Source organism: Oryctolagus cuniculus, chromosome 4 (genome assembly GCF_964237555.1).
Source record: "Oryctolagus cuniculus chromosome 4, mOryCun1.1, whole genome shotgun sequence".
NCBI lineage: Eukaryota > Metazoa > Chordata > Mammalia > Lagomorpha > Leporidae > Oryctolagus > Oryctolagus cuniculus.
The window spans coordinates 152,449,528-152,736,530 of NC_091435.1; the positions used below are offsets into that span (position 1 = coordinate 152,449,528).

Here is a 287,003-nt window from a genome sequence, read left to right on the forward strand (position 1 = left end):
TGCCCAGCCAGAGCCTCTAGGGTCTGGGGGCTGAGTCACCCAGCCGGTCTGCTTCCTGACGCCCTAAATGAGACAGAAGGCTCTAATTTTCTTACACGTAAGAGTGAGAACAGTAGATGGTAGGAATGAAATCTTTGCATGTTGCAGCAGTAAAAAGGACTTATGAGAGACTTCAGGTATAAGCTGAGTGTTTAAGAGGAAAAGGGAGACTGACCAGAGATGGTGGGGGTCATTTTCATTGTTGAAATGTCAGCGTAGACTAATAAGGTCTTAGTAGAAAAACAGAAGAATGAAAGAACATAGAGATGGCTCAGTGAACAAAATGTTTGTGGAGGCAATAAGGCTGAATTTAGGGGCCAGCGCTGTGGTGCAGCAGGTTAAAGCCCTGGCCTGAATCGCCGGCATCCCCTCTGGGCGCCGGAAGTGGCTGCTCCACTTCCGATCCAGCTCTCTGCTGTGGCCTGGGAAAGCAGTAGAAGATGGCCCAAGTCCTTGGGCCCCTGCACCCACATGGGAGACCTGGAAGAAGCTCCTAGCTCCTGGCTTCGGATCAGCTCAGCTCCGGCTGATGTGGCCATTTGGGGAATGAACCAGCGGATGGAAGACCTCTCTCTCTGTCTCTACCTCTCTCTGTAACTCCGTCTTTCAAAAAAAAAAAAAAAAAAAAAAGGCTGAATTTGACACTGAAAATATGGTGAATAAAAAAAAAACCTACAAGTTTATTTTGGATGCAATCTGGAGTTCAAACCCCAAGGTACCCGTTATCATTACTGAAGATTAAGGGTGATTTTCAAATTACTCTGTGGACTCTAATTGTATTAACACTGAACTCTACCAGGCGGTTTAATTGCCCCTAACTGTTACAAACACAGCAAGTGTACAACATCACAGAGGTTACCATGTTAGGAAAAGGGCCACTGTAGACTTCACCAAGTGGAGAGTCCCTTCAGAATACAGAATGTCCTGGACCTCTGGCTCAATGATAAAGAGAAATCAGGGACTTGATGGGCAGCGAACACACTGGTGAGAAATGCATGCTCGGAAGAAGGTTAAAACATTTCATTATATCACACCAAAGAGCAACTCCACTAAAATACAGACCAGGAAGAACTGAAAAAATTCTCATTTGACTAAAAAGCTTTAAGAGGGGAGGGCATTTTGGTTAAGGTCTTCCTTGGGCTGCTTGCATCCTCTACCAGAGTGCCTGACTCCACTTCTGATCCAGCTTCCTGCTACTGCACACCCTGGGAGGCGGCACGTTATGACACAAGTACTTGGGTCTCTGCCACCCATGTGGGAGACTAAGATTGAGTTTCAGGCTCCTGGGCTTGGCCTGGTCCTGCCCTTGGCTGTTCCGGGCATTTGGGGACTGAATCAGCAAATGGAATATCTCTTTCTGTCTCTTCTGTTTCTCTCTGCCTTTCGAATAAAATGAAAATAGATACAGCACAAATTTAAAAAAAAAAAAAACACAACTTTAAGAAAGCTGTGATTAAACACCCAGAATCAGCAGGTCAAAGGTCATTCATTATGACCTTTTGCCTTCAGGCTGGGACTGACCACACCATCCTGGTAGATAATTGCCTCCTCTGTTCTTAAAGTTCTTGTGAAAAGAGAATTTCCAAGGCTTGTGGTAACGCGGGCTCTGATGACAGAGCAAGGCAGGTGTCCTTTCTGTGTGGCTAAGACCTCTGTGGCCTGGGTTCACCCTCTTCCTCTTGTTCTTAGCCTGAGCTCAAGGTCCTCCATCTGTGCGGTCACTGCTTTCAAACTCCACTTTGTGTCTTCACTAGGGTCTAAGAATCGAAGACGTGTCTGCACAGGAACTGGGGACAGGAACTGGGCTGTATCTTACTTAGCTTGTGCTGCCTAGCTTCCCAGAGTGACCTTCTGACCCATGCTCAGAGAGCTAGCTCTGTCACTTCCTCCAAGCCCGAGGGTCACTCAAGTCTAACTGCTTTCATCCTCTACCCCTGGGCCGATGTTGAGGCAGATTACAAAATTGCAACTCAGAGCTCCTAATCCCTCCTCACTTTCTGTAGCCCCTTCTCTGTGGTTAAGGGCTTTTTGGGGGGGCTGGAGAGGTTGAAGGGCAGTGTCCTGAGGCTTGTCCTGCCTCCTGGGTAACAAAATTAAGCTGTCTTTTCTCTCTCTCGGGTGGGTACCATATGTCTCTGCCAAGACGGAGAAGGTGGCATTTGGCTAATTTTTTGCGGATGTGCAGAAAGTGGGAACTGTCTAGGGAAGCCTCCTTTGCCAGGTAATTTGTACATTTGAACAGTAGCCTTCTGGAGGTACTGTCGCCTCTCGTCCTGTGTGTTGTTCAGGGTGGGAATTTCTGACTAATTAAGAAAGGCATTGGAGCAGTGTGCTGGAGGGGTGATATTTTTCAGGGTTTTGCTATATCCTACCTTTCAGAGCTGGGTCATAATTTTTACTGACTCATAGCAGGTCGGAGGTTGCTCTCTTAATTTATTATTTTAAAACTACGTTTAAAATTGGAACTGCAATGCACACACACAATGGAAAATCAACCTCCCTCCTTCCCAAACTCCCAGTCACCATCTCCCACCACATCCAACACCTTTTTGCAGGGTATTTATGCATGCACTTCACAGATGCTAGCTAGCTAGGTGACTGAATCTACTTGTCTCAGATAGTAAGGAAAAACAGGAGGAAAAATAGGGAGGCACAGAATAAAACATACTCAGATATTCAAGGAAAGAGCCCTTCAGAAATATGCACTCAAGTTTATGAGACACAAAGGTGGATTTTATTTTATTTATTTATTTATTTTTTGACAGGCAGAGTGGACAGTGAGAGAGAGAGACAGAGAGAAAGGTCTTCCTTTGCCGTTGGTTCACCCTCAAATGGCCACCGTGGCCAGCAAGCTGCGGCCGGCGCACCACACTGATCCGATGGCAGGAGCCAGGTACTTCTCCTGGTCTCCCATGGGGTGCAGGGCCCAAGCACTTGGGCCATCCTCCACTGCACTCCTGGCCACAGCAGAGAGCTGGCCTGGAAGAGGGGCAACCGGGACAGAATCTGGCGCCCCGACCGGGACTAGAACCTGGTGTGCCGGCGCCACAAGGTAGAGGATTAGCCTAATGAGCCGCGGCGCCGGCCAAAAGTGGATTTTAAAAGCAGACCTACTGGCTGGCGCCGCGGCTCACTAGGCTAATCCTCCGCCTGCAGCGCTGGCACCCTGACCTTTCTCTCTGTCTCTCTCTCACTGTCTATAACTCTCTCTCTGTCTCTCTCTCTCACTGTCTAACTCTGCCTGTCAAAAGAAAAAAAAAAAAGCAGACCTACTAGTCAAATCAACACATTATTGAAGGATCTGCGGTCTGTGAGATCCTGGGCCAGTTCGGCGTGTTTGAAGATGAGTCCCTTGTCCTGTTGAAGCCCAATGAAAGCAGTATGGAGAAGACGTGTAAGCTCTACTCTGTTGAGCACAAGCTCATGTGTGGAAAAGACTCATAAATCAATCATTGCAAGATATTATAATGAGAGCCGCTGTAGAGCTTATATCTTCTGAAGTTAGAAACATAGTATTAACGGCAACATTTTGGGCTTTTTTGAAGGATGCCTCAAAGTTCTTCCAATGGAGAGAAGGAAATAGGAGTTCTAAACCAAGCACACATGTGGCGGGTGAAGGGACATGGCTTTTCGAGGAAGGATGTCAGGGGCCAGCGGTGTGGTGCAGTGAGCTGAGCTGCCCCCTGCGGCACCAGCACCCCAAGTGAGAGGGTCCTGGCTGCTTTGCTTCCAATCCAGCTTCCTGCTAATGTGCTTGGGAGGGCAGCAGATGATGGCTCAAGTACTTGATCCCGGCCACCCATACAGGAGACCTGGATGGAGCTCCAGGTTTTGGATTGGAGTAACCCGAGCCCTTGTCATTGCAGCCATTTGGGGAGTGAACCAGCAGACGGAAGATTCTCTCTCTGTGTCTGTCTGTCTATCTATCTATCTATCTATCTATCTATCTATCTATCTATCTACCTTACTCTGCCTTCAAAATTGATAAATCTTTAAAAAAAGAACCTAGAAGTACAAAGAAAATGCTGATAAATTAAAAAAACATGCAAAATGGAATTGCTTTTTTTAAATAAATTTTTAAAGGAAGAAAGTCAGGGTGACCAGCATGTAGGGAGCATTATCTGGGTAGGAGCAAGGAAGTTGGGGTCCAGGTTACGATGGGGCTGTGTGTCTCTTAGGGAGACTGAGTTTGTTTTCAAGAGGAAGCAATGGAGAATTTTAGGCTGAGCAGCGATCACATTAGCACCACTCATATAAAACGCTTTCTTATTTCTGACGGTCTCTTTTCTTGGTTTAAGAAAGAGATCAAAGCTGGGAGGGAACACAGCAAAAAAAGATGAGACAGTAAACCAAGCCACTAGGAATGGGCTTGAGCTACTTCTAGGTTGATTTGCAGTGACTTTATAGTTAACAAGAAAGGGTGATATATGGAGTTGAGGCTGACGCTGAGTTCTTCAGTAAGGCTACCATGTGGGCAGAATACCACTAAGAGTAATCAGAGTACAGAAAACAGGTATATGGCGTGCAGATCCAGTGGGTTAAAGCTAAGACATGTTGACCTGAGAGTCCTATAGCGCAGGCAGGCCAAGAATCTTAGCAGCGGAAGAGTTTCAACGGTGTAAGCATTGTTAGCAATATCAACTGTCCCACAGAAGACCGTGAGGCAGCCTATAAGTTGGTTAATTAGGATGTCAACCAGGAGCTTTAGTTGGAGACAACAGAAGCTCGTAGACTGATAATGGAAAGATCAGTGAGAATCAGAGAGAATAGAATATTTTTAGGTAGGAAAGTTTGGTGTGAGGAGAGCAAGATTTGGCTTTGAAAGAAAAGAGAGTAGAAGGAAATTTTTTAGGAAGAGATATCTTGAATTTATTTATATATGGAAGGAAAGCAACCAATGGAGAGAGAAATGGACCAAGAGATGTGACAGAGCAAGAGAGAGGAGTGGAAGAACTACCGGTTCTGCATCCTTTCAAAGGAGGGAAGCTCCCTGTGGGGGGAGTCCACTCTGCCTCACCACCTGCCTTTCAACTCAAGCATTTTCTTTTCCCTGGAATTTCACTAGTGGGTTTGGGGAAGGAGAGAAGGATTCCACTTTGTTTTATAGACTACCCCTTTATCCACGTGGGTATGGCTGAAGGAGCTACAATATCTAACCCCTCTTTGCTAACAGTTTGGGGAAGTTACAGCACAATGAGCTACTTAAATTGACCACGTAATGTCCTTAACCACAGGGCCCCTGGGCCCAACCTTACGATGTTTCTGATGAACACAATTTTTCCCCTCCTGGTACCTAGAAACCCTCCCTTTTTTTCCTCCTTACTGGCTTGGAGCACATGTGAAGATCTGAGGCACCACGAGAAGGTGGTTTAAGACTTTCTTCCAAACGTTCTGGTTCCTTCCTGTCCTTGTATAATTGACATTGGGACTGCGTCAAGGAAGACCTGCGTTCTACCTTCTGAGATCAATAGGACGTAACAAAACCCTTTGTGTCTCAAAAGATCAATCACACCAGAGCAGAAGAGTCCAGTAATCATGGAAGACATACGTAGGTGGCTTTTGATTTGGGATTTATCTTAGACAGCAAGCACGGTGGGTAGGGTAAGGAGAAGTGGAATGGAATAAGTTAAAATACTATTTCTCAGTACAGTTCACTGTATGAAGAAGAATCCCAGGATATCTGCTGAGATGGAGGGCCAATGAGTTGGGATTTGGAGGGTAATAGAAGAATGGAGGGGCCGGCATTGTGGCACACTGAGTTAAGCTATCACCTATAGTGCTGGCACCCTATAGGACCACTGGTTCAAGTTCAGGCTGCTCCACTTCCCATCTAGCTCCCTGCTAATGTACCTGGGAAAGCAGCCGAAGGTATCCCAAGTCCTTGGGTTCCTACCACCAACGTGAGAAACCCAGATGTATTTCTGGACTCCTGGCTTCCACCTGGCCCACCTTTGGCCACCGTGGCCTTTTGGGATGGAAGATTTTCTCTCTCTCTCTCTCTCTCTCTCTCCCTCCCTCTCTCTCTCCCTCTCCTTCTCTCTCTCCCTTTCCCTCTCTCTATCCCCTCCCTCTCTCTCCCTCCCTCTCTCTATCCCCTCCCTCTCTCTCCCTCCCTCTCTCTATCCCCTCCCTCTCTCTCCCTCCCTCTCTCTATCCCCTCCCTCTCTCTCCCTCCCTCTCTCTCCCTCCCTCTCTCTATCCCCTCCCTCTCTCTCCCTCCCTCTCTCTCCCTCTCCCTCTCCTTCTATCTCTCTCTTTCTCCCTCTTCCTCTCTCCATAACTCAGCCTTTCAAATAGATAAATAAATCTTAAAAGAAAATGGAGATTGGAGCCAATTAGCAAAGGGTAAAATATTGTCTAACAACACTAAAGGCCCTGATGAAGATGGAAACCACACACTTGTTATATAGCTTGGCGATGTGATGTTTTTTCCTCTCTAGCAGAGTGGTAGCTTTAGGGAATGTATGAAGAAGACTATGGCTGGATTTATGCAAAGTTATAGATTGGCAAAATTGTCACTGAAGGACAAGGATGTAAAGGGTCTAGGATACTGTTGAAAATGTGGTTGAAAGTCTTAGTTATGAAGCCCAGGCAGGATGGGCATAAGCATAGGCATTCGGATGGACTGAAAGAGTGTGATGGGGTGGGAGATGTGCAAGTCTCACTAAGACTAGCAGATGAATTAGGGGGAAGTAAAGGAATGGGACTGTTTTCATCATGATACCAAAGCACCTAAAACGAGCTACTCGTGAATGAAAGAAGCTTATTTTGGCTTACAGTTTTGGGGGTTCACAGTCCAAGATCAGCTCCATTGGTTTGGCATTTGATGATGGTATTCTTGTTGGTAGAGTCCCAAGGCAGTGCAGAGCATCACATGGCTAGGGAGAGTATGTACCTGTGTCTCTCCTTATAAAGTGGCCATGATTTGATAATGGGGGACACCCTCCTCAATAACCTAATCCAATTTAATCACATCCCAAAAGCCTCATCTCTTAGCACCATAATTAGATCAAGTCTCTGCTTTCTTAGTACCCCTAACGTTAGACTTTGGGGACCAACCCTTTAACAGTGGGCCTTTGGGGGACACCCAAACTAATATTCAAACCATAGCAGGGACTGGTGAAAGGGCAGAGTTTATGGCTAGAGAATGGGTTTCTGAGTTTTAGATTTCAGAGTCAAAATAGTTCTGGGGTCAGGATTATTGAAGTGGTGAATGATGGGAAGTAGATTGGAAGCAATACACCACGCATTGGAATATGTGATGTTTATGATCATCAGATATTTGACTTCTTAAGCTCATGAAAATAAATCTGTCCTTGAAAACCAGACTGACACAGCCATGCAAAAAAATACAGAATTTGTAAGGCATTTGTTAAGCTTTGATTTTCATGCAGTTTGGAGAAAGAATAAGAAAGATGTAGGTCCCTCTGTAACCTTGTAAAGTACAATATGACAGCCTCAATTGTGTCTTTCTTTTAAGAGAATGAATTAATAAAATGGAAAGTTTGTGTTTCAGATTTCTGTCTTTGGGAAAATAAGGTGATTTTGGCAGTGTTGAGCCAGGATTCCCTTATGGCAGCAAGGAGATTTCTCATCAGCTTGTTTGAGTCCTTCCCACTCCACTTTGCTACCCACCCCTGACTGAATCAGGTGCTGTTGATCAGTGTGTTCACATACCTTTCTTAGACTTCTGAAGAAAGTGAGATATTTCTTACATGAAAGATTAGAATCAGGAAGAGTCTTCCTGTGTACTTGACACACAAAATATTATCATTGTTGAAAAACTATAAATTACGGTACTATTGTGAAAAAAATAAATCCTTCCAGTTTCATTAAAGTTCTTACCTGGTCTCCAGGGGCAATCAAGTCTGCAACTGTAATAAATTAATGGTAGATTAATTAACTAATAACAATTCTCAAACACATGAGAATTTCCAAAAGTAGTGTGAGAAGCAATGGCTATTTTTAGAGTGAACCATATTACTTCAGCATATTGTTACTTTTCCTGATAAAATAATCTTATCGAACCCCTGGTAATTAATAGATTCCCTCAAAGTGCTCCCTAACTCAATAGCCACAGAAAATGTGATAAGTTCCTCAGTGGTTGGAAAGCACTGATGCGATTCCCTGAGCACCTAACTCCTTGGCAGTCATGTGCACCTTCAGAAGACAGAGCCAAGGGAAATGGGTGACGGATCGTTAGTGCCAGAGGAAAGGAAGAATTTGGAAATGAAAGCCTCGGGCAGGTCGAAGTGGCCACATCGGAGCGCAGGAAGAAAAGCAATCACTACATACTACTTGTTGTTGCGGATCATGATAAAATAAGCGTCATGCAAGCTGAAGGAGCTCAGAGATTCAAATCAACATCTTGGATTGACTCCGGAAGCAAATGGGTAGCCAGTGGGAAACAGCACATTGCAATAATCTGCTGTTTCCAGGAGGCACGTTGGTCTTCCGCTTTCTGCTTCAGTTAGTTTTCCTGTGAAGCGTACGGAGAGCAGTCAGATATGAAGGCACACAGGTTAGATCGCGTGTTAAGAGAAATACAGGAAATGCAATGAGATTGAGGTTTGGGACATGAAAATTGCCTTAATATATCGAGGGAGAAAATAATCTGAAAGCCAAGTGCTCAGTCAGTCAGAAACACTTGGAGAGCTGCAGTACCAGAGGCCGCAAACTGGAAACTAGAGATGGATCCATAACCTATAAGGGTGTAGATGACGGCAAGGAGTTAGTAAACAGCATCAGTGTTATTTTCGGAGGCTGAAAGGAGGTTATTATGGACCAGGGAGCCTGCTTAGCTCAAGTTCTAGGCATCAAATTAATGGTGCAAACAAATTGAAGACAGTTGGGTGAAGGGTGACAACAGTGCTTAAATGCTGAGCTGGACTGAAATACAGAGAGAGCTTAAAAGAGATGAAGCTATGTAGTGCTGGCATGCTATAATGAGATTTTTAAAGTTATCTATTGACTTTAAACGTTAGGAACGAATTATTCATCAGAAGCTAACCAGTGGAATACAGATATAACAAATTGGCATAAGCGCCATGGAGTTAGCCAGAGCGAGCATTTTATTAACATAGCCTATCTTTTATTGCCCTGCTCTGACAATTTGGCGGAAGGAACACCATTAGACAATGTTTGCTGAGGAGTGACTCTGATATTTTGGCTGTTTTTCTAACTCCAACCTCTATGAATTTTACCATGCTGTGAAAACACTTCAGCAAGAGTTTTGGCAAAATATTTGTGATTTCTTCAATAACACTGCTCACAGAATGGGAAAAATGGAAAGCCATCGCTTAGTAACTGCAGAGACAAGCAGGGAGGAGGAGAAACAATTGCTTACTACGCTGTTTGTGATGGGAAAAAAAAAACACACACACACAACTCTGAGTTTAGCTTATTGAAAAGCCTTTTGGGAGGCAAGAACTGCACATGTCGGGGGAACATGCTGCTCGCCCTCACCGTACCTGAGGAACGGTACCTACAGCTGGGCTGTACAGCTATAACATCACAGGCGTGTGACCAGCGGCTTGCGGGAGACAAGCACTTACGGGGATAAAAAAGAACCTGGCACAGGTCTTGGGCTTCTGGCATGATTAGTTACAGGTCTGCCAAGTTGCTTTGGGGAATGTTTTAATTTAAGTGCCAAGGCTATTTCGGCGAAGTCTCTCCGGTTTGAACTGTTGGGAGCCCAGAGCGAGATGGATAGGCACTCATTTTGGAGGGCACCGGTGGATTAGATGGTGGTCTGCTGGGAGACCTCCGTATGCCCCCACTCTGTCCAGGAAACTCACAGTAAGAGTCAGCCAAGGGCGCCATGGCTGTCATAGGCTGGATTAGGTACTCTCACAGAAACGGCAGAGGTATCTGCAGGTGCTTATTAAAAATATCAGAATTAGACAACGTCAAGAATAAAGATCCCAGCTTCTTCCTTTCCTCTTCCAAGGCAGACTGGCAGGCTATTATGATTATACATTTGATAAAACAGATCGAGGGCTGCGTTTGAATCATTGGGATACATTTTTCTGCAAAACCATCACAAGACAGGAAAAAAAACACTATTTTGAAACAAAACTAGGAGAAGGGAAAGGATGGTACCGAATGAAATATTAAAACATTGTTGGCCGGCGCCGCGGCTCACTAGGCTAATCCTCCGCCCTGGGTTCTAGTCCCAGTTGGGGTGCCGGATTCTGTCCCCGTTGCTCCCCTTCCAGTCCGGCTTTCTGCTGTGGCCCGGGAAGGCAGTGGAGGATGGCCCAGGTGCTTGGGCCCTGCACCCGCATGGGAGACCAGGAGGAAGCACCTGGCTCCTGGCTTCAAATCAGCGCAGCACACCAGCCGTAGCGGCCATTTGGGGGGTGAACCAATGGCAGGAAGACCTTTCTCTCTATCTCTGTCTCTCTCACTCTAACTGCCTGTCAAAAAAAAAAAATTGTTGTCTGTAGATGTGCAAATATTTGTTAACTTTGTAGGCCCAGGTTAGCAAGAGATATCTAAAGGCTTGCGTGATGGAGTTACTAAAACACGAATAGAGAGGATCAGCAGAATTAAAATGCCTCCACGACAGGAAAGCATCTGATGTTGGGGAGCCGGGGGCCAGGGCCAGCATGTGTGTGTGTGTGTGTGTGTGTGTGTGTGTAGCAGTTTGCTCCAACACAATGTTAGTGAAACAAGGTCTTCCTTCGCTGCTGTGGGCTACACCAGTGTCTCCCTCCTGCCATGGGGGGTGGGACAGTGCATCCCAGGAAGAGGACGCGCACTAGTTGGAGAAGAGCAGGAGGTGAGCAAGCCCAGGAGGCTGGTGGCCCAGGGAGCCTGGGATGGAGAAGTGGTTGGGACCTGGCCGGAAACCTTGGGTACCATGCCGTGACGCTTAGGCCCCTGCGGGTTCCGGGGGTGGAGATTTCCAGGGGGAGGCCTATTTGCATGGGGGGAGCAACAGGATCCGCTGTGATTTCTAGGCCATTCACTCTCCCTGATAAGTGGGGATAAGAGGAGAGACAGGAGAGGCCGACTGTCGCCATGCATGGTAGGACTCTGCCCCCCAAACTATGAGCCTTTTCTAGGTTGCGGACGGCGAGGTGGCCGCAGGAGGACACTAACACACAGCGCCTGCAATGATAAATCTCAGGGTAGGGCAGGCGACCCAGAGGACAGGGACAGACTGTCCATCTCCTCATCCCCTCGTGGCTCGCAGGCCACCCCATGCCTTACCCTGCCCCCGCATCCTCGCAACCACCAGGGGTCCATCCATGGCTTAGGAGCCCAGGGGAATGGAAGCCAAGTAGCTCCAGTTCAGGAAATGGGCCTGACCCCCATGAACGGCTTTCCCCCCAAGTCGGGTGGGAGAGGAACGATCGTGCGTGGGCGGGCGTGGAGAGCGCCGCGGCCAAGCCCTTGCGTCCACAGGCCTAGGCTCCTGGGGGCTCGGTGTGGGCGATCAGCAGTTGCAGCCGCCCCGGGGTTGCTGGGGTAGTGAGGACCCGCGGCCGCCGTCGGTTGGGCAAGCGAGGTGCCCCCCAGCCTGGCGACCCGGCCTCAGCACCCGCAGCCGTGACGACTGGCGACCTGGAGCGGGCACCCCGGGCAGCTCGCGGGGGGTCAGCGGGCGGCCCGGGAGGGTCCTCGCGGCCTGCAGAGCGCAGCGCAGAGCTCGGGAGGAGAGGGCCGCGGGCGGGGTGGGGGTCTCCTGGGGGGTCCGGGCGGCTGTCACGGCGGGGCAGCCCCTGCCCGCCGTGCGCTCCCTCCCCGCGCCGCGGGCCTCGGGGGGCGACCTGGGGTACGTGACGCGCTCGGCACGCCGTGGCCTCTGGGGAGCTGGCGTCTGCTAGACCCTCGGAGGCGCCTCCGCGCGGCCGGGGACGTCGGGGCATCGGAGGTGGGCGCCCTTTTCCCGCGCGGTGGGCGCCCCGAGCCCCGGGGAGCGCGCGCGAGCCCCGGATGCGGGCGCCCCGTCCCCTCAGGCTGGGTGCCGCGGCCCCTGGGGCGGGCGGCCGGCCGCGCGCGGTATTTTTGGTGCCTGCCGCGCGGCGCGAGTGTCGGGCGTGTTTTTTCCTCTCCCCAGGTGCCGGGAGCTGACTCGTGTCTCTCTCTCTTTCATCTCCCCTGCAGGAACCTTCCGACCGTTCTGCTGCCACGACTTCACCCGTGCGGCAAGGCGAGCTCCAAACAAACATCACATCTAAATTAAAAAAAAAAAAAAAAAAAAAAAAAAAAGCGGAAGAAGCGGCCGAGGCGGCGGCGGCAGCGGGAGGAGGAGAGGAGGAGGGGCCGCGCGCGGCGGCCGAGGCGGCGGCGGCGGCGGCGGCGGCGGCGGCGGCGGGGACGCGGGGACGGGGACGCGGCTTTGTGAGGCGGGTCGCGGGGCGCCCATGGCGGAGTGCGGCCGGGGGGGCGCCGCCGGCGGGGCCCTGCCCACCTCTCCGGGCCCGGCCCTCGGCGCCAAGGGCGCCCTGAAAGCCGGAGCCGGGGAAGGCGGCGGCGGCGGCGGCGGCGGCGGCGGGGGAGGGCGCCTCGGCCACGGGCGGGCGCGCTATGACAGCGGCGGGGTTTCCAACGGAGACTGCAGCCTCGGCGTGGCCGGGGACGAAGCCCGGGCCAGCCCCGCCGGGGGACCCCGCGGCGTGGCGCTCGCCGCGACCCCCAGCCCGGCCGCCTGTCCCCTCCCCCGGGAGAGCAAGCCGGGCGGCCTGCCTCGCCGGAGCAGCATCATCAAGGTAGGTGGGAGAGGGGCGCTCCTCGCCCGCCCCGGCGCCCTTGGGCTCTGGTACCCCCGAGGGCTGGTGGTGGCGAAGGGAGGTCGTTGAAGGGACGCCCCCTGCTAGCAGGAACCCCTGGTGCACGGGTTCCTGGCGTGGCGAGCAGGCTTGGGTGCAGACGGCATCTGGGAAGAATGGAGAGGTGATCTCCAATGTGCAGGGGAGCTGTGTTCACACATCCCCAGTTGAACTTGGGGCTGTCATCTCTCCCAGGATTGGCCTGGAATTAGGGCCTGGTACCTACCTCGGCAAGACAAGCTCTCCAGTGGGAGCCTGGGCTCTAAGGTTTCTATTGTATTTTACAGACCAGGATTATGTGAAAACATTTCCTTAAAAACCCCAGGCGACGGGATGAAAAGAGATTGTTTAATCACTTTCCTCTGACCTGTATTACAGTTAGTGGTCTCTTGCAAATGGTTTACCCCGAAAGGGTGCAGAACCTCAGGTCACTGGATCCCATAGCAGACATGGAGTAGGTTTCTGAACGTAAAATGCAGATTTCCGCTTTCTTAGGCTCAGAAGCTCTGAGAGATTACAGTTCCGCACGATTTAATCTTTCTCTTGCTGCAGCAGGCAGGCAGGCCTGCCGTTCTGTGGAAGTTCTTTTGGGCAGTTTGCTTGGTTTTGGTATCTTGCACGGTGTATATAGCAGAAGACAGTCAGCGGTTGTCTCATGCATTTTGAACTCAAGAAGTGATATTTAGGAACTCCTGAGTTTGTGGTGGTTTCATGCTAATACTACATTTTGGGTCTGCAGTGTAAAAATATGTCTCATGACATGAAGCGAAAAAAGAAAAGAAAAGAAAGCAAACAGTCGATGGGCTAAGAAGAGCGGAGTCTTAGGCAAGACCAACCCATTGGGCTTGCTCAAGTTTGGAGCAACTATGAAAATGTTGCTTTCTGAAAATCAGGGGGTTGTCAGGACAGTGAGCAACAAAGCAGGGTGACAGGGCTGCACCCACCCTTCCTGTAGCTGATAACAGAGGGCTAGAGGGCAGAACATGCCACCAAGGAGGGTTGCCACTGGTGCTGTGCAATCTAATTGGCCCACGGCAGTCTTGCTCGAACCGTGAAAATGCGTGTTGGTGTTATCAACTTGTGCAGTAATCCAGTGAAATATGCCGCCTAGCTACTCTGTGTAAGAGGCAGTTGTGAAACTGCATTTCGCTTTGTCATCTGTTTGCACAGTTTGTGCCTGGGCAAGGGCACCGCTGAAGGGCTCAGAGAGCAAGTGCTTTAACTACCTGCAGCGCGCGGAGTGCAACTGAGGCAGGGGAAGTGTTTCTGCTCCGTTCAGAGCTTTTGGTGATTTGTGTTTTCTTTTGCTCTTGTAGCTTGTGTTTCCATGGAAGCTGCTTTTAACTGTGCGTGATAATCAATCCTATTGGCAGGCAGTTTTGTGACATTTCTGTTTATTTATTGGTCACCAACTATTTGTGGTGCTTTTGTATTGTGGTGTTAATGAAATTTGAGATGAAAATTCTGTAGAAGATACCACCCCGTCTAACTGTTATCCCTCTTCCCCAGTTGTTTTAAGGACCTGTTTTTGCATTTAAAACAGAATCAGGTTTATTGGTGTTCATAGTGAGACTCATAGTGTAACTCATTGACTTACAGCGGCCTTGTTTGATTTGACACTCATCGGAGATAATGAAGATTATTTGTCAGTATTTGTCAATATTTGTAATACATGGAATGGAGAATGTATTGGTAGGTATCAGTTCTTCATTGAAGACTCTGGCAGCATGCCAGGGGGAAATGATCAATTATCCAGAAATCACTGGTTATGGGAATACCTTCGATGCTTACACTGAATTGTGAAACTTGCAAGGATATTTTTCTTCTTTCTAATGAAGGCAATTGACTTCTTTTTCACAATTGTAACCCCTTGATCCACAGTGCCAGGAATGTAATAGGGGCTCAATAAATTGTGTGAATTAAGGCACGATAAGAAAGAGCACATTTTCTCTAAATTCTGTTGATTTCTAAAACACATGGTCTTGGATTTACCAGTCTCAAATCTGGTCTGTCATTTTGGATCTCCTCTGATGACTTGACAGGCTGCTTTTTCTTGCCTCTGTTTCCACTTTATGTTTTCAGAAATTCTCTTGAAAATTATGGAAGTGGTGTTAAAAGTTGATCATGCCTGGGTTACAGGAGAGAGGGGATGTTATATTTAAATAGATAATCACCTGGTATATTTCTCCTTGAATTGGTGTCTTAAAGTATTGCGGTTTTAGGAATTTAGCGTGATTTTTTTCCAAAGGCATGCCTTTTGCATGAAGACATTATCCTAATAAATAAAGGACTTTTATTTTAAAACCAGGTTTCGTAAAGCAAGGAACTGTTGTGCAGATATTTTTGTCATGTGCCTGGCAGAAATTATATTTCACTTTTGGTAAGAAATAATCAAAAGCTTAAGCAGAAGCAGTTGTGAAAAGGCAACAGTGACATCTTGCCTCGGTTTCCTTGTGTACTTTTTAGATAGGAGGAATGAATGCAGCCGGGTGCTCTGCGAGGAGAGGTGGCAGCGGAGTAGTAGGCTGGGTGATAATGGGAACTTGAGGGGTAGCAGGGAGTAAATGCTCACTGAGCGGAGAGGCCAGTACTTACAGGACGTGGGGCTCCTGAGCTCTGCCTCTGTCCCAGCTTCCATCCATCCTCATCGCTGGCGTCACAGCCCCCTTCAGTGGGCACCCAGCAGCCGGGGGCAGAAATAACTGACTGACCAAGAGAAACAGTAGGCAAGGAAACATGATTGCCAAGGTGCGGGGCAGAGGCAGAAGCATCCTGTGGGCTGACCAGAGTTATAATTCTCGTTTCAAATCATTCCTTTGGTACTCCATTTGTTTGGTAAATATGGTGTTGAGTGAGAAATTGTTGTAAAACTCCATTTTCCGCGGGAGGAGATGTAAGGATCTACACTAAAGCTCCTTGTTCACGGTGAAGGTGTTGATGAGAAGTCAGAGTGGGCAGCTTTATTGAACCTTTGATGAACACCTGAGATGACAAATTGTGCAAATCATCACCAGGCTTCTCTACTTTCCCTTAGCTTATGGAAACGAATGTTGTACTTTTCAGATTATTTGCCAAGGCCCATTACTAGATTTTTAGGGAAGATACCATTGTATTTGTCATCTTAAGTAATCTAATAAATTAAAATATCACTTTCATTTTCTCTTTCCATAATTAATTTCATGACACTATTGAATACAATCTGTGCTTTATTTTGAAACAGTTAATTTGGTTAATTGTTCAGATGGCATCCGTTTTTTACAAATAGCTCCATCTTCTAATTCAAGAGCTTGGTCTAAAAATATGAAGTGGCATTGTAGGTCTTAGATCTCTTTTTAATTTTAGAAACAAATGAAAGTAATTAGTTTGGATGGTTTTTATTTCTATTTTTTAGAAGTAATTTTATGTTTTTTAAAGCGTTAGATCCTTATGTTTTTAGTTATGTATTTTATTTATTTGGAAGGCAGAGAGAGAGAGAGAGAGACAGGGTGATCCCATCTGATGGTTCTCTCCCTAAATGCCTGCAATAGCCAGGGCTGGACCAGGCCAAAGCTGTGTTTCAGGGATTCGGTCTGGGTCTCCCTCGTGGGTGGCAAGATCCGACTATTTGAGCCATCATCTGCTGCCTCCCAGGGAGCTACAGTCAGGAACAGAGGCAGGAACCCAAGTACTCTGGATACGGGATGCAGGTCCCAAAGTGATGTTTTAATCACTGAGCCAAATGCCCACCTGGGTGGCTTATCTTCTTCGGAACTAATTAAATACTTTGATACTTTAAAAACTGTGATATGATTTGCATACAGTAAACGGCGCCCTTGGCGTCCAGCTCTGTGAGCTTTGATGAACGCAGTCACAGGGTCACCACCACAGTCAAGATATGGAACAGCTCCTACCCCAGACCACGGCGACCAGTGATCTTGGACCCTTTCTCGATAAATGAGTAATCACAGCCGTTGTATTATTTGGAATTTAGAAACAGTACAGTAACCACTACTTACTAGACACCCCTTACGTGTAACACGCAGTGGAGCTCCCTGACGGCCCTGCAGCAACCGCAGGAGCCTGGAGACGACTGGAGTTCACCGTGGTTAACCACTATCCAAGATGTGGGAGCTGATATTGTGCCCTGCTTGGGTATAGCTGCGCTCCACTGCCCCCCAGATCGGCATTGCTGTTCAGTTTTGTGTGTAATTAAGGGAGCGTTGGTGGTTTGGGCCGCTAGATTTGAGTTTCCCCTTTAAATGTAAAGGATATTGGAGGGAGAAGAAGAATCTGTTTCTCCTGGCAGAAGGAGTTGACAGATCATGTACCCAGGCGGTCACCTGTTGCAGCTGCTTGATCAGGGCTTCCAGCTTCGCATCTGACCTTGCTCAAGGTGGCAGACTTTTTTTTTTTCCTTAATATCATTATTGCTATTGTCATAGTATCTTGTGATATGGTGAAACACTTCTGTCTTTATACTAATATCTGTCTATCTATCTATCTATCTATCTATCTATCTATCTATCTATCTATCTATATCTATGTTTCCATGCTGAGCCCCTTGACATGGAGAACAAGCAGGCTTTTCACTTTGATTGTACATATTTAAGCCAAAAAATGAAAACTTACATGTGTGAAATCGGCCTTTGGTTTAAATAAACAAGGCTCCTTGCAGGCAAAAGCTGGGCTGTGTTTGCCAGTTTTGCAGAGGTAAGACACTCAATAACCATTTTTAAAAATAACATCTGCTTTTGACTTCAGACATCTTGGGAGAAATAAAGACAACTGCATGCCCAGCAAGCTATGGGCATATCGTAAATGCGAAACGGACAGGAACTAGATCACAAAGTGAATTTGTCTGTATAGCCAGTTGCCTGGATCATTTAGGTCAGAAAAATCTAATGGCCCATCAGCAGCTCTCCACTTTACTTTACACTAATGCACGCATTTCAGACCACACAAGAGAACTGTTGAAAGACCAGGGCATGGTTGCTTGTTTTAGCCTGCTGAATTTTGTCACAATTCAGAGTTTAGTTTTCAAAAGTCATCAGAGTGTATGAATTTTCATGCCTTAAAAATGACTTGCCCCCCTTTTGTCTTTAACTTTCCTTCATTTCCAACCTCTCCCACAAACAGTTCTGTTTGATTTCTGTTTTTGCTGAATCCAAACAGAAAACGGATAGGGAATTACTTGTCTTGTTATTTGCTGATATTGGCCATTGGAGCTATTTTCTTAGAATGCATACTTGAAGAAACTGTTCACTGCTTTTTATAGTTTTTTTGTGCTCTACAAGGGTCTGAGCCAGACTGTCACTTTTTTCTTTTTTTTTTTACACTTAAGTTATCCATTCAGCAACATTGGGCGATGCTATTTATAGCCTACCTACAAATATAAATGAAACATGGAGATTCTGAGTTGTTCTTCAGCCACACCTATCCAAGGACAGATGCCTTTTCCTTATTCGTTATCTGCCCGACCTGAGGATTAGTTTAGCTACGTGTTTGTTCTGTAATGGTGGGATTCAGGTATTTTTAGCTGTAGACCACAGGGTCTGAAAGTGTGTTTTTGCAGGCTGCCTGACCAGGTTTTTTCTGCTGAATGGTGAATCGGGAGGGTTTTGCTTGGCACAAGAGTGTCAGTCACCACTCAAGTCAGAGCCACCAGGGAAGTTTTAGTCATATCTGTTTTCCTTGAGTCAGAATAATTCCGTGCCTTTGGGCTAGAATTCTGTAGCTTAATTATAGCATGTAATTAATTGCCTTGAGCTTCAGCAACAGTTATGTGAAGGGCCAGGCCTGCAGTGGGGCGGCACCTGCCTCTTCCTGAGCAGAGAGCAGGCAGGTGGCCTGGCCCTGAGGCCTCTAGTGCTTGGTCACGTGGCAGGGGTAATTAGGTAAGATGTGTGCCAGCTAATAATCTCAGCTAGGCTGCACCCTGGGTCAAAGGCTGCACCCAGGCTCCGTGTTGCATGTCTGGATTATTCAAGAGGCAGAGAATGTGGTAGGACAGAGAGAGTCTGGAGTTGGCTTCTTAGATTAGATTCTGGCTCTCTGAACCCTCTCTGTGAGGGCTCTGGCAGAACACTGAAGTTCGTGTGTCTGGTTGCCTCACCTCCAAAATGAGTGGAATAAAATCGCCTCTCCTAGCATTGTTGTGAAGAGTAAATGAGATGATGTGTGAGCAGCGTGTCGCGTCTGTGAGGCTCCCAGGAAGCATTAGATAGCATGTTTTCCTGCTTTTCCGTTTCTCTTCTTTGGCGTTTATCCTGAGATGAGCAGACTCTGTAGCCCATCTGAGCAGATGACCAGCACTGCCATACTCCCTAGGGAAGGTCTGACTTTGGAAATACGCAGACTGTGCCTCGAGAAATTTCTCAGCTATGCCCCGTATGTGCACTCAAGGATGATTTGCTTTGATGCCTCTGTAAAGCTGATGCCTTAATACAGCTGTGCACCTGTGTGAACTAACCCCGGTTGTATGACCGTTGGGCGGTGGATATCAATTTCATTGTGCCAGGCACCCATATATCCTGATTTGCCCAGGAAAGCTCTGTATCTTTCATCCTGACAAAATCCTTAAAGCGCCTTCTCTCACTCTCAGAGGTCACCCTCCTTGCAATTTTCTTTTTACACATTTCTTTACAACTTACGGGGACCACTTACAATTAATTGCCTTCTGTGTCTTCACTGATGTTCACACCTCTCTGCAGTGTGGGGTAGGCTTGTCCTCTGCAGGTTTTCTTGAATGTCTCTCTCAGTCAATTACCTCCCAGGTAGGATACATTGTTTTCTTCTTCTGCCTTCCGACCATACCCTGTGCCTCTCCATACAGCCCATGTGCTTCTGCTCCATGGCAAGTGAGCTTTATTCAACTTGTATTCATGGAAGCACCTAGTTCAATGTTCTGAAGAAAGCATATCTATGAGTCTTTATTTGTTGAATAAATGTGGGAGTGAGTGGATAAGTGGGCATTGATGACATAATTTGGGAGTTTGATAAAGATGTTCTTTTGACACCAACTGGTTTTGACTAGAATATAAAACTCAGTGGGCTTTGTACCTCAGAGAACAAATTTATTTCGTGCACATCATTTTGAAAACAATCAAAGGAAAGAAAATACCTTCATTTAAAGTTGGAATTTGATTGATTCCAGAATTGTTCTCCAAGATGTTCATATAAATGATCTGATCCTTTTAGGCCAGCGAAATAAAAGTAGACCTTTGAAATTTTCTTTTGGTTTATGTTCTGCTTTCAGAGCTTAAAAGGCATGGCAAGAGTATTATTGTTTGTTAGGGCATTTAATCCCTTTTCTGGTATTTGGTTTCCTGAAGTGATTTGTGTAGTTTTTGCTTATTTCTAAGGAGCTAAAATTGTCATTAATATTGGATTACCAAAAGACATTCATTGGGAGTGTTGTAAAATTAGCAATAAAAAAGAAAATATGTAAGGAATCTAGAGTACTAATACATGAAGTTGTAGAAATGGAGTCTCTAATCCGCAGCATATTCCGTCCTGCAGTGTTGGAAATTCTGCCCTTTGTTCCAAGGGCAGGGCTGAGTGAAGAGACCCTAAGAAGTGCTTTGTGTGCATCATCTCAGGCTTCTCTTACCAGAGCCTGCAGAGGGAGATTACCATTTTCTTTAGAGACAGGGAATCCATTCCACAGTCCTTGGTACCTTCAAGATTAGGTCCCAGAGTTTATGGGGCCAAGCAGGCACTCATGAAAGCCTGCTCCTGTGTTTGCCTCTTCACCCTTGTTGCCAAAACATGTCTTCAACTTTTTCCTTTTTTTCTCCTACTTGCTCAAGCCATTTTGGCTTCTTGATCTTAGCAGTTTCTACCAGTCCTAAAATAAACTACTGATTTTTAATTAGAAAAATTTGGCTGTTTGTGACTGAATGTTGGCCTAAAATCAGCCTGTCCCTATAACATGAAGCCATAGCCTTGGTTCCCTGCGCTGTGCCCCAAGCTTCTGTCTGATCCCCAAACCAGGACTTTGTCCTTTCCCTCTCCATTCTCCTCTGATGGATTAGAGACCTGTTACGGCAGTCGTTTTCCATTTTTTCTCTCTCTCTTTTTTTTTTTTTTAATAAAAATTGTATTTAGTTATGCACATTTTGAAGTCCTAGAATGTTAAGCAGGTAACAACTAGTAACATTTTTGTTTTTTGGGTGGGCTGCTTCTGATATTATCTACTCCTGTTTTTTTGAATTGTCACAAATGATAGAATTTTAAAATATGGTAGTACTTACCGCACATTACTATGAAATCATTATTCAGGTATCTCCTTGGAGTGTTCTAAATTTATTTAATTGGACCTTGTAGATATTAACATCCCAGAGACCAAGAAGCTGGATTTAAAAGTGATTAATAATGTAGATTCTGTAGGGTTTTCAGAATGAAGAGATAATGTAAAATTCTGCTTAGAGATACACAAGGCCATACTGATTAGTACACTTAGCTCCTAGCTATGGTTGAATTAATTTATTTGCATATTAGCATAACAGAATTGGAAAAAGCTGTTACGTAATACTGCAGCATGTGGGTATTAATAGAACAAGATGTGGCCTTCCAGATAGCTATTTCTGTACATTTGTTTTTTGCTATAGATAGCTGTGTGTGCATACAATATATAAAGACTCTTAGCATAGATTAAGAGCAAATCAAATAATGTAGTGGTAGGTTGCTACGACTTCTCTATCTAGCCTGGGAGAGACTGATGGATAGCAGGTGCCTGTTCTCTGCACTGAAAATGTCCAGGAATGGGTGGGCTGTTTTTTTTTTTTTTTTCCTTTGGTGAGCATTGCTGGGGGAGCCTTTGTTTCTTTTGACCAATTAGTGTGGCCACAGAGGGATAAATGACGTTGTTTGCAACTGTCATTAGAACCACAAGTGTGTGACTGTCTCCTTATGGTTTCCTGCTACCTCTTATTTTTTGTCTCCTTTCTAAAGCCTGATATCCTGTGGGCATAGGAGATGTAATTTTTCTAATTGTGATTATGGTTTAATGAAGGAAACAAAGTGAGTTGCTTAAATTTTTATTCCTGTCAATCCACAGTAAAAGTTTATATTAAATGCAGATAGGATTGTTTAGATATTTTCATTTTGGAGCTAGTAGAATTCCTAATTAAATACCAGTTTTAAGGATGTATTCTTTGAAGTATTTGATTGTTTTAAAAAAAGATCTGTATATGCTGTCAAAGCTTTCTCTGGTTTACGTATAAATAAATTTTGTGCATAAAGTAATATTTAAAGTAGAATTGCTCTGCCACAGGATATGTAAATGCTCGGATTTCCAGATCTTTTCCTTCAGTGTTCCTAACTGGATAAGTAAGTTTACACATTTACCTGGTCACGTGACTCGTAGCTGCTCTAAATGCCCACATTTGTTGTCACCAGTGTTATTTTGTTGTGGAGCGTAACCCTTGGGATGGTGTGTGGTGGTAGCTTATGTCGCTCCCCCTCTTCGTGGAGGAACGACACAGGACCCTGCGCTGTTCTTTCGTCTGCTCGGCCCTCCCCGGGTTTGCTGCTGGTTCTTCCCGGGTTGGCTACTATCCCTTCCACCTCCGTGGAAGGGCAGTTCCCCCTGCCACTTTCCCCACTTCCGCAGGGGAGCGGCACACCGCCGGCCGGCTCTCTCGGGGGCTGCACAGGTGTTCCCCTTAGGTGTTCCCCTTAGATGTTCCTGGTGCATGCCGTCTCTCTCCTCCTTTATAGTCCTCCTCTGCCAATCCCAACTCGGCTGCCCACACGCCGAGTACGCTGCTCTCCTCCAATCAGGAGCAGGTCCTGCTGTTTATTGGTTGAACTGGAGGCAGCTGTGTAGAAGCTGTTTTCTTCTCTCCCAGCGCCATATTGTGGGAGAGCAGATGCATAGAATAAGTCTTAATTCCAGTAACTTAGTCCAGTCCGGATTGCTCCCCACAGCTTACTGTGGCTTTAGGTTGAACCTCCCTGATTACTAATGGGATTGAGCACCTTTTCATATTTCTCAGCCATTTGGATACTTTCGTTTGTGAAAATGCCTGTACAAATCTTTTTCCCATTTAAAAAATCAAGTTTTTATTTCTTTTAAAAGTGAATTTGTGGGACTTATTTGCATTATCTGAACATATCTTTTGTGTGGTATATATATCTCAAAAATGTCTTTAATACTCATTGTGACTTGTCTTTTCACTACCTTAACAAGTATCTTTTCAAAAATAGTTTGTTTTTTAAATGTATTTCTTTTCATTTGTTTGAGAGGCAGAGAGACAGAGACAACAGACAGTCCTTCTGTTGGTTCACTTCTAAGATGCCTGCAGTAGCTGGCGCTGGGCCAAGCCTGTATCAGGCGTTTGGAACTCAGTCGGGGTCTCCAGTGTGGGTGGCAGGGACCCAGGTACTCGTGCCATCATCTCCTGCCGTGCGGGGTGCACATCAGCAGGAGGGTAGATTTGGAAGAAGAGGTGGGACTCAAACCCAGGAACTTGGATATGGGATAGGGGCATCCCAGGTGGCATACCAGCCACCGTGCTAAATATCCTCCCCAAGTGACTTTTAATAAATAGCAATTCTTGATTTTAGTGAAGTCCAATTTATCAATATTTTATGTTATTATTTTTATGTCCCATTTAAGAAACATTTACTTAAAACCTTAAACATGTTCATTTATTTAACTTCTAGAGCATTTCTTGTTTTATTTTATACATTTAGATTTGCAATCTGAACATTTTATGTTTGTATATGGTTTGAGATGGATCAAGATTTTCTTTTAATGTAAATATCCAATTAATTAATTCACCATTTGTTTAACATGTCATCTTTTCTCACTGATCTGTGTCATAAATCAGGTGACGGCATACGTGGGGGTGTGTTTCTGGAGTCTGCTTTATTTTGTGAGTGTTTTTGCTTGTCTTTGTGTTCCTACCACACTGTCTTTCTCCCTAGGTATGTACCCAACAGCAACGTGACAGATGTGTATTGAGAGATGCACGGAAGAGTGCTTACAGCAGCGTCATGTGTAGCAGCCCCACATTGGAAACAGCAACTCAAATTCTCATCTTATAAAGTAGCCGATTGTACACTGGGTTCTATAAGGAAAAGCTAAAATAGCATGTCTTCCGATGGGATGCTGTAAGAGTGACAGAAGGGGCAGATGACTGCTTCCTTCACCCAAGTCTCTACATAATGTAGAGGGAACAAAACCAGACACAGAAGAATATGTATTTCTTTTTATTCCATTTACATAGAGTTCAAAAGCAGGTGAACTAATTTGGGAAGATGTAAGTCAGCCTAATGGTGACATTTGGAGCTGATGATTGACAGGAGACCGTGGCTTCCTGCATTTGTAGAGGTCCCGAGGGGTTCGCTGTGTGAAAGCCCTCAGACCCGGATGCCTGGGGTTTTTCTGGAGGTGAACCATACTGTAGTAGATAAGACGTAAACAGTTACATGGTCAGCTTTAATCAAATGTGAATACTTGCCGGTTACTTCCTGCACTAATCGGGGCATGCCTTTTACAGTTTGCTGTTGCATGCAGCTCCACCTGTGATAGGTGTTGGTGCTGCCAGGATGTTGAGCCCGGCCTCAGCCCAGGGCTGCCCGCAGCCCAGAGTGCTGGGGAGAGGGGCCGACTTGGTGGCAGAGTACAGAGACTGGCACTTGTGGGACACATTTCAGAGCCGGGCCCCAGTGGGAAGCTGACAGCAGTGGGGAGTATGCCGTCCTTGCAGTATCTTACCCTATAGGTGTGATCTCTTGGTGTTGTCATGATTTGTTCAATGTAGTTTTTTTTGAGTGTTAAAATCCCTTCAGGTGCCCTCCAAGGTTGAACATTGTAAAGTTTGCTTTTCAAGAGCTTTAGCTGAACACTGAACTTTGTCCTATCTAAATATTCTTTGGGCGGAGAAGCAGAAAGGGAAAGCACTCTCTCTCCAGGTGGGTCGTGTTGGGACACCGAGAGATTACCTGAGTTCCAAAGCATAGTCAAGTGCAGACCTCACCCTACACCTATCGAATCAGAAACTCTGGGTAATAAAGTGCTCTAAACCGTTCTCCTGCGTGGGGGTCCGCGGCTGCCTCATTAATCTCCGTTAGATATGAGAGAGGAAATGGCTGCGGGGCCTGGCGCCGTTGGTGGCCCTGTGGCTGAGGGACAGGTGTGGGGCAGGGGTAACTTCTGGCTGCTGAGCGGAGCTTTCCCTTCAAGAAGTGGAGCTGCCCTTGTGTTGCGGGGATGTGAAATAGTGATGAGGGGAACAGTTGCTCTGTCAGATTTGGAGAATAGAGGTTTGTATGTGACAATGTCCTGTGTGCTAATCACTGCCTTACAAACATGCTTTGGATCCAGGTAAAGGTGAAAAGGTACTTTGTGTCAGTTACCAACAAAGCCCCAGGTGTGTTATTTGGAGCCTTAACCTACCTGGATGAGTCATCAGTGCATCACTGGCGCCTGCCTCTCCACTCTTGTCCACCCCGCACAGGAGAGAAGATGCCTACACAGCCATGGCATTGTGTGGCAAGGAGGACCTTCCCAGGAAGAATGGTTTCAGGAAGAACTAACTTGCCAGGAAACAAATGGTGTTCTAGAGAGAGAGGCAATTGGGTTGTTCAACCCTGGCTCAGTAAGGCCTTGCCTTTCCTTAACCACCTTGTCCTGTGCCCTGGTGGCACACCCTGTGTGTGGTAAAAATGCTGCTTCCTCGCAGAACCCTGAAAATGGACACTTTCCAGACAGGTGTGTGTAAGGGTGGTTTATTCCGGGAGGAGGAGAACAACACAGTGATGGCCCACTGCCCCCATCATGGGAGCTGATGGGCTGGGTTGTAAGCCATGACCTGTGGGGGAACATGTGCTTCCTGATGCTGGAGCTTTTTCCTGTTGACCTCACAGACCTTTGTGGAGTTATTGTTGAGCCCCCAAATCATCGGTGAGATATATTTATCAGCCCCGAAACAGTAACATGAAAATGTCAATTGTTGCATGTTGATAGTCTTCCTTACTGGTGTGTACTCTTTCTCCCCAACTCAACTGTGCAATTAAGAGACCAACATTTTATTCCCATTTATTCTTTCAGAGCAGATTTTTTTTTTCTCTTCTGGATTACATGAATGATCTTCCAGCAAAGCTTGTCTCCCTTACTGGTCTTCATAGCAGCAAGGAAGGAAGCGACGTGGTGGGAAGGCCAAGTCCTTGGTGCTCCCCTGTAGAGGCTGAAAGGGCTCTGCTAGTTTGACGGCAGCAAGGTGTTCCTGAGCCACCCTGATCTTGACTGTGACTCACTTGTTAACACACGTACCTTTTTTTTTTTTTTTTTAAGATTTATTTTATTTGTTTTACAGAGAGAGGGAGAGACAGGGAGAGGTCTTCTATCTGCTGGTACACTCCCCAAGTGGCCGCAATGGCCTTAAGCTGAGCTGATCCGAAGCCAGGAGCCAGGAGCTTCTTCCAGGTCTCCCACACGGGTGCAGGGGCCCAAGGACTTGGGTCGTCCTCTGCTGCTTTCCCAGGTGCATCAGCAGGGAGCTGCATCGGAAGTGGAGCAGCCAGAACTTGAACTTGCGCCCATATGGGTTGCTGGCACTTCGGGCCAGGACTTTAACCCACTGTGCCACAGTGCTGGCGTAGTTAGTACATATATTTTTAACCGTTCTATTTTCTTACTTCTAAATGGGAAACATCATAGAAGTGAACTTTAATGTTCTTTAGAGGAAAGTCTACAAGCTTTCTGGGATAAATCAGTAATGTTTACAGTGCAAGGAATCAGAGAGGTTTCCTTTCTTACAGCGTAATAAGCCAGGTTTTCTTACTCATCTTCATTGCTAGGGAACAAAGTATTGTGGAAAAATATTTTAAAGTAGTTAAATAGGGGGCCAGCCCTGTGGTGTACAGAGTTAAGCCTCCGCCTGCAGTACACTGGTTCAAGTCCCAGCTGTCTTACTTGGGATCCAGCTCCCTGCTAATGCACCTGGGAAAGCAGCAGAGGATGGCCCAAGTCCTTGGGCCTCTGCACCCACATGGGAAACCCGGAAGAAGCTCCAGGTTCCTGGTTTCAGCCTGGCCTAGCCCCGGTTGTTGTGGCTATTTGGAGAGTGAACCAGCAGATGGAAGATCTCTCTCTCTCTCTTTCTCTCTCTCTACCTCTGCCTTTCAAGTAAATAAAGAAAGGAGTCTTTAAAAAAAAAAATTAAACAGTCTGTTTATCCCAAAGAATAGCTGCCATGTGTGAGTGCTGCCGTGAGGGCCTGGGAAGGAGACAAAGTGAGAGAAATCGCCCTACTGAGAGGTCCAGGAGGTGCGTCCTCCCCGGGGCAGCTGCCTGAGCTCTGTGCATTGATGCTGGGTCCTCCTCATTACTTGATGCCAGACAGCAAGTCAGAACAAGGCAGATGGCTTAGAAGATGTCACCAAATTAACAGGGTGACAGCTCCTGTCCCCAGGTCCATCATTCCTGGACACACCCGGGCCATTGGAGCCATACAGCATACTCCAAAACGGCGCTGCTAACCTTTTGCACATCAGGCCACACGCAGAGAGTGATGTTGTGCAGGTGAGTGGAGAAGAGTGCTGGGGCCCGAGTCCCCACCCAGCTGTGGCAGGGATCAGTGTCGCAGCAAGCCTGGCCTCCACTGGGGCTCCCAGGGGCATGTTTGTAGGGAGCCTGGCGGAGAGAGAAAAGGAGAAGTGCGGTAGGCTCGGAAGCGCTGTGTCGCTGGCGGGGTGCCCTCGCGCCACGACTGCAGTGTCTGTCAGGTGAAGCTGCACCCAAGACCAGGCGCCCAGCAGCGGAAGTCAGCGGCAGGAGGTGAGACTGAACAGGGTGCAGCGTCTCCAGTGTGAGAACGCTGAGCATCTGCCTTCTCCGGAGGGCTGAGTTTTTGTGTAGACAGGCCTGCTGCTCTCGCCTCAGACTTGCCTGCTGTATACCATCAACTGGGCAAGGAGGCTGCATCCTCTGGACGCCAGTGTGGTGGTCAGGAGCGGCCTGTTGAGACCCGGGGCTGCAAGTTGAGGGTCGTGGGCTCTGAGTAGGTTTGCACCTCTGCTTGGCTGGAATGTTTTAAAAGGAATTTGTCTATTAAAATGCATAACTTCTTGCCTGTCAGGTTTCTTGGATCTGTTTTGGGCACCTGGCAAGTACTTTTTGCATGACCGATGTGGAATGTAAAACCTACATAGATCTTGGGAAGATCTGTTTGAGTGGTTCAGTTTCTGTTATTTTGTTGTTGGTTCAATTCTTGATATGAGAAAGATCTGTGCTGTGCCTGTAAGTTTGCTAATGAATCCATTGAAGTACCCAGTTTCCCCCAGAAACACCCTAAGCAGAAGCTCTCTCCTGTTTTAAAGGTCATATTTAATTTTTTCCCATCTCTTGTCATGTATAATTTTAAATGTTGTTTTCAGTACCTCCTGCTCCACTTTATTTGAATGTCATGCTTCGGTTTTATATTTTTGTTTTGGTTCACTCTGGCTTTGGTTTACTTACACTCCAATGAGAATGCTTGACTGCAAGGCCCTGTGCATCTCCCGTAGCCCTGTGTTTTTGTTAATTTCCAGCACTGAGAGCTGTGGGCTGGCATAGTTGTTTTAGTCACTGAGAGGATAGAGCCATTGAGATCTTAACCTCGCTGTCTTGGAAGATTGTTGTTGAGGTAGCAGTGTCTGTGATACTCAAGAAAATTCCTTCCTTCCTTCCTTCCTTCCTTCCTTCCTTCCTTCCTTCCTCCCTCCCTCCCTCCCTCCCTCCCTTCCTCCCTCCCTCCCTCCCCCCTTCCTCCCTCCCTCCCTCCCTCCTTCCCCCCTTCCTCCCTCCCTCCCTCCCTCCTTCCCCCTTCCTCCCTCCCTCCTTCCCCCCTTCCTCCCTGTCCCTCCGTCCCTCCCCCTCCCTTCCTTCCTTCCATCCATCCATCCTTCTTTCCTTCCTATTTTCTGACTGTAAAAAAAAAAATCCAGAGAAGAATTCAGGAAGTCTGTTAAGGCAATAAAAATATAAATATCATTATTTCCTAGTGTTTTTAGTGAACTTGAAAAGGCAATAAAACATTTTTGCACACAGTTATATATATTGTTGTCATAGAGAATATCAAATTCAGAAGACAATCTTAATTTTACATCTAGCATGTATTTTGACTTTTATGAAAACCAGTTAAGCTCTTTACAGCTCATCATATTCCCTGTATATTGAACTAAAGCTATATATTGAGCTGTGCATTTCTTTAGGATAATTAATTCTGAAGGAAGATGTTAGGATAACATAAAAAGGTGGCGGTAACACTTCATAACCAAAAAAAAAATCTGGGAAGGTTCACTTGGTGCTCAAGCACCTCGTTTCTGTCTAGCTCTTTGATCTCTGCAGGCTACTTCTAAAGTGAATTCAGGGTGTTCTCACAGTGGTCCTCGTCCTGTGTGATAGATAGGATTGGTGAATCTGGTTTCATAGGTGAAAAAGTTGAGGCCCGCACATACAAGATTGCGCAGATCCCGTGAGATTCTGGCAAGGGTGAGCTTTGGATCCAGGTCTCCTGCTCTTCCCGCTGTGCCACTAGGGCACCTTCTTGCATCTTGTACGTGCCATTCGGGAAGATGGCACTTCATTCCCCACCTGCTTAGTCAACAAGGCACCAAAATAGAAACCCAGTGCCATCAAAGGTAATGTTGGAGCAGCACCCATTTGAAGTGAACTGCCCGGCTTATTGAGAAACCAGAGTTGTGTTTCTGCCATGAAAGGGTCTGAAGTTTACCACCTTGCAGAGGTGTCTGGGAGCCAAGAGGTGTTGGACCTCTGTCAAGTTTAAAGGATGACAACAGCAGCCAGGCCAACTTTTGAACCCGCAAGAGGTGGAATAGGAAAAGGAGATGGTGATTTGAGCCAGCTCTCAAAGTAGTATGCAAGCAGAGACTTGCCTTCTTATGCAGAGAATAGAGACAGACTCCTCAGGATGTTCCTGCAGACGTTCATAACCGGCACTTCTGGAGAGCTGGAAGAGAGAGCTGCCACGAGACATTGTCCAACTGGAGAGCGTGCACCGCGTCTTCAGCATCGGAGAGGCCTCGGTCAGACCCGATTCTTGCTGCCGACCTCCACGCTGATGATCCCCTACCCGGTGAGGAAGAGGGAGATTTTTGAAGAGGAGAGTGATGCTGATGACACCATAGTTCTTCCTATAGAACTGGAAAAAATTAGAAAGAATTGAAGAGCAGGCCAGGAAGGAACAAATCTGAAGAAGAGAGGATCTGTATGGAAAATATTCTGAGTGGAAATCCTCTGCTTAATCTTATTGGCCAATTTCAGGCTCAGGCCAGCTTCAAAGTTAAAAGACAGTGGGATGATGAGATTGTCTTTTTAAAGAAAGAGTATCAGTTCTGATGTACACTGCTATTAAAATTAAACAGGCGCATGATTTCTATGGCAAGAACATGAGCTGAATTGAATTAACCTTCTTCTAACACGTAACCTTCTTCTAATTTTCAGTCGAACGTGGTTTGGAGAGAAGTATTCAAGTGTGAGGGTGCTGATCTGCCTCTACCCTTAATCTTTGCTTGAGAGTCTTTAATCATCTTGTGCCATGCATTGGCTCAATCACACATGATACGGCTTGTTTCTTACAGGAAAGGCATATACGTTGGGAAGCGGGGTGGCGGGGAGTGAGTGACTCAGTGTTTATGACCGCTCTTGGGACACCCACATCCCGTATCTGAGGACTTGGCTTGCGTCGTGGCTCCACTTCCAATCCAGGTTCCTGCTGTTGTGCATCCTGGTAAGCAGCAGGTGAAGACTCAAGTACCTGGTCCCTGTCGTCCCACTGGAGACCCAGATTGAGTTCTGGGCTCCTGGCTTGAGCCTGGCCCAGCCCCAGATGCTGATAAAATGAGGGGGAAAAAAATTTGGAGCAGGCATATTTGCATGCCAAAGAGGACACTTTTAAACATTTCGTACAGGAGTAGTACATGGAGTAGTTACTTTCCTTAAGGTTTAAGTTTTGAGTTTTACCATTAGACTAGGGCAGCAGGCCTCATCCTAGCATCTATGAACTAGACAATTATTTTCCCCATTGATTGCTTTCCTGTTATTTTGAAATTTGTTTCTGTGAATTAAATTCATGGAAGTCTCTCACAAATTGCTTTCCTGCTACTCTGAAATGTATTTCTGTGAATTCAAATTGTTCTGTGGAAAATATTCCGAGAAGATTATTTTTCATGCCAGAGATATTATTAAGCCATTTTGCCCCAGGTGAGCAGTAGGTGGGATATACATGGACTCTGAGTGGCCTAGAAGTTGCTCCTGGGGTGACACTCATGTCATGGAACTAAATTAGTTCTTCTCGGACAGGAACTGGAGCAGGCCCGTCCTGCCACGTGAACATGGGCGACTGCCTGCCCCTATACTGGAAGAATGCTGAAACTGCCAAGCTCACTGGAGAGTCTGCCCTTGACTTCTTGTCTCATTGCTGAACAAAGTGAGACACAAAGGCCTGCGTGTAGCAAGGCGCTTGCCGGGGAAGCAGTGGAATCCGTAGGAGCGCCTGTGTGGCTACTGGGGGTACTCAGGGGTGTACCCTGGAGAGCGCAGAGCCCTGGAGGCTCAGCAAGGTCTTGCAGCTGGCAGCCGGATGGGAGAAGCCTCAGCAGTGGGAGAGACCCGTGCAGCTCTCTGTTCCTGGGAAGTGGCTGGGCTGGGTTTGTGGAGGAGTGCGGCAGAAGGGATTCGAGGAGGTTCCCCTGACATGGCACACGCCTGGAGGCTGGTGGATGTTTCCTCTAATCCCTCATGCGGGTTCCGGCAGGACAGGGCCCTTCCACTGCGCCTGGCTGAGCCCATTGGCATTTTTCCATGCAGCCGCCCGGTGGCTGTCATCTGGTGTGTGGGGACCATCAGACTTTATCTTCTGTGATCTCTTTGAACTGTAGAATTGTGGCGCTAAGAAAATCTTGGTTCTATGGTAGAAGGAGCACCTGGGTGTGGACAGCTAATCTGGCTTTGCTGCTTTCGTGAAACAACAGTAAGAACTCGGGTGTCATGGAATGTGTGGCTTCATGTGTCCATGCTCTGCTCGTTGGGCCTCCTGTCCAGGAATCCTGAAAAACAGCTGATACCCTGACTGCCTGCACAGTTGCCAATTTGACCAGAACCAGGGACGTGACTTTCATTTTTTAACCTTTTCAAGAGCTGTTGGCTTGGCCGGCGCTGCGGCTTACTAGCTAATCCTCTGCCTGTGGCGCCAGCACACCAGGTTCTAGTCTCAGTTGGGGCGCCGGATTCTGTCCCGGTTGCTCCTCTTCCGGTCTGGCTCTCTGCTATGGCCTGGGAGTGCAGTGGAGGATGACCCAAGTGCTTGGGCCCTGCACCCCATGGGAGACCAGGAGAAGCGCCTGGCTCCTGGCTTCGGATCAGTGCAGCGCCAGCCGTAGCGGCCATTTGGGGGGTGAACCAACGGAAGGAAGACCTTTCTCTCTGTCTCTCTCTCTCACTGTCTAACTCTGTCTGTCAAAATAAAAAAAAAAAAAAAAAAAGAGCTGTTGGCCAAAAAGAAAAAAAAAAACAGAAAGAAAACGGAAAGAAAGAAATGAAGGAAGCAGACTAATATGTGTGAGACACACACACACACACACACACACAGAGAAACATGGATGTGTATTTTAAAAGGGTAAGAACTTAGGGTGAGTTGGCCTGTTGGGTGGTTCTCTGCCCCTTTGACTGGTGTCTGTCTTTCAGCTCTAGGCTTTGCCATCCCCAGGAGTAGGGGTGCCTTTGCTCACTGCCATCCTGGAGGCAGACTGGCAAGGGTGTCTGGTGGCCTCAGTCAGGATTGCTGTGGTCCCCTTCTGTGACACAGCGCTGGTGGTAGAATCCTTGTCGTGGAAGGCCCCAGAGAGTGTGGGCACAGGGAGTGCTGTGAGTGGATCCGAGAGTGTGGGCACAGGGAGTGATGTGAGTGGATGTCACCAGGAGTGGGCTGGGGATCTGCACACCCCTTCCTTTGCGTGGACTCTCCCTGCCTGGCCAGGCCACCCTTGGTCTGCGATTCCCCACTTGATGCCTCTCTTTTATCTTTAGAAGCCCAAGCTGACTGACCGTCAAAGACCAGGCCCCAGTTTCAACCTCTGTATCAAACCAAAGTGTAGCCATCTACCGAGAATTTTTATTTTTTTATTTTTTGACAGACAGAGTGGACAGTGAGAGAGAGAGACAGACAGAAAGGTCTTCCTTTTCCATTGGTTCACCCTCCAATGGCCGCCACGGCCAGCACACCACACTGATCCAAAGGCAAGGAGCCAGGTGCTTCTCCTGGTCTCCCATGGGGTGCAGGGCCCAAGGACTTGGGCCATCCTCCACTGCACTCCCTGGCCACAGCAGAGAGCTGGCCTGGAAGAGGGGCAACCGGGACAGAATCCAGTGCCCTGACTGGGACTAGAACCTGGGGTGCTGGCGCTGCAGGCGGAAGATTAGCCTAGTGAGCTGCGGCACCAGCGGAGAATTTTCTTTTTTCTTTTTTTTTTTTTTTTGACAGGCAGAGTGGACAGTGAGAGAGAGAGACAGAGAGAAAGGTCTTCCTTTGCCGTTGGTTCACCCTCCAATGGCCGCCGCGGCCAGTGCGCTGCGGCCGGCGCACCGCGCTGATCCGATGGCAGGAGCCAGGAGCCAGGTGCTTTTCCTGGTCTCCCATGGGGTGCAGGGCCCAAGCACCTGGGCCATCCTCCACTGCACTCCCTGGCCACAGCAGAGGGCTGGCCTGGAAGAGGGGCAACCGGGACAGAATCCGGCGCCCCGACCGGGACTAGAACCCGGTGTGCCGGCGCCGCTAGGCGGAGGATTAGCCTAGTGAGCCGCGGCGCCGGCCGGAGAATTTTCTTTTAGTGTAACGTGTACTTCCTGTTTTATCTACACAATTTTGATTTATTTTAATTTTTTTGGAAAGCAGGCGGTTACTTTTTGAATTTATCATGAGAAGGAGAAGTACAATTATTTACCAAATCTAAAAGTCTTTTATATGAAGGAAATGAATTTCCGGTGATGAAATTGAGATGCCTTCATCAGATTTTCAGAAGGATCTGAAATCAAGCAAGCAACCAAACAACAGATTCAGAGCAAAAGTCTGCTGTTGGCAGCTCCAGTTCTCCGTTGAAGTCTTCAGAATAGCGACAGTGTGCAGGAAGCGTGCTCATTCTACACCCGTTATCTGTGGGGAGCCCCGAGGGAGGAGGTGGAGATGAGGGGAGCAGGATAGGGAGGAGTAGGTGCTGATGGGTGCCATCAATCTCCGGGCCCAGCCAAGGCCTCGTTCACCATCGTCTGCATTGACAAGAGTAACCTGGACCCACCCAGAGCAGCTTCTGGGCCAGGAAGGACTTTACCCTTGGAAGGAGCAGGGCTGCATGATGGTGTTCAAGGACCCAGGCCCTTTTTCCTTTGTGTGCTTTTTCCTCCACTAAAAATAAAAATTAGAAATTGTACTCTATTACTGTGTGGGCATACAGACAAATCTGTTCATACTGTATTCTAAAACATTTTATTTGACCTAAAAGTCCTTTATTTCTTCTGACTTTAAAAGATGCTAAAACATTTTCATGGAGCCCTAAACATACTGCGTTGTGCCCTATATGCCTGGTAGATGAGTTGGCCCAAATGTATGTAGCTCATCCTTTGATTTTCTGTCCAAAATGCATGAGGAAGATGTGAAATACATAAAATATGTTTTTGTACTTCTATTATTTTCCTGTGAAGTGAAAAAAGTCACTAGTAAGCATATTATGAATTTAAATGCTGAAGAGAGAATTTCGTTAGTTAATATGTAACTTGTATCTTCAGTTTAGATTTATTATTAAGTTTTGCAAAGATATGTTCAAAATTTCAATCAAGTTGGAGTTTTTAAGATGAAAAATTTACTGTTAACATCAGTAATGAATATTCTAGTTTGAAATTTACTCCGAGTCTATTTACAATGGAAAGTATTTTAAGCCTTCCTTCTAGTTTATCTTGAGAATATATATATATATATGCATCTATAATACTTTAAAAATAAATTATTTTCTAAAGTAAATTAGCTAAGTAAGAACTTATATATATCTCTTCCTGATTCTGAAAAGTTTTCTATGAATTCTTTGTGTAAAGATCTATTTTAAAAGATAGCAGGCAGTAATTTGTGACTAGGAAATTTTGGAGTGGCCAGGAAAAGCGTGCCAAGAATAGAAGCTGTGTTTATTTAGTCTCTGCCCCACCCAGTCTAAATCACAGCCATGTGCTTCCAGACTTGGGGAAGGCCAGTGGGGACAGAGGTGGCTTTTCCCCCCAGTTGTAAAGTTGATGAAGAGATTGTTCTTAAACCTTTTGACTCCTGCTTCTTCAACAGTGCTTATAAATTATTTTAGGATAGTGTCATCTGAAGATGAGTTTAGTTTTCAGTTTCTTATCCTCCTTTCTACTCTGTCTGTTTAATCTAAGCTTTGTCTCATGAAAGGAAATTTTGAGATTCTGGGCTTTACTAATAATTACACTCTCAGAATTCATCAGTTTTTAATTTTAAGCTTTCCTCTATTTTTCATGAAAGTCTAAAAATATGGCTGCTTATTTGTTCATTGTGTTTAAAAAAGGGGTCTAGATTACAACTTGAGTTCTTGGGTAGGTTTGTCAGCTTTGTGGGGCTGAATGCTAGCCAGGGAAGTCTGTCCCTTGTGGTAGGTATCCTGAGAGTCCTGGTAAGGAAGGGCTCAGCCAGCACGAAGTCCTAAGTACCAGCAAGGCCACCCAGTGGAACTGGTGGTGGCTCATCCACACATTCGGTTAGTCAGGTGCTCAAAGCGTCCACCAGTGTTCAGGACCCGTTGCCGAAATGTTCTGGCTTCATTAACTCCGTGGTAAGATATTAGGGCATTGATGACGCCCAGTCCCATGGAGCACTGCTTTGCAAGGAGGAGCTTAGTGCCTTATGTTTAGGAGTCAGCCATCCTGGGTCTGAATCCAGGTTGGGAGTCACCTGCTAACAACCTTGGTTTCCTCATCTTTGAGTGGGTATAATAATGGGATCTGCGTCACTGGGTTTTTATGAAAATTAATTGAGATAATGCATGAAAAGCATAAATTTTAATAATGTATTAACTTACAAAATAGCAAAAATCTAAACTTATTTCAGGAGTCATGCCCTTGAGGTAGAATTTGATTGTTTACTTTACCTACCTTCATAATGATTGCATGAAAGAAATGAGTATCAATGCACTTCATTGTATTTCAGTTCATTTTATTTCAAAACACATTCAGTGAATCTTCACACCATTCTTTATTCATATTTTCAATATTGAATATTCAATTCAATATTCAATTGAAAAGTCAATATTCAATATTTCAATATTATTTAGTATCTTATTCTGTTTAATCAAACTTCTGTGAAAACTTAGCATTATGGGCTGACTTGGCACTGTTTGTCATTCCTGTTATATGTTTGACTCCCTCTCTTCCTTTGATTTTTTTTTTCTTCTCTCTCTCTTTAAACACTTTACTGTAGACAGTAGATGCAAATAGAGTAGTATAGTGAACCATTTTGTACCCATTTCCCAGCTTTAATAATTGTCAATTCATGGCCAATCTTACTTCTTCTGCACTCCTATAGTCAGCCCATTCTGTGTTATTTTAAAGCAAACCCTAGACATCATATTAACCATATATATTTTTATACAGATGGTAATACCATTGTTATGCTTAACAACTAACAATAGTTCCTCAATATCGTCAAATACCCAGTTGGTATTCAGATACCTATCATATTTTTAAAAATATTTATTTATTAGTATTTGAAAGGCAGAGTTAGAGAGAGAGAGAAGGAGAGACAGAGAGAGATCTTCCATCTGTTGGTTCACTCCCCAAATGGCTGCAGTGGCCAGAACTGGGCGGATCCAAAGCCAGGAACCAGGAACTTCCTCTGGGTCTCCCACACAAGTGCAAAAGCCCAAGCACTTGAGCTATCTTCCACTGTTTTCCCAGGCACATTATCAAAGAGCTGGATTGGAAATGGAACAGCCGGGACTTGAACGGGTACCTTATGGGAGGCAGGTGCCACAGCACTGACCCCAGCTAATCATCTTTAAAGTGTCAGTAATTGTCGCTCCCCCTCTTCGTGGAGGAACGACACTGAACCCTGCCTAGGCTTCATATCCGAGTCACGGCACCATTATGTCGCTCCCCCTCTTCGTGGAGGAGCAACACAAGACCCTGCGCTGTTCTTTCGTCTGCTCGGCCCTCCCCGGGTTTGCTGCTGGTTCTTCCCGGGTTGGCTACTATCCCTTCCACCTCCGTGGAAGGGCAGTTCCCCCTGGCCGCATTCCCCACTTCCGCAGGGGAGCGGCACACCGCCGGCCGGCTTTCTCGGGGGCTGCACGGGTTCCCTTAGATGTTCCCCATAGATGTTCCTGGTGCATGCCGTCTCTCTCCTCCTTTATAGTCCTCCTCCGCCAATCCTAACTCGGCTGCCCACATGCCGAGTACGCTGCTCTCCAATCAGGAGCAAGTCCTACAGTTTATTGGTTGAACTGGAGGCAGCTGTGCGGAAGCTGTTTACTTCTCTCCCAGCGCCATATTGTGGGAGAGCAGATGCATAGAATAAGTCTTAATTCCAGTAACTCAGTCTAGTCCGGCCTGCTCCCCACAAGTAATAAAAAGTATTGCAGTCTGTTTAACTCAGACTCTAGATAAGCTCGCATGTGTTTCAGTTGGTTGATGTGTGTCTTAAGTCATTTTTAGCCTGCCCTGTTCCTGTTAGTCATTGCTGTGGACAGGAGGACATACCGTCTCCGAGTTAGCTGAGCACTGTTAGCATCCAGCACTGAGGGCAGATGGGGGATTTCGTCAGGGCACCCACCCCATCCGTAACTTGGCAGGTGGCTAGAGAACTTCTAGGCACAGGGAGTAATGTGGCACGCGTTTGGTGGAGTTACAAACACTGGGTGCCTTAGAGGAGGTTAAGTGTAGGGTGGGGGTATAGGAGACTGAGACTGTGCCCAAGTTGTGGCTTATTACACATTTTCTTTTTTTTTTTAAGATTTATTTTATTTGAAAGGCAGAGTTATGGAGAGAGAGGGAGAGGCAAAGTGTGTGTGTGTGAGAGAGAGAGAGAGAGAGATCAATCTTCCATCCACTTGTTCACTCCCCGAATGGCTGCAACAGATAGAGCTGGGCTGTCTGAGGCCAGGAGCCAGGAGTTTCCTCTGGGTCTCCCACATGGGTGCAGGGGCCCAAGTGCTCTCCCAGATGCATTAGCACAGAGCTGTATCGGAAGTGGAGCAGCTGGGAATTGAACTGGTGCCCATATGGGATGCTGGCCCTGCAGACCGAGGCTTAACCCGCTGTGCCGTAGCACCAGCCCCTATTATACATTTTCAAAGTGGTATTTAAACATAGCTTGTTTATTCAGATGAAGACAAAATGAATAAAAATACGATGGTAGCAGAGACTGTAGGAAATACATAGCATATCAACTTAATATTTATTTTCTGATAATGTCTAATTTGGCAAATTAGGATAATATGTGAGAAGTGTGTGGCATCTTAAGTTAACCAGACATTTGGAACAAAATGTGCTTCAGCCTTCTCCCTGCTTTTCCCTTTATTATAAAAGAGGCGTTAGTATAGAATGACATTCCAGAGAGTAGGCTGCGCTGTCACCCCATCCCGGGAGAGGTCTGGGGGGCTCAGGTTCACTGCCTGCTGCACTTGGGTGAAGGAGAACTCAAGAGGTAGGTGTTTTAATGTTTTTTTCTATTATGTTTAAAACATTTCAACAGCTGTTACAATTTAATGATGTTCTTGTGCTGAGTTCTTGGTGCTAACTTAAGATGTACATTTTCAGCCTACAGTTTTTTTTTTTTTCTTTCTGTTTCTTGATAGTAAGGACCTGAGTTTCAATTCTAGCTCTGCCACTTACTGTTCGCTGGGCAAGTTATGTAACTTCGGGTAGCTTCCTCATCTGTAAAATGGAAATACTAGTGATAATAGTGTTTCTTCAAAGGACTGCTGTGTTGACTAAACGAATATGTAAGAATTCATATATTACAGGCGCTGGTGTTATGGGTAGAGGCACTGCCTGTGATGCCAACATCCCACATGGGCCAGTTCCTGTCCCAGCTGTTCCACTTCCTATCCAGCACCCTGATAACAGACTAGGAAAAGCAGTAGAAGATGGCCTAAATATGTCTGGGCTCCTGCCACCAGTGTGGGAGACCTAGATGAAGCTCCTGGCATCAGCCTGGCCAAGCACTGACTGTTGCAGTCCTCTGGGGAGTGAACCAGCAGATGGAAGATCTCTGTCTCTCCTTCTGTCTCTGTAGCTCTTTCAAAATAAATAGTAAATATTTTTTAAGGTTTATTTATTTATTTTAAAGTTAGAGTTACACAGAGAGACAGAGGAGAGGCAGAGAGAGGGAGAGAGAGGGCTTCCATCTGATGGTTCACTCCCCAATTGGCCACAATGGCCAGAACTGTGCCGATCCGAAGCCAGGAGCCAGGAGCTCCTTTTGGGTCTCCCACATGGGTGCAGGGGCCCAAGGACTTGAGCCATCTTCTACTGCCCTCCCAGGCCATAGCAGAGAGCTAGATCGGAAGTGGAGCAACCGGGACTAGAACCGGTGCCCATATGGGATGCCGGTGCTTCAGGCCAGGGCATTAACCTGCTAAGCCACAGCGCCAGCCCCAATATAATAAATCTTAAAAAAGAAGATGACATATATTACAACATTTGACCCAGGATTTGACCCAGTGGTCTTAGATATCCTTGTTTGCATTCTTAGTGTTCTCTTCTTAACTGATTTTCAGGGTTACTGAGTTTGTGTGCACTTAGCAGACAATGAGTAATGAAGAGGATTATGAACAAGAATATCAGCTTTTATATGTGCTGGGTTGAAATTTGCGCTTTTTTTATTCTGTAACTTCCTTTGTATTCTATAATTAATTTAATATTGTTCTAGAGTCCCTACTCTTGCTCAACAAAAGCCAGGAATATGTCAAAAATAATTCTGTCTTTTCTGGCTTAAAATAGCTTCTTCAGGGTTAAGTAATTAGATAATTAGGAAATTTAAAGTTCAGGATGGTTTCTTTCTTCTTCAAGGATCTTCTCTTCCATTCTTGGGAAATGATAGCATTAGTCTGACTGATGGCCACTGTTGTCATTTGACCGAGGCCCATTATGACCACCTTGCACCCAGATTCTGCTCCCCTCCTGCCAAGGTGAGCTGGCCTGGGTCCTTCGCAGAGCTGATCTCTCCACTCGGAAGATCTCTGCCCCTCTGGTCTGCCCAGCTAATTGGGACAGCAGTTCTCCCTGCCTTTCCTATTGCACCAGTCTTCACCCTCTGCTGGGTTGTTCCCATCAGCTTCAAGCAGTCTGGTATTTCTTTCATGTTCTCTTGAAACCACTTCCATTGGCTCCTGCCTAATTTCTTTGCCTCGGTTTGCAGAAATAAAAGCACCTTGAATAGTTGTCTGCTTACTCGGCCTTCAATTGCTCGTTCCCATTTTTCTTAACTCACCCCATTCAGTTTCTTACCCCCACTATTCACCAGAGCTGTTCTTGTCGAGGTTGCCAGTAGCCTCCGTGTTTTCAAATCCCCAGTTTGCTTTCCAGGTCTCCCTCGGCATGACCCATCAGATGCATTGACACAGCTGACCACTCCCCATCTTCTTGTCTCACTCGTCACTCTGTTTGGTCCCATTCGCTGATTCCTCATTTCCTTTTGACCCAGAGTGTTGGAGTGGTCTCAGCCTTCCCTCTGCTCACAGCCTTGGTGCTATCTGTACACCAGCCACTCCCAAATTCTCATCTCTGCCCCAGCCCCTCTCTACTCTGGGTATGCATGTCCAGCTGCCTGCTAAATCTCTCTGCTGAATGTGCCTTCAACACAACTGTCCTTTCCCCAGCCAGCTGGCTGCTTCTCTCTCTGTCTGATGGCCTCCCAGTTCTTCAGTCTTTGCCGGCATCCTTGACTCGCTGGCTCTCCTACGTCGCATCCAGTCTATCAGCAAATTCTTTTGGCTGTGTCTTCAAAAGGTATCAGGGATTTAGAATGGGGTGGAGGTTTTACTCCCCGTTATAGAGTTAGTAATTGATTTGGCTCGGATTTGAAATAGCTCTATCAGGCGTCAACATCTTCACTGTTATTTTGAATTAATATATTTTGATTTTATGTTTGTCTATTTTTATTTTAATCTAAGAATAGGGAAACCGTTCAGAACTAAGGAGCAGGAAAAGAATGCTTCAAAGTGTCCTTAGAATTGGCTTAGTTTGTCACAGTAGTTGTAGGGAATTTAAATCTAATATTTTAGACTGTGTTTTCTTCTGAACAAACACAGGTTTTCAAGAAAGGGGAGGTCAGAGCCTGCTTCCCCATTAAATAAACACCTGTAAGCTTTACTTTTATCTGAGGTGCCAGACTCCAGAATTCATAAAATTGCAACTTGAATGCACGGGAAGAAACCTGAACTCCCTCCAGTGCATGTTAGGTGTTCCTTAGGATCAGTTTTCATGCAAAATGCAAATTATGGTTTACTTGTCTCTTTGCTTTTTTTAAATTTATTTTTATTTGAAAGGCAGAGTTACAGAGAGGCAGAGGCAAAGAGAGAGAGTGAGGTCTTTGATCTGCTGGTTCAGTCTCCATATAGCTGCAATGGCTGGAGCTGTGCCGTTCCGAAGCCAGGAGCCAGGAGCTTCTTCCAGGTCTTCCACGTGGGTGCAGGGGCCCAAGGATTTGGGCCGTCTTATACCTCTTTCCCAGGCCATAACAGAGAGCCGGATCTGAAGTGGAGCAGCCGGGATGCGAACCAGCGCCCATATGGGATGCCAGCGCCACGCCACAGCACCAACCCCCCATTTGCTTTTTTTTTTTTTTTTTTTAAAGATTTTACTTATTTACTTGAAAGTTAGAGTAACACAGAGGGAGAAGCAGAGACAGGGAGAGAGAGAGAGAGGTCTTCCATCTGATGGTTCACTCCTCAATTGGCAACAACGGCCAGAGCTGTGCTGATCCGAAGCTAGGAGCTTCTTCTGGGTCTCCCACATGGGTGCAGGGGCCCAAGGACTGCTTTCCCAGGCCATAGCAGAGAGCTGGATCAGAAGAGGAGCGGCTGGGACTCGAACCATTGGCCATATGGGATGCCGGTGCTTCAGGCCAGAGCATTAACCCGCTGAGCCATAGCTTTACTTGCTTTCTTAATGGTTATCTGGATGCCTTGCCTCATAGGTAACCTACCCAGTGTTTTAGTGCAACCATTCAATTATTTCTTATAATATTCTATCTGGATTTGAATTCATGGAAATACTTTGCATGTCAGCTTTTTTAAATAGCCATATAGTGTTTCAAAATTATATCAAGACTGTGATTGATATTCAGCCTTAGAAGCAAGAAGAGACATAGAATGATGAACCTAAGTAGGTAAAATGATAAATTTTGGTATTGATGTGTTTGTACATGTGCATCCTCATCAAAACAAAGAATGCATATAGTTGAAGGTTCATCTGGTATCATTTAGAAACTTACTTGTTAGTGATTTAACAAGCGTGTAGTGGTTTTTCTCTGAAGTGCCTTATTTCGCAGACTGGAGTTTGTTTCTTCCTGCATAACCCTTCATCAGTCATATTTAGTTTGCATTGACATGTTTCTTTGAACGGAACTGAGACCTGTTAGGTTGTACAAGGTGATGAGCAACATTGCTCCAGAAGCCAAAAATAGATTTGTGGGCACCTGACTGTGAGACCAGGTGCTCTCTTCACTGAGTTATTCTGCTTTCTTGGAGCTATTTTGCTTTCAAAAATGTTAACACGCAAGTGTGAATTAACTGTTGATTGTGAGGTGAATCCTAGTAGGAGCTATAAATAATGCCTTCCTAACCAAATTAGACCAGAGCAGTCCAGACCAAACCACACCAACTGAGCAAACAAAGCCTTCTGGAGGTATTGGTGTTAGAAGGTAGTCTCTGCCTACCAGCTGCTTATTCTCGCGTCCCCCCAGTAGGTCCCCGTGTTTCTGTTGCGGGTATCAGCTCCTGTTACCACCACATGCTTAGGTCGTTGTAAGACGTAACCTTCCTTCTCCAGGTCTTCTCCCTTTGCCGTGAGTCTTTGTGCACACAGTTTCCCATTAGTGCTCCTGTGGCACTACTTGGTGAAAGTCTGCAGGCTGAAGTCAGTTTCCACCACCTCATCCTCAGCCCAGGGCTCCTGCAGGGTCTCCTGCTGCATTTCACCAATTCTCTGTTGTGTCAGTTCTGAGTCGTGCAACTTGCGATTATCTTACCCCTCCTGGTCTTGTACTCTGCACCCTATTTGAGAGATACCCTTCTTTTCTTGCGGTTAAAACTCGGCCCCTCTTTTTGGGTGCCTCTTACCTACTGGCTGGAGTTTTGGTGTATCTGTGAGTTTGTGGAGGGCGGGGCTGTTTTCTGTGGGTTTGCTGATCTCTGCACTTAGAAAGTAGGTGACTTTCTAATGAATGGGGTATAGTGTTATTTTTTTCCTAATCTTACTGTCCGATTATTTTTTGAGATTCAGTTTTAAGATTAATAAGTATATAAATTACTATTTTAATGCCTGACTGCTTTACCTCAAATTATATTGTTTTGAATTTGAGTGTAAGGAAAACAAGTGTTTAAGTTTGGTCGAAGATTTTGTGGAATGTGAAGTTGAGCTTGTTTTGAGAAAGGCAGATGAAACTCCTGTGATTTTATACACATATGTTTTCATATGTATTTTTCATGTCATCATTTTATGACAGTGTGTTGCTTAAAGAATACAAGGCTCCTCATCAGTTTGAATAGAATAGTTAAAGTGCTGACTCAGAGACTCGTGGTTTTCTGGAAGAAAGATTTGCCGTGAATTTTGTTCCTGTTATAAAAAGTAAGGGAAGACTCTTATTTCAGATGATTGAAATACAGAGAATAGAAGCAATGCAATATCCACATGGTGTCTTTCTTTTTGGAGTGTTTACTTTAGATCCTATAATGTGTAACTTACCAAATTCCTCTGATACTTGGAATCTGTAGCAATTGTGTTTTGTATTGTCATGTTTTAAATTTGGTGACTACAAAATGCATCCTAGTTGTATTTAGCCAATGTCAGTCCATTCTCCTTTTTTCCATTTAATGTAGAACTTTTGGGGTATGCCCCTACTTACAAAAAATTGTTTTAGCGTGAGATGAGAAGAGAGAAGATTAAGGTAACTCTAACATAGATCTTAATAATATATTCTATAAAATTTTCACAAGGATAATAAAGTGAATTTTATATGTGGAGAAGTATATAAAACAGTGAGCAGAGGAATAGGGGAACAACATATTCTATTTAATTTTCTTCAACACTAATATTATCTGGAGAAAGATGAGTTTCCAAAAGATGTGTTCCTTAAATTCATCCATCACTAAAATTAATACATTGAACTGGAATCTCAGTTTATGAATAAAAATATTAGTGTGCTTCCTTTATAAATTGAATTTGAAGATTTTTTTTCTCTTGTTAGCCCAGTTTAACTGGATTAAAATATGTAGGTATCTTCATTTTTTGGTTAGATTTGATAAACCGTGGTTTTCACAAAATAAAAATGATTGAAAAATCCTTGTAGAATTTGTTACAGTCTTGCTACAGGATTTAGGGGGTATGTGTGGTTTAAAGATTAAAAGATCAAGGACTGGCATTGTGGCATAGCAGGTAAAAATGCCACCTACAACGCTGGCATCCTTTATGGGTGCCAGTTTGAGTCCTGGCTGCTCCACTTAGTTATTTATTTATTTTTTTATTTGACAGGTAGAGTTATAGACAGTGTGAGAGAGAGACAGAGAGAAAGGTCTTCCTTCCATTGGTTCCCTCCCTAAATGGCTGCTATGGCTGGCGCTGCACCAATGAAGCCAGGAGCCAGGTGCTTCCTCCTGGTCTCCCACGCGGGTACAGAGGCCCAAGCACTTGGGCCATCCTCCACTGCCCTCCAGGGCCACAGCAGAGAGCTGGACTGGAAGAGGAGCAACTGGGACTTGAACCCGGTATCCATATGGGATGCAGGCGCCGTGGGCAGACGATTAACCAAGTGAGCCCCGGCGCCAGCCCTGCTGCACTTCTAATCCATCTCCCTGCTAATGCACCTGGGAAGCGCAGCAGAGGACGGCCATTGCCGCCTACATAAGAGACTCCAAATCAAGCTCCTGGCTCAGCGCTGGCCTTTGTGGCCATCTGGGGACTGACCAGTAAACGGAAAATCTTTCTGTCTCTCCCTTTCTCTCTGTAATTCTTTCAAAAGAAATAAATATTTAAAAAAATTTAAAGATAAATTCATAAATATCACTTTAAATTATAAAACTATTTTCAGGTTAAGAGAATGAAGATTTCATCTGCCTATAAAGTAGTCTTACAGGATGTTATAATGTTACTTAAAACATATCTTTTATACTCTGATAAAGAAAAATTAATATAAACCAAGCAATGTATAACATTAGTGAATTGTGTGGGGAGCAACTCGGACTAGACTGTTACTGGAATTAAGACTTATTCTATGCATCTGCTCTCCCACAATATGGCGCTGGGAGAGGAGTAAACAACTTCCACACAGCTGCCTCCAGTTCAACCAATAACCTCCAGGAGCTGATCCTGCTCCTGATTGGAGGAGAGCAGCGTACTCAAGAGGACCATAAAGGAGGAGAGAGACAACATGCACCAGGAACACCTGAGGAACACCTGAGCGGCCCCCGAGAGAGCTGGCCGGCGGTGTGCCGCTCCCCGCGGAAGTGGGGAAAGTGGCTAGGGGGAACTGCCCTTCCACGGAGGTGGAAGGGTCGGTAGCCAACCCGGGAAGAACCAGCAGCAAACCCGGGGAGGGCCGAGCAGACAAAAGAACAGTGCAGGGTCCTGTGTCGTTCCTCCGCGAAGATGGGGAGCGACAAATTGAATATTCTTCTTTTGATTCAAGGTCTAAAAATTGTTTCAGACTTCATTGGAATCTTCATATTTGTTCTTACCTGCCTTTTTTATTTTTAAGATGGGAAATTCTGATTATTACTGTATACACATTCACTGTATACTGATATTTAGCCAAAAGGTGGCATGAGCCAGCATATATTTGTGAAATCTGAAGATTTTCACTGCGTATTTCCTGTTGGAGTTCTTCATAGTCCATAATTTATGGGTCTTGTTGGCCCTGGAAACAGTTACTTCCCTGCAATTTAGACATATTCTTTCGTTGCATAGGCAGGTCTCTTTTATGCTCTAATAGTTTTTCCTTTGAATTTTATGACTTTTTCCTCTTTGTATTCAGATAGTGTTCCATCTTGGTCATTAGGAAATTACTTCTCATGGATTTATGCTGTTTCTCCTTCCTAAGTCATCACTTGAGCTATGATAAACTCTCATTGCTTCTGATAAAGTAATTTTGACAATATTTAATATTTGGGTCAGGCCAGGTTTGATGTAGGGGAAAGGGTGATGCCTTCTTGTGCCACCCGCAGGTCACTCACAGCTGTGTGCTAGGGAGAGAGGGGAGGCAGGAGGAAGGGACGGAGGGAAGAGAGGGACACCCCGTTCACTTCACATTTCGGAAGCTGAGGTGCAGAAGGTCCAGGCCCTACTTGGTCACAACTCAGGAAGTGATTCACGACCTTCTAAAATAGCCTGCTCAGCTTTCTATTATTTTTAATTAATTAAATCCAGCCATGCTTAGGACAGACCTAGACTCTTGAAAAGCATTTTTTTAAAAAAAGATTTGTTTGTTTTATTTGAAAGGCAGAGTTAGAGAGGGAGAGACAGAGATCTTCTGCTTGCTGGTTCACTCCCCACATGGCTAAAATGGTTGGGCTGAGCAAGAATAAAGCCAATAATCCTTCGCCTGTGGCTCCGGCACACCGGGTTCTAGTCCCGGTTGGGGCGCCGGATTCTGTCCCGGTTGCTCCTCTTCCAGGCCAGCTCTCTGCTGTGGTCGGGAGTGCAGTGGAGGATGGCCCAAGTGCTTGGGCCCTGCATCTGTATGGGAGACCAGGAGGAGGCACCTGGCTCCTGGCTTCGGATCGGCTCAGCGCGCTGGCCATGGCGGCCATTTTGGGGGGTGAACCAACGGAAGGAAGACCTTTCTCTCTGTCTCTCTCTCACTGTCTAACTCTGCCTGTCAAAAAAAAAAAAAAAAAAGATGAAGCCAAGAACCAGGAGCTTCATCTGGGTCTCCCACGTGGGTGGCAGGGGCTCAAGTACTTGGGCCATCTTCTTCTTCTTTTTTTAAAAGATGTATTTATTATTTATTTATCTGAAAGGCAGAATTAACAGATATGCAGATGCAGAAAGAGAGAGATCATTCATCTGTTGGTTCACTCCCCTTGTGACTGCAAAGGCCAGAGCTGGGGTGACCCAAAGCTAGGAGCCAGGAGCTTCTTCCTGGTCTCCAACATGGGAGCAGGGCCCAAGGACTGGGGCCGTCTTCTACTGCTTTCCCAGGCCAGAGCAGGGAGCTGGTTTGGAGGAGGAGCAGCCGGGACTGTAGGCGGCGGCTTTACCTGCTATGCCACAGTGCCGGCCCCTGGGCCATCTTCTGCTGTTTTCCAAGCACGTTAGCAGGGAGCTGGATCGGAAGTGGAGCAGCTGGGACTGTGAGCCATTGCCCACATGGGATGCCGGTGTTGCAGGCAGCAGCTGAGCCTGCTGTGCCACAATGCTGGCCCCAGCTGCACAGCATTTTGATTTTGATGTGCTTTTTGTAACTGACTGCTTTCTTTGCTGCTGTAGCACCAGAATTAAGAGAGACAGTTGACTCAACAAAGAACCATACTAGGAAGCAGACAAATCTGAGGAGGGACGAGGCATGTGCGCTGTACGATTATGCAAAATAGCCTTTTTAAACAATGAATAGCCAGATATATTTGCTGTCAAGTATTTCTGCTGAAGCTGATGGGTTTCTCTATTGAACATCTGCGAGAGTCTATCCTGCAGTACTGAAGAAGGGAGACCGGGGTAGGCGCTGTGACGTAGCCAGTAAAGTCGCCGCCCGTGAGGCTGGTGTCCCGTGTGGGTGCTAGTTCGAGTCTTGGCTCCCCCCCCCCCCCGTCTCTCTCTAACTCTGCCTTTAAAATAAATAAAATAAATCTTTAAAAATAAAAGAAGGGAGATGAGAAAATAACCCATAGAGAACAGAAATGGTCAGGTTGGAAGTAACTCCTTATTTTGGAGCTTGGCATTTGAATTTGTTGCTGTAAAAACTCCAGGAATAAAGTCCCAACACAAGCATGCAGTCAGTATGTTAAAGAGAAAAGCCTAAAAGCAGTAAATCGGTACCATCCATACAAAGAGCAACATCAAATGAGTGCGCTTCATGCAACTCTGTCATCTCCTCAATGTGGAGAAATGTATCCAGGTAATTAATGGTTAATGTTTGCAATTATTTTTACATTCATTACTTAATGAGATTTAAAATGTACGTGTGTTATCAACAGAATTTTGGAAAAAAGGGGAAAATAGTTAAAGTGCCTGATTTTTCCTCTTTTTTAGTCAAGACTGTGTGGTTAATTGTGTCTTAGGCTTTCTCCTCTCTCTGGTACTCATCTCATGCCCGTGTAGCATCCCGTACCTCAAAGGGCAACGGAACCACTTGTGTGTGCTTTATCTCCCTCCTTCCCCTGGCCTGCGTTCTTTGTCTTACGAGCCCCGTAGAGACTCCTGGTTTCCTTAGTAGGTTGCCTGGCAGTAACTGGAGAATGAGATAACTATGCTATAAAAGGCTCTTCCTTCCCCGGCCCGGCCTTTTCCTGGTACTCAGCCCCCTCCTGTCCTGTACAATCCGGATGTGCACAGGACACGGTCCCATTTTGTGATGGACATACATCCTCTGTGTGCCAATGGATTGAGCTTCCTGAAGGGTCTTGCAGCCTTCTAGGCTATCTGGCTACCTAGCCTATAAATATAAGTAGCATTGATTATTTATTTATTAGGCTCAGTAATGTTTCAAGTTTTGCCCAGACACACCCTTCTGTCTACACACTGTATAGCCACCTCCAACTTAGTGGCTGAGAACAATGACCAGTTTGCTGTGGCTGTGGCGTGTGGGTTGCTGGTTTGGAGAAGACCACCAGAGAGAGTTATCCCTGCTCCCTGGCATCCAGGGCTTCAGTGGGGAGACTGAACGCTGGGGTGGCCCCAACACTCGGGCTGAGGCTGGGAACTCCACCGACAAGATGGCTTCCTCATTAACTTGCTGGCCGCCTGTCAAGGAGAACGGGAAGTTTGGTCTCAGCTGCGGTTGTCGACCATTGTGCCTATGTGTGTCCTTTCTGATATGGCAGCCCCCAGAAAGCCAAGGGGGGAGCTGCCTGGTCTCTTCTTACCCCCACCCCCACCCCAGAAGTCACACCAAGTCATTTCTAAGTTTCAGGTGAGTCACAGACTAGCTCAGGCTCAAGAGGAGGGAATGAGACCCTGCTTCTTGCTGAGGGAGTGGCAGGTTCACATCGAGGGTCATGTGGGACGAAGGACATTGTGGTGGTCATCTTGGGGACTTAATGTCAAGGAGAAACTGCAGTCACTTTGATGTTGTGACTCCATGATGCCAGATTTCTGGTTTCTTATGTGAGTCAATCCAATGTCTGTGATTTGAAAGATTAGTATGTAGAACAGATTTGAACAAGTGCTTGTGAGTATTGCCGTCTCTACCACTATGGGCTGCTGTCTGAGACACAGCTTTTATGTAACAGCGTGTGTCAAAGGAGGCCTGTTCTACACAATTTTGGTTTATACTCTTAATCTGAGGAGCTAGAATAAGGGCATTAATGTTGTGCCAGGTTATTATAAGAAAGGGCTAATTATCTCAGTGAACTTGACAGTCAACAAGTCATTTAACCCAGGAGAGTAAAGGACAGAAATGTTAAAATTCTGGAAATTTTTCATGTTACCTAATAGAAAACTCACCTTTTTAAGTGGCTTGTTACTAAAATACTATACATTGAAGACAGAACACTATTAATCACTAGACTTGATTTTGAGTCTCAGTGTTACAGTAATTCCCTCATTCTTGTTCCTATTTATGACAACTGATTTTTTTAGATTATCTATGAAGGCTTTCTCTTAGCACTAGTGGCCAAGCTAACTGTAAATAGTAGGTCACAAAGTGCATGTTGGGGACTGAGCAGTGGCTTCTTATTACCTGAGTAGTAAGGGTAATGGGACAGTATCACAATCTACAAGGCATAGAACTTCCATGATTTTCTGCGTTAGGGGAAAAGACGAGGCCAAGATTACAAGCAGGGCAAGCTGCTTCACCTGGCTGGGTCTCCGTTTCTCATCTGTACAGTGAGGGGTTGAAGTCTCTTCTAGTTGTATAGTTTTTTGACTTTGTTGTTCTTCGCACTTACATATCTCTCGAATATCAGCTATATCGTAGCTCGGAGTTAGTGTTAAATGTAGAGTAGAAGGGTGGTTCAGTTAGGTCTCAGAAAGCTGATAAATCCTGGCCACATCACACTTGGCAGCATATATAAACTTGTGTGACTAATCCCAGAAGTTAGAGAGAGACTTCAGGAGCACTCTAGACTGAGTCAGTTATTGGGAAAGAGATGGACATCACTTGCAAATTTAGATCACTTACAAATCATAATACTTAGATAAGAAATATTTCAAATTTTTTAAGTTTGATTCCTGTGAAGCAAAAAACTGACTTCACTCATTTGAAGACGAAATTTAAATTACTAAATAGTAATTCAGTAGGAAATAATACAGTTGGAGTTCTGAGACTTTCTAAATTTTCCTGAAGTTAGCAGTGCCTGTATATCCAAACATTTAGTTTGGAATCTAAGCACTGCATTATTTTTGCACTGTTTGGTTATAAGATTCTAGAAATTTGTTCATTTTGTCTAAGTTGTCCCATTAATTGGCAACTGTTTGTCATGTTTTCTCAGCTTTTTACAATCAACTGCACATGTAAATCCCTCTTTTTTTTTTTTTTTTAAAGATTTTATTTATTTATTTGAGAGGTAGAGTTACAGACAGTGAGAGGGAGAGTCAGGGAGAAAGGTCTTCCTTCCGTTGGTTCACTCCCCAGATGGCTGCAATGGCAGGAGCTGTGCCAATCTGAAGCCAGGAGCCAGGAGCTTCTTCTGGGTCTTCCATGCAGGTTCAGGGGCCCAAGGACTTGGGCCATCTTCTACTGCTTTCCCAGGCCATAGCAGAGAGCTGAGTTGGAAGAGGAGCAGCGGGGACTAGAACCAGTGTCCAAATGGGATGCACAGGCGGAAGATTAACCTGTGCCACGTCGCCAGCCCCGTAAATCCCCCTTTTGATCACTAGTATTATTTGTTCTTTTTTCTCCTTCACATGTGCCAGAGGTTTACCAGTTTCATAATATTTCTGAAGAACCAGCTTGCAACTTTATTAATCTTATGTATTTGTCTATTGTATTCCTTTTCTGTTTCACTGATTTCTGATTTTATCTCTCTTATTTCCTTTATGCTTATTATTTCTTTCCTCTTTTCCCCTTTGGGCTTATTCTTTTGCTATTTTCTTGACTTTATACGTTTTATGCCTAGCTATTTAATATTCAGCCTTCCTTCAGGGTGTTAGTTCTGCTGCCCATAGGGTTGGCTTACAGAAAGTGAATACTGTTACCACCGACCTTTGCTGGCGACTGCTTGCAGGGCATCCATTCTTCCAGCGGCACCTCCGTCAGATGGAAGAAGCCACACACGAACAAGTGCTGTTTCCTGGGATTTCTCATCTGGAAGGTTCTGTTAATATGGACTTTGACATGGTATTTTCTGGGAGCTGTGGGGTCAGAATTAGCAAAGCAATTGAAAATCTATTCAGGAAAATTATAAGATTGCAAATATCCTTATTTGCACCATGTATGCAGCATCTCTCATGCACCAAACACCCTCTTGTCAACCCCATTCTTTCCCGACTGCCTCTGAGGGTGATGGTCAGTGAGGCAAAGAGCCTGTGTGTTTTTAAACAGATTAAAATGATTTGTCTGTAATGTTTTGTTAATGATGCTATTTGTAGTTGAGTCCTTTATTATGTGTAAAGAATCTTCCATGTGCTAGCGTATGAATGTGGCAGCAGGCACTGACACACTGGTTTATGGATTCCAGATTCTGGAAGGACCTGTTGTTGAGAAGCCAAGGGAGAATATTTCTCCTTATTGATTGAGTGGCTTTAGACTATCATTTAACTTTTATTTTAAAGATTTATTTATTTGAAAGGCAGAGTAGAAAGAGAGAGAGAGAGAAGAGGTCTTCCATCCACTGGTTCACTCCCCAAATGGCTACAACAGTTGGAGCTGAGCCAATCCGAAGCCAGGAGCTTCTTCCCCACCTCCCATGTGGGTGCAGGGGTCCAAGGATTTTAGCCATCTTCCACTGCTTTGCCAGGCCATTAGCCTGGAGCTGGATTGGAAGCAGAGCAGTTAGAACACGAATTGGCCACCCATCTGGGATACTGGCATTGCAGACAGCAGCTTAACCACTATGCCACAACACCAGCCGCAGAATTTCATTCTTTGTAATGGCTAAATAATATTCCAGGGTGCATGTATACCACATTTTCTTTATTCATTGATGGACACCTGGGTTGATTCCATGTCTTGGTTGTATATAGGGCTGCAGTGAGCACTGGAGTGCAGCTATTGCTTTCATATGCTGATTTCATTTACTTTTTATTATTAGATGTAAACATATGTATTTCTTCTTATAAGCTAATTTTATTGTTAATCATGTTTATATGATCAGTTTCTAGAATCTGAACAACTCTAAAGATCAAGCAAAATTAAAAAGCAGATCCATAAATTAGAGCCAGAGAGATGGAGTGAGCACGCAGGCCCTCTGCATCCTGCAAGTCTTGGCTGTGATGAGGGTACAGAGGGCCAGTCTCTGCAGAGGGCGGGCTCATAGAATGCCAGAGTGCAAATGTTTGCATGGTGTTTTTATTTATTTTTAAAATAGATTTGCTGCTCATTTAACTAGAGGTCACCAGTTTTTAAATACTGTGAAGAAGTAGGAATTCATTGATAACTGCTGTATAATAACCTCTGCTAAATGAGAATACAACACAGCACTTCAGCTATAAATCCCTCAGTACCCATTCATATCCATAAGGGTGTTTTGGTAGTTCCACAATTGTAGTTTTCTTTTATCTAACTTGTCTTTTGGAGAACATTTTGTGTAGTAACTGACTTTTTTTTTTAAGATTTATTTTATTTATTTGAAAGGCAGAGTTGCAGAGAGAGAGAAGGAAAGACACAGAGAGAGAGATAGAGAGATTTTCCATCTGCTGGTTCAGTTCCCAAATGGTTGCAACCACCAGGCTGTGCCGGGTTAAAGCCAGGAGCCAGGAGTCATCTGGGTCTCTCATGTGGATGCAAGGGCCCAAGCACTTGGGCCATCTTGTGCTGCTGTTCCCAGGCCATTAGCAGGTAGCTGGAGTGGAAGTGGAGCAGCCAGGGCTGGAACCAGTACCCATATGGGATGCTGGTGCTGTAGGCAGCAGCTTAGCCTGCTATGGCACAGTGCCAGCCACAGTAACTGACTTTAAAATTATATTTTGGGGTCAGCGCTGTGGTGTAACGGGTGAAGCTGCTGCCTGCTGTGCAGACATCCCATGTGGGCACCGTACAAGTCCTGGCTGCTCCACTTCCAATCCAGCTCTCTGCTGTGGCCTGGGAGGGCAGTGGAGGATGGCCCAAATCCTTTGGCCCCGGCACCCACATGGGAGACCTGGAAGAAGCTCCTGGCTCCTGGCTTCGGATCTGCAGAGCTCTGGCCATTGCGGCCATCTGAGGAGTGAACCAACAGATGGAAGACTTCTCTCTCTGCCTCTGCCTCTCTGAAACTCTGCCTTCAAATAAATAAATAAATAAATCTTTGAAAAAATTAAATTTTACCTTCAATAATAATTTGATTTAGGAATTTCATCCAGGTGAACAGAATAGATCAAGGCTATTAGGAAAAAGATGCATAAGATTTTGGCTTAAAAGCCTCTTAAACATTCCATGTCATATTTGTGGACTTGGCCTACGTGGTAAGATTTTCCAAGGGCAGTGGCAAGTCTGCTTCTTATGTGTGTATTTATAGCTACAAATTCTTGCTACCTGATAGGTAGAGAGAGATGTTAGTCAGCCCTTTAGTCATACCTTTCCAAATAGACTATTCCAGATCAAAGTTGACTTTGAAGAGTCTCTCTGTACATACTTAGCGCTGAGTAGGTTGCTTTATTTTTAATTGAATCATCTGTTTTCACCAGAGACAAAGGGTCAGGGGGCTGATATTTTGGAAGTGTGCCTCACGTGCTTAGACTCTCACACCCATTGCTGGCGAGCTGACAGGCTGTCTAGGAAAGGGCGAGATCCCTGAGTGCAGGAGCTGGGAGTAATCTTTTGAGGGAAACTGCTTCCGACTTCCCCAAGAAGGGATCCGATTTCACCAGGCTTTCAGCATTCTTCAAAGGCTGGGCCAGGATGTGGACGAGAAAAACAGGAGATGTACTGCCGCCTGTCTTAGAAAAAGTGGGGACTTTGAGGAAACCAGGTTCTAAATTCCCAGAATATCACTGTCCACTTTTATATACAAGTGCCATTTCCCCCCAAAGACAAACGTAAATCATTACAGCGTGGTCTTGACCACTGCCTTCTTTGTATTTAACTGGGCAGTGAAGCGTCCAGTGAGAACTGAGTAAGGACACAGGAAATATCAAGCTAGCTATGGGGAAGAATTAATCCAAGAAACTGTTTGGAAGTTGTGGGGAAAAGATAGTTGAAGATGCTTTGATGTAAGTAGGTTGATTGAGTTATACATATTTTTAGCAAAACAGCAACTATTCAAAAGGAATGTGATACAACAGAAATTATTTCTAATCTGTGTCAGGGAATGAAGAAATTTTATGCTTTTTAATAATTATGAACTTTTAAAATAATTCCCATAAAGCAGAATCTTTAATGCTGAAAGAATTTGGCTCTGCAGTTTTTGCCATCTTAAGACATATCCAGGAAGAATTTTAGTACCCAGAATTTAGCACTGAGATTGAGAGTTTGTAATAGAAATACTAAGTTGAGATCCCATGGCATCGCATTTTTTTAAAAGATTTATTTATTTATTTATTTGAAAGAGAGGGAGAGTCAGAGAGAGAGAGAAAGAGAGAGATCTTCCATATGCTGATTTACTCACCAGATGGCTGAAACAGCTGGAGCTGGGCCAGTCCGAAACTAGGAGCCAGGAGCTTCTTCCTGGTCTCCCACGTGGGTGCAGGGACCCAAGGACTTGGGCCATCTTCTACTGTTTTCCCAGGCCACAGCAGAGAGAGAGCTGGATTGGAAGTGGAGCAGCTGGCAGTTGAACCGGCACCCACATGGGATGCTGGCACTGCAGGTCGTGACTTAACCTGCTATGCCACAGCGCTGTTCCCAGCTGAAACCATTTTAAGCATACAATCCTCCTTAAAGCTTTAAAACAATTCCAAAATTTTATTAAGCTCTAAAATTAGACACTTTAAAGATTTGAAATCTCTTCATGCTTTTCTACCTAGATAGAATTTTCTTTGATTATGTATTGTGCCTTAATTCTCAAGAAAAGCTACTGCCTTTATCAAAGGTCATACTTCGTGGGATCTCATAGTTCTGCCAAATTCTGTAGCTAAATGGAAGAAGCCAGATTGGGGAAATATATCTTCCTGTCCACATTTTAGCATCTAGCATGTTTAAGCAAGGAGTCAGAAATGATGATACCAGGTGTCACTGTATATATCCTATAAGTAATTTTCTGTTGATACTGTATCAGATGTCACAATTGGCAGCGGGCAAATGGAGCATTCTGTCTGTGAATGAGCACAGAACACTTTCCTAGCCAACAATAATTAAAACGAAAATGTTTTAAGAAAAAATACCCTTTCGGAGCTAGCTAAATATGCTACCTCAAAGGGGAGTAATCAAAGCCCTTCCCTCACCTGCCCTCCCTGGAGGGGCTGTCAGTGCTGGGGACAAACAGAAAAGCTTCTGGAGGTAGACTTCCGGGTATCAAATCCCAGTCCTGATTCTGCTGTAAAGGTGAGGAGAAAACAGTGACCCTTCTACAATAAATATTTCAAATATAGCCACCTGTCTTGGTCTGTTCTTTGTTGCTGTAACCAGACACCATGCACTGGGTAATTTATAACGAATAAAGACTTATCTAGATAATTAGAATATACCTCTAGGTCAGAATTTTGGATTTTATGCAGCTTTACTTCATGAATATGGAATTTATACCTACAGAATACACAGTTCCTTTCTTTTTAAAAATTCTGTGTGAAATAACTGATCTTGTATGGCTAATCAGCATGACCACTTAAAATTCCAAAATCCTATTGGCACACATTGTTCAGTTTCTTTATTGCTACTATTGAGGATTTATTTTATTGAGATGTAACTCACATACATAATAAAATGAACAATTAACTATTTTTTTTAGTATACACAGCTGTGCAACCATTGTAACTATCTGATTCCAAAACATTTTTATCACCCCAAAAGAAACACCTGGTTTATTAGCTGTTACTCCCAGTTCCTGGCAACCACCTTTTTCCTTTCTATCTCTTTGATTTCTGTATTCTGAACATTGGATATAATGGAATTAAGCAGCTTATGGCTTTCTCTAACTGGCTTCTTTCACTCAACGTTATGTTTGCAAGGTTTATCCGTATTGTAGCTGTGTGCTTGCTTCCTTTTTATGGCCAAAGAATCTTTCCTCTTAGGAAGGTGTAGCACAGCTTACGCATTCCTCAGTTAGCCGGCATACAAGTTATGGGCGTCTTGGGCTGTTATCAGCAATGCTGTCATGAATGTTTGAGTAGCAGTTTTTGTGTGGATGTGTATGTTTGCTTCTCTTTGGGGGTATACCTGGAAGTGGAGTTGATAGGTTATATGGTAACTGCATTTAATTTTTGAGAAAATATTAGCTTGTTTCCCAAGCAACTGAAACTGCTTTCTAGGTGACTGTTCCAAGTTCACACAGAGGAGTGGGCCTTGTTAGCTTGCACTTGAACGTTTCAGATGCTAACAGTTAGCAGGGAGCTTGTCTGCATGAAAACAGAGTAATTTTCTTTTGATCACCCTCCCTTGGGCTTCTGAGTGTTACTGCCATGCTCATCAGAACTAAGTATTTTGCTGATTCTTCATGATAGCTGGCATTTCTGTTTAATCAGCTTTGTGTCGCTCTCAAATGAAAACAAATCCCATTCATAATCAGATTCTCCAGAATCAGGAGCAAGACTGGCTCTGCTGCTTCCTAGCAGTGTTGCTTTGGGGAATAACTTCCTTTTTTGAAAAAGCCTCAATTTCCTCTTCTTTAAAATGGGATTATTAATAGTGTCTGTCTCTATGCATTCCTGTAAATACTAGAATACGTTCACGTGTGAGAAATTCTTGCCTGACACTTTCCAAGTGCTTCCCAAGAGTTAGCTGTGGTTAATGTTATCATTACTGTTTTATCATGATTTAACTGCAAAGATTTCTTAGATAAATAATGTTTTAAATTGACACTTTTTGATTTCGATGATTTTTAGCAGCCCTTGTCTCGACTGTTGAGGAAAAGTGTTTTTTTCTTCATACTGTTTGTTGAATTCCTTACTCAGTGTAGGGTTAATCTTATGAGTGTAAAGTTAACTGAAAATAGATCTCTGTAAAAAATAAGAATTGGAATAGGAGAGGGAGGAGGCAGAAGGGTGGGAACATGGGTGGGGCCGGAGGGTAGGGTGGAAATTATCACCATGGTCCTGAATCTGTATATAGGAAATACAGCAAATTTGTATACCTTAAATAAAATTTTAAAAAAAGTACCCTGTGAAATAGCTTGGACACAAAACCTGTTTTAATGTGGTGATCAGATTTTTACTCTAGCAAACAAAATCATTTTTAATCAAAAGCTTTTTTTTAAGGTGAAGGAAGAATGAAGAGGTGAATGGAAACCATCAACTTGAATTGTTCTTTGGTAGTTACTCATTTTATTTTTGATGTGTAGTAACATTAAAGCAATTTATTTTTCTTTTTCATCTGCCCTGAAGCAAATGAAATTTAAACACAGAATTATATTTCAGCTAAAATGAAATGTCAAGCAAAATCATCATGCCTCTTAGCATTACTTTTAAATTATTCTTTAAGGAAAAACTGGATAAATGCTTAACAGAATGTTTACAAAACATTTGATTACCCAGTATGGTGTCAGCTGTCACATTTCCCTTTAATTTTGCTTAATTTTAGTTAGTGACCAAAAAAGCATATTTTTCCAGTTATTGTCCTCAAATATAATGGCATAAATAAATTGAAAATAAAATGTTGATAGCAAAGTGCAAAAATTAAAAATTAGCATTGAAGTAAATTATTGAAAACAAAAAGGAAAAGAGTGAAGGGTGTTAGTGCATGTTCTGATCAAGGTCCGACTGTTAGTTTATAAAGAATGCATCTTTTCTGTTCTAAATGGGGTGTCCCATTATCTGCACCTGCAGCGTCATGGCAGGTTTTTGTAATGTGGCATCAGGAATTTTAGGGCTGAGAGGAACTTTAATAATCAAGATTGGTCTTGCACAGGGTTTTCAGCCTGGGCACCACTGCCGTTCTGGGTTGATAATTCTTTGCTGTCATCCCGTGCATTGTAGGGGCTTGAGTAGTATCTGTGACTCTGCACACAGTGAGAACCATGGGTCTCATGTATGTGACGTGTGTGCCCTGTGGAGCACCGCGCAGGCCCAGGGTCTGGGGCACTCCAGGAGAAGATTCTGGAAGTTGGAGAAATGCTTCCCTAAACAACAACAGGTTTTCTGAGCTTTTCATGTGCCTGCTGGTATGACTTGCCAGCAGGTGTACATGAAGCATGTCTCAACTTATTTGACCTCTGACCCTTTCTCAAAGGACAGCATGCAAGAAGGAAAACACTTGGATTCTGCTGCTCCTACTCTAATTTTCCAGGGGAGGACGCTGATGTCTAGGGAGAGATGGGACCAGCCAAATATCTATGACTGAATTTCTTAGTTGCTGAGTGAGCACCTGTCACATGCAGCTGCTGTGACAGGCACCCGAGAGACGCTGACAGAACACAGGATAGGCAGACAGAGACCTGTAACTACAGCGGGGGGTTAGTGCTAGGAGGGAGGCCCTACTGAGAGCATTAGAGGATATGAATCTGTGCTGGACACGTTGACATTGAGATACCTGGTGGGGGTGGGGAGTTGATGCCAGGAGACCAGCTGGAGTGACCGGTCAGTAGACTGGCTGCAGAGGCTGATTTTGCATTCTTGTGCACAATAATTGAGTCCAGGACTGGCTGAGAACATCTCTGGAATGAGGAGCCACAGATGGTCCCTGGGGGTGTCCATGTTCAAAGGGGTTCTCCAAGGAAGAGCAACCCCAAATGGAGAGCGTGGAAGAGGAGGGAGGAAGCCTGTTTGAGACAGAGGGCTGCCACCTGATGCTGCCCAGGGGAGCCACAGCTGTAGCAGCTGAGCTGTGTTTGAGTGTATTAGTGCCCAGTGGTGTGGCCTTGGGCACATGTTCCTTTACCTCTCCAAGACTGGACTTACAAGAAGAGTATAACCGTAATGCCGACTTCATCAACATGTTGTGAAGCCTAACTACAGTAGGTCAGATGTGGTGTTCTGCTTGGCATGTAAGGAGTGCTCCATAAATACTGGGTGATAGTACCCTTACCAGAACTCAGAAGCACCCGTTGCATTTAGGACTGGGGAGGTTGCAGGTGGCCTTGGCAGAAATGCATTTGACTGGTGGACAGCTTGAGGTGTGTGTAGGTGGTGAAAGAGTAGATACTGTAATTTCAAAAAATGGATGAGTGGATGCTGCAGAGAGTTGGGATTTGAGTGCAGGTTTAGAAGAAGAGGCATGAGCACGTTGAAATGCTGAGGGTAGGAGGCTGGAAGAGATGGAGATGGGGGCCAACAGGAGCCTGAGGAGTGGGAGTCAAGGGCCAGGAAGAACCGCCCTCTTCCCATCCTGTCTCAGAGTGTAGCAACTGCAGCAGTAGAGATTTGTTGTCTCCTGGGAACCAAGGATTAGTGGATCATTCTAGCATTCTTTCCAGAAGGAGAACATATTTCTAAATCCTGAAAAACAAAGAGAACAATCTCCCGAGAAGAGACAGGCAAGAATCAGAGCATCATGGCCAAGGCATCAGACACCCTGGGAGTGACCTTGGGATACAGGCTCACTTGCAGTCATTTTTATTTTTTAAAAAAGCTTCCCAAGTCTAAGTATTGAGCTGCAACCACTGGCTCTTGTCTTTCTGTTTCTCTGTGCTCAGACACATCTGCCAACCTTGCCCCTTCTCTGCTGACCATTGATGTGTTGTGTCTCTGAACAGGAAGAACAAACCCTGCCTCCTTCCAGTCTCCTCTGCTGGGCAGGAGGAATTCCCAGCATCCCCAAGTCCGGGAGGCCGGAGAATCCCAGTCCTCTGGAACATGAAGAGAGGACAGTGCTCCCCGCTTCCTCACACAGGAGCTGTTTGGGTGGAATGAGGGCACTCCGTGCATGAATTCAAGGGAGCAGGTGCACCTCTGATGTGAGTTTGGATACTGTTGAGGGGCCTGAGTTCAGACCTCCTCCTCCAAATGGGAGGCCTGAGCATTACCTCTCGTAGCTTCTCAGAGACTCTCAGGAATGCAGGGAAATCTCTTGGGGGGTCAGTCGCCCAGGGACACAGGAGTGTGGCTGTGACTCTTAGGGTGGCGTTTGTCCAGCCATGATTTGCCTTGGGTGTCTCTCTCAGAACAGTGCTCTTCTGCAGTAGATGTTCCTAGTTTATTCCCTTTTCTTTGAGTCCAAAAATATGTAATATGAGTAAGAGTATGCTTTTGATTATTTCTCCATTTAACTTGAGGAAGTAACTTCTTGGGTTCCTATTTTTATTTCCCTCATTTTGAAGACAGGCAAGATTTCGTGAGTGCATGGAAGATCACCCACATTTGAGGGAGGGCTCCAAGTGCATAAATACTGTGGCTGAGAAGACAGTGGCCCTCCCTGGACTGCTGCAGGGAAGAGCCAATATTGGGAACAGCTGTGTTTGAAAGGCCCCTAATTGTTATTTATTCTATCTCTAGATCTATGATCCAACAAATGAATGAATAGGACTTTGCTGCTCGTATCTTTGTTTTGATCAGGACTGCTATAAATAAAGGCGCTGTGGTGTACTGTTTTCTTAAATTCCTAGGGCTTTACCACAAGCCACTGTTTTTCCCTTTGATAGCCTTCTACGGCCTCTGTTCATTTGTAAGAAATTGAACCTGGAGTAGTAAACAAATGATACTTCCGGGAGCCCCGTGGCCTCCTCAGCCGCAGGCACTCACTTACCCGTGCCTTCTGAGCGCCCCTGCCCGCACCTGAAACTCAGCATGTCCCAGGTGATACTCATGACTTCCCCTGAAGTTTGCCCTGCAGTCATTTCTGGGTCAGTTAATAATACTCTTGTGACCTAAGCAAGAGACCTTAGGACCATCTTCATCTTTTTTTTTTTTTTTACTTCCTCGGGTTCATCTGAATACCGTGTCTCTGAGATGGATGTTGTAGGCAAGTCAGGCCCTCCATTTCCTTCATAAAGGCGGATGGCAGGGAAGCTCCCTTCTGTTTACCTCTCAAGTCTTCTGCTTGGAACTCTCTTCCTGCTGCCCAGTTCCATCCTCAGCACATCCTCCAAGGAGCCATTCCTTCCTAGCTCTCTTCCCGGGAAGAAGCAGTCACTTCCTCTGACTGCCTTAAAAAACAAACAAAAAAACAGGCCTCTGAATTCTGAGGAAATTATGTGGTAATTGTTTTCTTTTCAGGTCTGACTCTGTTGGATTATGAGATCTTTGATAGTTGGAACCTTGTTTGCACTTAGATCCATGTCTGGCAGATAGGTAAGCACAAAAGCTATTGGCTAAATGCAAGTGACTTGAACTTGGAAAAGGATCTGTGGACTAGAAGGAACCGTCCAGTGTTGCTTCTTATTTTTTGTTTGATCTCTGCTTAGTCGTTTCTTCATGTTCCCTCTTCATTTACTTTTCTCACCTGGAAAAAAGAGTTAATGTTCCTATAAAAACAATTTAAATGCTCCTATCAACAAATAGAATAACCTGTTTACATCTTTAGTGTTCTTTCTGGCTGCAATTTAATTACTATTTATTGACATTAATAGAAAAAATATCTCACAAATACTATCTGTAGAGGAAAGGCGCTGGTCTCAGGGTCTGAGAGTCCATGTTCCAGTCTCATTCCTGCCATTTCTAACCCAGGTAACCCTAGGCGTGTCGCCAACAAGTGTTTCTTAGGCTCACTTTATCTCTTTTGGAAATGAGAATAATGAACTTACCTGACAAAGCTGTTTTAAGAATTCAGTGAGACATTGGCTAAAAGTACATATTGTATAGTGTAAGACATAGAATAAATCTTGACATAGATTAAGATCTTGCTGTATATGGAGATAGAGGGCTTGAGTCCCTCCAAAATTCATATGTTGAAATCTAGTCCCCAGTTTGATGATCAGAGGTGATTAGGTAGTGAAGTTGGAGCCCTCGTTGGTGGATTAATACCATAATGGAAGAGGTCTCTTTCCACGCTCTGAGGACGCAAGGAGAAAGTATCTGTCTCCAGCCGGAAAGAGGGTCCTCACCAGAACCCGGCCATGCTGGCACCTCGACCTCAACTTCTACTTCTAGAACTGCGAGAATCCAATTTTTGTTGTTCAGCTCACCTAATTGATGGAAATTGGTTATAACAAACTGAACTAAGAGCCCTCTTGATTAAGTTTTAATTGTATCTGAGTTTATATATATTTGTTAGGCCTGGATGTGAAAATCATTCTACTGCATAAGTTTGCACTGTCAGTTGTAAGCTTATGTGATGTCTCAATGACTAAGTTCCTAATACCTATTTTTATTTCAGTTTAGTAGTTTCCTTTTTTAGTAATAAATATTATTTATGTATTTAAGTTCACTGTAGGAAAGGACTTTGTCTCTATAAGCCATATGCTTGTTTACAGGGCAAGAACAAGTGTGACACCTGCCTCCTACAAGGAAGTATAGGAGGCCACAGTGTGTGACGTCCTTGCGCATATATTTAAGCTGTAGGAAGTACAAATCTGAGGCCTGAGTTATACCATGTTGGTTGTAGATGGGGTCTGTAACTCGGCACTAATCAGGAGGAACACAACACAGCCCCACAGGATGGCTGCACTGTCAGAGGAAAGGGAGGAGACCGTTGGAGAGAACGTTTTCTCCCTCTCCTCTTTCTCCTTCAGTCCATCCATTCATCCTTTTTGTTTCTTTGTAGGAGTATGTATGAGCCACAGAAGCAGAATTTGTGGTCAGTGCTGTTTGGTTTCACAAATTCATTGTTTTGCTTTTTCTTTAAAGCCAATTCCAGCACCACTTTCTGAGAAGTGGTCCTGGTTTCACATTGCCTTTTTTTTTTTTTTTTTTAAGATTTATTTTAATTATTTGAAAGAGTTACAGGAGCGAGGAGCTTCTTCTGGGTCTCCCACGCAGGTGCTGGGGCCCAAGTACTTGGGCCATCCTATCCTACTTTCCCAGGTGTCTTAGCAGGGAGTTTAATTGGAAGTGGAGCAGCCGGGACTTGAACAGGCACCCGCATGGGATGCCGGCGCTGCAGGCCAGGGCTTTAACCCGCTGCGCCTCAGCGCCAGCCCCCATTTTGTCTTTTAGAACATGGAGTGCTCCTGAGCATTGCTGAGGAATGGGAGTGCTATTCCGTCACTGCTGCTTAGGGCATTTGGTGACGGAGTGAGAAAGTGGAGCAGAGCTGACTCCGGAGGGACTCCCTCTAAGTCACCTGGTGGGGAGAGGGCACTACTCCTGCCCCTTGGCCGTCTTGCTTAATTTCTGTGGAAGCTGTGAAGTTTTTGATTTGTTTTGTTTAACTTTTCTTGCAGAGGGGAGGGTAGAGATTAGACTTTGGGTTCCTCATCCAAAGGATTTTGTCAAAGGGGCTGGCGCTGTGGCATAGCAGGTTAAAGCCACAACCTGCAGTGCCAGCATCCCATATGGGTACCACTTTGAATCCTGGCTGCTCCACTTCTAGTCTAGCCCCTGCTAATGCCCCTGGGAAAGCAGCAGAGGATGGCCCAAGTGCTTGGGCCCCTGCACCCATGTAGTAGACCCAGAAAAAGCTCACTGCTCCTGGTTTTGGCCTGGCTAAATAAACCCCAATCATTGTGGCCATTTGGGGAGGGAATCAGTGGATGGAAGATCTCTCTCTGTCTTTCCTCTCTCTCTGTAACTCTGCCTTTCAAGTAAACAAATATATCTTTAAAAAAAAAAGGTTTTGGAAAATATTCACGTCTACTTATTTAAATAAGATTCCGAAATAAGCTTTGAAATATGTAGTGGAGTAACAAGACTAAACAATTAAACATTTAACAATTAAATTAATTAAAACAATTAAACATCTCTCCATCCTGAGAGTGGTTTCCTTCTCCACAAGTGTGTAGATGATCAGAGATAGTAGATGCGGAAACCAGCACACATGTGCACACATATGCGTGTGCTCACTTTATACACATAGCAGCATATTATATTATTCAGCTGTTATTCAGCAGTTTGCTTTTTCCACCTTACACTATTTCCTGTTGTTTTTGAGTCATGGTAATGAGAGTTTCTCATTCTTTTCTCATGACAGCATGGTATGCTGTTATATGGACATAGTTTATTTAACTAGTTTCCTCTTCAGAGGTTTATAGGTTTCTTTTCTTTTATAGGTTTCTTTTATAGGTTTCTTTGATTATTACCACTTGTGCTGAAATGAAAGAGCTATTCTTATGATTCCCTTCTTCTTTTTTTTTTTTTCCTAAGCATTTATTTTATTTATTTGAAAGGCAGAGAGAGAGCTGTTTCATCCTCTGGTTTACTTCCCAAATGGCCGTAACAGCAAGCACTAGGCCAGACAGAAGCCGGGAGCTTCATCCAGGTCTCCCACATAGATGCAGGAGCCCAAGTATTTGGGCCATTTTCCATTGCTTTCCCAGGTGCATTAGCAGGGAGCTGGATTGGAAGTGGAGCAGCTGGGACACGAACTGGCACCTATATGGGATGCTGGGGTCACCCATGGTGGCTTTGCCCACTATGCCACAATACCAGCCTCTCACAATTCCCTTCTTAGTTTGTGAAAGCTGTCCTATAATCTGCTCTGTTGATAGCATTGATAATTTTTCCTAGATAAAGGAATAAAGCGAATATGTAGGATTTTCTCCCCAAAACCCCAGATCTTAGAAGGCTTAAAAGAGACTCAACAAGGACCTGAGAACTACAAATATTGTATAAAATGTGTAGCTTCAGTACATCTGCTGTTCCAGGCAACTGGACCCAAGTGTGTGTCCTACAGAATAGTTGAACATGCGTAAAAGAAGCGCTGCTGATGTCCACCTGAACGACTTGTTGCCTGGACCAGGGAGGGAGCTGGCTACTGAATATGCCGCAGAAGCAGTGCGACAAGACACCGGCGGCACCTGTAAACCCACATTTGTGCCCCTAATTCCAACACATTGTGGCGGGGGCTGTGATTTTGGGGCCAGTGCAGGGTGCCATGGACAGTGGGTGCCTAGGAGCGACGTCCTGCTTGAACACTGGAGAGTGAGGTTGGTCCCGAGGGAACACCCAATAGGTTGACTGCTGAGCAGTGTGTGTGAAGAGCAGCAGTCGGGGAGTGGATTAGTGTGAGGAACCCTGTTCTAGTGGCGCCGCAGCAGGCCTAGAGACTGGCATGATGCTGGAGGAATGTCAGCCGTGTCCAGTGGGCAGGGGAGGCTGGTACGGTCATCGGGGATCAGGAAACCTCCATCTTTTCACAAGTGTGAAAGAATGTTGACTTGAGGCCACAGGTGGCCACTGAAGGCTTTAATCAGGGCTGTGAGGTTATTATTATTTTCTTTTACATTTTAATTTATTCGAAAGTCAAACAGACCCACAGACAGAAGCATTTACTGATTCACTTCCCAAATGGCCACAACAGCCCAGAACTCCACCCAAGTCTTCTATGTATTTGAGTGGCCTGCGGCCTCCCAGGGTGAGCACTAACAGGAAGCTGGAATTGGAAATGGAAGGTGGGACTCGAACTCAGGCACTCCAGTTGGGATGTGGGTGTCCCAAGCAGCATTTTATTTATTTATTTTTTCTTTTCTTAAGTATTTATTTACTTATTTGAAAGGAGGAGTTAGAAAGAGAGAGAGTCTTCCATCTGCTAGTTCACTCCCTAAATGGCCGTAATGGCTGGGGCTGGGCCAGGCCAAAGCCAGGAGCCAGAAGCTTCATCCTGGTCTCCCACATGGGTGCAGAGGCCCAAGCACTTGCTGCTTTCCCAGGGACATTAGCAGGGAGCTAGACTGGAAGTGGAGCAGCCGGATTTCAAAGCGGCTGACGCCCATATGGGATGCCGGCACTGCAGGTCGTGGCTTTAACCTGATGGTGCAGGGAGAGAAGACAGCATTGAGGAGCTCTTTGGACAGGGGATCAACAGGAGTTACTGACCGTGGGGCGTGGCTGTGGCAGGAGGGACATTCAGACATCCAGTTGTTCACGTAACACATATATGATAAGCGATGCATTTAACATTATTACTCATGTATCATTTTGAATCCAAGTTATTTCTTTTGGATAAACTCTGGAAGTAGGATTGCTGAGTCAGAGGAAACAGATGTTGATTTAATAATGCAGATTGCCTCTGGAAAAGCTGATTTACCAGTTCACATGTCCACTAGCAGCTGGGACAGTGCTTCAGCCTCTCTCAGTATTGTTGCTATGAATTTACATCATCTGATAGGCATAAACTATGAATCTTTTCTTCATTTTAATTTACATTTCTGTGCACACTGACTTATTGGCAGGCCTTTTCTATTTCTTGCAGTATTTCTGTACTTTGTTATCTGTGCGTATATTTGTTTATGTTATTTTGTTGACTGGAAAAATTTTTTTCATAATGCAATAAAATGTTTTGTGGGCAGGCATTTGGGTCAGAGGTTAAGGTGCTGCCTGAGATACCCGCATCCCACATCGGAGTGCCTGGTTTGAGTTCCGGCTTCACTTCCAATTCCAGATTTTTGCTAATGCCCACTGCTAGGGCAACAGTGATGGCTCAAGTCTTTGGCTCCCTGCAACCTATTGGAGACACCTGGATTAAGTTCTTGGCTTCTGGTGTCTCCTGGCTGTGGAGGCATTGGGAATGAACCATTGGGTAGAAGAGCTCTGTTTTGTCTCTCTGCTTCTCGCTCTCTCTCTTTGCCTTTCAAATAAATTTATTTTTAAAAAATGTTTTGCTGGTGTTTTCTGCCTTTTGTGTGGTATTAGGAAAGTCCTTCCTCAGCTGCAGGCTGTGTGAATATTGGGATTTACATAAATAGTCACATTTACTTTCCCTTGCTACTTTAAACCGTAATTCCTCAGTGTTTTTTTCTTTTCTTTCTTTTTTTTTTTTTTTAGATTTATTTTTATTTATTTGAAAGACAGTTACAGAGAATGGTAGAGACACAGAGAGAGGTCTTCCATCTTCTGGGTCACTCCCCAGATGGCCGCAATGGCCGGAGCTGCGCCGATCCGAAACCAGGAGCCAGAAGCCTCTTCTGGGTCTCCCATGTGGGTCCAGGGGCCCAAGGACTTGGGCCATCTTCTACTGCTTTCCCAAGCCATAGCAGTGAGCTGGATCAACCGGCTCCATATGGGATGCCAGCACTGCAGGCCAGGGCTTTAATTTGCTGCACCACAGCACTGGCCTCTCCTCAGTGTTTTTCTAATATGTGGTATATGTTGCAGAAATGTACCTCTTTCAGCTCCTTTCTTTTTGAAATAAAAAGTAGAAAAAAATTTTTGTCTGAATCAAAAAACCAGGACAACTTAATATAACAATGCATTTTTGTGCTGTTTTTGTGGGGGAGACAGTCTCAGGACTTAAGTGTAAAAATAGTGGAATCTCTGAGACATTCTGTATCTCAGAATATATGGTCAAAACAATAGGATCTTTGAAATCCAGAGTGTATGAAAAAGTCCGCGTCGTGCTACAGTGCCAGTGGTTTGTGTGGTTCCACTTGAAGCTCACAGTTTGCCTCCCTCTCTGAAACAGCAGTTAAGATTGAGGTAACTTTCCAGGAATGTGGTGGCTCTAATCTTGTGTGTTCACAGGTTCCTGGGTGCAGAACAGCCAGGCCACCTGGCCTCCTGACTAGGTATGGGTAATAAGAACAAGAGCCGAGACCGGAGCACCTTGACCCAGAGTGCTAAAGCAAAGCCTCATAATGACCTCAGGAGTCTTAGGACAGAAAGTGCCACAGTCCCTGACATTTGTCATTTTGACAGAAAGATAAACATTTTTGAAACTTTTTGAAATAATTTGGGTGCCTAGTGGAAGCTGCCCCTCCCCATTCTTTTGGTTTTTCTGAGAGAAAGTACTGCCAGGTACTGCCTATTTTGGGGAAATTTGCAGAGTGGAGATTGGCGATGGGGCTGTTTGTCTGAGCTTGGCCCAGTGGGCCTGTGCTGGCCACACCAGTGTGTGCCATTGGCCCTTTAGTGAAGGCTCCTAGTCAGTGTTGTTTGTGAGAATTAGGTGGGGTTTGGTGGCTTTCAGGCCACCCAGAATGCCATGTGTATCGATTTGATAAACTCTGTGGTTTGTCTGTTCTCTGTTTTTGCCAGCTTGTTTAAAAAAGTATCGGAAAGAAAGAAAGCAAAGCAAGCCAGCAACCATGATGTGTTAAATGTTTATCTTTTTATATGAGTTTTTGGAAAGTCTAACTTAATTTCATTCCTAAAAGAACAAAAATGTTTGTTTTCCTGGGGAGGCTAGGGAGGTGTTTGGAAAGTAGGGTAGCATAGAATTTGTGTGTGTGTGTGTGTGTGTGGTAAGGCTATGGGTTAACCATGAAAATGAATATATGACTTTGTAAATACTATTTTTTTTTTCAGAAGACTAAGCCATATTTTTTTTTTCTCAAAAGTAAGGCTAGAATTGACTATCCTTGGCATAGCAGAGATACATGGATGTTAGAAGTCATCCTTTTTAAAAAGATTCATTTATTTGAAAGGCAGAGTTAGAGAAGGAGAGACATAAAGACAGATAAAGAGGGAGAGAGAGAGAAAGAGAGAAAAGACTCTTTCATCTCCTGGACCACTCCCCAAATGGCCACAATAGCCAGGGCTGGGCCAGGCTGAAGCCAGGAGCTGGGAGCTTCATCTAGTTCTCCCATGTGGGTGCAGGGGCCCAAGGGCTTGGGCGGTCCTCTGCTGCTTTCCCAGGTATGTTAGCAAGAAGCTGGACTGGAAGTTGTGCAGCTGGGACTTGAACCCATGCCTCTATGGGATGTATTGTGTGTGGGGGCTTAACCCACTGTGCCACTGTACCACCCTCCCCCCCTTTTATTAATGACACAGATTTTCTGATGCTGTCTAGGGATAAGTATTAACCTCTGATTCTTTTTTATTTTATTTTATTTTTTAAAGATATATCCATTTATTTGAGACACAGAGTTACAGAGAGAAAGAGAAGAAGAAACAGAAAGAGAGGTCTTCCATCTACTGGCCTACCTACTCCCCAAATGGCCACAATGGCCAGAGCTGGGCTGGTCTGAAGCCAAGAACTAGGAGCTTCCCCTGGGTCTCCCATGTGGGTGCAGGGGCCCAAGCACCTGGGCCAGCTTCCGCTGCTTTCCCAGGCGCACCAGCAGAGAGCTGGACTGGAAGTGCAGCAGTTGAGACTTGAAACTGCTGGCGCCTCAGGTGGAGACTTAACCAAATATGCTGCAGCGCTAGCCCCAACCCTTGAATCTTTGTAGCCCAGGGATTTTTCAGCCTCAGCACTATTGATCTATTTGGCTGGATGATTCTTTGTTATCCGTGCTGTCCTTTGTATTAAAGGATGTTTAGTGACAACCCTGGTCTCTGCCCACTAGGTGAAGTTAATGCCCCCTGTCCAGTTATGACAAATGAAAATATGCTGCAGGCATTGCCAGACGTCCCGTCGGCGATAGACAGTCCCTATTGAGAGCCACTGGTGTGGCCAATGCACAGGAGGTAAGATTGATCAGGATTTGTGACCTTTTTTGTTCTACTTTTAAGTCACAGTTGTCCTCAGGACCAGTATAGACTACTACTAGGAGGAGCCTTTTACCCAAACCTCAATACAAATACAGTGGAATTCCAAACACTCAAAGTCAATAACTAAACTGTTGTATTGAAAATGAAATTAGCACACTGAGACCTGGGGATGGGTGGAGCATCTGGGAGGTGATTTTCTGATCACAGTTGACTCAAGGCAAAGAGCAGGAATCACGTGGCACTTCTATGTTGAGTCAGTTATGGTCGTTAAATTTAGTTCTCTGCTGGGTTAATGACAGAAATCAAAGAACAGGAAGCTTCTGTCCTAAAATATCTGCCTGCCCCTGTGGGCTGTGCTGGCCACACAAGATTTGCTGGTTGTGTAGCCTTCTGTGGCGATAGTTGGCCTATTCAGCTGAGACACCCACCTGTCTTGGAAAATCCAAAATCATTATTTGACAGCGTGTTTCAATGACTACAAGTTATGCACTTGACTAGAAATCAGTGGCATGTGTTTTCCTTGCATATGATTCAATTTGCCCCGTGTTGTTGCTGATTTTTAAAGATGCTTCCTTTTTATGATCACTGACAGTGCAGATCAAAGAAAAACCAAAGAGCCACCACACAGACTGAGCCTCCGGCAGCCCGGGTTGTACTTGCATTAATTTTGGATAACAGGTTACAGTTTTAAATTGGATTTTTAAATAATGCAGTAGAGATTATTTCATGAAGAGTTGGTTTGGGGCCTGCTCTGTGGTGTAGTGGATAACACAGCACTGGCATCCCAAATGAGCACTGGTTCAAGTCCTGGCTGCTCCATTTCTGATCCAGCTCTCTGCTAATGTGCTTGGGGAAGCAGCAGAAGATGGCCCAAGACCTTGGGCCCCTGCACCCATGTGAGAGACCTGAAAGAAGCTCCTGGCTTCAGATAGGCCCAACTCCGGCCTCTGCAGTCATTTGGGGAGTGAACCTGCAGATGGCAGATCTCTCTCTCTGCCTCTGCCTCTGCCTCTTGGTAACTCTGCCTTTCAAATAAATAATTTTTTTTTAAAGAGTTGGTTTGAAAGGTAGCAATTGATGTGTTTTTTGGTAGTCTGTATTAAAATGTACTTGTATTACATAATTTTTAGTACTGTTTCAAACAGAACTGCCTACATAATGCAGTTGGGTTAATTTATTACTAAATGATTCTTTACTAATTACTTAACTGGTGTGAATTGTAAATCTGCCAGAAACATTGACTTATTTATACTGGACAAGCAATTAATCATGTTTGGATTCATTTAAAATTTTTTTCTGATGATTTTATAAGGTTTTTTGATAATTAATTTAAGATGAGCTGTTTCTGTACTCTATAAAAATACCCTTTAATGCATTTTGAAGGGCTTTAAAATAATAATTAGAATTTACAGTTATAGTCCACATCCAGTGCACATTTCAATGATTATTGCTACCAGAGGGAGGAAAAGGTTTTGAAGAAAATGAAAAGTGTTTGGAAAAGAGGACAGGCAGCCTTCGTCACCCACACCCTCTTTGTCCTCTGCGGCAGGAGGAGACTGGCTGTGGAAGTCTAAAGAAAGCAATCCATGAGAGAGTCACATTAATTTTTTTTCTAGCAGATTTCTGTTGGTCCTTACATGAATATATTTCTACATGAAATCAGGAAATAGTAGCTCTTTTTTTCTTTTGTAGGCATTGCAAAGTTGCATTTACAAGCAGTGTGATGGGCAGACACCAGAACGTGGCATCGCTGGGTGCTTTCTTGGGGATGCTTGGATGCGGAATGTCTGCCTTCTTTTCTCCGCCCATGCTTTTTCTTCTTTTGTGTGTCTCCCACTCAAGCATGAGTTCTTCGGATCAAGGATTTCTGCTCAGTTTACTGCTTGCATGTCTGTCCTTCAAACGATGGAAGACAGCTAACACTGTCCACTCCAGAATCAGAGCAAAAAGAGTTGAAGCGTGAGGAGAGGTTATACAAGTGTTTAAGGGAGGATATTACTCACTTTGAAAACTTAGCAACTAGCTGTATAGTTTCCTTGTATCCTCTGACCTTGTCTCTATCTAAATATGGACGTTTCTAGGAAAACTGAACCCATGCTTTATGTTTTGACATCCTAAAAATCAATGAAGACCCATGCATGCTCCTGCAAACATTGGAAATATAATTCTTACTGCAAGTAGCTAAGGGCAGATGGATAATCACACACTTTCTAGTCATATTTTCTGTTAACAGGACAAGAGACTTACAGCTATTGGGATTTGGATAGATCCAAACTACTAATGTTTAATCTTCTAGAATTTCTAGGTCTGTTGGATTAGAAACAAATATAAATCTTCAGCCCACGGATTTTTATCTTAAATGCTCATTTGAGAACAGTCTGTTGGTTGAGTTTATTGGGACATGGGATGAAAGAGGCCGAAGCCATGGGTTTGAGCCCTGCCCTTAGCATCGAGCATTGCCGGATTCTGTCGTCATGGTGTGCTGCCTCACCAGAGCCCGCCTCGGGCCAGGTCCAAGAGAGCATCTTTCATCCACAGATAATGAACTTGGGTTCATTGTGCTGGGCAGCAGGACAGACCGGGGACCACAGATAAATGAGAAAGCAACCAGATACGTGAGTGTAGAATATTAAAGTGGAGGGAAGCAATTGAAAGTGGTTATTTTTAGAATGAAATCAGTAAAGGTATATTAGGCCTCGTCATGGCCAGGCGGACTATAGAGTCGTAGAGCCTGAACGGAGACTAGTGACGGGCCTCATTCTTTCCAGACTGCACAGAGTACTGGGACAGCTTTTGTGGGGTGATGCTTTTTGTTTTTTTATTTTTCTTGAAGATTTACTTTATTTATTTGAAAGGCAGAGTGAGACAGAGAAAGAGAGAGTGATCTTCCATTACTGGTTCAACTCTTCAAATGGCTACAACAGCTGGGTTAGCCAGGCCAAAACCAGGAGCTTGGAACTGCATCTGAATCCTCCTTGTGAGTGGCAGGGGCCCAAGCACTGGAGCCACCATTTGCTGCCTTCCCAGGCGTATTAGCAGGGAACTAGAATGGAAGCATAGCAGCTAGGATTTGAACCAGCACTTAGATATGGGATACCAGCAATGCAAGTGGCAGCTTAACCCACTGTGCCACAGTGCTGGTCTCTGGGGTGATAATTCGATGTTTTCACTCCAGCTGTTTTTCTGCAAAGCAACGTATCTTAGAAAACCTCAGAGAAATGTTTGCTTCTGGGACAGTGTAGAAGGAACTGAGAAACTTCTGTTTTGGAGGGCATTGGGATGCAGAGGGAACACCCAAGCACGTGGGCGGAGGAGGTGCTGAGGACGCCAGGTCTGAAGAACACTCATCTATAAAAACAGAAGATGCCTTAGTTGACTTAGGAGCTTGGAAGAGACCATAGAAGATTAAAAAAAAAAAAAAAGATTCATGAAATGACAGCAAGACGAGAATTCTGGGTCCGGCACTGTGGCATAGCTGGTAAAGCTGCCGCCTCCAGTGCTGGCATCCCATATGGGTGCCGGTTCAAGTTCTGGCTGCTCCACTTCCAATCCATCTCTGTGCTCTGGCCTGGGAAAGCAGTAGAAGATGGCCCAAGTGCTCGGGCCCCTGCACCTGCATGGGAGACCTGGAAAAAGCTCTTGGCTCCTGGCTTTGAATCGGCACAGCTCTGGCCGTTGTGGCCAACTGGGGAGTGAACCAGCGGATGGAAGACCTCTCTCTCTCTCTGCCTTTCCTTCTGTCTCTGTGAAACTCTGACTTTCAAATAAATTAATTAATTAAAAAAAAAAGAAGAAGAGAAGTCTGGATGCTACCTTGTGTGAGGAGTGCCCTCCTTCCTTCTCCTCTCTAGCCTCCCTGGCCGCAATGTCCCTCCTGGAGGGCTACACCTCCTCTGCTTGAGTTCTGGCCCTGGCTCTCCCCTGCCCCTGTCTCATCTTCAGAAAGCTTTCACCAGAATTCCTTTCCATGCGGCTTCGGAACCTGTTCACCTTATGCATCCTAAACCGGTCCTCTCTCCTTGTTTAATTTCTTCTTGCTGTCTTTATTGAGAGATCAGCTCTTTGTTTACTGCCTCTTCCTGTGTCCTTACAGCTGTGTCATCTTGTGTTTGCTTTAGCAAAGGCCACAAGTTAGTTTCATGCATGAAATTGGGTTCTTTTAAAATAGACCTGGGTGGGGGCTGTACTCTGGTGTAGTGGGTGAGCCATGCCTGGGGCAACAGCATCCCATGTGGGTGCCAGTTCGAGTCCCGACTGCTCCACTTCCAGTCCAGCTCCCTGCTAGTGGCCTGAGAGGGCAGTGGAAGATGGCCTGAATGCTTGAGTCCCTGCACCCACCTGGGAGACCTGGAAGAAGCTTCTGGTTCCTGGCTCCTGGCTTCGGATCAGCCCAGCTCTGGCTGTTGTGGCCATTTGGGGAGTGAACCAGCGGATGGAAGACCTCTCTCTCTCTGTGTAACTCTGCCTTTCAAATAAATAGATGAATCTTAAATAAAATAAAATAGATCTGGACGTGAGATAGCTGGGGGTTTGAATCTTGCCTCTGCTACAAATGAAATGACATCGAGCAGAGTAGTTCATCTAAGCCTCACTTTACAAACTGGAATAGCAGTTTCATTTATTTCAAAGGTTGACTGTGATGAGGCCTGTGCTATACGTGTATGTATGTCTATAAACACACGTGTGATAACGTGTGCTGCACTTGGTGTGGTGCTGCCCACAGGAAGTGCTCCTCCCTGAGCTGTGGCCGCCCTGGTTTTGCAGACCTGCAGTTCTCTGTGCTGCCCGGCCTGGACCTCCATGTCTGACTCTGTAGTTTACTTCTAACCTAGTCGACAACGTTTGGTCTCCTTCTGGCCTCTTTGGCCTTTTTCTATTGATTTTTCCCAGAGGAGGGGGCTCCCACAGGTCCAGTCCTTGACCTCCTATTCTCAACACTTTGCCATCCATATCCGTGGTTTTAACTGCCCTTATGAGCTTATAGTTCTCAAATTTTTCTCTGTTGCCTGTTGAGATTATCACTAGGATATCCCATGTCCCTTTTAGACCTAGCATGTTAAAAACCTTATCACTTCTTAATTACACTGTTGTATTAGCCTCTTTTTTTTTTAAAGATTTATTTTATGTATTTGAAAGATGGAGTTACAGAAAGAGGTAGAGCCAGAGAGAGATAGAGAGAGAGAGAGAGAGAGAGAGAGAGAGATCTTCCATCTGCTGGCTCACTCCCCAAATGACTGCAATGGCCAGAGCTGAGCTGATCCGAAGCCAGGAGCTAGGTGCTTCTTCCTGGTCTCCCATGCGGGTGCAGAGGCCCAGGCACTTGGGCCATCTTCTACTGCTTTCCCAGGCCATAGCAGAGAGCTGGATTGGAAGTGGAGCAGCTGGGACTTGAACTGGCATCCATATGGGATGTGCCACAGCACCAGCCCCAGCAATTGCCTCTCAATTTCTCTTTTTGTTCCATTTTTTTCTAGTTGCTAAAATTACTGCGTGCTTTTCACCTCTAGGCTTCACGAGGTTTGCTCTGCTGTGAGGCCTCCTTGAATCCTGGCTGGGCTGAGGGCTCCTTCCTCTGTTTCGCACACACCCCAACTGTAACTCAGCCTATAATTGTGGCCCAGTTTTTAAAAGATTAAATAAAACTGAGCAGGCTGAAGTGGCTAGAAGAAAATGCACTACTTCTCATGTTTGTGTGTGTATAGGCTTGTAGTGTGAATTCTGCTTTATTCTGGATCAGAATAGAAATGTTTGAAAAACACACATTCACCTCATGCTGTTCTGAAGGGGTCTGTTTATGTTTCCCTGTGGATTGCAGACTCCTGCAGAGAAAGGACAGTTCTTATCTTTCTATGCCCTAGTGTTTAGTGAGGTATGTGGTTATGAAAAGCTTGTGAAGTGGAATCTGCTCATCCTTGAAGCAGCAAAGTGGACATGAAATAGTGGAGAACGTGAGTTCCTGGGACCAAGTAAATGAATGTGTGGGACGTTGCTTTTCTGAGCCCAGAGGACTTCGTGACGGTGGGCCCGTCTGAAGCCTGGTGGACAGTTGAGCCCTCTAGAAAATCTTGAGTGAAAAGCTGCCTGGCAGGTGAGTACCTGTTCTCTATGGTGTATGCACAGATCCTGTAATTATTCAGAGGAAACAGCAGCTCTTTTTTGTTTATCAAGAGAGATTGAGCTCCTGCCACCTCGGATTGTGTCAACAGCATTCCTGCAGCCAGGGTAGCAGAGGAAGGGCAGGGCGCTGGATGGAAGGTTTCAGATCCTCTTTCCCGCACATTTTCCTGCTCTCAGATGAAGAAATGAGCCCTGGAGGAAAGCGGGCCCGCTGATGTCAGTCTCAGAAGCCAAGCATGGTGGTGCGTCGTGGCACGGCTGGTTAAGCCACTGCTTGGGTTGCCTGCATCTCACATCAGAGGGATGGGTGGAGGCCCGTCTGCTCCACTTCTGACCCAGCCTCCTGCTAATGCATCCCGGCAGGCAGCAGATGATGGCTCAAGTGCTGCCCGCAAGGAAGACGCAGCTGGAGTTTCAGGCACCCGGCTTCAGCCTGGCTCAGGCCCATGCTGACTCGTAGAAAGCACCGTTTCCATTATTTCAGTGTTTTGTCTCTTTTCCAAAGTTTTGTATTTTTGTAGCTTTCTCTCATATATATATTTTAAAAGATTTGTTCAGGAAGCTGGCACTTCCTAAAAGCCCTGACCTGCAGTGCCAGATCCCACATGGGCACCAGTTCAAGTCCCAGCTGCTCCACTTCCAATCCAGCTCCCTGCTGATGCACTTGGGAAAGCAGTAGAAGATGGCCCAAGTGCTTGGGCCCCTGCACCCACGTGGGGGATCCAGAAGAAGCTCCTGGCTCCTGGCTTCGGATTGGCTCAGCTACAGCCATTGTGGCCTTTTGGGGAGTGAATCAGCAGATGGAAGACCTCTCTGTCTCTTTCCGTCTCTACCTCTCTTTGTAACTCTCTCTCTCAAATAAATAAAATAATCTTTTTAAAAAAGTTATTTGGTTATTATTTGAAACACAGAGTGAAGGGGTCAAGGGAGACAGAGTGAGAAAGATCTTGGAGCCTGGGACTCCGTCCAAGTCTCTCTTATGAGTGGCAGGGACACAGGCACTTGGGCCATCTTCTGCTGCTTTCCCAGGTGCATTAGCAGAGAGCTGCATTGTAGGTGGGGCAGCTGGGACTCGAACTGGCACTCATGGGATGCTGGTGGCTTCACGTGCTATGCCACAACACTGGCCCCTTCTCTCATATTTTTATCGTCTTCTTTCTTACTATATCTTTTTTTTTCCTCTTTCATTCTACCCCTCCCTTCTACCTCCCAGTATGAAGGAAATAACCATAAACAAACTTGTAAGAGAGAAGTGTTATTAAATGACTCCCCCTTCACTCGAGTACCTCCACTTAATGAAGCAATTTGTTTTAGTGCTGCAGAGCACATATTTAAGGACTGTGGTCCGTGAGGAGCCACACCTTACTTGTCTTCATCCTCGCCAGGTGGAGTGCGGTGCCACGTCTAGAATAATGAGCTCAATGATAGTTTGCTGTTGAGCCAGATTCGGTGAGTGAGGATTAAGTCGGATGTAACAACTGCTTTTTGGTTGGCTTGCCTTTAAGCATTTTCCTGCTCTCGTTTGCATGTCCTTATCCGCCTCCTTCTTTCAAACATTACCATTGGTGCTTTATTGAATATTCCTGATACTTTGACATAAATGACAATCTTGACAGATTTGATATGATTTAAAACACCAGCTGACTAATATGCATGGGCTTCTTGAGGTCAGACACTTCATTTATGAGAAATTGATTCTCCAAGTCTAGAGTTATTAACTGTGAGCACAGTTATCCTCTGCACCAGCTCTAAAACACTTGTGCTGACAAATGGCCTCCTGAGGTTTGCTTGGGGATGCAGGCAGAGCCACCCAGAAGAAGTTAGTGCAAGCCAGCTAACTTGAGAGCGCTCCAAGCTCGAGAAGGAGTTGAGCAGCACATTATAAAGAGGAAGCTTAAAAAAAAACCTAGTAGGTTGGCAATAGCGGTATTATTTTTCTGAATTTACAAAGCATATTTACTATAAAAAATCAGACTACTGAAAAATTTAAAAAAGAAAGTGAATTTTGCCCATTTTCTATCTGTTCTTTTTAGTGTATATTCGTCTACACTTTTGCATATGCACATTGTATATATTATCTTTTAAAGTTTATTTTTATTTATTGAAACACACACACATACACACAGAGCTCTTCTATCCACTGGTTCACTCCCCAAATACCTGCATCATTTGGGGCTAGGCTAGAACAAAGCCAGTAGATACTCCATGGCTTAACCTGCTGTGCCACAATATATACAATATTTTCAAAAGTTCTTTTCTAAAATATTACTTTATTATGTACTTTTAGAAAACTTGATGTAGTATAGATAGATCTATAATCAATGTAATCAATGTAGCTCTAAATCATTGTTTTAATGTTTGCATGGTGTTTTAGTATAAGGTTACTTGATAATTTTTTAAAAAATTTTATTTATTTATTTGAAAGGTAGAGTTACAGACAGAGAGAGGGAGAGACAGAGAGAAAGATCTTCCATCTGCTGGTTCACTCCTCATTTGGCCGCAATGGCCTGAGCTGAGCTTATCTGAAGCCAGGAGCCAGGAGCTTCCTCTGGGTCTCCCATGGGGTGCAGGGGCCAAAGGACTTGGGCCATCTTCTACTGCTTTCCCAGGCCATAGCAGAGGGCTGGATCAGAAGTGGAGCCTCCAGGACATGAACCCATGCCCATATGGGAGGCCGGTTCTGCAGGTGGAGGCTTAACCTACTACACCACAGCACTGGACCCTACTTGATTAATTTTCTGACTTGACCACATTTAGGTTGTTTCCAGTTTTTAGAATTAAAGTAAAATAATTTTATAGTTGAGATCTGTTCCGGGTAACTTGAATTGCATGAACAGCCTAATCACCTTTGGGATCCCTACCTACCTCTGTAAAAGAAGTTCACTCCAGTTGAACTTGATCTCTTGACGACCTCATACTTAGGGTCAGTTTTGATTACATTTGGGGTTTTATGCCTTCAACACTTGGCTTTCCCTGGCACAAATGGTATAGACCATCGTTAAGGGAGTGGCTGCTGCCATCAGAGTGTTTAGATTCAAATTCCTTTTATTACACTTTGCTAACTGTGTGACTTTGGGCAAGTTGTGTAACTTTGTGAAACTTTAGCTTCCAGATTTGTAAGTGGAGATGCTAATTCTGATATTACAGGGATATTGTAAGGATTAAGTGAGTTATGTGCGTAAAGTGCTTTGTGTGGTGTCTTCCACGCAATAAGCACTCAGTCTTTTGTGTTAGGATTTCTGCTTCTGAGGTCTCCTTCATGCATCAGAAGCCCTCCTGTCATACAGCAGTGAGCCCAGATGGCTCTCTGTCTCTTCAGGCTAAATGACCACCTGTTACAGGCTGAATTGTGTCCCCTCAAAATTCTTATGCTGAAGTGTTAACCCCTGGTGCCTCAGAATGTGGCTGTATTGGGAGATACAGCCTTTAAAGAGATCATTAAGATTAAGTGAGGTCGTTGGAGTGGGTCCTAGTCTAATCTGATTGATGTCCTTAGACGAGAAGAGTAGGATACATACACACACACAGAAAAAACGATCACAGGCAGACATAGGGAGAAGACGGCCAGGTACAAGCCACGGAGAGAGGCCAGGAAAGAAGCGAACCTGCTGACCACTTGATCCAGAACTGTTAGAAAATAAATTTCTGTGGCTTAAGCCATCGCTCAGTGTTGCCTGTTGGGATGGCCTGAACTGATTGACATATTTCCTTTTTTCCTCTTGTACTTACATCCAATCTGTTAGAGCATCCTACAGCTCCCCTTCAAGACACGCCCAACCTCTGCCTGCTTGTCAACCGCCTTGTGCTGCTGTTGCTTTGGTCCAAACCACCGTCATCTCTAGCTTGATTTAACTACTAGCAGTTAGGTGTTGTAGTGTCATTGAGCTCATGTAGAATCAAAGCTTACATTGACACCGTGGCTCACAAGTGAATGTGTGAGGTGACCACTCGTTCCCTGCCACCTTTTCCCCAACCATTTCCTCCCGTGTCATGCTGCTCAGTCACCCTGCCTTCTTACTGCTCCTGTACCAGGCACATTCCTGTGCGTCCTAGTGTTCCAAGCAGAGGAACACTCTTCCTGCAGATAGCTGCAATTCTTAGTCTCTGCTTCTTCAGGTCCTAACTGAAAATCATCTTCCCAGCGAGGTTTGCCCCATCGTCCTGTTTCAAATCACACAGGCACATACACACAGCATCGGTGTTCACTTTTCCTGCTTAATTTTGTCCATAGTATTTCCACTTGGCTATCTCACATGCCATGTGTTTTACAATTTGTGTTGTTGTGACTTATTGCAAGTATCACTAGGGCTGAAATGTTTTGTCTGTTTTATTTCATATTCACAGCACCTGGGACATTACCTAACTCCTGTTTAGCATCCCCATTAATGTATTTTGAATGCATGGATGCTCCCCCTCTCCCTTTGTGCTCTTGAAGTACCACATCACTCTCCTCTCAGTTCTCTATATATTCTGGTTTTATTACAGTTAGTGTGTTGTCTCTTCCGCTAAACTGTAAATTCCTTCTGCAGAAGCATTTCCCGATACCCTTTGGCTCCTCAGTGGTACCCTCTATATGTGGAGTAGGTACTCAATAAACAGTTGCTGACTACGTATGCAGGCTAACTGCTAACATCAGCGGCATACATGTAGCCACCCCGTTTCCCTTTCTTTCTCCGTCCGAAGTAAATTTGTAGGCCCTGAGCTCCTGGTTCCGGGTGTCCTTTCTGGCCCATCATTGCCATCAGGTCCTTGCATTCCCTGCAGGCTGACGCACATCCTCCGTGCCTTCCCTCCCTTCTCTTGCTCTCAGAACCCTTCTCTAATCCCCTTGCCTGTTTCATTCTGCTCTCATCCACCCTCACACCGGACCACTTTGTTAGCCCAGAGATAACTCAGCAGGAACCGGAACGTGCTGGTCGGCAAACGGTAATCACTAGAGGAGCGGCGTGAACTTGGAGCAGCAGCAGACTCCTAGTCTGGTCAAGGTCCTTTTCCACTGAGGCGGGCTCTGGCTCTGGCTCTGCAGAAGGGTTTCAGGTGGGGGTGGCCACTGAGCTAGCAGTTATGAAGCCCACATGCCCCGGCAGGGTGACTGGGTTCTGTTTCCAGCTCGGGCTCCTGATTCCAGCTTTCTGTTGATGCAGACCCCAGGAGGCGTGATGATGACACGGGTAACTGGGCTCCTGTCGCCACCGGCCAGTCTATTAGAGCAGTCTCTGTTAGGTCCAGTCTCTCCTGAGAGACCCGGATTGTATTCCAGGCTCCACGTTTTAACCCGGCCCTACCCCGGTCATTGCAGACATTCGTAGGGGTGAACCTGCAGATGAGGGGAGCTCCCTCTGTCTCTCTCACTGTCTCTCTGCTTCTTAAAATATATATAAAAAATGGCCGGCGCCGTGGCTCACTAGGCTAATCCTCCGCCTTGCAGCGCCGGCACACCGGGTTCTAGTCCCGGTCGGGGCACCGGATTCTGTCCCTGTTGCCCCTCTTCCAGGCCAGCTCTCTGCTGTGGCCAGGGAGTGCAGTGGAGGATGGCCCAGGTGCTTGGGCCCTGCACCCCATGGGAGACCAGGAGAAGCACCTGGCTCCTGCCATCGGATCAGTGCGGTGCGCCAGCCACAGTGCGCCGGCCGCGGCGGCCATTGGAGGGTGAACCAACGGCAAAGGAAGACCTTTCTCTCTCTCTCTCTCTCTCACTGTCCACTCTGCCTGTCAAAAAAAAAAAAAAAAAATATATATATATATATATAAGAAAGCATTAAAACAAGCAGGTCTAAATGGAACACTGAACAGGGCAGGATTTGGGTAGAAGGGGAAGTGGTTGCAGCAGAGGGAAGGAGAAGCAAGCAGGAGGCCACAGAGCCGGCTCCGCCCCCAGCTCTCCCAGCCCCTCAGGGTCCAGAGGACCCTTCCGAATCTCTGCAGGAGGAGGTTTCAAATCTTCCTTGTCTGTCAGCATTGTTTTTCTTCAGGGCCTACATTGAGACGGAGCATAAACACAAACGTTTTGAAAGTTATTTTTTTACTAAATTCCAATATTTTTATACTTGGTTTAATTACCAATATTTCAACAGTAGCTTTCCTGTCTAATGTTATCTGTGTACACTGTTTTAGCTCCACTAGGAATTAAATAGACTTTTCTGGATCTGAGAGTATGAGACGGTTTATATTATACTTTTCATGGCTGAATGAATTGGGGGTTGCAAACAGTTGACTTATGTAGAAAATTTTGGACTACAACTTAATAGTAGATTGTTTTCTTACAACTGCTTTTAACTTTTTCCTATCTTTTCTTTGGTTTTGCCATTGACTTGGCTAGTGTATAAATGGCATACATTCTGGCTTCTTCCCTTTGAGTCTGTAGTTGTTCTTTGCAGCCACAGAAGTTTTAAGTTCTGCTGTAAACCATTATTCTTCTAATTTCTTATATTGTACTATTTAAAAATGGTAGTAGTTCTTTTTCCTTTGCCTTTTAATCAGATAATTAGGCACAGCCTTTCTTTTTATTAATCTTTCCACATAAGAATAAAAAGTGAATGGCTATGAGGTTAAAAATCTGTTCTTGTGAATCATTATTTGAGAGCTCAAGCAGAATTGCTGAAAGAACAGTAGATTTTTTTCTTAAGCTCTCAATTTGTGGGACATGCGACTTGATCTTCCCAGGAGAGTGGTTGGTGCTGCTGTCTCTGGAACCGCACAGGGTACAGGGTAAGTGAGAACGGAGGAGCGGTGATTGTACTGCAGCGGGGAGAAAGCCAGGGCCTTGCTGCAGAGCCCCTGGGGAGGCGGGGCTGCCCCTCTGGTCCTTTGTTCCTGCAGAGGGCCTCCGACGACACCCCCGGGGCAGAAGCCTTGTAGAGAAGGGTCCTCTGCTTTCTGGCCTTTGGCCTCCGGTTATTTCAGTAAAGACGCACTCCCAGTCGGACCGCCCAGGGTCTCTTCCGCCAGAGTGACTGGCAGCATTCTAATCCTCCCCTCCACTTCCTAGAAAGCCCTTTCATTTCTCCAGAAAGTCTAATAAAAAAATGGATAGCTGGTTGGGAGTATTTCTCTGCTTAACAAAAACTCATTTCTTAAAATTTAGCGTTCAAGAGAAGGTTAATTTGGAAGCTAATTATAGTTAGTATGATATCAGTAATATTTCCGGAGCCGGTGCTGTGGCATAGCAGGTAAGGCTGCCGCCTGCAGTGCCAGCATCCCATGTGGGTACCAGTGTGAGTCCCAGCTGCTCCATTTCTGATCCAGCTCTCTGCTATGGCCTGGGAAAGCAGTAGGGGATGGCCCATGTCCTTAGGCCCCTGCACCCGCGTGGGAGACCCAGAGGGAGCTCCTGGCTGCTGGCTTTGACTTGGCCAAGCCCCTGCCATTGCAGCCATTGGAGCAGTGAACCAGCAGATGGACGATCTCTCTCTCTTTGTCTCTCTCTCTCTCTCTCTCTGTGTTTTTTTCTGTCACTTTGCCTTTTATATACACAAATACATCTTTAAACAAAAATTAATTTGAGGAAAAATAACGTCTTGAAAATACCGAATCTTCCCTTAGAGAGTCAAAATATATTTGTTCTTTGTATCCTTCAGTAAAATTATATGTATTTTTTTAAATAAATATTTTATGTGTTTCTTTGCGAGCAGAGCCACAGAGAGAGTGGGAGACAGAGAGAGCTCTTCCATCCACTGCTTCACTGCCCAAATGGTGGCAATGGCCAGAGCGGAGCCAATCCGAAACCAGGAGGCAGGAGCTTTTTCCAGGCCTCCCACGTGAGTGCAGGGACTCAAGCACTTGGGCCATAGCAGAGAGCTGGACTGGCAGTGGAGCAGCTAGGACTCAGCTGGCCCCCATACGGGATACCCGCATGGCAGATGGGGGCTTTACCGGCTAAGCCACGGCACTGGCCCCTATTTGTACTTTTTCTTAAAAGGCCTGTGTAGCAAGCATTTTTAGCTGTTATTTTGAATGGGATTTATTTCTGTTAAAGTTTTTCTAATTGATTATTGCTGATGTATATAATTGGTTTTGGTGTTGATCTTGTATTTGACCTCTGCTGACATCCTGTACAGCCAGTGGTTTGCCAGTTGATTCTGTTGGATTTTCTTATAGACAGTTTAAAAATCTGCAACTAGAGGTGGTTTAATGTTTTTCTTACCAATCCATATATATTGTGTATTGCTTTTTTCTTGAGATACTGCTGTACATAATACAAATCTTTGGCTTTACTTGGGATTATCTAGCATCATTAGATACGAAGTTTACCATTGGTTTCTGATAGGTTTTGTTTTTTATATTAAAGAAAACTTCTGTTTCCAGTTTGTAAGAGTCTTACCATGAACATGTTTTGCATTGTATCAAATCCTTTTCTCTAATAATTAACACAGTCATGATTTTTTCTCTTTAAATATGTTAATGAATTAATTGCCTCCTTAGAATATTCTCTTACAAAATAGCCCCATATTTCTGGAATAAATTCTGCTTGGAATTTATTGTAATAAATACCAATATTGTATCTGGTCTTTTGAATCTGAGTTTGGAAGCATAAATAACCTGTGGTTCTCTCCTTTGAGTGTGGCTTGGACGTCAGGATTACGCTAAGCCTTCCAGTTCACAGCACAGCCTCTTCTCTAGCCTCAGCGATTTTATCCAAAATGTCAGGAGTGATGAATTTGAGAAACCCTATGCCAGACTCATAAAATAAACTGAGTGACTTTCCCCATGTTCCTGAATAGTTTATGTAACAAAGAATTTACCTATTCTTTGAGAGTTTGCTATAATTCACCTAAAATGACCTGAGCCTGGTGCCTTTTTATTTTGTTTAAGATTTATTTATTTATTTGAAAGGCAGAGTTACAGACATGCACAGAAAGAGAGAGATCTTCCATGCACTAGTTCATACCCCAAATGCCCGCGATGGCCGGAGCTGGGCCCATCTGAAGCCAGGAGCCTGAAACTTCTTTGGGATTCCCATGTGGGTGCAGGGGCCCAAGGACTTGGGCCATCATCCACTGCTTTCCCAGGCCACAGCAGAGAGCTGGATCGGAAGTGGAGCAGCCAGGACTCAAACCAGCGCCCATATGGGATGCTGGCACTGCAACAGTGGCTTTACCCGCTACGCCACGGTTCTGGCCCCTATGGTGCCTTTTATTTTTTTTTTTATTTTTTTTTTTAATCTTTTATTTAATGAATATAAATTTCCAAAGTACGACTCATGTGTTACAATGGCTTCCCCCCCCATACCGTCCCTCCCACCCATAACCCTCCCCTTTCCCACTCCCTCTCCCCTTCCATTCACATCAAGATTCATTTTCGATTATCTTAATATACAGAAGATCAGCTTAGTATACCTTAAGTAAGGATTTCAACAGTTTGCTCCCACACAGAAACATAAAGTGAAAAATAATAGATGATTTTTTTAAATGATGATGAAATCAGATCAGACCTATTGTCATGTTTAATCCCAGTGAGAGTCAAGTTGGGAATTGATAATTTCTTTTTTTTTTTTTTTTTTTTACAGAAGATCAGTTTAGTGTACATTAAGTAAAGATTTCAATCGTTTGCACCCCCATAGAAACACTAAGTGAAATATACTGTTTGAGTACTCGTTATAGCATTAAGCCTCAGTGTACAGCACGTTAAGGACAGAGATCCTACATGAGGAGTAAGTGCACAGTGACTCCTGTTGTTGACTTTACAAATTGACACTCCTGTTTATGGCATCAGTAATCTCCCTATGCACCAGTTATGAGTTTCCAAGGCTATGGAAGCCCCTTGAGTTCTCCGACTCTTATCTTGTTTAGACACGGTCATAGTCAAAGTGGAGGTTCTCTCCTCCCTTCAGAGAAAGGCACCTCCCTCTTTGAAGACCTGTTCTTTCCGCTGGGATCTCACTCACAGAGATCTTTTTGCCAGAGTGTCTTGGCTTTCCATGCCTGAAATATTCTCATGGGCTTTTCAGCCAGATCCGAGTGCCTTTAGGGCTGATTCTGAGGCCAGAGTGCTATTTAGGACATCCGCCATTCTATGAGTCTGCTGAGTATCTCACTTCCCATGTTGGATCACTCTCCCCTTTATTTATTCTATCGGTTGGTGTTAGCAGATACTAGACTTGTTTATGTGCTCCCTTTGACTCTTAGTCCTTTCATTATGATCAATTGTGAACTGAAATTGATCACTTGGGATAGTGAGATGGCATTGGCACATGCCACCTTGATGGGATTGAATTGGAATCCCCTGGTATGTTTCCAACTCTACCAATTGGGGCAAGTCAGCCCGAGCATGCCCCAAATTATACATCTCTTCCCTCTCTTATTCCCACTCTTATGTTTAACAGGGATCACATTTCAGTTAATTTTCAACACTTAAGAATAACTGTGTGATAATTACAGAATTAAACCAGTCATATTAAGTAGAACAGACAAAAAAAAATACTATGAGGGATAATGTATTAAGTTGTCCATTAGCAGTCAGGGCTATGCTGATCAAGTCACCATTTCTCATAGTGTCCATTTCACTTCAGGAGGTTTCCTTTTTGGTGTTCAGTCAGTTGTCACCGATCAGGGAGAACATATGGTATTTGTCCCTTTGGGACTGGCTTACTTCACTCAGCATGATGTGTTCCAGATTCCTCCATTTTGTTGCAAATGACTGGATTTCATTGTTTCTTACTGCGGTATAGTACTCTAAAGAATACATATCCCATAATTTCTTTATCCAGTCTACCCCCTATGGTGCCTTTTAAAAGGGTGGATCTTTGACCATCTTTTCAGTTTTTTTTTTTTTTTTTTTAAGATAGTAATCTCACTGGTTTTCTTCTATATTAGTTCTGGTAATTAATTTTCCTAGAAACTTTCCATTTTTATTTTTTCACATTTATTCATATTAAATTTATTGTATATTATATGGATTTGAAAGACTTATTCTCTTTCTTTTTGAAATTCGTTAGGCCAAAGAGTTGTCTGTTTTATATGTCCTTGAAAATTACCAGCTATTGGCTTTATTGATCAATGCTTTTTAAAAACAGTTTATTTTCATTTTCTTGAAAGGCAGACTGACACAGAGGGGGGCAGGGAGTGAGAGAGAGCTATCACGATCTTCCATCTGCTAGTTTACTCTCCAGATGCCTGCCACAGTCAGGACTGGGCCAGGCTGAAGCCAAGAGCCCAAAACTGCATCTGGTGTGCCATGCCCTAAGGAAGGCAGGTGTCACCTACAATAATGGGGCTGTATGTGGCCGCGGGTGGACACCTGAGGGCTTTATATCACAAACACGTGGCTCATTATTTTAGAATAAGGAGCCTGTTCTGACCACTTTTAGGAATCTGTTTAACCTAGAAAATACTGGAAAATATAATCAAAGGTGCTTTTTGGCATTTTTGTAATAATGAAAAATCAGAAGTAAATACCTAGTTGTCACAGTTGAATGAAGAAATATATGAGCTTGAAAACTTATTTTTTTAAAGAATGCAGTCATGTGTTGCTTCCAAATGAGGATTCAGAAAAATGTGTGGTCAGACAGTTTTGTTGTGTGAACATCAGAGTGCTTTTTTTTAAAAGATTTATTTATTTGAATGAAAACATTACAGAGAAGGGGGAAGTCACAAAGACAGGGGGAGAGAGAGAAACAGAGAGAGAGAGAATTTTCCTCCACTGTTTCACTCCCCAACAACAAGGGCTGGGTCAGGCCAGAGCCAGGAACCAGGAGCTTCATCCAGGTCTCCCAGGCGGATGGCAGTGGGCCAGGCGCTTGGGTCATCTTCTACTCTTGGCCACATATCCTCATCATTGTAGGTGACACCTGCCTTCCTTAGAACATGGCTTTTCCCAGGCGCTTGTTAGCAGGGAGCTGGATGGGAAGTAGAGCAGCCAGGGCAGGAACCAGCGTGCATGTGGGATGCTAGCGTCACAGACAGCAGTTTAACCCAGGACACAACACGACCCCTAGAGTGTGCTTTATTGATCAACAAAACAGGACAGCTCCGACATCATGGAGCAGTGTCAGCCTATGGGGCTGCAGTTTCATACGTCATCCCTAGTTGACCAAAACATTGCCTTGTGGTGCCTGACTGCCCTTACAATAGTGCAGGAACTAATTCCTGATATCTTTAATTAACAAAGCAAGCATTACATTTCATATGGCATGGTTACATTTTGAGAAAAACAATACATGTACATAAAATAAATGCATGGAATAAATTGTTTATTTTTAAATTTTTGAGTGATGGTATAAATAATTTCTTTTTATTCATATTTGGCTCTGTTTCCTAAAATTTTACAGTGATTTTTTTACAATAAAATGTGTACCTTTGGCAACATCTTTTTGCCAAATAATTTCTTTTGTCTTTCATATAAAATCAGGGGAGTACTAAAAATTAATATTGGAATATTTAGTTAATTATAAAGTTAGAAAGGTTGTAAATTGACTATAGTAGATTTAATCTAAAACATACTTATAGAAGCTCAAGTTAAATTACTATCAAATAAGCAGAGAGTGAAAAGACTGATAAACTTTGTGGTGGAGAGTATGAAGAGGAAGCAGATATTCCTGCTGTTACTAATAGTGGCAGAAAACTTTTGGAGGGCCATTTAGCAGTTTGTGACAAAATTTTAAATATATTCCTGGCCCAGAAAATTCTCTAGTATAAGTTAAGCAGAAGTTTCTATAAACAAATAGAAAGATTTTACTGATTCTTGTTAATGGTAGTGAAAAATTGGAAAAAGATGACTGTATTACCTTTCAATATGGAATTTTTCAAATAAATTACATTATTATATCTAAGAAGGAATATTACACAAGCTATTAAAAAGGGAGCTTTATAGATAATGATATGAAAAGCTAAGATATATTGTTAGATGCATGTAGCAAGTTGCAGCGTAATTATTCATAGTGTGATCTCATTTTTGTAAAAAATGTGTGTACACATACATTCACATTGCAATTATTTTTGGAAAATATTTATGAAATAGTTGACAGTATACTTACTGTGAGCAAAGGACAGGACATGGGTGATCTCACTTCATGTATGTATGATGATCATTTAAAATTTTTTACAATAAACATGAATTACTTCAAACAAATTCTGTTGAAAATAAATCTTCAAAGATAACAATAACACTGATTTGACATTGCTGTTGTTTTCCCTTCTCTATGTGGTGTTATGCCTTGCTGTGTAATAAACCTGTAAAATAAATGGGTTAACTGTTCCTGTATAGTTAATTCTCTAAAAATATTTTGTTCATTCTCCTTAGTTTTGTTTTTCACGGACATAACATTAATATTATTTCTAATGGTAGTAACATAATAATTAATTTAGTAGATAGTCAAGTAATTAGGATTTAGTAATTTTTTACCTCAGTAAAGTAGTCCTCATCTCATTAAAATTTGCCCTATGCCAACTGGGTAACCCAAAAGGAATGTTTAACTTGTTTGACAAAGGAATTAGATGGGTATATTTAGTACAAACAAAAAAATGATTTTCTCTTGAACATAATAAAACTTGTGATGTTAATACCATTGTTGCCAGCGCCGCGGCTCACTAGGCTAATCCTCCGCCTTGCGGCGCCAGCACACCGGGTTCTAGTCCCGGTCGGGGCGCCGGATTCTGTCCCGGTTGCCCCTCTTCCAGGCCAGCTCTCTGCTGTGGCCAGGGAGTGCAGTGGAGGATGGCCCAAGTCCTTGGGCCCTGCACCCCACGGTAGACCAGGAGAAGCACCTGGCTCCTGCCATCCGATCAGCGCGGTGCGCCGGCCGCGGCAGCCATTGGAGGGTGAACCAACGGCAAAGGAAGACCATTCTCTCTGTCTCTCTCTCTCACTGTCCACTCTGCCTGTCAAAAAAAAAAAAAAAAGTACCATTGTTTCTTTCATAGTAGTCATATAAATAAGTTTTAGGAAAATGTTATTATTTTGTGATTTTTTATGATGAATCATAACTATCATATAAAGTATAAATATTTACACTTTGGGTTGATTTCTCATTTTCATGTACTGTACTTTTTGAACTTTAAAATACCTGTTATTTCATACAGTATTAAAACTATGATTTTCAGTCAGTGGCATTTATCTTTCTTGGGAAGTGCTGTTATACTTTCTTTAAATGCTGGCTACCATAAAATTTTGAAGGACAAGTTTAGAAAAAGATGAGCAACAAACCATTAACTGTGGGTAATTATGAAGTTAAAATTTTAAACAATGTAGAAACGTCATGTCAGTGCAGCTTAAATACGCAGTGTTTGCATATTTCTGCATTGTGTTTCTGATATCTGAAAATGTGCTTTGCATACATTAAATGTGGATACAGTGTTCAAAGTAAGACTGTAATAAAGCAAATTGAAAGTACAAGTAAAAAATAATTCCATCTGCAATTCATTCCCTGAAACTTACTAAATTAGTTAAAGGCTATTCTAGTTTCTTTAAGATCTCTACTATATAATTGAAATGAGTGACATTTTGAATGATTGAGCTGAATTTGTAGTACAAAGATTAGAAAGAAGAGAAAAATGCAACTACTGGCCTAAAATAATGATGTCAAACTCTTCATATAAAAATAAAGTCATTATGAGTAGTTGTAAGACTTCCACTTTAAGTCATGCATTGGCTTTTGTCTTGCTCTAGTCCACTCTCTAAGCTCTAAGCTGGCGCTTGGTTTTCAGTAAGTATTTGTTCAGTGTGCTGTTCCGAAAGCTCGCCCGTGTGTCAGGAGCAGTCAGGACAACCAGGTTTTCAGAACTGCCAGTGAGTCTGCTGGTTTTAGCTCTGATCCCCTTGAGGTTGGGTACTATAGCTGTTATAGACCTTTCCCCTTTCCTTCTTTTCCTTTTTCTTTTCCCTTCCCTTCCCTTCCCTTCCCTTCCCTTCCCTTCCCTCCCCTCCCCTCCCCTCCCCTCCCCTCCCCTCCCTTTGATATTTATTTATTTGAAAGGCAGAGTTAAGAGAGAGTTACAGAGACAGAGACAGAGAGAGCTTTTCCATCTGCTGGTTCACTCCCCAAATGGCAGCAGTGGCCGGAGCTGGGCCGATCTGAAGCCAGGAGCCAGGAGCTTCTTTAGGGTCTCCCCCGCGGGTGCAGGGGCCCAAGGACTTGGGCCATCTTCCGCTGCTTTCCCAGGCCACAGCAGAGAGCTGGTCAGAGATGGAGCAGCTGGGACTCGACCCGGGATGCAGGCACCACAGAGGCACTGTTGGCACCACAGGCGGTGGCTTTACCTGCTGTGCCGCAGCGCCGGCCCCTTCTCTTTTCTTTTATTTCTTCTGTTTATTTGAGAGAGAGAAATATCTCATTTACTGGTTTGCTCCTTCTACATGCCCACAATGGCTGGGGCTGGGCCAGGCTGAACCTGGGAGCTGGGAACGAAGTCTTGCACATGGATGGCGGGGATCCAACTGCTTGAGCCACCACCACTGCCTCCTAGGGTGTGCAGCATCAGGAAGCTGGGATCGGGAGTGGAGCTGGGGCTAAAACCCAGGCATTCTGAGCTGGGACGCAGGCATCCTAACCACTAATTTAAACACCCACCCTGCCTTCCTGTGTTAGTGAGATATCTTTGTGCTTTATCTTTCACTACCAGAACTTAACTTCTACACTCAGTCTCATCGGCACCACCAGTCATCCTTGGCTTTAACTTCAAAACGTTCATCTGCAGAGTCGTGTGCCGACTGACGTCAGCTCCCCCGGCACGGGGCGCCACCCCGGTCCATCTCTCTTTGCCTTTCCCTCTGACCATTAGCTCCTCCTGTCTTAGTCTCTAAGGGTCAGCACTACCTGATGACACATTTTTTTCCTTTTCCTTTCTTTATTTGAAAGGCATTATAGGTATATGTGGGAATTATAGCTTGAAGACTTAGCAAATTGAGAAAACATAAAGGAAATAAGATTTCAAACACTCTAACCTTTATTCAGTGAGACACGAGAAATTTCTGTTAACAACATATGCCAGGGCCTAACCTTGTTAGAATTTTCCTAAATAAAATCCGTGCATTGAAGTGCATGTCCTCTTGAGTCAGTGGAGATGGAAACCCTGCCGCTTTCTGTAGAGGTTTCCAGCATGTCGGACACAAAGCCACTTCATGCCATGAGGTTCTGGAGTCACAGCACATTAATATTGGAAGGTAGTCCAGAGACAGAACTGGCAGGAGTAGGGTGGGACTTTCTCGTTTCCCAGTTGAAACCAGTAGGTTAGGCACTGGCTGCGCCACTAGCGGATGGTGAGGCTGAGACTAGAAGCTCATGTTCTCTCTCAAGTCCAAAGACCTTTCCACAGCACATTTCCATACATCCCACCATTCATTCATTCAGCACATAATTGTTGAACACCTACTATGTGCCATGAGATGCAGCAAAGCACAGTCAGTCCCTGCTCTCAAGAGCTTAGTCTTCTGGGGCCGGTGCCGTGGCTCACTTGGTTAATCCTCTGTCTGCGGTGCCAGCATCCCATATGGGCACCGGGTTCTAGTCCCGGTTGCTCCTCTTCCAGTCCAGCTCTCTGCTGTGGCCCAGGAAGGCAGTGGAGGATGGCCCAAGTGCTTGGGCCCCTGCACCCGCATGGGAGACCAGGAGAAAGCACCTGGCTCCTGGCTTCAGATTGGCGCAGCACCGGCTGTAGCAGCCATTTGGGGAGTGGACCAACGGAAGAAAGACCTTTCTCTCTGTCTCTCTCTCTCACTGTTTATAACTCTACCTGTCAAATTAAAAAAATGTTAAAAAAAAAAAAAAAGAGCTTAGTCTTCTGCTGGTGAGAGACTAGTCAATATAGAGTTGAAATGCAGTGGGCCATCAAGTGAAGGGAAAACATTTTGGCTTTTGTTTTGCTTTGCTTTGCGATGGAAAGGATTGGCGGGTTTACTGTTCAGAGAAAGCAGGAAGCAGCATGAGGGAGGACAGAGTGGCTGAAGGCTGACTGTTGGAGGGAGGTCCCTCTAACAGCTGTGCGAAGGGAGCGGCGTTCAGAGCACACAGAGGCGGCATCACCTCCACCAGAAAGGCACTGGGAGAGGAGAAAGGAAGCTGAGGAAACACTCCTCCGCGCGGATGCCTTTTGTTTCCCAGGTGACATAGGGACAGGTCATTGGATGAGACTAGGGAGGGCAGGAGGTGAGAATAGAAAGTGTGAAACCCCGAGATAGGAGTTGCACATGTCTGTCTTCTCAGGAACATAGAGGGCAAAGTCACCTGTTACCCAAGAAAGGTAAAGACAGTGTGGGGAGGTTGGAGACGGCCCTAGCTGGCACCTTGCCAGGTGCATAAGGGGTATCTGGCAGGGCGTAAGCTGTCTGTGTGAACAGTGCTTCAGGGGCCTAGTGTCTCGGCCCTTGCCAGAAGGAATGTGGGACTGATGAGCAAGTTGTATGGCGACCGGGAATGACCCAGGATCCACACAGGTCCCGGAGAAGCTCGGGGAGCAGGCAAGCGGGGGGCACGTTCCCTGGACATGTTCCCTGTGCTGCGGTCGATGTGGAAGCGCTAGAGAACTGGTCGAAGGAGAGACGAGAAAGAGATTATTTTAAACGAGGTCTATTTGGGAAGGCAGGGTCAGCTGATTGCTCTGAGTGGAGAGAGAAGCTAGTTTACACCAACGAGGCCTGGCCAGCACAGGCACCTGTGTCTGTGAGTGATGGCCGCCCTTGGCTGCTCAGCTCAGTGCGCGGGGCCCCACTGGGAGGTTCTCTGGACCCTCACTGCCATCCGGAGCCGCTTCTAAATCTTTCTCTATTTCCCAAGGATCTCTCATGTTGGATTTTCATGCTGTTATAGTTCATCAGTATCAATAATTCAGAGTCAATTGTTTTTAATAACCTAACCATAAATAATTAGTGAAGAGAATTAAAGGAATGGGTATACTCATTGATACATACTCATAATCTTTACCCTGCCTGGTGGCGTTGCCTAGTATTGATAAAACTTGATATAAAAATTTTATGTGATGAAATTCAAATGTGAAGGAAGCAAAAGCAATTAAAACTGCTTTGAAAGATAAAACTGAACAGCTGACAGAAAATGGAGTTACAAGAGCCTCTAAACTGGAAAATAATTATTGACTAAAAGGTTTTCTTCAAATGCCACAAATTGCTAAGTCTGTCTCTCCTTGTACCTGAAGATAATTAGAAATACTAGCAAAACATAAAGAATATATGTGTGTTTATATACACACCCCTTCGTATAAGTATTTGAAGTGAGCTTAAAAAAGTAACAGATCATCATTATACTGAAGATGAAAAATAATAGTTTCTCCTGGAAGAAGATTAAACTGTAGGTATGGCTGAGATATTTTTCACCCCTGAAAAGCAGTAAGGAATAGTTGTTTATTTTATTTATTTATTTATTTTTTTCATTTTATTTGAAAGGCAGGGAGACAGAGACAGGTCTTCCATCTGTTGGTTCACTTGCTGAATGGCTGCAGCAGCCAGGGTTGGTCCAGGCTGATGTGAGAAGGTCGACTCGATCTGTGAGTGGAGGTGGCAGGGCCGAGTTCTTGTCTGCTGCCTCTGAGGGCACACAACAACAGCAAACTCGAGCAGAAGCAGAGGAGCCGGGCCTCGAACCAGGTTTCCACTGTGGATGCAGACATCCCAAGCATCTTTCTAACTGTTGTACCAAATGTCTACTCCCAGCAATAGTTTAGAAAGTAACTGAGGGGCCGGCGCTGTGGCATAGCGGGTAAAGCTGCTGCCTGTAGCGCCAGCATCCCATATGGGTGCTGGTTCGAGTCCCTGCTGCTCCACTTCCAATCTAGCTCTCTGCTATGGCCTGGGAAAGCAGTAGAAGATGGCCCAAGTCCTTGGGCCACTGCACCTGCGTGGGAGACCTGGAAGAAGCTCCTGGCTCCTGGCTTTGGATTGGTGCAGCTCTGGCCATTGCATCTAATTCGGGAGTGAACCAGTGGATGGAAGACCTCTCTCTCTCTTTCTCTCTCTCTCTCTCTCCTCTCTCTGTGTAACTCTTTCAAATAGATAAATAAATATTTTTTAAAAAGTAATTGATTTAAATTAATTTACATGTTTATTAAAAGATTTCCGATATGAGAAATTTTAAGTACCATCAGATTAAAGATTTGAAGATTTTATAGTTAAATTTTGATTATTCAGTGCTCATGAAGAGGTTTAGTGACATGGTACTAAAATATTTCTATTTGGATTAATTGCATGAATTGAAAATGGATTAAATATGCACACATATTTATATCTATGTGCACACATTACCAAAAATATCTAAATCAATGTATCTTATCAAACCTTGAAAAGAGTCACAGATTATCACCATCTTGAGGGTGGAAAAAATACTTTGAGAAGCTGCTGAGATATTTAATAGCTTATCATGAAAGGTGCATTTCAGCCTACACCAACAACCTCTACATACCCAAGTTTAGCACTTATGACTCTATGTTAAAATTATATTTGTTAATCATCTTCTTACCCTTGCGACTGAAATCTTTGAAAGTAGAAAGCAATCATATTTAACTTTTTATCTCCAGCAGGTACTCCTAACAAAAATCCCTGAGGTTTCAATGCTTACAGACAGAGTGTCAAGTCTTAGAATAACCTGTCACTTAGTGTCATTATTGTTATCCCCATTCACTAAGTGAGTTTGAGAAATTCTAAGTAATCCTGTTTTATAAAGTCAGGTCAGGAATTTGAACCTGGGTGCCAGGACTTGCACAGTCCACACTACCAGCGTCTGAACACAGGCAGGAGGACTGTTGCTCATTTGTGTATCCTAATACCTAGCACCTTGCTCCAACAGTGCAGTGAACCAATGAAAGTATCTGAAATAAAGCATGAAAAAGTTACAGTGTTTATTTACTCAGGATTGATGAATGATTTCTTAACTGCATAAATTGTTAGAAATCTCTATATCTCTTAAGTATTTGAAAATTGCGTTAAGGATAGTGAAGTGGGAAATAACGAGTTCTAAAGTGTGTTGTTTCTGAAAACACTTGAGAACCCTACAGCGTGCTCAGGAGGAATCACCATGGCAGTGAGAAGTCTCAACACAGCTCCTGCTGCTGCTGTCACTCTTGTCTCATGCACTTATTCATCCATCACATTTTCGCTTAGGATCTGCAAGTGTCTGACCCTGTGCTAGACACTGGGGAAAAGGAACAGTGCTGATCTTCTCTCGTGGTGGAGTTGCAGAAACACACGCTCATCACGTAAAGAGAGAAGCAGATGTAAACCTGCGGCATGGCAAGCGGCCAACAGGAGAGGTGCATGATAATTATGAGAACAGGTAACAGGGAAGTTAGACCTTATTATAGAGACCTAAGTAATGACAACGGGTCTGAAATCTGAAGACTAAGAGTTAAACTAATCAAACAGAGAAGGAAGAGGAGGGCAGGGCATTCCAGGCCAACGGAACAGCACCGGGAAGTACCAGAGGGCATCCGAGCTGGGGACAGCGAGGCAGGACTTGAGCCAGGCTTGGGAGGTCTGGGCATGTCCTGCAAGGCTCTGTGGCCCATCTGAAGGGGTATTATCCGTATCTGGAGAGGGAAGGGAAAACGAGAGTTTAAAGTGGGAGGCATCCAGATGAGACCCCAGGCAGCAGGAGAGAGAGCATTCAAGGAGAGGACCGAGTGACAGAAAAGGCTTGGAGGCCACTGGACAAGGTCAGACACCTGGTGTTGGTGACATAAAGGAATGAAGTGGATGAGTCTGAGCAGGATTTAGGAGGCAGTATTGACAAGGATGGAAGAAAGGTTGTGCTGGTCAAAAATGCTTCCAGGCTCCTGGCACATGGGTAGTGGATCTTCCACTGAGAAGGGGAGCACCACGAAGCTAGCCATGTCCAGATTGCTACACGCTGAGATTTGGGTGTCTTAGACTGCCAAGAAGAAATGGCTAGGAGGCTCCTGCCCATCTCAGTCTGGATATTTCTTGAATAGTCTTTCAAATGGGCCTCCCCAGACACTGTGTGTGGAGATGGAAAGGGCTTAAACCCAGGCCTGACACTGCATTCCCCCAGGCCCCTGCTTCCGTCTGGCTCCTGTTCTGTTTTCATTTTTTAAAAAAAATTTTATTTATTTATTTTTTGACAGGCAGAGTGAACAGTGAGAGAGAGAGAGAGAGAGAGAGACAGAGAGAAAGGTCTTCCTTTGCTGTTGGTCCACCCTCCAATGGCCGCCGCGGCCGGGCACCGCGCTGATCCGAAGGCAGGAGCCAGGTACTTATCCTGGTCTCCCATGCGGGTGCAGGGCCCAAGTACCTGGGCCATCCATCACTGCACTCCCTGGCCACAGCACGCCCCGACCGGGACTAGAACCCGGTGTGCCGGCACCTCAAGGCGGAGGATTAGCCTAGCGAGCCGCGGCGCCGGCTTCCTGTTCTGTTTTCACCACTGTAGCTTTCTAATGCAATGAGGTCTGCCTGCACAGAGGAAGGAGGACTTGCTTTAGGTCTTCCTTGTCTAGAAGGGCCATGAGGCATGGAGAGCCCAACCTGGGCTCCGAGACTTCTGGCCCCATCGAAAATGTCGCAGAGAATGAAACATGTTCTTCCCTCAAGCCCCGGCTTACGTTAAGGCAGAGGTAGACAGATGGGCCCTCAGTGAACACAGAGGTTTGTTGCAGGCCCTGTGTGGGACCAGCTCCCCTGGGAAGTGCTGGTGATCCTTCTTGAGTAATAAGCAGAGACTGAGGCTGGGATTTGGTTTCTTCCTTACTCACAGTATAGCTCACTGAAGCCACAGTCGCTCAGATGTCTCCAATGCTCTGAGATAGTGGGTTTAGTACTTGGAAATGGAACACACAGCAGTGTATTAGCAGCTTTTGTTAAACTAGTTTTGGACCCCTGTGAGGGAATCAAGCTTCCAAATTACAAAGGCCAGGGGATGTAGCTTTCTTGACTGTTCAAACTGGCTGAAGGGCCTAAGGGGTCCAGGTTGGGTGGGGCTTGTTGGTTGCTCAGGCCCAGGAATGCACCAGAATTACATCATGAAGGTTCTTCCAGGTGGCTGGGGGTAGGGCTGGGGTGAGGTTGTGCCCTTCGGTAAGTACCTGCAGACTGGCTAGGCAGAAGCCCAGGGTGACTGAATTGGGCAAAGGAAGCTGCTGAGGTGCTTGGGCAGAGTTCATGCTGGGTGCCACGCCCCAGCCATGAGCAGCAGCCCCCTTCCAGGCCCCACACTGCCAGTCTCTCAGGAGGTCTGACTCTCCTTGGCACAGGTCTGGTGTGACTAGCCACTGGTGGCCACCTGCACTAGGTTGGCTGGAACAGACAGTAACCAATAGGGCTTCAGGTCTCATTGTAGACAGATCTGGTAGGTGGGGAAGGGGAGGTCTGAACCGGGCCTGTTCAGGTGGTTGGTTACTTCTGAGAGAGAAATGTGCAAGGGAACAAAAAAGACTTCTCGAGCAGCTATGGAGAAAGAATATGGATATAAGAGACCGCAGTGCAGATCACAATTGTATCTTGTGATAGGATTCTACAGAGAAAAAGAAACAGGGGTGTGTGTGTGTGTGTGTGTGTGTGTGTCTGTAGGCAGGGAGAGAAAGAAGAGAGATAATTTTTTAAGGATCTGATTCACACAGACATTGCCATCCGGAGGCATAGTCCTCTTTCTTCTTTGGGCTTCAGCTGATTGGACAAAGTTCACAGCCATATTTTTGAGGTTCATCTGCTCCACTTAAAGTCAATTTATTATAAATATCAATCACACCTAAAAATACAAAGGCAATATCTAGCCTTGTTTGACCACACACCTGGGCACTGTGGTCCAGCCAGGTGACACATAAAATTGACCATCACATCAATGCTTGTGGAGCGTTATCTTCTCTTAAAGGAAGGGAGATCATTAGGTAAGCATTTTCCCTCCAGAGAGTGGGAAGGGAGAGGGGAGTGATGTCCTTATTGGTGGATGCTATGGTTTGGCTGCGGTTTGAGTGTGTCTCCCAAAGACTCGTGTTTTGGAAGCTTGGTCCTCTGTGTTAAGATGTTGGGAAATGGTGGAAACCTTAAGAGGCAGAGGCCTAATGGGAGGTGTTTAGGTCATTGGAGGCCCTGCCCTGAGAGGGAATTAAGGTAATTCTCATGAGACTCTGAGTTAGTTCTTGTGAGAAGGTAGTTAGAAAAGAGCAAATCTAGGCCGGCGCCGTGGCTCACTAGGCTAATCCTCCGCCTTGCGGGGCGGCACACTGGGTTCTAGTCCCGGTCGGGGCACCGGATTCTGTCCCGGTTGCCCCTCCTCCAGGCCAGCTCTCTGCTGTGGCCAGGGAGTGCAGTGGAGGATGGCCCAAGTGCTTGGGCCCTGCACCCCATGGGAGACCAGGAGAAGTACCTGGCTCCTGCCATTGGATCAGCGTGGTGCGCCGGCCACAGCGTGCCGGCTGCGGCGGCCATTGGAGGGTGAACCAACGGCAAAGGAAGACCTTTCTGTCTGTCTCTCTCTCTCTCACTGTCCACTCTGCCTGTCAAAAAAAAGAAAAAAAAAAAAAGAGCAAGTCTAGTCCCTCTTATCATAGACCAGTCACTGCCTCTGTAAAGGTTACCATCAAGGTCACCAGGTACCAGCGGAGTCCCAGACTCCTGGTCCTGGGTCGGGCCTGTCTACATACGTGAAAGTGCCCCCTGGTGTCTAATAATACTGCCTCATACATAATGGACGTTATTCATTCAAAAAATACTGAAGTCTTCCAAGCTCACACCAGGTACTGTGCTAGGGATTGGAATCACCTTTTTTTTTTTTTTTTTTTTTTTTTGGACAGGCAGAGTTAGACAGTGAGAGAGAGAGAGACAGGGAGAGAGAGTTATAGACAGTAAGAGAGAGACAGAGAGAAAGGTCTTCCTTCCGCTGTTCACTCCCCAAATGGCCGCTGCGGCCAGCGTGCTGCGCTCATCCGAAGCCAGGAGCCAGGTGCTTCTTCCTGGTCTCCCATGGGGTGCAGGGCCCAAGCACTTGGGCCATCCTCCACTGCACTCCCTGGCCACAGCAGAGAGCTGGCCTGGAAGAGGAGCAACCGGGACAGAATCCAGCGCCCCAACTGGGACTAGAATCCGGTGTGCCAGTGCCACAGGCGGAGGATTAGCCTAGTGAGCCACAGCGCCGGCCTGGAATCACCGTTTAATATATGTTGGAGGGAATTATTTCAGTGTTACATTATGGTTTGTATTTATTTTCTCCCCTGCATTGAGGAGATTAGATTCAAGCCAGTATATCCTGGAACACAATCCTGTAAGTCCGCGCTCCCCAGTTCACGGTCCCTGTGATCATTCTCCGCTTGCCCTTCTGGCCTTGGCGCTCAGCTGTGGCCCTCCACAGCCTGCACTCGGGCCACACCAAACTAGCTGCCGTCCACAGCCAGCTGACCCGCCTCCTAGTTAGTGCCTCTTGCTGCATCCTCAGATAGCGGAGCGTCAGGTGAGTGCTCCGAAGTCCCCAGCTCTTGTTCTCATGCTGGGGGTTCGATTTCCACACCTGGATTAGGAGGAGACGCATTCAGACCCCAGTGATCCCTGTATCCATTCAGCCAGTGCATTGTTTTAAACTGATTGTCTTGTTTCTGGACCTCAAATTGTGCTTTTCCTTTTGTATTTAGAATAATCAGAGGACAGGAGAAGAGATGATGGCCCTACCTCTCTCTCTCTTTTTTTTTTTTTTTTTTTTTTTTTTTTTGGGGACAGGCAGAGTGGACAGTGAGAGAGATAGACAGAGAGAAAGGTCTTCCTTTGCCGTTGGTTCACCTTCCAATGGCCGCCGCGGCTGGTGCACCACGCTGATCCGATGGCAGGAGCCAGGTACTTCTCCTGGTCTACCGTGGGGTGCAGGGCCCAAGCACTTGGGCCATCCTCCACTGCACTCCCTGGCCACAGCAGAGAGCTGGCCTGGAAGAGGAGCAACCGGGACAGAATCCGGCACCCCGACCGGGACTAGAACCCGGTGTGCTGGCGCCGCAAGGCAGAGGATTAGCCTAGTGAGCCGCGGCGCTGGCCGGCCCAACCTCTCTTATTACTGATGACAGGACAACAAAAAACCTTCAGATTTTTTTATCTGCAAGACAGCCAAAAAATTATTTGTGACTTCTTTATCTGTGGCCCCATTTCATAAATATTCACAAATTGGTTAAAGTGGGTTTTTTTTTCATTTCTTTTTTTTTTTTTTTCTTCTGGGAGTCAGTGACAGCAATCAGCAGGTTCATTTTCCTTGTTTAATTTCTGCTAACTGCCACTTTGGAGCCTCTAGTCCAGTGAGATGGGAAGAGAGGAGGGGAAAAGGCTTGCAGTAGACCCCACCTTCTTTTCTTTGCAGTTCTGTGAGTTTGGGTCTAGACAAGGTATCTCTCCTGAAAGAGAGAAGGGTCCTCACTGTGGAGTAGCACCGGGCTCCGCCGTGTTCTTGGGAATGTAATGATTTAAGGACGTTCCCATAAGCTCATTAGTTTTCTTGCCTTAGAGCCTCTGGCTTGTCCAGATGCGAGAGGACATTGTGTCAAAGCAGCAAGCCCAGAATCCTAGCAACACATTTAAATGACGGAGACTTACTGAAAATGACTCTTTTCACATAAGGAAGTTTTGTTGGCAGAGAGGAGAGCAGATCCTGCCCTTTGCCAAAGCATAGGGAAACTCATGTGTGATTTTCTCTTCCAGTCAGCCTTTGAATTCTGGTGGGACTTGGGGTGGACGCAGAGCTGCTTGCAAAACAGAATGATTGTGGAGAAAAGGTCGTTCTTGGGAATGCTGGAGTCTTGCTTTGGAGTGTTTGCCCCTCTCTAGCCCCGGCAGTTTGTTTGCTCCTGCCGGTGCCTGCCTGACTTTTGGATATAATAAGCCTCTTCGTCATTTTAAGCCCAAACAGAAATCTCTGAATTTGACTGTTATTTCAGAATTACCTGACTATGTGACTTATACTTTATAAACTGCATTTATTTTGTGATTAAAAGCCTCAGTTAGATCTAAGGCATGAATTCCTGTGTCTTTTAGTTCCAATGGACATGTTCCTCTCTCCTCCCAGGGTGTATTTTACATTTATGAATTCTATTTGAAACTTGGTTTAATTTGAACTACCACTTTGAAACCAAACTAAAATTTATCAAGTCACTCTCAGCTACAGTTGTCATAATTTATGTTTACTAGAAATGTATTCATTAAATAATACACACATATGGATCAAACAGCAAAACCCCAAAAAGCATGCTTTCCTGTGGTTACCTTTCCATTTTAATTTAAAGTGAATTTTACTTAAGTTTTTATTTCTTTTCTACAATCAGAAGTAACATAACTTAAAGATTTGTATTGGGATTTTGAAAAAGAAGGAGCCGACAGAAATCTCATGACTAGATTTGTGACTCAGTTTCGATTAGTGGGACAGTGCATGGACTGTAAGGCAGTAATGAAGTTTACTGTGGGTTTAGTTATTTGGTTCAGTTGTAATTGTTCTGTCTCAGTGCATGGGTCTTATTAGGGGCATCTTCTGAAAGATGAAACAGAAACACTACCTGAAGGTTAATTCAATTACACGCTGATTTTCCTGTCTTTGAATTCTCTTTCCTGAGTAGAAACATAGTTGCCATTTACATTTGCGTTATTTCATAGTGCTGTTTATTTAGTTTCTAAGAGCTGGTCTCTGCAAGGCTTGGCTTTTCCCTTCCTGATGTCACTAGCCAATAGCGCTGTGCAGCCCCTGTGCCGCCATTTGCGAATTTGTTGTCATTAAACTCAGTATCTAACCCTAGCAGTCAGGTCACCTTGGAAGTGTGTTGACATCTTATCCCAAAGCCCCTTGTAGAAGTTCTGTTTTCTTCCTCTTACACTGACCTTTTGATGGGATGCTGCACCAAACAGTTCAGATTCTTGCTAAGGTGAGCAGGTACCCGTTTCTGAAAACATTTCAGCCCTGTGCAACTGGTGGGTCTTTCCCCAGACTGTAAAATTAAGACCTGTTCTTCATCCGTGCCTTTTTGCTTCGTTCAGCCTCTGTCCTGTTTTAACTTTGCCAGTTTGTTTTTGCTTTTGCCAGATTTCAGGGGTGGTTGTTTATCCATGCCCTGGTGAATTCCACGAGAGCTTCTGAGCTGCAGTGTTTGCACGGCCGGCTGGTTTTCTTGTTGTCTTTTCCTGCTTTGGGGTGTCTGTGTTTGGGTAGAGGAGATGATGGCTGTCATCCTCAGGGTACAGCACATTCGTCACACCCAGAAGTGCACACTTCTGTGTAGGGGCTCTGCAGCCATTTTGAATTGAGGAGCAGGTGTCCGGAGGAGAGGCTGGGCCAGGATGCCGTCCGGATGTGCTGGCTCTCAGGTAGTATTTGTGTCCTCTCTCCTGTTGTGTAAGAACCCTTGCACCGTGAGATGTGACTTTTCAGCAGCACTGACTGCCCTGGCTCTGTTGCCGAACTTTCTTCTCTTCTCTTTACTCAAAGGAGAGGGCTGCTCTACAGTTGCACATTCCCCTACTTAGAGAATAGAAAGAAGGCCACATCCTTGGGTGTTTCTAAAAATGAAATGTCTTCTTCCTTATTTAATGCAAAAAATAAACTCATTTCATTTTGTGAGTATGCTTTTATTTCTGTGTAGCTGTGGCTTCAACCGCATTTGTATTTCTCTTTTCTTCATAAATGCCAATGTATTAATCTAGCATTATTGGGCTTTTGCTTTTGGATGATTTTCCATAGCAGTGGTATATTTTAATGTCTTTAATTTTGTTTGTATTGAGGGTGACAAAGTATTTATTAAAGACAATTTTGGGGGAAAAATCCTTCTGTGTCTCGTCGCTCTCTCACAGCTTTTTCATTGGTGTCTGTTACCTTTAAGTTGTGTACGTATCCGGGATGGCTGCTGTTAAAGGACGCTCTTTGTTTTCTTCTGGAGTTGACTTGTCATGATTCAGCCAGTCTCTGATACGCTCTCTTTTGGATTTATAAAGTGCCTAACCAAGTTTAAAAGTCTATAAATTGTGATCATGATTCAAAGCAGACTCTTAAGTGACTCTTGTGGGAATACATTGGCCCACATGGGACACTGAAGTCTTTAGAATTTTACTGTCACCAAATGAGGTTGCAAGAACTGTCTGTCATGGGAGCGGGTGTTATGGCATCATGTGGGAAGCCTGCATCTCAGATCGGAGTGCTGGCTGCTCTGTGCTTCTGATCCTACTTCCTGCTAATGTGCCTGGGAGGCAGGGGATGATGGCCCAAACACTTTGGTTCCTATCAAACATTTGAAAGAACTCGATGGAGTTCTTCTGGGCTGTTGTGGTCATTTAGGGAGTGAATTAGTGAATGAAAGATATGTCTCTGTATATCTTTTCCTCTCTCTCTGTCAATCTGCCTTTCAAATAAAATAACCTTTTTTTTTTTTTTTTTTTTTTTTTTGACAGGCAGAGTTAGACAGTGAGAGAGAGAGAGGCAGAGAGAAAGGTCTTCCTTTTCCATTGGTTCACCCCCCAAATGGCCGCCACGGCCAGTGCGCTGCAGCCGGTACGCTGCACTGATGCAAAGCCAGGAGCCAGGTGCTTCCTCGTGGTCTCCCATGCGGGTGCAGGGCCCAAGCACCTGGGCCATCCTCCACTGCCTTCCCCGGGCCACAGCAGAGAGCTGGACTGGAAGAGGAGCAACCGGGACAGAATCTGGCACCCCAACCAGGACTAGAACCTGGGGTGCTGGCACCGCAGGCAGAGGATTAGCCAAGTGAGCTGCAGCGCTGGCCTAAAATAATCTTTTTTAAAAAATAAAGAATTACCCAACATTGTCTAAGTCATTTTATAATCCTAATAATGACTAATTTCATGTCAGGATTTTGTTAAGGACAGAAAAATTCTCATTTTAGAAAACCTTTCTCCTTTATCTAGAAACAACTGTGAAATATCATTTGATTTTTATTTCAATCCTTCTTTTTTAAGATTTATTCATTTATTTGAAAGGCAGAGTTACAGAGAGGTGGTGGGGGGGGAGAGTGAGAGAGGGAGAGAGAGGTCTTCCATCCTCTGGTTCACTCCCCAAATGGTCATAATGGCTAGAACTGAGCCAGTTCAAAGCCAGGAGCCAGGAGCTTCTTCCCGGTCTCCCTTGCGGGTCCAGGGGCCCAAGGACCTGGGCCATTTTCTACTGCTTTCCCAGGCCATAGCAGAGAGCTGGATGGGAAGTGGAGCAGCCAGCATTGCAGTCAGTGACGTTACCTACTCTGCCACAGCACCAGCCCCCAGATTCTTTTTTCTTAGTTAATGTGTACTTTCATTGCATTTTGTAATCATTTTCAGATGTAATGATTTTGTACCTCAATGTGTGTCAACTGCCAAACTACATTTTTTTTTGTATCTTGTAAAGATGCTTAGTCAAAATATAAAACTTTTTTTAAAGATTTATTTATATGTTTGAAAGTCAGAGTTACAAGGGATGCAGAGGCAGAAGCAGAAAGTCTTCTATCCATTGGTTCATTCTCGAAATGGTCACAGTGGCCTGAGCTGGGCGGATCTGAAGCCAGGAGCCAGGAGCTTCTTCCTGGTTTCCCGCATGAACCGGCGCCCATATGGGATGCTGGCACTACAGGTAGTGGCTTCCCCTGTTATGCCGCAGTGCTGGCCCCTTGAAGCTATTTTTAACTAATAAGTTTACTTTTCCTTACCATGAAGTCAGGAAATGGGATAATCCTATGGTTCTGCCAGAAACCATGTTGTGTCTTTGGCATCTTTGGATATTTGAATGTGTGGAGGGTATTTCTTGTCTGTTATGCAAGATTTGAATAATAAGCTGCCATTGACAGGTGTTGATATTTATTTTTAGTGGGAATGCAAAATCATATAAACAGAGCTAATTTGTTTTTTAAAATTTTTACATTTTTAAGGAAGAAATAAGGGTCTAATTATTCTAATAGAAGCAAGTTGACACCAGCTCCTGTCACTGGCTCCCCCTTTCCATTCTACTAGTTAATTCTGCCTAGTCGACTTGGAATTGATTGTACAATTCTGATGTAATTAAAGTTTTATTAAATAAATAGCCATTTGCCCTTTTATTTTTTTGACAGGCATTGTGGACAGTGAGAGAGAGAGACAGAGAGAAAGGTCTTCCTTTTTTTTTCCATTGGTTCACCCCGCAATGGCTGGTGCGGCCTGCGCACCGCACTGATCTGAAGACAGGAGCCAGTTGCTTCCTCCTGGTCTCCCATACGGGTGCAGGGCCCAAGCACTTGGGCCATCCTCCACTGCACTCCCAGGCCACAGCAGAGAGCTGGCCTGGAAGAGGGGCAACCAGGACAGAATCCAGCGCCCCGACCGGGACTAGAACCCGGTGTGCCGGCGCCGCAGGGGGAGGATTAGCCTAGTGAGCCGTGCGGCGCCGGCCGACCATTTGCCCTTGTTGTTCAGACTTTCAGCCTGGGCAGGAATGTTATAGGTTGTTGTTTCTATGTGTATCTTTTCAGGGCTTGGCTCTCTGCTTAATCCACTTGACCTCTGAGAGTCCTGAGTTAGAAAATGAGGGCAATGATGACTCATGGTTGATGGAAGAGTCAGGAAGAAGAGAAGGTCACCAATAGGGGGAAAAAGGCAGTGGCTCAAGGAGTTCATGCTTGAAAACCAGACCCGTCTCTGGTAATTTCAGGGAGAGATGGACGCCTAAAAGAAGCTGGGATTAACTGTTTTCATAAAGTACAAGAAGGTTCGCTCCTTGATTTCTGAACATAGGATTCTATATTTGCAAAGAGAACTTTTTGTGGAATTATTTTCATGACTTTTCTTCATGAGACAGTGTAGTCCTTGACCTCAATGCCATTTTTAAAATCTCTTTTCAGGGCCCAGGAGTCCCCAGGAAGCCGTCTCTGAACCTTTAGTCTAGGAGTGGCTCTCTGCTTCACGTGCTTCCTGGGCACGCGTCTACACTAGCTTCTGATCATGTGGCTTTGAACCTGCTTCTTTATTTCTGCCATCTCCACCCCACAACAAGCTTTTTAAGTATTTCTACACTATCTGACCCACAATGTTTACTAGCTGTTTAACAAAATGAGCTATAGGCCCAAGCAGAAAACAAGAGCTACACTAGCAAGACCCTTAGCAGTATAAACGCTGTTGGGCTACTTCTCACTTTGCCACTGTGGGCGACTTTCCTAACTACCAGGTTGCGTCATAGAAGGCAGAAGACGGTGGCATCCGCGTCTCGGAGCTGTGGTGGGGTTCCCAGGGGGCGGCGTGCGTGATTCCTCCAGCCCTGGGCCTGACCTGCTGTGCCTTCAGTTCCTCTGCCGGGGAAAGGGCCACACCCCTCCAGCTCCCATTTTGGAGATGGTAGAAGTGTTTTTGGAAGGTCTAATGGAGAAAGAGTAACTTGATAAGTGACCATGAAAAAGTCACCTGTCAGAAAAACTCAGGCTGGGAAGATCAAGCCGGTGGTAGCCCCCAAGTAACCCAAGCTCTTATTATTGCATAATCAGGATATATATATATATATACACACACACACACACACACACACACATATAATGCATACATATGTATATATAATGCATACATATGTATATGTTTATATATATATATACACACATGTATATCCTGAATATGTGAAAAACCTAATCCATATTTAGGATTTACAGTTTGTCTGTCTCTGTCTCTGTTTTAGAAATAGAAATATAGAAATCTATGTGTTTTTAAGGGGAACTAGAGAATGGAATCTAACATTTACGGGGCCCAAGGACCAGATATTTCCCCCTTTACCTTCATTGTTTCATTTGTCTCTCACAGCTCACAGCAGCCCTACAAAATAAACTCTTGTCCTTGGGTAATGGATGAGGAAGCCCATAGAAGGACAGCTCTGGCAGCCTAAGGCCAGCAGCTTCTAGCAAGCAGAGCAGACTTTGGACCCTGCCTGTCAGGGTCCTGACAGGGTTGCTGACTGTGGAGAGGCTCAGGGCAGGCCTGCAGCGCCTGTGCACCGTGAGCGCTTGCAAAGCCAGGCTGAGTTCTGCTTGCATTCTGCATGGTAATTGTAGGGCCCTGCAACATCTGGCACAGGGCACACTACCTGGTAAATATTAACTTTGTGACTGCAAGTCATAAGTTAAGATAGAAACCTAATTGTTTCAGTAAGTGGCCGGTTGTCAGCAATATGAAATCTGTGGGCTTTACAATGCTGAGCAGTTACTGAAAAGGTGACATTTATTAACTCGAGTGGCTACACAGCAATTGGAAGAACTGTGTTCAGAATTGGACATGTGAAAAACTGACCCAAAATAAAATTCAAAAGATGTCAGCAATTTTTGAATGACTAAAAAGACAAGCAAACTGTTAAGCCACTGCTCGGGTTCCCCGTATCCTGTATCAGAGTGCCAGTTCAAGTCCTGTCCCAGTTGCTCCACTTCCAGTCCTGCTTCCTGATGTATCCTGGGGGGCAGTGATGATGACCCAGTAATGGGATTCCTGCCACCTGCATGTGGAGCTCTGGGTGGAGTTCTGGGTGCCTGATTTCAGCCTGGCCCCGTCCTGCTTGTTGTAGCCATTTGGAGAGTGAACCAGAGGATGGGAAGATTCTGTCTCTGTCTCTGTCTCTGTGTGTGTGTGTGTGTGTGTCTGTCTGTCTGTCTCTCGTTCTCTCTCTCTCTCTCTCTTTCTCTCTCTGAGTCTGTCTTTCTCTCTCTCTCTGCCTTTCAAGTAGAGGGAAATAAATAAGCTATCTTTTTTTTTTTAAAGTAACAAGATAAATTTTTATTTATATATACTCCATTTGTTTTCCTTTAAAAGTTTAAATGTTCAGAAGTTACTATTATGGAGATTTTTAAAACCATTGTTTATTTTCAAGTAAAGAATAGCACAAATGACTTTCAGTCAGATTGAAAATGAAAGTAACTGTAATGATTTTTTTTTTAAATAGTTGTATTATGCCAGTCCTCAGCCAAATAAATGAATCTACTGGCTGTGTGTTCTGTAAGGATTTTGATGATAAAAATGTAGAAAGACTAGCCAAATATTGGTATTTCATTAGTAACCACCATCAGTTGTCAAGCCTGGAATCTGATAGAAATCCCACTCAGTTGAAAAGAACAGGTTTCAGTTAAATGAGGATTTTTGCTAAAGGTAAAAGTGCAACTTCTGCCATGAGGCATCTCCTCTCTGCATTGTGCTGAAATTGGTTCAGTAACTTCAACACTGCCCCACTCCCACCCCTCCATTAGTAGGGGCTTCAACAGAATAGCTAGATGCATTTAAAACAAGAAGGGGCATTTTTCTTTTAATCCGTTTTGCCAAGGTATATTTAGAACTAACAGAAACCAATCCTATCACGGTGAAAGAGAAAGCTACTTTTAGTCCAGAGAAAGCTCTCTTCCAAGTAAGCGCCTTGGGTATTGTCTGACTTTGAAGCTTGCTTCACAGTCTTAGTGAAGTTATACCAAGTGTTTTATGGTTGCATGTAACTTTTGCTGAGGCTGACCGTTTCTTTTTCTTGGAGAATGGGAGGGAGGCCTTTGAGTGTCACTGCTGCCATCTGGGTAGTCCTTGTGTGGGTGGCTGGCTGTGCAGCTGTCCCCGGGACGTGATTTCTTATGACATCCATACACAGGTGCAAAGGGGTTGCCATCCCTCCCGGAGCTGTGTCTATATTGTAGATCTAGCAACAGTGTGATTTTGTGGCCTTCAAAAACTAGATTGTTTTTAAGTGGTTACACCGACCGAGCAAGCTGAGTGGTAGCAACAAGGTGAAAGTGAAATGTAAGTCGCACTTAGTAAGTCTTTAAACTTTCAAGCCAAATATGCTTAGTAGCACTAAGGGGAAAAAGGAATTCATCATCTTCATAAATTACTTGATTATGATATTAGTTTAGGTTTTAATTCCTTTTCCAGTTATGTCTGTGTCCTTAATGGCTAGCCTCTAATGTAATATCAGATGTGAAGCTATTTAAGCAGTATTTGATGATTCATTGTGATCATTTTTATGAAATCTAATTGGCGCTGTTTTTGATTTCTCTCTTCATTTTTGAAAAACAGTTAACCTTGCTTTCTCTTTATGTACTTTTTTAAAAAAAAGATTTATTTATTTATTTGAAAGTCAGAGTTACAGAAAGGCAGAAGCGGGCGGGTGAGGGGGGCAGTCTTCCATCCACTGGTTTACTCCCCAAATGGCCACAATGGCTGCAGCTGGCTGATCTGAAGCCAAGATCCAGGAGCTTCTTTCAAGGTCTCCCAGACATGTGCAGGGGCCCAAGGCATTAGGCCATCTTCTACTCCTTTCTCAGGCTATAGCAGAGAGCTAGATCAGAAGTGGATCATCTGGGACTCGAACCGGAGCCCATATGGGATGCCAGCACTGCAGGTGGTGGCTTTACCCACTATACCACAGTGCCGGCCCCTCCTTTATGTACTTTTAACAGTGTGGCTTTAGGAGTAATTTGAGATGAGTGAACACCGAGATTTTTAGCAGTGATGTTCATATAAAAAATTATGAAATAAAATAAGGTGTAATACCTAATGTTATTTCTTCCAAAAAATTTGTATTGGCCTTGCTTAGACTTATGAGTGATAGCCTTTCTTTCCAGCCGTTTGGTCCTGAATTCAATGATTATTTCCTGAGCTTTGCTTTTGGAAAAGCACCACACTAGAAACATTACAGGAGATTTGGAATTAAAAATATGCCAAATTTGGTATGAGCATTTGGCATAGCTGTTAAGACACCACTGGGGACACCCCATCCCGTGTCATAGTGCCCATGTGTGAGTCCCTGCTCTGTTTCCGCTTACAGTGTCCTGCTAATGGCCATTCTGAGAGGCAGCAGCTGGTGAGAGTTTAAGTGGTTGCTTCCCTGCTCCTCACGCTGGAGCCCTGGATGGACCTGGCTGCTGGCTTTGGTCTGACCCAGCCCCAGCTATTGTGTACATTTGGGATGTGAACCAGCAGATGGGAGAGCGCTCTCTCTCTCTCTCTCTCTCTCTCTCTCTCTCTCTCTCTCCCCCCCCCATTTATATAAAGTAAATAAATGATTTTTAAAACTATGCCAAGTTCCTTTCATTAGGCAGCTGTCATCTAGACCTGCATTGATTTATTAGCCACTAATTCCTTTCTGTTATTCAGCATTGAGATGTGCTTAGGCCAATTGGAAATCTACTTTAAATGCAAAGTATGCAGGATTTCAAAGATTTAATATAGAAAGGGAAAATATCTCAATGAAAAATATTGATTAGATGTTAAACTGATAGTATTTTGGATATTTCGCTTAAAATAAATTATTAAAGTTTATTTCACTTATTTCCTTACTAAAAATACGGCTACTAAAATTTTTTTAGTTGTGTATGTGACCCTCATACCTTCTAGGACACGTGTGATAGTGCCTCTGCTCCCTTCCAGGGCTGTCAGTAAGGAAGATATCCATCTCCCCAAAGATGATTCATTGTTTCACATAAATACATGTGTTTATAACCACAGCAAACAATAGCAGTTCAAGTATAATAGGATAGGAAATCAGGGCACTTGATTTCTTATTCGCCCTTTAATTATCCCATTATTATGTCAACACATGGTGAGATAACACAATTCTCTCTTTCACAATGTGACAAAAAATAGTAGTGATGCTGACGCCAAGGTTCCCAGGTGCTCAGGATAGGAATGACAAGAAAGGGAAGTGGCTGGATAGAGGAGTGCCGTCTCGCTGTGATGACGACATGGCCAAGGAGGCTGACCTGAGACTGTCACTCAACAGGAAACGAGGCAGGAGGAAGAGGTATCGCTGATGAGACCTGGCAAAATGCATTATAGGAGAAAGTGAGGATGATGATGCAGGTGGTAGCGCCAGGATCGGCCACAGGAATTATACGTGAAACTTACTGAGAGCATCAGACCTTCAGGAGGATTCTCTTCATTATCTTGTCAGTTGTCAATCCCAGGGAAAGTGTTAGCTCAGTCTGCTCCAGGGCTGATGGCTCAGGCAGCAGCAGTGCAGGGGTCAGTGGAGCCTGCAGCCAGTCCTCAGCACGGTGCCCTGTGCTCATCACAGCCGCCTTCTGAGCTTAGAGGCCTTCAGCCAGTCGATTTCTCCTTGGTCTTTTTTTTTTTTTTTAAAGATTTATTTTAGGTATTTGAAAGACAGAGCTACAGAGAGAGGTAGAGCCAGAGAGAGAGAAAGAGAGAGAGAGGTCTTCCATCCTCTGGTGAGCTCTCCAAATGACTGCAATGGCCAGAGCTGAGCTGATCCGAAGCCAGGAGCCAGGAGCTTCTTCTGGGTCTCCCATGAAGGTGCAGAGGCCCAAGGACCTGGGCCATCCTCCACTGCTTTCCCAGGCCATAGCAGAGAGCTGGATTGGAACTGGAGCATCCGGGACTCGAACTAGCGCCCATATGGGATGCTGGCGCTGCAGGCTAGGGCTTTAACCTGCTGCGCCACAGCTCCGGCCCCTCTGCTTGGTCTTAAGAGAACAATATATTTGTAAGCTTCAGTATAAGCTTTTAAAAGGCAGCTTTGAGTCGCTTCCTGCCATGTAAATCCCTGACGCTAACGTGGAGGTTGGTTCCAGGTGGACTCTACTCGCTGCCCATCACGACGAGGGAGGGAGATCCAAGGACTTGGCCTAAGGTGGAAGTCTTGGTTAAGTGGGCCTCTGCAGTGCCCCATGCCTGTCATCTCCTCTGTGCAGTGCCAAGCTCTGTAATTAAGGACAAGTAATTACTTTCCTCATTTTATAGAATTAGCAACTGAGGTTTTGAGAGGTTTATTGACCTTCCCAGGGCTGTACAGCCTGTAGCAGAGGGTCTGGAGTGAGAGCTCAGGGCTGACTGGTGAAGGGGGCCAGGCGGGGCTGTGGGAGGGACCGGGCTGAGCTGGTTTCAGCACTGACTTTGCATTTTAGCAGCTACCACTTTGAGCACTGTATTGTTCAGGGTCCAACCAGAAAAACCAGTATTTCAGACAGAATTTCATTTAGGGAGTTGTTACAGGTGGCAGAAGAACCAAGAGGTCAGTTGGGATTAGTGATCCAGGAGAGGTTATCAACAGCTGAAAAGTACCCACAAGATGGACAGGGAGCAGGTGCTGGTCCCAGGGCCCAGGGGCCGTGGGAGCCTCAGAGAGGATGCCGCCTCTGCTCGCCATCTCTCTCCTTCCGTGCAGAGGGAGGGGGAGGAGAGAAAACCTTGGGCTTTGCTCTTCCTCCTCTGCCCAGCCTCACAGGTGAACCCCACCACCACCACCCCTGCCCCCGCACCGGCTGACTTGTGATCTGGGGAAGTGCGCCAGCGCCCAACACTCTGGCCGCACAGAGCAGAGCAGGGGAGGAGAGACAGGTAGAAACTGGACAGCCATGTCACCTCTGAATTGGGGCTGACCGGTCTTGCTTCAGCGAGGTGAGGCGGACGGAGTGCCCGTGCAGAACAGCAGCTCCCCTGCCCCGGGAGCAGCTGCCATTAAGGTGGACGACGCAAGAACCGTGCACGAGCCGGGTCCTGTCAGCTTTCCAGCGCTGTCAGCATCATTACTGTCCACGCTTCATCCCCTTTATTGTTTTTTGGAGTCTTCTTCTTTCTTAATTAATTCCTAAAGAAAACTCATTACATTTTGTAAATCAAGAGCACTTCCAGTTTTGTCCAGGAGTTGTGGGCTATGTACAAGAGGTCTGACCTCCCAGGGGGAGCTGCTGGGGGCTGTGCCGGGGGTTGTAGAAGCTCTCGGTCTCAAGTTCTAGTCTTGTTAAAGACTGTTCTATAGTAATGCTTTGAAAAGCACAACCAAATTACTTAAAAAAAATTTATAATTGGAATGAAGCGTAGTTCAACTAAAACTCCAGCTCTTTCCAGAGGACCAAATGTGATTTCCGTGTTGTCATTATAATTTCCATTAAACCCAAGTGAATTTTACATCATGTTTTGGTTGGGGAAGGAGAGGAGATAGATTAGATTAAAAGAGAAGCTTTTTGCTAATCTAATTTTTAGATGCATTTCTTAAATGCCACGAGCCACACACTCAACTCAGCAACCTTACAAAGCATCTTTGAATTCCGAGTTAAGTTTTGGGATGACTGAAGGGTACAGGAGAGTCCTAGATTATCCGTGGTGGCCCTTCTGATAGTAATGCTGTCATACAAGTCAGGGACATTGCTGTTCTCGTCTAAGATGAGAGCTACAGTTCTCATGCATATGAGTAGGGCAGTGTGGTGCGGTGATCATGGGCGTGAGTTGTTCCCCAGAGAAGCTGGGCAGAGCTCTGCTGAGGGTCAGATGGAGCACCTCTCTTCCTTGCTTCAACTCCAAAACTCACATTCAGTCTGCAACAACCTCCTTCTAAAACTGTGTCTGCATGGTGAAGGGCTCCTTTAGCATTGCCTGCCCTCACACGTGCTTCTGTTATCAAAACCAGCAACTCCTACTGCCAGTGGTGGTCTCCTCCCTATTGGGTGGCTGCATACACAAAAGTGCCATGAAATATGCAGGAGAGGTGTGAGCTGAGAATGTGACATCCAAATTGCAAAATCCAAGGCATGTAGAGAGCCTAGGCCAGGGTCTGCAGGGCTGGAGTGGACGAGAACCACACAACAGCAGGACTCTGCATAGCTCAGCAGGCGCTCACACAGTGAGTGCTCTGTGCAAGATCCATGACAGTGGAAAGGGAATTCCAGCCAGGATCTAGGCAAGGAATCCGTTCTAGCCAGGCAGACTTGGGGTTAGGTGAAGGGGTCAGTGCAGGGACAGAGTGGAGAGAAATGCTAACAGCCTCGGGAAGCACACAGGAAGCTGTGTAAGGATTCCACCCATGTGCCCAGCGATTATACATGGCTACCTGTCCACCTGGTTCAAGGCAGCAAGACTATGCCAGATCTCATGTGCAGGTAGAGGTGTGTTCCTGGGCTGGGCGGGGTGGGCTCCCAGCCTGGACAGGGTGTCCAGATAGAGCAGAATTGGCAGCCTGCCTGCCTTCCTGTCAGGATGGGAACATCCCTGTAACTGGAATTGTACTTGGATTGTACGTGAATTTCCAGAGCCTGGCACTTAGGGAGGATTGATACACTAAAAAGGTTATTTCCAAGTGGGGTGAGTGTACGTTTCCATTTCTCCAGGTCAGCCCTTGTTGTTGCATATTTATGAATACCTGCTTCTATTCTCAGAAGTGCCCCAGTTCCTGTGTCACTCTGGCTTGGGGGGCAGAGTGCACCAGCAGCTGGCTCCAGCCACTTCTTTGGGTGCTGAGGATCTTGCACATTTCTTCCTCCCGTCGAAGCTTTCTGCTGGGACATTGCTGTCCAACGGGGTCCTCTCCCAGGAGCCTGGGCTCTAGCAAGTCCAATCAGAACCCTGTTGAATTCGGTAGTTGGTGAGGCAAGCCGATTCTTGGAATGAGGCTGGCTTCCTGCTTCCTAAGGAATTTTGGTGACTGGTTTACAAGTAGGTTTAGGATTGGTCCTTGTTTTTACTTTTGGATAACAAATAAAATAAAATATGAGGTAGTTAAATGTGGCATTTTAAGCTTACATTTTAATGCCTTTCTATAGAATCTAAAAGTATGCCTTATGGGGCCTTTTGTACTTGTGGACAAATGTTTGCGATGCCACTTGGGATTCCTGCATCCCATATCTGAGTGCTTTGTTCCAGTTCTAACTCCTCCATTTCCAAGGCAGCTTCCTGCTGATGTTTACCAGAGGAGGCAGTGAGTGATGGCTCAAGTACCTGGGTTCTTGCCACCCACGAGGGAGACCCAGATTGAGTTCCAGGCTCCTGGCTTTGTCCTGGTCCAGTCCCAGCTTTAAGAGCATTTGGGGAATAAACCAGTGGATGGAAGATACCGCTTCTTCTTGTCTCTCTGTTTCTCTCTCTTTTCTCTGCCTTTCATATAAAATGAAAATAAATGAAAAATAAGTGTCTATATTTCTTTCTCACAGTAGGCATATTAATTAATAAAAGGTCCCTTGTAGTTTCAACTTTCAAAACTAAAATTTGCAGTATGTATTTTGTAGGATTGCCTGAGTATTTTAGTTTTATAGACTGTACAAAATGGTGTAATAAATAAAAATAATGTATTCTCTGTGTTGTTATTTAAAACCTGAGCTATATCCAGAAAGCGGTATTTAGATTGAGGATTGTACCTGCTGTTTGGGATTAATTGTGTATTTGATACTAGTAGTTTTCTCTGTAGCTGGGACTTAGAGCAGTGAGAGCTGGAAATGTGACACAAGATTCATTGAAGCAGTTAAATTGCTTTAGTCCCTGGCATCGTATGCCATTTAAAATGCATTATGATGAGATTTTGCTGGTTTTTAAAACTGCTTTTCATTTTAGTTTGATGAGCTAATTAAATTGGGAGAGACTTGTGGTTTTAAAAAGGTATATGACGATTCAGGAAAAATGGCAGAACTGGACCTTCTGCGGTCCAAGTGAGCATTCCCCTGTTCTCAAGTACTCTAGATGAATTGCTTGAATCTTCTGGATTCCTGCCATGTGAACATTGACATTTTTATTGATTTCTTAACCCAAGAGTGGCTTTTAATTAAAAAAAAAAAATGGAGCTTACCATGGCATGACATAAAACAGATGCATACTGTTGATATAGGCCAAGTAGATACAAAGACTGTGGAGGCATATTTGTGCCACTTCAGCAGATAAGTTGTGTTAGGAAATTTTCAATTTGCATGTAACACCTTTGAGTAGAAAAGCAATGGTTTGGGGGCCAGCGCTGTGGCGCAGTGGGTTGACGCCCTGGCCTGAAGCACCGACATCCCATATGGGTGCCGGTTCAAGACCCGACTGCTCCACTTCCAATCCAACTCACCGCTGTGGCCTGGCTCCTGGCTTTGGATTGCGGCCATCTGGGGAGTGAACCATCAGATGGAAGAACTCTCTCTCTCTCTCTCTCTCTCTCTCTCTCTCTCTCTTTCTCTCTGCCTCTCCTCTCTCTGTGTAACTCTGACTTGCACATGAATCAATGAATCTTTAAAAAAAAAAAAGGCAAGAAAAGCAATGGTTTGAAATTTACTATAGTTTTACATTTTTTTCCGTAATTAATACAACTTGCTATGACAATGTACACTGTAACATTTTGAGATACTTGTAACTGCATGAAGGCTGTTTTTAAAGTCTACAGATATTGGCTGGTGTCTGAAATCGTGACCTTTCAAGGGGCATCTCTGACTTCATTCATCCTTGGGAGTTGGTAGACTTACCTAACATGCCAGCGTCCTGTGTCGTTTAACTCAGCTTTGTTAGACTATCAAGGAAGAAAACAAAATAAATCCCTACAGGAATGGGCTGGTGATTCTTAAAGTAGTGAAACAAATTAAGCTTTTTCCATTAGTTGACCTTCCAAAACAGGTGGTGAGTTATATTTGCACACAGAGGAAAAACGCGTATAATTTTCAGTTTCGCACATATTTGTGTTCTGTCTGTGGCCCAGGAACAGGAGCTCCCAGGCTGCAGAGGCCGTGTCCAGGAGGCCATGTCCAGGAGGCCGTGACTCCGCCCCATTGGCTGCTCCAGAGCCCACATCCAGCCTCCTCTAACTGCACCCAACCCCGGGAGCCTCCTCAAATACTGCAGTCTGTTTCCCACCTCCCGTCTTGGTATTTGCCTGTTCCTTCTCCCTGTGCTTTTCAGTTCCTATCACGATTCAGCTTCGAGAATTACCCTTCAGGGAAAGCTAACGCAGGTCCCGTCCCCTATTGCTTTGCCAAGGACTTGGCTTCTTCAGAGATCTGTTCCCTTTCTCGTACATCGTTATTTTCCCCTTATTTATGAAAAATCCCTTTAGCACAGAAATCTGCTCTAGTTATCTCTGGTCTGAACAAAGACACCGGCCCGCCCCCCAACTGCCAGTTCCCTTCCCTGGTACCTTCTCCACAGGGTGCCTGCCCGCAGCGTCTCCCTCCCTCTCTTCCCTCTGGGTCCCAGCTTCTCCAGGCCTTGTGACCTCTTTGTCATCCCCAAACTGCTCTGGCCTGCCGTGGTCACCGGGGAGCTCTGTGCCACCCAGTCTGAAACATACCTCACCAACTTGGTGTGAAGAAAGCAGGGAAGAAGGAAGGCATGAGACAAATAGGGAAGAAAAGGAAAAATGGCAGATGTGAGACCAACTGGATCAACAAGAACATTCAATGTGAATGCATCAAATAATCCAATCAAGGCAGAAATTATTAGGCTGGACTTAAAAAAAGGTGCACCAATATGCAAATGGGTTGAAAGTAAAAGGATGGAAAAAGATAGAGTGTGCAGACAGCAATCATAAAACTTAATGAGCACTACTGAACTGTACACTTACAAATTATTAAAAAGATAAGTTTGTTTTACTACAATTATAAATTTTAAAAATTGTTGTAATTATGCTCCACATTACGCATTAAAACCTACTATTTGAAATCTTACATTTTAAACCACTTTGCTTTTAGCATGTTAGTAGCAGACTTTGAAATGGAGGTCATATGACTAAAAGTGGTCTAGTTCTTTCACTCAGTGTGTAATTCTGCTCTTTTTGTCGTGTAGTGGGCAACTCAGTGTGCCTTTAGACCCAGTGGAGGATTCAATAAGAAAATAAATTTTTTGAAAGTTTTTTTTAAATTTACTTTAAAGGCAGAGAGGGGGGAGATAGAGGAGGGGCTCTCCCTTCTGCTGGTTCATTCCCCAGATGGCCACAATGGCTGGGGTGGGGCCAGGCTGCTTAGAACCACACCTGTGCTCCCCGGTGTGTGGCAGGGCCCAAGTCCTGGGGTCACCTGCTGCTGCTTTCCGGGTGTGTACGCTGGAGGCACCATTAATAAATCGGAACATACGGGGGTACTTCAGAAAGTTCCTGGATTGTTCAACGATATTGCATCTCAAAGGTGATTTCGCTTTTTATTTTTCTTCCTCGCCTTCCTCTTTTCCGTTCCTTCCTCGGATCTTGGTGAAGAACAGGACAGGGAATGGGAGAGGGAAGGGAAAGAGGGATGGGAGGGTGGGTGGGAGGGTGGGTATGGTGGGGAGAATTACTCTGCCCTGCTGTTGTATGTATGAGATGCATGCAAAAAAAAAGTTCATGAAGGGACCCGCACTGTGGTGCAGAAGGTTAAAGTCCTGGCCTGCAGCACAGGCATCCCATGTGGGCTCCAGTTCAAGTCCCGGCTGCTCCACTTCTGATCCAGCTCCCTGATAATGTGCCTGGGAAAGCAGCAGAGGATGGCCCAAGTCCTTGGACCCTGGCACCCATGTGGGAGACCTGAAGGAAGCTCTTGGATCCTGGCTTCAGATTGGCTTAGCTCTGGCCATTGTGGCCATTTGGGGAGTGAACCAGCATATAGAACCCCCCCCCCCCCCTCTACCTCTCTCTGTAACTCTGTCTTTCAAATAAACAAAATAGATCTTTAAAAAAAAAAAAGTTCATGGAAAGTGGAATTCAAAGACAAGTCTATTTTGGTGTAAAAATTTGAATACCATGCATTGTTTTTTCATAGTATTCATTTCCATGAACATTTTGAACAAATTAATGAAAAATAAGTTTCATTAACAGATTTCTTTCCATGTGGCCCTTTGGTAGTCAAAGAACATTTTGTTATTTGCTAAACATAATCATTTGAACATTGAGTAGTATTGCTATAGAACTGTAATTATTTGATTTTTTGATCAGCATCATAGATAAAAATTTAATAGAGCTGAAAAATATTAAGTCATTTTCTGTCCTTTGTGTTCATACTATTTTAAATCTAAAATCCCTCTTGTATTGAGATTTTTCAGAAATTTTTTAGGTGTTTGATATAAAGATTATATTATCTGTCACATTTAAATTGAAGAAAATTACTTTTCTTAAAAATATTTCTTACATAAATAGTCATTCTGATCAAACCAAAGAATTTACTTATTTTGTCTGTTAATTCCAAGGCTGTTAGTGGCTTTTTTGAGATGATCAGCTCATTGAAGGTGTGACTGTTCTGTTAGCACTGGTCCAGCCTGAGGCTTACAGATCCTGAAGGAGCTCACATCTACTTGTGGGGATAAGAGGAACCCACATAAAATAATTAGAGAACTGAGTCAGGCTATCATTAAGTGTTAAATTATAGGACAGAGACTCTAAGTGCTGTGCGAGTTTAGGGCAGAGTTGACATTGAGGGCCAGAATCCTGTGGGCTTGTGAAGGCTTAGGACACAAAGCAATGTTTTTTAGGAAGCTGAGTTTCCCTTTTCTGTGATTCATTATTTTGTTACTTGTTTTTCTGATTTAATTGTCCCCCTCACACGAACATACTAATTTCATATGCAAATAAACAATTGGATTTAAAAGGCTTCAGGAAAAAGTTTTTTTTCCCACTAGACAAATAGGAAGAAAACAGCAAAGCGATTGCATAATAAATTGTGAGTGGGCCAATTTTCCTTTAAAACTTAATTGTAAAATAATTATGGAGTGACTACAATTTGGGATTGGAAGAGCTCCTGTTCTTCACTCGCTGTGGTGATGTGTCCCCAGGTGGTGGCTGCGCCTGCACGGGAGAGGTCTCCGTAGAAGCTTTCCCGCTAACTTCCAGCTAGCACTGGAGAGCCGTGTTCTTTTCCCTCAACCCCAGGCAATGCCAAACTTTAAGAATTTTAACAAGTGATGAAAATGAATTTTTTTCTCCTAAGCTATCCCGAAGAGATGGAGAAACAGCACAGTTTAGGATGAGAAAATTAGGAATTAAGAAGTTACTCTTGGGGAGCAGATGTTTGGTGTAATGGCTGAGACCCTGCTTGGGGCACCTGCGTCCCGATGGAGTCCCTGCTCCTCCACTTCAATTCAGCTTCCTGCTGACACTCACTGTGGGAACCGCAGGTGATGCCATCCAGGGGGTAAGACCTGCATTGAGTTCCAGGCTCCTTCCTGACTTCAGCCTGGCCCAGCCCCAGGTATTGTCACATTTGGGAAGTGAACCAGCAGATGGAAAAATCTCTCTCTTTCTCTCTCTCTCTCTTCCCTCTATTCCTTTCAAATAAAATGAAAATAAATTAAAAAATTTAAAAAGCTAAAAAGTTTCTCTTAGAATTGATCATATTTGGGGGCCAGTATTGTGGGGTAGTGGGTAAGGTTGCCTCCTGTAACACTGGCATCCATATGGATACCAGTTTGAGTCCTGGTTGCTCCACTTCCTATGCCACTCCCTGCTAATGGCCTGGGAAAAGCAGTAGATGAACCAAATATTTGGGCCCCTGCTACCCATGTGGAAGACCCCAATAAAGCTCCTGGTTCCTGGATTTGGTTTGGCCAGTGCTGGCTGTTGTCTGGGGAGTAAACCAGCAGATGGAAGATCAATCATATTTGGACTCACATAGTCACATGATGTGATTCAAATTGCATACTTTTTAAAAAATCAGTATAATGGGGCCAGCACTGTGGCATAGTGAGTAAAGCCGCTGCCTGCAGTGCCAGCATCCAATATGGGTGCCGGCTGAAGTCCCAGCTGTTACTCCACTTCCCATCCAGCTCTCTGCTGTGGCCTGGGAAAGCAGTAGAAGATGATCCAAGTCCTTGGGCCCCTGCACCCGTGTGGGAGACCCAGAAGGAGTTCTTGGCTCCTGGCTTCGGATCAGCGCAGCTCTGGCCTTTGCAGCTATCTGGGGAGTGAACCAGCAGATGGAAGACCTCTCTCTCTCTCTCTCTCTCTCTCTCCCCCTCCCTCCATCTGCCTCTCTGCCTTTCAAATAAAATAAATAAATTTTTAAAAAGAAATCAGTACAACTTATTAGACAGTTATTAACAAAGTTTTATAATAACATCTTGTAAAAGCTCTGTAGCCTAAGCAGTCTGCAGGCTCTTTCTTGTGCCGACTATGAAATAACCCTATAAAAACAGTTGAGAAACACAGACAGTTTCCAGAGCAAATTGTGCCGCTTAAGTGCCATTACTCTAGATCATAAATTAAAATTGATTAGCACCCGTATTTTCACTGGAATGTAAAATATCGCTAGAGTAATTTATAGAACTCGGTGTTTATTATTAAGTCTTTCATTACTGGAGGAAACCGATGAATATTATTGTAGTTTACATTGAACACAGATGTAGGTTATGCTTGTGTAAATTGGCTTTGAACAAATATTTCAGTAGTAGTGAAAATGTTTTGCCAAAAGACTAACGTAAAGATAGTATTGTGTTTCACTGTGGTCCTCTGATTTCACAAGACCCCAGTATTTTAAAGGCAAGTGCAGCCCATTACATTGAATGATTTGAAAGTGTTAACCTGACCTTCAAGTGTCATTTTATAGAAATTGGAAATTTGCTCTCTTTAAATATAGCTGTTTTGAACACTGTAGTTTACCAATACTGAAAATAACGTGGGTAGGAAGTAGAAAAGAAATCATTGAATAATTCCAGTCACAAACTGCCTTGAATGAGGTCATTTAATTTTTTTTTAGACAGAAGTATTATGGGAGTTACGGGAATCATGGCTTCACATTTGTGATTTTTATATGTGAATATTTATACATAAAATTGTAGTTTTAATTAAACTGGTGGGAAAATCAACACAAGACTTGGAGGAATGTTTACTTATTTGTCCCCTACAGATGTGGAGTGTGTGAACTTCATTTTGATACTGCACCTGGTTATCTCTGATAATTTCCCAGTGTGTCTGAGGCATCGAATCCATCTGATTATGTTCAGAAACTTGGGGTTACCTTAGTAGTGGTCTCAGTTAAATAAGCCTCTAAGAGAGTAACATTATTCTGTTTCTTCCGGTTCAGGACTACCTGTCAGCAAATCCTAGGTGGTCAGCCTGTTGCAGCTACACACTTACAATGACGTTTTCTTTTTGTCTTTCTTCTATGAAGTAATAACCTCAGCCTGAGACATAGTTATTTAACAGGGTCCAAATTCCCAGCAGTATTTAAATCACTTTTCATATGGGAACTTCTCTTATCTTTGTAACAAGCATCTGAAGTAGGTGTTCTGAGTAGCGTAGAAAGGGTGGCTGTTTTCGGATGCCTGTTTCACATATGGGGACACTGAGGTACAGAGGATGTGCAGTGCTCCCACGGCTTGTGGCCATGATGTCGTGTTTCTGCGAGTGACTCCTAGACCAGGACGTTTGTAAACCATTGGATTACTTTGTTCCACTTTTTTGAAAACGATTTCATAGCTATTGGGAAGAGTTTTTTCTGTGATAGATTTTTATTAGTAAAATTCCATAACTTCTGTCTGCAAATTATGTATTTTCTTTTTTTTCCTTTCTCTCAGTTTGTCATTTCTCTTCTGGCTAGCCTCAGAGTTCTCTTTCCAACCCTGTAAAAACATCTATCCTTTACCCCTACTGTAATGTTTAAGGCTGCCATTTCTAGGGAGCATTAATCTTGATTTGCCTTCTAAATTTTTGTCAATAGGCCATGATTCAGGACTCCTTGGAGTAAAGGAATGGACTGGCAGTCTAGCGACACCACTGAAAACCTCTTTTGAACCCTCAAACACCAATATCTAGGCTAGGACACCTTTGTCTTTGAAAGCACAGGAAAATTGAGGGACTATGGTTCTTTAAAAGAGAACAAGTTTTCCTATAACACTATTCATTACTTGCAGTGTATTTGTAAGCTAGTAGTCAAGCTGGATGTAGGTGGATCTCCTGGAGGTCACCTTGTTTGTGGTTCTTTGCACCTTGCTTTCTTCTCTAGCTGTCTTTCTCTTTATAATTGGTTTTTGGCAGTTTGGCAATAATATGTTTAGGCGTGTATGTCTGTGGCTGTATGTGTCTGTGTTTGATCCTGCTTAAGCTTCTTAGATCAGATTTTGGAAAATTCTAGGCATTATCTTTGAATATTCTACCCTGTTCTCAGTCTTTTCCTACAAACACTCCATTTTCACATACGCAAGAGAACAGCTCTTGGATGCTGTTATGTATATTTTTTCACTCTTTTGTCTCTTTGTGTTTTGATTTTAATAATTTCTATTGGCCTGTCTTCACTGATTCTTCCTTGGCTGTGATTAGTTTGCTTATTAGCCTATCAAAGGGATATGTCATCTTGATAGCATTGTTTTTTAAAATAGCACTTCCATTGTACTTTGGGTAATTTCCATCTTTCTGTGGAAATATACCATCTAATTATGTACGTTGTCCACTTTTTCTGTTAAATCAGCTATTGTTGTTTTGAAATCCTCATCTAATAGTTCTCACTTCTGGGTCATCTCTGAGTCAGACTCTTTTGATTGCATTATTTCTTGATAATATGTTGGCTTTTTTCTTGCTTTTATGTGTCCTGTAATTTTTACTGAATGCTAGACATCATGTTTAATAGACTGATGTAAATAATATTTATGTTCAGAAGTGTGTGTGCCTCTTCTTCCTCCAGGTCACTAGTGTTGGGGAAGATGAGTCAGTGTAGTGAGTAATTGAGCCAAGTTTAGGATATGAGTCGCCATTGTTGCCTTCAGTAAAAGGCCAGTAAGTGGCTTCAGATTCCTCCACTGTCACCTTGTGTCTAGGCTAGGAGGTGGGGTACCAGGGGGGTTACTCGGTGTTCCTGCCCTACTTGTAGCCAGCAGCTGTGAAGTTCTGTCGAGAGGAGTCTCTTTCCATGCCCTCATTCTTCCTTTGGTGGTAGACTGTTTGCTACTGAGTGCTCGGCTTCTGGTGGGGTCAGAGGCAGTTCCTGGCCTTCCTGCTCCAGTTTCAGTTTTAGGAAGCTGTGTGCACCTGGGCCTCAGGGGTGTGCCTTCACGGCATTCCTTGCCCTGCGTTCTATGGCAACCAGACTGCCTGTGTCAGTGTTGAATTTGGGCAGAAGAGAATTTCCTGCATCCCCCTGTTCACCGCAGAGCTCTGCGTTTATCTGTACAGTCTTCTGAGTCCCAAACACCCTGCTACCCCTTGGGGCAGTGCATCTTCACCTGTTTCTAGAGGAAATAAGTGTTGTTTCTACTGCCTTTCTCCCGGTGGCCTTCGGAGGTGGAGGGCTGGTCGCCCTCCCACAGCAGCTCAGCGCTGTTGCTTCATGTGAAAGGAAGTGGAAGAAGTTTCATGCTGTCCCCCAGTGACAGCCATCACCTGCATGCCTGTGCCCAGGAGAGGGTCTCTTTCCTGCTCATCCCGTAGTCTTTCTCAGGAGTCCCCGTGGAGACGACTTAGAAAGGAGTACAGACTCTTCTTGTGTCGGGGGATCCTAGTTATTCTAAACCAGGGCACCAGCTGCTGCTTGGCCTTTAGGAGTTCCTTAAAGTTTTAGCTGACTTCGCTCATTTGCTTCCAGGGTGGCCACCTCTCCCTTCCACACCATGGCCAGAACTGAAGCACCTTCTGTGTCCTTCTCTCTTTGGACGGAGAGGGGCTTGCCACTGTTTGGATCGGTTTCTCTGGTTGCCTTGTGACCAGAGCTCTCTGTTGGGTGGAAGAGAGGATGTCGTTTTACAGACTGGCTTTTTCTCACTAGGATGGCTTTCTGTACCCTAAAGCACCTGAACTTGCCTGATGACTTCTGAGTGACCCATAGCTTCCCGAGCCATTAGCAAATCCATGCCCTCACAGGCTCCTGGCCAGACGTGGGTGGGGGGAGCTTCTGCGTTGTGGGAGAGGAGGGCCCATCACAGGAGGCATCCAGGGGCCCGGAGCCTTCTGCTACTTGCGGTAAGAGGCCCTTCCACATGAACAAGAAGCATGGGACCATTCCTGCCTTCTCTCTGACTTACTTTATTTTTCAGTTCATCTTATTTTATAAAATGACCTTGAGAGTGGCCATTTTGCTCCAGATTTTTTTTTCTTTTTCTTTCTGCTCTTCTTAGAGAGCACATCAAAGCTTTAGCGATGTGTGGAACGCCTTGCGTGGCAGCCCTGGTGTGCCCGGCGTGACTTTCCCTTTTGAGTCAGAGTCATCGTTACTGAGCTGGGGAAAGGTCAGGCCTCGCTGTGCTCCTTTAGTGGACCTCAGGTCTTTCTGAATTTTGTTTTGTTTTGTTTTGTTTTGCTTCAATCCAGGGTTCCTCAACTCTCTTTAATTCTGGACCCCTTCTGCTAAACACAAAGATCCCATACCTTTCTTTAGTGTTATTTATAATCCCAACAAAATACCTCGACTCAGAAAGAACCAGAGGGTGAACTTCTGTTTAAACATTCCTGCCACATTCCCTCCTCTTCGGTGTCCCCGCCCGGCACAGCAGAACCACTGCCTAGACTTGTCGTTTGGGACCCGGCTGGGTACCCTGCATCTGAGAGAAAGCAATCAGGCTCTGGAAAGCAATAGGAAATGTAGTTCTCTTCTCGCAGGGCCTCAGCCCTCCACGTGCCTTGAGTCAGACACATCTTCTCATCCGCTCCCTCCCCTCCGTGATCAGCTGGATCCACTGAGTCAGTGTCTAGCACTTGGTTGCCAGCAGAAAAAAACGAGGCTCACCCTGTTTCTCACTTCATTTCAGCGTGAGGATTTGTGAAATTGCCCATAGCCGCCTATGAAATCGCTACCATTTCTTAAAAATCCCAGCTGGTAATTTTAATGATAGCATATTTTAAAAAAATCTATTTTATTTATTTGTCTTCATTTTATTTGAAAAGCAAAGAGATAGAGACAGACAGAGATCTCCCACCCACTGGTTCCCTCCTCGAATGGCCACAACAGCCAGGGCTGGGCCAGACTGAAGTCAGGAACCCTGAACTCCACCCAGGCTCCCCGGTAGGGACTTAACCCGTATACCAAATGCCTGTCCCAAGTGGTGGCCTATTTTCCGTGGCAACTTTCATTTGTTAGAGGACTCAATGTGGCTCCATCCATCTTAATGCTAAATATAAGTTCTGTAAACATTTTTATTGTTTTTGAATTTGTGGTGGTGCAGAAAAAGCTTCCACAGCCTCTTTCCTGTTCATTCTTTTATCTAAAATCATTTCTAACTCAAAATTGTTGAGTTATGATGATTAATGTATAAACAAATCTTTGTGCTTCTTTCTCCATCTAAATTTTGTGATTTTCTATCGAGAAATAGAAAATTTCAGTGTTGATAGAGGAGTTTCTGTTGGGGTTTGGTTTTCTTCCAGGCTGGACTTTTTGTGTTTCTTCCTTCTCTTGGTGTTAAAAAGTGTTAATGATGTAACAGAAATATATCAGTTGTCCAAATTTTCCTTTTTTTTATGAGAAGTAGAAAGACAGAGGGGCATATGGACAGAGACAGCTCCCATCCTCTGTTCACTCCACAAATGCCCACAGTGGCCAGGACTGAGCCAGGTTGAAGCTGGGAGCTCAATCCAGGTCTCCTATGTGGGCGGCAGGAACCCCACTACTTGAGCCATCACTGCTGCCCCCTAGGGCCTGCTGTGCTCATTAATGCATTAGCCAGAAGCTGGGGTCAGGGGCCAGAACTAAACCTAGGCCCTTTGATATTGGGTGCAGGATTCTGAACCACTAGGCCAAATGCTCACCCCCTAAGTTTCTGTTTTGAATTCACCATGTGAAAGCTTTGGGTGATGAGTACTTAAAATTTACTCATTTATAGCCAGCTCAGCTCTGGGAAGTTATTTATATTCTTTTAAAAAATATTTTGATCCATCCCTGCCTCAGCGGAAACTGTGTGTGTGTGTTTCTTAGGTTTATGTGTTGGTGCATGTAGGTAACCTACATTTAGTGTACTTTGATGGTTTTTAAAAAGCTATATGTATAGCGCATACAGTGTGAGTACTTTTCATTGCTCAATGTAGACTAACTTACATTATGAGTCAATACGGAAGGTAGAGTCCGGCTCTGCCACTGGCCAGTGGCTTAGCTGCGGCAAGTCTTCACCGTGGGGCTGAAGAATGGAAGCCAGGGTGATGTGAGTAGCAGTGGGATAAAGATAGTGGGAGCCAGGCAGTGTGGGACCCCAACTCCTGCCATTGGACCCCACTTCTCCTTCCCTCCCAGAAACATGCTTTTGTTCCCCCCTTCCTCCTGGCCCTGTGGAACCGGTTTGCCCACTTCTGTTGTCATCACATCACCTGTCTGCCAGCCAGCCATCTGACCTTGAGTGATGAGCTTCAGCTCTCACCTGTTCCCCTTGTGGGTCTCTAAGCAAGCACACTCCACTCTCGGTGTTTTCTGATAGTTTTACCTGTTGGAGAGGAAGAGGAAGCAGACCTCTCCAGGCCTTGGTGTTCTGTGGGCAGGCCAGGATGGTTCCAGGCAGAGAGGGGAAGAAGAGACAGAAGGCTTCCAAGAAGGGGGTTCCTGCTGTCGTTATGTCAGTCTGTGCTCGGGTGGCCGCTGTGTGCACCTGTCTGCAATCAGTGACCAGAAGCCACCAGTGAAAAGCCAGGGCTTGTCTGTGGAGAAGTCAGGTAATGTTTCTAAAGCACAGAATGGTGTTAAAACCACAGGTCTGCCTGTGTGAGCAAGTGTGTATGTCATCAGCTTACTTTGCCATTTGGCCTTCCTCCTTAATAACAAAGAAACCTATGATCTTGAAATGCATAATTTGTAATAAATTAAAATATTCATCAGCATGTTAGATTGATGGATTAAAGATTACCATGTTGAGAAAACACTGTAGCATATTTCACGGATGAACACTTCCCTTTATCTTTGTGACTTCTTTTACTAGTGACACCTTTGAAATGCAATTTGTAAAGCTTATGGAATGTCTCTACTGAGTTTGCATGTGTCTTTATTACAGGTAAATGAAAATGTATCTTTTTAAAAGTGAAAACATCCTTCATTCTGAAAAATAGGAAATTTATACATTTGTTTCATGCCTATATGCATGGCTGATCGCAAATTTAATTTCATGCCTACTCACTTGAATAGATGGAATAAAATCTATGCTTTAGGGATTTGGAATGGCTATAATTCAGTGTGCTATCTAGATACAATTACCACAGTTCTTACCTTTTTTGCATTTTATTGTTCTGAGGATTCAGTTGTAGAGAAGCAATCTGCCTTGGGGCTCTTAGGCTTTATCTTGGCACTCAGATCACAAAGCCCTTATGGTTCATTTTGAAACTTTAAGGAAAATGATACCCATATGATTTAAAGTTTAAGTTTAATTACCTTCTGCAAATTACTTAGAAGTGTCGGTAGACAAAAAGCAAAGTGATTTTTGAATTCCAGACATAGAGAATAGCATAATAGCTTTTTAAAACATAGAGAAGAGTTATTCAAACTAGATTCTATGCAGAGCAGGAAAATTAGAATTTCCTTAGTATAATATTTTGCGTGTTCTTTTCTTTATTGCCACTTAAGTTATATAATTTCATCCTCTATCCCTATTCCTTATTTTTTACTAAAATGACTTACTGAAAATCTATCATCTATGTCATACACCCCCTGAAAAGCAATCTCATGTTTTAGGTTAAAATTGTGAAAGATGTTTTGAAGTCATTTGAGTAATGAAGGACTCTATATACAGAGGGCTTAAATACACTGATAGCTGTGAATATCAATCCCTAAACATGTGGGACGATGTTACATTAGGCAGGGAGGCTGAAGATGACATTATTGAAGATGCAAACTTCTTGAGAAAAAGGTGCTTCCTGAAGTTTTTCCTTTGGGAAGCATTAGTGCTATATTAATACTAGGAGTATATGAATGACAGCTGTCCTAAGCATTAGCCTGGTACACAGTAACAGGCTTTAACCAGTTCAGCTCTGGAAGTTTAGAAGCATTTCCAGTTGGAATCCAGGGCTCCTTCTTGGACTTAACACAATGTAACAGTGATACCTATCTGTCCAGGTATTAGACAGTGGCTAATCTCAGTCTCTAAAGAGCCAGGTATCTCTGTTGGAATTCCAGTGTCTACTCATTAAGCACACACTTTAATGATTCATGCTTAGTTGTTGCTGGTCATTTGATACTTACAGTTCCCATAGTTCAGACATGGTGGCAAGGCCAAGTGGCCAGGAGACAGTTGTCACACTTTGGTGTACCTACCCATCAGGTGGAGGTGCTGCCAGAAAAGCAAATTTCTGCCACCACCCCCAGAGATCTGATTTCATGGGACTAAGAATCAGCACTATAAACAGAAAGCCTAGGTGATTCTGAGGTCAGAGGTGTGACGAGCCTTCAGCAATGTTCATGTAGGAAAGGAACATTCAACAAGACCTTCCTCATGTGGGCCTGTGGTCTGTACTGTTGGACAGGCCCTATACTCAGAAGGGCCAGACATTAGGGCTTAGAGATTAATGGTCTTCTAGCCCCTTCTGGAAATTCATTATAATGTTGGAGAAAGGAGTCTTGCATTTTCATTTTTCCCTGGGCCCTGAAAATTATGTGGTCTGTTTTATATACATGATTTTATTGTATGGTAATGAAACTGTGTTTCTTAGCAAACATGAATTGCAATTATTCAATAACAAGTTCTTACCTGTTGGTATTAGGCTGTAAACTCCAAGACCACTTGTGCTTTAGACATGAATGAATATCATTAATCACAGGACTCAGAATAGGAAATCCTGGGGCCAGCATTGTGGGATAGCAGGTAAAGCTGCTGCCTGCAACACTGGTATCCCATATGGGCACAAGTTTGAGTCCCAGCTGCTCCACTTTCATTCCAGCTTCCTGGTAATGACCTGGGAAAGGCAGTGAAAGATGGCCCAAGTGTTTGGGCTCCTGTCACCCATGTGGGAGACCCAGATGAAGCTTGTGGCTCCTGGCTTTGGCCTGGCTCAGCCCTGACTGTTGCGGCCATCTGGGGAATGAAGCAATGGATGGAAAATCTCTCTCTCTCTCTTTCAAATAAGATAAATCTTTAAAAAAAAAAAAAAAGAATAGGAAATCCTATTAGCATAATTTTATCCAAGGAAGTTAAGTTTTTACTTCTACTACTGAACATAGAAGCCTGTGGTCATGCTATTTTAATACATTATTTTTTTTTTCTCCCAGGATGGCACAAAACAGAAAAGGGAACGGAAGAAGACAGTGTCGTTCAGCAGCATGCCGACAGAGAAGAAGATCAGCAGTGCCAGCGACTGCATCAACTCAATGGTTGAGGGCTCGGAACTCAAAAAGGTCCGCTCCAACTCTAGAATATACCATAGGTATTTTTTACTGGATGCTGACATGCAGAGCCTGAGGTGGGAGCCATCGAAGAAAGATTCCGAGAAAGCCAAGATCGACATTAAATCCATCAAGGAAGTGAGAACAGGAAAAAACACTGACATCTTCCGCAGCAATGGCATTTCCGACCAGATATCTGAAGACTGTGCATTTTCAGTCATTTATGGAGAGAATTATGAGTCACTTGACTTGGTTGCCAACTCTGCAGATGTTGCAAACATCTGGGTAACAGGACTGCGGTACCTAATCTCCTATGGAAAACATACCCTTGATATGTTAGAGAGTAGCCAAGACAACATGAGGACTTCTTGGATTTCACAAATGTTTAGTGAAATTGATGTAGATAACCTTGGACACATAACTCTGTGTAGTGCTGTGCAATGCATCAGAAACCTTAACCCTGGTTTAAAAACAAGCAAAATTGAGCTGAAGTTCAAAGAGTTGCACAAATCAAAGGATAAAGCTGGTACTGATGTCACAAAGGAAGAATTTATTGAGGTTTTCCATGAGCTTTGTACTAGACCTGAAATTTATTTCCTTTTAGTTCAGTTTTCAAGCAATAAAGAATTCCTTGATACCAAGGACCTTATGATGTTTCTCGAGGCGGAACAGGGTGTGGCACATATAAATGAGGAAATAAGCCTTGAAATTATTCACAAATACGAGCCATCTAAAGAGGGTCAGGAAAAGGGCTGGCTCTCCATTGACGGGTTCACGAATTACCTTATGTCACCTGACTGTTACATATTTGATCCAGAGCATAAGAAGGTGTGCCAGGACATGAAGCAGCCCCTGTCCCATTACTTTATAAACTCATCCCACAATACGTATTTAATAGAGGATCAGTTCCGAGGCCCCTCCGACATCACGGGCTACATTCGAGCTCTGAAGATGGGCTGCCGGAGTGTTGAGCTGGACGTGTGGGACGGGCCAGACAACGAGCCGGTCATCTACACGGGCCACACCATGACGTCTCAGATAGTGTTCCGCAGCGTCATCGACATCATTAACAAGTACGCCTTCTTCGCGTCCGAGTACCCTCTCATCTTGTGCTTGGAGAACCACTGCTCCATTAAGCAACAGAAGGTAATGGTTCAACACATGAAGAAGATCATAGGAGACAAGCTCTACACAACGTCACCCAACGTCGAGGAATCTTACCTGCCGTCCCCGGACGTCCTGAAAGGGAGAATACTGATCAAAGCCAAGAAGCTGTCCTCGAACTGCTCTGGAGTAGACGGGGACGTGACCGACGAGGACGAAGGAGCAGAGATGTCGCAGCGGATGGGGAAGGAGAACATGGAGCAACCCAACAACGTGCCCGTGAAGCGATTCCAGCTCTGCAAAGAGCTGTCTGAACTGGTCAGCATCTGCAAGTCTGTCCAGTTCAAGGAGTTCCAGGTGTCATTCCAGGTTCAGAAGTACTGGGAAGTCTGCTCGTTTAATGAAGTGCTGGCCAGCAAATATGCCAATGAAAACCCCGGGGACTTTGTCAATTACAACAAGCGTTTCCTTGCCAGGGTCTTCCCCAGTCCCATGCGAATTGACTCCAGTAACATGAACCCTCAAGATTTCTGGAAATGTGGTTGTCAGATCGTGGCCATGAACTTCCAGACGCCAGGCCTGATGATGGACCTGAACATCGGCTGGTTTAGGCAGAACGGCAACTGTGGCTACGTCCTCCGGCCCGCCATCATGAGGGAGGAGGTGTCCTTCTTCAGTGCCAACACAAAAGACTCCGTCCCGGGGGTGTCGCCTCAGCTCCTGCACATTAAAATCATCAGCGGGCAGAACTTCCCCAAACCCAAAGGGTCTGGTGCCAAAGGGGACGTGGTGGACCCTTACGTCTACGTCGAGATCCACGGCATCCCTGCTGACTGTGCAGAGCAGAGGACAAAAACTGTGCACCAGAATGGAGACGCTCCCATCTTTGATGAGAGCTTTGAATTTCAGATCAACCTGCCTGAGCTGGCCATGGTGCGCTTTGTCGTGCTGGACGATGACTACATTGGGGACGAGTTCATCGGCCAGTACACCATTCCCTTCGAGTGCCTGCAGACGGGCTACCGCCACGTCCCCCTGCAGTCCTTGACGGGGGAGGTCCTGGCTCACGCCTCCCTCTTTGTCCACGTGGCGATCACGAACCGAAGAGGAGGAGGGAAGCCTCACAAGCGGGGCCTCTCTGTGAGAAAGGGGAAGAAGTCCAGGGAGTATGCGTCCTTGAGAACGCTGTGGATTAAAACTGTAGACGAGGTGTTCAAGAATGCCCAGCCCCCGATCCGGGAAGCCACGGACCTGAGAGAGAGCATGCAGGTGCGCGCCCGCGTCTCAGTGTTTACCCAGCACTTCTCCCACTGGGTGCCCTCCATGGTTTACGTATATACAATTGTATTTCAATTTTCAGTGCTTTGTCGATTCCAATCGGTTACTAGAATGTGTACCACTATTCTCATTTTTCAAATTTAAATTTACATTCCCAAAACTGCAGTTGTTATTGAATACATTAATTACATGGTAAAACAAACCAGTCTTGTTGCTGACCTACCCTCACCCGTTAATCCCTGTTAATGTCTACCGAACAGTTCCTTATTTTTTTTCCAATAGCGTGCATGGGAATCCCTGGTATTTCTGAATGTTCCTTAGCTGGAACACAGATGGATGATCTGTCAAAAATAAAAGAGATGTAGCTCAAAGTAAAGGACTTGTTCCAGCCCCATCTGATGGCACCGGAGTACTGAGGAGGTAATAGGCCTTTAAATGAGCCATTGTGTTTGCCTATCGAACTCCTCTTGATTTTAGAGGGTAAATGATTGTATGTAAGTAAAACACTCATGGTGTCTGTATTTATTAGCCATCTAAAACAACAATTTGCTAAGTCAATATATATTGTGTCGAAGTAGTCAGTTAGGAATGAGGTCTCTAACCGAGGTTTGTCCGCATGTGAGTCAGTCCACGGGCATCGCGGAGCTGGACGAGAGCCTGCCTCACCAAGACAGCGGCCCCAGCCCAGCACAGTCTTGGGACGTGCTGCATGTGTGCGAGGTGCTCTGTGTGTGAGGGTTGTCTTTTAAATGTATTTTTTAAAATGACCCAGAATGACACCAGAAAATAAAATCTGACACAGGATATTCAACATAGTTTTTTGCCTACTGATTCTCTGGATACCGAATGAATACAAAAACTTCACAACAGGGAAATTTATTTTTCTTCTCTTGAGTTAAAAGCAGTACGGAAATGCAAAGGGCTTTCCGCTCCTCTGAGAGTGAGTGTGGGTTGGGGAACCCTCAGCACCAAGCCGGCCACGCTGTTGCCTGCCTGCTGGCTGCTGCAGTCACTGGATACAGAAGGCCTTGAGGCTTTTCCAGAGTGTGGGCGTCATCTTTTGCAGAGCCACATGAGTGTGCCAGCCCGACAGAGTGGTCCGCGGGATGTTTAGAGAGCGCCTGTGGGACACGAGCAGTCCAGGCCTCAAGGGTGCAGCCGTGGACAGACAGATGGACTGCCTGCCCTTGAGGGTCTCGTACTCTGGAGGAGGGTGGCAGTGGAAAAGGGAGACAGACAGTGAGCAGGCAGAGAAAGAAATAGGACAGCTGTGGACACCAGTAGGGGAGGTGAAGACAGTAAGACCGGGAGGGGTGGCAGAGTCACCCAGAGACCCCCCTTGAGATGTCACAATAAGGATTGCCTGTGCCACCGACATCTAGGAGCTCTTGAGCGAAATGATATAGGTTGATGGTCATGTTTGAAGACATGCTAATAAAAGCAAAATGCTTACATTTGAAATTAAAGTGTTGCTCATCCCCAAGAACCCGGGGAATTTGAGAGCAGAAGGCACAGGTTCTACGAAGCCTAGATCCTTCCCACTGGCCACCAGCCCGGCACAGACCAGGACCCCAAGTGCGCTTGGAGTCTCACTGTGAGTAGAGTCGACGTGCTGTTACAGCATGGTGATTGAAAGCACAGGCCTCAACATCACTAGGTTGCTGGTGAAATCTTGACTTCTTCACTTGCTGGCTGTGCAGCTGTACAGCCAACAGAGTTTATGGCTCAGGCTGCCGCTTCCTCCACCCTGCGGCTTGCTGTGAGGGTCGAGTGAGGGAACAGGTAATCAACATGCCTGAAACAGCTCAGCACTTGGCAAGTGCTCCGAGAATTTGACAGTGTTGAGGGGTTTCCTTTTGTGGACACTTTACTGGCAGACTCTGGTCATTGGAAAGCCAGAGAAGCACTGGGACAGGTGGAGATGCTAAGCGGGGAGGCCGGGGGCCAAGACACCTGCTTGTCAGCTGCTGCTCCAGGAACCAGCAGCAGCCTCCAACAGGTGAGAGGGATTCAAGGTCCTGCCTCACAAACAGCCCTTTCCTTTTTAGGATGAGTGGTTTATTTGATCCTTATTTTAAACCCGATTTGATTTTTCTAACGCAGAAGCCCGTTGTTGTTGTTTGCTCATATTTGCCAATCAGCCTTGGCTCTACTGTGAACTTTTATCTGAAAAGAGGCCTTGCCCTTTGGAAGAATTTGACTTATTTGCATTTCAGTACTTTTGATAAGTTTTTATTACAGATGTCTATAACTATGTTTACTTTGGAAAACAGCTACTTTTCCCAGACTCGTTAGCCAAGTCTTCATAGCATCGCTAATAGCTGTTGTACCAGGTAGTTCAAGTGTAATCAGTGTTGTGTCCATGAGAAATTAAAAGCCCTGGTTAAAAATGCCACCTTCCCTTCCGTTTAACAGAGCGCGGTGGTGTCGTTCAAGGAGCTGTGTGGCCTGTCCTCTGTGGCCAACCTCATGCAGTGCATGCTGGCAGTGTCGACCCGCTTCCTGGGGCCCGACAACAGCCCGCTGGTGGTCCTGAACCTCAGCGAGCCCTATCCTACCATGGAGCTGCAGGGAATCGTCCCCGAGGTCTTGAAGAAGATCGTAACAACCTACGACGTGGTGAGTCGCTCCCTGTGCCTTTGTGCAGCCTGTGTGGTGCGAGAGCTCTCTGACGGCAGTGCACCAGCCACACTTTCGAGCTCCTGCTGAAATGCGCTTCACTGACCTGTGTTGGAAAAACGGCTCCCCTGACCTGACTGGATCTGAAAGAGTTTAGTGTTTCGTGGTTGTTTTAGAGAGCAGGATTCAGACACCGAGGTTGATTAAACGTTAGTTAGCGTCTCAGACACCACACCTGAACTGATTTCCTAAAGCGTGCACTGTTCTCCACACGCTGTAGGAAGGACTTGTTCTCCCGCAACCAGTCACTGATCCGTTCACTTTTGTTTTTGCTTTCATTTTTCAACTGGTAAAAGCAAGAAATTTAATTTAAATAAATAAATCACAGACTGGCTTGACCAATGGCGTGCTATTTCCAAAAACGAAAGCTCTGAAGGTCAGAATGGGAAGATGTTTCTTTAGTCTATGGATAAATAAGTATGGCAGTATGAGTCAGAAGAAAACAATGTTTAATTTTTTTACCAATTCATTAGCTTAGCCGTGTGACAGTTGAGCTATTTCTTAGGTTCCTATGAAGCAGCCACACATTTGTAGCAGGTGTTTTTCATTCTCTGCTGTTTCCAGCTTAAAGTTCACGGTACTGTAAGAGATAGGAGAGACCGGACATTGGACGCTGCGTCAAGCTGCTGAGTGTAGCGCTCCCCCTGCTGCAGGAGGGAGGGAGTCAGGCTCAGGTGCGTCTATGAGACCTGGGAGATGCACTGTGGGGTCCTGAAGCGGCCTCAGGGGCAGACGTGACCAGCTCCCGTCCTTGGGGAGCCGTCTCTGCACCACCTGCTAATGTGCATCCCGAGAATGTACATCACCGTTAGCAGGTGGTGCAGAGGGGAGGGGCTGGGGAGCAGAGTCAGCACTAGCAGCTGTAAGCTCAGGTTCCTCTGCGAGGGAAATGGAAAGAAAGGAAGAGGGGGCAAAAGCAGAAACGTTTGGAAAGGTTTTCCGTGTTGTGACCCGGATGCAGTATGTGATAGTTACGGCCGCTTTTTAAGTTTGAGCCACAGATAAAATCAGACTTCCTTCGTTGCCTAGGATCTAACAGGATTTACCCCTTTAGATGTTTCCCTGATTTCCTAGGCAGGCCTGCAGGGACATTTCTTTGTGGTAAGCTCTTTGGCAGGACTTACTGAGACTGGGGCAGTAGGCCCCCATGTAGGGGCCAACACAGTAGACGGGAGCTGGGGGCTGAGTGCTGATCGGGACAGGAGTGGCATCGTGGCCAGATTCTCAGGGTGTGAAAGCTCTGGTGGACGCCTGCCGGCAGCCTTTACAGCACCCACACACAGTGTCTGGTGCAGGAATTCTCAGTGCTGCTTTCCTCCCCGCCCCTTCCGCTTCCTGTCCAGCCAGTGACAACTTAGTCCGTAACCTTTATCTGTGTCTGTTAGAGCTGTGTGTGGTACAGTGATAAGACAGAATGTATTAGCTTGTTTAAAAGTTTTAAGTAGTGAAATTACTCTTATATGAAGTGTAATGAAAAAACTGCATTATAGCTTAAGGTTTATTGATTTGTTCTGTTTTTTTTTTTTTTTATTTTATCTGGTAACTGTTATAAAATATTTAAAATTAAATTCATATGATTACTGCAGCAATGTTATAACTTTTATGATGTTTCATGTTCCATTTTTTTTTACTGACTTCATAGTCCGTTACTTGTGGCAATTAATTTGTTAAACCTAGCGAGAAACCTGGCTTGAATAGTGCTGGGAAATGCACTGAAGGTCTTGGGCAGTCTGTAGCTTTAAATCCGGCTCTTTATTTTGTAACATTATGTTGAGCTTGACCCAGAATCAACTGACTTCCCATTTATAATTTCAGGATTTTTTTAATTTATAATTTTTTAATTTATAAATGAGAGTTAAGGTAGGTTGAGGAACTGCTGGATCACACTGCTGGGAGTACGTCTTCTTGGGAGGGCAGTACTGTGGTACCTCCTGAGAATTTACAGATATGTATTTGTCAATATTGTGATTACTTTTTTATTTCTAGACGTTTATTAATAAAATAGCATGTCAGAAATGTGCCCGTTTCTTTGTGAAAAGATTCAGATCATGAAATGTGACCCACGCATAAGCCAATGTGGAGGCCAGCAAAGCAGATTCATGTGTAGCGTGGGCACATATTCGAGTTTTCGTGGGACAGGCCCTGTTCCTGTACCCATTGTCCTAACGTGGTTACTAATAGTTCTCCCTTCAGTTCTTATAAGCATCCCTGTTCAGATAAGTTGTTTTAACTCCCTCTAGGCCCTGGACCCTAGACCATCCTAATGGCTCTTAGGATTACCGCCAACAAACAGATCTTCAGAGCTGCCCAAATTGCGGTTTTACTCTATCTATGGGGTCCCTGTTGGCCTTACCTGTGGTTGAGTGAGAGCCTGGGACCGACTCAGGAAGGCAGGTGTAAGACTCCTCGTTGGACAAGGCAGGTTAAGTAGGGACTGGGCTGGGATGGAAGAGGGGAATGGCCGAGTACTGAGAGCAGTGCAGGAGCCCGGACACAGCCTTGTGGGATGGAGGGCACCCACTGCACCTGTAGGCTCGGGCAGGCAGGTGGCCTTTTCCCTCCTGGTGGTGAACCAGGACCCTAGGGCTGTGCCAGAACCCAGAGCCAGCACGCGACCGCCGTAGGTGAGGAGACTGCGGTTCGGTCAGAAGGGGCCTCATGCTGTCAGGCTCACTGGGCAGCCTGGTCTTTAAATGAGGCGTCCTTGTCCCTGTGAGCCTCGTGTCCCACGTCCCGAAGCGCTTCATCCCATTTCTCCGGCACTCAGCCTGTGAGGGCTCAGCTTGTCCCCCTGGGTCATCGAGACTCTCCTCGTGGATTTGCCCTGGTTGAGTCTGTTAAGGGAAGTGACCCTTGGGTCCCTCTCTTTATATCAACAGAAGGGAGCTGGCTTCCACGGTTCAGTCACGTTGGCCTCTTACCCAGCACCCCGTATTGACCACACTGCCACGTTCAATGTATGTCATGCCTCGTGGTAGTTCATTAAACAATCAGCTTGCTTTTTAGTTATGATGTCATGTTAAATTCTTCTTTAGTGGAAATATATGTGATATTTAATTGATTTTTTCAACAAAACCAAAAATGATTGGTGTATTTCCACAAATATACCAGTAATAAATTATTGCATTCATCTATAAGCTCTTACCATGTGCAAGATATTTAAAGGAATTATATAAGAGCAGAATCCCATATTCCTTGTGGAATGTAACAGGAACACAGAGAGTAATTCCAACAGATATTTATTGAGTACCTACTGTATACCAGTGACTGTTCTCAGCAATATGACTTCCTTTGAGGAGCTTATTATAGTTTAATTGAAGAGATGCAGTATGTCCATGAGCAGTTAGTTAAGATGATGGCAGGTATGAAGGTAAGTAGGTAGGTATTTAAAATACAAATAGAACACTTATTTGGGTGTTTAATGGAGAGAACGTTCAGTTTCAGGTTTCAGGATTAGGAAAGCTTCCAGGAAACACCAGCCTTGCAGCTAGACCTTTGAGGGGGGTCAGATTTTGACTGGTGAAGGTAAAAGGGAGGCTGTTGCAAGCTAAGCTCCCAGGGTGAAAGCCACTCAGCCGTGGGAAGCCTGCATTCTGGGAAATCCAGGTGCGAGGGCCACTGCTGCACGTCCCGGGAGTCCTTGCGTGTTGTGAGCAGAGAGGGCTCTGCCCAGAGCCAGGCTTGGTGGAATCATAGCTGGAGTGGGGAGAGCCCAGAAACCCCCTGCCTGAGGCCTTTATTTTGCAGGTGAGAAAAATGGAGACGTCGTAGTGAATCAAATTAATGACAGAACGATAGAGCCTTCATAGTCCCTCTGTCCAGTATTTCTTCTGCAGTCCAGATCAGGGAGTATTTAGCTGAGTGATCAATATACCAGCGAAACCTGGGTGTCTTCAGTAATAATGATGTACGGTTGCTCTTGGAGGGCTCCTGCAGTCATCTGTCTCTTATTTGTGATTCTTACTCCCCTTGGGGGTGGGAAATAATTCATTTTACATCCCCTGATGTATGTAAAAGGCAGATCTAATGAAGTTAAAATAAGGAAGGCTCTAATCAATAGTTAGATCATATTTCCCTCAAAGAAATTTGATCGTAAGTATCTGAACATACTTTTTGTATTATTAATTAAGAAAAATTTCAACATTTTACTTAAAATTGATATAAATGAACTTGAATATGCCCGCTATTTACAATCAAGTAGCAAGTTTGCTTTCTCCTCTAAGTAAGACTGGTAAAGATAAGGATTGTGTGGCCTGCATTTTGAGGTCACGGTGAATCCCAGCTGCCCTCAAACACACAGTATTCATTGAAAAAAAAAAAAAGATTGATTGATTTGAAAGTCAGAGTTACAGAGAAGGAGAGGCAGAGGCAGAGAGAGAGAGAGAGATCTTCCATCTGCTGATTCACTCCCCAAATGGCCACAACAGCCAGCACTGGGCCAGCCAGGAGCCAGGAGCTTCGTCTGGGTCTCCCATGTGAGTGCAGGGGCCCACGGTCTCTGGCCATCTTCCACTGCTTTCCCAGGCAAATTAGCAGGGAGCTGGATAGGAAGTGGAGCAGCCAGGACTCAAACTGGTGCCCATATGGAATGCCGGTGCCATAGGCGGCCGTTTTACCCGCAACAGCACAGCGCCAGCCCCCAGAGTATTCTTAAGAACGGATCTGTGCTGTGCTTCAGTGTGTCCTCCCCATCCATATAAATGATTTAATTCATCATCTCCTTAAGCTGAAGTGATTTTTTTACCATCTTTTTAATATTGATGAGAGTGATAATTCAGCTCTCTAGCTATCTTTGTTTATTAGATTCAGGTTTGCCATCTGGTTCAGACTAGAATTTTAAAAATTTTATGAGATCTGTACTAACTAAAGACCAAAGGAGGCAGCATGCCTCTTCTACGAAGAGAAAACATTAGGAATTTAAATATTTTGTGAGGTATTACATAAAAAGAAAAGTTTTTTTTAAAGTTTCCTCATTGATTTTGCTACAGCTTTTTTTGAAATGTGAAATATGCCTCAATCGCTTTAATTAAAGTCATAGGGAATGAAAAGGAGAGGAAGAAGTAAAGAAAACGAGACCCCGCCCTCATCCAGGGAGTGGGCTTGCCATCCAGAGTCCCTGCATAGAGAGGATGCGTGCACCCATCTTTCCTTTGGAGCTCCTCTGTCTCTGCTTCCCGTTTGAAATTAATTTGTTTTGATCTTTTCCTTACAACTTCGCAAAAATCTTCATTCTAATTGCCTCCGGGTTTAAGCAAGGACACATACTCTGAGGCATGCATCCGCATAGGAGACAGTGGAGTTCTTTTTAAAGAGAAGGCCACGATGCTTTGTCTAGGGAGACATCATTTGCTGGCTGTGACTGGTTTTATGTAAGTTGCCGAGCAGTCTCCTTTAACACATGACTGTTTATTAAATAAAACAAGTCTCTTTAAATAAAATATGTGAGGCGAAGGTTCTCCTCACTCCGAAAGGTCGTCAGCTGGCGTGCCGCAGCAGGGACGTTCTGCTGGGCTGTCGGTGAGGTTTCCTGTGCTTCCTCTTGCCACTGCTTTATGCAGTGAAAAGATAAATCACACTTTGTAATTAATGGAGTCGGCTGGTCTGGGCCAGGCCAGAGAGGTTCTGGAAAGAGGTTACTATTGATCCCTGTCTCCTCTGTGGCTCTTTTTATCACTCTTCTGCCTGAGAACTTGACATTAAAAGCTTCTTTTAATTGAAGTTGTCAACTTTACCGACGTTTATACCTGTAGACAAAAGGCCAAATAGAATTAACGTGCTTTGCTGGAAGAGTGAATTGGCAAAGGGTGAAAGATGGAAAGAGGGAGGGACGGATTCAGAAAGGGGGGAAAAGGAGAGAGAGAGAGAGAGAGAGAGAGAGCAGGAAAAGGTGGCTTCATCCTGCAGAGGGAAGATCAGAAACCCAAAGACTGCAATTTGATTTGGTGACTGTGGTGCAGCTGATGATGTTTCCAGAAGCAGTATGTCTGGAATCAGAAAAGCCGCGTGGCTAACCGCTCCAGAATGGTTTGAGTTGCTGAGCCACTGGAAGGGAACGGAAATGCTGACTTGAGAGAGTGTGGTGGTGGCCTCCCACGTGTCACGGTCAGGTGCAGCAGCTGCCAGTCGGCAGGAGCAGCGAGGAGGTTTGCGGAAGGCAGAGCTTCGGGGCTTGCGTGTGGTGGTGATTGCCACGCGTCATTTTGGATCCAGTGTTCTAGCTTTACATGTCTCCGGAGAAACCACGCAGGAACACGTATTTAAAAGGCTTTTCATCCATACACTTTCTGGATACTAAGCCGGGAACAGTTGGGGAGAGAGTGTCATTTTAGAGGCTGACAGCCCCTTGACAGAGACATCATCACGTAGCAGTTTTTATCAAGCCAGTTCCAAACCCAGCTGCAAAGCCTCCATGGGTCAGATGTTGTCGATGGAGTCCTCAGGACAGTGTGGGGAGGCGGTGCTAAACAAGCCTGCATGCCAGCTGTCCGATGTGAAGCGGTGCAACCATATTGCTGAGTGAGAAGTGCGGACGGACCTGCTGTTGGTGCAACTCTGGCTCTTAGATGGAGCTCACCTGAGCCGGAGCCAGCTGGGCAGCTGGTGGTCTGGGGTCATGTTTGATGGGGTCTCCAGGGTCTGTCTGATCTGTCTAGCGCCTTTCTGATGCTGTTTCAAGGCACAGAGGCAGAGTGTTTATTTTTGAATCACTTTATTTTCCTAAATCTGATGGAAAATGTTTATAAAATATATCTGAAGCCAAAAACTCAAGAAAAGTTAGGGAACTTCTTTCTAAAGCTATGCTTAATTCAAAAAAAAACACCATTACATTTTTTATAAAACTATTATCATTGAACTTCTGTAGTCTATTTTTTTTCTTCCTTTGCAAAAGCAGAGGAATTACTTCCTATGTTCCCTATCACATTCCACAAGGAAAATTGGATTTTGCTCTTGTATAATTCCTTCAAAGCTTGTTTTTGATACATTCTCTTCTTGAGCAGAGAGGATTATTTTGTTTATGTTCCTGCAGTGGCTGAAGGCACCTCCTAACTTGCTTGCTAAGATCTCTCTCCACGCCTCTATAGGAAAGTAATTTTAAGAAAAAGGACTTTATACATCTTTAAAATTCTGTACGTATTCTGTAGGTAATATATGTCATCCTTTTTGGTCGGTCACCTGCACTGGCAGTTTTTCAAGACTAAGGAAACGTTTAGTCGCCTTATCCCGATTCGCTTACTGACCTTTGTGTCTCCACTGGATTTGGACTGAAGAGCCCTTGATTGAGCAGAGTGGGCAGTGTCTCTCCATTTCTGTGGCCATTCTTTCAGTTCAGCCCTTTGTCACCTTGCACCCAAGTGACAGAGTGAGATCAGGTGTCACACTCAACCCAGATGAAAAAGAACAGGTAGCTTTCTCCTCTCTCTTGGGAGGAGCTGGGATGTCCCTAAATTTTAATCCTGTCTGGTGAACTTGACCTAGTGCATTAGTTGGCATGCTCTGCTGTGGACTGTAACTGCCCGGGTCTTTGGTGGAATGCTGAGTGTCTCAGCTGGCCTCTCCTTCCCTGTGCCCCTCCACAAAGAGGCTGCCTGCAGAGCCCGTGGTTGCTGGAGTCTCCCTTCTGTGTGTCTGCTGCTGAGCGGGCATCAAGCTCATGGCCCTCCTCCCCTCTGGGAGCTGGCTCTTCACCTGAGGCTGGCCCGTGCGGAGTGGGGACACCAGGGCTGCAGGGATTGGGGTGGGCAGACTCCAGCTGTTCCCCCGCTGCTCCTGCCCTAGAGCTGCCAACCCCTTGGCGCCCCCCCTTTGTAGGTGGAGGGACATCTCCTCTATCTGAGGGTACAAACTCTGTGGTAATTCAGAAAAATGGTTTCTCCTTGACGAATCCCAACTTTCCCGCCTGTTGTTTTCGGTGGAACTCAAGTAAAAAATCTAATTTGACTTTTAAAACTGAGAAATGTCTTTCTGATTTTTAAGAGTGGTTCATCGCTCAAGCTCTGAAATGCCGCCTTTGCACAAGTAGAAAGCCCCAGCACAAAAGGATTTGTAAAATGTAGCAACAGATGTGAAAGGAAATAACATTTTTACCCTGTCACCAATGCCCCTGTGTGGTTGCTGAAGCCGCTAACCCTGCAGCCATCTCCCGCCGTGGCAGCTCGTCTGTTGGCAAAGACTTCCCTCCTCAGTACCACCTAGAGGAAGGCCTGGGTATCTCAGCGAGGGGCCGGCAATTAGAGTCCAAAGTGTAGTGTGGCAGCTTCAAGATCTCTGCCAGCCAAAGGATTATACGCTGATCACAGAGAGAAATGAGACAAGTTGTTCTCCAGGACCCTATTTTTAGGTGAATAGGATGTTTCTTAGAGCATATTGGAGAAGTAGTGTCCTTTTGGTCCATTGGAACTGATGAGGATCAGTAGCTAGCCAACTAATTGCCAAGAGAGGAAGAAAGGAGTGGTGGTAGAACGACTGTAAGGCATGCATCACCCCATGCATGCATTCTTTTAGCCATTAAAGCTGTCCAGCATCGAGATTTATGATGTGCTGTTGAGACGTGCATCAGACACTACTAGTAATATGCAAGCGGTCTTAAAAAGTTTATGGAGAAACTGTACTTGGGTTTCAAAATATTTTGCAGCAAAATAAACTTATGTTTGAGTCCCACTTCCCACAAACTTTCTAAAGTCCCCTTGTGCAGCCCTTTTTTTGAGAAGGTTTGCACAGCATCCTGTGTGATACCTTAGAAGTTTGCACTTTCGCGTCTGCAGCATGGTAGCTTCTCCACATCCAGTTCTGTGGACTGTGCTTGCCCTCTGTGTAGAGCAATGATTGGAGAAGCAAAGCACCTAACTGGCTTTCCATGCATGGGAATTTGTACGTTGTTGTGCAGTTTGTGAGTTACAAGAATGCAGACCAGCTGACCTAGAACATGCAGCTCCTAGCCCACCGATGCATGCAGCTCACTTCTCCCCTCGTGTTTGGCTCCTCCTCCACCCCGGCTCCCTGTTTTCTAGAACCCAGAGGAGAGCCGTCCCTCTCTGATCCACAGCCCATGCTATGAGCACAGGCAGCTGGGCTGTGCACTGGCTACTTTGAAAGAGATGTTGATGTGTTCCTCTTGGTCGCTGTGAGCTTGCAGAGACCCGTGATAGAATCCGGGAACCTCTGCGGTGTGGAGTCCACTTTCAAACACCACACGCTCTGGGCCACACCCCACTGGAGGCCCCGGGAAAGGAATCCTCACTGTTGAACTTCATTAGTTGTCCTAACGGAGGCGGCTCCTAACCATCAGGAGAGGGAAGCCTCTGGTTGTCGCTCACCCAACCTGGGAAGGGGGCTGGCGGCCGTGGCCACCTGAGCCTGAAGTCTCCTGAGCTGTGTGAGATTCAGGCTGTTGTCCAGCCACTGAGTTAGTCATAATCTGCCTCAGTGATGGTGTTAAGAGTACTACATTTGAAATGTGGCCTCCAGTTAACCAGTGAGAGTCACACATGTAAATTTCTTTTCAGAAGTGTTCTTTTTCAAAGATAAAAGGATGATTTGCTTAATATTGCATTGCGCCCTGTTGTTGTCCATATTCAGGTTAGAGCTTAGAAAGCAATGAGAGACCAGTGCGGTGGCTCACTAGGCTAATTCTCCGCCTGCGGCACCTGCACCCCAGGTTCTAGTCCCCCCACTTGGGGTGCTGGTTCTGTCCTGGTTGCTCCCAATGAAAATATAATTTTATTGTTTAGCATCTTGTTCTCAGTATTGTTCACTGAGACTGTAAATGCAAGATCCATCCATCAAGGATTAACCTAATCTGTTGCCAGCCGTTCTCACGTCATTTAGAGCAGCACTTGTTATTCCCGTTCCCAAATTTGGAAGTGTTCAAGTCCAGTGGAGTTGAGTTGGAAAGGTTGAAGTTACATGAGACACTTTTTAAAATTTATTTTTATTTATTTGTTTGGAAGTCAGAGTTACAGGGAGAGAAGGAGAGATGGAGGGAGAGAGAGATCTTCCATCCTCTGGCTCACTCCCCAGATGGCCACAATGGCCTGGGCTGGGTAGGCTGGCCAGGAGCCAGGAGCTTCTTCTGAGTCTCCCGCATGGTCCATCTTCTCCTGATTTTCCTAAGCCATTAGCAGGGAACTGGATCAGAAGTGGAGCATCTGGGACATGAATCAGCACCCATATGGGATGCCGGCATGCAGGCAGTGGCTTTACCCTCTATGCCACAATGCTGGCCCTACTTGAGACACTTCTGTAAAATTGTTAAAGGTGATACATCAGTTTGTGAATGCAGTGACAAGTTCCTCTGTATTGGGGCCAGGTACTTCTTGGATATGCAATCACAATTTTAGATGACAGCTCTTTAAAAAAAATGGAGTGATTTGAGTAGAATCTAGTTCATTAAAGTGAAGCAATTGAAAGAACCAGTTTATACAAGAAGTCATGTATTTAAGAAATTTACAGTTTGTATTTATTTATTTTCATTTTATTTGACAGGGAGTAAGTGAGAGGGGGAGAGAGATCCTCCACCTACTGGTTCACTCCCCAAAGTCTGCAAACACAAGGGCTGGGTCAAATAGAGTCAGGAGCCTAGAATTCCATCCTGATCTACCACATGGGTAACAGGGACTCACGTATTTGGGCCATCTCTGCTGCCCTCTAGGACATAAAAAAGCAGGAAGCTGAGTGGGATCCCAGAGTAACTGGACCTTAAACCAGGCATTCCTTATGGGATCCTGGCTTAAGTATCCCAAGCTCTGACTTAAGCCACTGTGCCACTTACCCCAGGATTATTTTTGAGTAAATGCAATCGTTGGCACCTACTTGTGCCATCGTCCTCATCTTTTCTTGGGCAGTAGAGTGTACTAATTGCTGACCTTTTTTCTTGTACCTCTGTCCGTAGTCATGACCTGAGTGTTTTTTCCACAGCCTTTGAAGACGTAGCGACTTTTCTCCATATCTATGTGTTCCTACAGACAGCGTGTGACAGGGTGTAAACTCTGAGGTCCGTGTTTTGTCAGTAAGTTCCATTTGACCTCTTGTCTGTAAGAGGAGCGAAGTGTCAGCATTGCCTGTGGATTCCTTATTTCTCGATTTCACCTCAGTGGGAGGACCGTCCATGGCCTGCCCTGGACTTCTCACAACCACGTCTGCATGGGGCTCCCCTCTGCACATCAGCTGCTCTGTCAGCAGAGACTGCAGGAACTGTCACTTGTTCTGTTTCAACAGCTCCTGTTTTCTATTCTTTTCGCTTAACATTCCCCCAGATCACTGTGAAGTCATTAATGCCACTCATCCCACTAAAACAATCACCTTTAGCAGCAAAAAGCTGATTTTACTACCAGATGAATTTATTAGGAATAAAAATAGCATTTAATAATGGTTTTAAAGTCTTTTGTAACATAATTAGGGCATTTTAAGTTTAAACCATAAGAAAATATCTCTCCCAGTAAACTCAGTGGGTGGATGACATGATGTGTTCAGACTTAAGTTTAATTCTGTGCTTAATTACTAATTAGCTTAAAAGTAACATGTTAAGTGGTCTAAAACATTCATTTCTCTACCACATTAGTAGTAGTCAAATTTTTAGGGGTTACTGTTACAGACTTTTAAATGGAGACTTTATATAGGGGAGCTCTCATCTTAAAGAAATCTTTAATTCTAGTGTTTTCTTTGAAATCAATGTTGATCATTCTAGTTTTCTTAGTAGTTATTACACTCGTACACTAGAGAGAAACCATATATTGTATATCATCGTTATATCATTGGATGGCATTAAACAATTTTGTCACTTATGGGATGCCATATAGCAAAATCTGTCTTGGGACTAGAAATGGCTCTTAGACTACTTAGGTAAATTTAATTGGTACGGAACTTGCTATTTTTAGTTAACTTCAGCAACTGAGCCCTGTCCTTGCTGTTGGATGGTAAAATTCTCCATAATCTAGATTTTCATTTACTGATATATCTAAACATGTTCGTCCTTTAAAAACACTAACTGTACTTGATTGTTAGGTTCTTTCCTAAAATATGTATGTAGTGTATCCAATTATAGTTTATTGATTTATTAGAGAGACAGAGAAACACAGGCAGAGCTTCCGTCTGCTGGCATCCCTCAACGCTCGCGATGGCCAAGACTGGACTGCACCAAAGCTGGGACCCAGAAACGCAATCCAGGCCTCTCCTGGCAGGTGGCAGGCACCCAGCTACTTGAGCCATCACCTGTGCCTCCTAGGACGCAGGTTAGCTGGCAGCTGGACTCAGGAGTCGAGCTGGCTGTTGAACCCGGGGACGCCTCTGTGGGATGCATTTGCCTTACCCGCGTTCAGACGTGGTTGATCAGATTAGCGCCCCGCACTGGAGCTGCGTTACCTTGCACACTTCCAGTGCAGCATCAGCAGGTGGTGCCTCATGGCACATGTTAGAGCAGGAGGTGAGAAACTCCCATTTTGCTGTGCACCTCCAAAGCTAAGAATGATTTTTGCATTTTCAAGATGAGTGAAAGACTACTTCATGACACATGAGAAATTGTATCAATTTCAGATACCATGGTCCACAAGAAGGCTTCGTCGGAGCAGGACTTCTGTACATTGGCTGTTTTCTCACTGCACTGTCAGAGCTGGGTTACTGCAGCAGCAACAAAGCCTGAGCTCAGGGTCCTTTACAAGTTTGCAAGGGAGAGAGGAGGAGCTGGGTGGGGGAGTGGGGGCGGTGAGCCCCAGGCTGTCCTGACACTGCTTTTCAAGTTCACCCTTTGCAGATTCCAACTTTATTCTCGAAGGTTGGCCTCCCTCCCACCCTTGCTTCCGTGCAGTGCATTTTGAATTTTGATCTGTGAGACCCGGCATCCTCACTGCTGCCCGAGCACCCCTCTCCGGGAGGAAGCAGTCAGCCCTCCTCCTCCGCAGCCCTGCCTGCTCTGCTTGGGGGCCTGAAGAAGTCAGAGGCAGAAACTAGAGGGTGGGATGAACGCTTGCTCCACTCTCCATAGTGCCTGTGAGATGAGCACGCTGTGTCAAGAGAAAATGGTGGCCGGCGCCGCGGCTCACTAGGCTAATCCTCCGCCTAGCGGCGCCGGCACACCGGGTTCTAGTCCCGGTTGGGGCACCGGATCCTGTCCCGGTTGCCCCTCTTCCAGGCCAGCTCTCTGCTGTGGCCAGGGAGTGCAGTGGAGGATGGCCCAAGTGCTTGGGTCCTGCACCCCATGGGAGACCAGGAAAAGCACCTGGCTCCTGGCTCCTGCCATGGGATCAGCGCAGTGCGCCGGCCGCAGCGCACCGGCCACGGCAGCCATTGGAGGGTGAACCAACGGCAAAAGGAAGACCTTTCTCTCTGTCTCTCTCTCTCTCACTGTCCACTCTGCCTGTCAAAAAAAAAGAGAGAGAAAATGGTGACAGGCAACCCGAATTTCAGTTTATAAACCAACAAAACCTGTAACAAATTCAACCTCATACAGAGTTAGTGCACCCGCGTCCCGTTTCAGTATGCCTGCTGTGAGTCCTGGCACCTCACCTTCTGATTCAGCTTCCTGCCAGTAATGACCTTGGAGGGCGCAGATGATGGCTCACACGCTGGAGTCCTGCCACACACATGGAGAACTCAGATGCGCTTCCTGGCTCCTGGCTTCTGCCTGGCCCAGCTTCGGCTGTTGTGGGCGTTTAGGGAGTGAACCAGCAGATGAAAGATTGAAAAATAGCATTTGCACTCTCTCTCTCTCTGTCTCTCTCTCTTTCTCAGCTTTGCAGATAAAAAAAATGAATAATTAAATATTTTTAAAAATAGAAATACTACCTTAAAAATAATAAATGCACACAAGCCTGTGGGGAGCAACCCGGACTGGACTGAGTTACTGGAATTAAGACTTATTCTATGCATCTGCTCTCCCACAATATGGCGCTGGGAGAGGAGGCAACAGCTTCTACCCAGCTGCCTCTCACCAACTTGACAAGCTGCAGGACCTGCTCCTGACTGGAGGAGAGCAGCGTACTCGGCGTGTGGGCAGCCGAGTTGGGATTGGCAGAGGAGGACTATAAAGGAGGAGAGAGACGGCATGCACCGGGGAACATCTAAGGGGAACGCCTGTGCAGCCCCCGAGAAAGCCGGCCGGCGGTGTGCCGCTCCCCTGCGGAAGTGGGGAATGTGGCCAGGGGGAACTGCCCTTCCACGGAGGTGGAAGGGATAGTAGCCAACCCGGGAAGAACCAGCAGCAAACCCGGGGAGGGCCGAGCAGACGAAAGAACAGCGCAGGGTCCTGTGTCGTTCCTCCACGAAGAGGGGGAGCGACACAAGCCCATCAAGGAGTTGAGTGTAAGTCTCGGCGCTCTTTTTCTCATTTCTTGCTGTGTGGAAGGCTTGGGCAGAGGTGTGGGGGGGTTGGGTGGGGCTCGTCAGCGCTGCTTTCCCTTCACCCTCCCCTAAGACAGAAAGGGGCCTTCTCTCAAATTGTAAAATCCGGGCTCTGCTAAGCATGCTGTATATAAAGCCGTCTCACGAAGGATGGGACCGTGAAGAGTGCTGCAGAGGGGACCAGGTCTGTGAACCCCTCCCCCACCAAGAAGCCCCCTGCAGATGCCACACCCTGCTACTGTGTGTGTTATTCCTCTTAGCACAGCTAGTCGTTTATATTCATCCGCTTGATTCCTTTTCTAAAGAACCTCTTCCCTCCCCCAAGCCTGAACCCCTAGATAGCAGGGCCCATGTGTGTCCTGCTCACCCCTGTCCCCAATGTGGTCAGCAAAGCCAGGCACAGGGCAGACGCTCCACATACTTCTGATGAATGAATGAAAGTGATTTGGTCTCTGGGCTCAGAGAGCAGATGCGCTCCCACCCTATGTCTCTGCCCCACGTCTATGCCTGCATTTCCCTGAACTTGATTTTGATTTCTGTGTATGCAGAAACCCTGGGGGTAGAGCTGATAGCACTGGACAGTCGCAGCCATGTCCTGTGCAGTGAGTGGAACCTTTGCCAGTCCGGGAAGAGCAGGCCACCTGAGTGCTTGCACAGCTCCACATGCTTGTGGGGTGTGTGAGGCCAGGGTCAGGAGAGGCCTGCCTAAGGAGCATCCCTGTTTCCATCATTTGCCTCCTGTTCAGCCCCGCAACTGACATTCCTTCTCCCCTGTAAAGACTGACATTCCCTGAGAAGAAAACACTGAAGGGGTGCAGAGTGCAGGGGAAGAGGAAGAGGTGCGGCTGTTCACTAGTACCTGGCCAGGGTAGGAGAGCCACACGACTCAGGGATGCCACCTTGAGGTGAGAACATTCCTGACGCAAGCGCAGTATCCGATGGTTTTTCCAAACAAGTTCATAGATCGACATGAGCGGATAGAGGCTTTGGGGTGCATGATTCTAGATATGGGCTGGGGGCAGAGAGGAGGGGAAGCCTGGGTGGGCGTGAGCTGCTGTGAGGCCAAGCAGAGACGTCCTTGAAAGCCACACACCCACCGTCCCCAACTGTGGGACCCTAACACCCACCGGCCCTGGGTGAGCAAATCGTACCATACCCTGTGGACGTCCCCACCTATTGTTGAGCAACACGGCACTACTGTTACAAAAACAAGTACCACACGCATCTTCTGAGAAAGGGGAGGTGTATTATAGGCCTAGGAGGAGATAGAAGAAAAACCAACAAAACCCAAACCCACCTCCCTGTTCAGAAAGGGCTTTGGGAATTCATGGAGTTAGGATGAATGGGGTGTAACAGGGCAAAACCAAGTGACAGAACATGACTGTTGCATAGGAAAGAGGTATGGAGAGTCAGTGGAGCATGCACGTTAAAAATCATGCGGGTTAATCCATGGCTAGCAGCGCTGGCATCCTATATGGGAGCCAGTTTGAGTCCTGGCTGCTGCACTTCTGATTCAGCTCCCTGCTAGTGCGCCTGGGAAAGCAGCAGACGATGGCCCACGTGCTTGGGCCCCTGAGTCTGAATGGGAGATCCAGATGAAGCTCTTGGCTCCTGGCTTTGGCCTGGGCCGGCCATGACCATTGCAGTCATTTAGGGAGTGGACCAGTGAGAGATCTCTCTCTGTCTCTGTTCTTCTCTCTCTCTCTCTCTCTCTTTGCCTTTAAGATAAATAAAATAAATCTAAAGCAAAAATAAAAAATCAGGGGTGAATTCACGGACACCTCAAGTCTTTGCGTGGGGTGAGAATGCACACGTGAGATTGTTTTTATACAAAGACACAAACTGTGATAGAAATTATTGGGTGTAGGAGAGGACCCTCCCTATAGGAAGTTTTCCAATATTGGTTTTTTTGGGGGCCTGAGGGGAGTGAGAGCAGGGCGCTAGAAAAGCGTATGAGCCTTGACAATGAGACAGTCCCTGCTCAGTGCTTGCTTCTGTGGCCATGGTCAAGTCCATTTCTTTACCTGTAAAGTGGGGATAGGATCACCACCTTGAAGGATGGTGGGACTACCTGGAAATACCCTAGATCATAACAAGTCCTCAATAAATGGCAGTCATTACCACTGTGCCAGTTCTCCAAGGCCGGAAGCCGGCAGCTCTTGAAGCTTCGATGCCCATGGGTGTGCATGTGTTAGCATCGCTCTGTGCTCCAGGGCAGCAGCCATTTGTCAGTGTGTGCTTTGCTGTGCAGCAGGTGGGGTGACCCCGTGCGTGAAGGTGGGGTCAAAGTTCAGCGTGAGGTGCAGGAAGTGGGCTTTCACGCTACCTCGTCCACTCTGAAGGGGGAAGATAGTGGCACACGTGAGTGAAGTGGCCAACACCAGGAAGAGTGGCTGGGTCGGTGGGCGCAGGGGGCGCTTGGCTGCCTTCTCGCCGTCCTGGCTGTGGACACCGCTGTGTGGAGGAGGAGGCCTGCTTCTCATTACAGAGAGGCCTCCGGTTGCTGTTCTCTTGTAACTAACATCTGTACTTAGTTAACACCGACCTGAGAGGAACTATCGCTACTTCACAGGAAGACCATGATTGAATTACCTTGTGTTAATTAGGGATGTCTAAATCACCGAGATCCCCTTGGTGAAAGCCTTCATATAAATAGGTAGTCGTAACAGTGGTGCTGTGCTTAATTCAAATGGTATCTTCTGAAATTTAATTAATTGAGTAATAGTTTTAAATGAGCCTGTCGGAGCTCTAAATGGTCCTTGGTGACTCGAAGGAGTTAACAGAGCATCCAGAAGCTCCCGGTGCTCTCTCCGAAAGCAGCTTGCTCACGGAATGATCGGGTTCCGTCAGCTCGGTGCCCCTCTACGCCTGCAGGAGAGGCGGGCCAGCTTCTGAACCATTCCCATCGTTCTCTGGGGAAGCTGCCCTCCGTACGAGACGCAGCCTCTGCACTCACGAGCAGTAATGTTTCTTAGAAGAGGGCAGACGTAGCGGGGCACTGGGCTTCTTTCCCTCCTTCCAGGCCGTAGCTGGCTGGGGACTGGGTCTTCACTGGCCCGCTCCTGGCTTCCCACAGTCCCAGTCGAAAGTTCCTGGTAGCTGAGTCCTTCACCTCACCACATCTCTTCCTCCTGTCTGACCGTGGAGGACACTGGAGCACAAAGTGCATCGTCGTCGTAGCTTTATTAAGGAGCAGCCAAGAGTGAAGAGACCGACACGACCCGTGGCCTGGAGAGGATGAGCTTTATGTGTGCGCATCCCTGAGGTGACCACTGTGCCAAGCAACTCCCCATTGCTATAAGCAGACTGTGTAATTTGGGAATATTGCATAAGGCTTTCCATAGTAATCTGGAAAGATCTGGAGCACACCCAGCTCTTCCCAAGGAGACTTCAGGTCCTAGGAAGACGACCACAAAATAGGGAGAGGAGGATTGTCATAACTTAGGTGCCGACGACTAACTGTAGATGCTGTCTGTATAGAAAAGCACAGCATGATCATTTACTGCATGAGCTAGTCGAAATTATTCTGTAGCTTTTCTGGATAGCTTTATAGTGGCAACGGTTCCTTTTCTAGAATTGGTTAGATTCTGTTTTGTTACTTGAATTTCAATACTTTTTTGTTTTCCTTATGAAAATCATATAAGACTGAAAACAGTACAAGATAGAATCCAAAATTCTTTCCATTTTCTGAAATATAAGATTCAGTGACCATATATTCTTTATCCCAAAACTTGTGCTTTGATCTGTAAATAATCTGAGCAGTTGGAACCCTGTTTTTCCAAAGCCCTTTTCAGTTTTACACAAGCTCTTTGGCACACGGGAGCTTCACCAGCCCCTGGTGTGTTTAAATATGTTTGGGACCACGTAGGGACTTCTAGTGATGCTGAATCCCAGCTGGTCTTGAAATGGAAGTGCATTCCTTTTACCCCAGAGTTTGGTTGTGGCTTCCTATTTTATTTAGCTGTCTGCATAAATAGACGTGTTGGTAAGATAAGTCACTCTGGTGCATTCATTGTTTTTATTTAGCTCTGTCTCTGGGATGATTTTTCCCCCTCTTTTTCACCCTAGGAGCACACTGCAGGGCAGAGGGGCTCCAGTTTCTTCTTTCTGACCTTTTCCCTTATTTTTGCTCCTTTCTCCTCTCTTCCTAGCCTGATAAATGGGGCCTTGCTGCAGACATCTAGTAGCTAATGCTAGAAGTGCTTCTCAGATCCCCCACAAAAGCCAGTGGCCCATCCAGTGTGTGCTGGCTGCCAAAGCAACTGCCAGAAAGCAGCAACTTCGAGCAACAAATGGGCTGTTTCAATCACATGATATTATCTTTTTTTTTTTTTTTTTTTGACAGGCAGAGTTAGACAGTGAGAGAGAGAGACCGAGAGAAAGGTCTTCCTTCCATTGGTTCACCCCCAAATGGCCGCTACGGCTGACACACTGCGCCGATCCAAAGCCAGGAGCCAGGTGCTTCTCCTGGTCTCCCATGCAGGTGCAGGGCCCAAGCACTTGGGCCATCCTCCACTGCACTCCCTGGCCACAGCAGAGAGCTGGCCTGGAAGAGGGGCAACCGGGACAGAATCCGGCGCCCCAACCGGGACTAGAACCCGGTGTGCCAGCGCCGTAGGCGGAGGATTAGCCTAGTGAGCCGCGGCGCTGGCCTAATCACGTGATATTATCTATCAGGACTTCTGTGCTGAATCCAGTGGTTATCTGGGTGAGTGCAGGTGACACTTGCTTTCCGCTGGGTAGCACAAGCACATGACTATCTTGTACTCTTGTGGTGAGTTTCTGTTCAGAAACCCGCTTGGCCTTTACCCTGTGCAGTGCAGCCTCCCCTGTGTGTGTGCATATGGTCGTGTACCCATTTGGAGTGAGAAGCGATAGAGGCGTTGACTGGTCGAGGAGGCCTCTCTGCTAATGTGAAAATTCAACAAGATACCCGCAGGTGAGATGGGATGTTACTTGCAGGGTTGTATCTGAAATTCAGTGCGTAAGTGGTTCCAGATAAACCAGTATTCAGAGGAAAAGCAGGTGACAGGAGAGTCACATGGATCCCTTGTGTGCCTCCCTAGCTCTGCAGTAAACTTTACAAGAAGTTAGACTATGTTGACAACTTAGAGAATTCTTGGTTTCTCAAGTGTGGGCCCAAGGTCACTCAACTCATCATGTGCTCCAGATTTACATAGCATTTGGCATTTATTCTCCGGAAAGAAATGATTGTTAGAATAGTTGAATACAATGTCGAGACAGGCTTGTATGATGCCAAGGCCATGCTGTGGTTGAAGGCAATAGAAACTCAGAGTTTAACTATTACTTCTTAATAAAACTACATTGAATTTTGTAAAACAAAAAATTCAGAAAAATTTTGAAATACTCTTCCTTCTTTTATTTATTTTTAAAGATTTATTTATTCATTTGAAAGGCCACTGAGAGAGAAGGAGGGAGGGAGGGAGGGAGGGAGGGAGGGAGGGAGGGGAGAGAGATCCTTCATTTGCTGGTTCATTCCCCAGATGGCCACAATGGCCAGGGCTGGGCCAGGCCAGCACCAAGCCCGGAGCCTCCTCCAGGTTTCCCGTGTAGGTGGCAGGGGCCAGGCACTTGGGCCGTCCTCTACTGCTTTTCCCAGGCTGTCAGCAGGGAGCTGGATTGGAAGCAGAGCAGCAGGGGTGTGAACCAGCAACCAAGTGGGATTCCGGTGTGCCAGATGGCGACCTCACCCACTCCGCCACAGTGCTGACCCTGCTCTCTGTCCTGTGGTCAGTTCTGCTGTGACGCTTGTTTCTGAAATGCAGATTTGTTGGAATGCAGCTGCTACTGTGTTATCTGAGCATCGCGCAAATTTCAAATTTTGCATTTGCTTGTGCACAGCTTTGTCCAGAAACAACACTGAGGAAATGCAGAAAACTGCATCTGGGTGAACTAGCTAAACATTCTCCTCCGCTCACATGTCTGCCTGCTACATCAGTGGGCCGGTGCGCTGTGAGCCACGCCGTCCACACCTGTGCCACAGCTTTCGTTAGACTGCAGGGAACCCTTCTACCACCTCTTCAGGGTAGCACACCCACTTCCACTAGTGACCTTCTGGTCTTTGTTGGGGTGAAGTGCCAAGTTTATTGCAGTATTTTTGCCCTGTTTAACCTTTTAACAAATGCAAAACTGTGGTTTTACGTGTCTCAGCGAAATTTGTGAGTGCCCCTCGCCCCTTTTCGCTGTCAGCCCTGTGGTTTTTATTAGACAACTTTGCACAGTACAGTGCTTCTTGGGAATGTGTGTGTTGCATTCTAGCAGAGCTGTCAGTACTGTAGTTCATCCTGTGAAATTACCCAACGACCAAACCCAGAGCTCCCCATACTCTGCACTCAGCTTCCTTCCAGAAACGCTCCTCACCTCCTTGTGCATTGGTAAGTGCTTGAGACCCTTGTTCCGTTCCTTCTGTCCGGCCACTCCTGTGTCGTCCCTGAACCTCTGGGTTCTCTCTGTGTAGGAATTCTGGAGCAGGGGCCGGCGCTGTGACACAGCAGGTTAACGCCCTGGCCTGCAGCGCTGGCATCCCAAATGGGCACCAGGTCGAGACCCGGCTGCTCCACTTCCGATCCAGCTCTCTGCTGTGGCCTGGAAAAGCAGTGGAAGATGGCCCAAGTCTTTGGGTCCCTGCACCCACGTGGGAGACCCAGAAGAGGCTCCGGGCTCCTGGCTTTGGATCAGCAGCACAGCTCTAGCTGTTGTGGCCAGTTGGGGAGAGAACCAGTGGATGGAAGGACCCCCCCCCCCCCGCCGCATCTCCTTTTCTCTCTGTGTAACTCTGACTTTCAAGTAAATAAATAAATTTAAAAAAATAAAAAAGAACCCTGGAGCACCACTGTGATGCTCATTTTTCTTTAAAATTCCTCCATCGGCACTACAGACAACTCTTCCACCTGAGCTTCCACCTCCGTGCACAAAATCACCAACTTTCCACTGCCCAGACCAAGCTTTACACGATTCCTGGTTGCTGCTGGAAATTCGCACAGAATTTCTGCTGTGTCCACCAGCTCAGCTCAACTGGGGCGGGAGTCCACATCCCAGCTGGTTACGAGTGGACAGACTGAGGGGCACGGAAGGGCTCCCTGCAGCTGGAAGGAGTTGGCCTTTTTATTTGTGAACTGCAAAGCACTTGCAGCTGGCGGGTTGTTACAGCTCCTGCTATCCCAGCCCACGTACCCTCTCTGTGTCTCTGGTTCTTCCTTCTGTGTGCCCTGCTGAGTCGTCCCAGCCTGCAGCCCTTCATCTCGTCCTCTGCCAGCCCTCGGCTGCCTCTCCCCTAGCAGTGGCCCATGCCCTGCCTGCTTCCCTCCCTTCCTTGACACCACTCCTTGGCTCAGCATTCAGCTTCGATCCCAGCACACACTCTCTGCCTCAGATGGTCCAGGGTTTGTGACGACATTCAGTCTCCATAGAGTAGATCCATGTCTTATCCAGTCTGCCCCCTGGCTCCTTTGCTGCCCACACCCCCCCCCCCCTTTCTTCTGCTGTGAGTTCAAAGCCCAGAGAACTTACTTTACATTGTTGTGGATTCTGCCCCTCCCTCACATGCGTGCAGTGGGGTCCTGGTGTGGTCTCAACCAAACTAACCAAACTGCTTCTCTCTGTGAAAAGTGCCTTTTATCGGCAAATCATTAGGTTTGTCCTGTGATTTTCTTTTCTCTAGATTCCCCCCCTATAATTTGCATAGTGAAAAATGTAAAAGTGAAATTTCACAAGAAACCTGGACAAGGTGCTTTGGAGAGGTTGTTGAGCAGGTGTCTGCATGGTGACCTTGCTGGCAGGAACAAGGGTAACCAGCTCCCGGCCCTCCCCCGCAGCTGGGTGCCGCCACGCCCCTCCTGCACCTGTGCAAAGAAGCACTGGGTTAAACTGCAGAGAGCCTGCAGCCTTTTAGACCTCAGTTCAAATATGCGGCTTTTAAACAAAAAGCTGTGACTTTATAAATGATTCCTCTCCCATTAGTTCAAATTTGTGACATTTGCTGTTCTTGCAAAGCTTTATTTTAGTAAAAGAAAATGTTACCTCTGAATTTCGGTTTGCAAGTCCTAGATCGCAGTGTTCCCGCATTTGACTCGAAAATTCTTCACCCACTCAGTAATAATTACTGTAAAGTGTTATAAAGAAAAGCCATATTGTTAGCTCAAGGATGCAGAAAAAAAAAAGTCACTGGGGCTTGTGGATTCCTGCAGAAGGGCGCTGGCCTTTCTGTCCCATTCTGGGGTCAGGGGCTGGCTCGCCCCATAGGCGGTGCAGCAGGAGGCTGACAAGCCGCGGTGAGCTGAAGGCACCGCAGCCCACTCATTTATAAAAACGGAAGTTGATTTTCTCACCGCCCCAGATCAAGCTGTCAGCCTCTGGCGGGGTTCTTCTTGGTGCGTGCTCCCACAGTGGAAGGTGGGAGAGCCCGGTAGCTGCATGCTGTGTCCAGGGCCTCTTTTATTCACGAGGGAAGAGCCCTCTGGCTTCCAGCACATTGGCTGCACCGGAGTTCTGGTGGGGACACAGAACACAGGCTGCCATTCAGAGCCTTCTGATCAGAGGGAAAACATGATTAGGGTTGAATCCTGTCCTGTTTTCTGAAGGCCTCGTCCCTGATGTACATCGCTGTCTTGATGTTCATCCTTGGAGTCCCGAGACAAGTCCTGCTGTGGCTCAGTCCTCCCAGGGTCTTTCCTGAGCCTACTGGTGGTGGCTGAAGCCGCACCTGCCAGCCGGCCATCCACTGGTCCACGGAGGCCACTGTGGATCTCCGAGTGTGGGGTGTTCAGCAGGGAGGGCTAGCTGTGCTCTGTCATTGGCATATCTGAGGGTGCTGGTCTTTGAGTGTGTTTGGGAAGATGCTTACCTGTTAGGACTCTGTGTCACCTTGTTCTCCTTCTTGAGGGCTGCGGGGCCGTTCTGCCGCTGTGACTGGGTGAGAAACAGCACAGCAGACGCACCGCTGCACCTGTGAGCTGGGTGCAGGGACAGGCCAAGGAGGGAGTTAGGAGGTGGGGATTTTCCCTCTGAAACTGAGGTTTCAAAACAAGAATAAGGGACAAATCAACACCTTAGAAGACATTATTACTTACTCTTCATTCACCCAAGGACTTAAAATCACTGGCAAAGTACTTTCGTAATTAACAAACTCTGTGTTCCTGAGATGAAAGGAGATTTAGTAAGTTGTCCAAAATCAAACATGGCATCCTTATGGTAAAAACAGTAGACTTCAGGGCTATCACCTGCAATGCCAGCATCCCATGTGGGCGCCAGTTCAAGTCCCACTGCTCCACTTCCAATCCTGCTCTCTGCTATGGCCTGGGAAAGCAGTCCCTGGGCCCCTGCACCCACGTGGCAGACCCAGAGGCTCCTGGCTCCTGGCTTCAGATGGGCACAGCTCCAGCCATTGTGGCCATCTGGGGAGTGAACCAGCGGATGGAGCTCTCACTCTCCTCTCTCTCTCTCTCTCTCTCTCTCTGCCTCTGCCTCTCTGTAGCTCTGCCTTTCAAATAGATAAATAAATAACTCTTTTGTAAAAAATAGACTTGCATATTCTGAAAACGGATTTTTCCTACCTGATGGGCAGATTGTAAAACAAAAAATAAAGGAGCAATCTACAGAAAGCTAGTAAATAAAACATAAGAATACAGTAATCGTCTTCTTCATAGCCATATCTGCAGAGAAGTTTCTCCCACACTGCTATGCGGAGTTATTTTCAAAACAGCACTCTTGGCCGGCGCCACGGCTCACTAGGCTAATCCTCCGCCTTGCGGCGCCGGCACACCGGGTTCTAGTCCCGGTCGGGGCGCCGGATTCTGTCCCGGTTGCCCCTCTTCCAGGTCAGCTCTCTGCTATGGCCAGGGAGTGCAGTGGAGGATGGCCCAAGTGCTTGGGTCCTGCACCCCATGGGAGACCAGGAGAAGCACCTGGCTCCTGCCATCGGATCAGCACTGTGCACCGGCTGCAGCACGCCGACCGTGGCAGCCATTGGAGGGTGAACCAAGGAAGACCTTTCTCTCTGTCTCTCTCTCTCTCACTGTCCACTCTGCCTGGCCAAAAAAACCAAACAAACAAAAAATAAATAAAACAGCACTCTTATGAAGGGCATTTCTGGTTTGTGTTCAGCGTACTGATTTCAGTTGCTAAACTTTGTGCTCTTCATCTTCTTGAGTCCTGTGTTAGAACCTCATATGGGCTCCAAAAAGGTTGTGAAAAAAATGAAATTAAAAGACAGGTTTATTTGCAAAGGTTGTTCAAATTTTCATAGACTGTACATATTATGAAAAAAAAAACTTTGCATGGATGTCACAGGTTTTTGGTCCAAAATAAATACACTTCAGTTCCATCTATTCACCTAACTTTCTAAAGTCCCCATCTCCACAGGGAAAACAAGGTAACTTAAAGCTGTTTTTCCTTGTCTCATCTCTATATTATTCCCCACACATCTGCTTTTGTCTAACGTAAAATGTTTATTCTAGTCATTTCACATTAAATGTGAATGAGTTTTCTGTACAATAAATTGTTTATTGTCATTTTTAAAAAAAGTTTTCTCAAAGTGCTTCATAGCAACTTTTTTTGGACAACACAGCTCTGGGTCAGTGTCAGCGATTGAGACGACCGTGCCATCCTTTCAGGAGCTACAGAATTCCCTGTGCTCCTTCTGGAACATTCTGTGTCACTTTCCTCTCAACTTGGGCAATTGCTTCTCATGTGTCAAGACCCATCGTGGTATTATAGAAAAAGCAGCAAACTGGAGGTCCCACGGAATGCCAGTTCTATTATTTATTAATTATAAGTCCTTTTGCCTGTTTGCTGCCAGCCTTGGGAAAGTGGTCTTCAGCATTCACATCTGTAAAACTAACATCAACTGTCAAATACCCACCTCCCATGGATAGTGTGACCGTTAAATGAAAGAGAAAGCGCTGGGTGCATGTCTGATGCAGATTAGTGGTTGAATCACTTTCATCTTGATTCATTTAACCAACACTTGTACTGTTCATAATCACAGCCTGTTACAAAGTAGCAGACCCGGTCAGAGACAGGTCCCTAACTAGATCAGCGGGGGCCCAGGGCTGCCCTTGTTGGATCTTCAGTGCCCTGTGCTTCGGCCAACGAAGGGGAAGGGAAGACACGAGTGGGCTGGGTGGGTGGCAGGGAGGCCGATCCCCAGGAGCTGCCCGCCGAGACCCCTGACCCTTAGTGCTCCTCCTAGGAGACCCTACCCCCCCGTAGAACTCCCTTCCGAGTGCCCAGAGGGGCCGTGACACTCAAGGAGCGCTTAGGCAAGGCCGCAAGAGTGGAAGATGAACCAACTCACACTTTGCACAAGAACTGGAAACTGTTTACATACATTAATTATAAATGTGTACCTCAAAACTATACAAAGATATAAACTGGCACTTCTCGCTTCCAGAGGCAGCGCTGCAAACATTTAATAACAGATGTGACAAAGTGAGTCATGTCTGCCTTCCTGAGCGGATTGTTTACCGTGTGCCTGCCTTCCCCTGGCTGTCCTTGTGGAGTTGCCTCGCCTGCAGTCTGCTAATGCCTGCTGCTGTTTACTTCCAAGTCTCAGGATAACTCACTGTGTGTGTGTTCTCTGCCCGGGTGTATCAGCCACCTCCACACTTTATTCACTGCTCATGAGTTAAGGGGGTGGGGGGAGGGACGTTCACTCCCATTATCAGGAGAGGAACTTCCGTATTGAAATCTAAGCCACCAAGAGATACTTCTGTGGGCATCACCGTGGGTGCCATGACACCACAGGTGCCTCCCCGTTACAATAGCTCACCCAAGGGCTGCAGCTTAGCGCTGAGTTCCATCACACACAGGCTGCAAGAGCAGAGCCACGTTTTATTGTGATTATTGTTTGTTCATCTGTCTTTTCTTCCTTACCACCCTCAACACTTAGTATGGGCCCCCACACATACAGAGTTACAGAGAGGCAGAGGGAGAGAGAGAGAGAAAGAGAGAGAAACAGAGAGAGAGAAAGGTCTTCCCTCTGCTGGTTCACTCCCCAAATGGCCACAACTGCAGGAGAGTGGAGCTTCTTCCGGATCTCCCACGTGGGTGCAGCGGCCCAATCACTCGGGCCATCTTCTACTGCCTCCCAGACCATTAGCAGGCAGCTGTATCGGAAGTGGAGCAGCCAGGACTCAAACCAGCACTCATATGGGATGCCGGCGCCACAGGTGGAGGTTTAACCTACTATACCACAATGCCAGCCCCAAGTGGTGTAATGTCTTTAACAAGCTCATTGTGTACGTAGGAAGTTTTGGTTCTGGAAGGTTAAATACCTGCCCTAGATGACAAAGCTAATGAGTGGCAGCAGCAGCACTGAAGCCCGTATGCCTGTGTGCTCTTCCTGCCTCAGCACACCCCCTTCCTCGCCCACCGAGTGGTGCTGGTCTGGACCACCTTTCCCCTGTGTGCTGTCTGCGTGGCCCTGTGCTCACTGTTCCCCTTTTATTCCCTTCCTTCCTTCTGTTCCTGCTTGTTTGCTCCCTGACTGGTTTTGCTTCTTTGCTTGCATTTTTTTTTCCTTTTTCCTGTTTGATGGATGCACAGTTGGTCAACCTCCATGCTTGCTAGAAGTCCTTGCTTTTCAGATCTCTCGTTGGCTTGACATCAAAGCTGGAAAAGGTTACCTCTGACGGTTTGGACCTTTTCAGTATGCAAATCATGTCATGGTACAAATGATTTTATATCAGTATAATTGAGTTCTTAACTATTCATTTTTATCACTGCCTGTTCAATATGTCAGGCTGTAAAATAGCATATTTTAATTTATAGGGATGACTCAGATCTTGGAGAGAGAATATGAAAATACTGAATTTCAAAGTGTAAGCTTCATCCTGTAGGCCATGTAGCCCCAGTTTCTGCACAGGCCGGCCTGTAATAGACCCTCCCCGAATAAAGAAGAGTTTGTAAACAATGCCTACACTGGCCTTTCACAGTTTTATTGTATTATAATTTTTGTAGAACAGTAAAAGTTGATAAATGCTGTATGATTAACGTTGAGAATCCAGTGCACTTTTTAAAGAGTCATATTGGCTATACTTTGAGTAAGTACAGCTGATCAAAATATGATGTTCTTTGAGTTATACGAACAGCCTATGCTACGCATATTTAGTTAGTATAGGCAATTGCTCTGACAGTTAGTGACAAATATCATGAAGAAAAACAAGACAGAGTTAAAGGAATGAATGGGTGCTTATTATTTAAAAACAGAAAAGCCATGTAAAATTGGTGAGTAATATTGTAATGCAAAATATTTGAACATTTAAGTATAAAAACTTAGACACTCAAACAAGTATTGTACCCATTTAAGTATGAGACTTGAAACTAGCTATCCCGTTTTCATAGTGATTTTATAACCAACATGATTATTTGAGACAGATGGTTTCCTAGCAGTTTGGTAATTGAAATAATTGGTCATCCGTGCTCTGGTCCGTTCTTTTATTCAGCCTTGAGCTTTTTTTTTTTTTTTTTTTTAAAGATTTTATTTATTTATTTGACAGGCAGAGTTACAGACAGTGAGAGAAAGAGTCAGAGACAAAGGTCTTCCTTCCGTTGGTTCACTCCCCAAACAGCCACAACAGCCAGAGCTGCGCCGATCCGAAGCCAGGAGCCTCCTGCTCTCCCACGCGGGTGCAGGGGCCCAAGCACTTGGGCCATCCTCCACTGCTTTCCGAGGCCACAGCAGAGAGCTGGACTGGAAGAGGAGCAACTGGGGCTAGAACCAGCGCCCATATGGGATGCTGGTGCCGCAGGCGGAGGATTAACCTAGTTCGCCACAGCGCCGGCCCCAGCCTTGAGCTTTTAAAATAAGCTCATGCAGTCTGCAGCAAGAACTTTAAGTTGAATATTTTTAAAACCATTGATAGTAGTGTTTATGATTTGTGATGAATGGCATCAAATAAATGCTGTTTATTGATTCTCCTTATTCGTCTTAAATTTTCAGATAAAGACATTTTGACTGAAACGGGTGAAGTATGTAAGGCCTTTCCACAAGAGAAGTTTAAGATTTTGTTAAAATAGATGACCAAAAATGTGATTTAGAGCTCAAGTCAGACGTGCTGCACACATTTATCTGTAGCTCCTCGCACTGAGACAAACTCAGTACTGGCGCAGGGTTCAGGTTCAGCGTTGCGCTAGCCTAGGTGCGCTGAGAGCATGCTGCACAGTCTTGTCTAAACTGCCGTGTGAGGAACGCATTTCACATTTGTAACAGACATACTTGAACTTGACTAATGGGAAGTCAGATTAAAAAAAAAAAAAACCCAACACTTTGCATCCTCACATCAGCCTGCTTTTAGGAGAGGGGCCTTGTGCGCGACGCCCGGTTGTCGGAATCTCACGTGTGCTGTTCCTTGCAGATGATCCAGTCCCTCAAGGCGGTGCTGGAGAACGCGGATGCTGTCTATGAGAAGATCGTGCACTGTCAGAAGGCAGGTGAGTGGGGCTGCTTTCTCAGCCAGACAGTTGTCTCAACATGACTGCATCCTCTTATCCTCTATCAGCAAAATCAGGCATGAAAGCCATTTTTCCGTGGCGTAAGGAAACATGAATTCACTGCTTCTCAAAGCTGGATAACAGATTCACCTGGATTAGGGGAGCGGGGGGCTGTCAGACTCCGTGGTGCAAGGGAGGGGAATGGCCGGAAGTCCTTCCGCCTGGCCCTGCCAGGCACTGCAGGCAGCACTCGGAATTCAGCAAATCGGTAGCAGGCTAATTTTAAGTTGATAATTTCTTAGGGCCCGTGGATGACTTACAAATATCCAAATGGCCCTTGGGAGAAGAGAGGTTCCCCACCTCTGGTAGGGTGTGGGGCAGGAATTAAGAGCTGTTAAGAATTCTCAGTGTTTCTAGTGCCCAGGTAAGACTGAGCTCTGCCCTAATCTGTGGTAGCTGTGTTGCTACACACCCACCTGCTGGCCCCTGGGACTCGAGAGTGCACACAGTAGGCTCAGGGAGGCTCGTGCGGAGAAGGACTAACCAGGAAAGTGGACACGTACTGTCTACGCTTTTTAACACATGGGCATTTTCAAGTGCTGATAAGTTCACTGACATCCAATTGTTATACTAGATTATGAAATTCTACTTCTGTTGACAGCATCTTCTTAATCAACATGTGTCTAATTTTAGCTGTGGTAAAACAAAACAATCAAGTATCCTACATTGTAATAAAAATGGAGTTCTTTCAGGTTTCTAATTTCGCTGTGTCTGCTTGGAAGGCTGTCACGGGGAGAGTATTTGTCAGTCATAAATAAGAATATCTTTAGCTGCTTTCTAAGGTTTTGGATTGCTGTTTTTTAAAATCAAGAGACTATCACATAGCCTGAAAAGAAAATCATCTCTCATCTCAGAAATGAACTCACTTAAAGCAGACTGAAGACAAAGAAGTGTGTGACAGTTTTCTTTTCTGACGGACCAGACACGTTCGTGACTCATCAATAAACTCCAAAATCTCCAAGCTGCTTTATTCATCTTGTCAGCAAAATATTGTTAGCAGAGTGGTCCTTCCACTCCTGGTCATCCCCAGGCTGATCTCCCGACAGTCCACAACTAAAACAGATTGCTTCAAACACATGTCACGTGTCATTTTTATCATGTCACCATCCTGTACAAAATCACACAGTACCTGGTGCTGCACACACCAAATCTAAGCTTTTAACTTGGCATGTAAGATCATCTGCCAGTTGGCCAACCATAAATAATAATACATTGCCAATAATATGTAAAATATTTTAATTACACCATCTTTCATTCATTCGTTAAGCATGAATTGAATTTCTGTATGCATAAGGTACTTGGTAGCTCTTGCATACCAAAATATGAAAAAAAAATGGTCGTTTTTTTTGTCTTCTAAAATCTTCAAATTGAACAGGAGATATGAAAGTGAATACAGTCAAATATATTGAGTATTAACTGTGATTACTGAAGAGCTCAGCTCAGTTGCAGTTGGGACCCATATGCTTTTCAGAACAGGACGGGGACTGAGTTTTAAAGTACTGACTGTCGTAACTGTGTACACAGAGTTTTCTTTTCTTTTTCTTTTTTTTTTTTTTTAAGATCTGTTTATTTGACAGGTAGAGTGGCAGAGACAGAGTGCGAGAGGTCTTCCATCCACTGGTTCACTCCCCAAAATGGCCATAATGGCCAGGGCTGGTAGAGGCCAAAGCCAGGAGCCCAGAACTCCAACATGACCTCCCCTGTGAGTGGCAAGGGCCCAAGTACATGGGCCCTCATCTGCTGCCTTCCCAGGCACATTAGCAGAGAGCTGGATCAGAAATGGAACACCCAGGGCTCAAACTGACACTCCTGTATGGGATGCCTATATGGGATGCCTTAACCCGGGCAGCACAACACTGGTCCCTGCAGGGAATTCACGGGAGACTACTGATAACAGCTGAGGAAGGTGCTCCAGGGAGTGATGGGGGGCCACCCACCCTCTCCCTTGGGCTGCCCTGCCCAGTTCCCTGTGTGTTTCCAGTTAGATTTGCCCAGACCGTCTGTCTGGTAAGACTTTGTCTCCACCCTCTCTGCCAGCCTGCACTTCTCTGAAATTATCTCAACAGTCTTCCAGGGGAGCTTTTGCGACTTTCCCATCTCCGTTACCTGAACCGTTCCATGCAGTCCTTGAAAACGTTTATTAGTTTCAGTCGACAGAGCGTCTGCAGTTGTGTGTTATTAATGTATTCCATCTCCTGAGCAGGTACCAAGACTGTGTATTAGGTTACTGTCTGTGCTTTCCCATGACATGTGTTCTAACAGTCCAGCACAATAGTCCCTTAAATACTAACTGACTGGATGTGAACTGACTTATTATTAAGTGCTCTGTTCCATTACATGCAGGTATCACTGTGAGAATTGCGGACTTTGTAGAATTTTTAAGATGAGCTGTTTGTCAGAAAAAAACGAATTTTATTAATTCAGAAATCTGAATTATTTTCAATTCGCTGGTTTATGAAATGTGCTCACGTGTCATAGAATGAAGCTTTATGTTGTTCTTAGGTCTGACTGCAGTGAGGTATATGTCTGCACTTAAAAAGCTGAAGGCTTTGGGATTTTTGCATGGGCGTGGCCCATAGCCAGGAACCACCGTGTAGTAAGTCAAGTGGCGCTGCCTGTGAAGATCTTTAGAAGCCTGAAAGATTATCTTTTGGTTTCACACTTACTGCCAACACCTACACTGCCCTTATCTTATCTTGAGTACTCATTTTAGAGTCCCTTGATGTTTTGATTTTCATGTTTACAGTTATCAGAAAGAGGTGAAGTCATTACTCACATGAAGAATTGCTAATCTGTGTTGGGCTCAAAATACATTTGCATAAGTTTTTACTTTGGAGAAGTCATTGTCATTCTGCCTGCAGAACTTCAGTCTGGCAAAGATGCAGGATCCCAAAGAGCTGTAAGAGAGGATTCTTTCAGAAGTATTTCAGACTTTTAAAATACAAATTTATATTCTTATTGCATAAAACAACTGGAAATAAGGATTTAGACAACCTGCCCTGACAACATGTTTAGAAGTGCACCCGGCTTGGACAAGTTCAGGGCCCTGGTTATATAACTGTTTTTTTTAGAGAAGAAGGTGTGTGTGCTGATGTATTTTTTGGGAAGAGAAGGGGGGCAAGAGAGGAGAGCTCAGAAGTGAAGACCTCTGTTCAGTCAGAGGGCAGCGGTGCCGATCAAAGGGACTAAGTAAGTGTTGGGCCGCAGAGGGCGGTGTGGGATGCAGGAGTCCACACAGCCCGTGCGTGAGGCAGGTGAATGAGTGACAAGCGACACGGCTGTCCACGGAGCATGTGCAGCAGCGCTGAACAGCCATCTGCAGGAGGAGAAACATCATACAAGTTCATTTTGTTTTTTAAATTTGGGGGAGCTGATAAAAGATTTGCCAGATCCTTTCAGGGGAAGCATCCGTCTTCTACTCTGTCTCTTCTTCCAGGGCCCTAACTGTAGCCTACTGTGGGTTATGATTTCCTTCCTCGTCACTAATTCCATCTGCTTGGTAACGGGTAGGAAGATGATACTACAGAAACCAAGGCTGCTTCGCTTCCATGAGCTGGGTGTTCTGATCAGGTGATTTTAAATGGAAAATAAATTGTTCCCTGGAGAAGAAAAAAAAGAAACCAATGACATAGCTCCTGTTAGAGATGAATTAATACATTTATTTAATCTCTACTCCCTTTTAAACCTCGCTGGAATGACAGTAGGGGGTTTTTATTTAAGGCACAAATCCACAAGGACAAACAACAAAATGGTAGCAACAAAATATTGGAAACTGAACAACAGTTGGAGAGGTGATAATTGACTGAGCAGCTGTTAATTGGCTTAACTGTCCACCCAAGAGAGCTGAATGGGAGGCTGGGACTGGACAGACAACATGATTCACACTGCAGACCACCTGCTTGGAATTGGGTGGCACCAGCTGGGAGTGGGGCTGAGGCTGGATAAAAGAGAAAAACTGACTGAGAGCCGGAGTTGATGTGAGCCGGCTACACCCAGCAAAATTCTCTTTCTTCATATGGCAAATTGAATAAGTAATGCTTGCAAAAAAAAAAGTGTAACAAGATGATATAAGTATGTGACTCAGAAATAATGGACATAAATGCTAAAAAAGGGAAAAATCAGCTAAAGGATTTGAATATGACTACTTCTAGGGAGGGGGAATTGGTGACAACTGTTTGTCTCTTTATACAGGTGCATAATTCTTATAAAAATACAAACTACATTTAAAGAAAAAAGAAGGAGGGAATCAAGGGCTGGAAGCTGCCACAAGAACCGAGGGGTGGGGGGACCGGGTGAGGTTACAGAGGGGCAGCAGCCCCCCTGAGGTCACGGGCATGCGTCTGTGCCTGTGGGTGCAGTGGAAATGTGGAATCTTCCTGGAGGGGTTCAGGAGTTTTCGTGGCAGTGAGCATGTTGAGGTTTTGAGCATCTCGATACAGGATAGAGCAGAGCAGGTGCCCTGTGGGTGCAGGCGTGGCCCTGAGCCTCTTTCCTGGAACATCCTGGGGACAGTGCGAGTAACTGCGTGGATGCAGACACACACTGGTCATAGAACTGCATGACAGCCGACTCACCCCTGCCTAAGAACCTTCACCAGTGGAGTTTCCCCAGCGCCACGCGAGAAGGGGGCGGGAAGTTAGGAAGGTGCTTGGCCCGCCTGGGGTCCCTGTCCCGTGATCAGTTCCCAGAGTTCTGCTCTCATGTCACCTCTTCCTCCCTGCCCTCATTGTAAGTCCACAGAGCCTCTGGAAGGAACCTTTTCATTTCAATAGCAACTACTCGGCTCTGCTGGCAGATGCTGTGCTGTAGAGGGGAAGGAGTGATGACCTTAGTTCAGGCTATTCTAATTGCTTATTTTTATTTATTTATTTATTTGACAGGTAGAGTAATAGGCAGAGTTATGGACAGTGAGAGAGACAGAAAGGTCTTCCTTCCGTTGGTTCACCCCCCAAATGGCCGCTACGGCCGGTGCTGCGCCGATCCAAAGCCAGGAGCCAGGTGCTTCCTCCTGGTCTCCCATGCGGGTGCAGGGGCCCAAGCACTTGGGCCATCCTCCACTGCCTTCCTGGGCCACAGCAGAGAGCTGGACTGGAAGAGGAGCAACTGAGACTAGAACCCGGTGCCCATATGGGATGCCAGCATTACAGGCGGAGGATTAACCAAGTGAACAATGGCGCCGACCCCTATTATAATTGCTTATTAAAGGTAAGAAGATCCACAGTTCAAGCAAAATCTACAAACTGAACAAGTCACCTTTCCCCTACAAATATCTGACAGTTCAAATATATAGAGGATGTATATGTATATATGTGTTCATACACATATAAATGTATATTCACCTGCACTTCAAAAAGTTCATGGAAAATAGAATTTAAAAAATAGGTTTATTTTCTTGCAGAGCTTTTTTGAATATGACAGATCCTCAAAAAGTTCACGCAAAGTATGTATAGGAAAAAACTGTGAATGGATCTCAAGATTTTTTTGTGACAAAATAAAGTTACTGTCAAATTCTATTTTTCCACAAACTATTTGAAGCATCCTAATTGATATCTTCAGATGAACTAAAATAACTGGCCTGAATGATCTCAAGATTTTTCTAGCTCTCAAATTCTATGGCATACAAATCCTTTAATATAAATATGCAAGGGATTGATTGTAAAAGGGAATATACAAGGAGTTGAGTAAAGTGAACAAATACATTCTAAGGATGTTCCAGTAGTATTTAGAGGTAAACTTTCTTTTAAGAATAAGAAAATTAAATCAATTTTTACCTGTATTCTTTCATTATAGTCATTATACTTTCTATTATAATTCAATGTCATGTCAATCACACAGTCACCCAGAAAGGGAATATGTTCCATATCAAAGTACTGTGCTAATTATTCACTTGATATGCAAAAACAAGAATGACAGAGATCTGTGCTATCATGAAAAATCATAAAACACAACCAGTGCATGATGAAGAAAACAGAACATTTGAAGACAGGAGGGCTCTGAGTCTTCTGCGGGGTGTTTTGTTGGTAGAGGAGGAAATGGAGCCTTGAACTAGGGGCTGAGAGTCCTGTAAGTTGAACTGCAGGAACAGCCCATTGTAGGTGGCCAAGGCTTCAAAGACTTCATCAGCAAAACATGTTTTAAGTGCATATGAAACATTTTTCCTGGCTGAAAGAGAAACACTTGCTTCAGGAAACAGTAGGAAATTGGGTTGAAATCTCGTTTTGGAGGCAGTGTTATGGGACAGCAGATAAATCCGCCACCTGCAATGCTGGCACCTCTTGTGGGAGCTGGTTCATGTCCTGGCTGCTCTACTACCGATGCAGCTCCCTGCTCATGACCTGGGAAGGCAGCAGAGGGTGGCCTAAGTGCTTGAGACCCTGCACCCACATGGGAGACCTGGGGGAAACTAGGCCTCTGGCTTTGGCTCAGCCCAGTCCTGGCCATCGCGGCCATTTGGGGAGTGAGCCAGTAGATGGAAGAGCTCTCTCAGTCACTCTCTCTCTCTCTGTAACTCTGCTTTTCAAATAAATAAGTGAAATTTTAAAAAAGAAAGAAAATATAGTTATAATTCATGGCTAAAGCATTAAGGGTTGATTTTCTAGTCCAATACTTCCCAAAGCCTAATTCCAGGAACATTACTTATGTTCCTTGGGCAAAGGATTTCATAATACAGTTTTCTCCCTTTGGAGGATCTCAGTGCACACTGGCATGCCAAATATCCTCCAGTTTAACTCAGCATTTCCCAGAGGGGATTCACTGAATAGTCAGGGACCCTCTTGGGAGCTCACCGATTGACTTACCTCCCTGTTCTGCCCTCCACGTCCAAATACTTGGGTGCCTGAAGTGTCAGCATCAGTAGTTGGCTGTGAACGGCTGTTTCATGTGCAGTGTACGTGAGAGGGTGATCAAGTGGAAACAGCTAGTGAGCTGTTGAGGCAGCAGTAATGAACTTGGGATGGAGGTCAGGCCAGCAGGTAGAACTGGCAGCTAATGGAGTGACTACATTCTCTAAGGAAGAAAGGCTCGGGAGGAAGCACAGATAGCCCTAGGCCATGATTGCGGCCTGTTTCAGCTCCCCTCAGAGGGTGGAAGTATCCTAGAACACCTGATCCCACACCTTCTTGGCAGAATGAAATCATAAGTCCCTGCCATGTCAGTTACACACCGTGTCAAGCGCACCTTATTGACAGAGCCTTCTAAGCCTGACCACCTACAGTGTTCGACTCACCTGAACCCTGCATGTTGGTACAAAAGGTGTTTGATGTCCATAGTTCCTTCATAATACACATTTCCATGAAGTTTTTGAATACTCATATAGTAGTAACTACCTTTTAAAACAACATGTCAAAATTTTTTTTTTAACATTGATTTATTTGAAAGGCAGAAAGAGAAAGAGAGAGAAATATATGGGAGAGACGAAGAAGTCTTCCATCAGGTGGTTCACTTCCCAAACGACAACAGCCAGGGTGGCCAGGCCAGGCCAGAGCCAGGAACTCCATGCAGTCTCCCACTAGATGTGGGAGGGCAGCCTGGCGTGTTGTGTCACAGCACCTGCTCCAACGCATGGTTTACTCAGGTGTACTGCTTGTTGTCTGCTTCCAGGTAGAAGTGTGAATTCCTTGACAACAGAGATCTTCACTTATAACACATCCCAAAGGGCAAGAACAGGGTGTGGCACAAAACTCGCACCCAATAAATATTTGTTGAGTTTAGCAGAATAAGAAATTCTGCATTTACTTGTTCATTCGTTTATTCAACAGACATTGATTAGGTCTGTCCCTCTAATTCCAGCCAGAAACTGGAGATTCCATAAACAGACAGGAAATGGGCCTGGCCCGCAAAGGGTTCCAGGTTGAGTGGTGGAGATAGAAGTGTGAGTGGCTCCTGTCTGTCAGTGCTGTGTACACAGTAGTGTGTGTGCCTTGTTCTGCAACGCTGACCACACACACTGAAGAGTAGGAATTCCATCTGGGTGATAGTGAAGGCAGATTCTAGGTCAGGAGATTTGTCAAGAAGTTGGCTTGTCTAGGAGCCACGGCAAGTGGGTGCTGGCATTCCAGCAGAAGGAAGCTCAAATGCAGGATACAAGGCCCGTGCAGACAGCAGCATGGAACATCACGTGACCACGACAGGCAGCAAATGAGGCTGTAGATGGAAACAAGGAACCAAAAAAACCCAGGAGCTCTAACAGAACATTAAACCAGAAAACATGTGTGTTAGACTGCACAAAAGAATTCTGTATGGCAAAAGTGAAGTTCTGAGCCTCTTGCTAATAGGTTGTATTGATGGATTGGATGTCGAAAAGGGGGAATTGGTATGACTTGAGATTCTGGTTTCATCCGAGAGGATGGAGACACTGTTTACCAAGAGGGAAGCCTGGGGCAGGCAGAGGATTAAGAGACAAGAGCAGGAGTTTGGGGACAAGTTAAGTTTTAATATAACTAGTTGACTTCCTGATCTTAAGTTTAGGAAAGCAGTTAGATGGAGGTAGTAAATTTGGAAGCAATAAATGCAGATGTGACCTTTCAGGCTGGGAGACTAAAACTCATTTAATCATTTAAGAAGTGAGACCAGGTCGTGACTGGCGTTGTGGTGCAGCAGATAAAGCCACTGTCTGCAGTGCCAGCCTCCCATGTGGACTCAGTTTGAGTCCTAGCTGCCCCATTGCCTGCTAATGCACCTGGGAATGGGGTAGAGGATGGCCTAGTGCTTGGGTCCCTACACCCACCTGGAAGACCCAGAAGAAGTTCCTGGCTCCTGGTTTTGACCTGGCCCAGCCCCAACCATCACAGAAATTGAGGAGTGAACCAGCAGATGGAAGATATCTCTCTCTCTCTCTCTTCCACTCTCTCTGTAATTCTGACTTTGAAATAAATAAATAATTTTTTTAAAAAAAAAAGAAAATGTCAGGGAAGTTGATGAGTGTTACATTGTTGGGAGCATGAAAACTGGTCCACACCTTGGAAGAGCCATATAGCAGTAAATTATGTACACTTTGAATCAGTGGTCACACTTTTCAGATTTTATTCTACAGACAGAATGAGCTGGGGAAAGACATAGGCACATAGCTTTCTCTGTACTACTGAGAACAATGCAAATATCCAACAGGAGAGCCCTAGCTGAGTAGGCTGTGATTCCTCCTTGCAAGGGAACATTGTGCTACCATAAAAGAATAGAGTGTGTGCACACATACATACTCACATAAGGAAAGTCTTACATGCATACATAGGTAACATAACTACATGACTTTTAGAAGCGAGACAAGCGATGCATGTCATTTGCTAATACTTGTTGTGGCTGGGGAGATGTGAGCCTCACCTGCTTGGGCATCCCTCTCCAGAGGTGGGCAAGGGACCGGAGACTAGGAGGTGCAGAAAGGAACGGAAAGACTGTTTCCCGTGTATCAGTTTATACTTCTTAAATTGTCAAACCTATGACTCTGTAAAAAATTTAAATAAGACAGGTGAAAAGGAAAGAGGCCCAGGCGCCCTGTTGTGAGGACTGTGTGTGTTACACAGGGAGCAGAGTGAGTGCATGGAGGACTGGAGATCCACATAGATGGGCTCCCTCCCAACTCCTCTTCCCGAGAGGTTGTGGGGAGGACGGCGCTCCTGTCTCCCAGGGAAACGAAAGGAGGAGGGTCTTGTCATCCTGCCCGAGAGTCACGTGGCCACGCCTTGCCTTAGTACAGTGTCGTGGCGATCAGACTCCACAAAAGAATAAAAGTTATGCAACTTCATCTCACACAGTGTTACCCAGATGGAAGGTGCTGGAAGAAGAAAAACCTCCTCATATGATTCATTCACAAACGGTACTGCTGTGGGTTTAGAATCACAAGGATTTTTGTCAGCCATCTGGGTTTCAGAGATATATTTAAGAGACCTGGTTTATCTATTCTGTCTCACATGGAATCAGATGTAACAGTTCAAAATCCACGTTAAAATCATTTTGGCTTTTTGTTAATGCCAAGGTTGTTTGGGAAAAGCCAAGATAAAGATACTACTGAGTAGAACTGTATAAAAAGCAGTCATGCATTTCCACATCTCTGAGGGTAGGGTGTATACACCCGTGTACTGGCAGCCCCAAACTTCAGAGCCCTGGAGTTTATAAAGGCTGTGTACTTACATGGGCACTATATGTAAATTAATTGGGAAGAGGGAATCATATATCCCCAGTTGGTTCTCAAGATGATATGACGTGCTACAAGATACGTGCAGATCGTGTTTTATTAAGGTGCATTACCACTGTTGATAAACAGACCTCCTGAATAAGGCTCTAAGCCCACCTGTGTCATAGGGAACTCTGTCTTCTAGAAAATGCTCCACCACACCTAATTTGGAAAATTCCAAATAAATTACAGTTGTAAATATCTGTTTTGTAACCATTTCAAAGAACTGACCATTTGCTTTTAATCTCCACTTTTTCAAAACAGAAAAATGTTTACACTGGTTGCATTTGTGATAAAAGGGGTTTTTTAGGACAGCATTGAAAAACTAAGCTTTATCAATTTAAGACCAATGTGTCTCTTGCTTGATTCTTTAAAATTATATTTGTTTCTAAAAATGTTTAGCCACGTGCTATATTTTAGATTCAGATCATTTAGACAAGTAAAGAAAATCCCAACCAGAATGTCTGAAAGGTTCTCTGCTCTATATTTAGCAAGAATAAAAGGCGTTGGTGTGAACTGGAAGAGGAAATGATGCCATGTTTCTGACTTGCCCCTCCCCTTCAGAGAAAGTGTCTTTTTGATGCCTTTTTATTGTGTATATCCTATCTCTGAAAATTTAGGGCTGCTTGGTTTCCATCTAAGTTTGTTATCTGTGAAGGGAAGCAGGAGGCTTAATAGAGATGAAAATTTTCCTCCACCACATTTCAATATAGTTGTGTGCAGCTGTGCTGATGTTCTGAGTTAATTTAATTATATCATCTTGAATTATTTGCACCTATTTATTTGTTTCCATAAGATAATATTTAATCCATGCATTGCATTTTATTTTTTGTCATTAAGTTTTAAATTACCCCCCCCCCCAAAAAAAAAAAACCTGTAAAATAGTTCAGTTATAAAGTATCTACACACAGGACAGCGCCGCAGCTCAACAGGCTAATCCTCCACCTAGCGGCGCCAGCACACCAGGTTCTAGTCTCGGTCGGGGCGCTGGATTCTGTCCCGGTTGCCCCTCTTCCAGGCCAGCTCTCTGCTATGGCCCGGGAAGGCAGTGGAGGATGGCCCAAGTGCATGGGCTCTGCACCCCATGGGAGACCAGGAGAAGCACCTGGCTCCTGGCTTCGGATCAGCGCGGTGCGCCGGCCGCAGCGTGCCGGCCACAGCAGCCATTGGAGGGTGAACCAACGGCAAAGGAAGACCTTTCTCTCTGTCTCTCTCTCTCACAGTCCACTCTGCCTGTCAAAATAAATAAATAAATAAATAAATAAATAAATAAATAAATAAATAAATAAAGTATCTACACAAATCTGAGCTGTTGGCCTGTGCTGTGGCATAGCAGGTTAAGCTGCAGTCTGCAGCGCTGGGCACCAGTTCTAGTCCCAGCTGCTCCACTTCTGACCCAGCTCCCTGCTAATACACCTAGGAAAGCAGCAGAGGATGGCCCAAGTGCTTGGGCTCTGCCGCCCATGTAGGAAACCCAGAGGAAGCTCCTGGCCCCTGGCTGCGGCCTGGCCCAGCCCTGGCCGTTGTGGCCATTTGGGGAGTGAACCAGCAGATAAAAGATCTCTCTCTCTCTCTCTCTCTCTGTCTCTGTCTCTACCTCTATCTCTCTGTAGTTCTGCCTTTCAAATAATTAAATAATCTTTAAAAAAAAATTTGAGCTGTTGATGTTTAAAGAAATGACATGGAAAGAAATAAAACTTTCCAAAATATATTCCTTTACATAGGAATGCAAAATTATGCTTTTGTGTGACCATACTGATTATTAAAAGTTAGCATTATAGACATAAATCCAAAGGTTAAATGATTTGTGCAGTCACCACCATGAACCAATAGCCCATCCTTGATCTTTGTTCAATCAAACTCTTCTGTTCTCTTTAAGCCAGACCTATTATTTATTCCTTAGTTCTCAAGTTCATTACCACCGAGGAATTTGAACAGGTTTTCTCCTTGGTTAACATTCCAGAAAAAAAGCACAGCCCACTGCCTTTCCCTAGAAACGGAAAGCTGGGGTCTCGGAGTCGGAGGGCTCTGACCCTGAGTTCTCCGCACAGAGCTGCCGAGCTCCAATACGTCCTTTTACCTACGGCGCAGCCACCCCGGGCCCAGAGAAGTCTGCGCCTGAGACGCTGACTGCCGGCTGATTGCTGATTTCTGGGCATAATTTACCCTAAGCACTAATCCGCATCCCCGTGCCTCTGCTTGGATGCCTGTAATACGCTCGCAGCCTTCAAATTCGGATGCCCTGGACACACTGCATGTCTTGACTCTTAAATAACATCGCCATTGTCCTTTCAAAGGTCTGTTTACCTGGTTAACCGTCGGTTTGCAGATGAGGTTTAGTATCTCCTGCTTACTGGGTGGCAGCATGGCTGTAGACTCAAGGAATCCTGCTTCTTGACTGTTCGGCCCACAACGTTACTTTTCACCTTTAAGGAAAAGATGGACCAGGCCTCCTTTATTTGAGACTTTTATAATGACATTTAGTTTAAATCAGACTAGTATACAGCACACAGACCAAGAGGAAAAATACAATTCTCCTGTGAAACAATTAGCGGCAGTACATGAAGATAGATACACACGGCTGTAAACTAAGTAATCATAAACATATGATGAAAATGTGCCAGCCTGGTGTTTGGAATATTATGGAAACACACACACACAGGGACATAGAACATGTTCCTGAGACAGAAAGTGCCCTGCCTATCCCCTCATTAGGATTGGCCTGGTTTCTATTTCTGAACCTGATGGTGGTGTTCACAGTGGGAATTCGGAGCAGTCACTAGGCAGCGCAGCGGCGGTGGCCCACAGTTGGGAACCTGCCTCCCTTTTGATTCCCCCGAGTCGGCCTGGTAGCTTTCCACCAGTCCGCCAGGCAGCGCTCAGCCTACGTGCTGTGAGAATATGAGGACTCTTATTTTAGAAACTTCTCAATACCGTTCTTGCAGATGATCATCATAAAAAGTCATTTTCTCAGGATCAATAAAATTCTAATTTTCTTCAGATATATGCAGATTTTTCTTACCTATAATTCATCCATAATAAACACTTGTGTGTTACAGCCAGGAAGCCCTCTCTTCTTTTTTTTTTTTTTTTTTAAGATTTATTTTATTTATTTGACAGAGTTACAGAGAAGTGGACACACAAGGCGGGGGTGGAGGGGTCTTCCAACCACTGGTTCACTCCCCAAATGGCTGCAACAGCTGAAGTCCAGCCAATCAGGAGCCAGGAGCTTCCTCCAGGTCTCCTATGAAGGTGCCGGGGCCCAAGGACTTGGGCCATCTTCTGCTGCTTTCCCAGGCCATAGCAGAGAGCTGGATCAGAAGAGGAACAGCCAGGACTCAAACTGGCACCCTTATGGGATGCTGGCACTTCAGGCCAGGGCTTTAACCCGCTGTGCCACAGCATCGGCCCCATGGAAGCCCTCTCTTTCAGCCCCATATGATTATCTCAATAGATGCAGAGAAAGCATTTGATAAAATACAGCCCTGTTTCATGATGAAACTCTAAGCAAATTTGGTGTAGAAAGAACATTTCTTCAACACATTCAAGATAATTTATGACAAACCCATGACTAGTGTCTATCGAATAGGGAAAAGTTGGAAGCATTTCCACTGAGATACAGAACCAGACAAGGATGTCAACTCTCACCATTGCTATTCAATATAGTTCTGGAAGTTTTAGTCAGAGCCATTAGGCAAGAAAAGGAAATCAAAGGGATTCAAATTGGGAAGAAGGAAGTCAAACTCTCCCTATTTGCAGACGACATGATTCTATATATTGGGGATCCAAAAAACTCCACTAAGAGACTGTTGAAACTCATAGAAGAGTTTGGTAAAGCAGCAGGGTATAAAATCAATACACAGAAATCAACAGCCTTTGTATATACAGACAAGGCCATGGCTGAGAAAGAACCTCTAAGATCAATTCCATTCACAATAGCAACAAAAAAAAATATCAAATACCCTGGAATAAATGTAACCAAGGATGTCAAAGATCTCTACGATGAGAATTACAAACCATTAAAGAAATAGAAGAAGATACAAAAAATGGAAAAAATCTTCCATGTTCATGGATTGGAAGAATCAATATCATTAAAATGTCCACTCTTCCAGGCCGGCACCGCGGCTCACTAGGCTAATCCTCTGCCTTGCGGCGCCGGCACACCGGGTTCTAGTCCCAGTTGGGGCGCCGGATTCTGTCCCGGTTGCCCCTGTTCCAGGCCAGCTCTCTGCTGTGGCCAGGGAGTGCAGTGGAGGATGGCCCAGGTGCTTGGGCCCTGCACCCCATGGGAGACCAGGAAAAGCACCTGGCTCCTGGCTCCTGCCATCGGATCAGCGTGGTGTGCCGGCCGCAGCGCGGCGGCCATTGGAGGGTGAACCAACGGCAAAGGAAGACCTTTCTCTCTGTCTCTCTCTCACTGTCCACTCTGCCTGTCAAAAAAAAAAAAAAAAAAAAAAAAAGTCCACTCTTCCAAAAGCAATCTACAGATTCAGTGTGATACCAATCAAAATACCAAAGACATTCTCAGATCTAGAAAAAAATGATGCTGAAATTCATTTGGAAACACAGGAGACTTTGAACAGATAAATCAATCTTACACAACAAAAACAAAGCCAGAGGCATCACAATACCAGATTTCAAGACATACTACAAGGCAGTTCTAATCAAAACAGCCTGGTACTAGCACAAAAATAGATTGATAGACCAATGGAACAGAATAGAAATGCCAGAAATCAATCCAAGCATTTATAACCAAGTTATCTTTGACAAAGTAGCTAAAACCAATCCCTGGAGCAAGGACAGTCTCTTCAACAAATGGTGGTGGGAAAACTGGATTTCCACATGAAGAAGTATGAAGAAAGACCCCTACATTACACCTTACACAAAAATCCTTGCAAAATGGATTAAAGACCTAAATGTATGACCCAATGCCATCAAATTATTAGAGAACCTTGGGGAAACCCTGCAAGACATTAACACAGGCAAACAGTTCTTAGAAAAGACCCCAGAGGTACAGGCAGTCAGAGCCCATATTGACAAATGGGATTCCATCAAAGTCAGAAGCTTCTCTGTACTGCAAAAGAAACTCTCAGGAAAGTGAAGAGGCGACTGACAGAATGGGAGAAATAATTTGCAAGCCATGCAACTGAGAAAGGATTAATAGGATATATAAAGAGATCAAGAAATTCCACAACAACAAACAAACAACCCAGTGAAGAAATGGGCAAAGTATTTAAAGTGGCATTTTTCAAAAGAGGGAATCCAAATCCAAATGGCCAACAGACACATGAAAAAATGCTCAGGATCACTAATCATCAGGAAAATGCAAATCAAAACCTCAGTGAGGTTTCACCTCACCCCCATTAGGATGGCTTTCATACAGAAATCAAGAAAACAACAAATGCTGGTGAGGATGTGGGGGAAGGCACCCTAATCCACAGTTGGTGGGAATGTAAACTGGTAAAATCACTATGGAAGAGTTTGGAAATACCTCAGAAATCTGAATACAGACCTATCATATGACCCAGCCATCTTACTCCTGGGAATTTACCCAAGGGAAATGAAATCAGCAAATAAAAGAATTATCTGCACCCCCATGTTTATTGCAGCTTAATTCACAATAGCTAAGACATGGACTCAACCTAAATGTATCAACTGAAGACAGGATAAAGAAATTATGGGATGTGTGCTCTATGGAATCCTAATGAAATCCAGTCATTTGCAACAAAATGGATGAATCTGGAAAACATCATACTTAATGAAATAAGCCAGTTCCAAAGGAACGAATACCATATGTTCTCGTGATCTGTGATAACTACTAGAGCACCTAAAAGGAAATCTGTAGAAGTGAAATTGACACTTTGAGAAGCAATAACCTGAACAGCCCTTGTCCATATGAAGAGGAACAGTTTTTTTTATTATTATTATTAATGGAGAATGGAACTGGAAATGGGACAGGGAGGAGGAAGTTGGGTGGGAGTGGGAGTGGGAGTGGGAGTGTGGGTATAGTGGGAACAGTCACTGTATTCCTGAAGTTATACTTATGAAACTTGTACTCATTAAATAAAATGTTTCTTTGGGGAAAAAAAAAGATTCACGTGAGAGTCCTCTTAAATGAAACAAGAAAACAAACACAAAAATTGTTCAAGATAATTTGGGAAAAAATAGCTGTGTGTGTCGACTGAGCGGTGATTAGAAAAACGTGAGTCTTGACTCCATTTTCTCTTTCCGTTCTTTCTCTTTTTTCTTTCTCTTTCTACTGTATTTTTATTTCTTCCTTCCCTCCCTCCTTCCTGTCTCTCCCTCTTTCTTTCCCTCCTGTGTTTCCTTCCTTCTCTAGTGTAGACAGAGCCAGCAGTCTCCTAATTCTAAGATTTTCTGAAATTCCCCTGTAAGCGTGCGCCGTGAGCACCAGCTGGACGTGTTCTCCGTCTCATCATGACTTCCAGGGTCTCAGTGCTGTCTGCCCACCTCCTAGGCCAGGTTTCCCCCCAGAGACTCCTAGCCCTCTTGCAAGACAATACAAGCCTATCCCTGCCAGGGCGTCCCCAGACCTCCTGGGTCAGAATCCCCAGTGTGGGGCAGGCGTTCAGCACAGCCACTTCGGGATGCCCCCATCCCGTCTCTGGGTGTCTGCTTTGAGTCTCAGTTTCTATGCTTCTGACCCAGTTTCCTGCTGGTCTGCACCCAAGGAGGCAGCGCATGATGACTCAAGCACTTCCAGCCCTGCCCATGCAGGAGACCCAGATAAAGCTCCCAGCACCTGGCTTCAGCCTGGCCCATCCCTAGCTGTTGTGGGCATTTGGGGAGTGAACCAACAGATGGAAGATTCTCTCTCTCTCTCTATCTATCTCTATGTATCTATCTAACTCTCTCTCTCTCTCTCTCTCTCTCTCCATACTATCCCCCTGCCCCCAGACACTCTGCCTTCCAAATAATTGAATAAATATATAAATAAATATTTTTAAAAAATAAAAAACAACTTGATTTCTTTTGGGGAGAGGAACATGTGACTTAATCTTAAAATTTCTTTACCTGCAGCTTCCAGGAGAAGAGATGCTGTCCTTGTGTCTCCTAGTAAGAGATAAGAGAAGGTTTTCTTCTCTGGACTAATGTTTCTTTGCTCTGGATAACTTGGAAAATACGGAGGAAGTTTTTTCACATGTAACCTGGACAAGTTTCTTCATTCTCATTGCTGATGTGGAAACTCCAGGAAGCCATGACCTGTTAGTACCAAGAGAATAGAGCAGTTTGCTTCTTAGATGTTATTACTGGAGTAATATATATAGTAATATATCTCTATATATAGATATATAAATATATATATATAGAGAGAGAGAGCGTGCTTCGGTTCAAATGTATAATCTCATCCTCTTTCTCCTTCTATTTCCTTAGTACGAAGCCAGTGCTTGTCCCAAGCCTGACACCCTGGTGCAATTGTTTTACGCCAATCAGCATGTCATGCCTGAGTTCATGTTGAGAGCTGGGGTGCTTTTGTTGGAAATCATGCTTGGCATGTGGGAAACCTTGGGGCACCAGGCCCAGGCAAACCAAGATTGAAGTCCCTCTTCACCGTTGCCTTGGGAAAGTTCTGCAGGCTGTCTCCACATTCTTTACATAGTGCTACAGTTTGAACATAATTTGGCTCCCATCTCATACACATGGATGTTTAGTCCCCAAAGTTGTAAGTTAATTTTATTGGGAGAATGGAATCTGATCCAACTGTATTGTTTAGGAGGTGGGCCTACTGGGAGGTCCTTAGCTCACTAGGGGGTGATCTCAGCTCTGGCTGTTGCAGCCACTTGGGAAGTGAACCAGCGGATGGAAGACCCCTCTCTCTGTCTCTCCCCCTCTGTAACTCTACCTCACCAATAAAATTTTTTTTAAAGATTTATTTATTTATCTGAAAGGCAGAGTTACAGAGGCAGAGGCAGAGAGAGAGAAAGAGGTCTTCCATCTAGTGGTTCACTCCCCAAGTGGCCGCAACGGCCAGAGCTGGACTGATCCGAATCCAGGAGCCAGGAGCTTCTTCCAGGTCTCCCATGTGGGTGCAGGGGCCCAAGGACTTGGGCTATCTTCCACTGCTTTCCCAGGCCATAGCAGAGAGCTGGATTGGAAGTAGAGCAGCCGGGACTTGAACTGGCACCCATACGGGATGCTGGCACTGCAGGAGGCAGCTTTACCCGCTATGCCACAGTCCCAGCCCCTCAAATAAAAATTAAAAATATAAAAAACGTAACTGTATACTTCATTCAGGAGATTAGCAGAGTCCACTCCAGTGTATTAGCAAAGATCAGTCTTTTAAGTTAATACAGAAACCATTTTTACAAAAGAAAACAGGGGCCGGCACTGGGGCATAGTGGATAAAGCTGCTGCCTGCAGTGCCGGCATCCCATATGGGCGCCGGTTCAAGTCCTGGCTGCTCCATTTCCAATCCAGCTCTCTGCTATGGCCTGGGAAAGCAGTGTAAGATGACCCAAGTCCTTGGGCCCCTCCACCTGTGTGGGAGACCCGGAAGAAGCTCCTGGCTCCTGGCACTGTGGCAGCTCCGGCTGTTGCGGCCATCTGGGGAGTAAACCAGTGGATTGAAGACACCTCTCTCTCACTCTCTCTCTCTCTGCCTCTCTATAACTTTGCCTTTCAAATAAAATAAAATTAAATTAATCTTTAAATAAAATAAATAAAAAAGAAAATAGATCTGCAGCAGCTCAAATAGTTAATCAATAACAATGAAACTGATAGTCTTGGCCATATTTTGTATTCTGAATTTTGTTATTTTAACTTAATTTTGCCAGTATTCAGTTTATCACCTTTCTGTGCCCATTTTTAAAAGAAAAAAATGGCATTTTCCTTGAACTTTTATTAGACCATAGGTATTTTAAGAGAGGTGACGTAAGGAAGGACTGGTCTCTTTGGTGGATAGGTAGAGGTGGGTGTCGTGGCACAGAGGGATAAGCCACTTCTCGGGGCTCTCCCATCCCATACTGCAGTGCCTGCGATCACGTCCCACTTGCAGTCCAGTGCCCTGCTAACGTGCACTCTGGGAGGCAGCAGATGATGGCTCAAGTGCTGAGAGCCCTGCCTCCACGTGGGAGACCCAGACCCAGTGCCGGGTTCCAGGCTTTGGCCTGGCCCAGTCCCATCTGTCGCAGGCATCTGAGTAGTGAACCAGCAGGCGGAAGGCTTTCTCTCTCACAAACTTTCAAATAAAGCAAAATTGAAAAGACAACAGGGAGGCCGCGTGGTGAAATCCGAGCTGCGCCTGCTGCCTTCAGTGGCTTCCTGGTTCTCGCGCATCGCTGTGCTGCGTAATCATCCTGACAGAGTTCCTTCCTCAGCCCTCAGCCCCCTCAGGCCTGTTCCTTTCCTGCCTCTGGTCCTGGGCTCACGCCCGTCTTCTGAAATCTCTGACAGCTGCTCTCTGAAAATCTAGGGTGGATGTGTGTCCAGGCTCCACCTTCCCTCTGCCCCTGTTCCACGCTTACGCGAGATCTGCAAGTTCTTGGAGTTAGGCCCAGTGTAGTGGGTCCTGTCTCTGCCTCATTACCTTACAGGTGCCGAGCCACCCAGCACGACCACATCAACAGCCAGCCCCCAGCCGGAGGAGGCTTGAGAGCAGATGTGTGGATGGTTGTGTGCGCACACACACACACACACACTGCTGTTGTGTCTCACCTGTGTGCCAGTCTGAAATAGCCCTCATCTGTCAGGCAGCTGTAGTCTGGGCCCACGTCAGTACCGCTTCTGTTTCCCCTGCCCCTCTCTCCCTCTGCACACCTCGCTGTCCAGACAGATCGTCCCTCCTCGTGTAGAGCCACCCCACCTTCTCCATGTCCCCGTCATGACTTCCATCCTCCGTGCCTCAGTGGCAGACACAGGAGGCTCTATGCCTCCTGACTGCCAGAAATGTAAACATTAACAATGTATTAATATAACCATGATGGATTTGGGGGGTGGAGGTTCTTGTTACTGTTTTCATTGGGTTGGTTAAGCCAGACACATCCAATAGAAGGGAGAACTGGACACTGGGGTGCAGCCTGCTGTGCAGCCAGGTTGCCAGCCGCAGGGTGTAGCAAGTGCAGTTACCCCCGCGGGATGTTCTCAGGTGCCACCACTGGCCAAAGAGAAGTTGGAGAAAATTCAGAGAGTGCCAGTACCCTGGACAGTGGAACGGATTCTGCTGATCACTGCTCTTCCTTGAAACCAGTGAGGATCTCATTCCTTACCAGCAGGTCAGGAGGAAGGACCTAGGGAGGGGAAGGCGGGGGCGGGGACAAAGAAGGAAAAAGACTAGATTGGCAGCTTATTATACTGATCACATGCGTGTCAGATTTTGTTTGGTATTTAGGGTCACTAAGGACTAAAGTAGTTGCGGGTCACTATATAAAGAGTGGCTTTGAAGTGGTGTTACATATAAAAGGAATCACAAGTCCAGATGCCAAACCAAAGAGGTAAAGTGTGCAAAAGAATGCAGAAAATGCCTTGTAAAATTAGCAACGCTTCCACATTATTTATAACAGAGCAAAGGATTTGAAACAACTCAACAGCCACCAGCAGGGATCTAGTTAAATAAGTGCCGGTTCATCCCCACACTGGAGTCTCTGTAGCTGTCAGGCAAGAGTGAGGAGGAGCCCCACGCTGCAGAAGCATGGGAAGACGGCAGCCAGGAGAGGGTTTTGGGTCTGTGTGCACATTTGCTCATATTGCTAGGAAAGAAAATGAAATGGAAGGAGATGTTGGTCACACAATATTGATTTCAATGGAAAGATAAATTTAAAAATTTTTCAATATGTAAGAGAAGGAGACCAGGTAGGAAACGGGACTTAGGATGTGCCTTGACAGGTAGTTTGACTTGGGAATTATGTAAAGTTTCGACATCTGTAAAACAAAATATACCTAAAAATGCATATGCGCACACACATGCAAAATGAGACAAAGAAATAAATGAAACTAATTGTACTTGACTAGTGACTTAACCACATCCAGAAAAGAATGTTCTCAGCTGACCTTAGATCATAATAATTTACTGCACATTCTCAATGAGATATATTCGAAGGACAAAAAATGCAGAGTTAAAATGATTCAGTAGTCTTATAGGCTGTTATGTTATTATGTTTAGAAATTAAGATTTTTTCCACTGAGGAAAAAAAATTAAGAACAAAATTTTAAAATGTATATAAAAAAAACCCTGTGTACCTAAATTTGTATTAGAAGTATTGGAAAAGCTTAGTCTTCCATTCTGAAAATTTTATTTTATGACGTATCGTATTTGTATGTATTTATGGGATGCATATTCTAATTCTGTGCATGTATACATTGAGTATTGATCAAATCAGGCTTCTGTTTATGAAATGGTACCATTTCAGCGTGCTGGGAGCCTTCAGGTCTTCTGGTTATTTTGAGAGGATCACAGAGTGTTCCAGACCGCAGTTACCCTCGCACACAGAGCAGCAGCCGCCCCCAGACCCAGCCTCTCTCTGTCCCCGGGGTCTTGTTTCTGTGACCTTTGGGGTCCCTCAGCAGCCCCGAAGGGCTGAGCTTCCCCGCCCTAAAGTGAGGACGAGAGTGAGCGCTGCGGGCAGCCGCCGCGTCCTGCCAGGCGCCTTCTGCCGCGTGATTCTGGAATCTTCTGTGACCTCCATCGCGGCGTTCTCACCCGGGCACGTGCATGAAATTCTGCGGGAGGGTGGAATTGTCCCAGCGGTCCCAGACGAATGGCTGAGGCCAGGTCGCCTGGGGCAGTAACAGACCTCCGTCTTTTCCTTTCTTGCAGCCATGGAATTCCACGAGCACTTGCACAGCATAGGCACCAAGGAGGGTCTGAAGGAACGAAAGCTCCAGAAGGCGGTGGAGAGCTTTACCTGGAACATCACCATCTTAAAGGTACGTACGCGCGGCCAGTTCTGCGGCGGCCGAGGCGCGCGGCGCCGGCCGGCCTCCCGCTCCTGGAGTGACAGCTCCTGCGGCGGCGTGGGCCTCCTCCCAGGAGGCTGCCACACGGCCACTTGGTGCTGTGACCTGGGGACTTCGGTGGCTGGCGCATTGTAGATTCAACAAAAGTCTTTGTCATTTTATCCAGGAAATATTTTAAAATTCCTAATTGCCAGTCGCTACGTGCGAAATAGAAAACATTGCTTACAAAGGAGTGATTGGAAATGTAATGATTCTGGCTTCTCAGAGTTCATTTACACTTTAAAATATTATGGCTGCTTTCGTGTTGCTATGACCCTAGAAAAAAGTAGAAAAGAACCGTGCGGAACATAATCCAAGGAAATACAAAAAGAATTTCCATTTGAAAGCAATTTTCCTTCGAGGGAAACGCTGTGTCCCTGTTGACTTGACTGGTTTTAAAAATCGACATATTTTGCTTTAATTATAAAAGTGCCACATTTTCATTATAGAAAATGTCAAGAGAGCAAGAAGCAGAGGTAGACAGAACCCCACCCCCCAGAGACTGTAGCGGTTAGTCTTTGCCTTGGTCCCCATCGTCTTTCTCTGGGCTGTGTGCTATTTAAAAACTTGTGGCCGGCGCTGCGGCTCACTAGGCTAATCCTCCGCCTGCGGCACTGGCACACCGGGTTCTAGTCCCGGTCAGGGCGCCAGATTCTGTCCCGGTTGCCCCTCTTCCAGGCCAGCTCTCTGCTGTGGCCAGGGAGTGCAGTGGAGGATGGCCCAAGTGCTTGGGCCCTGCACCCGCAAGGGAGACCAGGAGAAGCACCTGGCTCCTGGCTTCAGATCGGCGCGGTGCACTGGCCACAGCACGCTGGCCGCAGTGGCCATTGAGGGGTGAACCAATGGAAAAGGAAGACCTTTCTCTCTGTCTCTTTCTCTCACTGTCCACTCTGCCTGTAAAATAAATAAATAAATAAAACCATCTCTACATACTTTGAAAGTCTTAAATGTTTCTTCCCAACAGTTTTTGCTTTTCTTCCCGGTGTTTGGGGATGTGACAGAGAAGTTCTTTCATTCTGGATCTTAGACAACTAAATGTAAACTTGCTGTCTGCTACTCACCCTGCAGACTTCATGCTCAGATGAATTCAGGGCTGTAAAGACGTTATCGCAGCCGCCCTCTGCAAGTTCCTCATTCCCCTGCCAGTCAGGAGATGCTGACAGCCGTCTTCTGATTTGGTTTTGTGAAAGGTTCTTCCCAAACTAGCCAACTTGGATTTTCTCATGGTACACACTCCTGCTCATTTTTGTAGCTAAAATAATTTTCTTGACTTCTTCCAACACGTCCATTCTTATACATGCATCTCTCTCTCTCTCTTTCTTTTTAAACTTATATCTCTAGATATTCAGCTTAGAATTTAACCCTGATGGTTTGCAGTTCAGTGAACAGCAGACAGAAGAATTTACAGTGAAAAGGGGCTTGGCTCACTCCCCAGTAGAGGTGGGGAGTACGTTACAAGCTTTCTGCCAGCCCAGCCGAAAACAGCACAGTTCAAGCCCTGTGGCAGGAGCTAATGCTTCTCTTGCTCTTATGCAATTATGGGCAAATAGAATGAAGAAGCAAACGTCTGCCTGGCACAGGTGATCCCAGATCCAGCAACCTGGGCCTCACTGGGAGCTTTTAGCATGGGGCAAAGGGAGAGCTTCCCCTTTGCTCTCTGAAGCTGTGCTAGGATGGGCTGACAGCAGTCTGGTTGCCAAGAGAGAAAGGCACACAGATGTACCTGACAGGTACAGGGGACAGCCGCAGGAGTGTGAGCCCACTAACCCCATGAGGCCAGGGGCTTATATGCATCCCAGATTGCCATTTATATTGTAGGGCAGAATTCCCGGGGCGCCTTCCCAGCCCCACCCGCGAGACCTGCTGAAATCAGAGCCTGAGGTTCATAGGCACAAGAAAGTTTGAGAAGCACTGGCCTCAGAGCCGCTGAAAATGGGGCCTGGCTCACTTGTTAATGAAAAACAGCTGACGGAGTGTGTGCTGTTAGGTAATCGAACCAAACAGCTGTGCCGAAGAAGCCTGCTCTCTTTCCATGTCATGTCCAGGAGAGACTGAAATCCATAGGAAACGAGTGTGCAGGATGAGGGAATAGTCTTTTTACAGTTTTCAGGATAACACTTCCTGCAGATGGTGTCTGAGCCCAAGAGAACCTAGGTGAGGAGTGAGGAGGAGCTGGAGAGATCCGTGGGGTGTTTCCAGGGAACAAAAGTGCCTTTTTTAATTCCTGTGTCTTGCAGGTTTAAACTTTCCTTAGGAGAATTGAGAGCTCATGGTGGTGGTGGTGGTGGTGGTGGTGGTGGTGGTGGAGGGGCAGGGGCCCTAAACAGGAGTTTAGTCTGAGACGAGCTAGCAACATTCTCCTAGAAGAAGGGGATAGGACCCCTTGGTGTCCTCCCACCACTTTTTCTTTGCTCTGGGCTTGGAGCGGTGGCAGCCGCACAGCATGGCACGTGGTGTGCAGTAGACGGTGGGTGCCTCCTGCCACACATTGGCTCGGGAGGGTCTCAGATGACCCCGGATATGGCAAAAGGAGGAGGATGGCAGGAAGGCCTGCTGGGGGGAGGGGAGGGAGTGTGCCGAGGCCAGGGTGTGGGGCTCACCTGGTGCTCTCCTCAGCCCTACCCCAGACCTACAGGACCAGAGGGCCAGGGCCAGGGCCCCGGGTTCTGCTTGCTTTACAAGTTCTTCAGGGGACTCGGCAGCACATTATCTGTTTTGGTAACGAAGGTAAAACCCCATTCAAGCGCACTCATGGAGAATCAGGAGAGACACTGGATCCTGAAGAGGTCGTGATGGTACAGGGGTCTCAGGAAACTCAGGCTGGAAATTGCTGCCCAGCCCACAGTGCCAGAGAACTGTCAGAAACCCCGGCAGCCCAGCGTCCTGGCTGTCTGTGCGGCCTGGCTGTCTCCTGCTCGTCCTGTGCCTTTGCTACATTCTCTTCCTGCTGCCACCCAGCTCCTTCCACTCCGAGCTTCTGCTGTTCTGTAACTTGGCCTGGTCCTGATTGTACTTTACCAACTTTCACCTCTGGGGTTCCGTCTATTTGTAGCTCTGACTCTGTCCGCTCAGCTCCTTCACTAGGCCTCCTTGGGGCAGTTTCTCCCCCTGCTTCAACGAGGTGTGTCCAGGAGGGCATTGTTACAGGGCCCAAAAGAGGGCAAAAAGTGCAGTGGCTGCTGCACTCACCCACGGCTGCGTAATGAGCCATCGCAGAACTACTGGCTTACGACAGCCAAGACTACTTCTTTCTCATGATTCTAGGGGTTGGCTGGGCTCAGCTGGGTGGTTTTTCTACTCCATGTGGTCTTGGCCGCAGTCCCTCGTGAGGCTTTATTCTGCTGGGAGTTCAGCTGGGTCTGGAACATCCAGGCAGCTTCGCTCACATGACTGGCATCTCACCTGGCGTGGCCAGAAAGGCTGGGCTTTTTAGCATCTGTGTAATACATTGGACTTAAATTAATAGTGCTTATTACAACCAAAGGTTTTTTGCAGATGAGTGGCTGTACCACTCGACCCTCAGAAACAAGGCTACCAGCTGAGCCCTGAGAGTAATTGGAGATTTGTTCTCTTTGGGAGCATAAGACTGTTGCCAAAAATACATCAATGAGCTGGAAGGCTTTTGTACCTGTAACAGATTAATCTCAATTTCTCTCATTTTCACCTGAGGTGCAATGCTTACCTTGAAGATTGGCGTTTGTTTCCTTTCCAAAAGTGACTACAATGGCCCATGTATGCCTCTTTACCTTTGTTGGTGCTCCTAGCTGTTAGCTATTTTATTTATTATCCGTGATGTATTATGCTGCCAGTTTTCCTGGAAAGCTTTAATTGTGCAAAAGGAAAAACTGGGACAAAAATCAAGTCCTCAGATCAACCCTCCACCATCCTATAATCAAGACGCTGCAGCGTGTGATTGAAACATCTCTTTGGAAACATCTCATGGAAAACATCAAGGGCCAGGAGCCCTTTCTCCAAGGGCTCTTCTACTGACTCCACCTCCATGAGTTCCTCTGAACCCTTGTGGGTGGAGGCCAGGGAGAGGCAAGGCAGCCTTCCTGCTGTGGGGAGAAGAGTTTATCTTTAGATCATGACCTAGTCCCATCAAACGTGTGAATTAACACGGGGAACCCAAAGGACAGAAAAAGGAATCTAGCCTCTTATTCTTTTTGTTGTTGTTGTTGTTGTTAATTTTATTTTCCCCCTAGAAACCTTTTATTTAAAGTATACAAACTTCAAGCATTTCCTAAGTACAACTTTAGGAACACAGTGATTCCTCCTTCCCACCTGCACTCCCACCCTTCTTCCTCCTCCCCCTCCTATTCCCATTCTTATTTTTTACTAAGATCTGTTTTCAATTAACTTTTTACTCTATACCAAGTAAAGAATTCAACATATAGTGTGGAAAAAAAAAAAAAACTGTTCCTCAACAGTTGAGACAAGGACTGTTCAAAGTCATCGCATCTCAAAGTGTCAATTTCACTTCTATAGATTACCTTTTAGGTGCTCTGTTAGTTACCCAGATCAGGGAGTCAAGATTGTATTTGTCCTTTTGAGACTGGCTTGTTTCACCAAGTATAATGTTTTCCAGTTGCATTCATTTTGTTGCAAATGACAGGATTTCATTTTTTTTTTTTACCACTGTGTAGTATTCCATGGAGCACATATCCCATAATTTCTTTATCCAGTATTCAGTTGACAGACATTTGGGTTGATTTCATATCTTAGCTGTTGTGAATTGAGCTGCAGTAAACGTGGGTGTACAGATAATTCTTTCATATGCTGATTTCATTTCCTGGGGGTAAATTCCCAGGAGTGGGATGGCTGGATCATGTGGTAGATCTATATGCAGCTTTCCAAGGGATCTCCATACTATCTTGCACAGTGGCTGTACTAGTTTGTAGTACCAACAGTGGACTAGGGTACCTTTTTCCCCATATCCTCGCCAACATTTGTTGTTGTTGATTTTTGTATGAAAGCCATTCTAACTGGGGTGAGGTGAAACCTCATTGTGGTTTTGAGTTGCATTTCCCTGATGGCTAGTGATCCTGAACATGTTTTTTTATTTGAAAGAGTTACAGGGAGAGGTAGAGCCAGAGTGGGCAGGGGTCTTCCATCTGCTGGTTCACTCCCCAAATGGTTGCAACAGCCAGAATTGAGCAGATGTAGCCAGGAGCCAGGATCCTGTTACAGGTCTCCCACAGCGGTATAGGAGCCCAAAGACTTGAGCCATCTTCCACTGCTTTCCCAGGCCAGAGCAGAGAGCTGGATCCGAAGTGGAGTAGCCAGGACTCAAACCAACAATCATATCAGATGCCAGCCCTGCAGGTTGGGGCTTTAACCCGCTGTGCCACAGCACCAGCCCCTGAACATTTTTTCATGTGTGTGTTGGCCATTTGGATTTCCTCTTTAAAAAAAAATGCCCATTTAAGTTCTTTGCCCATTTCTTTTTTTTTTTTTTTTTTTTTTTTTTTTTTGACAGGCAGAGTGGACAGTGAGAGAGAGAGACAGAGAGAAAGGTCTTCCTTTGCTGTTGGTTCACCCTCCAATGGCTGCCGCTGCAGCCGGCGCACCGCGCTGATCCGATGGCAGGAGCCAGGATCCAGGTGCTTTTCCTGGTCTCCCATGGGGTGCAGGGCCCAAGCACCTGGGCCATCCTCCACTGCACTCCCTGGCCATAGCAGAGAGCTGGCCTGGAAGAGGGGCAACCGGGACAGAATCCGGCACCCCAACCGGGACTAGAACCCGGTGTGCCGGCGCCGCAAGGTGGAGGATTAGCCTATTGAGCCACGGCGCCGGCCTTTTTTGCCCATTTCTTAACTAGATCGTTTTGTTGTTGAGTTTCTTGGGTTCTTTATATATTCTGATTATTAGTCCTTTATCAGTCACATAGTTTGCAAATAATTTCTCCCATTCTGTCGGTTGTCTATTTTCCTGAGTGTTTCTTTTGCTGTGCAGAAGCTTCTAAATTTGGTGTAATCCCATTTGTCAGTTTTGGCTTTGATTGCCTGTGCCTCTGGGGTCTTTTCCAAGAGCTCTTTGCCTATGCCAGGATTTCCCAATGTTTTCTAATAATTTGATGGCATTGGGTCATAGATTTAGATCTTTAATCCAGTTTGAGTGGATTTTTGTGTAAGGTGTAAAGTAGGGGTCCTGCTTCATACTTCTGCAGTTGGAAATCCAGTTTTCCCAGCAACATTTGTTGAAGGACTGTTCTTGCTCCAGGGATTGGTTTTAGCTATTTTGCCAAAGATAAGTTGGTTATAGATGCTTGGATTGATTTCTGGCATTTCTATTCTATTCCATTGGTCTATCCATCTGTTTCTGTGCCAGTACGAGGCTGTTTGGATTATAACTGCCCTGTAGTATGTCCTGAAATCTGGTATTGTGATGCCTCCGGCTTTGTTTTTGTTATAGAAGATTGCTTTAGTTGTTTGGGGTCTCTTGTGTTTCCATGTGAATTTCAGCATCGTTTTTTCTATATCTGAGAAGAATGTCTGATATTTTGATTAGTATAGCAAAGCCTCTTATTCTGTGACAGGCATGTGAGCCCTTGCCCTAGCTTTAGTAACTCTGGTGATTGAGGTCTTTATTCCAGTAGCAGAGGGATACTGACCAGGCAAGGATGCCCTCCTCGCTTCCGACCTGTAGCCAGGCAGAAAGGCCCCTGGGAAGGGTGGCTGTTGGACGATAAAGACTGACAATGTAAAATATGTCGCCGAGACTCCCAGGGCCCACTCATTCTTTTGTTCACTCATTTAATGAGTTCGAATTGGAAATCTGCATTTCTTTTTTTGATTAATCACAGGAAGAGTTGATACGCTTAGTACATTGCAAACAGTTGATATGCTTAGTACATTGCTTGCTTTAAAATGTTGCATGCAACATGTGGGATTCAACTTGCTATAGTTTGGACCTCCCAGTTTAGTTTATACAGAAAAGCTCAAACACACACACACATACACACACACAAACACACACGGAGAGAAGGGGCCAGAGAGAAAAAGAGAGAACTGTGTGTGTTTCAGTGTAATTTGCTGCTTAGACTCTGTATTGGGCAAGGCCTTTAGTATCTCTCAACTCAGTTTCCTTATTATAAACACACACAGTATTACAACTTCCCTTGCGCAATTAAGAGACTCTCACAAGATAATCTTTGTAAAGGGCTTAATACCGTAGTCATTCAAGAAATGGTAACAACATCTCCAGAAGACTGCGGATTATGGTTCTTTTTTCTTTTCTCTCTCTCTCTCTCTCTCTCTCTCTCTCTCTCTCTCTCTTTCTCTGCATACTCTAGGCTCTGTGTTTCAGTTTTTTGAAAGGTTTATTTACTTATATGAAAGGCAGAGTTACAGAGAGAGGGAGAAGCCGAGAGAGAAGTCATCTACCTGCTGATTTACTTCCTAGATGGCCGCAACAGCCGAGGACTGGGTCAGGCTGAAGCCAGGAGTTTCCAAGTCTCCCACTTGGATACAGGGATCCAAGTATTTGGGTCATCTTCTGCTGCTTTCCCAGGCACTTTAGCAGAAAGCTGGATCCAAAGTAGAGCAGCTGGACATGAACAGGCGCCCATATGGGCTGCCAGCATCAGAAATGGCGACTTAACCAGCTACACAACACTGGCCCCTGTGGTTTGAAATTTAGGACTATACTTGCACCCACATCCCTTCCGAGCTAGTCTGAATGGTGATTGATAGAAATATATTAAAGAGCTTCCATAAAATCCTTTTTGTTTCTCTGCAGCAATCTTTGGTTCACAGCAACATTGCGAGGAAAGTTCAGATATTTTCCCTGTAGCTCTGCCCCGACGCCTTGACGCCTTCCCCACTACCAACACCCCCTACCAGGGCACTGGTGAACCTGTGCTGCCACCCCGTGTCACCCAGAGTCCATAGTCTGCGTGAGGAGTCACTCTTGCTCTTGTGCTTTCTACGAGTTGGGACACAATGACATATTTCCAGTAGTTTCTCTTTAAAATTTTATTGTGTATAGTCAGTGTATACAACTTGATCATTATGGCATCATATGAGGTATTATCATGCCCTGAAGATCCTCTGTGCCCTGTGTACCCAGCCCTTCTTCCCCAAATCCCTGGTGGCCAGGAATCTTGTACTGTCCCCATGGTTTGCTCCCGAGCACTGTGGAAGGAGGTTGGAGTACTTGGCCTGTGATTCTGAACACCTATGAAATACTGGTTTGAAAATGACTTGATTTCTAGATGAAAGTACCACCATCCAAAGCAGTGACTAACCACAAAATATTTACTAAAAAGCACTGTGTTTGTAACCACTATTTTTTTTTAAGATTTATTTTATTTATTTGAAAGACAGAGTTACAGAGAGAGGTAGAGACAGGGAGGGAGGTCTTCCATCTGCTGGCTCACTCCCCAGATGGCTACAACAGCTGGAGCTGCGCCGCTCTGGAGCCAGGATCCAGGATCCAGGAGCCGCTTCCAGATCTCCCACTTGGATGCGGGGGACCAAGGACTTGGGTCATCTTCTACTGCTTTCCCAGGCCATAGCAGAGAGCTGGATCAAAAGAGGAGCAGCCGGGACTAGAACTGGAGCCCATATGGGATGCTAGCACTTCAGGCGAGGGCTTTAACCCACTGCACCACAGTGCCAGCCCCTGTGACCACTATTACTATATAAGATACATAACCAGTGAAGAGATGACCTGGGTTTTATTTCCTGGTCATGAGATTCGTGTTGGGGTTTTGTGGGTTCAGTTCTCTGAGTTTGGTTGAATGGATACTTGAGTGGGAGAAGCAGAGGAGCCCTGGACCCATATCCTGTCATCTCAGACTGATGTTGAAGGTTCCACAGGCCTCCTGGACACTGGCAGGGCGACAGGAGAGAGAACGTACGAGGGTTTAGCTGGGGAAGTAAGATGCTTGTTCCTCAAGAATCCTTGACCTGATTGTCGAGAGACAGTTAACTACTGCTACATTTTACTGTGTATATCCTTTTGGTTTCGTTTGGTCGGGTTTTTTTTTTTTTTTTCTTTTTCCTCTGTTTTCTTTCTCTCTCTCTCATGTCTCTACCTCACACTATAGGCTGAACTCTCTATGTAACAAGAGTTAATTACATGTATTTTAAAGCAATTGGAAAAAGATACCAGTTAAAAACAAGGGAGGGAATAAATAAGAGATGGAGGAGGTAGTCTAAAACCATAAAACAGTGTAGTTTTGGCCGGTGCCGCGGCTCACTAGGCTAATCCTCTGCCTGCAGTGCCAGCACACTGGGTTCTAGTCCCATTCGGGGTGCTGGATTCTGTCCAGCTCTCTGCTGTGGCCCGGAAGTGCAGTGGAGGATGGCCCAAGTCCTTGGGCCCTGCACCCGCATGGGAGACCAGGAGAAGCACCTGGCTCCTGGCTTCAGATCAGCGCGGTGCGCTGGCCACAGCGGCCATTGGAGGGTGAACCAACGGTAAAGGAAGACCTTTCTCTCTGTCTCTCTGTTTCTCTCTCACTGTCCACTCTGCCTGTCCAAAAAACAAACAAACAAACAAAAAAAACCAGTGTAGTTGTGCATACAAGCATATAGACTCACCTCTAAGGGTACAGCCTAAGAACTAATCATGGGGCTCCTAACTCATAAGAATCGGTGGTATAAACACCATCTTCACTGTTACAATGATCAACTTAAATGTTAAAGACAACAGATAGACGGGTGTAAGTTTAAAAGGGATGACATAAATAACATCAAATACCTGGTAAAAATAATAGAATTAGAAAGGAAGGATTGACCAACATGGGAAGCAGTCCACACAACAGACTCCTAGAATGACTTTTGCAGTAAATAACACTCTGACCTCAGAATCAACCCTTAAGGCTTCCTGCTGGGGCTGAAAGGCCTGCAAGAGCATCTCAGGCATGGAAAGACAAGACCCTGTGGGGGAAAAAAAAACCTACACGGAGGATCTCTGCGAGACCTCAGAGGAAAGGAAGGGTCATCAAAGAAGGAGACACTCTTCTCTGAAGGGAGAGGAGAACATCCACTTTGCTTATGGCCTTGTCCAAATACTGACGGAGTCTATGGTCACAATAGCCCTGGCAGCCCCCGACAAGAGCCTCGGATGATCACTGACGTCATAAAAAAGAGTGTTAATTGTTAAAGGAACAACAGTAGTCACTGTGCACTGCTCCCCAGGTAGGACCTCTGTCCCTATTGAATTGCAATATGAGAATTGACTGCAAATTCTCTCCCCAAACTGTAATCTATGTATTGTGTGTGGGCGTGGGGGTAAATTGTTGAAATCTATGATTAGCATAGAGTTGGTCCTCTATTTGTAAAGTCATACTAAAAATGATCCATAATGAAGAAGGAGATGGGAGAGGGAGTGGGAGGTGGGAAGGGAGTAGGGTGGGGGGGCATGGGGGAAAGAACCACTGTGTTCCTAAAGTTGTATCTATATAAAAATGCATTCATTAAATGAAAAAAAAAAAAAGATTCTTGCAAATCCAGTTGCCAAGCAGGGGCCTGTCACGCAGGCTGGAGCTGGGCTCGCTCAGAAGCAGGGCGACAATGCGTCTCTGTGCAGGGCCTGGCTGGGTGCCCTTCACGCATCCACCACCCTTCCTTTATGGGGAGACCAGATGTTATCAGTGAAAGTCCCTAAAACCTGCTGTGTTGCTCTCGGTATCCCCAAGTGGGTAAGAAAGCTAAGGAGGAGGTGGCCTCCATCGAGGCGAATGTTCTCAGATGAGGGCCTTGAACCTCAGAACAACACAGAACTCCCAGAGATCGAAGGTCACACCGGACTCTGATGGTTTACTTTCTCGTTTGCATTAAAGCAAAAACAGCAGAGTGCCCTGTTGCCTCCTCCAGATCCTGGTCTTTCTCCTCCCTCCCACTGCATGTGGCTTGGAGGAGCCCAGGCCCCCTGGAAGGGGCAGGTGCTCCCTGCTCGCCCCCGCTCCCAGCCGCGCTGTCCCATGGGCAGATGACAGACATCAGGGGACGTGTCTGCAGCGCCACTGGATCACTCACCTCAGAAGTCAGGCAATTCAAAAAATTAAAAGTTCAACAGACATTGGCAAAGATTTACGTCTCTGGCATGAACAAGTCACACTACAGACTCTACTGGAAAAATATAAACTTCACAAAATGGTTTTAATAAAAAAAAAAAAAGGAATAGGCAATGCTGTTTTTCTCTGATAGTCCGATAGAAGACAAAAGGGCTTTGAACGGATTATCTCAGTGCTAGAATCCCTGTTCTACCTCTAGGTCTAAATAAAGGCAATGAATTGCAATCGTCAATCTTTGTACCTTGAAATCTTTGTACGTGAAAAATCAGGACATCCTTTGCAGTCGTACAGGACGTTTGGTGTCTGGCCTATGTTGAACACAGCTGGGGCATCAGCCCTGGGGCTTGGCGGCTGCTGTCATTCCTCCCCTGTGCCCCCTGCCTCTGGGCCAGTCCCAGGTAATCCCTGGGCACAGCCAAGAAGGCAGGGTCGTACCAGAGTCTCGGCCAGACCCTTGGGATCCAGTTCCCTGCCTTAAAGCTTGCTTTCTAGGCCTAAGTAAGAAGCTTAAATGTTTTGACCTAAGATTGTTGTAACTCGAAGAAGAAGAAGGAGAAGAAAGAAGAGGAAGGAGGAGGAGGAGGCGCAGGAGGAGAGAGAGAAATGGAAGTGGACTTGTCAGAGATTCACTTATCTCAGCGCCCCCGAAGGTTCCTGGTTTTGAGGACAGCGATGTGTTGCTGTGCTCTGATAACTTTCTCCCTTGGTGGCTTTATGCTCGAGAAAGCTCTTCCAATATGAGGCAAAAAATAACATGCTTTGTGTCATTTCTGGACTAAAACAAAGCAAAAGAAACTAGCAAACAAAAACCCTCCAGCATAACTGATTTTAAAAAAAATGATTATAACTCTTTCAAGATGAAATCTGAAGAGAGTAAATTTTGAAATTCCCAATGAAGTGTGAGAAACCAAGTGAAGTCTGAGTTGTTCGACACAGAACGTCGCAAAGCCAGCACCCACAGAGTCACACGCGCTGTGTCACGGCGGCAGCGTTTCCGTAGCCTTTGCTCTTCCGAGGTCCTTTGAAGCAGTGAAACATGAATTCTGCACTAGCGCCGGCACCTGTCTCAGAGTTGTGCTGTCCGCACGCCGGACGCCGTCGCAAAGAGCAAAACTAAAAGTGATGGACGAACTCCAGCTGCTCCCGAGCCCAGATACGTTGTCGGCAGGGAGGGGAGGGTCCTTTGAGCCTCGCCTCGGCAGTGGCCACAGGCCGGGTCTGCTGGAGACGCTGTAATGCCGTATCAGAGCTTGGGAAGCGTAGGATTCGACCAGATGAAGAACTCTGCTGTTGCCACCTTAACCATCCGGTACCACCCAGGGAATTTTGTTAAATACCCTGTCATCATGCCATAGATCTATATATGCTAGCTTGGAGAGATTCCCCAAGACAGGACTTGTGGTGAGGAAAAAGAAAAAAAAAAGGAACCAGAAATACAATATAGATTGCAGGGTCCCATTTACACAGAAAAACAAAGTTACCTCTTTGGAAGGTATTTAAGCACAAAGAAAAAGGCCAAGCACTTGTTTGGGGTGGGGGCAGCTGTGAAGGCTAAGGGGTGTTGTACTGTGACACTGGCTCAACAGAGGCCCCTGTCCCTGGCACTAGGAATTCAGCAGGGGTCAGGAAACACTTCCTGCCCCCCAGGGCTACATTCAACAGGAGAGAGCTGCAGTACACAAAACACTAGAGCAGGTCAGATGGCAGCGTTACGGGCACGGCACTATGGGTAAGGGGTTGTCAGAGAGGGCCCCGCCGTGAAGGGAGCCTTGGGGTGAAGACCTGCAGAACGTGAGAGAGGGAGCTGTATGCGTTTCTGTGGCCAGAGCCATCCCTGCAGGGGTGGTGAGTGCAGAGCGCGAGGCTGACCTGGGGGAGCGCCTGCAGGGTTTGAGGAGCTGTTGTCGGGACACAGGTACTAGGGGCTAAGTGAACAAGGTGGAGGAGACGAGAGGGATGGGGTGTATAGGGCCACAGGCAAGACTGCAAACTCACTCTGAGTTATCTGGGAACCCCTGGAGGGTTTGGACAAAGGGGAAGGCATCTTCTCACTGTGTTTAATTAGACTGTCTGTCTGTCTGTCTTGTTGAAGAAGACCAGTTAGCGAGGTATTACTCTAAACCCAGAGAAAGATGACGATGCGTAGCCTGCAGTGGTGGCAGCGAGGGTGGTGGTAAGAAGTGGTAAGAATCTTTGTATAAGTTTGGAAGGTGGGATAGAAGGAGCTGCTGACAGGCAGGATGAAGGGTGGGGAAAAAACGTCCATGGTGACCCCAGCTGTTTGGTCCAAGTTCCGGCCAAAATGGGGTTTCCTTAATGGAGAGAACTGATCACAGAGGAACAGCAGGATACCAAGATCTGCTTTGTACAGGTCACGCATAAGAAGATGTGCCAGGCAGGTGTTCTGGACAGAGACCCACAGATTTTCATTAATAAAAATAATATTAAAGGGCCTGGCACTGTGGTGTAACTGGAAAAGCCGCCACCTGCCATGCTAGCATCCCATATGGGTGCTGGTTTGAGACCCGGCTGCTCCACTTTCGATCCAGCTCTCTGCTATGGCCTGGGAAAGCAGTGGAAGATGGCCCAAGTGCTTGGGCCCCTGCACCCGCGTGGAAGACCTGGAAGAAGCTCCTGGTTCCTGACTTTGTATTGGTGCAGCTCTGGCCTTTGCAGCCATTTGGGGAGTGAACCAGTGATGAGACCTCTCCCTCTGCCTCTGCTTCTCTGTAACTCTGCCTGTAAATAAATCTTTAAAAAAATAAAATAATAATGGAGCAGAAATCAGTGAAATTGAAAACACAAAATTATTAGAGAAAATCAACAGAACTAATAGCTGATTCATTGGAAAGCTCAATGAAATCAATAAAAAAATAAAATCTCTCTAGTGGGTATCTATCCAGAAGACATGATCTCACTCGATCAGAGATACCTGCTCTACCACGTCTGTAGCAGCAGTGTTCACAGCAGCCAAAATATGGAAGCAGCCAAGGTGTCCGTCATCAGATGAGTGGATAAAGAAAACCTCCTAGGAGTATTGTGTGCATGAATATTAGGTATTTAAAAGAATGAAATTCTATCCTTTGTAGCAAAATGGTTGGAACTGGAAGACATCATGTTGCATGAAATAAGCCAGACACAGAAAGACAAACACCACATACTCTCCCTCATATGTGGGAGCTAAAAAAAAATAAAAAGAAACAGGGGGCTGGTGCTACGGCATAGCGGGAAAAACCACCACCTGCAGTGCTGGCATCCCATATGGGCGCCGGTTCGAGTCCTGGCTGCTCCATTTCCGATCTAGCTCTCTGCTATGGCTGGGAAAGCAGTGGAAGATGGCCCAAATCTTTGGGCCCCTGCACTCACGTGGGAGACCCGGAGGAGGCTCCTGGCTCCTGGCTTCCGATTGGCACAGCTCCGGCCGTTGCAGCCATTTGGGGAGTGGAGCAGTAGATGGAAGATTTCTCTCTCTCTCTCTCTCTCTGTAAATCTGCCTTCCAAATAAATCAATCTAAAGAAAAAAAGGAAGGAAGGCAGGCAGGCAAATGTCTGTCAGTTCTGTTACAAATACAGAATCTACACTACTATAGTATTTATGATTTTGGGACTATTTAAGTTTTACTTTATATGAGTGATATTCATTTGATTATGGTTGTCTACAGGACTGCGATCTTTTTACTCTTTAGTAGATCCATCAAAACCTTTGACTATAATGTAAATTTAAAATATGTTGTCTCAAAAACAGATAAATAAGTAATAAACAGAAAGGACAGAGCGGGCAGACACGTGGCGCAGTGGGTGAGGCACCCCTTGGAAAGCCCATTTCCCGTATCAGAGGCCAGGGCTTGTATCTCGGCGCTGCTGCTGCTTCCAGCTTCTTGCTGACTCTCACTCTGGGAGTGGTACAAGTAGTGAGGTCCCTGCTGCTCACGTGGAAGACCCAAATTGACTTTTAGCTCCATGCACTTCAGCCTAGTCCAACCCTGGCTGTTGTGAGCACGTGGGGTGTGAGCCAGCAGATGGGAGATCTCTCTGTCCCCCACTCTTCTGTCTCTGTGCCATTCAAATAAATAAAATCAATGAAAATTTAAAGGATAGTAAAGGAGTATTATGAGCAGTTCTGTACCCACAAATTTGATAACCTAGATGGAATGGACCAATTCTTTGAAAGGCACAATCTGCTAGAACTCACATTAAAAGAAGCAGATAAGGCCGGCGCTGCAGCTCACTAGGCTAATCCTCTGCCTTGCGGCACCGGCACACCAGGTTCTAGTCCCGGTCGGGGTGCCGGATTCTGTCCCGGTTGCCCCTCTTCCAGGCCAGCTCTCTGCTGTGGCCCGGGAGTGCAGTGGAGGATGGCCCAAGTCCTTGGACCCTGTACCCCATGGGAGACCAGGAGAAGCACCTGGCTCCTGCCTTCGGATCAGCGTGGTGCACCGGCCGCAGCGCGCCGGCCGCGGCAGCCATTGCAGAGTGAACCAACGGCAAAGGAAGACCTTTCTCTCTGTCTCTCTCTCTCACTGTCCACTCTGCCTGTCAAAAAATAAAATAAAAAATAAAATAAAATAAAAAAAGAAGCAGATAATCTGAATGGGCCTATATGTATTAAAGGAATGAGCCCATATTTAATAACCTTCTAAATTAGCAAAAAGCACCAGCCCAGATGGGTCCACTTGCAGATTCTGCCAAACATTTAAGAAAGAAATCAGTCTCCTTCAGAAGACAGAAGCAGAGTGAATGTTTCCTGGTTCATTCTACAAGGCCTGCAGTATTCTAATATCAGAACCAGTCAGACATTAGAAGAAAGAAAGCTGGAACCGACAATGTGGCCTAGTGGGTTAAGCTGCACCCTGCAACGCCAGCATCCCCTGCAGGCACCAGTTTGAATCCCAGCCACTGCACTTCTTTTTTTTTTTTTTAATTTTTTTATTTTTTTTTTATTTTTTATTTTTATTTTTGACAGGCAGAGTGGACAGTGAGAGAGAGAGACAGAGAGAAAGGTCTTCCTTTGCCGTTGGTTCACCCTCCAATGGCCGCCGCGGCCAGCGCGATGTGGCCGGCGCACCGCGCTGATCCGATGGCAGGAGCCAGGAGCCAGGTGCTTTTCCTGGTCTCCCATGGGGTGCAGGGCCCAAGCACCTGGGCCATCCTCCACTGCACTCCCGGGCCACAGCAGAGGGCTGGCCTGGAAGAGGGGCAACCGGGACAGAATCCGGCACCCCAACCGGGACTAGAACCCGGTGTGCCGGCGCCGCTAGGCGGAGGATTAGCCTAGTGAGCCGCGGCGCCGGCCCCCAGCCACTGCACTTCTGATCCAGCTCTCTGCTAACTCAACTGGGAAAGCAGAAGGTGGCCCAAGTACTTGGGCCCCTTCCACCCACATGGAAGTCCAGATGGAGTTCTGGGCTCCTGGCTTTGGCCTGGCACAGCCCCAGCCATTGTGGTCAGTGGGGAGTGAACCAGCAGGTGGAAGATGTGGAAGACTTCCCTCTCTCCCTCCTTCCCTTTTTCACTCTGCCTTTCAAGTAAATAAAATAAAATATTTTTTAAAAGAAAGGATTTAACAAAATTCAACACCTATTCATAATTTTTAAAAAGTATAAGTAATTTAGGAATAGAGAAGAACTTCCTAAAATTGGTAAGAAGTATTTACAAAAAAAAAAAAAAAAAAAAAAAAAAAAAAAAAAACTATAGCTAACATCATACTTAATGGTGAGAAACTAGAAGCTCTCCCACTAAGATCAGGAACAAGGCAAGGTGGTTCTCCGGCACCACATTTTTTTTCAACATCATCCTGAAAGTCCTAACAAATGTAGTATGACAAGGACAGGAAATAAAAAGTATACAGTTTGGAAAGGAAGAAATAAAACTATCTTTGTTCACAGCATGATTGTCTGTGTAGAAAATCTGAAAGAATCAACAACAACAAAAACGCCTTTTGGAACAATATAATAAGCAGTTATAGCTTGCAGGACACAAGGTTGATATACAAAAATCAATGGATTTCCTATATACCAGCAAAGAACAAATGGAATTTGAAATTAAAAACTCTTTACAATTCCCACTAGCACTCCCCCAAAATGAAATGCTTAGGAATAAATCCAGCTAAATATTTATAAGATTTACATGAGGCCAATTATAAGATTCCAATGAAAGATAGTAAAGGACTAAATAAATGGATATTCCATGTTCATGGATAGGAAAGCTCAATATTGTCAAGATGGCAGTTTTTCCTAACTTGTATTGATTCAGTGCAGCCCCAACCAAAAATCCCAGCAAGTTATTTTATGGGTATTGAAAACAAGTTCTGAAGTTTATGTGTAGAGGCAAAAGCCTGACAATAGCCAACACGATATTGAAGGAGAAGAATAAAGTGAGAAAACTGCCTGACTTCAAGCTTAGTGCAAAGCCACAGTAACCAAAATAATGTGGTATTGGCAAAAGAATGGACAAACAGATCAATGATATGCAATACAGAGTTAGAAATAGACCCACATAAATGCAGTCACTGTACCTTAGTGGGACAAAGAGTCTCTTCAACAAATGATACTGGAACAACTAGACATCTGGCTGCAAAAACAAAACCAAAAACTGAGTCCGAGCACATATCTTACCTTAATCAAAAGAATCGATTCAGAATGGATCATTTACCTAAAGTAAAACACAGAACTATAGAACTTCTAGAAAACAACAGGCATAGCAATGACTTTTTAGATATGCCATGAAAGGCTTTTCAGTGAAAGAAAGAATTGATGAGCTGGACTTTGCTAGAATTAAAAACTTTCATTCTGAAAAAAACAATGTCAAAAGAATGAGAAAAGAAGCCACAAACTGAGAGAAATTATTTTAGGAAACACATTCTGATATCCAAATATTTATCTTTGATATCCAAAAAACTCTTAAAACTCAACAATGTAAAACAAATGATCTGTCCAAAAGATGAGCAAAACCCTAGACAGGTACCTCACAAAAGAAAGGCCACACATGGCAAGAAAGCGTATGAAAAGGTGGTCCAAATCCACTTCATTGAGGAATTTTAAATTAAAATACTACTTAGCTGCTAGCGCATAGCTATTAGAGTATTAAATCTGAAACACTAGCAACACCACGTGTTGCAAGAATGTGGAGCAACACTTGTTGCAGGTGGAAATGCGAAATGGTGCAGCCATTTAGCAAGTTTGGCAGTTTCTTATAAACACCTTTTTGGAAAAAAAAAAAGTTTATTGATTTTTCATCTACTTGAAAGCCAGAGTGACAGAGAGAGATCTTCCATCTGCTGGCTCTCTCCCCAAATAGTGCATCAGTTAGTGCTGACCTAGGCCAAAGCCAGGAGCCTGGAATCCCCTCTGGGTCTTTTACATGGGCACCAGAGGCCCAAGCACTTGAACCGTCATCTGCTGCCTCCCAGGGAGCATTCGTGGAGGATGGATTGGAAGCAGAGCAGCCAGGACTCACACTGTCACTCTGATATGAGATGAGAGTGTTGCAGGTGGTAGTGTATTTTTATTTATTTATTTATTTATTTTGACAGGCAGAGTGGACAGTGAGAGAGAGATAGAGAGAAAGGTCTTCCTTTGCCGTTGGTTCACCCTCCAATGGCTGCTGTGGCCGGCGTGCTGCGGTCGGCGCACCACGCTGATCCAATGGCAGGAGCCAGGTGCTTCCTCCTGGTCTCCCATGGGGTGCAGGGCCCAAGCACTTGGGCCATCCTCCACTGCACTCCCTGGCCACAGCAAAGAGCTGGCCTGGAAGAGGGGCAACCGGGACAGAATCCGGCACCCCGACCGGGACTAGAACCCGGTGTGCCGGTGCCGCAAGGCGGAGGATTAGCCTAGTGAGCCGCAGCGCAGGCCGGTAGTTTAAACCACTATGCCACAACACCTGCCCCATACTCTTGCCATATGACCAGTAATCAAATTCCTTTGTATTTCTCCATGTGAGTTGAAAACTTACGTCCACACAGATATCTACATGTAAATGTTTATAACACCTTTATTAATAATTACACAAATTTGGAAGCAACCAACTTGCACTTTAGTAGGTGAATGGATAAGTAAACTTGTACATCCAGACGATGAGAAATTATTCAGTACTAAAAAGAAATGAGCCGTCAAGCCGTGAAAAGACATGGAGCAGCCGTAAATGCATGCTACTAAGTGAAGGGAGCCAATCTGAAAGTGCTGCATCCTGCATGACTCCAACTATGTGGCATTCTACACAAGGAAACGTCGGAGGACAGTGAAAACATCAGTGGTTTCCAGGAGCTGGGGCTGAGGAGGGGTGACTAGGCGGGACATAGGGAATTTTTAGGTGGTAAAATTATTCTGTATGATGCTACAGTGGTGGGTACGTGTTACCATACCCTTGTCCAAATTCATACCAAACCCTGATCCTTAAACAGTGGCTTTGGGTAGTGATGATGTGCCACTATTGGTTCACTGTGGTGCAGGGCGTTGACAGTGAGAGAAATCTGTGCATGTGTGGGGGTGGGGCACATGAGACTCTGTACCTTCTGCCCTACTTTGCTGTCAACCTAAAGCTGCTCTAAAAAACAAAGCTTATCAATGTAAATAAAATAATAGATTTGGAATTTTAAATAGCAAGTATAGTATCTGGTCATCCTCTATTACAGACGTGAATGTGTGCTTGTGAAGGCGCGTAAACTCTTCAATAAGAAATTACGTTCTTGACACTATACTGTATGGATATGCGAAGCCCTCTTAACTGTTTGCCACATAGGAGTTCAGTGGGTAGTAAGAGTGAATAGAAATGGAGCTGCTTCAGTTCAGCTAAGCAATGGAACGTGCACGCGCAGTCCCTAACTGGAAGTCCCTCTGAATCCAGGAACTCGGGAAGGGTTCCCTCGCCATGGTTTAGACTCACGTTGCAATTTGGTCTCACCGTGGCTGCAATTTGATTCTAGCCAGGTTCTCTGCCAGAGTGAGTCCTTACCCGTCCCCCTCTGCAACGGGCCCCAAGCTCTCTTGGGCTAGAAATACTGTGAAGAGGGCACACGCTGGGAAGCAGTTCAAGAAAGGGAGCAGGGATACAAGTGGACCCAAAAAATGCCAACCCACAGAGGAATCTTAGAGAAACAAAATAAACCAAGAGGCCGAGGGGGAGGGGAGAAAATGGTGAACGCAGGAGATGCTGATGTGAGCACAGCTGTTCATAGAAGGCAGGTTTCATTGGAAAGGAAAAACAGGACCAAAACAACCAAGCCAAGTGGGGACCACATCCTGGAGTCGGCAGCTGGCCCTCCAGCAGGGCCCTGCCCCTACCCCAGACTTTCAGCAAAAACGTCTGCAGACCATTCTGGTATCTCAGTTGAGGGGTGGTGCTCCTGGCATTTAATGGGCGAAGGCCATGGATGCTGCTCACTAGCCAAACGTGCACAAGGCAGCCCCCTCCCACCTCTGGGAAAGTGGCCGGGTGAACAGACTGCTCAAGCTGCTGGCCACACCTCACTGGTTGCAGTCTGGCTAAGAAGATGTTTCCAGAGTAGGGAAGCCTCGCCTGCTTGCTCTCTCCCAGCAGCTGCCACTCCTGCTGTGTGCCCATGACTGCCAGCGTTCATGGAAGGCCACGAGGGCTCAGCAGCCCTTCGGAGACGGAGAATACGTCTGTGGCTGGCAGGGGTTAGGGATGGGGCAGGGGATGGGTAGCACGGGGCAAGCTCTGTGGCCCTGGTTAGCTCTGCCTCTTGATGGCAGTGTGATGGAGCAATGCAGAACTACAGGTGCACCTTGTGCCCGTGTCAGCGTCCTGGTCTTCATCAAGTCCTGTAGTTAGTGGGAATTTGGGGAGGGGCACCCAAGACCTTATCTACATTTGTATCCCTCTGTGAATTTATACTTATTTCAGAATTAAAAGTTTAAATTAGGGGCTGGCGCCATGGCCCACTTGGTTAATCCTCTGCCTGCAGCGCCAGCATCCCATACGGGCACCAGTTCTAGTCCTGGTTGCTCCTCTTCCAGGCCAGCTCTCTGCTGTGGCCCGGGAGTGCAGTGGAGGATGGTCCAAGTACTTAAGCCCTGCACCCGCATGGGATACCAGGAGGGGCACCTGGCTCCTGGCTTCGGATCAGTGCGGTGCGCTGGCCGCAGCGGCCATTTGGGGGATGAACCAACAGAAGGAAGACCTTTCTCTCTGTCCCTCTCACTGTCTATAACTCTACCTGTCAAATAAAAAAAAAGTTGAAATTAAAAAATTACAAACTTTAAAAGGGAAAAAACAGTCCAAGATTGGCCTAATAACTATGAAAGATGTAATTCAGTTAGGATAAACCGGCATGGCGGCACACTCCGAACTCAGTTGGGATTTATATAGGGAAAAGGCTGGAGAAAGCAGCAGGCTCTTGGAGTGTGGTGTTGGAACTTGGATAACTAACAAACTCGATTCTTATCAGAATTTGGCCTATCCAGATGCAGTGCCAGTAAGAAATAAGTGCGGTCCTCTTTGCAGGATCACAATATTTCTGTCCAGCGGCGGGTCTACGGCGCATCATCGTAATTGCATTGTGTTGTTGTTGTTACAGGGGCAAGCGGATCTTTTGAAATATGCTAAGAACGAGACTCTGGAGAACCTGAAACAAATCCACTACGCTGCTGTCTCTTGTGGACTCAATAAACCCGGCACGGAGAACGCCGAGCTGCAGAAGCCACGCCGGAGCCTGGAGGTCATCCCCGAGAAACCCAGCGACGAGGCCGGAGACTGAAGGGCGTTCCCGCGCCAGGATGGAGTTGCCCACTCTAGGACCAACGTCCTCCCACGGGACACTTTGCTTTGCACTCACTAGGAATGAGAATCCTGTCTGGGATTTTTAAAGCACAACTGGAATAGCCCATTACAGTCTCTTAAAACTGTGAATGTATGTAGCAATCCTGCGTGTGAAAGCAGATAAACTCTCTAACAAGAAATTATATTCCTGGCCCAAATATGCTATATTTGTATACAAAGACGTCCTAACTCAGTTCCAGTACGAAGACCCGATTACTCAGCCCAGATCCATCAGAAAACAGACAATTTCCTAGGCGGAAGCGATTTCTCAAGATGGAAATGGATTGGACTGTCAAATTAGTATTTATTGGAGGAAAAACCCTAATCTACGCCTTGGACTTGCGTGTGCTTGCCAGAGTCTCTGGGTTCTGGCTGATTCTGGTGGCGAGCTTGCTGAGCCATACTTACCAAGGAGAATGTAAGTGGACAGGCCCCCTGGGCGCCCAGGGGCCTGGGGGCGCCATCGAGGACAAGAACGTGCAATTGGACTGACGCTGCTGGCCGAAGACTCATGGCTGCCGGCACATGGGTAGAGACATGATGTAAAAGCAACCAGTCTGGAGGCAAAACGTTGTACATAATTTTTCATTGTATGAAGTAGTGTTCACATTAAAAAGATGTTTTATGATATTTCTCCAATAACAGTACGTACTTTCAATGCAACTTTTAAGATTTCCAGTTCAAAATGTCCCGCTCCAAAAAGCAGCCGGCTCAGTCGCTTGTCCGGCTTGACTTCCTTTTGCTGTCAGTCAGGTTTCGCGATGCTAAGCAACAGCAGGTAACGGGGAGGGAGCAGCCCCTCAGCTGCCCCCCAGGCTTCAGGGTTAGCCTTGCAGGGAAGTGCCCCTCGGGCAGGACTCAGGGGCACAGGGCGAGGGGAGCAGGTGCAGCTTTCCTGCCGGTGGCTGCCACGTGTCCCCTCCATCTGCATTGCTGACAAAGTCTGTTTCCCCTTCCCTTTCAGAAATCATTTTGCAAGCAGCTGAGTTGTTAATCCAAACATATTTCCCAAGTCAGTGTCTTGAAAAGACACTGGTCAGTGCAGCCGTGTCCTTGCTTCTCCCCAGACAGCTCTCCTTCCGGATTCTGGGAGAGGGAAGCTCTCGAATCCTCTGTAAGCCTTTGTTGGCTATTCAGTGATCCTGATACACCAGCTCCATAAACCAGGGTGATGCTCCAGCCAAAGCCTTTCATCCATTCTTGCCCAGTCTCCTGTGTCTTTAAAAACAATGCCCTTTGGCCGGCGCCGCAGCTCAACAGGCTAATCCTCCGCCTTGCGGCCCCGGCACACCGGGTTCTAGTCCCGGTCCGGGCGCCGGATTCTGTCCCGGTTGCCCCTCTTCCAGGCCAGCTCTCTGCTGTGGCCAGGGAGTGCAGTGGAGGATGGCCCAAGTGCTTGAGCCCTGCACCCCATGGGAGACCAGGAGAAGTACCTGGCTCCTGGCTTCCTATCAGCGTGGTGTGCCGGCTGCGGCGGCCATTGGAGGGTGAACCAACGGCAAAGGAAGACCTTTCTCTCTGTCTCTCTCTCACTGTCCACTCTGCCTGTCAAAAAAAAAAAAAAAAAAAAAGCCCTTCTTGGTACTCATCTGCCCGGGCCCTGGAGTGTGATTCCAGAAATCAAACCTGTTACTGAGATGCCCGTGCCTTCCTGCACACACCCGCGCCCTCCGGCAGTAACTCCAGCTCCTGGCTCCCTGGTGAGCTCTACCCAGGGGAGGAAAAAATGAACAGAAAATAGGGAATTCAAAGGAGATTAAAGAATGAGAAGACAATTTGTCACTTAGGTCGTTGTTAGCAATCCTTTAGCTTAGCTGGTAAGAGATACAGTGACACTCAACAGGGAGGAATCCAGAAATCATAAACAATGCCTTTTAAACTGTGATGAAATTGGAAAAACAAATTGCTACATGGATGGTAATGGCTGGTGTTATCTAATATGTGACTTGAATACTCTGATAGCAAAATGCATGGAATTTACCGTAGCTGTGCAGCCTTGGAATCAACAGGTTCAGGACTGAAGGAGTTGATGAGCTCCTTCGGCCTGACTTGTTCTTTTCCACACGTGGAAGTTGCAGACAAGAAAAACAAAGGATGCTGTGTGCCAGGCGGAGTCTGTCAAGGGTCGTGTTGGTGGCTGGAGCCAGCTAGAGGTTTGCTCCACCTATCCATGATTTAAAAAAAAAAAAAAAAAAAAAAAAAAAAAGGCAACCTTCTTTTGATCCCTTTATTTTCCAAGGAATAAAGCAAGGAATGGAAAAGCAGGCACCCTTGTCTGGGAATCTTAGCAGGTTTCTCCTGTTTGGATCCTGCCCCAGCAATCCTTCCGTGAAGGTGATGGCCCAATCAGCGTAGTGCAAGTTCTCTGCCTGTCGAGCTATGCGGGTCTCTTCCCGACTCAGATGGGCACAGAGCCTGTCTCGGATTGGCCAGGACCGAGGTTATGATTTGTGGACCTTTATAAGCAGTTTTCTCTTACAAAGGATTGGCCTCGCTCTGGATTGAGCCTGTGGAGATCATGTATTAACCCTCACTGGCCGGGTGAAAGTGAGATCCCTGCTTCCGAACTCCATAGTCGTGGGGTTTTGTGTGGGTGTCCTTCCGCCATCTACATTCTTTAAGTGGAGTGCACCCCTTAAGTTACTCACTGTAAGTACAGTAATTCCCTGCGGGTTTGACGATGTGTGCGTTGGCCACACCGTGCACCTGCACACACAGCGTCACTGCCAGTTAGGGGGAATGTGTGCTGAGAGGGGACATAGAAACAACTGTGAAGCCTGCTGAGGGCATAGGAAGAGAAGCAGATAGACACAAATGCAGGGAAGGGTGGCTCCCACCTGGTCAGTCCGGTGGGAGATACCAAGTTGCATGGCAGTAAGCAAACGGAGCCCAGGGTCGGGGTCCAGTGGTCCTGCCGATACTGTGCCCGCCAGTAGACCCGAGGTATCAGCAGTCACTCGGAGGGTCTTCAGCCTCCTCTTTGTACAGATTTTTTTTAAAGATTTTATTTATTTATTTATTTGAGAGGTAGAGTTACGGGCAGTGAGAGGGAGAGACAGAGAGAAAGGTCTTCCATCTGCTGGTTCACTGCCCAAATGGCCGCAACGGCTGGAGCTACACCGATCCGAAGCCAGGAGCCAGGAGCTTCTTCCAGGTCTCCCATGCGGGTACAGGGGCCCAAGCACTTGGGCCATCTTCTGCTGCTTTCCCAGGCCACAGCAGAGAGCTGGACTGGAAGAGGAGCAGCTGAGACTCAAACTGGCGCCCGTATGGGATGCCGGCGCCGCAGGTGGAGGATTAACCCGCTGTGCCACTGCGCCAGCCCTGCCTCTTTGTACAGATTTATTCCTCTCTCCTCTCAGCCTCTTAACCAGTTCCAGGTGTTGGTCTGTTTTCTGCTTTGGGCAGCTACAACTTCCTCATAGTGGAAAAGCTGTCATCTAAACCCAGCGCCCACCTCCTCCATCCGGGGCAGGCGTGGCCCAGTGTGGCCCAGCGGCCAGGGTGTAGGGGCGGAGTTCTCAGGCTGGACGCTGGGTGTGCCCTGGGGGCAGGCTCTTCTGCACCACATGAAGCTGGGGCTACGGGCGCTGCCTGGGCAAAGTCACCCAGCCTGCTGGCGTTGCCATCTGTGGCCTTCGCGGTGGGACTGCATCTGGTACCTTGCGTCCTCTGAGCTTGCTGAAGCCGTCTCTAATCACGGGTCTCAAAAGTCACAGATGCAAATGATAGTGCAGTCATAGCGTAGCTCTGCTGTCCCCACCCAGGGACTGAGAACGTCCACACCGGATAGATCTGTCCAGCATTTTCGGCGGATGCTTGCGGCTTAGCTAGCGTCGGATGTGAGTAGACCTGGCATTCGCCATCAGACGGAAGAATTTTCTATTTCTTGTATTTGACCGTGGGACGCTTTGTTGGAGCTGTGTGCCAAGGACTGTGTTCAAGACACTGTGTGTGTATCATTTCATCCTTTCAACGACCAGCAAGGTATTAATCCAGTGTTACAGATGACGAGACGAAGGCCTTCGACGGATTAGTCAACCAAGCTCATGTTCAAGTCAGCACTGGAACCCAGACCTATCTGCTCCGAATCCTGTATTCCCAAGCACCGTGGCGTACTCTGTGGAATTCCAAATACGTATTTCACCTCTCAACTACAGGATGAGGTCTTGACAAGGATCCTGAAGCAGTTAGCTTTTTTTCCACTGTTGTGCTGGACGCAAGCGCCTCAGAGCCACGGAGATGTATCCAGGCTGATTTGATTTAGCACGCGTTAGACACCAGGGATTCCCCCTGGGCAGAAGCAGACATGGCCCCAGCCACCACGGAGCTCACTGTGCACTTAGGAAGAGAGAGCCGCTTATCCAGACCTCAGAGACCGTGGCAGGTGTCGTGAGGAGGCGTGGCTGAGAGGCTGCCTGGCTGAGTGCCAAGGGCCAGCGTCCTAAACCTCCCTAGTCTCTTCTATTTAGAAAAGGTTAAAAAAAATTTTCTCCTTTTCCCCCACAGTGTTCTTAGGAGACTGGACTGAGATAGGATTATAAAGCATTTAGCCTTGTGCCTGGCTCCTACGGACCCACACATGTCCATGCATTGTTGAAAAGCAGGGCTATGCAGGTGTTTAATGAGGGATCTCGCCTCTCCTGGGAAGATGGCCCGAGTGCCTTCTGCTCTGTCACTTAATCCCCCAGATCTGAAACAGCCACGTCTTGTCACCTGCCGTGGCTGGGTGGGTTGGCTCACTCGCGGTTCTTGGTGGGGGTCTACCATGCAGCTGCTGGTTCACTGGGCTGGGCTTGTTCACATGGCCATTGGAGGGAGCTCAGCTGGGGCTGTATACTGTGGCATCTTCATGTGGTCTCTGCATGTGCCTTGGGCGTCTCACAGCCGGGCATCGGATTCCAAGAGAGATCGTCCCAAGACTGGGAGTTCCGGAAGACCCGTGCGGAAGCTTGAGGCTCCCAAAGGTCTCAGAATGTCGCCTCTGCTGCATTCTACTGCTCAAGCGAGTAGCTAAGTCCTGCCCAGGTTCAAGGTCACATTGCAGAAGGGGAGACGAGATAGGAGGCTGCATCGGTAAGACCTGTCTTCAGAAAATACAGGCTGCCATGGAACGTTCCCTGAGAAAGTGGTATTTGAACAGACTTGAAGGCAAACATGTTCTCCTTACCATACCCAGAGAAAAGAGGAGAGAGTGAAGCAGCTGAGCAGTTTAGTCCAAGAAACCAGCGTGCTGCAAAGGCCGGTCTGTGAGAAGAGACGTTCCAGAGGACCGGAAGGAGGACTGGGATGGCGGAGTGCCCCCTGCACGCAGGACACCAAGCCTGCACGGCGGGAGGCACATATGATCCCAGCTGCCCAGCCTGCATGCTGCACAGCTGAACATAGCCCACTTCCGCTCCTGGCCAAGAACAGACTCGCCGTCCTGCGTAAACCCACCGTAACCGGAAGACGAGGAAGCGATGTGCAAGGAGGGGAGACCAGGCAGGACCTGGAGACCCAGCCCTGAGCTGAGAGACCCGGGAGACCGGGACGGCTGGGGTTTCGGGAAGAGTACCCAAGAGAAGACAGCGGCCCAGAGAAAGAACGGGCGTCTACAAGAGCTCCACCCCAGGGCTCCGAGGAGGACGGATCAGTGCACACGCGAGGAAAGAGCCACACAGGACGAGGGCCGCGGCAGTCAACCTCTCAAGATGACCAACCCCATAGGAAGTCAGAAATTCCCTTTGGAATCTCAACCCCACAGCTGTCCGTGTGTGTCTGACTGTACTTGGATGTGAGGGATGAGGATCTTCAGAAAGTTAAAGGAAAAGGTGTCCTATGAAACGGTCGTGCCTGGGGTCCAAACCTTTCTGTGCCAGAATGAAGTTATCATTAAATTTCATTTTTCCACAAACGTTTAGAAGGGGGTGTGATATAGGTATTATGTGTAGCTCTGCTTTATCCGTAAACAGATTGAGTTCTTTTTTAAAAAATATTTATTTATTATTTGAAAGGCAGAGTTATAGAGAGGCAGGGAGAGAGAGAGAGAGAGAGAGAGAGAGGAGAGGTCTTTCTATCCACTGGTTCACTCCCCAGATGGCCGCAACAGCTGGAGCTGCACTGATCCGAAGCCAGGAGCCAGGAGCTTCTTCTGGGTCTCCACATGGGTGCAGGGGCCCAAGGGCCATCTTCTGCTGCTTTCCCAGGCCATAGCAGAGAGCTGGATCAGAACTGGAGCAGCCGGGACACAAACCAGCGCCCATGTGGGGTGCCTGCACTACAGGTGGCAGCTTTACCTGTATGCCACGGTGTGGCCCCTGGGAGTTCTTCACTAAAAACTAAATCGTGCCCCTTTGGGGGCAGTAGAGCCTTCATGGAGACTGCGAGGAGCAGGGAGGGCAGTGCACAGAGTCTGCACGGGGCTGGCAGGGTCGGCTGCAGACCCGCGGGGTTCACAGTGCCCTGGGTGGGTGTGCAGAGGGCTCTTGTTCCAGGAGTGCAGATAATTAGCAGATGCTTTGCGCCAGTGTCAGACAAAGCGCTTCAAAACAAGACATGAAAAGTCAAACTTTTTTCCAGTGTCCCTGAACTGCCTGACCACAACCTAAAAAGGTAAAATTTTATAAATGCATCCAAAAAGAATTACCAGGCAATGGACGGAAGTAGAAACGCCCTGGCCTGAAGCACTGGCATCCCATATGGGCGCCGGTTCGAGACCCAGCTGCTCCACTTTCGATCCAGCTCACTGCTATGGCCTGGGAAAGCAGTAGAAGATGGCCCAGGTCCCTGGGCCCCTGTACCTGCATGGGAGTGCCAGAGGAAGCTCCTGGCTCCTGGCTTCAGATTGACTCAGCTCCAGCCGTCGCGGCCAATTGAGAAGTGAACCAGTAGATGGAAGACCTCTCTCTCTCTCTCTCTCTCTCTCTCTCTCTCTCTCTTTCTGCCTCTCCTTCCTACTCTGTGGAACTCTGACTTTCAAGTAAATAAACAAATCTTTAAAACAAAGAAAGAAAAGATATGGCATCTAATGAGAAAAAAGACCATGAATTAAAACAAACCCGGAACGGACACAGATGTTAGCATTAGTAGTGAAGTGTTAACTTTATTTTCAAAAAGTGAAGTAGTGCCAAGGCAATACAGAAAAGGCCCCAACTGAACCTCTAGAGAGGCAAACGTGAGTGTGAGGACGGGATCAGTGGCGGAGCAGCTTTGTAGATGAAAAGATTAGTCAAAGTCATGGCAATAGTAAAAACTGCCCAGAGTAAAACAGACATAAAAGGGAATTTTTAAAAAATGATCAGAATATTAGTGAGCCATGGGATAACTTCAAACAGTATAATACATGTATAAATGTGTACCTGAAAGAGAGGAAAGAGGAGTTAATGACGCAGAAAGCATGGTTGAATAACACAGTCCAACATTTCTCACGTGTGATGAACGATGTGGACTCTCAACAGACGCCATGCACGAGACACACGGAAAAAAACCTACATCATGGCACACGCAATCACAGTGCTGAAAATCCACAAGAGAAAAATCTTAACAGTGGCTTCAGAAAGAGACACATTTTGTACAGAAGAACAGAGATTCGTCTTCAGAAGCAATGCAAGTGAGGAAGCAGTGAAACAAAATCTTTAAAATAATAGTTATTTATTTATTTATTTGAAAGTCACACACACAGAGAGAGAGAGAGAGAGAGAGAGAGATCTTCTGTCTGCTGGTTCACTCCCCAGACGGCTGCAGTGGCTGGGGCAGGGGCAGGCTGAAGCCAGGAGCCAGGACATTCATCCAGGTCTCTCCCATGTGATTGGCAGGGACCTAAAGAGTTGGGCCACCTTCCATTGCTTTTCCCAGGCCATTAGCAGAGATCAAGAGATCAGGACCAGAAGTGGAACAACTGGGACTCAAACTGCTGCCCATATGGGATGCTGGTATCGCAGGCAGCAGCTGTGCCGCAAGGCGGTCCCTGGGCAAAGTCTTTAAAGTCCTGACGCGTGGGCGCTCGGTGTGGCTGTTAAGACATCTGCGTTTCATATCAGAGTGCCTGGCTTTGATCTCAGCTCTGCTCCAAATTGCAGCTTCCTGCTGATGCAGGAAGGCACCCTGGGAGGCAGCAGTGAGGTTGGCTCCCTGCCACCCCCATTGGAAGACTGAGTTCCTGGCTCCAGGCTCTGGCCTGGCCCAACCCCAGCTGTTCCTGATATCTGGGGAGTGAACTAGCTAGTTCCGCCTTTCAAATAAAATAAATTAAAATGTTTTTAAATTTGACTGAAAGAAAAGCCTCCCTACACTGACTATACATGGCAAAGATGTTTCCAAAAAGACAAAAATGTTTTTTCATAAGCACACAAACTAAAGCAATTCACTTCCACTTGAGCCACACTGCAAGAGCAATTGTTTAAGTTCTTTGGGAGAATAAAATGTTATCAGATAGAAATATGGGTCTGTGCGAAGCAGAGAAGAGTACTGAAAATGACGATTACAAACAGACATAGAAAAGTATTTCCTTAATGCTTAAATCTCTTTATAAGATCATTGCTTTTCTGAAAAGATTTACCTATTTTTTTTTTGAAAGGCAGAGTTACAGAGAGAGAAGGGGAGAGAGGGAGAGAGGGAGAGAGGGAGAGAGGGAGAGAGGGAGAGAGGGAGAGAGGGAGAGAGGGAGAGAGAGCGAGCTTCTATCTTCTGGTTCACGCCCCAGATGGTTGCAACGGCAGGGCTGAGCCAGGAGCCAGGAGCTTCATCCGAGTCTCCCTTGTGGGTGACAAGGACGCAAGCCTTGGGGCCAGCTTCCGCTGCTTTCCCAAGGACATTAGCAGGGAGCTGGACCAGAAGCGGAGCAGCCAGGGCTCAAAGTGGCCCTCACATGGGAGGCCAGCATTGCAGGCGGTGAGGTATCAGTGTCACAGGCAGGAGTTTAACACACTGGGCCACAATGCTGGCCCCAGCAGATAATTGTTTTAAACACGTGTGATGTTGGCAGCATGTATGGCATGACAACAATAGCAGAAAATCCTAGAGGGGAGAAATGGAAGCGTATTATTGTAAAGGTCTTATGCTATCTGTGCAGTGGTGTGGGATCACTGGAAACAGGCTGGTGTGAGTTAAGGATGCAAAGTATAAGCCCTAGAAAGCCACCAAATAACAAAGAAAGAATTACAGCTAATCAACCAACAAAGGCAGTGAGATAGAAAAGGGAAACATATTTACAGAAAGGCAGGAAAAGTGGAAAAAAAGAATGGAGGGACAGATAGAAAACAACTGGAGAGATTAAATACAAAAATCCAGTGGGGACCACCTTAAAATAAGCAACTGTTACATTGAAAGGACATTCTTAAGACGATCAAATCCAAACCACAGACAGGAAGACAATGTTTGCAGCACTAATTTTGACGACGTATTTGTGTCCAGAACATATAAAGAACTCTTAATCGTTAGGAAGCAAAGCAATAGAATCAAAATCATGGATAAAAGACCACTGACAAAATAAAGTACAACAGTGGCCAAAGGCACCCGGAAAGACGCGCAACGCCGTGAGTCACGTGGGAAATGCAGACGAAAGCTGGGCCTGCAGCCACACTTCCTAAAGCGGCTCCATCGGAAAGGCTGACGACATTGACCTTGGTGGGAACTGTAGTAGCTCTGATTCTCACCTAGTACTGTTGGGGTGTAAAATGGCACAAGCACTGTGGAAAACACAGTTGGATGATTACATACAGTTAAATGTATACCTCACCTATGAGCTAGCAGTTCTCACCCTCGATTTTCTGCAGAGACGTGAGAACCTCACCTACAATAAACGCGTACATGAGCACGCACGGTAGCTTCACGCGTGTTCAACTGTCCAAGTGGTCACCAGTAAGAAAATCCTTCCTGCTGCTCATTTAACTACAAGCCAATCAGTCGGTCTCTTCTTTCCTCCAGAGTCCCTGTTGGTGGACACCAGACCTCCTGGACCAGTGCTCACGACCTCACAGCCCTCCTGTGCTCCTCACCTTGGGCTTTTGTTCCATGGGTCAGGAGAACTGGTTGCCTCTTGTCTCACGTTGATGTTGAGAGGCAGTGGGAGAGACTGAGAGAGAAGTCTTGCATCCGCTGGTTCACTCCCGAGATGGCCGCAATGGCTGGAGCAGAGCCAATCTGAAGCCAGGAGCCTGGAGCTTCTTCCGGGTCTCCCACATGGTGCAGGGGCCCAAGCACTTGAGCCATCTTCTACTGCTTTCCCAGGCTATCAGCAGGGAGCTGGATTGGAAGTGGAGCAGCCAGGGCTCGAACCAGTGTCCCTATGGAATGCTGGCGCTGCAGGCGAAGTCTTAACCTACTGTGCCACAGCACCAGCCCCACCCCCGTTGATGTTTATGAATGGGAAACTACTTGCTTGATAGACATGTCTGAGAGTACTCACACAGGTGTGCGTCCTCTGGGGCCTCCCCCTGAACGAGGGAGCTGACTCAGAGCCTGGCGTGTGCCCGTCAGCAGCACAAGCAGGCGCTGGCAGAACACATTGTTATTGAGATCATGAATGGTGACTGACAGTTATCCCTCCATGAAAACACATACCCAGCCAATCAAGGTGCCCTCTGAGGCTCTGATCGATTAATGATGTCTGCCGTGGGTGTGGGAGGGGAAGGCTCATGGCAAGGGGCTCTTGCGTCATTTCTGCTTCAGCCGGTGCCACTGGCAAAGGTCCCTCCGAAGGAGATACCCAGGGGACTGGTCGGGGGCCTGAAGACAGTCCTTTCAGGAATGACCTGTGGTTCCCCGTGTTTGGAGACGCACCTTGCTCTCTGTTGCAGAATGCCGACTGGGGAGCCGGCCGGGCAGTTAATCAGGTTGTACATGAAGCCGCCAGTGGCGTTAGCGCTGAAATGTGTGCGTGCAGTTGGGGAGAGGATTGGAGTCCAAGCCTGACGCAGGTCATTTTGGGGAGTGTCAATTCTTCCGTCTCCTGCGCAGGCGTAGTGAGCTGGAGTTCACTGCATCTGACCTGATCTTAATGGCCAGTATGACAAATATTTACTGGCTCTGCAGGAGAAAGCAGACAGGATGTTGTCATTAGCAACCTGGAAGGACAGATTTGAATAAAGGACGCTTTAGTGAAACAGCACATGTGTCAACAGGGTTTTTGTAGCCACAAAAATAAATTAGAGCAAGGAGGACAAACAGTTCAAGTGCAAAATGGGCCAGACCTGATTCCTCCAGGCTTGACCGAGCAGAGAGAGAAGTACAGAAGGCCACACGTTTCCTGAGTCGCTGAAGCTGAGTGTTAATCTGAAGAGTTCAAAGGGAAGTGCGACGGTGGGGCAGGATGGGCTGGAGCTGCCACGCGAGTGCTCGCGGGAGCCAGCCCCGTGGGAGAAACGCACGAAGCAGCCGCGGGTACAACAGGAGCCTCCCAAAGAATAAATGCCACTGCTGAAGATGCCCCAAGTCAATTTTTAATTTTTTTAAGATTACTTATTTATTTGAAGGGCAAAGTGACAGAGAGAGAGAGAGAGAGAGAGAGAGAGAGAGAGAGAGAGTGCTTCCATCTGCTGGTTCACTCCCCAAATGGCCACAATGGCCAGGGTTGGACCAAGCCAAAGCCAGGAGCCAGAAACTCCATCCAGGTCTCCCACGTGGCTTGTGGGGACCTAAGTACTTGGGCCGTTTTCTGCTGCTTTCGAAGGCAGCTGGATCGGAAGTGGAGCGGCTGGGACTCAAACAGGCAGTTCTGCTGTTATGGGTGCCAGTTCGAGTCTTGGCAGCTCCACTTCCAGTCCAGCTCCTTGCTAATGTGCCTGGGAAAGCAGCGTGGGAGACTAGGAAGAAGCTCCTGGCTTTGGTCTGGCCCAGCCCTGGCCATTGTGGCCATCTGGGGAGTGAACCAGTGGACAGAAGAGCTTTCTCTCTCTCTCTCTCTCTCTCTCTCTCTCTCTCTCTCTCTGCCTCTGCCCCTCTTCTGTGACTCTGAATTTCAAATAAATAAATAGAATCTTTAAAAAATAGAATTCTGGAAGCCATGGCTTCCACCTTAGAAAATTGAGGGCTAATGGTATCAAGTCACTTCCTCAGATGGATAGACAGGGATCTGGCCCCACCACCAACACATGCTGAAAAGCTGGGGTCCCGAGTGTCTTCTCACCATTGTCACAGGGTCACTCAATTTTGGACCTGAAACTCCAGAACTGTGAGCTTAACATATTTTTTTAGATTTATTTATTTATTTGAGAGGTAGAGTTACAGACACAGAGAGAGGTTTTTCCATCCACTGGTTCACTTCCCAGATGGCTTCAACAGCCAGAGCTGAGCCCATCCAAAGCCAAGAGCCAGAAGCTTCCTCTGGGTCTCCCATGTGGGTGCAGGGGCCCAAGCACTTGGGCCATCCTCTACTGCTTTCCCAGGCCATAGCAGAGCGCTAGATTGGAAGAGGAGCAGCTGAGACTCGAACCAGCGCCCATATGGAATGCTGGCGCTTCAGGCCAGGGCTTAACCACAGTGCCAGCCCCTGGATAGATATTTTACAAAGTTGGTTGCCTCAGGCATTTCACTGGATGGACAGAAAGCTGACTTGCACACCTGGAAAAGTAGAGAGCTGTGGTAGGGGTAAGCAGGTGTCCCGACCCTGAGTCTCTGGCGGACAGGGGTGGCCCAAAGGACGATGCGGAGAGCGGGTGTCCCCTGGCCTGTGAGAAGAGAAGCTGATGATGTGGGTGTGCCTGGAGGAAGAGGAGCAGACCTGCGGAGCTGTGCGGGGCTTGACAAAGTCCTCTGCCTGGGTGTCCCACAGACCCCCAACTCCCCTGCTCCAGGGAGCGTAGCTCAGCTCTGCCCCAACCTGGCCACTTCTGGGGTGGACTCCCTTAGGTAGCCTGATGATAGTGCATTTACAGGCAACTTGGCCCCCAGTTACTCAAGCGTGCCCCCCGAAGGTGCTTGCTAGATGCCAGTTAAGTCTGTCTCAGTCGGCTCTGGGTCAGGGAGATTTATCCTCAGGAAACCCGTGATCAAGGCCTACGAGCGGCCTTGGAGCAGAGCGAGAAATCCCGCCTGGGCACAGTGCGGCTCCTGATGCGAGGCCAGCCCGCCCTTCCTGGTGGCCTGCCCGGAGTGTTTTGGGCTCGCCCAGCCTGACCACAGCCAGGCACGCCAGTTTCCTCGCCTCAGTCCCCGAGTGCATATCTCCTGCTGCTGTCCTCTGCCTGAGCCCCGACGACAACCGTGAGCGTTCCAGTTGTCCACAGCTGCGTAGTCCACCTCCACAGACTACGTGGTTCCAGCAACATTCACGTGGTTCTGTCCACGGAACCTGGGAGTCGGGGGGCTGCAAGCTGTCTCTTCTGTGACGTCTGTGGCCTCTGCCAGGGTGGGCTGGGGGTGACCCAGCTGCCTCAGGCGTCACACTGCGGGCTGGGGGGACCCAGGTCCCAGGTGACACAGGCTCTTGGCTCCGGGCCAGGGTGGAGGCAGGCTGGGCTCAGCCGGGACTGTGGCCTCAGGCTGTTGAACCAATGAGCCCCTGCAGGCGGTGAGCAGAGGCAGGTGCCTGGGGAGGAGCCGCCCCTCCCACCGGATTATTTGCTCCCTTTCTCTCACACGGCAAATTTCCACTCAGACTCATTGCCTGGGTTTCGGTCCCAGCCTGGCCATGACTTTTGGGCAATCTCGGTGACGTTGGTTTTTGGACCTGTAAATTGACATCCTTGCAGAGCCTGCCTGGCAGTGGCGGGAGGCCCGTGTAGCTCATGTGTGTAACGTGCTTAGAACCACGTCGGGGATGTCGGGAGCTGGGCGCATGTTACCTCCTGCCGAACTCATCGTTTCTCTGTTACGATTGTTGCTCTTGTTCTCCACAGCTCTGTGGTCCAGGATCAAAGTTAGCCACCAGAGCAACCCTCACGCCCACTGGCAGAGGCAGCACGAGGTCTGGCGAGGGTGCCATGAGGGTCTAAACATATAACCGCCGGCCCAGCACTCTGTGGGTTCAGTGGGGGGTGGTCCCAACCTTGGTACCCTTCCCTCTCACCAGATCCACGCCTGCTTTGGCCAGGGAGGCAGGGGCTAGGGCATGGGAGCTGTGGCAGCCTGGCCGGGCCGGTGCCTGTGCAGGGGGCTCCAGCAGCCTGGTGGAAAGCAGAGGAGGGGCCCACAGCGCATCTGGGGCAGTGGCTATTTGATTGCCCCTATGGAACATTCCAGCAACTGGAATGGGAGTGTCTGCTGACCATCAGCCTGGTGGGGCCAAGAGACCCAAACCGAGCCTGGGAAGTAACCCCTCCATCAGCATGCCCACCTGGACACTGCCTGGGCACGTATCCTGAGGCTCATCTATCCAGCTCAGTGCGGAAGAACAGTGGGTCGAGCACCCCACACCTGCTCCCCCTGTCTGTTAGAGCCCCAGAACCCCTGTGGCGCTCCAGGGCTCCAGGGCTGGAACCAGCTCTGTGTCTGAGGATTCCTGGGAACGCAGGTACTCCCGGGTATGTGAATAAACCAATTGTGCTGTATTCACACAGTAGACCATGGTGACAGCCAGGACACCACACGGTAGGGATAATAGTAACGGAAGGAAGCCAGTTCCCAGAGGCCACCGGGGCTCAAAGCAAGGGCTACACACGCTCTGCCAGGCTCTCCTTGCTCCTCCCTCCCTCCCCCAGCCCCTCTGCCTCCCTCCTTCTCCCTCCTCCCTCCCCCAGCCCCTCTGCCTCCCTCTCCCTCCTCCTCCCTCCCTCCCCCCAGCCCCTCTGCTTCCCTCCCTCTCCCTCCTCCTCCCTCCCTCCCCCAGCCCCTCTGCCTCCCTCCTTCTCCCCTCCTTCTCCCTCCCCTCCCTCCTCCCAGCCCCTCTGCCTCCCTCCCTCTCCATCCTCCTCCCTCCCCCCCAGCCCCTCTGCCTCCCTCCCTCTCCATCCTCCTCCTCCCTCCCCCAGCCCCTCTGCCTCCCTCCTTCTCCCTCCTTCTCCCTCCCTCCCTCCCCCCAGCCCCTCTGACCTCCCTCCTTCTCCCTCCTTCTCCCTCCCTCCCTCCCCCAGCCCCTCTGCCTCCCTCCCTCTCCATCCTCCTCCTCCCTCCCTCCAGCCCCTCTGCCTCCCTCCTTCTCCCTCCTCCTCCCTCCCTCCCCCCAGCCCCTCTGCCTCCCTCCCTCTCCCTCCTCCTCCTCCCTCCCCCAGCCCCTCTGCCTCCCTCCCTCTCCATCCTCCTCCCTCCCCCCCAGCCCCTCTGCCTCCCTCCCCTCTCCATCCTCCCCTCCCTCCCCCAGCCCCTCTGCCTCCCTCCCTCTCCATCCTCCTCCCTCCCTCCCCCCAAACCCTCTGCCTCCCTCCCTCTCCCTCCTCCTCTCTCCCTCCCCCCAGCCCCTCTGCCTCCCTCCCTCTCCATCCTCCTCCCTCCCTCCCCCCAGCCCCTCTGCCTCCCTCCCTCTCCATCCTCCTCCCTCCCTCCCCCCAGCCCCTCTGCCTCCCTCCCTCTCCATCCTCCTCCTCCCTCCCCCCAGCCCCTCTGCCTCCCTCCCTCTCCATCCTCCTCCCTCCCCCCAGCCCCTCTGCCTCCCTCCCTCTCCCTCCTCCTCCCTCCCTCCCCCAGCCCCTCTGCCTCCCTCCCTCTCCATCCTCCTCCCTCCCTCCCCCCCAGCCCCTCTGCCTCCCTCCCTCTCCCTCCTCCTCCCTCCCTCCCCCAGCCCCTCTGCCTCCCTCCCTCTCCATCCTCCTCCTCCCTCCCCCAGCCCCTCTGCCTCCCTCCCTCTCCCTCCTCCTCCCTCCCTCCAGCCCCTCTGCCTCCCTCCCTCTCCCTCCTCCTCCCTCCCTCCCCCAGCCCCTCTGCCTCCCTCCCTCTCCATCCCCCTCCCCTCCCCCCAACCCCTCTGCCTCCCTCCCTCTCCCTCCTCCTCCTCCCTCCCCCAGCCCCTCTGCCTCCCTCCCTCTCATCCTCCTCCTCCCTCTCTCCCTCCCCCAGCCCCTCTGCCTCCCTCCCTCCAGCCCCTCTGCCTCCCTCCCTCTCCCTCCTCCTCCCTCCCTCCCCCCAAGCCCCTCTGCCTCCCTCCCTCTCCATCCTCCTTCCTCCCTCCCCCCAGCCCCTCTGCCTCCCTCCCTCTCCATCCTCCTCCCTCCCTGCCAACCCCTCTGCCTCCATCCCTCTCCATCCTCCTCCCTCCCTCCCCCAGCCCCTCTGCCTCCCTCCCTCTCCATCCTCCTCCTCCTCCCCCCAGCCCCTCTGCCTCCCTCCCTCTCCATCCTCCTCCCTCCCTGCCAACCCCTCTGCCTCCATCCCTCTCCATCCTCCTCCCTCCCTCCCCCAGCCCCTCTGCCTCCCTCCCTCTCCATTCCTCCTTCCTCCCTCCCCCCAGCCCCTCTGCCTCCCTCCCTCTCCATCCTCCTCCCTCCCTGCCAACCCCTCTGCCTCCCTCCCTCTCCATCCTCCTCCCTCCCCCCCAGCCCCTCTGCCTCCCTCCCTCTCCATCCTCCTCCCTCCCTCCCCCAGCCCCTCTGCCTCCCTCCCTCTCCATCCTCCTCCCTCCCTCCCCCCAAACCCTCTGCCTCCCCTCCCTCTCCCTCCTCCTCTCTCCCTCCCCCCAGCCCCCTCTGCCTCCCTCCCTCTCCATCCTCCTCCCTCCCTCCCCCCAGCCCCTCTGCCTCCCTCCCTCTCCATCCTCCTCCTCCCTCCCCCCAGCCCCCTCTGCCTCCCTCCCTCTCCATCCTCCTCCCTCCCCCCAGCCCCTCTGCCTCCCTCCCTCTCCCTCCTCCTCCCTCCCTCCCCCAGCCCCTCTGCCTCCCTCCCTCTCCATCCTCCTCCCTCCCCCAGTCCCTCTGCCTCCCTCCCTCTCCCTCCTCCTCCCTCCCTCCCCCAGCCTCTCTGCCTCCCCCCTCCTCCCTCCCTCCCTCCCCCCAGCCCCTCTGCCTCCCTCCCTCTCCATCCTCCTCCCCCTTGTCCTCCTTTCTTCCTCCCACCGGTGGTCTTAGTAGTGTTCACCCCTGGATTCCGGCAAAGCCCCTGGGGTCCTGCGGTAATTCAGCTGATCACTGGCACCAGGTCGAAAGCAGAAACGCGGTTCTACCACGTCATACTCCTGCCACCAGCTTCTTCATGGCAGCCTGCTGTGCCAGCACCAAGCTTCGACTCGGCCGTGACTTAGAACAAGGGCTGGGAACCTGCAGCCTGGGGGCCAGGTCTTGCTTGCTGTTTGGCTGTTTGTTTCTATTGATAAAGTTTTATTGGAACACAGTCACACCCAGTCCTTGCCTACTTGCAGCTGCCTTCGTTATGACGGAGGTGCCAAATCCCACCGAGCCTGCAACGTGTATCACCTGGCCCTGGCAGAATGCGTTTGCCGACCCCTGATTGGGAGGTGCCACAAGCCCTGGCCGCAGCCCACTCCTCCAGCCTTGCTCCTCCCCGCCTGCCCCTGCAGGTACTTCGGCTGCACCAGGTTCAGTGCTCCCAGGGCCTGTGCACTCACTCGCTGCCTGCCTGGAATGCTCCCCTCAGCCCTGCACAAGGCTGGCCCCTTCTCGGTACCCCAGCTTCAACCTTGAGATCCCCCCTCCCTGGCCATGCACTCCCATTCTTCCATCTCGCTCAGTGCCTCGCTTTATTTCTGTTCCCTCATACACCGACTCTCTCCACAGTGCCTAGGACTCAACCCATATGTCATGCACTCGTGTGTCCCTACCACACTGGGGCCACGACCTCTTAGGGGTGCTCAGTAAGTGTCAGGTGAACCACTGAATAAAAGGTGAAGCTTTTCAAAGAGATAACACATGGGCCCAGCGTGTGGCACAGCGGGTTAAGCCGTGACCTCCGATGCTGGTACCAGTTCGGGTCCCAGTTTTCCACCTCTGATCCAGCTTCCTGCTAATACTCCTGGGAAAGTGCTTGGCCCAAGTGCTTGGCCCCTGCCTTCCATGGGAGACCCAGATGGAGTTGCTGGCCCCTGGCTTCAGCTTGATACAGCCCTGTCCATTGCTACCATTTGGGGAGTGAACCAGTGGATGGAGATTCTCTTCTCTCTCTCTCTCTCTCTCCCTCTCTCTCCCTCTCTATTTCTCTCTGTCACTCTCTGTAACTGCCTTTCAAATAAATAAAAAAAAACTTTTAAAAATAAATAAAATAAAAGAGAACGTGACAATGGCATCATGGGGTATCTCATGTGCCATGTTCTTATCATCTAATGCTTGCCCGCTGTAGATAGCAGGTGCACTAGGAAGCAATACACCCATTTTACAGATACAAAATCACAGCTCAGCCACGCAGGTAGTGATGGAGCAAGACCAGCCCTGTCTGAAGTCAGCACTCTGGCTTTCCCCAGTGGCCTTGCCCTCGAACCTGGCCCACATGGCCTTGACTCTTGGTAATACCAGAAAGGCACCAGTTTCCAGAAACTTCTCTCTGTTGGATGAGGGAAGGACAAGAAGCCAGCTGGCAGAAAGCATCTTAGAATTGGAGTCCAGGCTGCACATATGCTATTGATCCGTTACCCACATCCATTTTATTAAAAAATCCAAATAAAAACGAGGCCCAGCAGTCGATCACGGTTAATTAGCTTTCCTGCCAGCTGCCGTCTGAGAATTAGGGATTATCTGGAGCCAGGAGATGCTGACAGGTTCTTTTTCTGTGGTGTCAGATTGGATTAAAGGACAAGGTGTGGGTAGCATGAAATGCTACGTCGTGTTCATGTCTCCAGTTGCCGGAAGATGACTGCTTTTGATGCTGGTACGCGTACCGTAGCCTCGTCACCGTAGCTAAACTCCACATGCGTGGGCTGCGTCACCCCGTGCGGCTACGGTCTCCTCTTGTACTGTTTGTTCGCTGTTTATTGAAGAGAATGTCTGGTCCTTGCTTTTGAGGGTGTTTAAACACAGGGGAGTTTGGATTTCTAGAACACCCCAAGCCGAGCACCTGTCCGGATCTCTGAGTGGGATCTCCCCAATTCCTTGCTCTTGAGGTGTGGATGGGCACAGGGTCGGATGAGTTGGTACAAGAAGCCCATCAGCCAGGACTCTGGCCCGTCTCTGACCGGGGCCAAGCCGAGTCACATCTCCCAGCCCCGCTCTCTCGTGTGGTAACAGAGGGTGTTCACCAGGCCCCCGCGTACGTCACGGAGTGCATTGCCCACGCTTCGGGGGGAGGTGTGGCTCCTTCCACAAGGACAGCGCCTGCTTCTCAGGTTGATTCTTGGCAGCACGATCGGTCAATGGCTTTGCCTAGTGTCCAGGGGCCGCTTTCAACACCAGATCCTCAAACTGAAACATGTCCACGTCCAGCAGGTCAAGTGCTCTTGGATCCGGCAGGTCAATGCTATTGGATTCAGGGACAGGTGCATCTCTAGGTCTGTAGCAGCCTGTTCAGCTGGGCGCTTTCGTGAATAGTAACTGAGTTTCCGAAGTTCCAGCTGGGAGGCAGGGAACCCCTGGACTTCAAAACAAACAAACAAACAAAAGAAACCACTGAGAAGGTTCCAAGGGATTGAGAGAGCTGAAATGGAGGAGTGTTCATATATTTGGGGGGAGTGATGTAGCAGTCAGCCACTTCCCAAATCCGCGACGCGCCCTGGTCTGACTCCCAAGGCTGTAGCTGGATAGGGGGTGAGCCTGTCGAGGCTGACCTTGTTTTGTTTTGTTCTAAGATTTGTTTTATGTGTTTGAAAGGCAGAGTTACAGAGAGAGAGCGAGCGAGCGATCTTCTGTCCACCGGTTCACTCCCAGGTGGCCGTAACGGCCGGGGCTGGGCTGGCCCCACTTCTGTACGTGTTGTCATGAGCTACGTGTCCACTCAGCTGGCCGACCCGCTGCGTCCACTGTGGTCCCTCACACCCAGCGGGCTGGCCTGGATCTGTTCACACGATCCAAGACAGTGAGCAGAGGGGTGCACGACCTCGTCAATCCAAGGCTGGAAAAAGGTACATCATTATTTCCACTGCGTTCTATTGGGGAAAAAAAAAATCACCAGATCAGCCCAGATTCAGAGAAGGAAAGATAAGCCTGCCTGTTGGGGAGGTGCATCAGCGTCACTTGGGGAAGGGGCGTGGCCACAGGAGCCGTAGAGATTGTGGCCACTTTTGCAGGAGTCTGCAGTGAGCTTGAGCTGGTGCGCATGTCGGGGTCACGGGATTCACTCTCGCAGTGAGTGAGGAATCTGAAGGCAGAGACCGCGGCTACCAGGCAGGGGAGGGAGTCACAGGCTGAGTTAGAGAAATATCTCTAAGACCAAGGACGGGGCGGGGGCTGCGGCTGTGCCCTCTCCCTCGGGGTGCTGAGGCCGAGGCCCCAACAGGGACGTCTCTGGGGTGTCTGTGAGCATGCTCTGGGGGAGAGAACTTTCAAGACTTGCACACTTGCTGGAGAGGCAAAGCCGTCTCGAGACAGTGACCGCCAAGAAAGGCCTCCTGCAGCCCCTGTCCCGTGCACCTAAGCTAAAAGAACAGGAGCCGCTTCCCAGCAGGCCCAGAGGGAAGCCGAGGTGCTCACGTCCCCTCCCGGCTTCCCTCGGAGCTGGGGCACGGGAAAGACGGAACTAACTCGAGTCTGGGGATTCGCCTATTCCACGATTCGGGGCCATCTAACTACCGCTGAACCTGGGCTTTCGGGGAGTGAAGATTGGAAGATCTCTCTGTGTCTCTCCCTCTCTGTCATTCTGCCTTTTACATACATACAAACAGAAATACGTACAAACACAAATAAATAAAATAAATCTTTTTTAAAAAATTGTTCCAACAGGGCCAGCATTGTGGTGTAGCACACTAAACCGCAGCCTGCAGCGCCAGCATCCCATAGGGACGCCAGTCTGTGTCCTGGCTGCTGCACGGCCAGTCCAGCCCCCTGTTAATGTCTGGCCCGGCCCCCGGCCATTGTAGCCATCTGGGGAGTGAACTAGCAGATGGAAGACCTCTCTCTCTACCCTTCTCTCTCTCTCTCTCTCTGTAACTCTACCTTTCAAATAAACAAATCTATTTAAAAAAATCGTTGCAGATATTGTGTGAGGCACTAGTGGACAATTATCCTATAAAAATATCCAATAGGAGTCAGTTATTTAGAAAGTGAAATTAAGATGCCTTGGCTTTGGGGCTGGCATTGTGGCGTAGTGGGTAAAGCTGCCTGAGGTGCCGGCTTCCCATGTGGGCGCCGGTTTGAGTCCCAGCTGCTCCACTTCCGATCCAGCTCCCTGCTAATGCACCTGGGAAAGCAGCAGAAGATGGCCCAAGTGCTTGGGCCTCTCACCCATGGGGGAGACCCAGATGAAGCTCCTGGCTCCTGCCTTCAGTCTGGCCTATCTTGGGGGGTGAACCAGCGGATGGAAGATTCCTCTCTCTCTCTGCCTCTGCCTCTCTGTAACTCCGCTTTCAAATAAATAAATAAATCTTAAAAAATGAAACAATAAAAAATGTCTTGGCTTTAATTAATTTTGATTAGAATGTTGATATTCAACACATAATTTTTAACTTGACTTTTAATTGTAGTGGGTAACTTTGAAGATTTTAAGAGAATGAAATTTGAAAACTTATCTAAAAGTTACGCTGATTTTTTATTCTTACATTTGCTTTTGTTTAAATTTATAATAAGTTTAATAAAATTGTATACATGTTGAATATATTTTAACTTTATGTTATTACTGTTAATGAAGTAAAATTATGTGAAAATTTTGATTATAATAGCTTAATTAGCAGTTTTGTCAAAAGAAAGGCAAGAAGAATAAATGTATGATAATACGAATATTACATATGTGAATATATATGAATATATGATATATGCATATGTAGTGTAAATATATATTTATATATACATATAGAAATGCATATATTATCATTTGTGAATTATTAAACCTTCGTTTTACTACTCATACAAACACAGATGTGCAGACATTAATGAGATTCAGTCAACTTTGATTTTTTTATTGGCTCTCAGTCATGTAAAAGCTGCAGCTTTATTCTTATTTGCAAGGTCGTTATGAAGATGTACTTGTTAATGCAAGAGGCTAAAATACTTTAGCAGTTTTGCTAGCTTGATGAGCACTACTTAAATACGCACAGTTAGTGGTTAGTGTTGTGGGTAACTAAATCTAATTAGTAGGTTTAACTGGATTAACTTCACCAGGTCTAGTACTGACTGTGTTGGCCGCTCGGTCAGATTCAGTCTCCGGTACCAGACTGGTCCTGCCCTCGGTGCGCACTCATACGCCCGGTCTCACGACGGCGGGCCAGGCTCCCCCTTTGTGCCAGGGCACCTGCTGCTTTGTTCCCCGGTCCTTTGGATTTTCTCTGGGACATGCGTGATCGAGATCTTCACCCATGCTCCTGGGGGGCTCTCTGACTTCTCCCTGTTGACGGGCAGGCTCCCTCTGTGTTTCTGAATGCGAGTCCTTCCCTGATTACGCGTCTTGCACGCGTACCCCTGCTCCTGCAATCATCCTCTTACTATACCTATTCCCGCTGGGGCTCTTGACGTGTCTTTGAAGAACGGACACTCTTACCTCTAACGCAGCCCTGTTTACCACCCTCCCAGCCACTGTTGGCCCTTTTTTCTTGGGTCTGGCTTAAGAGGCTCTTTCCTCGCTTCCAGATACGCAAGACGTGACCTCTGTGAGTCCCACGTCTTTGTCTTTCTCCACCAGGAAGTGACTTCAGGGAATGGGGACAGTAGGAAGCTAAGCTTCACGTGTTGGATATAAAAAAAAATAAATCTGAAAGAATCCAAAGATAAATCATTAGAACTGATAAGGAAGTTTAACAAGATTGCCAAGATCAATACATAGAAATCAATTGTATTTTGATTTCCCATCCAAAAAAAAAAATAGAAAAGGCAATTTTAAAAGGATATAATTTGTTTTTTAAAAGATTTATTTTATTTATTTGAAAGACAGAGTTATACAGAGAGGTAGAGACAGAGAGAGAGAGAGGTCGTCCATTCTGCTGGTTCACTCCCCAGATGGCCACAACGGCCGGAGCTGCACAGATCCGAAGTCAGGAGCCAGGAGCTTCCTCTAGGTCTCCCATGTGAGTGTAGGAGCCTAAGCACCTGGGCCATCTTCTACCCAGGCCATAGCAGTGAGCCAGATGGAAAGAGGAGCAGCTGGGACTAGAACCGGCGCCCATATGGGAAGCTGGCACTTCAAGGCCAGGACTTTAACCTGCTGTGCCACAGTGCCAGCCCCAAAAGAATGTAATTTGTAATGACACTGAAAACATGAAACACCTGGGAATAAATGTACAGAAAGCTAAGAAGCCTCTTAAACAGGAAACGGCGTTCAACGTGACGCAGAGAAGGAACTGTGGGTAAGGGAGCTACAACGGGATTTTGCGATAGTTTCCTGGGTGCTGACCATGGCCGCCTCTTCCCTCTGCCCCTCCATTGCTGTGCAGGCTTTGTTCTCAGGTGCACTTCAGCCACCCTGGCTGGCCCCGGGCCGCAGCCCTTCCTCTCCCCCCTCCTCCCTTTCCTTTCCTGCTTCCTTAAACCCTTCAGTTGTAAGAAAGCCGTGTTGGCCAAGAGGAGTGCTGGTCACGTGGGCCACTGTGGAGCAGGGGTCGAGGAAGCAGTCGCGGGCAGTGTTCCAGGGGATGTGGGGCTTGGGCCAAACTCTTAGAGAACACACAGCTACCCAACATTTGAAAAATTGAAGAACCTGTTGGTCAAAGGCTTGGAGACTAGACACAGCGAGGGCTGGGCCAGGCTGAAGCCAGGAGCCAGGCACTCCATCAGGGTCTCCCCTGTGGGTGGCGGGGGGACAAGAACTTGAGCCATCCTCTGCTGTCTCCCAGGGCGCACATCAGCAGGGAGCTGGATCAGAGGCAGAGCGGCTGGGACTTGAGCCGGCGCTCTGATCGGGGCTGTTGGCTTCACAAGCAGCGACGTGACCTGCTGTGCCACCCACAGCACCCGCCCCTCAGCGGCATCTTCTGAGAGGAGAGAGCTGTGGCGGGACCTGCTGGGACACCCAGGCAGCTCGGCAAGGGGCGGTGACCAGACCAGATGGGGGGTGGGGTGTCTCCAGCTGGAGACTCAGCAACCTGGCCCGGTGACGAAGTGGAAGGCTCAGGCCAGCAGGTCACCAGGGACTGGCTTTTCCGCGACTGGCCAGTCGGGCTGCGTTGTGTTGGGGCACAGGGGCCACGCGTGGCGTTCTTGGCTGCCTCTATTCGGCGAGGCTTTGTTTAGGCAAGAGGCTGCGCCCGGGCTGGGGGCTGGCACCATCCTCATCGCCCACCTGACCTGGGGACTCTTAGCTATCAGGGTCTCGCAGGTGCCGGGGTGCCCAGCGCCTCCAGCTGTGGCTGGGACCGCACTCTCGGCTGATGCTTGTGGAAGTAGGTTTGGCCTCCGTGTCTCCTACACAGAAGACTCTGTCCGGAGGCTCCACGTCCCTCAGCGGCTTGCCCCAGCCCCGTGGGCTCTCAGTCCATCCAGGGCTGCCGCAGGAAGTGGCACCGGCCGGGCAGCTGACTCAGCAGACGCTCGCTTCTCGAAGTTCTAGAAGTTTCCTGCAGAGGCCTTGTCTCTGGGCTTGCAGGTGCGCATGGGACACATACACACACACACACACACAGAGAAAGAAAGAGAGAGGTCTTCCATTCGCTGGTTCACTCCCCAAATGGCTGCAACTCCAGGGCTGGGTCCAGCCGAAGCCAGGAGCCAGGAGCTTCTTCCGGTCTCCCACACAGGTGCAGGGGCCCAAGGACTTGGGCCATCTTCTACTGCTTTCCCAGGCCACAGCAGAGAGCTGGATGGAAGTGGAGCAGCCGGGACTCGAACTGGCGTCCCTATGGGCTGCTGGTGCTGCAGATGGCGGCTTTACCCATTGCGCCACAGCACTGGCCCCTCCTGGTTAGATTCCTGACTGCGGATCTGCCTGCGGCTCCCTGCTCATGCAGGCCCCGGGGGACACTACTGATGGCTCAAGTAGCTGGACCGTAGGGAGTAGTCAGCACCCAGGTAGGAGACCCCGCCTTGAGTTCCTGACCCTGACCCTGACCCACGCCTTGCCACAGCCACGGTGGGCATTGGAGAATACGCCAGCCAATGGGAGCTCTCACTGTATCTCCCTCTGTCTCTCAAACAAATAATACATTTAAAAATCGTGAAACTTTTTGGCACTGAAATAAACTAACCTTTTAATGTCGCTTTACAGCGGATGCCCCGCCCCCGGCTGCTTTTGTGCCGAGCAGAGCCGAGCAGTTGGAACAGAGAGGGCAAAACCTCCAGGGCCCACTCCTGGGGTCCTGTCGGGGGAAAGGTGCTGGCTCCGCTCTCACGGCTGCGGTCCCAGTCCTGCGGGACTTTGGCCGGGCTCAGCAGGCAGCCTTCCGGGAGCTGTGGGGCCATCTCTTTCCCTCTCCTGCTGGACTTGGATCAGGTTCCTCCAGCGCCTGGGGAGAGTGGGGGAGTGAGCAGAGCAACGCCGCAGCTACGGGCAGCGTTCACCAGCTAGGACTGCCGGGAGGGGCCGGGGCCACGTCCTGCTGGCGACCTGGGACACTGTGTAGGACGCACCCCAGGGGTGTCCCAGCCGAGGGCCGTGGGGGCTGGGTATGGCCCACCCGCTCTACCGGCTCAGCTCGCGGCACTTCCGGCCTGCCCTGGTGAAGCTCTGGGCTGAGAGCTGCAGCTGCTTGGAGCCAGAAGCTGTGAGTGGCAGGACAGGAAGGTGCTGAGGCCGTCTCAACAGGGCACCGGAGCTGTCTGTGTCTCCAAGGGCCTGCTCGGAGACCCCACTTCACGCTCTGCATGCAGGGGCTGGCAAGCCAAGAGCGCGAGGACCCCCGTCAGGGCCAGGACTGGAAGGGGCTCCCTTCCCTTCCATCCCATCCATCACAGCCACCTCTGCTGCCACAGACATTGGGGAGCTTGCCCAGGAAGAGGAAACAGGACTTAGTCGATTTTCCAAGCTTCCATGGGCATGTGACTAAGCTGTGGACAATGGGGTATAAGCAGAAGTGTCATGTGCAACTTCTGGGAAGTGTCCCAAGTGGAGTAGACATGCCCCTCAACCTTGGTTTGAATATGCTGTGATGGCTGGCTCTTGAGCAGCCATCTTGTACCATGAGGAAGACACTAGATATTGAAGATGGCAAATCAAAATCAAGCCATCAAGCCACAAATCATCCTATGACTGCTTTCCTTTGGACATCATTCACCTGGCAGGGAATTTATCCCCATCTCAATCAAACCTCTGATGCTTGATCAGTAGCGTTGAGTGATACTGTCATGGTTTGAGCAGGATTGGCTTTGTGACTTACAGACATTCAATCCCCAAAGTCTTGTGTCACTGGATTAAGTATAATGGTTGGAGTAAGAAGGGAAGCTTTGAAGCTTACAGGTGCATTGTGGTACAATGAGCTGAGTTGCCACCTGGAACGCCCACATCCCGTATCCCAGCGCTGGTTCAAGTCCGGCTACTCTATTCATTTATTTATTTATTTTGGTTTTATCCATGGGCTGGTGTTGTGCAGTAGTGGCGGCCTGTGGCGCTGGCATCCCATATGGGCACCTGTTCAAACCTGGCTGCTCTGCTTCTGACCCAGCTGCCCGCTAATGCGCCTGGGAAAGCAGCGGAAGATGGCCAAGCGCTTGGGCCCCTGCACCCACGTGGGAGACCCGGAAGAGGACTCTGGTTCCAGCTCCAGTCATTGCACTGGGGAGTGAATAGTGGGTGAGATACCTCTCTCTCTCTCTCTCTCTCTCTCTCTCTTTCTCATCAGAGTGACACAGAGAGAAGAGAGAGAAAGATCTATCCTTTGGTCCTTTCCTCAAATGGTCCTGGCCGAAACCAGGAGCCTGGAACTCCATCCAGGTCTCCCACGTGGGCGCAGGGGTCAGAGCACTTGGGCCACCCTCTGCTGCTTTCCCAGGCGCGTTAACAGGGAGCTGGATGGGAAGTGGAGCAGCCAGGGCTTGAACCCACACCCATATGGGATGCCAGCATATTAGATGGTGGCTTAACTCGCTGTGCTACAACACCTGTCCCAGAATCTGCATGTTTTAAAAAACGATTTATTTTACTTATTTAAAAGGCAAAAGTGACAGAAAGAGAAGGAGAGACAGGGATCTTCCAGCTTGCTGGTTCACTCCCCAGAGGGCTGCAATGGCAGAAGCCGGAAGCTGGGATCCTGGTCTCCCACGTGGGTGCATAAGCACCTTCTCCTGCCTCCCCGGGTGCATTAGCAGGGAGCGGCACAGCTGGGACTGGAACCTGCACTCTGCTATGGGGTGTGGGCCTGGCAGGCCTCGGCTTAACCCTCTGCGCCACAAGCCTGCCCATCCCGCCCTCCCCAACTCTGCGTTTTCACCAAGATCCACGGGCTGTGTGTGTGCAAAGTCACTGGAGACGCGGTCCTTCGAGCCACTGTTGGAGGAGGCCTGCCACTCACAGCTGAAGTCATCCCCAAGCAAGGCACCTGCCACAGCTGCTCGGAGGAGAGGACCCGGGCACAGGCGCTGCCCGGCCTGAGTTCTGCGGGGTGGGTTCCGTGCTGCAGCGCAGGTACAAGGCAACGGTGCCAGCTGCCCTGGGGGCTCCAGGCCACCCCTGATGTGACAGGAAATCTGGGAGACAGAGCAGTCAAGGCTGTGGGCTTTGCTGAGGTCATTGGTTTGGGACAGAGGAAGGGAGCGGGCTCGCGGGGTCCTCCAGCAGCCAGAGTCGTCCTGGGGTCGGGGAGCCCACTGCAGGCTCCTGATGGAGCTGGCATTGGAGCAAGGGGTTGAGGAGGGAGGGGACGGTGGGGGAGGCCCTGAGGCTGGGGAGGGAGATCTGAGCCCAGTGTTTTGAACGGAGGTGGCCTTCACGCTGCACCTCCGCGGGGGAGGAGGCCCCGCCGCTGGCTCGCGGCGGTCAAGCCTCGTCTCCCCCGCTGTGCGCCTGGCAGAGCTCTCATCACCGTCGCCTGGATTCCTCGGGATGCAGGGAGCCTGCTAATGCGGGTCAGAGAGCGCTCCTGAACGCAAGCGGGGAGAGCCGCCCGCTGCAGCCCCCCAGGTGCCAAGCCGGAGCCTGCCGCTCGCCACCGCTTGGCCTGCCCGGCTCACACACCAGACAGCAGGGGGTGGGCTCGGGGGTCTGAGTCCAGGCTGGGCTGTGCTCTGAGCTCTGTGTGTGCGAGGGGGTGTGTTTATCTGCATGTCTGGGGCCAACGCTGTGGCGTAGCGGGTGAAGTCGCCATCTGCAGCGCCAGCATCCCATAGGGGCGCCAGTTTGAGTCCTGGCTGCTCCACTTCCGATCCAGCTCCCTGCTGTGGCCTGGGAAAGCAATAGAAGATGGCCCAAGTCCTTGGGCCCCTGCACCTGTGTGGGAGACCGGAAGAAACTCCTGGCTCCTGGCTTTGGATTGGCGCTGCTCTGGCTGTTGTGGCCACCTGGGGAGTGAACCAGCAGATGGAAGATCTCCCCCCCACCCCGCCCCAACCTCCCATAACTCTGCCTTTCAAGTAAATAAAAAAAAACCATTTTATTAAAAGAGAGAGGATGTAAATTTGAAAAGAATGCAGATGGTCACTATTTGCCGGTAACACGACCATACAGATCAAATTCCAAATGCTCCAACAAAAAACGAAAACCGAAATCTGCATGCCGGTGCCTCCCGTCGATCTCCCCCAGCCCTGGCAGGATGAGAGGCGCCTGGCACTGCGGGGCCCAGCGCCCCTTCTTTCCCGTCCTCCTTGGGGCCCTGGGCTGCCTGGGGGGACGCTGTGCACTGCGCTGGCCGGCGGCCTCGGCAGCTCGAGGTGGCTGTGTCCTCTGGGCACTGGCGGAGGTGGCGAGGCTGGGGACGGCCACACTGCACCTGCCGCGGCCCCCGCCTGTGTCCTGGCCAGGGCTGGCCGCGCCCTCCAGGCTGTCACTCTGGGACTTCCCCCAGCCCCTCTGGGCCAGGCCAAGGCTGCGCTGGGCCCTCTGATCCTTGCGCGTTCCCGGGTCCGGGGGGGGGGGGGGGAGGGAGGCGCAGCCACCGGGCTTGTACTCGCCCTTCCCGCCCCCGCCCCTTCGGCTCTCCGCGTCCTTCCTCTCACCTCCGTACAGGTCTCTGTGTCTCACACTTCGTGTCGCTCTGTGTCTCTGTGTGCGCCTCTCCCTCCCTCGGCCTCTCTTTCCCTCCATCTCTCTCTCTCTGTCTCTGGTCCAGCGCAGGGTCCCAGGGATGGCAGCCACTGACCTGAAGGGAGCTCAGCGGTGGGGCTCTGCAGTGGCGGGCGAGGAGAGGAGCCGTCCATTGCGTCCGCAGCCCCTGGGCCTCGCTGCCCCTGCCACCCGCCGGCCCCTCGCGGGCTGTTGTTGGCCACCAAACCCAGACCTGACCGGGACGGAAAGAGCCCAGGACACTCTGGGCTTGAGGAGCGGTTAGGATTTATTATCAGACCAATTAGCAAAGAAAAGAGTACACGGCCCGTGCCCCTCCACCCGAATGTCTAGAACCACCCCGGGTATGTGTGTGTGTCTGTGTTTGTGTGTGTCTGTGTTTGTGTGTGTCTCTGTGTGTCTGTGTGTGTGTCTCTGTGTGTCTGTGTGTGTCTGTGTGTGTGTCTCTGTGTGTCTGCGTGTGTGTCTCTGTGTGTCTGTGTGTGTGTGTCTCTGTGTGTCTGTGTGTATGTCTCTGTGTGTGTCTGTCTGTGTGTCTGTGTCTGTGTGTGTATGTGTCCGTGTGTGTATGTGTCTGTGTGTGTCTGTGTGTCTGTGTGTGTCTGAGCCAGAGACTTCAGCAGACTCCCCTCTGGGGAGCAACTGTGAGCAACTCGGACTAGACTAAGTTACTGGAATTAAGACTTATTCTATGCATCTGCTCTCCCACAATATGGCGCTGGGAGAGGAGGAAACAGCTTCTACACAGCTGCCTCCAGTTCAACCAATAAGCAGCAGGACCTGCTCCTGATTGGAGGAGAGCAGCGTACTCGGCGTGTGGGTAGCAGAGTTGGGATTGGTGGAAGAGGACTATAAAGGAGGAGAGAGACACCATGCACCAGGAACATCTATCTGAAGGAACACCTGTGCAGCCCCCGAGAGAGCCGGCCGGCGGTGTGCCGCTCCCCTGCGGAAGTGGGGAAAGTGGCAGGGGGAACCGCCCTTCCACGGAGGTGGAAGGGTCGGTAGCCAACCCGGGAAGAACCCGCAGCAAACCCGGGGAGGGCCGAGCAGACAAAAGAACAGCGCAGGGTCCTGTGTCGTTCCTCCACGAAGAGGGGGAGCGACATAATGGTGCCATGACTCGGATATGAAACCTAGGCAGGGTTTAGTGTCATTCCTCCATGAAGAGGGGGAGCGACACTCCCCAGCTGTACCACGGCGCCTGTGCACCCCTTCTGTCCCCAGGGAGTAAGCCAGGGGCTGCGACTGCCCCGAGCCATAGGCAGAGGCGCTGGGGAGGCTGCAGCCAGTGCTGCTGGCCCGGACCCTGAGCAGTCCACAGCGTGATCCGGCCCGCTGCAGGTCTGGACCGGCTAAGTGACAGGGGTGACGGGTGCGTGGGTGCCTCCACGAAGGCCGTGGGGGTGGCCGGGGGCAGTTGGGCGTAAGTGTTCTGGGAGCCGGGAGGTTCTGTGTCTGGATGGGGGAGCTGGGCCTTTAGAGCGACTGTGCTGACTGCAAACTCTAACCCAACCAAGAAGATGAACACGGCTACCTGAAATATGGAATATGAAACAGGGAGGAGAGGGGGAGCAGGAACAGTGGGATGTGGCCTGGCTCTCAGGGTGAGCACCCACCAAACCCCAGACAGGCCCTGCGGGGGGGGGGGGGCACACGTGGGAGGCTGCCTGGAGGCAGCACCCTGTTCTTGATTTTGGCCGCTGATGCCTGGATTTCAACGCACATCAAGGCCCTGTTGTCAGTTTACGACCTTGTCCCTGAGCGCTTTGTCCTTGGAGAGTCTCAGAGGACAGCAGGGCTGCCGGGAGTTTTGGGGTGTGTAGGGAACACCCCCAAATTCCTCGTGCTCTCCCACGCAAGGCACCGGTGGAGCCGCCTGGGGGCCGAGCCTGGAAGAGGAGATCTTGGGCCGGCCGACAGAGGGGCAGGTGCAACGGCGTGGGAGAAGCCCGCGAGAAGACTTCCCGGGGAGCATGCCTGGCACATCCGTGTGCGTGTGCGTGACTTGTGCTGTGGTGGGGAGGGGGCAGACCCCGCAGCGGGAGGCCCCTGTGACCCCTCAGCGTCCTTCCCCAGCCTCAGGGCCTCCCTCACCGTCCCCCTCCGTCCTCAACCCCTCGCTCCAGTGCCAGCTCCATCAGGAGTCTGCAGTGGGGGCTCCTCCCACCCCAGGACGACTCTGGCTGCTGGAGGACCCCATGAGCCTGCGCAGGCAGCGGTGACCTCGGTTAACCCCCGTGGGATCTTCCGTCCTGCGTGAACTCTCTGAGCCGCTGGAGGAGTGAAGGGGTTTCGCCTGCTGCCTGGGCAGAGTCAGAGGCTTGTCCCAGGGTCTCCCACAGGAAGACACCCTGGGCAGCCGGGCTGGGTTCAAATCCCACGTGTGCCGGCTTCCTCGCCGGGGAACCCGGGGCCGGTCACCCACCCTCTGTGCACCACAGTCCCAGTCGTGTCTTCTCTGCAGTGGGCTGGTGGCCCACGGGGAGGCTGTGACGGGCGAAGCAGTAGATCTAGGGGAGACCTCACAGCCCCAGTCCAGAGGCACTTGTTAAATAGGCCTTTCCCCGCTGGGCAGATGACTTAAGGCCAGTTACAGGTGGATGCTAATGACCGTGCACCTGCTGTAACTAAGACTAGAGGACTGACTCTGGCAGACAGGGGGACACTGCGGGGTGGGGGAGTCGGGCGAGCCCCAGCTGCGGGCATGCCGTTCCAGCTGTTTGCAGGTCACGGCCCCGGGGTGGCTTTGCAGTCCCGCCGTGGGCTGGCGCGCTGCCTGCCTCAACTCTCAGCTCGGCCATGAACTTGCTTTGGCCGACAGGATGCTAGCTGGGGAGTGGCCTGGGCACGCATGCACCGTGGGGCCGGCCCGCCCGCAGGGCCACCTTGCAGGCAGTCTGTCAGGGTATAGACTCCTGTTTATAAAATGTCATCCCTCCAGCAGGCGTACAGAGACCGGGCAGTGCCAGGAAACAGCGGGAGGGGTGCCCACGGGCTCCTGCTCAGCAGACTGGAGCAGGGAGCAGACCCGGGAGGGAGACGATTGGCCCGGTGAATTGCACCCAGCGGCTTCTGTCTGCAGGGAGACGGGCGGCTCCTGGTGGTGGCTGGGAGGTTAGAAGTCCACACTCACGGACGATCAGTTCTCGTGACAGACACCGCCTCCAGGCAGCAGGGGCAGCAGTCTGTTCGCTGGTGGAGCTGTGAGCAGAGCAGAAGAGGGGTGCTGTGGAAGGGGGCTCTCCAGAGGCCCAGAGGCCAAGCCCCTACCGGCCGGCGTGTCCCCAAGCGCCCAGGACTCGGGTCACACAGGGGGCGGTGACTGGAGTAGGAGCTGGGACGGTGGGGACACTGAGACGCTCAGGAGGTGACTCCCTCGCTGTGGCCCCATTGAGAGTCACCACCTTGCATGTGCGACCTCAGAGCTAAAACACAGGGAGGCCTGAGCTGTGACAAAGTAACAGAGCGACAGCTGGTCCAGGGCACGTGGGCTGCACAGGTCAGGTGGCTGGAGCGTTTCCGGTTCCCTGTCCGTGTCAATAGTCCAGTTTCCAGGGGGTGGAAATCACTCTTCAATGCTTGCCTCTGTCTCTGCCTTGCCAGGGAGAGTGTCCACCATGATCCGGTCCTCTCCAGGGAACCCTGGAAGCCCCCCAAGCAGCAATGACTGCTGAGCCCGTGCAGACACCCTGGGGCGCTCCTGAGGGGACTATGGACCCACTGTCAGGTGCTCAGCATCTCCCCGTCCCCTCCTCAACTCAGAGGTGCACAGACAAGACAGCCACGCCTTTCAGGTGTGTGTAAAACATCCCTAAGTCGCTCAGCAGTGGCCGGGGGGCCTCCCGCGGGGACGTGGTGACATTTGCACACCTGTAAATCTATTCGACTTGGGGTGGGCAGGGTGGGGGAACAGATTCCGTGCATCCAAAGCCGCAGAAGAGCCTGCACAGGGATTTGCCAGCACCTTCGTCCGTGACGGTCACAGACGGCAGGCGGGCGCAGTGTGCTTCCCGGGGTGAGCCCGCACGCACGCTGCGGCATGCCTGTTCCCGGGGAGCTCCGTAGCCGTGAGAAGGAGCGGAAGATGCCCCCTGCTGTAGAGCCCTCTTCAGAACGCCCCGGGGAGGTGGCGTCTGCACGCATCTCAGCGCCCGGGGCCTCCAAGTGAACTGATCTTTCATTCCACTTCCCGGGAACTTTCCCAAGCACCCTCGTGCACCCATGTTCCTAACCCCCCGACCGCACAGAATGCGGACAGACCACAGTTGCCGGGGCTCTGAGTATGAAGGGGAGCAGGAGGGAGATTCTTTGCGGTGGTAGAACTCTGTATCTTGAAGAATCTACCCACAGGATCAAGTTTCATAGAACTGTATGTCAAAAACAGACAGGAGCAGCCGGCGTCGTGGCCCAGCTGTTGCCTGTGACACCAGCACCCCGTATGAGCGCCATTTACGTCCCACGGAATCATTTGGTCTGGCCATGACAGCAGGTGGGACTTGAGGTTTAATGAATCCATTGAGGCTAATTTTTAAGTTGACAATGGTGCATGGCCGTGAGTGATGTAATAAATATCCAGTTACATGGGCCGGCGCTGTGGCGCAGTGGATAAAGCCCCAGCCTGCATCTCATATGGACACCGGTTCGAGTCCCAGCTGCTCTTCTTCCAATCCAGCTCTCTGCTTTGGCCTGGGAAAGCAGTGAAAGATGGCCCAAGTCCTTGGGCCCCTGCACCCACATGGGGGACCCGGAAGAAGCTCATCGGTCCTGGATTTGGATCAGCACAGCTCTGGCCGTTGCAGCCATTTGGGGAGTGAACCAGTGGATGGAAGACCTCTCTGTCTCTATCTCTCTCTGTAATGCTTTCAAATAAATAAAATAAATTAAAAAAAAAAAACAACCCAGAAGTCCCTTTGGCAGAATACAGGTCCCCCACCTCTGCTCTGCAGCTCTGCCACGGTGAAGACGTTGTCATTGGAGGAGGCAGCTGATGGGCACCCGCGAACTCACTGCACCCTCTCCTTGCTTCTAAAGTGATTCCAAACTAAAGTCACGCCCATTGCCTAAAATGTCTGTGTGAGAGCGCCAGTGGGAGCAGGGTCTGGGTGAGCTGGTGTTGTGGATTCTCTCTCCCAGCTTTCTCCTCCAGCTGGGAGCCATCCGTTTGTGTCTGAGGTTACAATCTAAGTTGATATACTCGGGGCACCTGCAAAATAATTTGCCCCGGCTCTCCTTTCTCGATACTGTAATTGTAATTACGAAATAATTATTGCACTAGTGACTTTCATTTACCGGCACCAGTGTCCAAGATCGACACCGGGCCGGCACCACGGCTCACTAGGCTAATCCTCCGCCTTGCGGCGCCGGCACACCGGGTTCTAGTCCCGGTTGGGGCGCCGGATTCTCTCCCGGTTGCCCCTCTTCCAGGCCAGCTCTCTGCTGTGGCCTGGGAGTGCAGTGGCAGTGGAGGATGGCCCAGGTGCTTGGGCCCTGCACCCCATGGGAGACCAGGAGAAGCACCTGGCTCCTGCCTTCAGATCAGCGCGGTACGCCGGCCACAGTGCACCGGTGGCGGCGGCCGTTGGAGGGTGAACCAACGGCAAAGGAAGACCTTTCTCTCTGTCTCTCTCTCTCTCACTGTCCACTCTGCCTGTCAAAAAAAAAAAAAAAAAAAAAAAAAAAGATTGACACCGGCTGTGAGACTGGAAGGGCCGGGCGCAGGGTGGGGACAGACAGGAAGGGTGACGTTAGGTGGCCTCCTCCGGAACTGGATTTTCTTTTCTTTCTTTAAAAAAAAAAAAAAAAAAAGAAAAAGAAAAAGAAAAAAGCTTCTGTTTTCCCATTGCCGAGAACCAAGTCTGAAATAAGATTGAGATGGCGGGTGGTCGGGGGCCGGCGCTGTGGCGCAGTGGGTTAATCCTCCTCCTGCGGCGCCGGCAGCCCATTTGGGCGCCGGTTTGAGTCCCAGCTGGAAAGCAGTGGAAGATGGCCCAAGTCCTTGGGCCCCTGCACCCGCAGGGGAGACCTGGAAGAAGCTCCTGGCTCCTGGCTTTGGATCGTCACAGCTCTGGCCATTGTGGCCATTTGGGGAGTGAACCAGTGGATGGAAAACCTTTCTCTCTGTCTCTCCCTCTCACTTTCTATAACACTACCTCTCAAATAAAATCTTTGTAAAAAAAAAAAAAAAGAGGTGACGGGTCCTGTGTGATCGCAGCACACTGAGCCACCGGCTAAACAGGAGCTCTTCTCCCAGATGCCACCAACTCCAAAGGCTTGAACACAGAGCACACTTCCCGGGCCTCCGTGGGGTTGGGCAGGCCCATGTGTGCTGTGCCGTGCCCTCTGGTCTCTTCATTTCAGGCCAAACATCTCTGATTACTGGGAAGACAGTGGAGGATCAGAGAGGCTGTGCACGTTGCCAGGGACACACAGCTTACATGGGGTGGAGCCTCTTCTTCACCCCTCATCAACTGGCTGCCTGACCCCTCGTTCCTCCGGCCACACAGCCCTCCGTGGAGGGGACCCTTGCTCTGGGTTCCTGATAGGAGACCGTCTTACAAACCGTGATGTGTGGACCACGCTGAGCGGAAATGTTGAAGTCGGATCTATGCAGGAATATCCGGGTCACTCACTGAAGTCTGGTTTTCCCTGTGGCCAGTGGCCGATGTTCCCACTGTCTCCTTGTGAACTTGGTCACAGCAGTTATGGGGCCAATTCCCAGGTGTTTCTGAGGAACAGAGCGGCCCGGGCTCAGGGTGAGGCTGGGGGAGGAGGGTGACCCGGAGGGTCTTCCACAGCAGGTGCCAAGACGCCAGCTCCTTCTCTGACATTCTGGCCAATTATCATTGAGGCCTGTGCAGTCCACTGCATTCTGGGAAAAGTCCTCGTCAGCTACCACTCAGAAAGCGGCTTGGAGCCAGCACACCCGTCATTTAAGCCGGGTCTGTGTTCTGTCTCGCAACCCCCCCTTCGAGGACCTCCCAGGACGCCCCCGCCCCACCCCTGGGGACCTGGGGTCGTCCCAACCTGCTCTTCTTGTGCTAAGTGACAGCTTTGGCTCCAAGCAGGCGTCTGCTCGGCTGCAAGAGTCCCTCATGACAAGTGGCAGACCTGGAAGAAGCTCCTGGCTCCTGGCATCAGATCTGCATAGCTCCAGCTGTTGCAGCCTATTGGGGAGTGAACCGATGGATGGAAGACCTCTCTTTCTCTCTGCCTCTCCTTCTCTCTCTGTGTAACTCTTTCAAGTAAATAAATACATCTTTAAAGAAAAAAAAAGGCATTGGCCATCGTGCCTGCGCGCCCCTCCCACAGCACAGCAGAGTGCCCAGGGGGGCAGCTGTCTGGCCAGGGATGGCCCCTCCCAGTGCCCTGGCATCTGGGCCCCTGGGAAGTCTGACTTTCACACTTCACTTCGGGGCCAAGGGAGCGCTGACATAGTTGGGGGAGCCTGGAGGTTGGTGGTGCCAGCAAGCGCTGGGGTCCCCAAGTCGCTGTATGCACTTGTGTGAGCGAGACACCAGTGTCTCCTGTGTCAAGCCTTGGACACTTGGGGCCCCCTGTGCCGCAGAGTAGCTGACAGGGTCTCAGCTAATGCCCTGTGCAATGCGCTTCCTACTGCGGGTCCTGGGGAAACCGTGCACACCTGCTGTGTGCCTTATCTTTCAGCTGGAGAAGGTGAGTGTTGGCTCCTGGGGAGCGGGCGTGGGGGAGGGGGAGGGGAAGGGGAAGGGGAGCCCCACCCTGCAGTTAGGAGAGAAGCCGCAGGCCCTGGCCACCTGCTGTCCTCGGGCTCCCACACAGTGCCCCGCCTCCCCCCAGCAGCCCGGGGACAGGAAGGGCGACCTCGGTCTGGCCCTGCTGAGCAGCTCACCTGGCTCCCGCCCGCCGTGGGCTCTGTGGTTAGCATCTCCGGCAGCACACGGACATGCAGACTTTCTCTGAAAGTCGGGGTTTCTCTGAATCTCTGGGCCGCAGAATTCTGAGAAACCCGGCTCCGCGGCCCTGCTGGCTCATGTGCGCACCTGCCTGCTCAGCCACACTGCTGGGCCCTGGTGCTGCCCTGGCCTCCTGGGGACGGACACGCAGAGGCCGCCACCCCCGGAGCTCGAGGCCACCCCAAATCCTGCCAGGCACTTGCTGGGGGGTGGGGGCTCACCAGCGCCCCTCCCCCATGATGGGAAGTATGAGTCACTGCAGGTGACAGCCGGCCCAGGGGCTGGTGCTTACCAGACAGGACCCATGTGTGACAGTTCCTGGAAGTGACTGCCCTTGCAGGTGACCGCCCTTGCCACCCGTTTGGCCCCCGTCTCACTTCCCAGATGAGACAGAGGCCCTGGAGCCTGCCCACCTTGCCCAGGGGCCCCCGTGGGCTGGCTGAGGTGGCCACACAGTCTGGCACCCGGAGGCCGTCACTCAGCAGGGCTCCGCACTGGCGCGCGGCAGGCTCCCGTGAACCAGGGTGGTCTCCTGGTCTCCCTCTTTCTCCAATCAGAGCTGGGCTGGTCCTTTCCCTAGGCGGGACATCTCAGGGAAGGAACTCAAAGAATGACAGAGTTTGTGGAAAAACCTGGCACAGGCTGGTCCTTAAACCTGGGGACCCAGGCCCCCAGGTCACCTCCACACACTGCTCCCAAGTCCACTGCAAGGGAGGCTGGGAAATGTGGCGTAGCCCCTGGGGAGAGGGAGTGGCTTCCTGAAGAATCTGTGCCACGCCCTTCCTGCCAGAGTGATCTCCTCGCCTCACTGACTGGGCTGCTCCCCCCTGGGACCGCAAGCCACCCCCACCCACCCAGGACAGGGACCTCGGCTGCCTCGTTCCAGACACGTGCCCAGCCCCGTGCCCGGGGCCCTGCACACAGCAGGTGCTCACTAAATACATGCAGGCGAATGACTCGCTAAGGCCCGGGAAGGGAGGTGAAAACTGGACTGGGAGATGAATCCCTCCAGTGGGGGTGGGAAAGAGGTACAGTCCCAACACGGGTGAGCTCAGGGGAGAAAGTCACCCCGGCCACCTGGCCATCGTCCCCAAATGCAGCTTGAAAACATCACCATTTATTCTGCTCGTGGCTCTGTGACTTGGGCAGGCATCGGGGTGCACACCTGGTCTCTGCTCTGTGCAGGTTGTCCGTGACAGACACCTGTGGGAAGGCTGATCTTGGCTCCCTGTCTGGGAGGGTCACACTCGCAGATTGGGTGGTCCCACTGGTCTGGGGGCTGCTCAGGGCAGTGGGCGCCGGAAGCTGCACGGAGGGAGGAGTCTGTGGGGACGCAGGAAGCTCTGTGGAGGCCCTGAGGTTCCCTCACCTAACCCAGCCTAATCCCTTCCCAAGAGCCCAGCTTTGGACCCCGCAACTGGATGAAGTCTCCACCCTGGATCCATTAGCTGGGGACCAAGCTGCCTTGGGGACACTCAAATGGATACCCCAACTACAGCAGGGCCAGAGGAGCCACTTGGACAGTGCTGCCGGTTTCTCCTCCCCCCACAGCCCATCGCAGCTTGGCCATGAAGCTGAGTGTCCCCAGCAGCTGCCGGGCTCCTGAAGGTAGGGGTGCCCTCCATTTTCCACTGGCTAAGGAATCAGGGCCGAGATTTGAGAGGCTTTGGATGGACGGAGTGCCCAAGAGTCTGGCAGGTGTTCGGAATCATCACTAGAGAGGTGTGAGCTGGGGCTGACGCAGGATTGGGAGGGAGCCTGTGGTCTCCCCGGCATGGCTGCTGCTGCCTTAGGGGTGCTCTGAGCACCCTGAGCCCAAGGCTGATGGGCACGGCACTCTGTATTCTCCAAAGGTGGCCACAGCAATACTTCCGGAACACGGCCCTCGCCAGCAACAAGTGGGTGTGTTCTTCCCCTTGGCCACCATGCTGAGTGAGGTGTGGCACAAACACTGTGAAACTTTCGGGGCTGGTTCATGGCTTCTCCCTGGTGCCCACACCTGCCTCCTTCCCGGCCCCCAAAATGAGCTCTTGGGGCACCACCCACGTGGTGAGGCCAGGTGGGTGTCTGTCTGACAACCCAAGCTGAGGTCCCAGCATCAGCCATCAGACTGGCAAGCAAACGAGCCAGCCCTCAGCCTCTGGTCTTCTAGATAGAGCAGCCCTGCTGTGCCTTGGCTCAGCCCTGACCCACATAACCCATGAGTGTAGCACATGGTTGTTTTGTGGCACAACATCTGGGTGACTTGTCACGCAGCCACCCCAGTGGCTGATGACGTGTAATAAAGTGGCACACTGGACAGCGGCTCTATGGACAGGTGTCCAGTGGTGTCTCCCAGGATTCGGCCTGGCCACTGAAGCTGCCATTCATCGGGTGATAACAGGACAGCAGGGCAAGGTGTTCCGGGCAGAAGCAGCAGCAGGTGGAGGGATAGCTTCAGTGGGAGGAAGACTGGGCCCTGGAGCCCAGCCCCGTGGGGCGGTGCCAGGAGCCAGCTTCCATCTGGAGGGGTCAGAGGAGGCCTCTTGGATGGATCCAGGTGAGGGGTGGGCTGGGTAGAGGGGCAAGGCCATTGGCCAGGCCTGGCGAGTGGGCACAAGGCCTCCTCTGTGGTGAGGTGGGGAAGGGGCTGGACCAAGCCATGAGGTGGCCCAAGGATGGGAGTGTCTGCAGCAGTGGGGCTTGGTGTGGACAGCAGGGTGGCTGCAAGACCAGGGGCAGGCACAGCCAAGGCAGGAGGAGGGAGGGTGTCTGTGGAAGCCAAGGATGGCGTCGGCAGCGCTGGGGGTGACAGGGGGACCTTGCTGGCTGCACCCTGTGCAGAGTGACATCACTCGGACTGGCACCCTTCCCGTTAGAGCTGGGTGACTAAACCTTCGAGAGACATGGAGGGGTAGTGTGTGCTGCCAGGGGGCCTCAGGGGGCCTCGGGCTCCACCTAGCCTGGTGCACCCTGCTGAGTTTCACTGGGTGATCCAACAGCATCAAGTCTTTACTGGGGGGAGGTCCAGCCCCCCAACACAGCAAGTGCCTGTGGGAATCGCCACCTGCGGGGCTGTTTCCAGCACCGAGTGAGCAGGAAGTGGGCTGCAGGAGGGGATGGCTGACTCACACGGGGCCCCGCCCCGCCCCGCCTCACCTCCGCCGCCTGCTGGAGCACTTCCTCTGCGCATGCGTGTACTCCTAATATAGAAACACGTGCCCTCCCAGCAGTGTGGGTGCGCCCAGCGCCTGCCCAGCCACACGCTGGGTTTGCCAGGGGGACAAGTGGGTGGAGGGTGACCCCGCCCCTCCCCCGGAGGCTGGTGTGTAGTTTCTGTCTCCAGGCCTTTCCCCCTTTGCACGAGAACTGCCCCTTCTCTGACCACAGGGTGGGGGCCCTAGTGCAGAGCTGCCACGCCCTTGCTGCTCGCCAGGGCCAGGGTGCAGGGGAGGCACTGGGAGGCCACCAGGCCCGAGTTTTGACAGCAGAACTTGTGGGGAGGGAAAACCCCCGCTGGCCTCAGGGCTCCACCCGAGCAACGGAGTCCCTGCCACCCCCACCCCCCCATCTTGTCATTTAGACTTCAGACAGCGGTGGCCTCTTCTCCCCGCACCCCGAGCCCCACATTAGCCGGGTATGAGGCTACCAGAGAAGGCGGTGGCAATCCGTTGGGTGATTCCCCTGTGTGGCCTTGGTGGCCCAGCAGGCTGGGCGGAGCTGCCTCAGGGTGGGCATGGGCCTCTGGGAAGCCTCCAGGGTCCCTGGCCAGCAGCGGGAGGGATGGGACGCCACCACCTCCAGCGCTCTTCCAGGAGGAGGCTCTGTCTTTGAAGCTGCTCAGGGCTTCGCCGTGTGGTGGCTCTGTGCTCAGGGCCGGAGATGTGCCTGGTGTCCCACCCGCAAGACTCCCAGTGTCCCCAGCCTGCATGCAAGGAAGCCACCTGCCCCAGTCGGACAGGAGGGGCGGGGCTGAGTGGTCCGTGAGCCCTGGGCCAGGCCTGGCCCCTGAGTGGTGCAGGGAGGCCGGGCGGCAGGTGCTGAGCCCCAGTGGCCTCTGCTCCCAGGCCAGGCCCTGCCCATCGTCCAGGCCCAGCTCATCGTCCAGGCCCAGCTGACCAGGGGCTGGTCAATGCCTTGTGTTCCCACCCCAGCCTGGAACGAGTCAAGCCACTTTCTCAGAGTCACATTAGTCTTTTATTATGTCATACGGAGAGGGCTCACTTTGCCAAAAGGATAAATCATTGCTTAAATCAACATGAGTTCTAGCATAAAGGCGGGTGAGAAAAAGCGACAGGATAGAAATGACGCAACCGAGTTCTCCATGAATCAAGTCAATTGTGCCACTGCGAGAAAAATTATGACGACAACTTAACATCAACATGGTCTCCAGCCTGTTTACATGAACTTGATGCTTCTCCTCAACGTCGTAAAGAGGGAGCAAACCGAAGCCTGGCCTGCACGCGGGAGGCGGCCTTGCTGTTGCCACCTGTATCCCGCAGCCTCAGCCCTGCTCCGGGGCTCCCGGGCCCTGCTCCGCGGGTGCTGTCTGCAGGCGAGGAGGGCCCCAAGTCCTCCATACACACTCCTGTTCCAGAAGGGAGCGCTGGGGGCAGGTCCTTACAACAACAGTAACAGGAAAAGAACAATAATAAACGCGGGTCACCTAGGGTAGGTCGGCTCTGGAGACAGCGTCACTGTCCCAGCGTCTTCGTGTGCAAGGCGGGTCCCGCGAGGCTGGGGCTCATTTGCAGGGACACGTTCACGCGTTTGGCAGTAACGTTCTTGCTTTGCAGGCAACGGTTAGCAGGGGTCATCTTTGGAAGAATAATCCAGTATAGTTACATGTAAAGCATTATCTAGCCCCTTGGCAGACACGTAATGTAGGCAAAGCAGTAACTAACTGTCTCTAGCCTGTAGCTCTCGCATGTACTGCACAGGGAAATCTTAACACGAATTTCCAATCGGATCACACAGGAATGTAGGAAGCACACAGGGGCATGTATAAAAAAAAAGGAGATGACAACGGGAGTTCATCTAAATGGTACATGTATAAAATGTTCAACTGCTAATAATCAAAAAAAATAAAAACACAAAAAGGAATCCACTGATTACCACATTTGTTAGAGAAAAACAAAAAGGTTTTGTATATCCAGGATTTAAAAAATGTGCAATTAAAAAAAACCCAAGTACCTGAAAAAAATAATAAAAAGGAACATACATTCTTTAATAGCACTGTAACGAATACAAAATGCAAATAATGTTCAACTCTGAATAAAAGAAAGTCACTTAGGAGAGAGACAGTAACACGATTCTCCAGCCCCGTGGCCCGATGGGCATTTGGGTGTGGCACTGCCTGTGCCCGCTGCCCTGTCCTGCTTCTTTCCCTGGGGAGGGGTGGGCCAGTGGGCCCCGCAGCAGCCACACCTCCACCTCCACCTATCGGGTGGCGTTGGCCCAGAAGTGCAAGAGGAGGGCCCGCCCCTTGGCTGGGGACTGGGGGCAGGCCTGGGCGATTCTGTGACTCCTGAACACCCACCGGCGACAGGGCCTGCTTGGCCTGGGGGGTGCCAGTGCTGCAGCCCTGCCCTTCTCACCTAGCAGGGAAAACACCAGCGCCTCCAAAGCCAAGTCCTGTGTCGCTCCCCCTCTTCGTGGAGGAACGACACAGGACCCTGCGCTGTTCTTTTGTCTGCTCGGCCCTCCCCGGGTTTGCTGCTGGTTCTTCCCGGGTTGGCTACCAACCCTTCCACCTCCGTGGAAGGGCGGTTCCCCCTGCCAGTTTCCCCACTTCCGCGGGGGAGCGGCACACCGCCGGCCGGTTCTCTCGGGGGCTGCACAGGTGTTATTCAGATAGATGTTCCTGGTGCATGTTGTCTCTCTCCTCCTTTATAGTCCTGTTCCACCAATCCCAACTCTGCTACCCACACGCCGAGTACGCTGCTCTCCTCCAATCAGGAGCAGGATCAGCTCCTGCAGGTCATCACTCAAGTTGGCAAGAGGCAGCTGCATAGAAGTTGTTACTCCCTTCTCAGCGCCATATTGTGGGAGAGCAGATGCATAGAATAAGTCTTAATTCCAGTAACAGTCTAGTCTGAGTTGCTCCCCACAGTCCTGTGTGAGAAAAGTAGCCCTTGGCCGACCCTGCGTAGGGGTGAGGCTGCTCACCATATGCGACCCTGGCACTTACCAAGTGTGCTGCAGTGGATAAACAACACTGGCAGCAACTTCCTCGCGCCCTGCTGAGCGACCGCCCAGCCCGGGAAGGCCACGCAGCCCCGGCACCTAGCAAAGCAGTGATATGCTAGGTCCCAAGAACAGGCGGCGGCGCTGAGCGGAGACCCATGCAGGACCTCCGCCGTCCCGTCACCATTGCATCTGCCGGGAGAGACATCGGCGGGCAGCAGTGGGAGGGATGCTTTTCCTTCCACTGCGCCGAGGCCTTGCATCCTCACTTGGTATCCACTGCGCGGAGGTCTTGCATCTTCCCCGCCAAGGCCCAAAGAGCCAGATGCCCTGGTACGGGGCACGACAGCGCCCCCTGCAGTCACCACCTGTCCCCGCAGGAACACCTGCTCTGGCAGCAGGGCGGGAGCGGCCTGCTCAGCGGGAATCAGCCCATGGGACTCTGTGTGCATCACTAAGCCAGCGTGCAGCAGGGCCTCTTTAATCTGTGCAGTGCTGAAGGCGCCAGCCTGTCAGACCTGCTCATGGCCACGGTGCCCGGGATGCAGAGCCCACAGCTGGGCACAGGCCCCGGGACTCCTACGCTTGGCTCCCAGCAAGGGAAGGGGCTGTGTGGGGATCCTGCCTCCCCCGAACATCTAGAACATTCTCTAGGAAGCCCTGCTCCGCACAGAACGGATGCCGGGTTGATTCCCTGTCACTGCTACCTTAAAGACAATGGGGGGACTCCGACGGGGTGGGAATGAACTTGGGTTTTTCCCTTGCTTCTTACTCGACAGGTAAATGCAGTCCCCAAACTAGAGAAACGTGACCAGCAAACAGACTGAGAGCAGCTTCTCTGGCAAAGTCGGGGTCACGTTTTCCTTCCAGGACGGTAAGGTCACTACAGCTTTGAGATCAGTGCTGCAAAGCCTTGCTTAAAGATGCCTTGCTTTCCGGCTGTGAGAGATTTCAAAAGGTGCATACAATTGTTTTAAGGAGGAACCACGATGACCAAAATATACTTGGCCCAAGGACTGGAAACTTCTTCTCCAACAAACCAAAACTCTACCACCACAGCACACCTCAAGATGATTCCTCAGTGTAGACCCTGCTTCTAAAGTCATTTTAAGTTTCAGAGGGCAGCAATGGGGCTTCCCAGCACACGCCTCGGCTCGTTCTAGTTTATTCTATCGGACTTGGCTCTGCTGTGCCATTTCCCAAGGCAGGGATGAAGTGGGCTGAGACACAGATTCCCACAGGGAAAGATTTCCTGATACCAACCAACATTCCTGTGCCCGAGGGAAGATCTGAAACCAACTCGTCTTCCCCGGAAACGTAACAGGTGGAGGTGGCGACTGCCTGGTTGGGGAGGGGGGAGAGAGGACAAGTGATTCTAACTGTGTTTTCCTGACAGTGAGCGTGATCCTGGGTGTGGCTCGGCTCTGACTCAGAGCAAAGGTGAGGTGGGGGTTAGGTGACAGGCCGGAAAGTCCTGTCTGCATCTTGGTGACCCGAAGTCTGCGTGCTTCGTGGCCGTGTTGCTTCTCTCTAAAGGGTTCCAGAGGGCTGGGCCAACGGCAGTTGCATGATAGGAAAGAAGCGTTGGTTTCAGAGGGGTCTCCCCAGGGGGAGCCGGGGCTGGTGAGGGGGCGGCCAGGGGCCTGTGAGGCAGGACTGGGCACTGCGCTCAGATGTCCAGGGGGCTCACAATGGTGAAGCCGGAGTCCTTGCTGCTGTCATCGTCGGGGCTGGAGCTGGGGTTGCTGGAGGAAGCAGAGGCTGTGCCCATCAGCGGGTCTGAGAGGACCAGAGGGGAGCAGGCTGGGGCCTGGCTTCTTCCCACTGTGCTTCTGAGGGTGCGAAGAGGCTGGGCCTGGCCCGAGGAGGGCCCCTTGGCGCTGCCCGCCTCGTCTTCTTTAGAAACCAGGATGAAGTCGTCGGAACTGCCTCCATCTGCGCGCCCGGGCATCTCGGAAGAGGCCTGTGAAGCAGTTGGAAGGTCAGGTGGTGAGAGGAGCAACCGCAGAGAACCGCGCGGGGGCCCTGTGGGTGGACAGCGTCGCGTCCGGAGATTCAGGGTGCACCTGCTGCACGGAGCCCAGAGCCAGCAGGTGTGGAACCTTTAATTCTCTCATCTGTGAAACGGGGGGACCGTGCCTCCCTCCCAGGGTGGCCGCGGTGCCGTGAGTGCAGGGAGGTGAATCGGACGCTGGGTCTGCACTGACTTGGCTCTGGGGGCCCGCTGTACTGCAGCCCGGAGATGTGCAATGGCGCGCTCATCCTCTGCGTGACCGTGGGGTCTCCTGGGGTAACAGTGCTCACTGGCAGTTTGACAACTCAGCATGGCAACTGGAAAGTGTAACAGCAGAAAGTCCAGAGCTAGGACTGAGGTAGTCTACAATTCTTTTCCTCTCTTTCAAGCAACCAGGAGTGGCTTCTTATTTTTTAATGTAAATAACTTCCATAGCAAAGGCTCTGGGTGAGCAAAGCCAGAGTCTGACCACGGATGTCCTGTGCCACGTGGTGGCAAGAACAGGGCACCCACGGGTGATGTAAGTGGACGCTGGGCCCACGCTCGCCTCCCTGACCCCACTGCCTACTCTCTACATGATGGCGCTAATGCGGGGTCTGAAGTTGAAAGGAGCCCCTTGGCCACAAGTGTCCCCAGGCCTGCTGGCTGGCATGGCCTAGGCCTCCTGTGGGCTGTGTGCAGAGTCTAGCCTCTTGTCTGAGTAACAGGCCCCTGCCTGAACCTCACATCCTTCCTGGTGACATGGCTGGGGGTAGGGGGTGGGGTGAGGTGGCTAAATAATGGCTCAGGTGTCTTTGGTGAACTGATACAGGACTGCCTGAGCACCCCAGTCCTGGAACAACCATCACAAATTCGAAAGCTGTTCATATTCCATTTCTACATCAGCTGCCACAGAAGTGAGGGTGTGGCTCCAGGTGGTGCCCAGGCTGTTTGCTTAGGACTGACGTTTCTGGAGCTGCAAGTCAGAAACCCAGCTTTGTCGCCATTACTGTCCTGTTTAAGTCACACCGCTCAGAGCTGAGCCACCTTTGGGGAGCAGGCCCCTCCCCGGCCCGACCACTGGGGAACAGAGGGCCTCCGGCTCACCTCCTGTCTCCCGAGTGTGGACACTGTGTTTATGTGGCTGCTCTGTGGACAAGAACACCCGGGTCTCTCCCGGCAGCGCAGGGCTCCCGGCTGGAATGCGCTTGTGGGAGTTTATCTCGGGTTGAAGACGGGCGTGTACACTGGCACCCCATCTGTAGAGCGCTGTCTCTACCGCAGAGAGCACATGGCCACCCACAGGGAGGACGCTGGCAAGACTGCACGGGAGAGGCGCTCCAGAGCGCGGGTTGAGAAGGAAGTACCTGACGGTACTCTAATTAATCTGGCACGTTTCTCCCCAGTTCTCACACAAAGGGTCACAGCCTAGCTGAGGCAAAGCGAATTAGAGCTGACAGGGCGTCAGCAACCATTTTCTTCAATGAACCCTTTTGCCCTGCCCCTTAACAGTACAGATCAAGAGAGAAGTCCAGACCAAGGCCCGACGGCTTGGCCAACTCACAAACCACATTCAAGGACCCTACTCTTCCAGGCTCCCACCTAAACTTCCTTCCTAGACTCAGAGATGATTTCTGCATGGATTTTCACAGCAGCCGTAGCCCTGCCAGGGCCACTCACATCCCTTACAGAAATTTCCTTACTGCTAGTCCTCTCTTCTTGCCCAACACAGGGACGCACTGCACAATGAGCAAAGGTTGTCAACCTAAAACAGGTCAGGACCGTCAACATGCAAGGGATCCTCACAAAGCTCACGGAAAATGTATACTATGAAAAAACCCATGCATGGATTTCAAAATTCTGGGACCAAAATACTCATCTTTTAATTACACTTTGTGGAAACGTTTTCAAGTCCTCTCCCCCGCATTCCCTTCTTTCCGTCTGACCGTCTCCCCAAGGCAGCTCATGTTTCAGCTTGGGCTCAGGATCAGGGTGGGAGTGGGTGAGCCCACGTGCAGACCAGCACTGGGCAGCCCAGGACCCCCAACTACATGTGGCTGCCGTGACTGAACAACTGAATCTTCTAGTTCTATTAAGACGTGTAGATTGAATTTTTCAGTGGACACATGCAGCTAATGGCTATACTATCAGACAATACACAGATAAAAACATGCGGCCCGAGTCCCAGGAAGCTGCCGAATGCATCCAGGGTCCCGCAAGGTCCGGTCTTCCACTGCGTATGCTCATCAGAAAGTTTCCAAAGGAGCGTGTGGAGGACAGACACTGGGCTGGGAGCGATGCGGAGTGGCTTTTTCCACTCCCAGTATACACTTTCCCATGCCTGCTGTTTTGCTAACCTGCTGACAGCCATGGGGATGGGGCAGAGAAGGGGAACCCTTGTGGGTCCATCAGCCCAGGCAGGGGTGACCCGGTTTCAGAAGGGCTCAGGACGCTGTGCGGGGTGAGGCCCGGCTGGAACACGGGCGCCGTCTACTTCATCCCTCATGCAGCTCGGGGCCAGCTCATTCTGGGCACGCACATGGGGGTGCACTAGGGCAGTGGTGGGAAGCGGTAGCTTGTGACAAACAGGAAATCCAGGCAGGACAATTGCAAAGCACAGTCAAGAACACGTAACTCGGGCAGATTCACTAGTGTGCCCAAAAGGTCTTTTTCTGTAGTGAGTTTATATACTCTACAACCACGCTCCAGTTTTAAATAAACCTGCTGATTAAAACTGGTGGTGGGTGGGTCCACGCACCCACCAACATTTAAGATTCATTTATGAGTCAGTGATGACTGAAAAACACAACACCTGTGCGGCGGGGGGCTTGGGAGGAAGCTGCCACACTGCACTTGCAATGTCAGCACTGCACGCACAGGGCTCCTCGTGCCGACTCAAAGCCCTTATACAGCTCCAAGACGTAGCTACCCAGAGTTCTCTCTTGTTGCAGAGTTCCCTAACAATGGAAAATTCCGTAGCCGGAGGCTAGCCTTTGAGGAAGTGGCTTCCATGAGATCTGGCTGGCGTTCCTTCTCCGGATGGAACTTTGTAAGCTGATCTCTAAAAAATGTTGCTGGGAGTCTAACATACAGGCGGGAAGCGAGCAAGCTGTCATCTTCTCTGACCTACGTGTAGTGGGGCAGCTGGAGGAGCTGAAACTCACCGGGCTGGGGCTGGGCCAGGGACCCTGACAGCCAGTGCTAGGCGAGCTGGCTGCCCACTGCCTGGCCAGCCAGCGGCCTCTCTGGCCTTCGTATTCCTCACCCGTAAAACCAGCAGACGCACCAAGCACGTGAGAAAGCACTAAGATCCTCCCAGCTGGAAACCGTGTGCTCTGTTAGGATAAATCACTCACAGCTGGGACACCCGAGAGCACAGCCCAGAAGCGCTGCACCTGGCCTTGGCCTGCCTCTGTATGGCCCCGTGCTAGGAGTGATTTCTACAATTTTAAAGGGATGTAAAACCAAACCCCGAAGAAAAACAAAGAACGGGTGACAGAGGTGGCCGTATGTGGCCTGCGAACCCCAACACACTTGCTAGCTGGTCCTTTTATAGAAATGACCGACCGCTGGGCCTTGCCTTAGGGGACCTCACTGTGAGGACAACAAAGGTGGTGTCGAGAAGGGCTCTGGCCAATGAGATCCACTCCAGACAGCCTTAGGAAAACGTGCACGGGACTTCCTGTGCTTAGGGGGATGCAGGCCCCCGCGGGGAGTATCTGACCAAAACCCGCGCCGAGACCTGGCTTCCCACCTACCTGCTTAGAGGCCCCGGGCCCCGGGCCGCTGTGGTCCTGGCCGCTGGAGCAGTAGTGGTCGTCGGCGATGGTGATCTGCTCGTTCTCCTCCGCCTCCAGCTGGCTCTGGTTGAAACGCAGGGAGCCTTTCAGGATGTCTTTGATCTGTTTGCAAATAGGAAGGAAATAAAGGAAAAAGAGGAGTGAGTTTGTGAGTGCTAGGTAAACCAGGTAAACCTCCCATACTTTTAGACCACCTTGCACTGACCATTTTTAAATGCTATGGATGCTAGCATTTTACCATAAGAAATACTGGAGGGAAAAAAAAATCCAACCTTGTCAAAGCTGCTGACTTAGCAATGAGCAAGGTCAACGTGAAGGCACTGATGGCCAGGTTCTCACAGGGTCAGACGTGGGTGCCACACCCTAGGCAGTTACCTTAGCACCGGTGGCCTGCACACCCAACCCCGCCCAACAGCCTGGAGTGCCGGGGCCGCCCCATCCCAGCTGCGCATGTCTGGAGCAGCACACTCTCGTTCAGGGGTATCTACGGCCCATTCAGATCTGTCAGGGCAGGGGCAGGGTGAGGTCTGAGGCCAGCTGAGGCCACAACTTGTGCTCCGAGGAGATGCTGGGCCCCAGCACACCTGCCCTGGGTTAGGGACACACAGAACGGGTTTGGTGGAGGCAGGGGTAGTGTGGGTCATGGGAACCCCATGTGGGTTGCGTGTTGTCAGCCGCGATCGCTGGAGAAGCAGAGGCCTAAGGAGTGGGGATTCAGCAGGGGTCCTGTCTGGGATCCTGGTCCCCACGCCCTGGGGGCCCCTCCCACAGCAGGCACTGGGCGGGCAGCCTGGGGGGGGGGGGGCCCAAAGCAGCAGTGTCCCCGTGGTGCACGTACCTGCTTCAGTCCCGCCAAGGAAACCAGAATCTGATCTTCTTTTTCCAAATTTTCTTGCAATATCACATCTTGAATATTTACTGAAAGCAGAAGGACGACATTCTGTGACTGAAGCTCTGGGTCTAATGTTTGGCTGAGCGTCCCCACCACAAGTCCCACCAGCCGTGCTCTGCCAGCGGGAGCTGCGGGTGGAGCAGAGTGCAGCCGTGGGCCTGGGCCACGCAGCCTCCCCGCCAACATTAAGCTGCGACCATGGCAGGCGTGGCTGCGCTCGCTGGGGGGCGGCTGCAGTGCCCAGCTGCCCTCAGGGTGCACGGGCGGGGGGCGCTTCCAGAGGAAGGGCCGTCCCACCCCCTCCCCGACCAGGAACTGAACTTCATAGAGACGGTCTCTAAGGACTGAGAGCAGTAAAACACGCTGCTACGTCAGGAAAATGCGAGGTTAGGTTGTCCCTGGCGGACACCGCCTGTGGAGTGCACAGGGGCTCGTTCCTCCAAGCCACCTTCCGACCCTTGGGTGCCCCCACAAACACAGCCAACCCAGTGAGGCGCAGTCCGCTGCAGGTGCCGGTGCACAGGACCCTACAGGGCTGGGGCTCACGCAGTCACAGAAGCAGTGGGGAAGGAGGGTGAGACCCCGCCCTGCGGCGGGTGTGGGAGGGCTTAATGAAGACAGTTTAATAAAAACGCTGACGGGCGCACTGATTTGAGAAGCAAGATGGTAAACAGGTGCACACTCCATTAACAGTTCTGCTTTCTTATTTTCTATCAGTTTTGAAAAAAAAAAAAGTTCCCACTTGTAATGTCTTACAAGCTACTATATATATATATATATAAAGATTTATTTGTTTATTTGAAAGTCAGAGTTACACAGAGAGAAGCGGCAGAGAGAGAGAGAGAGAGAGAGAGAGAGAGAGAGAGGTCTACCATCCGCTCATTCACTCCCCAATTGGCTGCAATGGCTGGAGCTATGCCGATCTGAAGCCAGAAGCCAGGAGCTTTCTCTGGGTCTCCCATGCAGGTTCAGGGACCCAAGGACTTGGGCCATCTTCCACTGCCTTCCCAGGCCACAGCAGAGAGCTGGATCAGAAGTGGAGCAGCCGGGCCTTGAACCGGCGCCCATAGGGGCTGCCGGCACTGCAGGTAGCGGCTTTACCCACTATGCCACAGCGCCGGCCCCTTTGCTACTGTATTCTTAGATGTTCACTCAGCTGAGCTGCTGCAGTCTCCGCCCGGGCCTGCCGGACTCCACGGCTGCTCTTGCACCTCCCGGCCCTTACGTCGCCCGGGGTTGCTCAGCGCCTCCCGGAGGAGGTAGACACAGAGCCAGCACACCCTGTCCTGCTAGCCCAGGAAGAGCGACAGCCCCCCTGACTGGCAGCTGTCTGCTCCAGTGCTGCCCCTCAGAGCGGCCTCGTGCCCACTCAGACGAACGCAGCCCCCAAGTCACTCTGTGGTCTCTGCCACATCGTCTGCTGTGCTGTGGCTGGGAGCCTGGTCATTGGCTGGCACCTGCTGGCTCGTTCATTATCCTTCTCCCGCTGATGGGACAGAAGTTCCAAGACATTCTTGCACTCAGGATGTTTGCTGTCCGGCCTTACAATAATTCCTGGTGCACTAACATGGTTAAGGGTGCCTTAGTGCCTGAACGAATGGAAAACACTCTCGGAACTTGCGTTTCAAAACACGGCCCTTCTGAATTTTTCCAAAGTCTTTCCAGTGAGGAGCAAGGCGAAGACTGACACTGTCCACATGCTGCTGCCTGACAGCCCACTGGAATCTTCCACCGGAACAGGTCCCGAGCCCAGGCCGGCAGGGCCCGTCCCCGTGGCACACGGCCGCCGCAGCAGCTCCTGCTGCTCAGAGACCCTCACTACAGTTTTTGGCAATAGCTGGGCCTGCGCCAACGCACGACTGCAAGTTGAATGGGAATGGAATAGACACAATCAGAATGTTTTTGGTTTCCTTAAAAGCCCTGTAACAACCTGTTCCCTCTCAATAAAAAAACAAATCTACTCAACAAGGTACTAACAACAACCAACTGCAGGAAATGGACAAAAGCCAGAGCTGCAGGTCTTTGCAAGGATTGAGAACGGCCACCTTTAGTTTGTCCGACTGCTGTGGCTTAAGAGACAGAGTGGAGAAATTACCTGCGGGCATTTGCTCAGACAAGATGGTGAACCTCTGAGAGACCCAGCTGCCTTCAACTGCCAAGTTCAAACCCCTGGACTGCCACGGCAGGAATGGAACCTTACAGTCGGATTTCTGATCACCTGAGTTTGGAGACGCAGATTTCCTGCGTGAGAACTTACAAAGATGCTGCCACGCTGTGTGAAAGCCCACGTCCCAGGGGTCCCAGCCACCTTCTGTGGGACGCCCTGTTGGGCTGGGAGCCTCCCAGGGTGGGCTGAGAAGGAGTGGGCATGAGGACAACAGACATCAAGGTGTGCTGGGAGCACGGGACACAGACAGCTCAAGGCTTAAGTGGGAAGAACGTTCCGTGGCCCGAAGTTCCTTCTGCAGGCACTGTCTCTGGACCAGCGGGGTCCTCACTCCTGCACCAGCTCTCAGGTAGCAGGCGGTGGGGGCTACCTCACCCCCTGCTCCTCTCCTTCCTCACAGGCCCACCTGCACTGGATTCAAGGCAGCACTGGGCGGTCCTCTTGCCACAGACGAGGTTGGCCACGTGACAGGAGCCTGGCTGAGGCGTCACAGAAGCCCCTGGAAGGCACTGCTGAGCAGTGCCTTGGCCGGCGGGGGTCAGGGACACTGACTCAGCACCTGCCTTTGGTCTCTGCTCTTGCCCCTCCTCCTGCCCGAAATGCAGGCCGGGAGCTCCGCAGGTCATCTTGCAAGCACGTGGTTGAAGACCACAGCATAAGAAGGAGTTACTGAACTCCCTTGTGCCTGAAGTGTAATAACCCCACCTTGTAGGATCACTGTCAAGAGCAAGAGACACAGCACAAGCTAAGTGCTCGGGACAGTGCTGCCCCTGTAGCACTCAGGACTCGGAATTCATCTCCGCGTGGCCACCTGACTTGGCTTACCATCCAACAACCATTCTCCATGAGAACCATCACTGCTGCAGGAAAGGGAGCCAGGCTCAGAACCGCAGGGTCTGGGATTTGAGGTAACGCAAGTGCCAAGTGCTGGAGGTAGGACTGGAATTCAGATCTGTGATTCCCGAGCCACCCCGCCATCAGGCAGGCGGCACTAACAGAGACGGGAGATAAGAAGAGACGCAGCAGGGAGCCTGCACTACGCTCACTGCCTTGCCACACTGTGACCTTTATTCCGGGGTGGAGGCGACCGAATGTATAACGTACAACGTACACGCACGATCCCTACGTGGCTCTCCTCAGTCTCTGCACGAAACAGCTTGTGAGCTCCTTGCTACCCGAGATCTTTTCAGAGCACTGGCAATGGCACCAAGCGCGTCAGCGTTGATGACCTTGGGCTATGACCTTCTGTGCCTCACTAACCCGTCTGCTGCAGAATGTCCTTGGGCGCATGAAATGGGTTAATCAAGGCTTTCTGCTTCTGGCACAGCTCCTCCCCGTCACTGTTCTCCCTTCCTTCCCTGGTGCCTTAGACACCAGCAGCTGGATTCTGCTCTCTGAGGCTTTTCTCACCTCTGACAGAGGCTTAGTTACACTGAGCTTTCAGATTCTCACAAAGGGCCTTCCCCAGATTCTGACGAGTAACTGCGCGGGTTGTCACAAAACAGGGAGGTAGGACTGGGGGAGGTAGCCCAGAGTGGCAATGGAGGAAGAGATGGCCTCCAAGACACAGCGCGCATCCCTGTGTGCCCACGCGATCCCCACTTCCCCTTACAGAAGGGCCCTGCTCCCTACATTGCCACGTTCTGCCTTAGCTTCCTCAAAGGCTACCTCAGAACTCCCCAGGCCCAAGCCTCAACTTTCTGTTAATCCCTGCTGCTTCATCTTGTACTGTTGGAACTGGAAGTCAAGGGTGAGGCTCAGAGACCAATGGCATCCTGAAGCTGCAGTTCTGAGTGGCAAACCCTAGACCAAGGTCTTCTTGTTCCAAGTGTGGTGCTCTGTTCCCCCAACCCCTACTACTTCCAGGCCCCACCTCTCCTTGCCAACGTCTGAGATCACAAGCGATGTGTCTCTGCCAGTGTTTCTCAACAGCATGATAGAGGGTTTGGCAGCGTGGCTGCGTCACATCACGCAGGGGCTGGCATGCTTTGCTCACGTGGCCTCTCTGCCTCTCATGACTTAATCACAGCCCCACCCTGCCCATCTAGTCTAAGCCAATCACTTCCTGAAGGCTCTGTCTCTAAAGACCATAGCTGTTAATACCATTAACCTAAGCCTCTGGGGATTACACCCTGCATGAGGTTACAGGGACAACTCACCTTGAAACCATCGCACCTGTGCCCAAGCTACCGAAGGCGGAGTGCCTGGTTTGAGTCCTGGCTCTGATTCTGAGTCTAGTTTCCTGCTAATGTGCACCCTGGGAGAAAGCTGGTCATGGCTCCTGACACCATGTGGGGGATCTGGAATGAGAGCCCATGGCTTTGGCCTGGCCCAGACCCAGATGTTGCGGATGCAACCTCTCTCTGTCTACCCCTCTTTCAAATAAAATGAAAATAAATGAATAAGCAAGCACGCAAGTACTTCGTAAACGCTGGCTGAGTGAACAACATGGAGGCAAGGGCTCTCCTGCTAGCATTAGGGCCAATTTCTATCTCCCAAGGAATAGAGGAAGGCGAGGTATTTCCAAATAAAACATTAAGGGGGTACCAATCTGACTTGCCAGACCCTGGAATGAGAAGTGATGGGTGCTGGCGAGGAGAAGAGTCATTGGTGGTCTAGCAGGTTTTGAGTCAGGCACTTCACACTCAGAATTTTCTTAAAAAAGCAAAACGTGGATTGCACAGAAAACATGATTAAGGATCCTATTTTGTATTCAGCTGCCAGAATGGGAGAGGACCTCCAGCCTTTCACTGGGCAAGGAATATGACTTAGGAAAATGAAAATGCAACGTAAGACGGGGCAAATACCTGTATCACACCAAGGGTCTGTCTTCAGGCCTAAACGCTTCTCTTAAGTGCGCTGAGTGTGCCTGGCACCGAGGTCTGACCCTTCACTGATCTCTAGTGCTTGGTGTATTAGGCTGCTAGCATTTGTCACCTTGACAGCCAGAGGGTGTCACAGAAGCAGGGCTTTTGACAGTAAAATCTTTTGTATTTGTGACATAGCTGCCACTCTAGGGTCAACCAAGAAAAGAGCTGAGTTGTGTATTTTTTTATTTTTTACAGGCAGAGTGGACAGTGAGAGAGAGAGACAGAGAGAAAGGTTTTCCTTTTCCGTTGGTTCACCCTCCAATGGCCGCTGTGGCTGGCGCACCGTGCTGATCCGATGGCAGGAGCCAGGTACTTATCCTGGTCTCCCATGGGGTGCAGGGCCCAAGCACTTGGGCCATCCTCCACTGCACTCCCGGGCCACAGCAGAGAGCTGGACTGGAAGAGGGGCAACCGGGACAGAATCTGGCGCCCCGACCGGGACTAGAACCTGGTGTACCGGTGCCGCAAGGCGGAGGATTAGCCTAGTGAGCTGCGGCGCTGGCCTGAGTTGTGTATTTTTAAACTTCAGAGGTCTCTAAGCCCCAGTAATTGTGGGGTGCCTCTGAGAGAGTACACACCTCTAGAAATAAAAGCAGACACAGCTGGTGCTGTACTAATAGGAAATAATCTGGGGTTCTGTCATCCTGCCCTCATTTGGGAGTTATGAGAGAGGACAGCAGTTTGACGAAGATTGACCTAAAATTCTATCATTTAGTAAAACAAGACTGAAGTGGGTTTCAGACGGACGTGTTTCGCGAATTTTAACCCAAGAAGGTTTCACTGACAGGAGGATCTAGTTAAGAGCAGGAACACATCAGGGAGCCACTTCCGGAAGTTAGAGATGGAGAGAGAGGGAAGGAGAGGGAGACTGAGTCAAATGCTGGTACACTTTGATCTCAAAATAAGCTTAATGAGGATGAAGAATTTAGATATTACATATGTTTAAAAAGAGACAGGGAATGATGTTCAATTTGGGTCCCTCTTACAGAAGAGTGAGAGGAATCGGGAGAAGCAGATGAGGGAGGAGGAGAGTCTGTGCAGAGGCCAGGGTGTCCCAGTGGTGGCACGCTGGCCCTTGGGGAGACAGGCTCTGTGTGGTTTGCTAAGTTTTTCTAAACATGCTTAGGGTTGGAACAGGGAACATGCTGACCAGTTGTTACATGTCTTTTGATAACAAAACCAGGAAGAAAAGACTTTAGTTAGAATGGAACACATTCAGAAAACGAACCCTCCGGGTCTCACAAGACCATAGCTACAGCAGAATGCCCAGGGAGGCGGTGAGCTCCCTGTGCGGAGTTCAAGTGCACACACGCCTGAAGCGCGGGGTTAGGACTCTATTACTAGGGTTATGGACACTTATTTGATTACACCCAGATGATTCTGAGTGCTCTAAGTCTGTCCCGGGCCGTAACACCTGCTCACCCGGGAGCCTCTTCGTGCCACCCCTCACTCCCTACGTCAGGCCGACTCAGAACCCTCCGATTCCAACAGGATCCTCCGGTGAAGCGCTCCTTTGCATTTGACAGAGGACCCTGCTAGTCCCGATTAGACAGACTATTTAAAATGCTTAAAGGAATCATGCAAAGTTTTGATCTCAGCGTAATTGAGAGAGAAGCTCTCTGGTGATCCTATTTTCCTTCTCACTTCTTCAAATGTCACTACTTAATTGCCTTACTGAACATTCCCAAAGATTTCACTGAAAGCTGTTTTTTTATAAATACCAGAAAGTCAGATTTATAAGATTCTTACAGTGGCAGATAGACGGATTCTAAAAACTGGCCTCTTGTAGATAATTCTTAGGTAAATATTATGACAAGTGCAGAATCAGCAGTGATGCGCGCAGTGAAACAGCAGAGCCTCTGAAATCCACGCCTGTCAAGGGGGGCCTCAGCAGAAGCCCCCGTGACAGGGACGCCACGGACGGGGTCGGGGCCGGAGTCCTCGCAGGCCGGTGGTTCCGCATCCCTCCTGGGCCTTGGCCTTCTCATTTGTGAAATACGGAATGGGTGAGAGGCTCCCAAGGCTTTCACACCCTTACCATTCCAAGATCCCGTGAGCTATGGTACTCTCGGTGCGCCTGGGAAACCTTTACTGCGTTGGATCCTCCCTTGTGTACGAACCACCACGGAGAAGGGAAGCTGCTGGAACCCAGAGGCTAATACCAAAGGACTCGATGGAGACAGCAGGCGGGTGTGGGCACTACACTCCCGCCCAGCGGGTGAGCTGCACGTACACTCCCGGTAAACAGCCGGCAGCTCGGCCCAGCTGCTCACCCACGTGTGATTATGTGTGAAGTGTGGCGAATCTAAAAATAGCCCGAGGGCAGCCACACAGGTTACTACTGTCAAGGGCTTTCAACTCAACTGTCAGCATGAAAAGAAGGGGAGTGATGGCAGCAACAGAGAAATGAACACACAGAATACAGTCTTCTGAGGCTCACAGGAAAAGGGGAGATTTAACAAACACATCTTTGCAATTCCTCTCTCTACGTCCTTGAATTCAACAGTTCAGTTCTAGGAAGGCAGTAAAATTAGAATGTTGGTAGTTTTGACAAAACAAATACCCTTTCAGTTTTGGGTTCCGGAACCATGCAGAAGTAGCACTGGCCTGTCAATTTTATCTCCTCAATAATTAAAGGGCTACGGGAGCAGGTGCCACCAAGGAATTTAGAACAGAGAAGCATCTCTGTATACTTCTTCTGCTACTAGTTATAAGAACAGCCTTGAACAGTACTTGATATTTTAAGGTATTCATTGCATGATGAAAACATGATAAGGAGTCCTCTGGAGATGAACAGAACTTAGTGAAAATAACTGACATTAGGGGAGAATCAGGAGAAATAACAACTCCCAGTGAGTTCTCACAGCCCCCCTCCCCCCAGAAGCCTGTGGCCCTGTGCGTGCTGGGCCCGTGTCGCCAGCAAGGATGCATCGCTGGGTTCTGATAAGACCGTTCCTAAGAGCTCAAAGAGCTCACGTGTCTTATCTTAGAGCCACCCTGCCCCAAATTCCAGCATGGCTTAGATCTTTTGGAATATCCAGCTGGGTGTGGGGGAGCGTGGGACTGGTCTTGGTTCTTCAACTAACTAGTTGTGGGGCCCTGGACAGGTCAGCACTCAGCTGAGTTGCCACACGTTCTTTTCTGAGCACACACAGGTCAGGGGATAGGGGTGACCTGTGCTAAATCCCCACTCTAGGCCAAGCCCTATGCCATGGCTTACAAATAGATTTGACCACAAGTTGGCAAGGTAGATATCTGGATCTCCACTTCACACGGGAGAACACATTCATAGGCAGACTTTAAAGTGACAGAGCCTAGATTCCTCTCTGGGTCCTCTGATGCCCCTGAGGATGCCCCTCCCCTCTTTCTTTCCCTGCCCGCCTGTTGGCTCCTGCCTGTTCTGTCTATGAGCAGCTCACATGTTCCCTGGCTGCCCTCTTTCAGATTTTCTGTGAATATTTGACATTTTCCAAAGCAGGGAAGGTGAGTTTTCCTGGGAAGTCCCTCCAGAATCGTCCCTTCACCCAGGCAACCAGGGTTAGTGGGGACCTTCACATCAAATGTACACTGTTCTGCCGCCTGATTCTCCTATCGGATGACCCGTCCTGAACAGCCTGGGTGAGGATAAAGCAGAATTTTAATCTTTATAAAGGTTAAAGCACTATCATGTTACAGTCAATCCTTTTCTAATGGATATTTCAATTGCTGCAATCTTGTTGTACTTTAATAATCAGAAACAGAAAAACATCACGTGGAACACGACAGCTGGACTGCAAAATCATTAGTAAAGGAAGTAAAATAAATCAAAATCAAGAGGTTCCCTTCACTTCATCTTTATGTTTTCCTCAAGTCCCTGTTTAGAATTAAAAGTGCCTGCAACACAGGAGCACCTTTGAGCGAACCACTGGTGATCACACGCATGAACTGAAACGCACGTGGGGTTCTGCACCGCATCCCTCAGCCCCTGGAGAAATCCAGCCAGGCTGTTTACAGGGAGAAGTCGTCGGTCCTGTGAAGGGATTCTGACTGAAAGTGAAACGTGTGCGCGCACACGCACACACACACACACACACACTAGTTTTGAGGCGAGTTGAGAATTCACAGCTGGTGTGGGCTTTTCTTTCCATTTTAATGAAGGTGTCTCCCCTTCCCAGGCAATGAGAAAATGCTCTTGGAGTGCTGATTGAAAGACCAGAATCAGAGCAAGAGCTGTTTGCACATTCTGAGGCTTAAGTAAAGCTGCTTTGAAAGCTGCTGTGTGTACCAAACAACTTGGAAATTTCCTAACAGGATTTTTCTAGAGTTCCAGTAAATCTTTCCCCCAATCACTTCTTTGTTCTCCTACTTAGGTCAAAGCCAAAATCAAGTAAGGCAAAGGTCACCCAAGTAGTCAAAAGCGCAAAGAATACACATACCGTTTAAAATTACAATGCTATTTCTTTGCTTAACCAACATCAGTCATATGAAATATCCTATTTACACGCAGAGTGTGTCTCCACTACTTCTTTTTGGTGCATTTAAAGGCTGCTGCTAGTAGAGAAACAGGAGCTCCCATAAGCCCAGTGCTTATCAGGCAGCAAATGAACAGCATTTGGAAAGGGGTGGGGTCAGATGAAGGTGGCACTGTTTCCTGCTGTGATGACAGCCCACCCACTGTCACCCACCAGGCTTTCCCCTGCTGCTCCTTCCTCTTGAGCCCCTCCCCCGCAGCATGCTTCAAACAGTAGAAATGAGGCTGAGGGCAGAACTGGGCCCAGCCAGCTGCCCACAGCACGTCCCTCAGGGAGCCAGCCAGGCGCTTCGACCTGCCTCTCTCAAATCCTTCAGAACCTTTATTAACATGCGTGAGGCCAGTATGGCCCTGGCTCCATGCAAATCACACATCTTGGTCACCTGAACCGTGCCTAGTGCTGACAGCTTGCTTATGGAGGTCTGAAGGTGGAGGGTTCACCTCCAGGGAAGAGCCCAGAGCCGAGCCACTCCCAGGGCCCTGCCAGCGGGAAGAGGCCTGGATTCTCCTTGGATTCGCCTCACCGCTCTGATGCACCCAGGTTTCTTACAATATTTTCCTAATCTGCTCCCAAGCTACAGATGCTCGACATTAGACAGTGGGGAAAGGAAGGATTCCATAAATGGGCTAAAGAACAGCCACACTCGGCATGACAAGACATTCTGCAAGTAGCATGGGCTCCCTGGAGCAATACACACATGACCCAGCAGAGATCGTCTCTCCCACAAAACACAGACCGTTCAGGGACGCACAGCACTGCCTGATGACCTTCTGGTACAAGCTATGGACGACCCATGCAAACTGAACTTCTTAGAATGTAGGCGCAGGCAGGAGGAAAGGTCATACGTGTGTGGCGAGTGGTTAGAAAATAATTAAAAAATAAAGACAGCATCACCAAGCTAACCACCACAACCATACTGCGGACAGGCTGCCACAGCGGAACACCCGACTGTTATCTTGAAAGCCCGGCGTCTCATTTCGGGTGCGGTACTCAGACGTTACGAAAGGTAGAGCGGCTGGGACTGGCGACCAGTCAGACTGCTTGCTGTTGAATTTCCACGCCACTTACTCGTGGTGTTAAGTTGGGAACATGATTTTGAATGCTGGGGCCACTTCCTGCATCTCTGCACTGGGGTCTCCTGAGCTGCACAGCACGGGTAGCGGTAGTGCTTCCTCCACAGGGCCTCTGTGAGGATTCCAGATGCCGTGTGTGAAGAACGCGGCATCAGCCCCGCACACAGACACCACAGAAACGCTAAGAGACAGCCCTTCCTGCTGCCCCTGTCACGGTTCCCCGGGCCGGCTCAGCTCACTCACCAAGATGCGTGTCCATCACCTTGGCACAGTATTTGCACATGGCCTCCAGGTCATTCAACTGTCCTTGAAGGAAGGAAATCTGCGCTTCTAATTCTTCTTCCTAAAACGAAGGGAATCAAGACAGAAAAACTTTCTTATATAGTAAAAGGAAATCCTCACAGGCCTCCCAATGATCTGGGCTGTTCTGAAAAGGCGTAATCTCCTTCCAAACCCAGAGAAAACAAAGAGCAAATGAACAAAACAAGCCCATCACGTCCATCACCGAGCTCTGGGCCATGTGTGGATGCTTACACGTACAACCCTGTATAGTGGACGAACATCAAGTATCTTCAATAAAGACTGAGTAACAAACTTAGGGGGGTAAACTGGATTTCAGTGGCCTCTACCTCCTTAGGCAGCTGGTACAAAAACATGCCATTTGTTTCTCACACACATTTGGGAAACCCAAAATTTCCTTTTACATAAGACAAATCTCATCATTTCCTGGTCAATGACAATCTCTTAGCATGTGAGATCTCCCAAAGCACTTAGACAAGTTTTGCCCAGCAGCCTATAAACGGCTGTTCTTACGTTTCCTCCCTGGTTACGGCACTAGAGCGTTCAGTTATTTGTTTGTCTCTAGGAGACGGTACTCTGGGTTGAACAATTAAGTGCTAAAAGACAAGTCATAGAAGTAAAAAGTCTTTATTCTAGAGGAAAACATAATACATGCAAAAACTTTCCCAGGCAAATGCAGATGATTATGGGTATTTTTCTCAGAGCAAGAGAATAATCCTCATCATTTAGGAAATTTTAAATGGAGTTAGCTAGAACAGGCAGACAGGCTGCTGCCAGGGTGGGGCCAGGCGGGACAACTGGTTTTCCAGTCTTCCAAGCTTGTCTGTGCCCATCACAACCCTCTGTGACATTCAAAAGAAGGGAAGAAAAAGAGTGAGAAGTTGACCTGCACAGGGAAATTAGCAGTTGAAAAGGTTACTCGCAGGTGTAGTGTCTGAACAACACACAGATGCGGCACTGAGAAGCATAGTTTTTAACTGCTGCCTGAAGAAGCAGCTCTTGGGACTACGCGTGGAAATGTTCAACGCAGAAAACAGACACAGCAGACGGCGCCTTGTTGTGCAACGTCCACTGCCGGATCACACACGCGCTGACCATGTTTTCACAAATCCTAAGTGCAGCAGCCTCTCCAAGCCTCGTCTGAGGACAAATGCCACCGGAAGCAGCTCAGCTGAAGGCTGATCACAAGGAATTATGGGTAGGGCAGGTGCTGCCCCCTCCTCACTCTTCAGACCGGAAATCAGGGTGGAAAAGGATGGGGTGTTTCTGGACATTGTTCTGCTCGCCATTCTCCTGTGTTTTTGCATAGGCTTGAATTGGCCTGTGTTATAGGGAGTAAGACACAGAAGATGACATCTGCTGATTAACTATGGTTGTGGTAGTCTACATAGATGGTCACCATCCCTCTCTTCCCTTCCTCAACATCCATGCTGCCCCACTCATTCAGGGGGAGAATGGATCTCCCCTTCAGCTGAATCTGGACTGGCCTTGAATCTGAGAACGCTGCAGAAGTCAAACTGTGCCAATGCAGGGCAAGTTCAAGAGGCCGGCCGACTTCTGCTTTCACTAGAGGACGACAGCTGTCAGGCTGTGGAGAAGTTCAGGCTGGAAACACAGAGAGGAGGGAACACGCAGGGAGGGAGAGGCCCCAGGGGCCTCTGAACAAGTGCTTGAAGTTTTCCTGGGCCTTTCTGTTCAACCCAGCTACAGGCAGCCAAGTGAGTGGCCGGGTCAGCAGTGTGTGGAGCAGAAGTGCAGCTTACCAGAGCCCTGTCCGAATTCCTGACCCTCACACCTATGTGCAACAACAGTGCTGTTGTTCTGGTGGGAGGATGGGAAGAACACTCAGCCAGGACAGGGGACGAGGAAACTGACGCTCTATTCCTGGTACTGCCACTAACAAGTCATGTGACCTTAAGCAATCCTCCACCGCCCTGAGCCTGCCTAAGGCTGGAACCCTGGAGAACACTGAAGTCACAGGCCTTGCTCCCAAGGAGCAAACTGGAACTGGAAGTTGGAGAGAGCAAGTGGCACAACACGCTCCGGGACGCATTAGTGTACAGCGAAGGCTTCTAGTGAGGTAAGAAACAGTGCTGCAGGAATCCAGCTCCCAGCCTCCTGTCCCTCTGCAGCACACGACACAAACCCACCTGACTGAGTCTGCAAGGGCCCCAGGGCTTGACAGTCTTCTAAAACAGGGCCCAGCCCTCTCCTTGCCTGTGGCTACCAGCTGGGGTGCCGCCGGCCCAGGGCAGACAAAGGGCACTAGGAACGCAATGCTCCCTGGTAAAGCCATCTTCCGAGTTTTACCCTATGCATGAGTTTCTCTGGATTAGCAACTGCAGCTTTCGAAATACAAACACCTCTGGGAGCTTTAATGTCTGGCAGTCATTCCTTCCTCAACAGCTTTATGTTGTGCAGTTGGCTTTCTGCGTAAAAGCTGGGAGGGAAGAACTTCAAAGGACACACCATAGGGAAGACAGGCACAGCCTATTGGTGGGGAGGCACTGGACAGCCGGAAGAAAATGCATCGCTCAAAGTGGGCCTCCTGTGCCTCGCTTTTTACCGTCCGGGCAGGAACATTATTGCAATAAAGACAGTGATGGGCCTGGGCCCCTCTGCATCATGTGGTGCACACAACTTGTGCAGGGGGACAGGGCAGCCCAGGGCACCTGCTGGGGAAACGCGCAGGATATAAACCCACAGTTTCCAAGTTTGCTGTTTCGCTCTTGGCTCTGGTGCCAGCAACTGAAGACCTTCTTGCAAGCGTAAAACACATGTAAATCCTGAGACAGAGTCTGTCTGTCTCAAGATACACAGGACAGAAAAAGGCAACAACGTTCGCTCATTTAAACCTTCTTTTTTGGGAAGTGGAGTGAGGGGTCTAGGGGAACCCTTTGCATTACTACCCAAGTTTTATTTTGTAAATTAAAAATTACTCTGGAATTTAAAAAATAAAAATTAAAAAAGCCTTTTTTTTCAAAGAAAAGCTTATGAAAAAGCCCAGGTTATGAGGTAACAGGGGGCTACTCTAGTTGAAGCCGGCTGAGGGGCGCAGAACCTCTTACAGCAGGAAGCCGGAGATCCACTGTATCACCCCTCTGGAGCTCGCTTCACCTCAGAATATTCCCCAAGCCCTGAACCAACACTGAGGCTTTATAAATAGAAACAGGATCACTTGGAGGCAACAGGGCGGCTTGTCATTTATTCCTTGCTGTATTATATAATTCCAGAGAAAAAGAGAGAGCCAAGAATCATGCTTCTAAAATTGTGGAACTGATTTTCCATTTCTATCTTGGTTTCTCATGCTCCACACGCCTCCTAGCTAACAAAGCTTCAACACTGACAGTACCACCCATTTGTTTTCATTATGCTGGTTCTTTCTAATCAAAAATAAGTGCTTGGCTAATTGCCTTTAAGATTTATGAAAACAACCAGTTAGCTTAATTTTTATGTGCAAATAAGACACTGAAGAGAAACGCTTATTATATTTACTTTTGTAAATATGTTTTGCGTCCCATCACAGGGGGCACGGCAGAATTCTGGAGTAGACACATATGGGTTCGAATCCTGCCAGTTACGAGCTCGTCTTGGACAAGTGCCTTCATTTCTCGGTGTCCTCGCCCTCCGCTCGCAGAACTGGTGAGGGAGTGAAATGAGAACATAGCACGATGTCTGGCACAGGGTGCCAGGTACTCAACAGTGGTAAACAGGTTTTAAAAATTATATAATCAGGTTAAAAGAGTGCGAGGGATTTAAGTAGGAGGTTTTGATTCACTGTTGGAAAACCCTGGTTTCCGGTTTTAAAGCCTTCATGTGGCTTAGCACAGAAAGATTAATTAGGGCTTAGGAATTCATCAGTGCCTCTGTTCTGGATAGCAAATTAATACTCCAGGGAAGAGGTGGACGGGGATTAGGCAGGTAAGGGCCACAGGCAGAGCACAGTGGACAACTCTGCCAACCGCACCTGGGAGCCCTGTGGCCAGAGGATGAGGGTCGCTCTGCAGAAGAGCACAAGCTAGCATCTAGTCTCCCCATAGTGATTACAATGTGCCAGACACTGAGCTTTGCATGGATTAGCACGCTTAATCCTCTCAGCAAATCTGTGTGCTGTACTCTCTCAGTCTCCTCCAGGAAACATGGCCTGCTCTGCCAGCCACGTGCTCAGGTTCGACAGCTCTTGAGAACTCAGCTCCCCGGGCCCGCTGGTCCCCCTCTCCACTATGTGCCCACCCCTTCCTGTGTGTGACTGCGGTGGTCCTTCAGTGCATAGCCCCCATCTCTGTTCCATTTAAGTGAACGCACCGCCTGAACATTGAGTCCCAGCCCCGAACTGCTTGCTAAATCACTTTCCTTCTAAATCAGTCAGGTATGATGGGCTCTGTTCCGCTGTGCGTTAGTTTTCATTTTGACCGATTAATCTGAAGAGCTGGGGTTTTGAACTTGCTTTGCTGTTCCCACCGTCATCTCCTCCCAAACAGCTGATGCCTCTACACATTTCTCCCGGAATTCTCCATATCTCAGTTGTTCATCAGAGATGCATTTTACGGATGTTCTAAGAGTCCTTCAAATTCTTTCTGCTGTGACTTGGTTCAAAACAGGAAGAGTTTTTGTAGTTTATTATGTATCTACTTGCTCATTCATTTATTCAACAAACAGATTCATTTGTGCTTTGTTTGGTCTTGCGGGAAACATAGTAATGAATGAGACAGGGACTCTGACGTCTAACAGGTCAGAGAAGGTGAGACCTGTACACCTGTACGGGAGAAGAGTCTCGCTGGTTCTGCAGAAGAGTGATGAGATTTTTCACAATTCCGATTTCTGACTGTGGAAATGGAGAGGTAGCATTTTGGGGGAGGGGATCTTGAAGAAGGAGTGGGGTTTGGCTCAGAGAAAAATGATGACCAAGGATGTTTTCGGAGGCAGGGCAGGTCACAGAGAGGTGGTGGAGGCAGAATGTGGCACACGGGTGAGCAACCAGTCACGGGGCTGGGCCACAGCACCCGGGCAGCAGGAGTTGAGATTTCGGCAGAAAAGCTTCCCTTCCCACACATCTTCATCTCTTCCTTTTGGGGGTCCTGCAGACTGTGGGGGCCACTGTCCCTGACACGCACAGGCTGGGGTGGTGTCTCTGGGCTTGGACTAGGTGGGGAGGAGAGGCACGGGGTGCAGGTCTGCTCAGTGTCGAAGTGGGTGTCCTCAGATCATGAGAGAAGCAGACAAGGGAAACAACGCTGACTGCAGGCGGCAGGAACGGGCTAAATATAGCAGCCGGAAGACAGGAAAGACGCCCAGTCTTTCTTGAACAGATGGGGGAACAAGAAGTGGGAAGTGAAGGAAACAGCAAGTCTCGAGGGGAAAAGGCAGGGAGGCCGGGGGTGTTCTGAGGAAGCTGTGGTGTGCACAAGGGCAACACGCACACAGTGTGAATGGAATCCAAGCCAGACGCATACGGCAGCAGCAGAGGAAGCCACCGCCAGATAAAATGGGAGAGGAGCACCGAGACGCGGTGGCAGTACACAGAGAAGGGGTATGGTGTGCGCAGTCGTACAGCCGGGCTGCAGAACAAGCTGCAACACCAATCCCAAGCCCCAGAGCAAACACAGGCTAAGCTGGCTGCTGACCACCGCTGTGGTCGTGACTACTCTGCAAAGCTCTCGGAGCCTGGCAGCCGAAACAGCTGTAAGCTCACAGGACTGGGGGAGGATTTCATTACACGAGATTTCCCAAATGAAATACTTTGTTTAGTGCTTGGCACGTGGTAAACTCTCAATAAATGCTGACTTTATTGTTGTCTCCAGATTATTACTCCAATCCTGAAAAGTTACTCCAAGGAATTTTGGATGCATGCAAACACAAAACTGCTTGAATCATCCCGCACATTCAATGGGAAAATGCACACACACACACATACACACACACACCCTCACATAAATCGTCAATGTCTAATGGCCAGTGACTTCGGTAACTTGTGGTACATTCACGAACAGAATACCATGCAAGGTTTAAAAGTGTTCTTACAGAACACTTAATAATATGTCATATACTAATTGGGAAAACAGGTTACAAAGTAGTAGATAAAGAATAATTTTGATTATGAAAAATAATGTGCATAAGAGAATTTATGCTAGTTATTCTTCCAGTGGTGAGATTAGAGATTTTTTCCTTTCTTTATTGCTCATCCCCCACCCCCTGGATTTTCTACAGTGACAGTGGATATTTTGGTAATAAGAAAATCAAGGTTTTATGCAAATAGCATAATGGAGAAAGAATTTTAGAAAGGAAAGTAAAAGGTGATTACCAAGGTGAAAAAAGAGGTGTTAATACTTTTAAATGATCAAAATTGATTCCAAATCAAACTCTAAACAACACTGTATACTTGTGGACAAATCTGTGCTTTATAAAAAATAGTAAGGAAAACTTAAAACGAAATGCCTAGTGAAAAAAAAAGTGATTAAACAGAACTTGCATAGTAGAGGGCTTTACTACTAAAATGGGAGCACGCATGGCCATTGCTCTTCATGTGTAGAAAGAATATGATTTTTAAAAAAGACTTGTTTATGCATTTGAAAGAGAGAGAGAGAGAGAGAGAGAGAGAGAGAATGAATCTCTTCCATCCACTGGTTCTCTCCCCAAATGGCTGTAATGGCCAAGGCTGGGCGGGCCTAAGCCAGGAGCCAAGAGGCAGGAGCTTCTTCCAAGTCTCCCATGTGGGTGCTGGAGCCCAAGTAGCTGGGGCATCTTCTGCTGCTTTCCCAGGTGCATTACTGGGGAGCTGAATCAGAAGTGGTGCAGCTGGGTCTCTATCCGGTGTCCGCAAGGGATCATGGGATGCCAGCCTTGCAGGCGGCAGCTTCAACCCACTATGCCACAACGCTGGCCCCAAGAACGTGATTCTTAGATACTTAAAGGAGCCTGCGTTGTGGTGCAGCAGACTTCGCTATTGCTTGAAATGCCAGCATTCTGTATCACTGGTGCCAGTCCCAGCTGCTCAGCTTCCAATGTAGCTCCCTGCTGATGCACCTGCCAGCCTGGCTCCTCCCCAACTGTGCTGCCTCGGTTGGCCCTAAGAGAGACCATCCCGCTCCCTTCTCCACAGCAGCGCAGGCAGAGCCGGTGAGCAGGTTCACAAGGTGCAGTACACAGGAAACACCCAAACTTCCTTTACCAAACTGCAACCTGATTCTCAGCATGTCCTCGGAGTGGCTGATTGCATAGCAAATCACCTTCACTGGTTCTCAGGTGAGTGACACAGCGCCACATCTCTTTTGAGGTCAGGTGTTGGCGGGTTAAAATAACCAACTCAGATCATGTGTTTGCCATGGGTCAGACATTTAGCATGTGGACTGTAAATATTTTTTAAAGATTTATTTTATTTATTTGAAAGAATTACAGAGAGAGGTAGAGCCAGAGAGGGAGACAGCGAGAGAGGTCTTCCATCCTCTGCTTCAGAACTCCCCAAATGACCGCAACAGCCAGAACTGTGCTGATCTGAAGCCAGGAGCCAGGAGCTTTCTCTGGATCCCCCACATGGGTGCAGGGGCCCAAGCACTTGGGCCATCTTCTACTGTTTTCCCAGGCCACAGCAGAGAGCTGGATTGGAAGTGGAGCAGCCAGGACTTGAACTGATGCCCACATGGGATGCCAGTGCTGCAGGCCAGGGCTTTAACCTGCTGTGCCACAGCGTCAGCCCCGTGCAAATATTTTTTAAGTAGAACGTGGAAGGCCCACAAATTGAAGAGAGAAATTTTCTTTCTTATGTAGCTGCCTCTCATTATTTTGACTGAGGGAGTAAAAAGATCCTAGTTTCTTACCCCATTTTATTCTTTGGCTCTACCTGATGAAGCAGAAAGCTCCCAATGCTAAAGTCATGACTGGTACCTTTTCCTGTAGATGGAGCTAACCACAGCCTCCCTATGCCTCAGTCCCATCATCTGTGAAATGGGAGGTAACTACAGCAGGGACCTCACAGGGGATAAACCTGGAGGATTAATGGAGCTCAGAACTGAGGGCCCAACACAGAAAGCACTCTACAATCACCAGCACTTGGCCAGCATCTACAAGGAGAACTTGTAGGACAGATTTGAAACTTTAGGATATAGTTGAAACTTGCTTTCTGTGTGCAAAGTATCATTCCTGATTGGGTATTCAATTAATCTTACTTCGAACAATTCTTGTGGCTCTTTAATATGCATGAAAATAACCTGAGGGCCTTGAAATTCACTGGGTCTGGGGGGCCAGCGGTTCACATTTCTAACCAGCTCCCAGGGCCAGAGGCAGCTGCTCCAAAGATCACAATCTGGGTGCTGGGATTTACAGGAGCCACTTCGGGCCCTCCGATCCATGATTTACGGCTGAGTGCAGCTTCCAATCCTTTTGGGAAGGCTGTAAAATACTTTACTATCTCCCCGCTCTAAGGCAGCGTTAACAGATGGCTGCGTGGTGAGATGCATACTTGGTGATGGTCCAAAAGCCCTCTTCTCAGCGAGCAGTCAGACGCAGGGGGCAGAGAAGCAGGGTGACGAGCTTCCGGGACAGCCTTCCAGCCCCTTGACTGCACAGAGCGGCCCCCTTATTCTATTCAGAGCGAATGCACAGACCCCTCGGAATCAATTTATTCCACTGGAAACGCAAGTACTTACGAACTGCATGTTGAACAACACAAGTGACAGGGAAGTTAATTTTGTGGGATGCCACATGCTCTTTTCTGTAACTTTGGATCCAAAGGCTGCATGTAAAGGGTGCTTTTCAAACATGAAGGCAGCAAAAAGGGTACTTCCACCATAATTCATGGTATTTACATTCACCCCTGATGTTTTAGAAATCTTTATAAAAATAATAAGAAGTGCTAAGAAATTTTGGCCTTTGAAAATATGCTTTTATGCCTACTGCTGCTTCAACACTGTGAGCTATTTTATCCTTTGTTTTTCTAAAAGTTGCTTATAAAAACAATAAACAGGATAAACAGGAAAGATGAGAACAGTGCCCGAAAACACCGATTTACTCTCATGTGCTACAGATCCTAAAGTAAATTACATAAGCTTACAATCCTTGAGTAAATATACTGGAAACGAACATAAAACCTTTAACTAGGACCGACGTCGCATAGATACAACCAGAGCGGGAAGTCCAGCTCACGTGCACAGCTCAGCCCTCATCCGCAGTCCTCCAGCTGCCTTTAAAGAATGACATGCCCAGGAAGTGTCTCAGTGTGAGGCAAGGTTGTTAAGGCAATTGCCTGTCTTTTGAACACTTATGTCTCTCCTGAAAGGCCTGTCCTTATATGCAGGAGCATAATTAAATGGAATTTGTGGAGAAATATCCCCATCTTTTGGACTTTCAGGTAATCATCCCCTTGCTGAATTTTGTAATTAGGCAATGTGACCAATCTTTTGTAAACCCACACAGCTCACTCCTTCGCCAAGCCAATCAGCACAGCTGTTACTCTGTCTAACCAGGGTTCCCCCTCTCCACTCACGTGATCAGACCAACTGACAGGTCACCCAGCCAGCACCAGGGCCTCCAGCTGAGTCTCTCATGGTGTTGCTGGCTGGGCAAAGCCATCTGTGCGCCCTCCCTTGCTGTTGCTGGCACCGCAAGAAGGCATCTGCACAATGGCTGACCCAGATAGAAGGGCCCTGGCCAAGGTTATTTTCCTTATGGGAAAGCTAACTGACCCGTGTGAGGATGAAATGTGTGCACTGGTACCACCATTCTCTGGGCTAACTGAACCCCATAATGTCCCAGCGGACACAAACAAAACACTGCACCCTACAGCAAGTCCAGCCTGAGGATGCAGCACGATTTAGGAAACTGAAGTTACAAACGGGTAAAGGAAAGCAAGTGTTGGAATAGCTTTAATATTGCTCTTTTAAACACGAACACTACCGATCGAAGAATTTTGGCAGGCAGAACGAAGGTGAGAAGGGAATAATTCTCTCGGTTACCTTACTTGCTCATACACCTGTGACACTTTTGCTAATTCATCCCTTAAACTAATTTATAAAAACTCCATCTCTCCACAAACACCAGCAGCTCCTATTAGCTTTTATAGGCGGTTGGGAAATGCAGCTGAGAAATGAGGCAGCTCTTTAAGCCCTAGGGGATGCTACAGCGAAACCCACTACATCTGAACACTCGCAGCGCACATAAACCCTCAACAACACTGATTTACTCGCGAATGTGCACTGCGTGCCAGACACAAAGCCTGGCAGGCACGGGGAAGCCCGGAGGGAGGCCAGTGCTCACAACAGCCTCTTAAGCAAACACAAGCAGTTCTACGACCTTTGGAGCACAGGAAACCTTTTGCAGATTGCATGGGACACGCACGCCACGTCCATCCTGAGCTCCTACTTCTCCGGGGGTGGGGAGGGGAGGCTTATCTAGGGTCTGCCAGCTTCCAGGGGGTGATGGGGTGGGGGAGGGGTCCTGAGGGACACAAGTGCTTGGGTTGAGGCTGCAAGGAGGTCAAAGAGTTCTGTGGCCACACGGATCATTTTGGTTAAAAGACACAGAGAAGGAAAACCACCCAAAAGTCAGAGGCAGCACGCTTGGTCCAAGCAACTGAGAGGCTGAGGAGCGGAGGGAGGCTGGATGGGGCGAGGGCATCACCAGCCCCATGGGCCACAGCACAACATGTGCGTTGTTTTGTCCCAGGCAGACGGGCCTTCTGCAGACACTGAGTCAGACACTCACAGTGAGCACGCTGGTGTCATGGAGGATGCGGGAAGCATGCGATCATCCATACAACGGACGGACTCTGACATTTCTAATGAACAGGGGAGCTACAGCAACGACGGAGGGCACGATCCTCCCATAGCCTCCTTCCTCCAGCCCAGAAGTTGCAGGTTAAACACAGGGAGAGTCAGTTCTGTTTCAATGCTTGGTTTCAAAATGTCAAGCTGTCTCTAGCTGACTGATGTCTTAGGGAGCTACTAAAGCACCTTGAACTTCACATTTGCTGAAGCACAATTTCATTTTCAAGACGCGTGCTGCAGATACTGCCAGTTCCTCGACCCGGTCTGTTGTGGCCACGCCCACAACCCAAATCCCTCGGGTTCCAGAAAGTCTCTTGCCACCTCTTCAAAGTAATTCACAAGCTGCACCCCTTCGGTGTCCACTTCCCCGATCAAGCTTTAGGCTCTTTCCAAGGTAAAGTGCCACCTTTGTTGTCATATTTACTCATTCTTTTAATCACAATGTATACAACCACGCAACTGCTTTAAATACATTCTTAACTTGCTTAATGTGTCACCAATAAAGTATCTGAGTTCTGTGGGCCAACCGCCTTTGCCCCTGGAGCCCTTGGCTTTGACACATGATTGAGCACCTCACAATGACTTGGGAGCTTGTAAACCAGATTAGAGCCGACTATTCTGAAGACTCTCCTGAGGATGAGTCCACCCATGACACCCGCAGTGCAGCTCTTTCCACCAAGTACCTCAGACCTCCTCGCAGCGTTCCCACAGCGTCACTGCACGGGGGCGCTCTGTGCACCCTCGCTCTGCAGGGGCAGTGCGGACGCTCTCCCTGTCTTCTTTCCCAACAGGGCCCTGCAGCCATGAGCTTCCTCTTAAGGTGAACCTGACCTAATCCACAGACGTGGGGCAGGGCTGGGCCTGATAGATTTCAGGGTCATACGAGTACCATACCAAGGGACGAGCGTAGGAATGTTGGAAATGAGACGTAAAGGGAACTTCTGGAGTGGTTCTTTTTTTTTATTTGACAGATAGAGTTAGTGAGAGAGAGAGACAGAAAGAAGGGTCTTCCTTCCTTTGGTTCACCCCTTAAATGACTGCTACGGCCAGAGCTACACTGATCCGAAGCCAGGGGCCAGGTGCTTCCTCCTGGTCTCCCATGTGGGTGCAGGAGCCCAAGCACTTGGGCCATCCTCCACTGCTTTCCTGGGCCACAGCAGAGGACTGGAAGAGAAGCAATTGGGACTAGAACTCGGTACCCATATGGGATGCTGGCGCTGCAGGCGGAGGATTAACCAAGTGAGCCATGGCGCTGGCCCCTGGAGTGATTAAAAATATCTTTGTCCGCTGGTGCCGTGGCTCACTAGGCTGATCCTCTGCCTGCGACGCTGGTACCCCGGGTTCTAGTTCCGGTCGGGGCGCTGGATTCTGTCCCGGTTGCCCCTCTTCCTGTCCAGCTCTCTGCTGTGGCCCGGGAGTGCAGAGGAGGATGGCCCGAGTGCTTGGGCCCTGCACCCGCATGGGAGACCAGGAAAAGCACCTGGCTCCTGGCTTCAGATTGGCGCAGCACCAGCTGTAGCAGCCATTTAGGGGGTGAACCAACGGAAGGAAGACCTTTCTCTCTGTCTCTCTCTCACTGTCTAACTCTGCCTGTCAAAAAAAAAAAAACTTTGTCCAAAAAAAAAAATCCTACACGGAGGATCTCTGTGAGACCTCAGAGGAAAGGGTCATCAAAGGAGACACTCCTCTCTGAAGGAGGAAAGAACATCCACTTTGCTTATGGCCAAGTCCAAATACCAGTGGAGCCTATGGTCACATAGGGCTTCCATAGCCTTTGCAGCCCATGATGAGAGCCCCAGATGATCACTGACGTCATAAAAAAAAAAAAAAAAAAAAGAGTGTTAGGGGCTGGCGCCAAGGCGCACTAGGTTAATCCTCCACCTGTGGTGCTGGCATCCTATATGGGCGCCAGTTCTAGTCCCAGTTGTTCCTCTTCCAGTCCAGCTCTCTGCTGTGGCCCAGGAGTGCAGTGGAGGATGGCCCAAGTGCTTGGTCCCCTGCACCCACATGGGAGACCAGGAGGAAGCACCTGGCTCCTGCCTTCGTACCGGCGCAGCTCCAGCTGTTGCGGCCATTTGGGGGGTGAACCAATGGAAGGAGGGCCTTTCTCTCTGTCTCTCTCTCTCTCACTGTAACTCTACCTGTCAAATAAATAAATAAAATCTATATAAAAAAAAGAGTGTTAATTGTTAAAGGAACAACAGAAGTCACTATGCACTTGCTCCCCAGGTAGGACCTCTGTCCCTATTGAATTGTAATACGAGAATCAACTGCAAACTTTCTCCCCAAACTGTACTCTATATGTTGTGTGTGGGCGTGGGGACAAACTGTTGAAATCTATGCTTAGCATAGAGTTGGTCCTCTGTATATAAAGTCATACTAAAAATGATCCATAATGAAGAAGGAGATGGGAGAGGGAATGGGAGGTGAATGGGAGCGGGGTTGGGGGGCATGGGGGGAAAGAACCACTGTATTCCTAAAGTTGTTATCTATGTAAAAATGCATTCATTAAATAAAAAAAAAAAAACAGAGAATTACAAAAAAAAAAAAAAAAAACCAACACTTTGCCCTTAAGATAGGGTTAGCATATTTATAAAAAAACAAAGCACATACAGATCAACCTGAGATAAAGAATAAGTAATCTTTTAGTATAAACCATGCAATATTTGAGGCAGAATTATACCAAAACCTCATTCATAGCTTCTCTGAAATTCAAACTCGACTGGGCATCTCCTGTTTTATCTGGCAAGGCTATTTAGGAGACTGTCCTGGAGGGCACGGCTTGCTGATCTTCTCTGGATGCTGGTGAGTGCTATGACGTTAGGTGTAGCTGTGTTGTTTCCAGTCTGGAGAGGGCCAGTTCTGGGGCATGGTGGGGCAAAGAGATGGCAGGAGCCTGGGTCTTTGAACACACTGAGGAGCTTGTAAATCAGTGATTCGAAACCTTGACTATACCTTTCAGTGATCTAGCAAGCTTATAATAACTGCCAATACCCAGTCCTCAGCAAGATTCCAGTTCAGTTGTTCAGTTATCAGTGGTGATTTTAATGCTCCGCAAGTGATTCTAACTGCAACCAGCGATGAGAAGTCCTTTAGGTTTCCCTGAGCTAATAGCTGTCCTTATTTCTGAAATCAGTCTTAGGATTTCAGTGACATGCAAATTAAAGCATCTTAAATACGGACCGTTTTCTTTGAGTGCAATGCAAGGTTCAGTGTTTAAATTTTCTTTAATTAGAACAACTAGGAAACTTAAAATCTCACTTCCTGGCAAAAGAATTAGGCTTGCTCATTTATTTGAGAAAAAGATTATGTGCCTGCCCAACCATCAATCCTAATTCTGAAGACCTTCACTGAGGATGTCAAAAGAGGAGCTTGGTGCTAACAGAGGACTGAGGGTAGGGACTTTGAATATGGTGAGGAAAAAAAAAATCAATGCCTCACTTATCCTTGGCAACAAATAGATATTAATGGTTTTAACACTGACCAGTTGGATATTATTTTGTTGCCTACAGCTGAGTTTAAGATTCCATAATTTCACATAGTTGTTCCATGATGATTTTGTTCTTATATTCTTCAATTTCACTTTTTGAAAAATATTTATTTATTTAAAAGGCAAAGTTGCAGAGAGAGAGAGAGAGAGAGAGAGAGAGAGAGAGAGAGAGAATGCTTTCATCTGCTGGTTACTTCCCAAATGGCCACAACAGCCATGGTTAGGTAAGGGGTAAGGTTAAAGCCAGGAGCCTAGAACTCCATCCAGGTCTCCCACATGGGTGGCAGGGGCCCAAGTACTTGGGGCACCTTCTACCTCTTTCACAGGCGCTTATATCATATGCCACTGTTGGCTGCTCCACTTCCAATCCAGCTTACTGCTCATGTGCCTAAAAAAGAAGTACAAGACAGTCCAAGTGCTTGGGCCCCTGCTACCTATATGGGAGACCCAGAGGAAGCTCCTGGCTCTGGCCTGGTCCAGGCCCGATGGTTTTGGCCCTGGGAGTGAACCAGTGGATGGAAGATTTCTCTCTGTCTCTGTCTCTCCCTCTCTCTATAACTCATGACTTTCAGATAAACAAATTTTTTAAAAGTAATGTCCTTGATATTTTATGGAATCTGAATCTTTCATCACAATGAATGAAGAAGAGCTGCAGTGGAATGTAAAAATATGCCTCCAATCCAAAAGGTTGCCCAGAATCCAGACTGAGAACAGTGTGAAGTTAAGCAATTTGGCATCATTTCTCCTTTTTAACTCTGCCTAAACTGGGTCATCACTCTGCATCATGAGGCCTCCTTCAATTTTTCCACACGTGACAGTGGGTGTGGGTGTGTAGGATTTGTGGGGCAATTTGTGACATAGTTTGCAAGTTCTTTACTTGTTAAGGGAGCCCTTGAGAGAGCTGCAGGTGCATATGGGAGGACTGAGTCAATGTTGCAAACCCCTTGGGAATTAAAAGGGGTCAGCATGTCCACCTGAGGGTGATCCCAGAGGGGGCTGTAAGGCCCTTTCTGTTGCAGGGACAGATCTGATTGGATTTGGTTTATTTAATGAGAGAAGGTCAAGAATAGAATTCATCAAGGGAGCAAAACAAGAAAGGACAGGCCACTTTAAAGCAGACACTGGGGCTGCCCTGTGCTGCAGTGGGTTCAGCTGCTGCTGGCATTGCCAGTGTCTCACACTGGAGTGTCCGCTCTCTTTCAGATTCAGCTTCCTGCTAATGTGCCTGGAAGGCAGCAGAAGACGGCCCAGGGATCCTCAGTCTCTCTTCTCTCGCTGTTCTGCCTTTCAAACAAACAAATAAATCTTCCCAAAAAAGCAGAACACTAAGAACAGGTTAGGTCAAAAAAAAAAAAAAAAATGCAGCTGGGAAAGTCAGGAATAGGTATCTAGTCTGGGGTCTGTGAATTAGTGGGGGTGGGTGCAGCTTCCCCGTCCACCCCTGATTTGCAAGTCAAACAATTTATTTATTTTTTTACCTTTTGCTTGCTTGTTTTCAAATATAGCCCATAACTTCCTAGGACTTCCTGTGAAGCCTGTTTGGTTTTGGCTTCTTACAAACCTACTTTGAGTTACTATAGCAGTTCCTATCTACTGGCCAAAGCAACCTTGTGAAATGATGCTATGGCTGAAAATGATGAGGCTGTAGTTTTATAAATAGTGCCTAAAACACTGAACTACAGTTGGTAGATTCTAAGGGGACGTGTCACCATCATGAAGTAAAAAGGAAGCTTGGGAATTTGATTATTTTATTATCTGGTGGTCCAGATATTCAAGGCTTTTAAAAAATTTTTAGCTATAATATAATGTCAGGACTGAGAAGGGTCTTGGTGGTCGTATTTTCAAAAAATTTTTTAAAGATGTATTTATTCATTTGAAAGTCAGAGTTACAGAGAGGAGGAGAGTCAGAAGGAGAGAGAGAGAGAGAGAGAAAGGGAGCGAGCATGCTACCATCTACTGGTTCACTCCATAGATGGCTACAAAAGCTAAGGCTGGGCCAGGTGGAAGCCAGGATTGAGGAGCTTCACCCAGGTCTCCCACATGGGTGCAGGGACCGAATCACTTGGGCCATCTTCTACTGCCTTCCTAGGCACATTAGTAAGTTGGATTAGAAGTGGATCCCATAGCTTTACCTGCTACGCCACAATGCTAGTCCCCCTCAGATATTTTTAAAAAGCACTTAGGAAGCAATGGTGCTGTGGCGTTGCTGGTAAAGCCGCCACCTGCAGTGCTGGCATCCCATATGGGTGCCAGTTCTAGTCCTGGCTGCTCTACTTCTGATCCAGCTCCCTGCTATGGCCTGGGAAAGCAGTAGAAGGTGGCCCAAGTCCTTGGGCCCCTGCACCTGTGTGGGAGACCCGGAGGAAGCTCCTGGTTCCTGGCTTTGGATAGGCGTAGCTCCAGTCATTGTGGCCATCTGGGGAGTGAACCAGCAGATGCAAGACCCCCCCTCCCCACTTTTTTGCAATTCTGCCTTTCAAATAAATAAAAATAACTAAACAGAAAGTATGTCATTGTAAAAATTAAAAGAAAAAATAAGAAAGGAAAGAGGAGGGAGGGAGGGAGTGTGGACAGGAAGGACAGTAGGGTGGTAAATATCACTCTGCACCTAAATCTGTATATATGAAATACATGAAGTTGGTTTACCTTATATAAGTAAGAAAAATTTTAAAAAGAAAGATATTGATAAAGTAAAACAAAACAAACAAAAAAAGCACTTGTGACCAACTGTATTTCACAAGCAAGCACCTCACACCAAGGTCAAGCTTAAATGAGCCAAGTCTAGTCAGCTTAATCGAATACAACTTACAACACAGTTCATTAAATCTATCTGCAATGACAGACATGTAGAGGCCGACACCGTGAAGTGGTAGCGAAGCCGTGCAAGCTTCCTGCCTGCGGCAATGACATCCCCCATGGGTGCCAGTTCGCGTCCCAGCTACTCCTCTTCTGAGCCAGCTCTCTGCTTACGGCCTGGGAAGGCAGTGGAAGACGACCCAAGTGCCTGGGCCCTTGCCACCCACGTGGGAGACCCAGAAGGAGCCCTGGCTTCAGCACGGCCCATCTCCAGCTGTTTTGGCCATTTGGGAAGTGAACCAGCGGATGGAAGACCTTTCTGACCCCCACCCCCTTCTCTCTCTCACTCTCTATCAAATAAATAAATAAAATCTAAAAAAAGTGGAGATACTAATTTTTTTAAGAAAAAGAGGATTAATAAGACATGAGTGGGAAACTCAGTGTAAATAACTATGCTTGATATTATTCTTGTGATTAAATAAATTTCTTTCTCACCTCATTACTTCATGTTAATGCTAACACGTTTTCTTGGTACTAGTCAACTCTTTATTTTATCATCACTGCCACGGAATACAAAGCTCGGGAACTTCTCCAACAATTGCAGTTGCCTTCTCACTAACCTGCAACATGACGCTCTCACAGCAGGAGTCGGAGGCTGGCGTGGCCTCTTCTCCAGGCAAGAGCAGCCCCGCCCTGCAGTGTGCGGCTGACAGAGGATGCCTCTGGTGTGTGTGAGGTTCCCCCACAGGTGCATCTTGCTGGGAGTTCTTGCTGGAA

General features: G+C 47.8%; 2 protein-coding genes and 1 pseudogene across 10 annotated transcripts in view; 2 read left to right on the top strand and 1 right to left on the bottom strand.

The window, feature by feature from the left end:
- Positions 1–12,284: 12,284 nt before the first annotated feature.
- On the top strand, positions 12,285–209,101 carry PLCL2 (phospholipase C like 2). The gene is made up of 6 exons (XM_008266046.4): positions 12,285–12,758; positions 130,524–133,010; positions 135,435–135,638; positions 164,405–164,480; positions 186,479–186,588; positions 208,221–209,101. Exons 1-6 carry the CDS (start codon positions 12,414–12,416, stop codon positions 208,398–208,400), a joined length of 3,402 nt encoding a protein of 1,133 aa, XP_008264268.3. The 5' UTR covers positions 12,285–12,413; the 3' UTR covers positions 208,401–209,101.
- LOC138849394 (spliceosome-associated protein CWC15 homolog pseudogene) lies at positions 29,429–30,196 on the top strand (annotated as a pseudogene).
- Positions 209,102–249,565: 40,464 nt separating the features above from the next.
- Positions 249,566–287,003, bottom strand: part of TBC1D5 (TBC1 domain family member 5) — a 602,613-nt gene continuing 565,175 nt past the window's right edge. For all 9 annotated transcript variants that reach the window (XM_070072843.1, XM_017346738.3, XM_008266048.4 and 6 more), the window contains 4 exons: positions 269,127–269,226; positions 258,209–258,288; positions 257,329–257,472; positions 249,566–253,540 (listed from right to left, as the gene is read on the bottom strand). In XM_070072843.1, the coding sequence (XP_069928944.1) occupies positions 253,247–253,540; positions 257,329–257,472; positions 258,209–258,288; positions 269,127–269,226 (618 nt within the window). In that variant the 3' untranslated portion in view covers positions 249,566–253,246. The remainder of the gene's footprint in view (positions 253,541–257,328; positions 257,473–258,208; positions 258,289–269,126; positions 269,227–287,003) is intronic.

What these genes read in the sequence shown, in the direction of transcription:
- PLCL2 (XM_008266046.4), top strand. Translation starts at nt 12,414, where the DNA reads ATGGCGGAGTGCGGCCGGGGGGGCGCCGCCGGCGGGGCCCTGCCCACC. An exon ending in GCCGGAGCAGCATCATCAAG is followed by an intron (nt 12,759 to 130,523) that starts GTAGGTGGGAGA and finishes TTTTTCTCCCAG; the next exon opens with GATGGCACAAAACAGAAAAG. An exon ending in TCGTAACAACCTACGACGTG is followed by an intron (nt 135,639 to 164,404) that starts GTGAGTCGCTCC and finishes TGTTCCTTGCAG; the next exon opens with ATGATCCAGTCCCTCAAGGC.